Source organism: Ambystoma mexicanum, chromosome 6q, assembly GCF_040938575.1.
Source record: "Ambystoma mexicanum isolate Mex_15411 chromosome 6q, UKY_AmexF1_1, whole genome shotgun sequence".
In the NCBI taxonomy this organism is placed as follows: Eukaryota; Metazoa; Chordata; class Amphibia; order Caudata; family Ambystomatidae; genus Ambystoma; species Ambystoma mexicanum.
The window spans coordinates 357,752,956-358,041,313 of record NC_090937.1 but is presented as its reverse complement, the minus strand read 5'-3'; positions in this window follow the sequence as shown (position 1 = coordinate 358,041,313).

Genomic DNA, 288,358 nt, shown 5'->3' with positions numbered 1-288,358 from the left:
TGGGGCCTATTCATTCAACAGAATCCATGTTGTCCCTATTAGGGGGATTGATGTGGGTGATCGATCTGTAGTTCCCCAGAGGTACTGAATTGGCACTGGACAATACAGGGCACCAGCACATCTGGCCCAGGTGCTTGGCCGTAGCTGCATGGTGGGTAAGCTCTGATCTCTATGTTGCAATTAGCCTGCGGAGAAGATCTAAAGTCAATAGCCAGGAGTCCTTGAACCACTGTCCTATCTCTAAATTCCAGGCGAATGAAATCAAAGGTACTATATCCAGAAAGCTGCACCCTAAAGCTACTGAGCACAGCCAATGATTACGCTTGTTTGTAAGGCCTTCGCTGGTTTCCATCTGATTGGGCGACAATCTCGGCAGCTTATACAGGAAAAGAGACCCACTGCTGCTTACCCCTCGAACCTGCCTAGGGCCCCTTACGTGCATCATGACCCATTTCCCCTGTGAGGGGTAAAGCACCGCAGCCCTAAGGCCAGAAGCAAGGAGTGCAGCGCTAGAAAGGGCAGATCTATGAGCATATATGCTTTCCTTATAATTAGAGCTGCCAGCCGAAATGACAGGTCTCACAGGGGAAGTCTCCTGGCGTAATGAGATTGACATGCATTGTAGGATTATGTCATGTAAAGAACCTGCTGTGTCATATGAAGTTGGGGCAGGCTTGCTGGGGCCCCGCAGACATGCTGATTGAAAAGGCCAGGAGCACCGTGAAAAAAGTCCTGTACTACACAAACATGGACCCCGCCTGGTCGCACTAGTACTTGCGCCAGTAGTTTTGGGCAATGCATGCCCCTTGACTACAGCAACCCCCTTATCGTAGGCAAGGCACTGAGAAGGAACCCCGTTCTCCCCATTCACACACCTCTTCCCTCACACATCAATACGAGAAGATATGAATTTCTTCAGCACTGACACTTTGCCCAATGTGACCTTACATTTACAACCATTAAGCCCTGCACTGGGTATAACCAATGTTTCTTTTGCACGAACAAAAGGTGAGTTTTGTGAACTAGGGAGGCAGGGCGGGTCGGTGTGAACTGTAAAACCGAACTTTTCCAGCGTGGATTGAGTTTTCCTCTCAGGGGTTAATTGAACAGATGTTAATTTGGCAGTCGTCACAGGAGGGCATAGCTATTTGAGGTTGGGATGTCAAACTCGATAGGAGTATCTAGATTAGGGGCAGGAACTGTATTAGACCGACTAGAGACCAGACTATCCTAGGGTCCCTCCATGCTAAATAAAGCAGGAGGTCGAAATATCTGCACCCTTGTCTGAAGCTGATTCGCTTCCTTCGTCCTTCAGCGGCAACCCAGTGCCAGTGTGCGAGTTCTCACCCCCGAGCCCCCCCCCCAACCACCTTCCTCACTCTTTCCCAGCATATGTACAGCTGCAGGAATGTTATAACACTTGCCTCCATCGTGGGCAACAGGTTTAGAGATTTCATAGATGGCCGGTGGACGCCTGCATGCTTTTGCCATCCTCGTACTAAGCATGGATGTGCCAGAACTCTGGGTCGCCCCCAACTTTAAAGGGTGAGACATCAGTTTCAACAAGTCCGCTATAAACTGCAGTTGAAGGCATTACTGCAGTTTTTTTTTAATTATTTTTTTTTACAGTTGGAGGCATTACTGCCCAATTTTTTGGGGGGTGGCTTTACCACATAACACAGCAGCGGGGTCTTCAACCCCAAACATTCCTTTATCTCATTAATTAGAATGTTCGGCTCCTTCATAGGTTTCAATCATTCTTAAATCCTGTGCTTAGCCTTGCTGTGAGGGGAGAGGGTTGCTATGGCCTTATTTTGACATGCTTGCACGGACAGTTTAAAAAAAAAAGCGCTCGGAGGTCAACGTCGCACTACTGAGCTGTGCCAACACAACACAATGACACAGTGACACAACAACTGGAGGAACATAAAAATGGACGCAGCCAGCCACATGCCTGAATGAAGTTCTCCAACATACTGAAAAACGATAGTCAGTAGTTGGTAACAGTACAAAAACAGTCAGATGATACTGAGGTTTCTGGGGTCAGAGATACAAAAGCAAGTGAAAAAGTGGACAGGGAACACCTGACAGGTCAGGGAGCAGCCCTAGCCCGTCTCTCCCACCTGCCCCGCCTGGCATTAATATTGCTGTGCATCGTTGGTGACTTGCATGTATTGTTGTTGAAACAGAAAGTATATCGTGCCTCCTATGGTAATAAATATATTTAATATTGGCCTACGCCAAGCTGCCCGAAAGTCGCTTGCGGAAGAAATCTGTGTTGCAAGGTCCTGACCTTAAATCCATGTAAGCCGCCATTTCAGGTCAAACCGCCATTTTAGGATTCGTCGTGTAAAAGTCACCCTGTGAGCTAAAATGGTGGACAATGTCATTGCAGAATACAACATGACCGTCTTGACCTCTGTACATAGCTAACGTGTAATTTGCCTGTAGGCCACTTGTTGAGGTCGTGAACTGAGACCTTGTCCTTCGTTGACCTATGTGTAGAAGGATTACTCGTGCAATGAAACTAATCCACGAGCATATGTTGAGACAATGTATTCAAATACTGAACGAAGAACATCTGTCTAACTACATTGTATTAATGTTTAAGAAGGCCTGCCTGGAAAACTTTAGAATACACAGTTATTGCATACGCTTGTTGATACATGTATTAAAGGCAAACCAGTTATATGCGGTTATTTGAGACTTGGCACGAACCCTAGATCGGTGATGTATTAAAAGGAATATTATCCCGAAGTGGGGCTGGGCATCGCGCCCGCCAAATGTATAAAAAGCAAATGCATTCTAATGTACAGCATCTCTCACTGAACACACTGAACCACGCTGGAGGTCGTTGCGTTGTACTGAGGGCCTATAGCTATCTGATTTTGCTCTGTTTTTGTAACTGGATTCAGTATAAAATAAAGTACTTTGTATGTTCCTTTGTAACCCGTGTTCGTTGTATTTCCTTTTGGGGTACTCAGCCTCGATATTATTTTTCTGTTTTCACAGTTGGCGCCCGAATAGGGACCCTCAAGATTGATGCCGGATTGTTGAAGGTTGACGCACGCTATCAGACCGGGCTCGGACGGTGTGACATAAGGGGCCCCCTGAACGAGATGCGACACCCCAGCAGCGCTGCACGACCCGATCCTTGGACAATAAGCGTGTGGTCTGAGACGGCATCTTGACGAGGGTCCACTTATCGAGGCGGACAGATTTGCTGAAATCAACATACACAAGTTAAGATTAGTTAGGTAAGATTCTGAGAAGTACCGATCAGTCCTCCTTAGGTTTGGTCAGGTGAGTCGTGACCCGATTCTTAATTTAACCCTGACAATTTGAATTTTGGCGCATTGTATCTGCAGACATAATTATTGATCAGGTAACACCAAGAATTTGAGATATGCCTGGGAAATTGTCTACCTGCTTTAGGGCATTATTCCGCAGTGATAGACAATCTTTGGAATTTAGCCGTCCCGCACCACAAGAGGGGTCGCCGGCATGTACTATGTACTGTAAGTATGGCATTGGAAGTATAGTATTTAATGATATTTGGCACAGACAAACCAGACATGCCTCCGAACTTCCGTGGCCAATCAATGGTAGTTTTGAGATCCCTCGTATTGAATATTTGGAGTCAGTCTAGTTGGAAAAAAGAAGCGTTGCAACAACTTAAAGGTAGAGAGAAACATGCACGTCGTCATAAAACGAACGCTGAAAAAGCATTGTTATATGACCAAAACAAACAGTCTGAGGCGACTAAAAATATGGATAGGGCTTTCTCACTTGGAATTCAGAAAATCTATCCTTCTAAAGATCTTCATATTTCTGATGAGTTTATTGACAAAATATTAAATGAACGAAGGCCTGGTGCCTCTGCGCCACCTCCGTATGTTCCTCTTCCCACTGCTGTACCTCTTCCTGCTGTTATTCCTGCTCTTCCTGCTCAACCTGTTGTTCCTATTCCTCCGGTTTTTGTCCCTCCACCTGCTCCTCTGCCTCTTTTTATCACACCAGTTATAGTACCTCCATCGAATTTGCCTGCTCCGTCTCTTCCAAGTGGTCTTGAGCCGCTTGTAATCGATCGAGGTACAGGAACAAAAGTTGTCACTCGAATACTGTACCCCTGGAGAAGAACGTGAGTTAATTGCATGGGCTAAGCATTGTATGGAGAAAGATGATCAAGCTAGTGTTTTTGCCACACTTTTTGTAATACGGCTACTTTTCCTGAGAAAAATGTTTTTATTGAAGGTTTAGGGATTCAGTTATGTATAATGTGGGGAAGATTAAATAATGCGGATGTTCCACAAGGGTTAAGGGATCTAAATACTCGCTTTCTAGAGACACCGTGGAGAAGGTAAATGAGCATGTCGAGAGGTTATTTGGGTATAGAAAGGAGTTAGAAAAGTTACAGAATGAGGATGATGAAGAGAAGAATATGTATGTACAGAAACGGTTCCTTCCGTGTCGTAAGCCGATATCGGAGGAAATGCGAATTTGTAAGAAAGACGCGATTAGATGGATTTCAGACATAACGATAACTCCAGTTGAGGTATATGACACATATAGTCAATATACGTTAGAAATGCAGAGGAACGTGATACAGGTAGTGATAGAATACCTGCAGGATGAATGTGTAGAAAGGAAGATTAGTTGTCCCACAGAGTTATTGAGCATTTATAAGAGAGCTTTTTCACTTGACACTTCTTCGACTGCCTTAGCGCTCGACTTGGCTCTGTTGCTTAGTAAGCATTCAGAGTCACCTATTTCTCAGTTGCCTATGAGAGAGGTTCCTCCGACATTTGTCCCGAAGGTTGAGGTTGCGGCCGATGCTGTAAATAATATAGTCGCTGTGAACATTACTGCACATTATGTATCACAGTTTTTTCACGTCCCGTTCTCAAGACAGGAAGTGAATACTATTAGGCAATCTAGCCCCGATATTAGGAAAAATCCGACAGGGTTCTATAAAGAGATATAATCCGTTTTGCAGTCCTCAGTGTTCACCTTAGGTGACATTGATTTGTTGTTTCCTGTACTCCTGCCCGTAGATTTAGGGAAACAAGTTAGAACTATTGACGATGTACCCAGGTTGGGAGATACATGGGCGAATATAACCAGACTAGATGGGGAAAGGCCAGCTGGCGAAAGACCGCAACAGGTGATATTAACTTTGCCTGATAGAATCATTGCTAAATTAAAAACCATAATTCCCGAAAAGAGAATTATTTGGGACAAGCTTATGGCCTGTGTCCAAGGAAAGTCTGAAGGTGCTACCGAGTTCTTTAATCGGTTCGAATAGGTATTCTCGGATTTCAGTGGACAAGACTTAGGCACAGAGTCTGGGAAAAGATTATTTGTGGACAAATTTGTACGTGGATTACTGCCTGACATCCAGTCACAAATTATGTCTTCTGAGAGCGCTTGGCAGGCGAAATCACAATCAGAAGTACTGCACATGGCTCAGTACTATGAGAACCGTGTCAATAATGAAAAAAATAGGATTGAAAAACGGAAAGGCGATTTAAAAACCAAAGTGCTATTGCAGCAAATTGCTAGGGGCCCCAGAGGGGGTAGTTCTCAGGTTAGAGGTCAGTATGTCCCGCAGGGGAATGTGCCCTTGGGTCCTGTGAATATTAACCAGTGTGCTTATTGTCGTTGAGAGGCTCATTGGCGAGCACAATGCCCCGTCCTTCAACAAAGGTCGAATAATACATTTGGTAATATGGGTAGGCGATCCAGAGGTCGCCCGGGCGTAGGGGGCCCTGTTAGAGGTCAGTTTACACAGGACCCTCAGCAACCTTTTTCGCAGGACAATCAGACTCCGAGTGCGGACACCAGGAATATATTTGATCATCCTTCCGCTGCATATTTATCTGAAGAGCTTCCTTTTGATGATATTCTGTTTCGTTAGGATTGCCCGAACAGGGTTTGGAACCTACACCTATTCCCGTCAATCAGAAAGGTCCCTACGTTGAAATGGTGGTGGGAAATAGGAAACATCAGTTTTTGATAGACACTGGAGCACAGAAGTGTTCCATTGATCATTTGCGTGTTCCAAACATGACAACTGTCAGGGCAAACCAATGTTTCTGTAGGGTTTTCCGGTACACCAGTTGTTTGTCCGGTTTCTGTGCCGGTATCTATTTCTTTGGGTCCCTTTACAGACCAGTGTCCATTTCTGTTGACTTCGGATTGTGGAGAGAACTTGCTGGGGTTGAATTTGGTAAAAGAATTAAATGCAGTAATTTAATTTTCTTCTGATGGAGTGCGCTTGACGATTTCACCACAGCAATTTTCTGCCTCGCAATTTTTGACTAGACCTTTGCCTCCAGAATTCATTGATGTACCAGAGAGCTTGTGGGCTGTTGACGACAATGATGTCGGTGTTTTACAGATTGAGCCTGTTAAAATAGTTTTGAAACATGGAATTGAGCTGCCACGCATTCCCCAGTATAAGATTTCGGTTGAGGGCGAGCAAGCTTTGAAATGTATTGTTTCCGATTTTGTGCATCGCGGTGGGATTGAAGAAATTTCAGGAACTTTGTGTAATAGTCCGATTTTACCCGTGTACAAGAAAGGCGATAATGTAATTCCATTCCGTTTTATAATTGATGTACGTGCCATTAATAAAGTTGTGGCACCACAATTTCCAATTGTGCCTGATGTAATGACAATCCTAACCATGATTCCAGCTACAGCTACTTACTTTAGTGTTGTGGATTTAAAGAATGCGTTCTTTAGTATTCCTATACACAAGGATAGTAGATATTTGTTCGCGTTCACCTTAGGGGGACGCTCGTTTACATTTACTCGTGCACCTCAAGGGTACACAGAGAGTCCTAGTATTTATAGTAGGGCTTTGAAAGAATAACTTGATACCCTTGAATTGCCCTGTACCTGTACTTTGCTTCAGTGCGTTGATGATTTGCTTCTAGCTGCTGACTCTGAGAGTGCTGTAAGGAGGGCACTGTATTATTACTTATTCATCTAGCTAAGCATGGTCACAAAGCTTTGCTTAAAAAATGTCAATATTGTTGTCAGGAGGTCGCCTATTTAGGCTATCTACTTTCAAAGTAGGGAAGAAGATTGACACCTGAAAGAATAAAACACATTTCTGGCATGTCTGTCCCAAATACACAGAAGGAAGTTAGGGCCTTGATAGGTATGGCTTCTTACTGTAGGTTGTGGATCCCAAATTTCTCACTAGTGATCAAACCAATGGTGGCTTTGACAAAGAAGGGCATTTCTTCGCCATTGCCATGGAACGCGGTACACCAGCAGTCGTTTGACTTGCTTAAGACTGCATTATGCTCTGCACCAGTTTTGGGCACACCAAACTATGAAAAGCCTTTGTGTTGTTTGTGCATGAATGTGATGGATGTGCTTTGGCTGTATTTACGAAGGAACATGGAGGGAAGAATAGGCCGTGCGGTTACTATTCTTCCGCCCTTGATCCTGTAGCATGTGCTTTGCTAAGATGTTTGCGCGCTGTCGCTGCTGCTGCCACGTCTGTAAAACAGAGTGTGGGAATGGTCCTAGGCCATGATCTAACCCTGATGGTGCCTCACTCTGTAGATGTTCTATTGAACCGAACTCAAACGCAACACCTCACTTCTGCACAGTTGACAAGATATGAATTGATCTTGTTTGCTCCTCCCATTCAAATTAAGATCAGATAGCTAGACAAACTGCCACAGATCTCTTCATGGAGATTTATGTTTCAAGGGAGACTGTAGATGCCTATGTAATGGATGAGGGTGTCGGGTCTGTACGGGATATCCAAGCTGATGCCACAATGGAAGAGTCTAAGAGGTGGTAATGGGGATACCTGCCAATATTTGGAACCTTCCAAAATGTCGAACTTTAAAGAATGTTGAAAATGTACTACTTTCAGATTATTGTAGCCAATTGACTAAAAACCTGTATTTGAGTTATTACCAGGTACGAGAGGCTTTACATGTGCGATACGGGGGCCCGGGCAACGGCATACGGCCTGGGAGTTGAGTGCTCGTCAAATCATTTGAGCGCAACTCCTGCCTCGCGCCTCGTTGGCGTGGCCCATTCCAAGTCCTGTTGGTCACCCAGACAGCGGTGCGGGTAGCTGGACGAAAGAGCTGGATCCACGCATCGCACATCAAGGAACTTCCTTGCCCTGTGCCACACGCTACAGAAGAAACAGAACCCGTCACTGATACTGCAACCAATGATCCCAAAGCAGTAAGCAGCACTGAGAGTGTGTCGGAGAATATCTCTGAGCCCGGGAGGCTTGGGGAAGCTGCCATTTTGTCTCCACACTCTCCACAAATTTTGCACCCGGAAACGGCTGTTTTAAATTCAGCCCCTTCACTTTCCTCCAACACGTTGCTTCTAGCAGGAAGTGACAACATATTGTTTCCGGATCAATCAGTACCAGGAAAAGTACGATATAACCTGCGACCACGAAGATTGACTTATGGCACGGTTCGGCTGTGCATTCGGAGAAGGAAAAGAGTCATCGAGGGCTTGCTTTTGCCCAAATTTGAGAAAGGGGATTCTGTTGGCTAAGGGTTGTGGAAGGACTAAGAAGCCGCGCGACCGGGGGTTCGTCAGCAACGAACATTGGGGTTTCCATCTGAAGACTACGATGCCCGCCACCGCTACCGCTCGTATGGGACTTGTAAATAAGGGGGTGACCAACCAGGACAATGGACAAAATGCCTGGGCCCCGAAAAAGTATTGCAGTATTCTTATAATGATATTTGTTTTTTTAATAGTCGCTGACTTAGGATTATGGTACCTCGAGGAAACTCACTCTTTAGGACTTTTGTTGCCTACTGAAAGTGCACCCATTGTTCCTACTCCCTTTGTACATTTGCATACTTTATCCCCTCAGTATTCCCAGCACAGACAAAGGTACCACAATAACACTCTGCTACTTATCATGAATGCTACACATGCCATTTTTAATAAATCCAACTGCTGGGTCTGCTCACATTTACCACAACACGGGGATAAGGGGCTAGGTTGGTATATTCATCCTTTATCGTTGACATCTGCCTGCTATGCCTCTCTTAGAGCACTGTTCTTTGGCCGATGGAATGATAGCATATCAGGGAACTTTGATGGCACCAATTTGAATAGTTTTGAGAAACGTGTCTTGACTCTCCTGGGATGCTCGCTTTTTGCAAATAGGAGTAAACCGAATGTTGCTTCTATTAGGCCTTCTGACAAACTGTCTCGTCCTTTCCAATCTTTGATTTCCTTTAAAATGGCTCTGATAGGCAATAAGGATGTCATGCCTCCTTCTTACACTGTTAACCAGAGCCCCGATTCAGTTTCTTTTTGCATACAGAGGAATGGAACTCAGTCAATGGGAAATATTTTAGGTTGTGCCAACGTTGCAAATTTGACTGGGGAGAACAGACCTTTGTATGTAGGCGAACCTATCTACTTTGTCTGCGGTAATGTAGCATTCCCATGGTTGCCCAGGGATTGGCAGGGAACCTGTTATTTAGGGATCCTGTTACCTGGGGTGTTTATAGCTAGTACAAATGAAGTTTCGAAGGCTCGTCCACGGCGGGATGGGAATGGCGACACCCCAGCACAAGTTTTGGGAGATATAGCTAAATCAGTTGTGCCATTTTGGGGGCAGATAGTGAATTCAAAAGATATCAGAAAACTAGCGAGAGTACTGGAGAGAACCATCAACCGGAAAACGGACATACTCTATAATATGACGTTAGAACAAAAGGCGATAAGATTAGCAGCACTTCAAAATCGAATGGCATTAGATGTCATTCTAGCTGAGCGTGGTGGAGTATGCAAATTAGTGGGGTCCGCTTGCTGTGTTTTCGTACCAGATTCCTCCCCAACTATCTTCAAGGCAATACAGAATCTTCAAGTCCTTAGTTCCGAAGTGCATGTGCCCGAGGGAAACTGGGATCTGAGCGCTTGCTTCTGGGACTTCTTGCGATCTTGGGGTTGGAAGGTGCTTTCGGTCTTATTGATTGTTTTGGGAATACTGATGTTTCTTTGTTGCTGTATTCAGTGTCTGCCTGGTATGTGTTCGATACTAGGGGGATGTTGCGTACGAGAGAAAGGTTCGATAGGACATAAAGTGTATGCCCCAGATAAGACTTCCAAAGAATAGGTATTGAAGGATATTTTAGCAAAAGACCTAATGGTAATAGATATTTCTGATAGTGATTCAGGGTGCATGGACAATGATGCATGGAGTTATTTGCAAGGCGATCCAAAGTATTTTTTAGCACTTGGCATAGGCCCAAAGGAGGGTTTGTCGAAATAGAAAGTATATCGTGCCTCCTATGGTAATAAATATATTTAATATTGGCCTACGCCAAGCTGCTCGAAAGTTGCTTGCGGAAGAAATCTGTGTTGCAAGGTCCTGACCTTAAATCCATGTAAGCCGCCATTTTAGGTCAAACCGCCATTTTAGGATTTGTTGTGTAAAAGTCACCCTGTGAGCTAAAATGGTGGATGATATCATTGCAGAATACAACATGGCCGTCTTGACCTCTGTACATAGCTAATGTGTAATTTGCCTGCAGGCCACTTGTTGAGGTCGTGAACTGAGACCTTGTCCTTTGTCGACCTATGTGTAGAAGGATTACTCGTGCAATGAAACTAATCCACAAGCATATGTTGAGACAATGTACTCAAATACTGAACGAAGAACATCTGTTTAACTACATTGTATTAATGTTTAAGAAGGCCTGCATGGAAAACCTTAGAATACACAGGTATTGCATACGCTTGTTGATACATGTATTAAAGGTAAACCAGTTATGTGCGGTTATTTGAGACTTGGCACGAAACCTAGATTGGTGATGTATTAAAAGGAATATTAACCCGAAGTGGGGCTGGGCATCGCGCCCACCAAATGTATAAAAAGCGAATGCATTCTAATGTACAGCATCTCTCACTGAACACACTGAACCATGCTGGAGTTCGTTGTGTTGTACTGAGGTCCGATAGCTATCTGATTTTGCTCTGTTTTTGTAAGGGATTCAGTATAAAATAAAGTACTTTGTATGTTCCTTTGTAACCCGTGTTCGGTGTATTTCCTTTTGGGGTACTCAGCCTCAATATTCTTTTTCTGTTTTCACATTGTCTTTTAAGATAGGTGTTACCCTAGAAAGCCATTGCAAATGCTGTGGCTTTTCTCTCAGAAAGGATGCTGTATAATTCATCAAAGCCCATATTTATATCCTTCTCCTAGGGCAGTGTGCAGCATGCCCCTGCAGCAGCATGATCATCATGTATATTGTGCAATCTTGGTAGTCTAGGTCGGCCCAGAGTGTGGCACGACCTGTGATTTGTTGCCGAGCCTGGGGGGTGGGCTCAGCATGGCTCACAGGGCAGGGGGGCAACATTCTGTGCTACGCCACTGGCTCACTGTACAGGAGTTCAATGTCCAAGTACATTCTGAATAAGCTGGGTTTCATCATACATGTACTCAGCTGCTTGCTTCATAGACCCATCAGAGTGTTATAGTCTCTCTTCATCTGGAAATGTCAGCTTGACTTTAATCTCTGCCACTGCCCCTCTACGGCCGGGCAAGGAAGCATAGTGGATAGGCTCTGGACTATGTCTGGCTATAGCATTGCTCTGTCTTATTTTCTCCCTGGCTGCTAGTGTCTCTTTGCCCACAGATTTCAGCATCACTTAATTTACTTTTTTTCTGAGCCCCCACTCTGGATCCTGCAGCTACAATCTCTGCAACAGTGAGGTCATTACCCAGTAGAGAGACTACTGGAAAGCATTAATTTACAGAAACTCGAATGCTGGAAATACCTCTATACTAAGTAAACTCTGCCACAGCTAAGGGCATGTGATTGGTCCAGCAAGTTCTCGTCCTCCCAGATACTGGCCAGACTTCATCCACACCCTTTGATTAGTTGTTATACTTGCTCAGGTGTAAGAGTGGTGCAGTTTTGTGAGCATTTCAGAAGAGGTGCTCCACAAACAGTTGCATATTCTTTGTTGAAGAGGATTCTTCCTGGGATCCCATATGGGTCCCACCCAATGAGAACAGAGCACATGTCCACTCCTCATCTTAATGGAAAGAAGCTACTAAGAAGCCCACACTGACAGGCGGCTTGGGTTTGACTATGCAGCATGCAGCTCCCTACACATGACCCACAACCTCACAGGACCAACATCATCTAGGTGTGGTGAAGGATGGCTTTTCAGTGTTAGAGGTACCCAATAGTTTCTTGTCTGGAGTCCTGGGTCCCTTGTGTTTGGGTTTTCTACATCATGTTTTTGGGGACTTCCTTTAAAGTTTGAATGCAGAACTTACCACTTTTAGAATATTTCGAATAAAAAGCACTAAATCCGCACTACTTAGTTCTTTTTTTGTGGACTAGGCCAATTTAGCACATAGCAAAGCATACTTTTACAGTGCAAAGTGACTTTGCTGCGCAAAAATACACTTTGCACCGCACCACTCTAAACGTTCCATGAATTAGGCCCTTTGAGTCCTTAACCTCCAATACAAGAGTGGGCCTTTTCAGCTCTTATTATACATAACACCTAGTAGCAGATTAGTAGGTTAGATGATTAAATGGGGTTATCTCCCTTGTTGAGTATCCTCACTCGTTTGCAGTCATTTCCAGGGTAACGTATTTCTGGTTGTGCCTAATATGCTGTCAGATCCAAAAAGGACTACTGAGCAAACCATATATGTCCTCTATTGCACGCAACAAAGTTATGTGGAACACAAAAAAGAGATAATGTATTCCAATTTTCATCACCTGTAAACCTAGGTAGCTCTCCATACAAAGGGGTGTATCTGTCCCTTGTATGGGTGTTGGAAAGAGTGCAGGTATGCCAAAATGGGAGCCATTTAGGCTTCTTCCAACACTTCTCACCAAATGGGGGCGAGATAGAACAGGCATGGTACTTGTTAGGGAGAATGCTTCTAAATGTGCTAATTCCTCTCTACCTTAGAGACCCCAGCTCTTTTGATGACCTTTGGGACTTAGTACTTTTAATTCTGTTTGTTTTCTGTGTTTATTTTCTTTGATTATGGAGTTTTAGATAACTCCATACGCATCATCTTTGCATATGTGTTACACAGCACCCTCAGTGCAGTGACACAGGGATGTCTTTTAAACTTCCCATAGGTTTAAATACCTTCTCTGGGATAAACTACTGTTTCACAGAGAATGTCAAGTTAAATTGACTTTACTAGTCTTTTTAAAATCATAGACCCATTAAAATCGTAGACCCAGCACACATAATCCTCCTATAGAGTGCTGGAGGGGTTACCGAGTATCCCTGTTTCTAGAAACTCATGTAGCAGTGAAATGCTTACCTTTCCTATCGAAATGGCTGATGGCAGTAGTTTTACAATGCACTACCATGATTTTTCCCAACCACGAACACGGGTAACTAAAAATTGCGGGAGCCATGTTTTTCAAGATGGCTTCTTAAACCCCTTTGTTTAAACAGGTCCTGGTCTTCTTTTTTTGCCATTTCTTTTTAGAAAAGGTTCTTCTAGTGTTTGTCGCTGCCTGCTAAACCAGGTTTGGTCCCTTTGTTCGTATGCCTTTGGCGGGCTTCAGGACTGAAGACCGACTCTGGCGTCTGAGTGTCTGGGGTGGGCAGGAAGTGAGGGAGGTGCCCGAAACTCCCTGATCTTAGTCTCCTAGGAGACCCAAATGCACTCTGGTGTGATTGGCTGGCTGACTGTCCGGAAAAGACAGCCACCCTGCTGGGTGAGTGACAGCTAGGCTGAATGAAAGGGAGAAAACTGTTTAAAAGGCAAGTCTCTTGGACTGGAAAGCAGAGTCGACCACTGAAACGAAAGAACCAAAGACGAACTGCAAAAGGACGGCTGCTGCAACTACTGGACCATTGGTTTGCCCGGTGAAGCCCTGCTGCAGGTCCGAATTGCCAAATTCATCTCGACAGAGAAGCCCCTTCAAGGTCGACTTCTTCCTTTGAGTTGCTGGGATCAATCAACTCATAAGCCACCTGGATACCATGCTCGTAGCTGGTTAGGATTAACCAGGGCGAAGGACACTAGCTTGTGTGCTTGACGAGGTCTACTCGAACCAAAGATCTTCCATTTTGCCAGCTTGTTTGATCAGTCCCCATGCAGTGCAGGAGTCCCCCAACATCCTCCCTCTTGTCCACACGACTGAGGCTCAGGTACAGCAAGATCGGCAGGAACTGCCAGGAACCAACGTCTTCAGCTGCACCTTTTCTTCATATTAAGGTACTGCGCCAAACCGATTGGAAGAACTTGCCTATCACAGTGAAAGTTTGTGGAACTTTTCCAACTTGCAGGTCTAATCAGCTTGTGACCCAACATATGATTATTTTTCATACAAACTACTTCTGAGAAATTTGGCAAAGACTTTACCGTTTACTACAAGAACTGCTCTTTCATATCCAAGACACTAGTCCATTGACTTTGGCCTAGGCCTATTGAACTGAATCAAGTCCTCTAGTGAACTGAAACTATTTGCACTGCCTAAGAAAGTGTTTGTGGTCTATTTTATTAACTTATGCCTTTTTAGTCCCATTGAAAGTAACTGAAATGCCATTTTTTACTATTTCAGGGGAGCCTAATTTACTCAGAAACGTATTGGTTAGGTATTGGAGTGTGTTTGTGTATAATATTAAGTTGCCTCCTTCTAGTGAATGTTTTCTAAATGACTGTGTAATAAATTAATAAGTGTTTTTCCAAGAAACCTTGAGTGTAAGAGTCTACTTGAACCACTGTGATTGTAAGCCCTCTGTGTAACATCCTTGTACTGCTCACATTCCCTCTTGAGATAAGCCTGGCTGCCCAGTTCGCTGCCGCAAACTGTGTAGTACAGACTTATACCAAAGGTTGGTTTTGCTTACACCTGTAGTCCAAATTGTATGTGGTGGTCCCAGAGGGTACTGCATGCAATTCTGCCTAACAGTACTCCATGTCATAGCAAAGCACATCAGAGTACATGGCAGGACGGTCATGCTAGATGATCTTGGGGATTGCATTGCAGTAAGCAGCATTCTTTTGGATCAGTAAAGCACCCAGATTTCCAAGTACTTAACAGATGATAAGGATGACAACAGGAAATAGCCATAAGCAATTTGTTTTGTTCCTCCATTAGAATTAAGCCAAGAAGTTGAAACACAGAGTAACACACAACTTCGTGGAATCATAGAGATGTTGCCAGCCAAGCTAGCCATGGCTAGTATCAGAATATAGATTCTCTACTGGTGAGTGCAAGCACACACGTGTTAACATAACATGGAAGCACAATGTACTTGGAGTATATTTAGAGATCCTTATGACCTCAAATTAAGGGTTGTGATGAGAGCACTTGTATGTGCCGGTCTTTTAGGTCCCTACAGGCAGTGGGTTGACCACAGCAAGAATCTTGTCAAGCTGTATATCATTCTGGCAACAGAATGAGCAACAAGGAGGTTCAGAAGTAACCTGGGTCCACCCGTCCTGAAGAAGTTGGCAAACACTAAGTGCCACCAAACCAGTCGACTGACTAGTGAGGATGTGCTCAGCAATACTAGCACACACACCCAGATATTGAAGACATACATTCATTGAAAGTGAAGATTACCCTTCACACAACTCTATTGTTTTGACAACTGGACAGTTTCACACATTTATCTGAGCCAGCGTTACATTTGTTTTTCGCTTATTTCAAGTTTTTAGAGCAGAAGTCTGGACAGTAACTACTACATTTTGAATAACATACCAGACAAGGCAAACATTTTCACTTTTCCACTGCTATTTTGTACTTTAGGAACATACAATACAATGATAACAAATGTAGAGAGGGCAAGATTTCTCCCTCGGTCACTCACATAGCTATGCGGCCCACCACAGCTGGCTAGTGTGAGGCACCCACACTAAGGACATTAAGGACAGTTAGAGTCTTTTGTAGGCACAGGTACCTAGTTTTACAGGTGATGAAAATTGGAATACATCCTCTCTTTTTTTGTGTTTCACAGATCCAAAATGGTTAAGGCTGGTGTAAATTGTAAAAGAGGGACTGATTTTTAGCCTTTGAACTTTCTACAAGGAGCAATTAATGAATGGCAAGTACTGCACATTTATTTATGTTACAATTAATATGGTCGTAACTTTCTTTCTGAAAATAATATGCTGTAACCAAACTAAGCTCAACCTTGGTGACATCAATTGTTTAGTTGAAATGGTTGATTTTTATCAAAAGAAAAAGAAAAAAGATCTTAAGTCGTCAGCATGGGTGCCTCGCATATATTTGTGTGGCTACTTCACAAGTTCGTTGCAATGGTTGGTTGATATGCAAGAAATTGTCACTCAAATAGGCCAACTTTTTAGTCTGTTAAATAAAGACTTGTTTAATCTTAACGGTGAGTCAAATCAAGTTTATTTTCATAGTGTTATCTTCACACTAGTCAAGATGTGACTTAAGGTTTTACTTCCACAATACAAATTTCAATGTTCAGTGTTATTTTCACACTAGTTAAAGTTTTTGACTTGAAATTCTCTTTCAAAAATGCAATTTCATTCCAAAATACAATTTTATTGATTATGTCATTTTCTCGACACGGGTTTCCCCATTGTAAATCCCAATGGTTCTTCAGGAGAAAAAAGAAGAAATAATTTTGATCCTTTAGGTTAGGCTGTTGATACTTAAACTTCCTTTTCTGTTATGCTGATTCAACAAATTGTTGTTTTATCTAATCTCTTCTCAAGTAAATGACCAATCTTGCTTTGTATAAGTCTGCTTACTGTTCAAAACGAAGTTACCAGGCCTTGACAAGCCTCTCCCTCATCAAAACGAAGTTACCAGGCCTTGATAAGCCTCTCACTCATCAGGGAGAGGCTTATCAAGGCATGGTAACTTCGTTTTGAACAGTAAGCAGACTTATACAAAGCAAGATTGGTCATTTATTTGAGAAGAGATTAGATAAAACAACAATTTGTTGAATCAGCATAACGGAAAAGGAAGTTTAAGTATCAGCAGCCTCATATAAATACCTAAATAAAATACATGAACATCTTTGCTTAACTATGCTCCTTGAACAGGTGTAGACAAGAGAAGGGACAGACAAGCATGCATGCACATTTCCCATACATAATTAATATTCCAAGGCTCCCTCTGTGGTTTTGTAGTGGACAAGCAAAAGCATCCCGCCACACCTTCATTTATAAGTACACCATATTCCTTACATCCTAAACCTATCTGTGCTTACTGCTCGTAGGCATTGATTAAACAACTGTATTATTGTCGTAAATAAATCTTTACAACATCTAAGTCACTTTATGATTCAGAACAACCTTCTATGTTGCCCAGTTAAAATAAAATAAGGTAAGTACAAACTATACACAGATAGAGTGTGAGACAAAACAACCTCCAAACTGTAGCAAATGTTCGGTTGTTTTTCTATGATATCAATTTGACAAAAATGCTTTAAATTTGCGAATTAAAAGATCACGTCTAGAATGATACATGTGTTCACTTGTTTGGAAAATAATTTGGTGCAAACTTTAGAAATTATCACAATTACTGCTTAGTCTTAGATTTTCACATTTTCACATGTATATAAATTCAAACATTGGACAAACGCAGTTAACAGAAGTTTTGCTACTTGTGTAATGCAGAATGGAGCAAACAGGTTAGGGAGTTGGCATTAGTAAGGCTACAAGAAGTAGAGGAAGAGGATAAGAAAAAAATGTCCAGAGAATTGCCTTCAGTGTGAGTAGGCATTTTATGGGAGATGAAAGAGAGGCCAGATCCGGAGTCTGCAAACTTTGGCTCTACAGATATTTTGAACCAGAAATTCCAGCAGTGCCTGTCAGCATAGTCAATGGCTAAGAATTATGGGAGTGGTAGTCTAAAACATCTGGAGAGCTACAGGTTGCAGTCCCCTAGTTTGTGTCAAAGAAAGCCTAAATCAAGTTGATTGGGGCAATATATGTTGGGGAAGTTAAAGTCTTGCAGGAGAGCAATAGGAACATTAATGGGAAGGCAATTGAAAGGGGAATTGGAAAGGAATTCTGGGTCAGGGATGATAGATCTGAAGGGACAGGAAAGCTGTAGATCAGGAGGACTTTAAGGAGGGTGAGTCCATGGAGTTGGGTGACAGTGCGCTCAAAGTTGGATAGGAGAAAGTTGGATGACAGAAAGGGGGAGTTGATAAGGCCTTGCTGATCATGAAGCTAACACAATTTCTTTCTTCTCTACCCAGAGAGGCTTATTGAAGACTGAAGAGTGAGTATATTTGGCAGCAAGCATGCCATTGTTCTGGATGTTAATCCAGGTTTCAGTAACACCCACACCCGCATGGTTGTGGGAGCCAAAGTGGTTAGTGGGCATGTTTGTTTTTGTTTTTGCACAGGCATAAGAGGTTCAATAATTCAAGAGTAGTTAGGGATGAGGCAGAGGAAAGGAGTCACATTTAGAGAATAAGAAGAGGGGGATATATCATGTTAGAGTGCAACTGTTGGTCAGGATACGTTTGGTGAGGGATACAGGGATGAGTTGGGAGGAGTTGAAAGATGTTGCGATTGACAGACAATGTGGCACCAGATTGAAGGTTAAATAGGAATGTATTTACCAACAGCATTTGGATAGGATAAACCTCCATTTGGGGATTGTTAGATACATTCCTGACACTTCTCTGTTACCACAATTATGTTAGATTATGGGCTCTTTGGCTATACACCATTAGGCTTTGTGCCGCGCCAGCCATACACCATATTCTTCTAACACTGGTAAGTATGATTTGAACAGGCTGCACAATAAACATCAGGCACAATAACAGCCACTTCACTTTTTCACCTTTCTGCACTTAGGCATTTTTATATCCATTCATCAGAGAAAAAGAATGCACATGTAGACAAACAAATAATTTCAAAAACCTGTGCAGTGGTGAGCATAAAAACATTAGTGATACATTTGCACTGAACATATGCGAAAGGCAGGAAGCCACTTTGCACTGGAAGGAAAACAAATATACTGTTGTTTGTAGATCAGCACAGCACTTCAAACATAAGTGATTTTGCTTTAACCAGAGACACCCTAGCTGGCACTGTGGCTATGAAAGCAAATGCAATAAAGGTGCAACTTCAACTCCCATGTACCGCCCTGCCCTTGGCTAAGGTTGAGTTATAATGGGATTAGATGTTATGGACTCTTCTGCATACCAGAACAACCCTCAAAACTAATTTATATTAAGGCAACTATATTTATCCATGGGTGCCTTAAAAATAAGGGGAGTTATGCCTTTTTGGTCAGTTTGACACATTGCCAGATTACCCTGCAAGAGAGTCCCAGCTAATGTTGTCCCTATTAATATTCACTCTACTTCACTTGTGACTCTGGTGAACCAAGCCCCTCCGGTTTGCCTGCAACCTGGGCTCCACTAAGCAGCAGCCTCACTGTCCGGCTGACAGGATCCCAGGACACTGAACTCTGTCACGCTGCCCGATAGAGGGGGATAATGTGCTCTAGCACCTTGAAGCGTCTTTGTGCTAGATGGAAGATGGTAAATACTGCTTTTATCTCAATGAAGGAAAGCAGAGTGCTTCATCATTCATCAAATTGATTCATGTAGGATCACAATGTCTTTTTGATTATACTTAGTTTGAATAATGCAAGATGTGTCACCTATGACATCATCCTAAGTGGCATATTACAAAAACCTAGTGAGTGGTGGAATTGGATTAGGGGAACATATCTGCATATAGAATGCATGAATATTAATCTCCCATTGGCAGTCCCTTGTCTGTAGGACACAACCTGAGCTACTTCTACATATGTAGCACACTGATTACTGCAAAGAATATGGCAGCAGAATAATACTTGCAACATTGTATGTACAAGTGCATGGAAGGCTTTTCTGATTGGTGTGCAGCCCACTTTCAACCTTGAACATTTGGCTCACTAGCAGCACATACATAGAATCAAAACCTAGGTGCTTGGAGATATAAGGGCTCTCTCCTTTTTCCCCCAATTAGTCTACCCTCTCTCATTGGTAGTCCTCATGCCAATGTTTGAAGATTGACCTTGGCAGTCTGCACTGTCTTGGAACTTTCAAGGGAGTGTAGGCACACCATTATCTTAGCTTCAAGCCTAATGAATTGCCCTTGTTTGCAAGCTCTTCGTCAAGTGTTACAAGACCACAATTTGTCAATTTCAACAGTGTATTTAACACTATTTCATTCCATTAAACTGGGTGGAATCGCTCCTCTTGGTGTTTAGGGACTTGCTCACTGCTATATCCACTTTTAATTGTCCAATACTTGGCATCCGTAAATGTTCTTGTTCCTCCTAATCTTGAGAAATATGTCTTTTGTACATGGTCTCCTTGTTGGACTACCTTCATACTTTGCCATCATCTCTCGAAATAGCATCCTTGGTCCTGGGCCAATGTACTCCTCTATTTTGCAAGGGAAAAACAACTTCTTCATCATCTTTTCACTGTAAGATTTTGGGGTTGTATTGTGAGGTAGCTGGGTTGATTGACATAAGCTGTCGTCCATCTTCTTCTAATGGTCGTCTTAATCATTGAATATATATCCACCTCTTAAGCAAGCTTCTATATGTTCTTTCTACCTTGTGTTTCAGCGTATTTACAGTTATTGACCAGTGAGTCACTTCATTCTCCTTCGTGTTTGTGATTACTGTATCGTTGAATGCATGTTTCTCTAAGTTCTTTAGTTACATTGTTATTCTTAGGTATTTTCATATCGTTTCAGCATAGGTTCTTACATATTCTTTATCACATTCTTTCACTGTCGTCAGACTTTGTTTTAACGTGCATCCATTCTGTTCAGGGCTGCATTTCGACAGCTCGTCAATGAGCATCCTTCTTGGTAACTTTCCTCCATTATGTCAGGTTGTGGGTATACTCTAAATGCTCGCCTGAGTGCATATCATCTCTCATAAACTCTATATGGTGCAGGAATATTGCAAGGATTCATGCATGGGTTTCCATTTGTGGCTCTTCATCTGTCATTCCAATAGGACGGTGCTAGGGGGTCAAAAACCAGGGAGAAGGAGTCCACCTGCTCTTCTACAACATCGTCAGCTTACAGCTTTCAAGGTCTCTGTCTATTGATTGTGTTCAGAGCTGCACACCGAATGAACTGGCCCAGTTTTCTCACTCGATGCAAATAGAGGTGGCAAAAGCTCACAGCTCACCCCCTCCAAAGCCCTCGGAGCTGTTGTCCTGGTAAGCCCCAGATCTCTTTTAAAATTCAGCAACCAAAAACCCCAGGCCTTGCTAGAAGTCAAACTTTTTTAAAGCTCAGCCCAGTTTTAAAGTTTCAGCAAGCCAAATACCAGCCACAAATCCTGCTAATAACCCAGCCAGAAAACTGACAAAGACCCCCAATGCCTCTCGCTTCCACTTGTATCCCTTCTCCATGATACAGCCCTTCCTGGTATATCACATATGGATTATGAACATCTTTTCCCTCCGATTTGGTGATGTCAGCTGTTACCACCCTTCCCCTTTCATGATTTCACTTCCAGGTTTATCACGTGTCAGAACATTTGAGCACATTCCAGTAGCTTCCAGCACCCAGTTCACCCTTTCTGGTTCAGCTCCTTCCCCCGGCTTTCTGCATGTTGATTTCCCAAGGCCTCATCATTTTGTTACATCATGCACAGCATCTCACCTTGCAAACAGGCTGTTCATCTTTCAAATGTCTGCTTTTATTTTCTAAATCTTACCATCGTTAGCAATGCTTTTCGTTCTTGAGTTAGTGCACACAGAGTTTACGCCCTACAAATCTAGCCCGCACAAACCACCCCTATATTAGCTGTTATTACCCCCAAATCACCCACTTTTAGTTCCTAATGCTATAGTCACCCCCTTGTTAGTGAGACATGTTACTAATTCATGTAAGTAATCCATGTATTTCATTACACAGTACATAGAATGTGCAGCACATATTCTTTAGCACATAGCCCTTCCAAGAGGATTATGGGTTTCTCAACATCAAAACAAGTTTTCCCTCTGGAATGGCTCTAACTCAACCATATCAAGAGGGGACAGACAACAATATGTCAGGGGTCTTCTAAGCATGGACATACTGGACTCCACCAACATCAATTAACACAGCACAGACTAAGGAATTTAGCACTTAACCACTTTTTGCTCAGCCCTATGTCATATGGGCATAGTGTTCAATCACATATTTGACACAAATATTCATCACCGGGAAATAGCTACCGGTTCCTTATTTGTAATCCACACCATAAGGTGTGATACTCTGTTCCTTGATCTGGTAAACTAGTGCCCCAGTGGACCTTAGGATCAAATTAAGCTCCTCCTATTCTTTCGTGGCTCTCACCCTGTTTTCTCTTTCTCTCTCTTGCTCTCTCTCTCTCTCTCTCTCTCTCTATCTCTCTCTCCCTCTCTCTTTCTCGTTCTCTCACTCTCTCTATACCTCTCTAACTCTCTCTACCTCTTCTTTCTTTCTAAATATAAAGAATGTAGTTTCCTTCCTATTATTTCCTCTTTCATCTTAGCGGATATAGTCGAACTCTTTCTCATATCAGGGAGAACATGCCCTCCCCGTGTGGAGGTATATGGTGTCTTTCATACTGTTTCACAACGAAGGGATATTGTGCCCTTCCCACTCGCTTTCTCTTTCACTCTTCTTCTCATGCATGGGATAGTGGTCCCTTCTCACTATAAGGGATTTGGTGATCATTACACCAGCAGATGGTTTCTGCAATTTCAGCAGGGAAAAGAGGGGTCGATCTTCCCAAACGCCCTCTTAGCTTGAAAGGTAGTGCTTCCAAATACTGCCATGTTCTCAGTGCTCGGCCCCTCCTGAATCTAAAAATCTACTGATAGGCCTTGCGCACACTTATGCCACCTCCCACCAAAGCAATGATTCCATTCATACCCTTTGAGTCCATTTTCTATTTCAAATCCCAATTATGACACAATATGAGGACTTCTGGTCTGCCAATCCCAGCCGAGGGCCATTTCACTTTCACCCCATGACGACTAACAGTCCCATCTGCTGTGTGCAGGCCTTCATCCTTGGCACAGTTACCTCTGCCAAACAGTGGCCTGTAGTCCAGTTTATACTGCACATGCTTGGATGAGTCCCGAGTCCATGCAAACATTTTCAAAGCCAAAATGGGAAGGAGGGCCTTAAGAAAGTCCACTGCAAGAAATTAATTCTGAGGAGAATGAGCTATATATGACATTATATGAATGGGTGTACATTTATTTTAGTTTTTGGTCAAAAGTCCACCTGAAAGGGAAATCTCCCTGCCTATGCACTATAATCAAATATGTATTTATTGTATTTTTCAATTTCTTCCACAAGGGTGACAGAAATGCCAGTGATGGGAAGGGAAATAGCATAACAAGCAGTATTGCAGTCAAATAAAATCTTGATTTCTCTTAGGGCCCTGGTCCTCACTCATTTCTTCTGTCCCCAATAAGAATCTGCATCTGGAGCCGTTTCAAACCATCACTAAGAATCACTGGGATTTTAAATGGTCTACGAAACTTATTTATTTTCTTTCTTGGCTAGTGCAGACATTGTTTGGTTTTAATGTTGGTCCTTCTGGATTCTGCTACCTGGCAACACTCTGGCCATCACTCCTGACCCTCTTCATCTACCTTGCTGCACACACCTGGCCTAAGCTTGAGTCCCTTGGCTTTTCCTCCATGACTGTCACCACCCTCTCTCTCTTCTTTATGATTTCCTGTACCATGCCTTAGTTAATTGTATGTTACCTTTTCTCTGTCTGTCCGTTGCTCCACTCATCCCCTTCCCCCTCTTCTTTTGTGCCCCCTTCCTCTCTTCCGTACTGGTTATTTTCCTCCTCTCCATATCCTTCCCCAACCTTCTGTCTTTCCTCTATGAACACATGTATCTTCCTTACTTCCTCTCCCTCCCCCTCTTTACCTCTTCCTCTTTGTCCAATTCGCCCTTCATGTATCTCACTATCTCCACTTGCACCTTACCCTCTATTCCCTCCCCTTTCCTCCTTTCTCTCCTATTTTAGGTTCCTCCACCTCCTTCTCCCTTTGACATGTTTCTAATCTTTGCATCCTCCTCCTTTCCGTCCTCTCTCTATTTGCGCCTTCCCCTTCTCCTACTCTTCCTCTTATCACTCCTTTTCTTCCTGTGCCTCCACTCCACTATTTCTCCCTTTCCCCATACTCCTTTACCTCTCTTCAAGTTCAGAATCTCCTAACTTCCACATGTTCCCCATGGTTGACTCTACTTTTATACTACAGTAGAGCTCTAAGTGAACTTGAACGTGTGAGAGGCACAGCAGCTATGTTCATTTGTGCAGCATGCTTTGTGATTGGTCTTGACTGTGCAGAATACAATTCCATCATGTGTTTTGGTTTGTTCAGTGGACCGCCTCCGGCGCCCCACTTCCAAGTTACACAATAGCTGAATGGGCAACTGCCATCTTGGATTCAGACAACATTCCTCTCTCTGCCATGTAACTCAATGATGGTCCTGTCTGGACTACGGTAGCCTAATTCTTGCTGATGTGTGGTCTCTGGTTTTTCATAGATGTGATTTGCCACGGTTTGCTACTGTTTGGGCTTGTGACCTGTACTACGAGCTGGGTTCATCCCTTTGTTCCTTCTTCCTAGCTGACACTTGCACTTGACGTGCATGGTTCATGGAGTCCTCTGATTGAGTACCCCAGGGATATCATAGGGGAGTTTGCAGGGATAATGCTTGCTCCCCCAGAGCTTTAACCTGGTACCCCTGGCTTGTTATCTGCTACCCCTGTCACAGGGCTCAAAGGATGGCTGCTGCAATAGCAAAAGTAGTTTCTGACTGAAAGGATAAATGAGAGCAATCAGGCATGCCCTTCTGTGACGCCATCCTGCACTACAGCCCGTCCGAACATGTGCCTGCTCTATCCATTCAGTCTCACTCTGGAAGCACGCGCCATTGTTTCTCCTCCTTCACTGTCTGAGGGCATCCTAACCTCCTACAGCACTTTCTCCTTAGCAGTCCCGCACCCCGCATCAGGGCCAGGCCCCCAGGTCCTATTTCATAGATGGAGTTTGCAGCCTTTGGAAAAGAATCAGCTGTGTTACAGCCTTTGAATCGGCCAGTGAGTGGTTTGGAGGATAGTGGGTGATAGACAAGACTTTAATTTTTGTCATCTATGCAATGAAATGTACCTGCGTAAACAGGCCCAGGTGTGTCCAGTTTGTTATTTCGAGTGATTGGGGCATTCACAGGCGTGATGGTTGCACTTTAAAGAGGATCATTACATTTGATAAGGGCATTTTGAATTGTCAGCCATTACCTTTATAAGAAAATAGCATGTTCATTGGAAAATATGTATTTTATCCGTGAACACCTGTGTGTCTCTGCGGTCAACAAAAGGAAACAATTTGAGTCCCTGAATATTTAGTGCTGCACAGATTATCAGGATGTATTGCATTGAATTCACCCTCCCTGTGTCTCCCATCATTTTACTAACTACTGTCTCCTAGAAAGAAATTAATACAATAATGCACATTAACTGTTTTAATAGTTTTTTTTTTGGAGTGATCATTGAGCAAATTGAATTATATTGACTGTCTTTTTTTTAAGGCCGAGTACAAGTTCTAGACGGAGAGAGTTGGACATGTATGCACTTTTTCTCCCAATAAATTACCATTCATAATATAATTTTTGTTCTGCAAATAAGGTGTCCAAGAATTGCTTGATTTTCATATTGCATGTGCACATGACATTTAATCACAATGTTTGGAGTTGCTGTTTTGAGTGTTTGATGTACGAAATCATTCAAGTCCCTGCCTAAGATAGGTGAATTCCTTACCTTTGTTCTTATTACAGTCGCTCTGTACCTGGGTGGGTGAGCAGAACTAAGCTGCACATAGAAGCACGAATGCTCTCTCCACCTCACCTACCCGTCTCCCCCATCCTCTAGAGCAGCCAATAGGCCGGTCTGTAAGTGATTTCAATCCAGCAATTCAACTAAGTCAATGCCTAGTATGGGATGCCCAATGGAAACCCTTATTTATATATTTTTATGTCAAAAGTTCTTTTAATTCTGGATGATGTACCCTTATATAACGCCCCTCTCTTTGCATCCCCCCGGTCTCACTGAACCAAGAAAGAGGTTTGTTTTGCAAATTAAAAGATTTATTTGATGAATTGAACAATATATATATTACACGTTTATAAATATGGATAATATCTGAATATCACACTTATGAATATTTCTACAATGATCAGCAATGGGTAGTATTACAATAATCAACAATCTCTTTAATCAATTAGGAGTAGGAATAAGAAGAATAATGTAGCAGAGAATAACTTTGTATGGGTTCAAGGAAATGCAAGGATAGGAAAGAATGCAACACAGAAATAAACTTGATATGACTTCAATCAAAAGACAATATAATCACTCTTTCCCCCTATTATTACTCACTCCCCCAATATGCAATATGAAGAGATGGAATAAGGGCACACAGGTTTCAGGAATAACAATCAACAATTGCAGTTTCAACAAATGCTTGTGAATGTAATATGAGGTGATGCAAAAAATGCTAAAAATGATTTTTATTCACTAAATAGGATTCAGAACTAGTGAGAGTTGCTTTGGAAAGGTTCGGGGAAACACTAGCAATGATTGTTGAATGGTTGACAGATGGAAAGTGAAATTCAAAAGTTGAAAGCAAGAAATAGCTATTTTACATGGAGTGAAATTGAGCCAAGTGCAAATTCGTGGCAACTTTTCCGCGTGTGAGAAATGCGATTACTGAAAAACTCTCTAGGATGTACGGTTCAAAAGTCACAGAGGTTTTAGTGAAGGTAGATTTTTCTCAAAAGAGTCAAAATTTCAAAATGAAAGATGCGCTTTAAAGATTAGGAACCAAGAAGGGGCTATGAAAGTGCAAGATACCCAACGGGACAGCCACTAGAACAGGGCACCTTCCGCTCTGACCTCTGTCCGCCAGGACACTTGACTTTCTACAGAAAAATATCAGCGCACAGATGATTATCACTACAATTATCATCGACTATATGATGAGAAGGATTCAGGATGGACACAAGATTCTATAATGCAGTTCTGGATAGGTTGAAATGGAATGAATAGGATTACTTTAAACTAAGAGATGACTATGGACAGTTCTATACTAAATACTCACTACTATAGCTCTGGAATGGAATGGGCCCGTCAAAGGTCTGGTCAAGGGTTTGGGTGGGATTCGCTCGCCACCGGACAGGTCTCAGGCACTTGGTTCTGCTCTCAGCAAGGCACTCTGGTCTGCACGGCCTCTTGGACTGGATCTGGCGGGTTCTGTGTTACAGCACTGCTCTACCAGTTTGGATCTCTGGTTCTAGCACAGGTTCTTGGCCAGAAGCAGCAAAACAGCTCAGGCAGGCTGTTGAATGGTTTAGGTTAGGCCCCGTGGAAGTTTAGGGGTTAAAATCAGGTTGCTAGATTTTAAAGGCCTGCTGAAAAGGGTTCAGCTTTTTGGGTTAGGCCTCTGCTTCAGGGTTCTGGAGTCTGGTTCTAGAGTCTAGTTCTGGAGTCTGGTTCTGGAGTCTGGATCTTCCTGCAGGGTGCTTCGCCAGTGGATCAGTTGATGAGTGAATGTGTGTCTTTCTGGGTCCTCAACAGTCCTTATTTAACCATTTTCCAAAGTGGGTGGGGAGGCTGATTGTCTATGCCCAACCCTCTAAGGATCTGATAGGTCAAATAATTCCCCCTCTCCTGATTTGAGAAAGGAACAGTGTGTCATGATGTGTCATGTTTATGGCTTAGGGAGAAAACCTCCCCTTTGTCTCTGTACAGTATATCTTATTTTTCATTAAAAAAACATATTTACAATATGCACAACTTGTTCATAATTCATATTTACATGATAGATTGACTAAGGTACGTTTCTGTTAAAGTCTCATGTTCCTACGAGATTTGGTTCACAAATGACAGTTTTTCGTGCTTTTGGTCGGTTACACATTTTCGGATCTGATAATTTTTTACACATACATGCACATACCATCTGGGCATACTTCTTTAAATTTACATCTTCATAGCATAATCACAATAGCTACAATATTAACATTTTCATGGTTCAGTCTCAGAACATCGCACAGATTCCAGATTAGTTTAAAACGGTGAGCGATCTTTTAATTTTAATAATTTTACGAATCCTCACCCTCATGGGATTTTTCGCCCGTTTTCCTTATGGCGCTGTTGGCGTCGCATCACAAACCCCCAAAATGGCCGCTATACCACAGGGTGTTAGTCTAGTGGTTCAGAAGGTGATTGAACTGACTCCGCCCATCCACGAAGTGAATGTATTTCCGGCATCCAACGCAGGACTGCTTCGTGTTGCTTCTGTTCTCAGAGCCTACGCTCCGTGAGTATCGCTACTAGGAAATCCTAGAACATTACAAACTCGCAATCCGTCATTCACGACTTCTTACTACTTTCTCCCATTCTTAGGATTACACACACCCTGACCGAATCTCCCTGTTCGTGCTATCAGGAAGTACCCGATCCGGTGCACTCTCAAGATCCACATCTCTTAGGTAATCTTATTATCCACACCCTCTGTCATCCCAACTTCAGTTTATCCCAGAACACATTCACCAATCTGTTTCCTCCACTTATTTAGCAACTCTTGTGATCCGGGCCAGTTCGAACTACAACCACCACCCCCCATTTCTACCCGATCGCGGAACCATCTCCCGAATCTTTCTTTCCTGTATCCAGCTAGGATTTCGGTACGAAGACCTGCCTTACTTTTTTCAAGTCTTTTTTCTTTCCTTACAGAACTTGATAGAGTTTATCTTCCCATATTAGTTACCTGATCTCTCCCACCACTGGACTCCAATCAACAAATACCTACTAGTGTAGTATTTCCCCATAATCATCTACTTACCTGTTTACTCTTTCCCAATCTAACTGTCCCTTCTCGTTATAGCTAAATTCCGGGACCAGAAAGATTCCTACCATCCTAAGGACGACTTGACTGTGACCAGCTTTCCCCGGAAGACGCCCATCCGAAATACTCCACATCCTACTCTCGACAAACTCTATCTTCAGGGTTTTCTTCCCCTTAAGGGTTTCCCCGGTGTTTTCACACAGTGCAAAATTCTCCACACCGTGGAAGGATGCCGGGTAAACCACTACAATCTACAATCGGTGGCGATTGAAGAGCAGGTAGGATTTCTTATCTTTACACTTGTGTGTATTCTGTGGAGGTGATTGGTGCGTATCTTAGCTGGTTGACTAGGATTATAACAACAAGCAACGCCCGATATACGGATCCGCACCTCTCATCCCCCTACACAGGTAGCTAAAATAAGAAATGGAACAGCAGGTTCAACAACTAGTGGCAGCCATGCAAAACCTTTAAGCGGAAGTACAATTTCTTAAACAGGAAAACCTGTCATTATAAAATCAAGTTGGTTGGTCTGCTCAAAGTTCGGAGGTCCCTCTGGGTCCCCTCCCCTCCGTCAGGTTGGATGGCAATCCCCATCTGGTAAAACAATTCCTTGAATCCTGTACAGTCCAATTTGCATTTAAAGCGGCTTTCTTCCCCACCGACAGGGACAAAGTAGGTCATATGATATCCCAAATAACCGGAGCCGCTTTAGCTTGGGCCACTCCATTAGTGACAAATAATACCCCTATATTGGATTCTCACCCTGCCTTTTGTAACAACATAAAAAACATGTTTGGAAGACAAGAAGTAACTATAGCCGCTCAAGAGCATCTATTAGATCTCAAACAAGGTTCCTTAGATATCCTATCATATATAACTTGTTTTAAGCATATGGCAGCTGATACCACCTGGGCGGATGATGCTCAGATGACCATATTTCAGAGAGGTCTATCCGAAGAACTAAAAGACGAGGTCTCACGAGTACCCCGTCCCCCTAACATGAGCAAATTCATCTCATTGGTAATGCAATTGGATTTTAGACTCCAGGAAAGAAATCCAACACTCCGGCCGTCTTCCAACGGTTTATGGACCACATCTTTGCGGATATATCCCTACACTATGTAATCATTTACCTAGATGATATACTAGTTTTTTCTTCCTCATTGGCAGAGCATGTTTCCCATGTTCAAGAAGTTCTTTCCCGTCTCCAGCAAAATCATCTATTCTGCAAAATCGAGAAGTGTGAATTCCACAAGTCTTCGATAGCCTATCTGGGATATATATTGTCAGGGGAAGGCATTTCAATGGATCCCTCTAAGATCTCTGCCATCACTGAGTGGCCGACTCCTAAATCCGTCAAAGACATCCAAAGTTTCTTGGGATTAGCCAAATTTTACAGGCGATTTATCCCACACTTTTCCTCCATTACTCAAGCCTTAACGCATCTCCTTAAAAAAGGGATTCTGTTCCTTTGGACCTGGAGGTACAACACTCCTTTGATCAACTAAAGAAATTATTCACAAAGGCGCCAATATTGATCATGACAGACCAACAGAAGAGATTCATTGTTGAATCGGATGCGTCCCATCAGGCACTGGGAGCCGTTCTCCTGCAACCAGGAAGTAATAATACCAAACAACCCGTGGCTTATCTCTCTAAGACACTGTCACAAGAGGAGATCAACTATATTGTATTGGAAAAGGAACTGCTGGCCATAAAACGTGCCTTTGAAGAGTGGAGTCATCTGTTATTGGGAGCTCAATTCCCCATAGAGGTTAGGACCGACCACCACAACTTACGCATATTACAGTATGCTCAAACATGCAACAGCCGCCAGGCCCGGTGGGCTCATTTTTTTTCTCTGTTTCACATCACTTTTTCTTTTACCCCTAGCAGAACCAATTTAAAAGCTGAACCCTTATCTGGAAGAGACCCCGTGGAAGGGGCTCCATTCCATCCCGAACCTATTTTCCCCAAGACAGTTTGCGTCCCAGTTGTATGGAAATTCTTGCAAAAGATTGAGGAAACAACTAAACACTGGGAATCCTCACATCCGGAACTACAAACAAAGTATCATCTAACACCCCACCGAGGTCTTTTATGTAAAGAGAAAAAGGTATTCACACCAGACAAAGACCTGTAGAAGGAAGTGTTGCGTCTTTGTCATGATTCAAAGGCTGCGGGTCATCGGGGCTACGCAGGCACCTTGGACCTAATTCAGAGACAGTACTGGTGGCCTACTATCATAACTGTTGTACAGAACTATCAGGGTAATTCATAGAATTTCGCAGAAAAGTGTCGCAAGCGGCTGGCGCAGAGTGTCCGCGTGCGATTGTCTGCGCCAGGCACGTGCGCTAAAACCGATTTCCGCGCACAGCGTATTCATGGATTTTAGGCTCCCAAACCACCCGTGGCGCAGAGTATCGCAGCAACCCTGCAGCAGCGCCAGTAACGCCCCCAAGAACGCCCTCGCACAAGGAAAAGCCTTCAAAATCCCCAAATAATCGCAAAGGGCTGCGCTAACCCTGGACCAGTTCACCGGGCTGGCAAACAGCAAACGCCAAGCGGGGAACGTGTATTTCAGTGGTTCGCGGGAAGTTCCACACGCGATTGTCCTGTGTACGTGTGCACCAGGGGTGCGCGTGAAGTTCCACACCAAAATCAGCAGGGTACGTGTATTACAGGGGTGCGCGGGAAGTTCCACACGCGATTTCAGCAGGGTACATGTATTTCAGGGGTGCGCGGGAAGTTCCACACGCGATTGGCCCCGTGCGAGCAGGGTACGTGTATTCCAGGGGTGCGCGGGAAGTACCACACGCGATTTCAGCAGGGTACGTGTATTTCAGGGGTGCGCGGGAAGTTCCACACGCAATTTCAGCAGGATATGTGTATTTCAGGGGTGCGCGGGAAGTTTCACACGCGATTGGCCCAGTGCGAGCAGGGTACGTGTATTCCAGGGTTGCGTGGGAAGTTCCACACGCGATTTCAGCAGGTTACGTGTATTTCAGGGGTGCGCGGGAAGTTCCACACGCAATTCCATCAGGGTACGTGTATTACAGGGGTGCGCGGGAAGTTCCACACGCGATTGGCCCCGTGCGAGCAGGGTACGTGTATTCCAGGGGTGCGCGGGAAGTTCCACACGCGATTTCAGCAGGGTACGTGTATTTCAGGGGTGCGCGGGAAGTTCCACATGCGATTCCATCAGGGTACGTGTATTTCAGGGGTGCACGGGAAGTTCCACACGCGATTGGCCCCGTGCAAGCAGGGTACGTGTATTTCAGGGGTGCGCGGGAAGTTCCACACGCGATTCCATCAGGGTACGCGTATTACAGGGGTGCGCGGGAAGTTCCACACGCGATTGGCCCCGTGCGAGCAGGGTACGTGTATTCCAGGGGTGCGCGGGAAGTTCCACACGTGATTTCAGCAGGGTACGTGTATTCCAGGGGTGCGCGGGAAGTTCCACACGCGATTTCAGCAGGGTATGTGTATTTCAGGGGTTCTGTGGAGTACTACACGTGAATTGGCCGTGTGGGTCCTCCCAGGTGTTCGCTCCACAACCTCCACGGCCCCTGCAGGCAGCCCACACCACGGGGGACTACCCTGCACCCCTGCACATGTCCCGCAGGCAGCCCATCCACCATGGGCATGCCCCCCAGCCAACCCACATGTCACCTTGCACTACTGATCAACAATGCATGTCTCCCACCACCCCCACCCCCCAGCAGTGCAGGGGCAGCCTCCACCAGGCCCCCACTCATGTCTCCCACCACCCCCACCCCCCAGCCACCAGGGGCAGCCTCCGCCAGGCCCCCACCCATGTCTCCCACCACCCCGCCCCCCAGCAGTGCAGGGGCACCCTCCACCAGGCCCCCACCCATGTCCCCTATCACCCCCACCGCCCAGCAGTGCAGGGGCACCCTCCACCAGGCCCCCACTCATGTCTCCCACCACCCCCACCCCCCAGCCACCAGGGGCAGCCTACACCAGGCCCCCACTCATGTCTCCCACCACCCCCACCCCCCAGCCACCAGGGGCAGCCTACACCAGGCCCCCACTCATGTCTCCCACCACCCCCACCCCCCAGCAGTGCAGGGGCAGCCTCCACCAGGCCCCCACCCATGTCTCCCACCACCCCCACCCCCCAGCCACCATGGGCATCCCCCACCAGGCCCCCACTCATGTCTCCCACCACCCCCACCCCCCTGGCAGTGTGGGGCACCCTCCACCAGGCCCCCACCCATGTCTCCCACCACCCCCACCCCCCCAGCCACCATGGGCAGCCCCCACCAGGCCCCCACTCATGTCTCCCACCACCCCCACCCCCCAGCCACCAACACGGGATGACAACACGGGAGGGGAGCCGGGCCTTGCGTCTCCGGCTGGCGGTGGGATCCCCGCCGCTGTGCTCCACAGCACCTTCTCCGCCCTCTTCATCAGTTGACGCTGCAGACAGGGAGAAACAAAACACAGGCATCAGGGCACTGTACAATGGACACATACACACATGACAGTTGCACATGAGTGGCATTGGCAAACCTCAGACATGTCATCACAATCCCCAACACACATGTCATTACAACTCGCACACATGAGCCATACCACAGCCATATCGCAACTGCCACCACCATCCCTACACATACAACAGCATGAGCAGCCAAAGGTGAGCCAGACATCACATGCAACACAGGAAGTTCACCACACATGTACACACACCACCACACTTGCATGCATGTGTACACCCCTGCCAAGTGTCGCACTGTTCAGACGGGCATCCATGTCACATCTGCCAATCAGGCTTCCACATACCGCTGTCACATGCATCCATGTTGCATCACTGTTGCACCCTTGTCAAATACACACACATGCACATGTACACAGTGCTGATACATGCAGCCGAAAACAACATACATGCGTGACATCACCGCCGGGGCCACTTGTCGGAAGAACAGATGAGGGTCCTGGAACGCATATCCCCAGCGCTCCACGTCCAGGTCCTAGAGAAGCAGACCCGTCCGGAGTCGAGCGGTGAGTGTACATGCATCCTGATTGTGAGCAGTGCATGTGGTGATTATTCGGTAGTCTGCAGGTTGCACATCTGTTTGTATGGGGTCGAGTATGGGTGGGGGTGTACAGGGCCGTGGGGCTGACACATGCGAGGGCTGTAATGTGTGAGACATGGATTGTGCTTGTGTGTGTAGGCTTGCATGCCAAATGCAGTTGTGTGGGCACACATGTTTGGATGAATGTGTTTGTAAGTAGACATGTCCGTGATGTCACGCATGTATGTTGTTTTCGGCTGCATGTATCAGCACTGTGTACATGTGCATGTGTGTGTATTTGACAAGGGTGCAACAGTGATGCAACATGGATACATGTGACAGCGGTATGTGGAAGCCTGATTAGCAGATGTGACATGGATGCCCGTCTGAACAGTGCGACTCTTGGCAGAGGTGTACACATGCATGCAAGTGTGGTGGTGCGTGTACATGTGTGGTGAACTTCCTGTGTTGCATGTGATGTCTGGCTCACATTTGGCTGCTCATGCTGTTGTATGTGTAGGGATGGTGGTGGCAGTTGCGATATGGCTGTGGTATGGCTCATGTGTGCGAGTTGTAATGACATGTGTGTTGGGGATTGTGATGACATGTCTGAGGTTTGCCAAAGCCTCTCATGTGCAACTGTCATGTGTGTATGTGTCCATTGTACAGTGCCCTGATGCCTGTGTTTTGTTTCTCCCTGTCTGCAGCGTCAACTGATGAAGAGGGCGGAGAAGGTGCTGTGGAGCACAGCGGCGGGGATCCCACCGCCAGCCGGAGACGCAAGGCCCGGCTCCCCTCCCGTGTTGTCATCTCGTCGGGGAGTGAGGAGTCCGGTGCCGCGTCCCAGGCCGCAGCTGCCGGGGGGTGGTCCAAGAGGCGGAGGTTGGAGTTGGACTCCTCGGCAGCAGAAGGGGCAGCTGGGACCCCACAGGGCCCAACAGGGGAAGATGGCACGGAGTCATCCAGGTTGGTGGGGGGTTTGGTGGAGGAGGAGGCCGTGCAAGCACCAGAGACGGGGTCTGGAGGTGGGGATCCCACTGGTGCTAGTGGTGCAGTGCAGGACCAGGGACAGGAGGCAGCACAGGCCGCTGCGGAGGTGCCTGTGTGCAATCCTGTCCCCGATCCTGTCCATGCATCATCTTGCACCAGCAGGGATGCCTACGTCCAGACCCGTTTTCAGGCAGGGTATGAGCTGACGTCAACTGGCCTTCCTCTGCCTGCGGACGTGGCTATCCAGGTCCGGGTTGAGCCTGTCCTGGCTGGTGTGGCGTTGCGTCAACGGGCCATGCGAGGTGACCTGCAGTCTTTTCATGGAGAGACTGCACGTCATCTCGAATGGCTCGTTGACCACGTCAGCCTGCTGGGACAGGTCACCCAGGCCGGATTCCTCCGTCTGATGGGGCTTGCTCCGACCCCCTCCTCAACTGGACCCCCTACGTGCCAGTCGTCCTCTGTGCCATCTTCCCACCCATCAGTCACCTGGGTGCCCTGTGGAGCTGCCTCTGATGGTGCGGCCAGGCTGGTGGAGGAGGCATCCCTGCCACAGTCGGGAGTCGGACGTCCAGCAGGGGTGGCCACATCAACAACTGCACCCCAGCCGGCGGAGGATGTGCAGGCAGCAGGAGGCAGTGCACGGGCAGAGGCACAGCAGCAGCAGCAACGTGGTGGGAGACATGAAGGCTCGGGGCCTTCAACATCGGAGGGGCAGGCATCGGCCGGAGGGCAGGTTGACCCAGGACGGGGTGTGTCTTCTGTGTGGCAGCGGTTGGGCCAGCAGATAGGTGCGGAGCGGCGGCGGGCGGAAGAGGCGCGGCTCACAATGGTCAGGGCGGAGAACTCCATGCGAGGGCCCTGAGGCGGGCCGAGTGCCTCGAGGCAATCCGCAGGGGGTTGGAGGAGGACACGGCGTCGTCCCTGCGGACCCTCGGGACCATGGAACAGGACCGCCTCCCGGACATCGAACAGGAGTTCGATGATGCCCTGGCCCGGAACACCACGGAGTGAGCCACTGGACTTGCCCGCCGCCTTTGTATATAGTTCTTTAGTTTTAGGTTTCCTTTGTTTGTTCTTATGATTTGGAGTCGACGGACACTGCTCCACTTTTTGTATATAGTTGCATTTTAGTTAGGGTTTTTTGTAGGTTTCCTTTGTTCAGTTGGGCTCATGGACCCTTGGATGTTTTGTACATAGTTCTTCATTGGATTGATTTTATTTTTCATTTGACTTTGGACAACAATTTTTTGGATTAGGATTTGGTGTTTTTATTTTTTTAAACGGACATGCAGCTTATCTTTTTTTCATTGCCATTGTAGTTTGTTTCATTTATTTTGCTTTCTTTTTTTTTTAATACAATTTTGTTTTCATACTTCACTATGTGGTATCATCTCATTGGTTTCATGCATGTCATGTTGGGTGTTTTCCCATTCAATTGCAACCATTGTGTGTGACGGACATGGGTTCATTAGCTTTATGAACATTGGGGGTGTAACATGTAATTTCCATTTTCATGTGGGTGAATGGGTTACTTGGTAAGGCTTTTTGGCTGTGGAGGCTGACCATAACGCACATGATTGGGGATTGTGAGGACCTGGTGGAGGGTGCCCCTGGATGCTGGGGGGTGGGGGTGGTGGAAGACATGAGTGGGGGCCTGGTGGAGGGTGCCCCTGCACTGCTGGGGGGTGGGGGTGGTGGGAGACATGAGTGGGGGCCTGGTGGAGGCTGCCCCTGGTGGCTGGGGGGTGGGGGTGGTGGGAGACATGAGTGGGGGCCTGGTGGAGGGTGCCCCTGCACTGCTGGGGCGTGGGGGTGGTGGGAGACATGCGTGGGGGCCTGGTGGAGGCTGCCCCTGGTGGCTGGGGGGTGGGGGTGGTGGGAGACATGAGTGGGGGCCTGGTGGAGGGTGCCCCTGCACTGCTGGAGGGCGGGGGTGGTGGGAGACATGGGTGGGGGCCTGGTGGAGACTTCCCCTGGTGGCTGGGGGTGGGGGTGGTGGGAGACATGAGTGGGGGCCTGGTGGAGGGTGCCCCTGCACTGCTGGGGGGTGGGGGTGGTGGGAGACATGAGTGGGGGCCTGGTGGAGGCTGCCCCTGGTGGCTGGGGGGTGTGGGTGGTGGGAGACATGAGTGGGGGCCTGGTGGAGGGTGCCCCTGCACTGCTGGGGCGTGGGGGTGGTGGGAGACATGCGTGGGGGCCTGGTGGAGGCTGCCCCTGGTGGCTGGGGTGTGGGGTGGTGGGAGACATGAGTGGGGGCCTGGTGGAGGGTGCCCCTGCACTGCTGGAGGGCGGGGGTGGTGGGAGACATGGGTGGGGGCCTGGTGGAGGCTGCCCCTGGTGGCTGGGGGTGGGGGTGGTGGGAGACATGAGTGGGGGCCTGGTGGAGGGTGCCCCTGCACTGCTGGGGGTGGGGGTGATAGGGGACATGGGTGGGGGCCTGGTGGAGGGTGCCCCTGCACTGCTGGGGGGTGGGGGTGGTGGGAGACATGAGTGGGGGCCTGGTGGAGGGTGCCCCTGCACTGCTGGGGGGTGGGGGTGATAGGGGACATGGGTGGGGGCCTGGTGGAGGGTTCCCCTGCACTGCTGGGGGGTGGGGGTGGTGGGATACATGGGTGGGGGCCTGGTGGAGGGTGCCCCTGGTGGCTGGGGGGTGGGGGTGGTGGGAGACATGAGTGGGGGCCTGGTGGAGGCTGCCCCTGGTGGCTGGGGGGTGGGGGTGGTGGGAAACATGGGTGGGGGCCTGGTGGAGGGTGCCCCTGCACTGCTGGGGGGTGGGGGTGATAGGGGACATGAGTGGGGGCCTGGTGGAGGCTGCCCCTGCACTGCTGGGGGGTGGGGGTGGTGGGAGACATGGGTGGGGGCCTGGTGGAGGGTGCCCCTGCACTGCTGGGGGGTGGGGGTGGTGGGAGACATGGGTGGGGGCCTGGTGGAGGCTGCCCCTGGTGGCTGGGGGGTGGGGGTGGTGGGAGACATGAGTGGGGGCCTGGTGGAGGGTGCCCCTGGATGCTGGGGGGTGGTGGGAGACATGAGTGGGGGCCTGGTGGAGGGTGCCCCTGGATGCTGGGGGGTGGGGGTGCTGGGTGACATGAGCAGGTGTGCAGGGTAGTCCCCTGTGGTGTGTGCTGCCTGCAGGGGCCGTGGAGGGTATACAGGGAATACCTGGGAGCACACAGCCAAATCGTGTGTAGAATTTCCCGCGTACCCCTATCATACACGTGCCCAGCCAAATCGCGTGTGGAACTTCCCGCGCACCCCTGAAATCCACGTACCCTGACAAATCGCGTGTGGTACTTCCCGTGCACCCCTGAAATCCACGTACCCGGCCAAATCGCGTGTGGAACTTCCTGCGCACCCCTGAAATCCACGTACCCTGACAAATCGCGTGTGGAACTTCCCGCGCACCCCTGCAATCCACATACCCTGACAAATCACGTGTGGAACTTCCCGCGCACCCCTGCAATCCATGTACCCTGACAAATCACGTGTGGTACTTCCCGCAAACCCCTGAAATTCACATGCCCTGCCAATTCGCGTGTGAGACTTCCTGCGTACCCCGGTATACACGCACACGTATTTTTTGTCAGCGGGTGTCCGTGTTTGTGGGTACCCCTTTGCACGTCATTTGTCCTGGAGGGCCACAGTATAGGACATTCATCATGGCTGTATATAGGTGCTATTTGTTGGCGCACCTTTTGGCGCACATCTCTTACAGGCGCAGAGACGCTACCGCCTGCTTTCTTGTGGCGGTCGTGTTTGTGCCTGTGCGCTGATTTGAGCGTGCGCTTTTTTGCCCTATTCTATTCCATGAATACGTGTTGTAGGCGAGCGTGTGGGCGTTCCGCGCACTTGTACCCTGTACTTCCCCTGTGACGCCCACATTTTGGCAAGTTGTTCCCCATTCCGAGTGTTACGCCCCGTGTTCCGCCTACTTTTGTTGCGTGCGCCGCGCTATGTGCGATTTTCGCTGTGGCCTGTGCGATTTTCGCTGTGACCTGGCGCACGCAGTTAGATGGCCTGTGCGCCAACGTGCGCCGTGCACTTTTTTATCGCACATCCGATGGTTTTCTCGCGCACGGCCTTCCATGAATCGATGTGCGCTGCTTTTCGTGCGATTTTCGCACTTGCACTGCGATTTTCGCTATACCACTGCGATTCGCACGTTTTTGGCCACTTGCGCCGCGCTAATTATTCCATGAATCGGCCTGAGAAAGTCCCAGAGAAGCACCCTTTGGGAAACTAGTAAGTACACGAGTACCAACAAGACCATGGCAAATCATCTCCACGGATTTCATAGTAGATTTATCCATTTCAGAAGGATGTAACACTATCAAGGTTACCGTGGACTCCCTCACCAAAATGGCTTACTTCATTCCTCTGCCGGCAATCCCTTCTGCATCTGTCATGGCTCATGTATTCCTGGACCATATATTCTCTCTCCATGGGCTTCCAAAAGTGATCATATCCGATCGGGGTCCACAGTACACCTCAAAGTATTGGAAGCAAATGTGCCATATTTTAGCAATCTCCGGAGCCTTAAGTTCCGGTTTCCATCCCCAGACAAATGGGCAGACAGAATGACTCAATCAAACACTTGAGGGTTATCTACGGTGTTATATTTCAGGTGTTACATTTCAGCCGCACAGGATAATTGGAAAGGACTTCTACCCTTAGCGGAATTCGCATACAATAATTCCACCCGTTCAGCTACCCATCATAGTCCTTTTTTCTTTACTTACGGATTTCACCCTGCAGTATTTCCAACTCTTAGGTCCACTTCATCCTCCATTCCCAATATTGACTGTATGGTAAAGGCCATACAAAAAGGATGAAAAGAAGCCAAAGAGGCCCTGCAAGTGGCACAACTCAGAAGTAAGAAACAAGCAGACAAACACAGAACCTCCGCTCCATTGATTCACATAGGTGACCAGGTGTGGTTATCTAACAGATTCCTGCCTAGGAGATTAGTCTCCTCAAAGCTTTCACCCAATTTCTTTGGTCCTTTTCGGGTGCTTAAGCAAAAAGGTCCCGCTGCTTTCCAATTGCAACTACCAGACTCTTGGAAGCGTATCCATTCAACGTTTCATGTCTCTCAACTAAAACCTGACCTCCGGAACGATTTCCATCCACACGCTGCCAAGAAACCTCTACCAATCTTTACGGATGATGGTCCCGAATACGAGGTTTCAGGGATCTATGATTCACCCTATAGACGAGGAACATTGCAATATTTGGTGGACTGGAAAGGTTACTCACCAGCAGAAAGATCTTGGGAACCCGCCTCTGCAGTGCATGCTCCTCGTCTGATACAGGCCTTTTACCACTTTCATCCTGGCAAACCAGGGTTTGTCTCCCATAAAAGGGGGAATACTATTCCGAATCCTCACCCTCACAGGATTTTTCGCCAGTTTTCCTTATGGCGCCGTTGGCGTCGCATTGCAAACATCCAGAGTACTACCCCCAGAATGGCCACAATACCACAGGGTGTTAGTGTTGTGGTTCGGCAGGTGAATGAACTGACTCTGCCCATCCATGATGTGAATGTATTTCCGGCATCCAACGTAGGACTGCTTCACATTGCTTCTGTTCTCAGAGCCTACGCTCCGTGAGCATCGCTACTAGGAAGTCCTAGAACATTACGAACTCGCAATCCGTCATTCACGACTTCTTACTACTTTCTCCCATTCTTAGGATTACACACACCCCGACCAAATCTCCCTGTTCGTGCTATCAGGAAGTATCCGATCTGGTGCACTCTCAAGATCCACATCTCTTAGGTAATCTTATTATCCACACCCTCTGTCATCCCAAGTTCAGTCCACCCGCCATTTCTACCTGATCGCCGAACCATCTCCCGAATCTTTCAGCTAGGATTTCGGTACGAAGACCTGCCTTACTTTTTTCAAGTCTTTTTTCTTTCCTTACCGAACTTGATAGAGTTTATCTTCCCATATTAGTTACCTGATCTCTCCCACCATTGGACTCCAATCAACAAATACCTACTTCTAGACATCAAGGGTAGTATTTCCCCATAATCATCTACTTGCCTGTTTACTCTTTCCCAATCTAACTGTCCCTTCTCGTTATAGCTAAATTCCGGGACCAGAAAGATTCCTACCATCCCAAGGATGACTTGACTGTGACCAGCTTTCCCCGGAAGACGCCCATCTGAAATACTCCACGTCCTACTCTCGACGAACTCCATCTTCAGGGTGTTCTTCCCCTTGAGGGTTTCCCCGGGGTTTTCACACAGTGTGAAATTCTCTGCACGGTGGAAGGACACCGGGTAAACCACTCCAATCTACAATTGGTGGCGATTGAAGAGCAGGACGGATTTCTTATCTTTACACTTGCGTATATTCTGTGGAGGTGATTGGTGCATATTTTAGCTAGTTGAATAGGTTTATAACAAATAATCTCTAAGTTTCATATTTTTGTCAGTTCGGTACAATATTTATAAGTCTTTTCCTTAAACATATATTTACTCCAGTTTCAAATCCATATTTTCAGTCTGGCCCGCCTCCAAAGTCTTGGCTGCTCCAGAGAGTAACTTGAGCTCCTTCCTACCAGGGCTGGTTTCTATTGACGCCCCAAATTAGCATTTCCATTCAGTTCAAGGGAGTCCTTTGTCTGCTAGCAGGACAACAGGCCAAAAGTCCCCCTCCCAGTTCTTTCACACCAGCCTGCCAGTTACTTAGCAGAGCAGGGGGGAAGATTCTTTTGTTGGGTAGAAGGTGTGAAATGTCTTTGAAGCTCAGTGTGGGAAACCTCTTGGAGTTTAGCTGAATCAGGTTATCTTACAGTAAATTGTAACATTGTTCTCTTGTGGAAATTAAAGTTACAAATTTTAAAATAAGCAAACATATCTTCAATTCCAGTTACAAGGGGTGAGGAGCTTGGTGTTGGGACAAAAAAGGTCCCCTGAGCAACTTATCGTCTGTGTTCACGGTTTGGCCTGCAGCCTAGCACATGGTTTTGTCAGGGAACTAGGCTCCAAGGTTCCCAGGAAATTGAAGAGAAGAGGGTGGGTTGACAAAACCTTGTAGGTTGGTGGCGCTGGCAGGAGGATTGGTACTCCAGTACTGTCACTAGTAATTTCACAATTCAGACCAGGTTTGTGATTGTGCAGGGAATATTTATTGTTTCAAGTGCAGCATAACACCTTCGGCACACTGTACCAGGTTGGTGAACCATAAAAACAACAAAACCGCCGACGCGCGTTTCAACCAAAGTCTTTCTCAAGGCATTGACGTTTGGGTGGGGGCTCCCGTAAAGAGCATGTAGAGAACAACCCTGAACAGGGTGCTTGGTGGAAGCTGGATAGCAGTTCTTTGCAGGAAGGTCCGTGCGCGTCCTGATGGTTCCAGTCAGATTTAGAGATCGCCAGCGTCTGACAGAGGCGAGTAACAGTATTGCACCCATTTTTGACATATTTCTTTCCAGCAAGCAATCTTCAATGTGGATTTTCTTCTGATAAGTGTACTTCTGTGGGCATTGCATTTATGTGGATTCTTGAAGTAGAATGATGTTTAAGACCCAACAAGGAGGTTGGATCTTTTGGGTGGTTTGTGAGCCATGAATTTTGCAAATTTGACAACCAAGAAACACAGATTTTCACACAGCTCTGTGTTTCTTTTACAATCAGCCTTGCTCTGTGGGCAGCCAAATGATGGGTTTTGGCAGTGGTCTCCTGTGTTACCACTGAGATAGGCAAAAGTGGATGGCGGCCTATTTTTTAGATTTTTACTGCGCACTTTTGGGTGATTTTTAGCGAGCAGCATGCTTTCCAGTGCCCATTCTGATGTTCCTGATGCAAGCAATGCACAGTAATGTTGCAGAGCCTGGACTAGTGGGTTGAAACATCCCACAAGCCCCCCCTCTTTTGCGATTTGGCATTGATCTTCCATCAATGGGAATTCGCAAGACTGGGATGTCATTTTCATCTCTTCTGATACCACAAATGGCCCAGTTCATCGTCTTTTCCTCTGTCAAAGGTGGATCGATTGGTTCTCCTCGCCAGTCCTCTTGTGAGTATTGAGCGATACTGCGGGCCCCTCGGATCTTTGCTCCCAGTCCCCGGGTCATCCTCCTTGGTTAGTCTCCATGGTTTCCAATCAACTATAAGTTATCCTAGGATGACAAAGCAAAAACATCTTTGTAGACATTTCCCCACCACTATTAATGTAGTGGGGTGGACACATACATATGATAAATCAGGACACATTTGTATTATTGTATTTTATAGATTATATATGGAATATTTTAGAGTTGGAATTTTATGGATCTGGAGTGACCCCCTGTGGGGTTCCAGAAGACTCTTCCAGTTGCTGCAGAGTGTGCCTATGATGGTAACACTTTAGTTGATTAATATGGACTCACTTATCTTCCCCTACTGCCAAACTGCCTTTGGGGATTCGGATTTTGTAGGCGACTGGTGAGATTTTGTCTACATTTTCAAAATGACCCCTCCAGGTAGGCAAAAATGTGCACTGTTTGGCCTAGTTCCTTTGGAAATTGTATAAGTAGACCCGGTCTCCTACATTGTATTCTTTTCTGGTAGTCTTCAAGTCATAGTGGGTCTTCATGCTATCTGCTGATCTCTCTAGATTTCGCTGAGCATAGGCAAAAGCATGTTGAAGGTGTTGTCTTAGATTTTCAACATACTCATGAGTTGTGGAGGCATTGATCAATGTCTGCTCTTGGGTTCTATAGAGCAGATGCTGGGGAAGCACCATCCTGCATCCAGTCATCAGCTCAAACGGTGACATTTTAGTTGCAGATGAAGGGGTAGATCTGATGGCCATTACGACAAGAGGTAATTGAATATCCCAACTTGGCCCAGAATCTGCCACAAACTTTTTCAATATGCTCAAAATTATTTTGCTGTATCTCTCTACTGCAACACTAGAGGCTAGCCGGTAAGCACTATGTAGCTTCCTTTTGACCCCAAGTATCGCCTACATCTTTGTCATTACTTTGCTGGTGAAATGGCTACCTTGGTCTGACTCGATCCTTTGGGGTAGACCGAAATGCAAAAAGATGTGGTTGATCATCAGGGCAGCTGCTGTTTCTGCCTTGCAGTTTGGGGCTGGAAGACATTCCACCCATTTAGTAAACAAGCATGTCACGGTCAACATGTACTTGTTCCCCCTAGAGGAGCGAATCATGGGCCCGATAAAATTGACTTGTAAATCTGACCATGGCAGTGTCATCCCCCTCTTTTGTGAGGGATGTTGGCTGAAATTGTGCACACATAAAACACCCCTTCAAGTATTGGTCGAGGTCCTGCCCCATGTGTGGCCAGTATGCAAAGTCTCTTAAGATTTCAAGTGTTCTATGAAACCCCCTATGACCGGCTGTGGCCGTATCATGGGCGTGACTTAACATCAGGCTTCGGAAAGAGGAAGGGACCACCCACTGATCATGGCCAGCTAAGGATTTCCTCACCAACAAACCGTCTTGGATTCGGAACATTTTTGGACATTTCATCAACACTCTGAGGTCCTCTTTCTCCATGTAATCGGTATCCATCAGGGGAAAGTTCTCAGGGTCCTCAATGTGTTGATAAAACCTACCAATTATTGGATCCCCTTTCTGAGCTGTAATCAAATCAGCATCTGGGGTCGCCTTACTCCATTGTGCAGTTGAGAGTTCATTTTGAGCATTTGTCTGGGACCTAGTGATAGCAGTGACCTGAATTTCCCCCAACAGAGACTCGATCTCTATTAGATCCCCTTGGATGGCCCCGGTTTTGGCCAGCTGATCAGCTAAGTCATTTCCAGTTTTGTCTGGTCCCTCTACTTTGGAATGACTCTTGATCTTTTTCTAGTAGACGGTCATCCTATTCGAGGTGACCAGATCATCAATATTTTGAATTACCTTCCCATGTTTCAAGGGTTTATTATTAGCACATAACATGCCTCTGGTTTTCCAGTTAACCAGGTGCTCCACAAACCCGTTCCGTACATAATCCAAATCTGTGATTATGACCATTTAGTGGAGTTGATGTTGGACAGCAGTGAGGATGGCTTGATGCACAGCCATCAACTGTGCCACTTGACTACTTCGGGGACCAATCTTGTACCCAGCGGAGGGTTCTGGGATCTCATTCACCCATGCATTCCCTACGCCGGCCACAAGTACTTTTTCCCTGTTGTCAACATGGTAAGAGCATCCATCCACATAGACAGTGGGCATTTCCCTCACACTTGTCTTCTTCAAAAACTTTGTGTGGGGAATTAAGGTATGCCTCCATGTTGTCCTTGATTTTTAGACTTTCGGCCTCGAGACAGTTTTCTCTGGCACAATCATGCAAGTCAGCCAGACCTTGCGCGAGGGGACTCTTCTTGTTTTGGCCATATCTGACCTCCACAGGAAAGCCTTGCTTTGACAGAATCCAGGAAGTAATTCAGGAATTACTCACATTTCCAGCCCAGATTCTGTCACTTTGGAGATATTGCAGAGGCTGGTGTGGAGTATCCACTATGATGTGTTCCCCCTGGATAAACAGGTGGTAATTCTTCAATGCCCACACCGTTGCCAGGAGTGCCTTCTCACAGTCATTGAATTTTTCCTCCACAGAGGATAAAGTTTTACTTGCATAGGAAATTACTTTATTGACCTTGTCATGCTTTTGGTATAATACTGCAGTCAAGCATGTACTAGAGAACCCTGTCTCCAAGAAGAACTCCTTGTTTCTGACAGGGTAAGCTAGGCAAGGCCCTTGTGAGAGGCTTCTTTTGATTTGTCTTACTGCCTCGGCTTGTTCTGGACCCTACTCCCACTTGACCCCCCCTTCAAAAGAAGATGAATTAGGGGTCTTGTGATCTCTGCGTAGCCCTCAATGAACTTTCTACTGTAGTTAGTCAGTCCAAGGAGGCTCCTTAGGTCCCACAGAGTTGTAGGGTCTTTCAATTTTTGGAGTGCTTCCACTTTCTTTTCCTGGGGACAGGGACCCAGAGGAGTAATCTCACGCCCCAAAAAATTGTGCCTTTTGAAAGGAAAGTTTTGCTCAGGTGACCCTCAACTGTCTCAGAACATAACGGATCTCCGCTATGAGCTCCTCCACAGTTGAGCTTTTGATGAGGACATCATCTACATAAGCCAGGTTACCCCTCTCACCCAGGTCGGGCATGGCCTTATGTAGAAAAATGTTAAACTCATTGCCGGAGTTGATGTATCCAAAGGGAGTCCGGCTCCATGTGTACTGCTGGCCCCCAAAGATAAAGGCCATCTTGTATTGGTCCTCTCTACTGACAGGTACAGTCCAGTATCCATTGGTCAGGTCTATTGCAGTGAATACCTGTGACCCCTGGATCTGGGCCAGCCCATGGTCAATGTAGGGAAGTATGGACCCGTTTGTTGAGCTCCCTAAGGTTGGCGCAGAGTCTCCACTGGCCGTTTGGCTTCATTATCCCCAGCACCGGATTATTGAAGGTGCTGTGGACTGGACGGATTATCCCACGGGACTCAAGGTTCTTAATTATTTCAGTAAGGGACTCCATTGATGCGAGAGGCAAGCAATATTGCTTCACAAACACTGGAGTCATGCCAGGGTCCGTGGGAATTTTTGTGTGGATGTGGGTGCGACCACAGTCATATGAGTCCACCGCAAAAAGATCTTGAAAATCCAAGAAAACTTGTTTCAACTTTTGCTTCTGCTCCAGAGTCCAACAGGCATCAGCTAGGTTGACTCGCTCTTCAACCATCTGCCTGAAGCCTGGAAAGACATCTGGTTTTGCTATCTCAGCGGCCTCCTCCAGCTGGGTGGAGAAGTCCCTGGTCAGAGTGCTGATTTGGACTGGTGGCTTCAGGTCTGAAAGGCAGCCCTCATGGACCTGGAGAATCACCTCATCCCTCCTGAAGTCACAAGTCACATCTTCCTTACCATAAGGGCAGGAAGTGTACACCAGGAAGTTCCCCCCATGCCGGGTAAAGATCCTGTCTGGTGTTGCGTTGTCATCACTGTCACTGTCAAAACAGTCCTTGGGGATTGGTCCTAATAGTTCATTGCCTAAATCAATGGAAAAAATGTCGGTCATCAACCGCCATTCCAATAATGGTGTCTGCGGCTAGAGTGATACTCTTTAAGTCGCTGTTATCCACCTATATTGGAATGGTGTCATGTTCTATGTTGACTAGTGTTGTTGGGTTTACCCCCAACCCTTGCTCTTGGAGAGAAGCATTTAGATGAATATAGGCATCAGGGTTTTTCAATTTCTGTCCTCTTTTAACTTTCACTTCCAGAGAGAATTGTCGGGTCCTTTCTGGGATGGGGACTTCCTCTCCAATCTGAATTTCAACTGCATAAGGCAGCAGTTGAGCTGACCTAAATGCTTTCTTTGGTCATGAAAGCCCATCGGATTATCCGCTAATCGGAACCAAGCTTTGAAGTGTATTAGGTCCAAACTAATGGCAACACGATTGAGAATGTCACTACCTAAGTAAAAGGCGGTAGTGACGTCTCGCACGACCCAACAATTATGGACTATGCTCTTGTTGCCTATGGAGATTTTGAGCATACCCCTGCTTGGCAGGGGATGTTTGAGATTGGGTGCTTCCAGATCCATTTCCCATTTGTCTATGAGTCTAAATGTGGGAATGGCTGGATCATTTGGGAGTTGGTGGAACATGGCTTCGCTGATGAAGCTCTTACCGTTGTTCACACACACTTGGGCAAGAACAGAGTCCTTCCCTTCATTTAACTGAATAGGGATGAACAAATGCTCTCCAATTTGCTGAATATCAGCCAGGCTCTGAGCTGATTTCACCTCTTTCTGTACTATAGGAGTGGGAATGTCTGATTGTGGATTGGTAAAGAATTTCAGAGTATTTCCTTCCAGTGTGGAATGCCACCTTAAACTGGAAGGAAGGTTGAATTTCAGAAATAGAGAGGACCCCCCATCAGCAGTTGGTTGTCCTACTGCTATTACTGTCATGTCTGGAATTTGATTGTTCTGGAAGTGAAATTCTACCTGGTCAGATTTTTGTTCAACCATTTGGCATGTGCCGTTTAAACTAACATGGTTGACACTCTGTTTTAACTTTATTGGTCGGCTAGTCTGGGTCCAAAGGACCTGGTTTACACAATCTATTAGGGGTGACAACCTTCGCAGGAGGTCATTCCCTAGTAAACAAGGGGTGCCCTCTGGAGTCACAACTATGACCGAGTGCTTCACCTTGTGTTGCCCAATTTTAATGTCCAAATCCCCAGTCCTCTCAACGGGAATTTCCTTCCCGTCAAAGTTCTGAAGTTGTCCAGGAAGAGAGGTGAGAGGAATTTGGTAATGCTCCCTCCTTCCTGAATTTAGTTTATCAGAGGACATTTTGGAAAGAAGGGTAGCTGGGGATCCAGTGTCCACTAGTGCCAAAATTGTACCCTGTCCCCGTACTTGAACCGGGGCATAGTATCTTCCCTCCTTCTCCGCAAGGGGGCACAGATAAGCACATTTTTGGACAACTGGTGGGCTAGTTTTTTAGTTTTGGACATTGAGAGAGAAGAGATTTTGGCAGAATTCTGTGGGGAGTCTTGGGAATCTGCAAAGAAAAGGTGGCAACTAGAGAGGGGAGATGTTTTGAGTTCCCCTGGTTCTGGGCCGACCCCCCCTCCCCTTTTTGGAGGTAGTCACCAGGATGGGTTTGAACCAGGGGATTTCATGTTGTTGGTTCTGGGATGGGATGATGGGCGGCGCTAGCTCAATCCCCACATCCACCCAGTCTGGATTTGAATCCTTTGGGACCCATTTTCCCTTGGGAGGAGTTCCCCCATCTCTGAAGGAGAAGATCCTTTTGCCAGGATCCTCTGAGGATCCCTCTCCTTCAAATTGGAAGATTTGTACCTCCTCCTCAATATTGGGTCTGTTCGGGTTCTTTGTTTCTCCTACCCCCCTCTGCTCCTTGGGTGGCAGACTTTCAGGGGCAGGAGATTTGGGTTCCGGTTCCTGGGTTTCCAGGGGCTTTTTACTAGAGGGGAAGGAAGCTTCCTCCAAGTCTTTACACCCCTCTTCCCCTTGCGCCTCCTCCCTGGGAACCGGTGGTTTGTCGGGGTGCTGCCCCCGTCATTGTTCTGGAGCACCAGGTCCAGAGTTTGGGGCATTCTGCGCCAACATGCTCATCTGAGGGTTCTGCTGAGCCCTCAGCATGCAACCGAGATCCTGTGCCATGTTTTGGACCTGGAGCTCTAGCTGTGACACCCACTCAGACTGATACAGGGTTCTCATTTCTCCCCTGGGCTGATCCCAGGAAGAGTAGCTATCCCTTTTCTGGTAATACCCCGGGTTGGGAAAATTTGGGTACCCCTCCACCCTTGGCCCCCCCTCTCCCAGATTAGGTTGCGGGGATCAGGAAAGTGGGGAAAGAAGGATGGATTATTTTGGGGTTGGAAGTTTTGTGGGTACCTGGGGAAAAAGGTCTGCCCAGGATTTGGGGAATTTCTGCCCTGCTGGGGGAAGTGAGGAGGGAAGTTCCCTCGTTAGGGGCTGTTTGGTTGGACCCCCCCCCCTTGGGCTGGAGGAGTCCACACATAACCCAGGATGGGTCTGTTGTTCCCCTTCTAGCGGGGACTTACATAGTCAGGGGAGTGAGGGATCCCATTTGTGGGACTACCTCCTTGGCTCCCTGTTTGTGACTGGCCCGAGGGCCTTCCTGGCTTGGAATAATTCTGCTGTGCAGGCACGTTTTTAGGCCCCCCATCTCCAAATCTAAAATGGGGGCAACCTTTACCTCTGCCACCTTAGCAGCAGCAAGGGGGTTGGTTGTTGTGAGGCCTTTTTGAGTATTCTTGTTGTCTATGGGCTTTTGCACCTCATAGATTAGGGTGGCCTGTACAATTACCCAGTCTAGTGATCTTTTCTCATGAAAATCTCTCACTAGCTGGGCCATGATGTATTTTGGTAGAGCATGGAAAAAAGTATTAACAAATTCTTTGCTGTCCGTGTGCACCCTTCTGGTAGTCTGTGCAAAGGCATGCTTTAACTCCTGCACAAATTCTTGTGGGGCCTGATCCTCCCCACATTGCAAGTTGTAGGCTGCCTTGCAAGCCTCTTGGGGATTTCTGTGAACAGAAAAATGCTTCAAGATGGCCTCCCTATATGTGGACCATCTTGAATGATTTTGGTCCTCCAGCCCCGCAAAGAAACTGGAGTATTCTGGTGAAAAGGTCCATTTCACATACTGAATGCAGCTACTGCTGTCTTTCAGATGGAAAGTTTCCATCATCTGCTCAAAGAGCTTTAAGTGTTCCCAAAGAGAATACTTAGCGTTCTTATGATAAGGCGTGATGACACTCCTTTTTGCCTTGATCTGTTTTAAGGGGTCCTTAAGCAAGGCCCTTTTTGCCTTATTGGCCTTCTTGGTTCGGGTAACCCTGGTCCAATCCTCCTCTGACTCAGAGGCACTGCTCCCAGAGGTGCCCGTCTGGTCTTCCAGGTTCTCCTGGATTCTGCGAGCCTGGGAATGGCTGGCAGAATCTGGGGACCTAGTCTCCTGTGTCCTGGGGTGCTCAGATGAGTCTTCTGATTCCTCCTTGCTCCCAGGATTTGATGGGTACCCCCCCACTGCCTAGCTGGGCAGAGGTTTTCAGGATGCCCTTAGTGGGCTTACTCTCCTGGAGTTCCCCACTAAATTTCACTGTGCTTGGGTACCCATACCCAGATGCCCACCCATCCATTCCTGGGAGGTGCTGGTCTATGAGCCCCATACTTCTGATTGGATAGTTATCTGCCATCCACATGGCCCTGGGCTCATGTGCGCCAGTGGACATGGGGGTGGCAGAGTCCAGGGACTGGGAGAGATGAAGGCCTCTGGTACTAGGGTTCCTGAGGTTATGCTTGGTGTTTCCCTTTCCCAGTGAACCTCATCTCTATCAGCCACTGCTCCCTGTTGCCATGCAAGAACCTGTGCTTTCTGTTCCTCAATCAAGGCCTTACTAGTCTCTATCAGTCTCTCTTGCATTGCTACCTGTCTGTGGAGCCTATCATTGTTCTCACAGAGAGCCTCATTTTCTCTCTGTGCTTCCTGGTTTGTCTTTGAGTACTGGGCCATTCTTTGCTGCAGGAGGGTAACCTCCTGATTCCTGTCCATACTGGCCTGCTCCTTCCTTGCCAGAGCATCTTCCACCCTCCTGGTGTGCTCTAACAATCTATCATGCTCTTTTTGGAGGTCACCCAGTGCCTGGAGGGCCAGGTGATTTTCTTCCAGTTTCCCTTTTAAGTGACAGACTTCCTGGTCTAAGGTGTCCCTTTCCTGAGCAAGAGCCTGCCTCTGTGCTGCCAGGTCCTCCCTCTGTCTTTGAAGGGCACAAGCTTTCTGGTGCTCTTCATCAAACTCTACCTGGGTATCCAGGTCTTTCAAAATCAATGTATTGCTCTCCTCTTTTTCTCTATCTAATTGGCTTTGTAGGGTGGATACCTGTTTTGTGCATGCCCTGTTGAAATCTATCTGTTGCAAAACAGAAAGGTGATGGATGGAAGGTTTTGAATTAATCATAACCACGGGCAAAGCTCTGGGCAACCCTCCAGACCATCGTTTTTCAGCCTGCCAAGCCATTACAGAAGGGGAAAAACCATATGCAAATCAGTCTTGGTCCTACCCCAAAAGGGGCAGTCCAGCCCGAACTGCTAGGTCACATCCCTTCTGCACGAGACCGCAAGCATCCCCAGACATGTTTCAGCCTTGTTGGGCGTCATCAGTGAGGAGTAGCTTGGGTCTCTAGGCCCGGCAGACTCGGGACCCATGTCTGGGCATACCCGTCCCACTCGGGGTGACTTTAACAAAACAGAAAGGTGATGGCTGGAAGGTTTTGAATTAATCATAACCACGGGCAAAGCTCTGGGCAACCCTCCAGACCATCGTTTTTCAGCCTGCCAAGCCATTACAGAAGGGGAAAAACCATATGCAAATCAGTCTTGGTCCTACCCCAAAAGGGGCAGTCCAGCCCGAACTGCTAGGTCACATCCCTTCTGCACGAGACCAGCTTTTTCTGGCTCTGCAGTAGGGAGTTCAAACTTTCTTGGTACTTCTTCTGCAAGGCCAGAATTCTGGTTTCCTGGTCTGCCTTTTCCTGCTGTAGGATACCCATGTTCTATTTTATTTCAACTATATACTGCCTGCTTTCATTTTCTGACTCCTGGCTCCTCTGCGGCCTCTGCCCAGAAGAGTCCAGATCAGATTGGGCCTTTTCTAATGCCATCAGCTGCCTACTTGCCAGATCTTGGCCTTCAGCGTATTTATCCTGTATGGCTCTCATAGATAAATATAGAAATGCCGCTATCTTGGCAATCTTATTTTGCTCATCCTTGGCCTTAGCGGCCATATATAGCTCACTCAGGGCCACATGTAAGGGACCCTGGTCTTTCCAGATATCTAACCCTGTTGCAGTGATCTGTTGTGTGACTGCCTGCAACCGAACATTCTGGTCCTGCTGAGTCCAATCACCTCTCACAAATAACTTATGTAAAAGGTGTTCTCTAGCCATCTTGATGTCTACCAATGTCGCCATTTTGGAAATATTAATTTCCTTCCTGATTTACAGAAGTTTATTATTTTATTTTTGCAAAACAGACCGTTTCCTTAGAGCGTTCCCTTTTGAGGGGTGCTTTTACAGTGTAACACAGCGTGGTAGCCCAACAGGATTTATGTATCCTGTCAGTTAGAACACTGTATTAAACTGCACAAATGGTAGTTCTAATCCAGAAATCCTGCTACGAGCCCCCAATCTGTAAGTGATTTCAATCCAGCACTCCAACTAAGTCAATGCCTAGTATGGGATGCCCAATGGAAACCCTTATTTATATATTTTTATGTCAAAAGTTCTTTTAATTCTGGATGATGTACCCTTATATAACGCCCATCTCTTTGAATCCCCCCAGTCTCACTGAACCAAGAAATAGGTTTGTTTTGCATATTAAAAGATTCATTTGATGAATTGAACAATATATCACACTTTTATAAATATGGATAATATCTGAATATCACACTTATGAATATTTCTACAATGATCAGCAATGGGTAGTATTACAATAATCAACAATCTCTTTAATCAATTAGGAGTAGGAATAAGAAGAAGAATGTAGCAGAGAATAACTTTGTATGGGTTCAAGGAAATGCAAGGATAGGAAAGAATGCAACACAGAAATAAACTTGATATGACTTCAATCAAAAGACAATATAATCACTCTTTCCCCCTATTATTACTCACTCCCCCAATATGCAATATGAAGAGATGGAATAAGGGCACACAGGTTTCAGGAATAACAATCAACAATTGCAGTTTCAACAAATGCTTGTGAATGTAATATGAGGTGATGCAAAAAATGCTAAAAATGAATTGTATTCACTAAATAGGATTCAGAACTAGTGAGAGTTGCTTTGGAGAGGTTCGGCGAAACACTAGCAATGATTGTTGAATGGTTGGCAGATGGAAAGTGAAATTCAAAAGTTGAAAGCAAGAAATAGCTATTTTACATGGAGTGAAATTGAGCCAAGTGCAAATTCGTGGCAACTTTTCCGCATGTGAGAAATGCGATTACTGAAAAACTCTCTAGGACGTACGGTTCAAAAGTCACAGAGGTTTTAGTGAAGGTAGATTTTTCTCAAAATAGTCAAAATTTCAAAATGAAAGATGTGCTTTAAAGATTAGGAACCAAGATGGACTTATACTAAGGGGCTATGAAATTGCAAGATACCCAACGGGACAGCCACCAGAACAGGGCGCCTTGCGCTCTGACCTCTGTCCGCCAGGACACTTGACTTTCTTCAGAAAAATATCAGCGCATAGATGATTATCACTACAATTATCACAGACTATATGATGAGAAGGATTCAGGATGGACACAAGATTCTATAATGCAGTTCTGGATAGGTTGAAATGGATTGAATAGGATTACTTTAAACTAAGAGATGACTATGGACAGTTTATACTAAATACTCACTACTATGGCTCTGGAATGGAATGGGCTTGTCAAAGATCTGGTCATGGGTTTGGCTGGGATTCGCTCGCCACCGGACAGGTCTCAGGCGCTTGGTTCTGCTCTCAGCAAGGCACTCTGGTCTGCACGGCCTCTTGGACTGGATCTGACAGGTTCTGGGTTACAGCACTGCTCTACCGGTTTGGATCTCCGGTGGTTCTAGCACGGGTTCTTGGCCAGAAGCAGTAAAACAGCTCAGCCAGGCTGTTGAATGGTTTAGGTTAGGCCCCGTGGAGGTTTAGGGGTTAAAATCAGGTTGCAAGATTTTAAAGGCCTGCTGAAAAGGGTTCAGCTTTTTGGGTTAGGCCTTTACTTCAGGGTTCTGGATTCTGGTTCTGGAGTATGGATCTTCCTGCAGGGTGCTTCGCCAGTGGGTCAGTTGATGAGTGAATGTGTGTCTTTCTGGGTCCTCAACAGTCCCTATTTATCCATTTTCCAAAGTGGGTGGGGAGGCTGATTGTCTATGCCCAACCCTTTAAGGATCTGATAGGTAAAATAATTCCCTCTCTCCTGATTTGAGAAAGGAACAGTGTGTCATGATGTGTCATGATGTGTCATGTTTATGGCTTAGGGAGAAAACCTCCCCTTTGTATCTGTATAGTATATCTTATTTTTCATAAAAAAACATAATTACAATATGCACAACTTGTCCATAATACATATTTACATGATAGATTGACCAAGGTACGTTTCTGTCAAAGTCTCATGTTCCTACGAGTTTTGGTTCACAAATGACAGTTTTTTGTGCTTTTGGTCAGTTACACATTTTCGTATCTGTACAATTATTTACACATACATGCACATACAATCTGGGCATACTTCTGTAAATTTTCATCTTCATAGCATATTCACAATAGCTACAATATTAACATTTTTGTGGTTCAGTCTCAGAACATCGCACAGATTCCAGATTAGTTTTAAACTGTGAGCGATCTTTTCATTTTAATAATCTCTACGTTTCATATTTTTGTCAGTTTGGTACAATATTTTATAAGTCTTTTCCTTAAACATATATTTACTCCAGTTTCAAATCCACATTTTCAGTCTGGCTCACCTCCAAGGTCTTGGCTGATCCAGAGAGTAACTTGAGCTCCTTCCTGCCAGGGCTGGTTTCTATTGACGCCCCAAATTAGCATTTCCATTCAGTTCAAGGGAGTCCTTTGTCTGCTAGCAGGACAACAGGCCAAAAGTCCCCCTCCCAGTTCCTTTCACACCAGCCTGCCGGTTTCATAGCAGAACAGGGGGGAAGATTCTTTTGTTGGGTAGAAGTTGTCGAATGTCTTTGAAGCTCAGTGTGCGAAACTTCTTGGAGTTTAGCTGAATCAGGTTATCTTACAGTAAATTGTAACATTGTTTTTTTGTGGAAATTAAAGTTACACATTTTAAAATAAGCAAACATATCTTCAATTCCAGCCTTTTTCAACATGAAAATCAATGTGTGGCACCCCATATTGCATTTGATGGAAGTCCCTTCTTTGGCATATTTAGTGTTTGAGACACAAGTTTCACCTGTCAAATTTAGAGATCGCCAGCGTCTGACAGAGGCGAGTAATGGTATTGCACCCATTTTTGACATATTTCTTTCCAGCAAACAATCTTCAATGTGGATTTTCTTCTGATAAGTGTACTTCTGTGGACATTGTATTTATGTGGATTCTTGAAGTAGAATGATGTTTAACACCCAACAAGGAGATTGGATCTTTTTGGTGGTTTGTGAGCCATGATTTTTGCAAATTGGACAAACTAGAAAAACGGATTTTCACACAGCTCTGTGTTTCCTTTGCAATCAGCCTTGCTCGTGGGCAGCCAAATGATGGGTTTTGGCAGTGGTCTCCTGTGTTACCACTGAGATAGGCAAAAGTGGATGGTGGCCTATTTTTCAGATTTTTACTGCACACTTTTCGGTGATGTTTAGTGAGCAGCATGCTTTCCGGAGGCCATTCGGATGTTCCTGATGCAAGCAATGCACAGTAATGTTGCAGGGCCTGGACTAGTGGGTTGAAACATCCCACAGGTCATACTGCCTCTCTTCTCCCCCATTCACCAAGGATAGGACCCCTAAACGTATGTGGCAGGCAAAATATGGACCTAACTATTACATGTAATTACTACATCAGACACTGGAGGCCTTGTTTGGCATATGATGCATTAGCAGTATTTGAACATATGAGTCTTTTTACCTTACATAAAGTTACTATGCCAAGTTTACGAGGCCATAACTGGCAGGACACAATAGGCCACTTCTGGCCAAGAAAGGGCACTATTAGACCACTATGGCACTGAATGACCCAATATAAAAAAATGTAAACAAATACTTAACATAACATATGATGAAATCTGAAACGGCATGCTCTTTGATGACAGCAAATGAGCATGTGAGTCCTTATCGTACATATTGGGCCAGTATCTATTTGTAACTGTAACCATTGTAACTTTTGCCTAACACTTGCAAATGTAACTTGACTCCTTGTAACTTGATCTAAAACGTACGCGCCTGTATGCCCCTAGGCCTGGCTGCGCTTTATAAATAAACTAAATAAAATAAATAAAATACCAGGTATATGCCAGCATTGACGGTTTGTTCGAGGCTACCTTTGGCATATGATGGCAGCACATTATTTATTTATTCATACAGTCAACCTCAATATAAAATCCTCCTCACAAGTGCTCCTCCTGGGCGACTTCTTCCTAGGGCTGAATGACCATACAGACCACCAAGCCACATCTCTAGCCAACTCCTTAGCCACCCTAGGCTTTTGCGAATGCAACCATAATCCCATGCACAACAAAGGACGGGCCTTCGATTGGCTCACTGATCTCAACTGCTCTATTACAGTCAAAAACATCGCTCCATGCCCATGGTCTGACCACTATGTTATCTCCTCCATCCCTATGTTCCCACCCACCAAACCGCCCACAAAGATACTACCACCCACCTTGGCCTGCAGTTCCCGTAAGCTAACCAAAGATAACATTCACCCATTCTTAGCAAGTCTCAATCCTGAGCTTATAGACACCTCTAACCCTAAGATCCTAGTAGATCTCTACTCCAAATCATTGGACAATGCAATCAACATCATCGCCCCACTAGCACCCAAGAAAGATAAACTTGTGGCTCACCTCAACTCCTGGTACACCCAGGATCTTGCTACCCTCAGAGCTAAGAAAAAGACTTTCTGAAATCAATTGTTAAAGACATCCCTTAGGCCACAACCTACAATACAAGAATGGCTAACGCCAACTCAGACATCAATTAATTATTTACCATTCTTAGGGAACAGGAAACTCCTGTCCCCCAAGCCTCCACTGTTACTAAATACCATGCCTGGTGCACCAGTATACAAAACAACATGCTGCAAAAAATAGTACTGCTAAAATAAAATAAATTCTTGCTAAACAAGCAACCATCACCCAATCCAACCTGCCCCTAATATGCCCCTATCGAATCCCCAGGATATTCATTTGTTGACCTTCCATAATATATCCACCAAAGAGACCCTACACATTCTAAAAGGCCTAAAGCCCTCCAGATGTAAAAGGGACATCTTCCCAGCACCCTTGGTCAAAGACTGTTCATCACAGCAGTCACCAATTCCTCTTTTGCAACTGGGGTGGTTCCTACCAGCCTTAAGGAAGCTTGGGTGTTACCCCCACCTAAAGAAACCTATTCCTGACCTAATACTTACTGACCAATCACTGCAGTTGCTTTCCTACTAAAGATACTGCATAGAGCAGCTTCCTAATGCAATATGCCAGAGTATAGTGTGATCAACCCTAAAGAAGCTAAGGATTGATCTAGGATCATTACTGTGTATTATACACACAGAAACACAGAGAACCTGTGTCAGATTATCAACATCAAGAAAAAAGAAAAATCAAAATGAAAAAGAAGTAGACGTGAGGACTGAAGGTCCCAACTACATCAAGTATTCCCACCTCCCAGAAGACAAATTCACCAAGGATGAGTGGGGGTCTTTTTAAACTAAAAAAACTGCCCTCAAATGAAACTGAATAAAGTTAATGTTATTTCATTCTGAGGACAGCCTTTTATGACAGAATAATAGAAGTTTTCCAAAAAATCTTTTTGTTTTTGCAAAACCATTTTGAATCGAACTGCCCAAATCCTATTGTGAAGACACACATACAGAGGGTGCAGGAGGAAGCAGCATGGATGAACAGGCATTGCTGGCGACTGAGTTACGCACCCTCAATGATGTCACTACATATGTTGACAGGCTTAACGACCTCCCAGGTTGAAGGAAGGGGGAAACAGCCATAGTTTGCTCGAGGGGAAGATTAACGGGAAACATGACAAAGGTGTCCGGATACACATACTAGAACCTATAGAGGTGTACACAGGCATCGAAGTGAGAACAGGAAGTTTGGACTGACTAGAACTGCACAGGGGAAGCAGGGTTTACACAGATTCCCTTTCCTAGAAAGGGGAGGGGTGCGACCTCAGTATATACCATGGAAACATGCTAAAAAGGAGAATGTGAGGTATATGCTGCTATCACGGTGCGCGGGTGCCGGGAAGTGGATTTACGAGATGGATAGAATGACAGCAGGACAGAGGTTAGCAGTGGGAGACATACAGGGGTTACTAGTGGTGATCCTCGGGGATGCTGCTGATGATGTACGGAAGAGGGCAGGGTTCCCTGGAGTGACAACCCAAAACACGGTGCACAGTGCTTCGCCATTTGCAAACTGAAGAGCAGCAGTATAGCGAGCATTAAGGATACAATATCCAGACACATCAGACATTGGGGCAATTATGTCCCAGAAAATGAGGGCAGATGAAGGCCTCTTACAGTACATTGAGGAGACTCAAGAGTTTTGGGGCCTTGAAACTCGAGAACCGTGGGATAAAACAGTAGCAATATTCTATCGTACACTATGCCAGGGCCCACCAGAGCCCATTCAGAAGCACTTAAGGTAGCTGGTAGGGATGGAAACAAAAGGGTGGCCAGAAATGCAGCTGACAATAGTTCACCATTGTAGTTTATGGCAGGAGACGCTCAAGAAAAAGGCAGAAGACAGAAAGATAGACGAAGCAAAACTAGTCCACAAAAAACACAATGGAAGGGGTGGTACTAACCAGCCCCACCACACAGGGGGCGCAGCAGCAGCCACTGCAGCAGCAGTTCATACCACCCATGGAGGGAGGGTTCATGGGGCAGGGGAACACACAGCAAGGGTTTTGAGGAAGAGGGGGGCAACCAAGAGGACGCAGATTCGGACCACAGATATATCACAACCAAGGGGGCTTTCCAGGAGGGTTTCTGGGATATGGGCAGCAGGTGCAGCAGGGCCCAGGAGATTTCTTGGGGGGCTTTACGGGGCAAGGAAGGGAGCCACGACAATGTTGCACATGTGGGCACATAGGACACATCTCAAGAGTGTGTAGGCTTAGGAGGATGCAGCAGAATTGGGTAACACAGGGCCAGTAACCATACCAAGGGGATCAGGGTGACTACTACACACCAGACCAGCAGCAGCAAGGGCAGATACAGGGCACACATCAACAGGTGCCGCAACTGCAGGCAAAAGCACCACAGATGCAAGCTCCTGCACCACAGTGTTTACAAGCAACACCGATTAGAGGGAACACACAGCAGTTGTCACAGGTACAGACTAATGACACAGTGGCACACGTGGACTCCATGGCAATGCTTCCCATCTGACAGCTGGGAGGAGTTACCATGGTGGGAATCAACCACTTTACTGGGACTGGCATGTCCTTTTACCCTCAACAGGACAGCCCAGAGACAGACTTGATGTTTTCCATCTTGTCGATCACAACCAACCCTGCGGAAGAACTTCGCATTGGGGGGGCATAGGTGACAAGACTTTTTCCTTTCTAGTAGACATAGGGCCAACCAGGTCCTGCATTCGGGAAGGGGCATTTAAGTGGTTAGGCGATACCATGAACACTCAAGGATTCTCTGGGGCTTGGAAAGTGGTTCCTTTCACAGACAATATCTCACTTTCTATAGGAGAACATGATCTATCTCTGCTTTTACTTTACTCTCGACAGACTCCTGTAAATATACTGGGAGGAGACATTATGAGCAGACTAAACATGACAATTTCATTCACATACAAGGGAATAATGTGCTCCACACCAGGAATACACATGCTCAATGTAAGAGAGATAATTCAAGCCTATTGTGGAGGGAGGGTACAGCAGGGGTGCCCAAAGATGAGGAGATGTTCCAGTACAGGACTGTCATTGCTATTGCATGGCTCCCAGGGATTGCAGGGAAGATGTAGCGTGTTCCAAACAAGTATCTATTCAGACCAGAGATACCATTGGATGAGGAGGAGGGAATCATAGTACCAATAGAAATTGAGGCAGTGGTAGCAAGAGAGGACTGGAAAGCGGTACATGGGGTGGATGACAAAGGACAAGCATGGACAGCAGTGATTACGGTGGCAGAAGGGTGCAGGTTGACCACAGTGACTGATGAAGAGCTATTCAGGAAAGAGAGGTTAGAGACAGAGATGGTGTTCGAGATGAGTGTAACTTACTGTGTGGGAATACACTACAGGGAAGTACTACAGAGAATGGCAATGTCACTGGAAGTGCCACCCCGTTCTGTGAGGAGGATCTGGCCAAGGTGCCCAGCACCCTAAGGACAACAAGTACCTATGATGTGGGGCTCTCAAAGAGCATAGGGGGAGTGAAGATAAAGCTGAAACCAGGAGCAATTTTACCAACAGTGAAACAGTACCCACTCACAAATGAGGCTGATGAGGGATTTTATTAGACCATTGCAGCACTGTTAGAGAGAGGCATTATTGTGCCCATGTCCCCATGTAACACAGTGGTGTACCAAGTGAGAATGGCAAAAGGGGGTTGTGGCGTTTTATCCAGGACTCAAGGCCTCTTAACCACATTGTAGAAGCAGAGTATACTCTGGCTGCACACCCAGCGACAATTCTATGCAGCATTCCGGCAGAAGCTGCCTGCTTCATGGTCATTGACTTGAAGAATGCATTCTTCTCAGTACCCTTCCATCCAGACTCACTAGATTTGACTTCCTTTATGTATAGAAACTGGAATTGGAAACACACACAACTTCCTCAAGGGTACTGTGAGTCACCATCTATCTTTAACAGAGTGATACAGATGAACTTGTACAACATACAGATGGAGAGCACACTGCTACAGTATGTAGGTGACATTTTGATCTGCAGCAAGACAGAAGAAAAGTCTAGCTAGGACTCAGTGCAAATGCTGACTTGGTTAGCTAACAAAGGATACAAGGTGGACAAGGCTAAGCTACAGCACTGTCTTGTCAGAAGGAAGTGTTGAAGATCGGACAGACAATCTCACAAAATGGCTGATAGATTAGCCCAGACCGGGCAGAGGAAATACGCAAGACAGCTAAGCCCACGACAGTGAGAGAAATGCAACAGTTCTTATGGTTGTGCAACTACTGCAGAGCATGGGTTTTTGACTGCTGTACATACACAGGGCATATATTGGGCACTATGAAGGAAGCACAGAAGGGACACAAGACACTACCATGGATCACAGAGATAACTGATGCATTTGACATGCTGAAGGAGGAAATATGCACAGCCCCAGTGTTAGGGACTACAAAAAAGATTATTTTCTGTTCTTGCACACTGATGGTGTGGTTATGAAAGCAGTACTGCCTCAGTAGACAAGCTTGGGACACAAACCCATAGCCTACAATAATGGGAAGCTTGACCCAGTAATGAGAGGACATTATCAATGGGAAAAAGCTTTGGCAGCTGCCGCATTCACAGTGGAGAAGTCAGCAGCACTCACCATGGGGCGCAATACCACTCTACATGGAGCATGCCCTTTTTGCGATACTGCAGAAGCCAAAGAGCAAACTGACGACACAAAGAGCATCAGGGTACAAAGTGATACTATCCAACCCTTCACTGAAGATAGTGAGGTACAGATCGATCAACCCCAAAATTTTCCTAGCAGATGTCCTACAAGAAGGAGACTATGCACACGACTGTACAGAAATCATACAGGCATTCAGTGACACTTGCAAGGTATACGAGGATGCACTTGTGGGGGAGATGTACTGTACATTGACATGTCATCATCAATCGACCAGAGAGATGAGGTCAGGCATACAGGAACTGCAGTGATGAGGTTGAGAGAAGATGGAACAAGTGAGTTAGCAGCCACTGCGCGACTACCATCTCATTATTCAGCAGAAGCAGCAGCACTAGGGGCCCTAATACTAGCAGTGGAGCACAGCAAGGGAAAGGGAGTGACATTATACTCTGACTCCACCTATGTAACGTCAACAGTGCACTCAGGGTTAGAACAATGGACAAGGTGAGGCTTTAGGGGAGTAGATGAGACACCAGTACAGCACACACTTTTACTGGGCAAACTGATTGATGTCATTGAGTACCCCGTGCAGGTAGCAATAGTGAAGTGCCAAGTACACACTCGAGGGGAAGATCCTATCTCAAAGGGGAACGAAGCAGCAGACCTCGAAGCAAAATGCAGAGCATATTTTGGAGAGCTACTGGAAATGGAGACAACATCGAATGCTCGTGATCATGCCAGGAACATAGTACTGAAAGAAGGGTACAATGCATTGCCAGAAACACAAAATATGGAGCTGCAGGGAGCTGCACCCTGGGAAGAGAAGGAATTGGACCTAAAAGGGGATGCACAGTATCTCCAGCAATGCCCTATGATGACAGAATAACACAGGGAAACTGGTCATACCATTAGCATTACTGAGCATTGCACTGACACAATTGCACCACCCAACACAAACAGGGAAAAGAAGTAATTGCTGCCCACATTGGAGAAACATGGTTCTGTCAAAATTTGGCGGAACACGTGGTTGAATTTGCATAACACCCGCAAGCAAATGGAGTGTGTGAACGCCTGAATGGTCTCCTGAAGGGGACCATAGCCAAAACACAGCAGAGCACAAAGAAAAGTTGGCTGCACTGCTTACCTCTTGCTTTGTTTGCATAATGGGCCATGAGGTGGTGACAGGATGGCTCATGCAACTCCCACTGGCTCCTCCCACAAGAGCACTGAAAGACTGTGAGAGTAGTGCAGATATGTTAGGACAAAAGATGTACAAATACATTACTTCCTTGATTGCTAGTGCCTCTTTTATCTCTGGCCAGCTAGAACGACACCGGGCGGGGGGGACAGAAGACGGCAGAGAAAGCAATTGCAACAATGCACCAGGAGACTCAGAACTTAAGAGACAAGTCAATGTGGGGGACCCAGTGTTGTTACGTGGGAAGAAGTGTTTGTTTTCACTATTAACGATTATTTAGTATGCAGGGTTTAAAGAGTTACTTACAATACTAAAACAATAATGTTTTTCTTCACACATTTCAGGCAGGTAACTATATCTTCTGGCTGCACAAGGATTAGAAGCACAGGTAAAGATAAGTGAAATAATAAAGAATGTGATTATACTGTTGGGTCTCTTTATTCCCAGTGGAGTTGTTGTGTTCATATTTTGGAGGATTTCCATTGTTGCTAGTGCTACCACTGTATCCTCTAACATCCCCCCAACCCAAGCAGCTGGAATGATCCTGTCAGATGGACAGGATAGCAAAGCAGACACGGTAAGCAAAGGTAAGCGCAGTGCTGACACAGACGTGAAAGGGGTAAACATGTATCTCACTCACACTGCTTGATTGTCTAACAACATGTGTTAAAAGCACATGCCCAAGTAAGTAAGGAAACCACTGGAGAGAGCTGTCATGTCTGCTCATTAATCTCCTCTGCCATGAGTGCCTCCAGAGCGTTCATAGCAACTTAAATGCCAGCAGCAAGAGCTCAATGCCTGATGTGCCTGTCTATGGTAACAACTAGAGGGAGATTTCAAGGGAAGACAAACATTGAGATGGATGTCCCGAGCAACGTTCCTGTACAAAAACAGTTACATACAGACACTAGACATGATGAACAATTACTGGCATTTAGACGAAGCAATATAATATATCACTGATGGGTCTGAGAAGGGAGAGACAAAGACTATAACACTGAAAGAACTGCACTTTCCATGGACAAGAGTGAAAGAGACAGGAGGAGAACCTGGATGCTGGGAAAAACCATAGATACTTGTGTATGGCCAAGTGTACACTGAGGACCGATGGAAGGATCGAGTGGTGGGAAGCAAGGCACTCACCTCAGCGCAATCCCCAGTGAACAAGGTACAGGAAGAAAACAAGTGCCTGAAGGAGTGGGATGCGAGTGCAAAGCTACTGACGTGGGTGGAAAATGAAGCTGGACCAATGCGGATAATACCCCTGACTGAAGACACCAGCACTCTGTTACAAGAATAATGGTGAAGCGGAAGTTGGAGAGAATGTTGGATGCAGAAGCATAAAGATGCATACAGCAATTAAAGCAGGCACAGCAGTACTGATGGATCACTACTGGGCGTGCAGATCAAAGGCATACAAGAAGCTGCCACCCAACTGGCGAGGAGTTTGCTTGCTGGTACACATCAATATACCATAATTGGTTGTGCCACGAAAAGTTGTGAAGCTTGATGAGTTACTTAAAATGGACACTAACAAAAGGAAGAAGAGGTCAGTGGAAGAGGAACAAGCAGACAAGAAAGAGAAGCCAGATGAATTGAGCAGAGTTACAAGAGGAGGTATTTACTTCTCAGAAGCATTAGACAGCACTAGATGAAGTTCCGGCAGAACACATGTTATTCGGTAGGACGCAAATGTTCTTCACTGCAATCATACTATCTGTACAGACATACACAAATACAAAGTTGCTGCAGTTATCCCGCTGGTAGTTGATGGTGACAATCAACTCCACAGTGAATGGGTTCAACGCAATAATGGAGGAGCTCCGAGCAGTGAGGCTGGTAGCTCTCCAGAATAGATGCACTCTGGATCAGCAATGGAAGGAGGGGTTTGCGCAACAATTGGGAGTTTCTTTTGCATATTCGTACCTGCTAATAATGAAGACAATGGTACCCTGTCAGACGCGGTATATCAACTATCACAGGTGCATGCCAAAATGGAGGAAGAAGCAAAGGGGACTGGGAAGGACCAGATCTGGATAGTGTACATATGGTCATGGATGCCGTCATGGCTGTTAGATGGACTAAAGGTGATAATGGGAGTACTAGTGCTGGCAAGAGTGTCAATGTGTGGGATAAAGACTTGCCTCACAAAATGCCAGAAGACGGCAAAGGAAGCTGTCGGAATGCAGGTCCTGTTGGATGTGAACTTAGGAGGAGCAAAAGACCAGATTGTGGCAGAAAGAGACAAGCTGAGAGAGAGAATAGCAACATGTGAGTTGTTCCCACTCGGAGTGATGAAGTTGGACAGCCCATTCGATGCAAAGTATTATGATGGAAATTGGATGTGGCGCACCCTAGAAGGAGTATGTAGTTATATGGAATGGACTTGCAATTACTATGGACACCTCGGAAGAATAACAAAGATATGGCAAACACAAGCTAAAGGATTGACATATAAGGATGTGGTTGACAGGTCGACCAGAGGGGGGGACTGAAGAGGGAGTTGGGATCCTGGGACCACCCCCCCATCCCATCAAGTTCATGACAAGACAGAGGCCAGAAAACCCTGCAACCACCCATTCTATTTCAGACGAAACCCAAGTGCACCAATGAATGACAAATATACGGAGAGGTACCCTCGGGGTCAGCCGTACACATCTATCCATGTATGGGAGAAAAGCCTCAGGGCATGGTCAAAGTCACCTATATGGACAGCATGGACTAGACACAAGGAAACCATGTTACTGACGTCATTAGGGACACCACGACGTAACAGCATTAGACATGAAGCACATGTGCAGTCCACACCACACTACACAAATGCACACTCGAATACATGAAGAACATGAGTGCACAGTTCTATAGTTAGAAGACAGATACATATACAAACTGTCATTGCTTTTATTATTTTTTCATTAGCCAAATACAGTAATGCAGAACCGCAAGGCACACGAGATCCGGAGCAAGCTTGCTGATGCTTAAAGCCAATAGTTGTGTGGACATACAGGAGTATATATGTGACCTTGTCAAACCACGTATAGCTAACCCATAGGGAAAGCAGTATAACATAGACAACATAGAAACCGCATTATAAGGTTTAGTAAAATTACAGCAGGGCTCAAATCACTGAGCAGGAGACGAGCTGAGCCGATTCAGACTGGACAGAGAGCAAACACGTGAGACAGGGCCTACATCCAAGGTCAAGAGATATGGAGATATTCCAATCCCCAGACAATAAAGGGACCAGCTGCAGAGAAACAGAATAAATCCTCATAATTAGGAGCTGCAGAGCTCAATTTTGCGGTCTGTATACATGTGGAACAGCCGAATGAAAAAATTGACAGTCTTCCATGGTGGGAAGGAAAAGTCAGTCCCAGCAGCCAGACGCAGATTGCTACAAGTGTTGCTACCATTAGGAGAATATTCTCATAAGGCAAAGGTGGTGTACACAAGTTACAATACAGACACATAATCATTCACATTACCTTGTAGAGGTACACCATGAGCTGAGAATTTGTTCGAGTCCCAGGCCTGAGGGATCAGCCTAGCCAATGACAGTATAGTATTCCAGGGGTGGATGGCAACGGACAAGAACCAATGGTAAACCCAGTATGCTGCAACAATGTAATTGATAGTGTTTTGGGGATGGGATAGGCCAGCCACCTGACATGTGAGAGTCAGTAGAATAACACATATAGGTGACCATATAGGTTATTGGAATCCCTCACATCGATAGGTTTTTGGAGAAGGGCCCTAGTAATGACGGAGTAATGACGTAACTTTGTAGTAAAACTGGCCTGCAAGCCAGGAAAAGCAGAGAAATACTAGAATCCACCTGTGTTCTTGTATCGATCCCTGTTGTTTTTTTGTAATAAACCGCAGTTTGAACTTGCCGTTGACTGAGTCCTCCATGTATACATGGGGAGGGAGTTGGACTCTCCAAGTCTGGGGACTTCCAGCATCGCTCTGGCATACCTTGGAGTTCTCCTCAACACTTTGCTTTCCTTGTCTGACACTTGTCACTCTGTTCCTAGAGGGCTCACTTTCTACTGGCTGCAGTTCTCTCTTTGTGAAGATCCTTCTACATCTGCCAATGCTGAACTTTCCTGGGATATTCTTCAGTCATATTCCCAGAGGTTTTACCTACCTTAGAGGGAACCCTTCAGAGAGCCCACCCACTCTGCCTCAATTCAGGGGTCGTTGTGACTGCCCAGAAGGACCGACCATACCTCTACCCTGGCAAATCCTGGGATTCTTCTCAGGTAATGCGAGTCACTGATAGATTGGGATGCCAAATGAATGAAAAGAAGATGGAACAGTTACAGGAATTGCCCAATGTCATTCTTGCCTTGACAGTGGAAGTTCAATCCCTGAAAACAGAAAATGGCATTCTGGGACAGGATGTTGCCACCCGCGATGCATCACCTGCTGTGTCCACTGTGGGCAGTCTAGCCGTGGAGAATTTCCAGGGAGACCCTAAAAGATTGAAGGAGTTTCTGGAGGCCTATACAGGTAGTGTTTTCCTTTCACCAAGCCTCATATCCAACTTATAGGTCCATGGTGGGGTACTTGGTCACTCACTCAGTGGGCAACACGTTGGCTTGAGCAACCAATTTAGTATTTTCAGATGACCCCCTGTTAAATAATTTCAATGGATTTTGGGCAGCGTTTAAGCAAGTATTCGACAGGCCAGAAATGACCTACGCTACACTATCATTCCTTTTCAAACTTTCTTCCTAGGTGAAACAATTTTCCAAGCACATCTCTGTAGCTTATAAATATTTATATTGTCATATTGGACAATTCTGTCATATAGGACCGGCAAAACTCATTTGCTCTAAGCTACTGGAAAGTTGGGATTGCCCTTCTTTAAAGAGAGTGTTTTGTTTCTTTGTGCCTTATTTGTCACCCCTGCCCCTCACTTACCCCCACTCCCTTCCCAACCCAAAATTCTACTATGTACCCTCCTTTGAAAAGCTAAGCCACCAATAGGCCAGGCATGCCATGTGACCCATCCATGCCTGCAGTAACTTCTAGGAAGTACAGAAAGCACCTGTGGGAATGCTGCTGAAAGGTGAGATTGTTCTTTTTTAAGAAGAGTGCTTTGCTTCTGGGCACCCTTACCATTACTTACCTCCCCTCCAATCCTCAACCCCCACCCAGCATCTTCCTTTGGAAAACAAGACACTGATAGACCTGGTGGACTATGCAACCCATCCCTTCATATGCGATATTTTCTCAATGGTCAGGGTCAAAGAATGAAGTGTGTTTGCCTGTTCACTTTGCACCCACCCATGTTATGTTATGTTATGTTATGTTATGTTATGTTACTTGGCATTTATATAGCGCCTTATGTATCGTTGGTATGCTCTCAAAACGCTGGTAGGTTGAACGCCCTCGGGAACCATAGTTCAAGTCAGTAGAGAAAGTGAGAGAGTCATAAGGTGCGTGGGTGCACCGGATATGTGTGCAGCCTGTGTGGCAGTTGCATGGTAGCTGATACTTAGCGGTAGGTGCAGTGGTCAGTTGTATGTGTTCAATTCTGGAGGGTGGACACCCAGACTGATTTCTGGCTGCCTTAGGCCTGAGGAGACGCTTAAGCTAGCAGTGTGTTCCCAGCTAGCTGTTTTTAATTAGGATGATGAGGAGTATGAGGTGGGTGTTAGTAGGAGAACAGCTATACCGAATGTGTCATAGTATCGCTGTGTTCTAGTTGAGTGGTGGTGTATAGGAGAGAGTAAGTGTGGTAGTGTGGTATGGTGGTTATCAGTAAAGCACTTGAGATCGAGTACTCCATCTGTACCATCTATTCTATCCTTTTTATTTACTCTGTCTGTTCATTCCATTTCGTCTGTTCATCCATTTTGTCTGTTACATCCATTTAATCTACTAGTCCTTCTATCCATTCCATCCACTCGATCCTTCATCCACATTATCTACTTCAACCATTCTGTAGACCCATTTCATCCTTCCCATTCATTTAATGTGTTCTATCCATTCAGTCCTTCCTATTCATTCGATCAACTCCTGTGTTCCACCCACTCCACCTGTTTCATCTACTCCATCTGTTCCGTCTGTTCAATCTGTTCCATCCAGTCCATCTGTTCCATACAGTCTGTCTGTTCATCCAGTTCATCTGATTCATCCAGTCCATCTGATCCATCCAGTCCATCTGTTCCATCCAATCCATCTATTTCATCCAGTCCATCTGTTCAATCCAGTCCATATTTTCAATCCACTCCATCTGTTTCATCTACTCCATTTGTTCTATCCACTCCATCTGTTCCATCTACTCCGTCTGTTCCATCCACTCCATCTGTTCCATCCACTCCATCTGTTCCATCCACTATACCTGTTCCATCCACTCTACCTGTTCCATCCACTCTTTCCGTTCCATCTACTCCTTCCATTTCATCCACTCCTTCCGTTCCATCCATTCCTTCCGTTCCATCCATTCCTTCCATTCCATTTACTGCATCTGTTTCAACGGATCCATCTGTTCTATCCAATCCACCCGTTCCATCCACTCCTTCCGTTCCATCAACTCCTTCCGTTCCATACACTCCATCTGTACCATCTGGTCCACCTGTTCTATCCAATCAACCTGCTCCATCCACTCCACCCGTTTCATCCACTCAAACGGTTCATCCAATCCTTCCGTTCCATCCACTCCAACCGTTCCATCCACTATACGTGTTTTATCAATTTCATCCGTTTTATCTAATGCATCCATTCCATCCACTATATCCATTCTGTCCATTTCATCCGTTCTATCCACTTCATCCGTTCTATCCTGTTCATCTGTTGTATCCTCTTCATCCGTTCCATCCACATCATCCATTTCTTCCGTTCCCATCTGCTCATCTGTTCCGACTTCCATTCGTACCATCTATTCCTTTTGTTCCATCTACACCATCCGTTCCATTAATTCCAACCAGTATGTCCACTTCATTCCATCTGTTTCTGTCTGTTTCATTCACTCCGTCAGTTCCATCCGTTCCGGCCAGTGCATCCATTCCAGCTAGCATTCCGTTCCATCCACTCCAGCCAGTACGTCCACTCCATTCCATCTGTTTCATCTGCTCCATCTGCTCCGTCTGCTCCAACCATTCCATCTGTTCCATCTGTTCGTTCTGACAAGTAGACAAAGTCCAACCAGCGCTCCATTCTGTCCATTTCATTCATTCTATCTGTTCCATTCACTCAATCTGTTCTAACTACTCCTTTAGTTCCATCTACTCCCTCTATTCCATTCATTCATCCTTTCCATCCATTAATTCCTTTATCCACTTTATCTATCCACTCCATCCTTTCCACACATTTGATCTACTTTTCCGTTTCGTCTACCTCATCTGTTCATTATATTTCATCTGTTCCTTAAATTTAATCTGTTCAGGATACTTTTTCTATTCCCCCACTTCTTCCGTTCCCTGCAGTTCTTCTATTCCATCCAATTCTTCTTTCATTTCATCTGTTTCATCCTTTCCATCCGCTTCATCCGTTCCATCCGCTCCATCCACTTCATCCGTTCCATCCACTTCATCCGTTCCCTCCACTTCATCCGTTTCATCCACTTCATTCATTCTACTCAGTTTATCCGTTTTATTAACACTGGCCATTTTAGTTTTCTATTTATTCGATCAGGACTCTATGCTGGATTGTTATCTTTGATTCATCAACCTTGGGTTTCTGTTTATTGTGGTTGTTTATTCTGTTTGTGCTAAGAGTCGGTTTTTAAGGGAAGAGCCACGTTATCAGTAGTTTGCGGAAAGACATGAGGTCTTCGGTGAGTCGAATTTGGGGTGGAAGGGAGTTCCACAGAGTGGGTGCCAAGGCTGAGAATGATGATCCACCTAACCTGACGGAGTTGGTGTTTGGTATCACTAGGAGGCGGGCAGAGCTTGATCTTAGAGTGCGCGGTGGATGGTAGGGTTTTAGCTTGTGCTAAAGGTATTGATGTCCGGTTCTGTTACGCTCACCTGGTCTCTGCAGAGGCGTTGGGGCATGGTTGCAGCCCTCCCTGAATCACCCCCTTCAGGCCTCTCCCTAAGTAGAAAAGCTGTGAGCGGTGGTACATGGTGATACTGCTCCTGTGTGGAGATAACAGTGTGTGAGTGCACCAATTTGTGATTGTTGTACCTCTCGATCCCTTCACCCCAAAGTACGGTTTCTCTGAGCATACGGTGGCCCACAAAGCTCACCTGTGAATTATGGAAGATAAGCTCTCTGTCTTAGGAAAGGCTCCTGGTATGCACAAGAAATGAAGGCGACATTGGTTCATAAATACAGCAAACTTGTTTGGGTCACCAATGAAGTGTTCGGGAGGGGCTAGAGGCACTGCTCCTGGAAGAACCACCTGAACCGGTGTTGATTGTTGTGGTATGGAAGAATGAGAAGAATGGGTCACTCCAGGCAGTGGAACCTGTCCTGCTTGTGCTTGTAGCATTTGTCTTGCCAATTTGTCAGTTCTTTCTCGAGTTACAATAAGATCCCTCCGTGATGCATTGGTTTCCTGTCTTGAAGCATGTACTGCAGCCCGTAATTCACCTAGTAAGAGGGCTAATTGATCTGTTTCTGAAGTTTCCATCACGCCCAGGCAGAGAGTATTAGAGGCTTAGCGTTCTTTTACGCTCACCTGGTCTCTGCCGAGGCGTTGGGGCAGAGTTGCAGCCCTCCCTGAACTTGAATCACCCCCTTCAGGCCTCTCCCTCAGTAGAAAAGCTGTGAGCTGTGGTAAGTGGTGATACTGCTCCTGCGTGGAGATAACAGTGTGTGAGTGCACAAATCTGTGATTGTTGTACCTCTTGAACCCTTCACCCCAAAGTACGGTTTCTGTAAGCATACGGCGGCCCATAAAGCTCACCTGTGAATTATGGAAGATAAGCTCTCTGTCCTGCTACTTCTGGCAGGGGCGCGTTCAATGGGATCTAGTTCCTTCACTGATCCCTGATAAGGATTAGTCCAGTCCAGCTGCGACTATGCTTCTCCTTATGATTGGTAAGTCTTTCTTGAGCTCTTGTGATGCTGTTCCTTCTGTTTAATGTCTTTATATGTTGCTCCTATTTATGCCTGCAATAATGTCTCTCTTCTATTTTCTTCCCTTAGATGGAAATGCAGCCTCAATGTAGCTGTGAGATGCGAGACGCGGCCGGATGGAAGATGAATGCTACCGCAATGTTCAACAGCAGGTAAGTGATGGTTTAAGGAAAAGCGGGAAGTATGTCGAAGCGCAACCTTAAACTGATTGTTTTTTCGATGTCTAACCTTGTCTTCTGTTTTTCCTTGCAGGCGCTGCTGTCGACGATGGAGCGTGTCGTGCTGCGGTACCAAGATGAAGATTTTGTTGTTCCGAAAAGTGTAAAGCTGAAAACTTGATTCGCCGAAGAGATGTACAGGTAAGAACAGTTTCCCCAATTGGTAAGTATGCTGGCAGGAAGCAGGATGTCCAGGAAGCGGGATCTTCAAAGGTAAGTCTGACCTCAGGCGATGGTGAGCGTAACGCTGCTTGCGAGTGCAGAATAATATTCCTAATATGGCTGGCCATGCCATTTTATATATTCCTCTACAGCAAGCTTCTATACATTGTCTTTGTACCTTGCATTACTTGGTATTTACAGTTATAAATGAGAGGAAAACAGGATAGATGGTACTGATTCTTAGTGTAATTACAACATAGTTAATTGCATTTAATTGATCTAACTTATAAACATGTGATTCACAAAAAGAAATTAACAAAAGTAACAATTTAAGTGTAGTATAAAAAATTCTGAGTTGCCATTCAATTCAGGTGAAACCAATATAAATGCAGTTGCATGGATTTAACCCAGTGAGTTTTTTTGACACTTGGAGGATGGAGGAGCACAACGCATTTTGAGCAATTGCACTCTTCATCAGGGCCAATAATGCAAATTTCAACAATTTCCATTAAGAAAAACAATAATAAGGAACCTATTAGTGTTCAGTGTTATGATATATTTTGTACACTTTATAGATTACAAACAGTTTATCATAGCCAATATCTCACTGAGAAGGGATACATCTATCCCCATATCTTCAATTGTGAAAATCCAGTGTTGTGGGAACATTTTGCCAATCTTATTAAATACAAGGAACTGCTCACATGGCAGATATATTCACAAATAATTTTCCATAATAGGAACCCACTGTGTAGGTCACCAGTTGTCACTTAATATTTAGAAGCTAAGATGAAAAATGAAACAAAAGTGAAGGAAAGGACCAGTCTTCACCCCAAGGCCATTCAATAATTAAAGGGCTGAGTCTGCCATAGTTCAAAGATTGCTTACGGGTCTATTGGTGGTGTATTGTAAGAGACCTCCAATGTTCGTCTCAGGTGATACTTTATGGCAGTGGTATTCAAACTGTGGGTCGCGACCCCCTAGGGGTCCGCGGGTGCATCCCAGGGGGGCCCTGAGAGCTCAGCATGAAAAAAGAATTTTTTTTTTTTTTTAGATTGGAAGAAATGGGCAAGGGTGGCCCACATGGGCGGGCTGAAGCATGAAACTGTCTCAGGCAACAATGAAAAAGTGGCCCACAGTTGTAAATGGATATTCATTCCTTTAGTCACAGACTGGGCCTCATTTGCGGACCAGTAACAACGGTGCTGGTAAGCTACCGGCACCATTGCTACCGTTCCGCCATAGTAAGAGTTGTGCTCGTGGGTGCTTGACAGCCCCCGCCAGGTCTGACCTCAGCTCGTCGGATGCACCAGCACCGTTATTAACGGTGCCGATGCATCCGAGCTCCCCCTTCCCATTTGAGCCATATGGGGCTCAAATGGGAATGGGGATCTACCGGCACCTTCGAAAGGGCAATTATCATGTCCGCCTAACTCGGCATGACCTAGTAATTGCCCATTCGCGGGTGCCAGACCCGGATGCAACTCCAGTGGCAGCCGTGCCGGTTTTACCGGCACAGCTACCGCCAGAGTAGTTATGAAGCCCACTGTTTCAATAGTACCCAAAGGGGTGCTTTGTGTTAAAATGTAAGTAAATTGTGATATATTCAGCAACAATGGTCAACATTACTAACTGCATAGTGGCCCCTCACCCATTATGGAGGAGCTAAGGAGCCAGCCCAGTGAAACAGTGAGCACTCCCTCAGCTGCTTTATCCAGCTAATGGAGTGCTCCTGGGCTGGCTGAACTGTCAAAGGGAAACACTGTTTCCCTTTGACAGTTCAGTTTAGTTCCCCAGCCGCACATGCTCACTGAGCCATGCAAGTGCTGGGGCGTTTTGCTTCGCCAGCATTGCATAGCTCATTGGAAATGCTGGCTGGGGCACTGCATGTCTGTATGTCCGAGGGGGAGCTCCTGCGCCTCCTCGCACATACGGACAGAGCAGCTGGAGCAGCACCCACACACAGGCCAATGCAGAAGGTACGTTTATGTTCATTGTTTTTATTTAAACATGTGTATGGATGCGTTATGAGTTAGTGTATGGTGATGGATGCTCATGTGAATGATAGAGTGATTGCTGTATGAATGTGCAGCGCCTTGCATATACACATAATCATGTTCATTGTGTTAGGACCAGTGGGGCCCAGGGGACAGGGATGGTATCTTTTTACCGGACATCTATCATTCAAAACCCTCTGCCTTGTCCACAAGGCTTTCTGGGGCCTCGGTCCAAAATACCTTCAGCTATTCCTCCGCAAATACCTCCCCTCTCGAGCTCTTCACTCCTCTACCTCCAACTCCCTCAGGGTCAGTCGTTTATCAAAGAAACGAGCTGGGGGTAGATCTCCGTCTTCGGCTGGGGCCTCCCTCTGGAACAGCGCCCTGCCACTCTAAAACTTGAGGAGAACCATCTTTCTTCCTGCACTTATCAGACCTACCATGTCTGCTGCCTTAAACGTAGCACTTGCAAATTGCTGGCTGCACTACCACTGTTTGTTGCCTTTATTATTTATTTATTGTTATTTATCTGTTTCTCCTCTGCTTCGCACTTTCCACTTCTCCCCCTTCCATGCACTTTTCCCCTCACACTTGCGCGTTCTCAATGTCACTGGGCCTAGTAAGATCGCTGTTTTATTCTCCTCTGTTCCCCTCCCTTGCCTGCCCCCCTTGAGCGCGATAGAAATAAAATATCAATGCCTGCCCCCTGGACTCCCAGCAACAATTGCAAACTGTTTGGCTATTTACCCATTTTTTGTTAAAAGTATGCTCTACAATGCAACATTTTAACCTATTATTTAAAAAATAATTCACAGGGGGAAACCCCCCCGAACCTCCCCTTAATGCCCCTCCACTTAAAAAAGATTCACCAGCCGCCACTGGCCCTCAGACTGTGTTGGGAACGGGATGGGGGAACCGAGGGACTATGGTGGGAGCACAATGGGCGGGAACCATGGGATAGTGATGGGAGCAGAGTGGGGAGAGCCCTGGGTGTGTGATGGGGTGGGGAAAGACCAGCGACTGGGTAGGAGTGGGATGAGGGAGCCCAGCGACTTTGATGGGAGCAGGTGACGGCGCGCAATATATACTGTCCATTTGGCATTTCTGGGGGGTCCCGACCTGCCCAAATTTTGCTCAGGGGGGCCCTGGCCAAAAAAGTTTGAAGACCACTGCTTTATGGTAAAAGATTAAGAGGCGAACCTATTATTAAAAAAGGGTAAAAAGCAATCCTTATATGTAAATATCTGAGCTTAATATATATTGACATCGAAATCATAGCGGTCTTCTCACCTCAAAGGGTAGGTTGAATCGTGATTGTAGGTATGCAACATGCAAATAGTAACGTGCCGGCTTGATGGAAGATAAAATGGCTATGGTTCCAATCAATCAAGTCGGAGTCAAGGGTGGGTAGGCATACTCCCCATAGTTATCTATAAAGATAACAGTTTAAGATAAGCTTAGTATTGGGTGCCCGAATTAAACAGTTCACCAGTAGGGGTGTGATGAGAAAGACTTACTTCTTGAATTAAGGGAAGGCGGCTAGTAGATGTCTACAGGTCTGATGCTTCTTCCGGCGTTCTCAACTCCAAACGGCAGACACTGCCATTTTGAGTTAGACGTCTATTTATATATTGTTAGTGATGTCACCGCGCAAGATGAATGTTCCTTACTACAACAGCAGTATAAGAATAGAGGATGCTCACACAAATCGGTTAAGACTGCATATAAGAAATCAAAGCTTATGAAACAACAGGACACCTTGGAACACCAACCAAGGGCAAACAAAGATTCCAACATGGGACCAAGCTTCATTACTCAATATTGTTCTGATCATCACAAAATCCAGAGAATACTTAAGAAACATTGGTACTTATTGAAACTAGATGAACATATTTGCAACCTCATGGGTGACCACCCACGCATGACATAAAAAAAGAGCAGGTACACTCAAGTCTATACTCAGCCCATCCCTTCTTCCGGACGTTATAAGAGAAAATCAGAGTACATGGCTACATAGGTTTCAGGAAATGTGGCATGTGCCCCCAATGTAATATGCACAGGAAAATACAACAGTATTCCAAGATATCAATGGAAGACATTGGGCATTCAAACAGGGAATTAACTGTAAGACGAAATTTGTCATTTATGGTATTTGCGTATGTAACAAAATCTATATTGGGAGTACGAAGAGAGAGCTTAGGGTAAGAGTATGTGAACTTTTGGCAAAGATCGGCAGCCAGGATCCATCCTTCCCACTGGCTGAACATTGGCAGAGTGTCCATCAACTACACAATAAATCTGATATCAGGTTTATTGGACTACAGTATGTAACCCTCAACAAAAGAGGTGGGCACAGGTTGAAAGCACTCAGACAAGCTGTAGAACGAGCTATTTGTTATTTTAATTCGACAATTACAGGTCTCAACAGTGATAATGAAATAGTCTCATTCTTGTAGTGTAAGCTGAATGCAATGTATGGGTCATTGATCTGTATAATCTAATTACCTAATCAATTCTTTCTTTTGTCTGAAGAATCACGCAGCAGGTGGAATGACAGTACTCTTTTATGTATGCATTTCATATTGGCATTTATCCAATCTTTTGGATATGGTTCAGAGGTAATAATTTGACTTGTACACAAGGGTGTTGTAGGGTGTTAGTGCGTATTGGGACCCAAGATTATTTTTAATACAGTGTGTATGTAGCTATTTTTGCACACAGCTGTGTTGTGATCTACATAGCAGCATAGCTTTTCCAAGTGTGATATCTTGTGACCCGGTAATTTAATTGACCGGATACAGGGACAACACACAGGTGCTGCTTGTTGCTCATAATACAGGCAGACCGCCCCTAAAAAATCTTTTAGGTACAGTAGATAGTTTGCCCCCTAAATTTGAGGATATTTCAAGATTTAACATAGTTTCACGTTGTACCTTCGGTTTATTGAGCACACGGAAGTACTTACCCTTAATTAGGAGACAGTACAGCTTTTGCAATAGGTTGAACCACCATTTAGTAATGGCGGCACTTTTCTAGTTGAGCGTGAGGCGATGAGAGGCCTCCCATACTAGCAACGCGTAATCACATGGCCATGGGTTACGGCACACACTCCATGGCTTAGCAATGGCGCCGGTGGATGTGTACCTGTACGAGACTTTTGAACAGAAATTAGTTCACCAATATTGTGAATCTTGAATACACATTAACGAGATCTAAAGAATCACCATGCTTAGATGACGGTTCTCGTCTCCACATCAAGTCGATGGACTTGGTTTACCATAGCAACGCTAATCACGTTGCTATGGTTACGACACTGTCTGCATTACAACAAAATGGCGCGGGCAGACGGCACTTCGCCCTTGCCAACGCTTGTTATTTTTTGCTGCACAGATCCAGGTAAGCTCGAGAGGCTGATGTGGGCACACCAAGATTAAACAAGGTGCAATGATATAGAAAGATTGATGATCACTTCGATGCACGGATTATCCGAAGAGACAAATCACGTATGACAGATTGTGGTTCTAAATGATATCATAAATCACTGGGAATTTTACTTTTAGTTTCGCCTATGCCTTTTACACCCTACTCCACTGATATAGTTTGAGCATTTTGACCATTTTGACTATTTCTTTTAAGAGATGAGGCACTGATCAACTCCTACACATCACAGAGGGACATTATAGGAATTTGTACTGTACTAATATGCTTTAAGGGGCATTTTGGCCAATATTAAGTCTCACTTTGCTAATAACTTGTTTCCAGAACCCATTTGACCTGGGGATTTGGCCCCGTTATTACTACAGGGACAACAGTCTTATGGATTGTTTTTTTTCTGCCGCGGGTAAGCATACCTGTGAGATATTGTATGGTATACCATGTTGGTTTATAGGCCAATATTGACTTACTATTAGTAATCAGACTAACAAGCTTTTGTTTTTATTTTATTTTTCCCTTTCCTTTTTGTCTTGATAAAATGCTGATATTTGATGTGTTGTGTTTTATTCACCCTACCAACCTTCCCCTTCACCAATCCTTGTTTTTCTGTTTTTGTATTACATTCTGCTATTTGAATTTGTTTGTGCATTTTGTGGCATGATGGTATAAAGATTGCACATATGATGAATGACAAAAAATATTGTGTAACACTATATTAATGTTTATGGATATTTGATTACGTGTATCGAGTAGCCCAGATTTGACAAAGGCTCAGGGTACCCGAAACACGTGTAATCGTACATGGGCTTGTAGAAATTGTGTGACTGTTTATTAAAATTAAGCATACACACATTTGATGGCGCTGAGTCCTGGAGTCTCTTAATTTTTTACTGTTTTCGGATGACGGTTAGGCTTTTTTCCCGTCTGAATCCGGTGACCTGCGACATCCACTGGTGCATTTCGATGGCCATAAGATTATGGCCTCACATAACTGACTAAAACCAATATTATTCAAGGGATTGTAAGGAGTGGCCTTCCAGAGCAATTTATACAAAAGCCATTTCTTACAAATAATCCAAGAACATGCCCCAAAGGAGAATTCCAGATGAAGATTATGAGAGACATTTTCATACCTAAAGGACTCAATGAGAGAATCAAACTTGTCGAGGGGAGGAGACCTGCTGAACTTTCTTCTACACAGGGAACCTGGACGAACGTTCCTATACCAACCGGGAGGATTTATGTTGATACATTTAGAGACATGGTCATAGAAAACTACATGAAGAGTTTGAGAACCAAAAGAAGCACCCAAGAAGATAATTATGAACTGAATGATTATCTGGACAACACAGCACACTTGGCAAATAACATATGGTACCAACACATGAAAGAAGTGGGAAGAAGGACGTCAAATGAAGAATGCTTTTTATGTGCACTCCTGCCATACAGCATGGGGAAATCGAAGATCTTCATGGCTATTGAAATAGATGTCCTAACTGCATATTGCACCTAGCTTTCTGTAGTACAAGAGGCCAGTTTCGGGTTGAACTGCCTCTCTCAAATGGGCAACTGAATGGACAGATCCAGATGAAGATGATTATATCCAAGATATAAAGACAAGAAACAACTCCAAGACTAAGAATCGTGTGATCAGATACGAGAATCCTGGAGTAAAAAGAACTGCAATAAGAAGAGAATTAAATAAAAAGCTGAATGTTCCAGGAAAATCTGAAGAAGAAATTTGTAGATGAAATAACAGAGGCAGATTTGAGGAACTGTTCTATCACCAAATGGCTGGGAAGAAGGAGTAGTGATCTGCAGAGACTGGGTAATAATGGGTCAATACCAACCAACAACCGAGAATGCACAAATGTTGTGTAAACCACTATGGCCAACTATTGCAAAATTACTCACATGGGTCGAAGACAGAGGAGGACCCCTGCAGATAGTACCATTGGAGAGTTCTAAACTGTGCCTGAAAACTATGAACCAAAGTATGTGACGTACACAGAACAGTTAAACCAACAAAGAGAAGAGTGTGGACTTTGTGCAGTACCCATAACAGTACCTATACCTAAGAGAATATGGGAGGTAAAGTAGCCATTAAGGAAACCATACCTGCATACAAGACTATATGATGGCCATTTGAATGTGATTCCTGAAGAAGCAGAGAAACTAAAAGGCAAAGATGAATGGTGACATCATACAAAATCGAATGGACACACTTAGAAGAGATAAACAGACCAGAGGATGCAGAAGATTTATAAACCATCAAGAAAGTATCAAGGATAAGTGAGATCTTGGGATCAAGGTGAAGACACTTATGCCACAGACCTGATGAAGATACTTAGCTAGTTTAAACGTGTACAGATGCAATTGAAATGCAAGATATATACATATATACCTCTATAAATGCATATGGACAAAGAAAAGATGGATGTTTCCACTACACATATAAGCAGTACTGAACAAAGCAAGAAGGCCTCATTTCAGTGTCGCAGTTAAGAAAAGCAATTGAATTAAACAGAATAAAAGCTCAGCTAAGTAGTTGACTGAGCCCAGAAAGCCATGGTCTTATTAAACTGGAGTTGGCTGACATTGGGTACAATTAATGTGAAGAAGCTCCTGTTCAGAAAAGTCAAGCAAAAACAAAAGACGTCAGAGGATTATTGGAGAATAAAATCAAATACACAAAAAGCTCGATTTCATGGTGTCCAATCACATGGTAGAGGGAAGTTGGATGGGCAAGATGGTCACACCTACGCACGATGGCTGGCTTGTGCCCACACTGCCAAAAAATTCTCAGAACACAGCACAGACTCAAGGCCAAACTTCAAACACTAATAGACACTGGACCATTGAGGTGATGATGGATGATATGCTAAATGGTGGGAAGCTGGTGCTAAGACAAGCTCACCTGCACCTGGTTGTTAAGTCTGCGTGCTGCTAGACGTAGGTGGAAAAGTACTGAGGGGGGTTAGGAGCTAACCAATTTTAAGGGACCGCGTAATTTAGGATCCTATAGTTTGTGTAGCCAATGGAACGTCGTACATTTAGTGGCGTTCATAGTGGACATTTTGAGGGGAGGGTTTTGTTGCCCCTCCTGATGTTAAGTATCCTATCACCTTCCTCCACTGCTCTATACAGATATAGAGCCTATACTTAGAAATACACTTAGATCCAACCACACCCTCTGTTCGGTTTTTGTAGTTTGCCACAGAGTTATGACCAGTTATGGGTATAAGAGCCCAGTTTTTTATGAAGTAGAGTCAAAGGATCGAGCGATTGCTGATCTTCGTTGTACTCCCTGTATTAGATACTTGATATTAAAACAGACAAACTTTGCCAAACTATTTGTGTCGTCTTGATTATTGATGTATGAATAAAATCTGCATCCCCATCCATCTCCAGGGTATCACTACTTATCTTAAAGGACTGTCTGGGAGAACACCCAGCTCACTTTCTTAAACAAGCTCAATTAATTAATAGTTTTACTTAATTTTGGGAGAGAACCTCTTTTCAGAGTTTTATTTCTACTGGATTGAAATCTAAAAACAGTGGGGCAAAAATGCACGTAGGTTTTTGGTTTGTTGAATTAAATCTCACTGATAGGATGGAGGTTTCTGAAAATTCTCAGGCCCCTTCTTTTGTTGGTGCTCTCGATTGATAAAGCTGGGAAAGGAACTAACCAGTCAAGTCATACTGATTTTTCTCAGTCCCCGTGTATCCAGGTAAGGAGGAATTCCCCAGCTCTGGTCCTCTTCTGACTTAATTAGAAAATCCTTTCTGGGCCCAGTTCACTTCCTTCTTCAAATCTTGGTAAAAGTTCCTTCAGACAGATGTATGTATGTTGACAGCAATAGAAAAGAGAATCATTGGTTTCTTTTTTCCAATGGGTCACCATTTTGTATACTAAACGGGAGTCCACCCGTGCATCATAATTTGATACTACAATTTTGATTCCACAGATCCTGTGATTGGCTCCTTATATGTATTACAACTACATTGGTTAATATCCTTGTTTCCACTGTGCCGTTGTATGTAATGTGTCATAAGGGGATCTATCAGATGCAAACTAGCCAACCTACACGAAGGAAAATTGATACTGAGTGAAAATATTACTTTTTAGTATATTCTTTACATGAACATATGCTATTAGGGAAAATGGTATATTGTAATTTGCAAGAATATTGTGAATCTAGGACTACAGCTTGAATGCATTTCTGTTAGTTTATGCATAATGCAATTATTGATATATTCAGATAAATACAGATTATATACTATACATTTAAAAATGTGTTAATGGTATGCATTGTATGCACCTTTTTCAGCTGAGTTCAGATCTGTGTTACGGTTGTCAATTGGGCATGATTACAAAGTTACAGTAAAAAAAAAATCTGTTTTCTAATCTTCATGGATTCTGTGCAAAATCAGCTTTGTTCTGTATTTGTGGGATGACCCTCATCAGTAAGAGCCATCTATTGCACAGAAGCCTATTTACCATGACAAAGCATGATTCAGTATTATGTTCTCCATCACTTAAGGCCTAATGCAATAGGTGCACAATTATTTGTGAGACCTAGTGTCTTCCAGGGTCATGGGTAGGCATCTGTTTCTGAAAATGCACTTAAATTGTCAGTGACATTTTTATTTGTCTTTTAATAATTTTCTGGACTTAGAAACGGACTGTATTGTATCCCGTAATAATAATAATAATAATAATAATAATAATAATAATGATAATAATTTAGCATTTATATAGTGCTACGAACCCTGAGGTATCTGAGCGCTGCTTATTATGACCCACGGTGTGTGGTGCTCATTTATCGACCTCGGAAGGATGAAAGGCTGAGTTTGGCCCTGCCAGGATTCAAACCTGCATCAGCAGGCTCTGTACAGATGTCAAAGTGAGCGCACTACTCGCTGTGATATCGGACCGGCTTATTTTTAATCTTATTTAATCTTATTTTGAGTTTGAAACCAGACACATTGCCGTCAATACCCACCGCTGTCATGCCTACCATCCATTGATTCAGCTAAATAGTTGATTAATGGAGGTCTGGATATTTTTGGAGTAAGACAGCTGACTAATGGATTATTCTTCTATCCTGACCCCCCCACACCCCTTCAGCCTACTTCTGCAGGAGTCTGTAAAAGAGAAACTCTTCATCCCACATCCAAACACACGCACCCTCCCAGACAAAATGCAATGACATCACCAACCACTTACAAATTAAAGTAAAAAGTATCTTGAAAGGTATATATGCAGCATCAAACTGACGGAAATGATGAAATCCCTCACAACAACAACCCAATCACAACCACATCCCTCATCCAATTCTAGATCATCACAGAAGTGGCCTTAGAAAAACTGCTGAAAGAAAGTAACAATTAACAAAGCAGGCGCTCTAGCATTTCCCTGCCCCTGGATATCTACAACCAGACCCTCGCCAAAGAAACACTCATCTGAAACAGGAATTCTACTAAGATCTTGCACGTGGCCTATATGCAAGTACTCAACTGCATGACAAAACTAAGGGCCTCATTACGACTCAGGCGGTAAGGGTTTTACGGCGGCGTAAACAGCGCCGACCCTTACCGCCTGAGTACGAGGTCCCTTAGCGCCATGGCGGACTTAACACCTGCTTTTAGCAGGTGTTAAAATCCATGGCGCTAAGGGACCATGGAGTTAATTACGCCACCGTAATTTACGGTGGCGTAATTAACGCCTTCCCCACTCCCATTATGCCCTATGGGGCAAAAATGGGAATGGGGAAGGGTAAATGGGGATTGGGGACTTACCGCCCCGCCAAGGTCGGAATGGGGCGGTAAGTCCGCCAACCACCATGGCGTAAACATAGTTTACGCCATGGTGGTAAAGTCACGGCCCAGGCGGTAACTTACCGCCTGGGTCGTAATGAGGCCCTAAGTATCGACCAATTTCAAATATACCATATGGAGGAAAATCATGGAAGGCCGTGTAAACTGTCAATTAAGGAAGCACAGCATAGAGAATAACAATATCCTGTGTCATATACAAGTCAGATTCAGACCAATGAGGAGAAAGGAGTCAGCACTCATTTTGGCCAACCTTAAAATCACCATACTCTAACATCACCTTGGCCCTCATACTCTATTGCTTTTAATAATGTCAACCATGGATTATAATAAGACTGAAGAAATTGGCCTACACCACACAGCTCTATAGTAGAACGGAAATGACCTTGCACATCTCAATTTCAACGGACAAAAAATAACTTGTTGAATCATGCAGGGGTTAAACCTACCCGCCTCGTTTTCAGCATATATATGGCCCCTCTTAAGCGGCAAAAAAATCATAGCGATGCTGCCACCACTATGTGGATTACACACCAATCATCTATAAAATGGCATTAACACCCCCCAATCAACTCACGCAAATGTGCACATGGATGATGACTGATAATTTAACACTCCATTTCGAACAATATAGAAATCATGATCGTTTCACCCGATGCCACACCGGAATCTACATTAACGTGGCATGTGGTAATGAGCACTTGCCTAACTACATCCAAAGTGATCAAGTTTCTTGGGATCTATATGGAGAATGGATTTATCCTGGAGCCACAAATCAAGTTGTTAGTAAAGAAATGCTTCTTCCATCTTCCATCTGTCAGAAAGAAAATGACATTCGTCACCTTCCCACACAGGACCCTGACTGTTAACTCTTGTTTGTTACATCACTGTTTTTCTTTATTAAAAATTGACTTTTCTAATGGCATATACTTCAACATGCCAGATTGCCATGAAAAGAAACTTGAAAGTATCGAGAACACAGTACCAAGACAACTACCCTGACTTGTCATACTGGAACACATAACAACAGTTGTAAGAAGTCTCCACTGGCTACTGGTCTAAAACGGAATCCACTTTGAAGCACTCTGAATCACCCACTGAGAACCTCCAGGGTGAAAGAGCTGAAGCAATCCAAGGAAGGACCATCCAGTACCAAACAAGACAGACAATAGGATCCATAGATGATGTGGTAGCAGAAACCACATACTACCACAGACGGCGACAAAGAAGATTGACTTTCTCAACCTGGTGGCAGAAATCAGGACCATTCCGTGAAAGGCTATCCTCACAAACCAGGGTCATCTTGGATTCAGGAAAACACAGAATACTTCTCTATTCAATGCCTAGTCTACTATGATAATACTCAGCAACTGGAAGCCGCTCTTATTTTTAAGCCAACTAGCAACTCAGAAATCAAGTCCAAAGCATCTATCCCCCATTTGAGGCAAGTTTAAACATCAAGTGAATGCAATATGGGCTCCCAGAAACAATGCCATTTATGCCACATCTGTGCCACAGAATAAAAGATTTTAAATGTGTAGAAAGAGTACCATCCCATGAATAAATTGGGCCTGGCACATGGGGGGGTCTATGAAATACATGCAAAGAAACTATATCTGATAATGTATCTCTGAGGCCTTTGCTAACACTACCCACAAACTGCACAAATGTCCATGCTCAACACACACAGACTAGCAGACCAACCAAACTACTCTGACATGATTTCTTAATATCCCTCTATCTGGACGTCAAACAACAGAACACTACACCTCTACAACCAACTTACATACTACAGATGCCTGATGGGCAAAGCAACTTAGCACCATTGGCATGTGCCATCTTCTTTCAGAGCACAAACATCTTGATGTTCTTGACATAAAACTTCCAGAAAGTTACCCGCACACATGGCCAAATACTTTCACTCCCTCCCTTTCACACGCCTGTCCCCTTTCTTGTGGGGTACCTCAGGGCTCTGCCTTGTCTCCTTTTTTTTAAAATATACATTTGGCCACTTGTGTGTCTCATCCGCTCCCACGGAATCAGGTGCTACTCATACGCCGATGGCTCTGATATCCTGATCTGGTTAGATCTTCAGCAGGCTGAGATGGCATTGTGCCTGCGTCAGTGCCTGTCTGCCTTAGTGGACTGGATGAACCACAACTGGCTGAAGCTAAATGGAGACAAGACTGAGGTTTTGGTGGTTGGTGCTCCCCCTGGTCCTTCACTCTGGGTGTCCTCCTTCTGGCCGTCTTCATTGGGCCCACTTCCTGTCCCTGTTGCCATAGTTAAGAATATGGGAGTGGTTATTTCAACTACCCTCTCTGTACTGACAGGTGTCTGCCATGTGTAAAGCTGGTCACTTTCATTTGAAAATATTGTGAAAGGTGCTTCCCTTCTTACCTTTCAATCTTACGCCGCCAGTGGTGGCAGCCCTGGTCTTGAGTCGCCTGGACAACTGTAATGCTCTGTACTTGGCTCATCCTAAGGGCCTCGTCCAGTAGTTGCAGCTCTTGCAAAATCTGGCTGCTCGAGTGGCTGCGGGATCCCCCTATGGGGCACATATTTCACCAGTGTTGCATGCCCTACATTGGCTGCCGGTGACCCTGCGCATTAAATTCAAGGCACTCTGTTTGGTCCACCGTGCCCTGCACAATCTAGGAGCCGAATACTTACAGGTCAAATATGCCCATTATCTCCCTAATTGGACGTTATGGTCCGGGTCTGCCGGCCTGCTCTGTGTTCTGTCCTTTCGTCACACGTGCATTGGAGCCCGGGCCTTTTCGATGGCTGAAGCCCAATTGTGGAACGACACGCCGCGGCCACTAAAAATTCTGTATAGCCATCTTCAGTTTAGAAAGTCCCTGAAGAACTACCTGGTTTAGATTGGATCAGCCAGTTTGCCCCTCCACCCTCCCAGTGCAATGATACCTCTGGGTGACCGTGCGCTTTACAAGTTCTCATAACATGACATAACATAACATGACTGTGGAAACTTCCCATTTCCATGCATCAACAAAAGTGTAAAGAGTTATCTTGCTTTCCCCTCAATAACCCACTGTCCATGTTGCACCCATAACCCCTGCCTCAGCCACATTGCAAAAAGAGGTTTCCCTGATCATTGGGCCATGACCCTTTTTGTCCCCCTTCCTTCACTTCTGTGTTAATTCTCCCTGGAAAATCCTTGCATTAATAATCTGTAATAATCTGTAAACACTTTGATGTTGCTTTCCCTTGCTGCAGAAATTAGTCCCAGTAATCTTTCTTGTCGGGACAGATTGTTTGATAATTGACACGGTAATGGGAACATGTTTAATAATTTTAAAGTCTTCCACATCCCCACTGCCTCTTTCCATGTGCAACCCTCTTTTCTTGGGACCTCCATCTGCCCCGCTCTGTGGACAATGCTTCCTTAGTCTCTCCTACTATCCCCTTACACAAAACCGTTTCCCGTGATACTATTTTTTGCTAGTCTGTCTTGTGACATTTTCACAGCCCCCCATCAGCCATCACATTTTTTTTAAAACTACTGGACAGATTTATACAAACAAAAACAAGCATTGGCAATTGGGCCTCATTACGACCCTGGCGCTAATGGGTTAACGACGCTGTAAAAGGCTGCGGTGCCGTTAACCCATTAGCGCCTTACTACGAGGTCCCTTTGCGGGACCCGACCTGAACGGCAATTTGCGGTACCGTACTTAGCGCCTTCCCCAGTCCCATTGAGCCCTATGGGGCAACAATGGGAATGGGAAGGGCCAATGTTCAATGGGGAATTACCGCCCCGCCAACCTTGGAATGGGGTGGTAATTCCCCATTGAACATTGGCGGACTCGTTACGATACCGGCACCAACCATGGTGCTAATAGCGCCATGGTTTAGCGCCAGTATCGTAATGAGGGCCAATGTCAACAGTTTGGGTATTTGTGAAGGCATGGGAAAAACGCTTACCAGGCACTGCCATAGAGGTGTTAACTGGCCATTGGTGCTAGCAGTCGCAAAATGGTGCGAGTATCAGGGCATCTAATAGCAGTGCCTGGCAAATGCCTAATACTTATACACCCCAAAATGTTTGGCTTTGCCAATGCTTTTTTTTAACAGGACATCAGTGAAGGACGTGCATAGTGCTTATACATCGAGTAGCTGACGGCAGACCTGGTTAAGACAATTGTATTACACTAGGAACTGGTTTACAGCTCCAATTAAGTCATTAACTCTCAGAAGACGGATTTGAAAAACTGCTGGCAGGCACTTCGAGTGCACGAGTGCAAGGTTGTATGGAAAGTGCCACCTAATAAACTGTTTCATATTTAGTATAAATCTGTCCGGTGGTATTCTCATAACGGGGGTTCAATTGGAGTACTTTGTCTCCTTGGGAAAATTAAATGGGAATAGGCCGACACCGTGTTTTTTGTTTTGTTAATAACTGTTTTTCCCTTTCAACATATTTTCCCAAAAATGTCCAGTTTGGAAGGGCCTTTTTTGGAAACTTTCTTCCAGATACATCCAGAGAGTCAAACGTTATTGGCAATAGTGTCTTGGGAAAACTATAGGTATAAAAGCTTCACCTTACTTGTAAGTACCAATCTCATCTACATTTGAATGTGCAAACTGCCATTCACATGATAGTGGAGCTGTTCTGGGGAACGTTTTTCTGTTTGGAATGCGTTATGGAGGGGGATTGGCAATGAAGGCCTCCACATCCCTACAATTGTCTTCTTAAGTGATCCCTCCCTCCTATAGATTTAAATAAATTCCTCTGCTGTTCCTACCCCCTACTTGTTATTAAGATTCTGTTATGGACTGGTAAGGGTTAATTGCAACATTTTATTTTAATATGCGTATTCCAAAACGTTTCTTAATTAGCAGTCATAACTGACATTGAATGCATTCTTGTGTAAACACGTTTCTTAGATGTGTTCAAACGGAAATGCTTTCAGTTCTGCTACAGACCCTTGGAGGCTCTTTTGCCTGTTAAAAACGGGTTTTAGTCCGGAATGGGTAATGGCCACGCATTTCCCCTAATTTCTCGTTTATAAAATATTCACATTGCGTGTTGGCATTTTTCTCAGGAGAATTGCCATGACGTAGTAAATATCATGATTATGAAACCATTCCTGCGTGTTCCCGCCTTTTTACCCAACCCGTTATTGTGTACGCATTGTAATTTACGTCACGGTGTCACGTCCTTTCTGCAGCAGCGGCTACTCCTGACTCCAGGGTTTGGCGAATATCCATCAGAACTGGCCTATTGAAACACCTCAGGCTCCCAGAGCTGCTTGCCACGAACATTTCTGTGGAGTAAATTGCGAAGTATACTGTCATGGTTAACTGAGCACATTATTTGAAGAAATGTAGGATTAATAGTACACATTTAGCCGTCTAGAAACCAAGATCGTAATCACCGGCTGCCATCTTTCCATTGTCCAGGTAACAGTTCCACAATGTAGCCTATTGTGCATGGGTTGAAACCCGGGAATCTTGGGAGAAAGCCTCTGGTGCCGGAGTTGAGAAAATGATTTTAAACATGGCCCCTGCGTCCGATCTGCTCGTGTTCTCCCCGTCCCTTTGTGTGGTTTGCTTGGCCGCTTTGTGTCGGCGGTGCCGTTTGTGCACACATTCAGCGTCCGATTTTCTACCCGATTGAGCCTGAAAACCTTGAGCGTAACTAATAAATGTTTCCCCAAGGCTTACACGGACTTAAAAGTACATGAGTGCGAGAAAGAGGACAGACACAAAAGCACAGAAAAGCAGAGAAAAGGGCTTGTTGGGATGTTGCAATAATCTCATGCTGGGAGCAAAGATGCAGAGTTAAAGCATGAAGGACAGGCTCCTTAACAGATTGTGGGCTATTGTCGAACAGGTGGCACTGGCAATGCTAGGAGGTCAGGGCACATACATCAAAGCAACATGGCTTCCGGCTATCGCTGCCCTCAAGTGGGAGCCTGTGCTTCTTTGGTAGTGCTTTGTGATGCCTGGGTGCCAATCACATTTAGAAAGACCGCGTACAGAACTGTTAATTCTATTATGTTTTGTAAAACTATACCAGCTCTACTGACAGTTATTTAAAACTTAGTCCCATAAATGGAAAGCACAATGAAGAATTGACCCCCTTTCTCATTGGCGCTTTGAAGTGACTTTGGAATGCAACTGGCGCTTTGCAAGAAATCCAATGAATCACATCAATAAATATAAACCAAAAACATATTCTTGTGATGTTGCGTGTGTTATTGTTGGTTTGTGACGTGGCCCTATGACAACTGGAATTCTTACACTCATAGTTCAAAGTTAAGCTTTGCAAGTCATCATTTATGAAATCCTGGAACCGTGAAGCTCAGAAAAAAATCCTTCAGACTTCCTTAAGAGCCACGAAGAAATCTGTTCGCTTTGGCCAACCTTTCGCAGATACACACCTGCATTTGGAGCTTCTCCTAGAGTAACCGTAATCACTTCTGAAACTGGGCAGCCTGGGAACTTTAGGTGTGTGGCGTCACAAATATGCATTGGAATAAATAAAGAAATAAATACATTAAGGGTGAGTAAAAAAATATAGTTCCCTCAGGAAAATCAAACAGAAAAAAAGAAAGCAACCACTGCAACATTTTGTGGGCGAAATGAGCACAAATTATGCCTTCAGTCAGTGTGCTGAGCAGAACCATGGTGGGATACAGGAGATCCTTACAAACAACATACAACTCATTGTGAAGACACCGGTGGGGGTGTCTGTACTTCCGCTTTCTATATGGTAGCAGGGAGGCACAGAGGACCCCAGCCAAGATTCTCTTTTATTGGTGCGAGGTCGAGCAATCAAGGCCTAGCTTCTCAGGAAGTGATGCGGGCTGGTTCTTAAGTGCAGTGTAGTCCCCAAGCACCCACAAAGGAATGTCCGCGCACTGCATCGGTTAAAACACAGTCTTTATATAATTAATATTCAAGGTCACGTACACTATCACGATAACTCACTTTGTACTCAGAAATTAACAATGGTATATATATACAGTTCTGAAGTGGTACCACTAACGTTATCAGATCTCATTAAAGTGCATACGGTCAGAATGACACACAGATCAAAATAAAGAGGAAACCAGCAGTAGAGAGAGGAAGGAAAGCACGATGGTTGAACAACGGGCAGAATACTGGTCACTACCGTTAAACACAGTTCTGTGTGGAGATCCCCCCACCTGGGCAACCTGTAGAAGAAAGATAAAATCCCAGTCCATATATTGTTCACACTAGACTTCCCAATAGTTCTGCAACCCCAAAGTACCTGCCGTTGTAGCGTTCCTCGTCGGGGAATCGACGGCCCTTCGTGAGTGCCCTCCCTTTAAGGCAGGAGTTACGGGCTGTCGAACGTCTAACAGCGGACAGGTCGAGCTACGACAGTGAAGTGGCCGCGTCGTTCCTAGCGGTGCTCGTTGACGGGGAAGTGTAAACGTCCTGCAAGGAATAGGTGTGCGGGGCACCTCGGTGTCCATAGTTCTGGACCGCAAAGAGTTTGAAGAACTGTGGCCCAGCAAGGGTGTCGAGTCGTCAGCGTCTCTGTGGTCTTTGGGTGGCGGGAAACCCACCGGCAGATGCTCCTTGGCGCGTCGACGGTCAGGCCTTCTCCAGCGGGATACAGCGTCGACGATGCGGATGAGAGCACCCTGGGATTCGAAAGTTCTTAGGCAAACGGGAGCACAGCGTCTCCAGTTGGCGACAGTGGTCATCGACAGTGGCGGACAACAGTCCGGGCGCTTCTCCTTGGAGTTCCGCAGCAGTCCCCATATCAGGTCGGCAGCCTGTCCAAGGTCTGTCTACCAGGGAGTCTTGGCAAAGATCAGCTGTGCACGATGGTCCCTCATAGCTCGGGAAGAGGGCACCTTACCAGGTCCTCTCTGGGTCAGTCCGTGAAGGCACAGCAGCTTTTAGATTGCAAAGGGGAGCAGCAGGGTTCAGTTACTCCAGTTACTCGTCGTAGTTGACTTCAGCTTCTGAACACGATTCCTAGCAGTGAGAGGTCCCCAGATATACTGTTGATCTCCCATTCATTCCGCTGGGTCCCACTCAAGCATCCAATCATGACTAAGGGCATTCATGCAGGCAGGCAGCCTATCAGGCACACAGTGCATTCAGGCCATTCACTTCTCTCCAGACACACACAACAAGTTATGGGTATTGGGCAAGTACCGAGCCATTCAACACTCCATACTGCATTCAAACCGGTTTAGGGCAGGGCTGTCTCAGTCATTGTGTCAACCACCAGATACTAGACACCCATCACAGATTCATCACACACTCCATTCACCCAGGTCCCACCCACAGGCGTACCCACAACATACGGTCGTTGAGAAGGCTCCAGCCAGTCTGGTCGGCACTTCCCCACACTACCATATATGGAACTTCCACCTAACAGCCAGTCAGGGGGAAGGGACAGAGTCAGGGCTTCCCGCGACTTCGGTAAGATCAAGGTAACAGGCGATGGAAGGCAAGAGGCCATGGGGGCCATCTTGTCTCCATCTGGAATCTACCGATTCCAATGACAGGGCCTGGGCATCCCCAAATGGAGCACTCTCAGGGCACCAGTCAATTCAGCACGGAGCTGCCACCAGCCCGTACCCTGCTTTGTGGGTCACACACAGGTGCCCAAAAACATACACTAGGGGCACAGGGTTGCACCCCTACCCATGGGTGCCATAAGGGTATCCCATGGGTCTGTTCACCAAACCAAAAGAGAGAGCTGCACCGCCAGGAGTCCCACATGAACTCCTGCGTGGAAAACACGACAGAACACATGATAAAAAGCAGTAAAGGACAAGGATACGGAGGACCTGTCCCGCCAATGTATTTCCAGCATCACACTCATGCCCCTTCTATAAATGTTTCCCTCTTGAATAATCTGAGAAGTGTTTCGGTTGTGTAGTAGAGGGTCGTTTTGGAATTGTTTTCACTTTTGATGCTGGGAAGTTTCCTTTTGACCTTGAATCTGTGCCTAACCATTCTTTTGCAGACCCTGCTGACGTCACTGGATTATCTTGGTATTCGGCTGTCAACACTTCCACTAGCATCATGCACCAATTATATCAAAGAACAAAAAAGGCAGGGAAGTGGAAGCAACTCCTCCACTTCTATTAGTCTACAACCACCAATGCCACTGCCAACCATCAGAATTCTAGCAGCCGGACCATCACACATACTAGCAGCATCTCTCGAGTCTACAGTAGAAAAACATTATCATACAACCAAACAGCATTGAGTTGAAGTCATGTTCTAGTCTTTCAATTCTAAGGACCACCATCCACAGCATGGCCACCATGAACACCCTTGCCATCACCGGCCATCATATGCCGTAGGTCTATCCGTTAAATACCAGGATACCAGAGGAGTTCCATCCATTCCCAGATCATATGCTAAGGTAAGTACCTCACTGGTAATGTGTTCAGCAATCAAATGGTGGATTGCTGAAATCCAACACATTCATGCACGCATCACATTCCAGAGGTTCAAAAGTCATGTAGCGGGCCTGACAAAAAACCTCCTCTGAGATACTCTGTCATATTCCAGAGGCATCATGATGACCTGCTGACAGAAAACCCTCACAAGCAGAAAACAAAGAATGTTCCCCGCATTCACCGTCATGTAAGGGATGAAGTACGGCTGAGTGTCTTTATAAAGTCACGGATTAATGGGTTATTGTATTCCTTACATCTTTAAAATATGGGGCCTCGTTACGAGTCTGGCGGTAACCGAGGCGGTAAAACCACCTGGTTACCGCCGGACTCGTATTACCATTCCGCCTCCGTGATTCCCGGAATTACCGGGGCATTACAACCCTGGTTTCCCCAGAATCACGGAGGCCTAATGGTGTTAATCCCCATTCCCATTGAGTCCTATGGGACTCAATGGGAAAGGGGATCATGGAAACACCGGCAGCATCTCGTAATGCTGCCGGTGTTCCCTCGTCCGCCTGCAGGCGGGCGGTGTTAAACCCGCCAGGTCAGACCTGGCGGGAACATCACCTCCCGCCTGCAGGAGTTTTGATCGCCTGGCATGGAAACAACGGTGGCAGCGGGTTTACCGCCACCGTTGTTTCCATACCGGGCGATTTGTAATGAGGCCCATGGTGTCTTGTTTATTGTAAAGTAAGAGATCATCCAGTTGCTGGCACATTTAATCAACGCAGAATCTGGAATAAAAAATAAAATAAAATGCAGCTTCTAATGTGTTTCAGAAAAATGGTTCAAGCAGATGAAATAAATGCATTTCTAAACTTTTTTCGAGCTGTGCTTTAAAATAAGTAATTACATGCACATTCTTGCTCTCATGTGTGAAACTCAAGCACAAAATAAACCTGCTACCATAAACAGTTTCTTTACAGTTAATGGCTATAAAGTGTCAGAGAAAGCTATTTTCGAACTAAGGAATTATGAAAGCGTGTCACTTTTTAAAATTAAATACAGCAGCGGGAGTTGATATTTGTCTCTGTGCTGGCTCAAGCAGCAGGCATTGTGATGTTACATTTAAGTGTAATAACTCATTATAGAGCTGTAGTGATGAATTTTTCTTACTACAGGTTAGTTGTGATGTCACAACTAGCCTGTAATAAGAAACATATTTTGATGTTGTGAGGAATTGACACCTGGCAAGGGTCTAGAAGCACTAGCTTTTTATTTGTATTAATTGATAAAATGATGCAGGTAATTCCATCCCAGAAAGAGTGGCCAGAAAGGGTGGCCTGCTAATCAGACCCACTTTCATAAGCTCCATAATTAAAGCAAAATATACACCTGTGCCCTGCTGTATCAGTCTCCTGGTCTGAAAATCCAACACTTTAGTGGGAAAGAGCAGTTTCAGAGGTCACAGGTGTCCCATTTGACAGCTGCTCTGACAGCCAAGTTACTGCATCACAGAGGCTGTATTTAAATCTGCACATCTGTCCCAAAACCACATCATTATGAGAGGTACAATTCTGGTGGCAGTTATGAAATTTAAATATAAGACATACCTAAGTTTAAGGCATGGTGGTTAGTGTTTTCTCATAACTATTAAAGCCACATCTGATTGGTATTGTATATGGGTCAACACTGTGAGCACAGGCCAGCTGTGGACAGGCTGTATGTATTCCTTCCGGGCTGGCTGTCTTTGCTGCACCCACAAGACTATAGTCATCTTTGACCCTTTGTGAGGTTGGGTAATGTCTCCCTCCAAAAAGATAGCACGTCAGTAGGAACTGTCCTAGGAAACAGGTATCAAAGGGCACACCCCACACAAAAGGACTAGCCTCACACCTGGTTGTTGTGTACCAAAGGGCTTTGGTGCTTTTTGACTGAGGAGGAGGTGGAGTTAGTGTAGCCAGAGGGAGCTCTACACAGTTGAGGAAAGGTTCCCACATCTTGTTTCTCTCTGTACCTCCCCTTCCTTCCTCCTTTACGCACTTTAGCAATGATAGAAGCAAAGAACACGTGTCACAAGGACAGGGGTTGACTCCTTAAAGCAGGCTTGCATATGTCCTGTCACCTGTGGACATTTGTGTATGATAATGATGTTATTTATAAAGCGCTTTCACCAAAGCGTTGTACATAGAACCTTTTAATCTACCTGAAGTAAGTACTCATTCATCAACCTCAGAAGGATGAAAGGCTGAGATGGCCTTGCTGGGATTCAAACCTACGACCTGCAGATCCCACAGATTGCAGCAGCAAGTGCCCAACCCGCTGAGCTATTTTACCAGCTTATAAAATCGGGCTCTGCCACTCTTTCTTTGATTCACCTCTGGACTTCAAGAACAATTCATTTGGACCCATTTTGGAGAGCAGTCCTTTCCAAAGTCCTTCAGTTGTGAGGTGAATACAGGTGTTGGAAGACAGAGGAAAGCATTGCTCCCTAAACATCTCCAGCGGACATTAGGGGTCACCAGCTGCTGGAGCAAGATTTGCCTCTCCACCAAATACACCAGTACCCAGGACTCCTGCAGGTGTTTGCCATCCTCCCTGTGTTTTGGAGAAGAAGAGCAAAGACCTATCTTGTCCCTGAGCTCTTGGTTTGGGACTCACAGCCACTCGAGAACCAGATCAACCAGGATTCCTGTGATTTCACCATCAAACAGCTTTAAGCATGTTTCAAGCACTGATCTGCACATTCAAACCACCAGGACCCTCCAGTATTGATTTTGGCAGGCTCCCAATGTTCAAACGAATCACACAGCACCAAGAAGCTTTGTTCGCTGCTGTCGAAGCATCAAGAACTGCAAGAAGATATTATTGACTCCTAATCGCCCCCTAGGGCTTTGGACATAGAGACTGCTTTGGTCACTTAGTCACTGAATATTTTTATCTTTGCATATTATGCCTTCGTAACACAGGGTTGGGTTTTAGTAGCATTTTTAATTTTTTTTATTATTGTACATGGTGTGTTTTATGAAAGTATATATATGTATATTCAGTAAAAAAACTTTGTTAAAGGGACGTTATGGTTAAGTTGCGCTACTAAAAACCTATGAAATTCAGTGAAAAAACTTTGTCAAAGGGACGTTGTGGTTCCAAGTAAAACCGAAAAACCCCTGAAATTCGCCAGTTATGGTAAGCTAAGCAACCATAACTCGCGCCACCACCGTGCGCTGCTAAGACTAACACCCAGGACATCAAAGATGACATCACAAATGTCATTGATGACATCACTGATGACATCACATGTGTATGTACTTTTCATGAAATATGTGTACAAGGGATTCTTATTATAATGTTGCGAAACAAGTGTCAAGGATCATTGCGATAAATATCATACCCTAATTAGTGCATTGAACGATGCATTGATATAAATAGCATTCTATTATGGGGTTCTATCTAGTATACTAAGCTACTCATACAGAAACATAACATTGTGTGCAGCGTACAAGATGAAGGTATAATATTCGTAATGTTAATATGTTGAATAATAAAATGATAATTGTTTTCTTAATAGATTTTTGTGTACTGTGAAATATGTAATACGTAGCTAATAAAACACATGTATTACATAATTGCATTACTATAGACAAAACACAAAGACACAAGAACACATACCAATATGGGTATATACAGGGAAAGTGAAGTTAGCAAAAAAGCACAAGTAGTAGCAGAAACAATTCATAATTTAACTGATTATTTTCATGCAAATAAATGATTGCTCTGCTTCAAAGCTGCTATTTACCCTAGGTATATGTATCACTTGATGTGATTGGACCCTAAGGAAAGTAGTGTGAGTACAATGTATACAAATATGACCATATACATGGAAGGGACAGCCATAAAAAAAAACAACAGAACTATCAGAAAGTGATCATAAGTCTATTGATTATCTTTATGCACAAAAAGGATTGCTGTCTTTCAAGCTTGTGTCTTCCCGTATGTATATGTTTCATATGATGTGACTGGACTCTAAGGGAATTACTGTAAGAACCTACTTGAAGGATACGTCTACAAATAAAATAACATTTTTAGTTTCTGACTGTTACTGAAGAAAACCATGTGGCCTAGATATGTCAGCAAAAGAAAAAAGAGTGAGCCAGACATGTGATGTCATCAGTGATGTCATCAATGACATTTGTGATGTCATCTTTGATGTCCTGGGTGTTAGCCTTAGCAGTGCACGGTGGTGGTGCGAGTTATGATTGCTTAGCTTACCATAACTGGCGAATTTCAGGGGTTTTTCGGTTTTACTTGGAACCGCAACGTCCCTTTGACAACGTTTTTTCACTGAATTTCATAGGTTTTTAGTAGCGCAACTTAACCATAACGTCCCTTTAACAAAGTTTTTTTACTGAATTTCATAGGTTTTTAGTAGCGCAACTTAACCATAACGTCCCTTTAACAAAGTTTTTTTTACTGAATTTCATAGTTTTTTAGTAGCACAACTTAACAATAATAACTTTGACTTTATGTACATATAATATGGAACATACTGAACCCTTTCTACTGAATTTGACGGTCCGCAGACATGTTTGGACAACAGTACCACCACCTAAAAACTCTGGGGAGGTATGTGTAATAGTTATATCATAACATAGGAACATTTAACAAATTCACAAAGCAGCACATATACTAGAGTGTCGATTCATGGAATTAATGTGCGCCGAAAATTCCCGCGCAGAGGTGCCAAAACGTGCGAATCACAGTAAAAGTGCGAAAATCGCAGTGCAAGTGCAAAAATCGCAGGGAAACCAGCGCACATCGATTCATGGAAGTCCGTGCGCGAGAAAAACATTGGATGTGCGCTGAGAAAATGCGCCGCGCACGGCGGCGCACAGGTCATCCAACAGCGTGCGCCACGGCCACTGCGAAATCGCACATAGCGCGACGCACATCACAAAAGTAGGCGGAACACGGGGTGTAACACTCGGAATGGGGAACAACGCGTGAAAATATGGGCGTCGAAGGGGAAGTACAGGAGGCAAGTGCGCGGAACGCCCACACGCTCGCCTACAACCCGTATTCATGGAATCGAATAGGGCAAACCAGCGCACGGTGAAAGACGCGCACAGGGCCAAACAAGTATGCCACAAGAAAGCAGGCGGTAGCCTCCCTGTGCCTGAAATAAATGTGCGCCAAAATGTGCGCTAACAAAAAGCACCCATATACAGCCATGATGAATGGTCCATACAGTGGCCCTCTAGGACAAATGAGGTGCAAAGGGGTACCGACAAACACGGACACCCGCTGTGTGAAAAATAGCGTGTGCGTGTGTTTCTGGGTGCGCGGGAAGTTCCACACGCGATTGGCCTGGGTAAGTGTACTTCGGGGTGCGCGGGAAGTTCCACACGCAATTAGCCTGGGTACGTGTGTTTCGGGGTGCGCGGGAAGTTCCACATGAGATTGGCCTGGGTACATGTGTTTCGGGATGCGCGGGAAGTTCCACACGCGATTGGCCTGGGTACGTGTACTTTGGGTGCGCGGGAAGTTCCACACGCGATTGGCCTGGGTACGTGTGTTTCGGGATGCGCGGGAAGTTCCACATGCGATTGGCCTGGGTACGTGTACTTCTGGGTGCTCGGAAGTCCCACACGCGATTTCAGCAGGGTACGTGTATTCTGAGGTGCGCGGGAAGATTCACATGCGATTTCAGCAGGGTACGTGTATTTTGGTGGTACCGGGGAATGCTAAATGTGATTTGGCCGTGTGGGTCCTCCCAGGTGTTCCCTCTACACCCTCCATGGCCCCTGCAGGCAGCCCACACCACAGGGGACTACCCTGCACCCCTGCTCATGTCCCACAGGCAACCCATCCACCATGGCCATGCCCCCCAGCCAACCCACATGTCACCTTGCACTACTGATCACCAACACATGTCTCCCATCACCCCCACCCCCCAGCAGTGCAGGGCACCATCCACCAGGCCCACACTCATGTCCAACTCATGTCTCCCATCACCCCCACCCCCCAGCATCCAGGGGCACCCTCCACCAGGCCCCCCCTCATGTCTCCCTGCACCCCCACCCCCCACCAGTCAGGGGCACCATCCACCAGGCCCCCACTCATGTCCCCCTGCACCCCCACCCCCAAGCATCCACGGGCACCCTCCCCAGGCCCCCACTCATGTCTCCCTGCACCCGAACCCCCCACCAGTCAGGGGCACCCTCCACCAGGCACCCACTCATGTCCCCCTGCACCCCCACCCCCCAGCATCCAGGGGCACCCTCCACCAGGCCCCCACTCATGTCTCCCATCACCCCCACCCCCCAGCAGTGCAGGGCACCCTCCACCAGGCCCCCACTCATGTCCCCCTGCACCCCTACCCCCCAGCATCCAGGGGCACCCTCCACCAGGCCCCCACTCATGTCTCCCATCACCCCCACCCCCCAGCAGTGCAGGGCACCCTCCACCAGGCCCCCACTCATGTCCAACTCATGTCTCCCATCTCCCCCACCCCCCAGCATCCAGGGGCACCCTCCACCAGGCCCCCACTCATGTCTCCCTGCACCCCCACCCCCCACCAGTCAGGGGCACCCTCCACCAGGCCCCCACTCATGTCTCCCATCACCCCCGACCCCCAGCAGTGCAGGGCACCCTCCACCAGGCCCCCACTCATGTCCAACTCATGTCTCCCATCACCCCCACCCCCAGCATCCATGGGCACCCTCCACCAGGCCCCCACACATGTCTCCCATTAGCTCCACCCCCCAGCAGTGCAGGGCACCCTCCACCAGGCTCCCACTCATGTCCCCCTGCACCCCCACACCCGAGCATCCAGGGGCACCCTCCACCAGGCCCCAACTCATGTCTCCCATCACCCCCACCCCCCAGCAGTGCAGGGCACCCTCCACCAGGCCCCCACTCATGTCCCCCTGCACCCCCACCCCCCAGCATCCAGGGGCACCCTCCACCAGGCCCCCACTCATGTCTCCCTGCACCCCCACCCCCCAGCAGTGCAGGGCACTCTCCACCAGGCCCCCACTCATGTCCAACTCATTTCTCCCATCCCCCCCACCCACCAGCATCCAGGGGCACCCTCCACCAGGCCCCCACTCATGTCTCCCTGCACCCCCACCCCCCAGCAGTGCAGGGCACCCTCCACCAGGCCCCCACTCATGTCCAACCCATGTCTCCCATCACCCCCACCCCCCAGCATCCAGGGGCACCCTCCACCAGGCCCCCACTCATGTCTCCCTGCACCCCCACCCCCCAGCATCCAGGGGCACCCTCCACCAGGCCCCCACCCATGTCTCCCATCACCCCCACCCCCCAGCAGTGCAGGGGACCCTCCACCAGGCCCCCACTCATGTCTCCCTGCACACCCACCCCCCCAGCAGTGCAGGGCACCCTCCACCAGGCCCCCACTCATGTCCAACTCATGTCTCCCATCACCCCCACCCCCAGCATCCAGGGGCACCCTCCACTAGGCCCCTACTCATGCCTCCCTGCACCCCCACCCCCCACCAGTCAGGGGCACACTCCACCAGGCCCCCACTCATGTCCCCCTGCACCCCCACCCCCCAGCATCCAGGGGCACCCTCCACCAGGCCCCCACTCATGTCTCCCATCACCCCCACCACCCAGCAGTGCAGGGCACCCTCCACCAGGCCCCCACTCATGTGCCCCTGCACCCCTACCCCCCAGCATCCAGGGGCACCCTCCACCAGGCCCCCACTCATGTCTCCCATCACCCCCACCCCCCAGCAGTGCAGGGCACCCTCCACCAGGCCCCCACTCATGTCCAACTCATGTCTCCCATCACCCCCATCCCCCAGCATCCAAGGGCACCCTCCACCAGGCCCCCACTCATGTCTCCCTGCACCCCCACCCCCCACCAGTCAGGGGTACCCTCCACCAGGCCCCCACTCATGTCCCCCTGCACCTCCACCCCCCAGCATCCAGGGGCACCCTCCACCAGGCCCCCACTCATGTCTCCCATCACCCCCACCCCCCAGCAGTGCAGGGCACCCTCCACCAGGCCCCCACTCATGTCCCCCTGCACCCCCACCCCCCAGCATCCAGGGGCACCCTCCACCAGGCCCCCACTCATGTCTCCCATCACCCCCACCCCCCAGCAGTGCAGGGCACCCTCCACCAGGCCCCCACTCATGTCCCCCTGCACCCCCACCCCCCAGCATCCAGGGGCACCCTCCACCAGGCCCCCACTCATGTCTCCCTGCACCCCCACCCCCCAGCAGTGCAGGGCACTCTCCACCAGGCCCCCACTCATGTCCAACTCATTTCTCCCATCCCCCCCACCCACCAGCATCCAGGGGCACCCTCCACCAGGCCCCCACTCATGTCTCCCTGCACCCCCACCCCCCAGCAGTGCAGGGCACCCTCCACCAGGCCCCCACTCATGTCCAACCCATGTCTCCCATCACCCCCACCCCCCAGCATCCAGGGGCACCCTCCACCAGGCCCCCACTCATGTCTCCCTGCACCCCCACCCCCCAGCATCCAGGGGCACCCTCCACCAGGCCCCCACCCATGTCTCCCATCACCCCCACCCCCCAGCAGTGCAGGGGACCCTCCACCAGGCCCCCACTCATGTCTCCCTGCACACCCACCCCCCCCAGCAGTGCAGGGCACCCTCCAGCAGGCCCCCACTCATGTCCAACTCATGTCTCCCATCACCCCCACCCCCAGCATCCAGGGGCACCCTCCACTAGGCCCCTACTCATGCCTCCCTGCACCCCCACCCCCCACCAGTCAGGGGCACACTCCACCAGGCCCCCACTCATGTCCCCCTGCACCCCCACCCCCCAGCATCCAGGGGCACCCTCCACCAGGCGCCCACTCATGTCTCCCATCACCCCCACCACCCAGCAGTGCAGGGCACCCTCCACCAGGCCCCCACTCATGTCCCCCTGCACCCCTACCCCCCAGCATCCAGGGGCACCCTCCACCAGGCCCCCACTCATGTCTCCCATCACCCCCACCCCCCAGCAGTGCAGGGCACCCTCCAACAGGCCCCCACTCATGTCCAACTCATGTCTCCCATCACCCCCATCCCCCAGCATCCAAGGGCACCCTCCACCAGGCCCCCACTCATGTCTCCCTGCACCCCCACCCCCCACCAGTCAGGGGTACCCTCCACCAGGCCCCCACTCATGTCCCCCTGCACCTCCACCCCCCAGCATCCAGGGGCACCCTCCACCAGGCCCCCACTCATGTCTCCCATCACCCCCACCCCCCAGCAGTGCAGGGCACCCTCCACCAGGCCCCCACTCATGTCCCCCTGCACCTCCACCCCCCAGCATCCAGGGGCACCCTCCACCAGGCCCCCACTCATGTCTCCCATCACCCCCACCCCCCAGCAGTGCAGGGCACCCTCCACCAGGCCCCCACTCATGTCCCCCTGCACCCCCACCCCCCCAGCAATCATGGGGCACCCTCCACCAGGCCCCCACTCATGTCTCCCATCAACCCCACCCCCCAGCAGTGCAGGGCACCCTCCACCAGGCCCCCACTCATGTCCCCCTGCACCCCCACCCCCCAGCATCCAGGGGCACCCTCCACCAGGCCCCACTCATGTCTCCCATCACCCCCACCCCCCAGCAGTGCAGGACACCCTCCACCAGGCCCCCATTCATGTCCAACACATGTCTCCCATCACCCCCAGCATCCAGGGGCACCCTCCACCAGGCCCCCACTCATGTCTCCCTGCACCCCCACCCCCCACCAGTCAGGGGCACCCTCCACCAGGCCCCCACTTATGTCTCCCATCACCCCCACCCCCCAGCAGTGCAGGGCACCCTCCACCAGGCCCCTACTCATGTCCAACTCATGTCTCCCATCATCCCCACCCCCCAGCATCCAGGGGCACCCTCCACCAGGCCCCCACTCATGTCTTCCATCAGACCCACCCCCCAGCAGTGCAGGGCACCCTCCACCAGGCCCCTACTCATGTCCCCCTGCAACCCACACCCCAACATCCAGGGGCACCCTCCACCAGGCCCCCACTCATGTCCAACTCATGTCTCCCATCACCCCCACCCCCCAGCATCCAGGGGCACCCTCCACCAGGCCCCCACTCATGTCTCTCTGCACCCCCACCCCCCACCAGTCAGGGGCACCCTCCACCAGGCCCCCACTCATGTCTCCCATCACCCCCACCCCCAGCAGTGCAGGGCACCCTCCACCAGTCCCGTACTCATGTCCAACTCATGCTCCCATCATTCCCACCCCCCAGCATCCAGGGGCACCCTCCACCAGGCCCCCACTCATGTCTCCCATCAGCCCCACCCCCCAGCAGTGCAGGGCACCCTCCACCAGGCCCCCACTCATGTCCCCCTGCACCCCCAACCCCCAGCATCCAGGGGCACCCTCTACCAGGCCCCAACTCATGTCTCCCATCACCCCCCAGCAGTGCAGGGCACCCTCCACCAGGCCCCCACTCATGTCCCCCTGCACCCCCACACCCCCAGCATCCAGGGGCACCCTCCACCATGCCCCCACTCATGTCTCCCTGCACCCCCCCTGCAGTGCAGGGCACCCTCCACCAGGCCCCCACTCATGTCCAACTCATGTCTCCCATCACCCCCACGCACCAGCATCCAGGGGCACCCTCCACCAGGCCCCCACTCATGTCTCCCTGCACCCCCACTCCCCACCAGTCAGGGGCACCCTCCACCAGGCCCCCACTCATGTCTCCCATCACCCCCACCCCCCAGCAGTGCAGGGCACCCTCCACCAGGCCTCCACTCATGTCCAACTCATGTCTCCCATCACCCCACCCCCCAGCAGTGCAGGGCACCCTCCACCAGGCCCCCACTCATGTCTCCCAGCACCCCCACCCCCCAGCAGTGCAGGGCACCCTCCACCAAGCCCGCACTCATGTCCCCCTGCACCCCCACCCACCAGCATCCAGGGGCACCCTCCACCAGGCCCCCACTCATGTCCAACTCATGTCTCCCATCACCCCCACCCCCCAGCATCCAGGGGCATCCTCCACCAGGCCCCCACTCATGTCTCCCTGCACCCCCACCCCCCACCAGTCAGGGGCACCCTCCACCAGGCCCCCACTCATGTCCCCCTGCACCCCCACCCCCCAGCATCCAGGGGCACCCTCCACCAGGCCCCCACTCATGTCTCCCATCACCCCACCCCCCAGCAGTGCAGGGCACCCTCCACCAGGCCCCCACTCATGTCTCCCTGCACCCCCACCCCCCAGCAGTGCAGGGCACCCTCCACCAGGCCCCCACTCATGTCCAACTCATGTCTCCCATCACCCCCACCCCCCAGCATCCAGGGGCACCCTCCACCAGGCCCCCACTCATGTCTCCCTGCACCCCCACCCCCCAGCATCCAGGGGCACCCTCTACCAGGCCCCCACTCATGTCTCCCTGCACCCCCACCTCCCACCAGTCAGGGGCATCCTCCACCAGGCCCCCACTCATGTCCCCCTGCACCCCCAACCCCCAGCATCCAGGGGCACCCTCCACCAGGCCCCCACTCATGTCTCCCATCACCCCCACCCCCCAGCAGTGCAGGGAACCCTCCACCAGGCCCCCACTCATGTCCCCCTGCACCCCCACCCCTCAGCATCCAGGGGCACCCTCCACCAGGCCCCCACTCATGTCTCCCATCACCCCCACCCCCCAGCAGTGCAGGGCACCCTCCACCAGGCCCCCACTCATGTCCCCCGACACCCCCACCCCCCAGCATCCAGGGGCACCCTCCACCAGGCCCCCACTCATGTCTCCCATCACCCCACCCCCCAGCAGTGCAGGGCACCCTCCACCAGGCCCCCACCCATGTCTCCCATCACCCCCACCCCCCAGCAGTGCAGGGCACCCTCCACCAGGCCCCCACTCATGTCTCCCTGCACCCCCACCCCCCAGCAGTGCAGGGCACCCTCCACCAGGCCCCCACTCATGTCCAACTCATGTCTCCCATCACCCCCACCCCCCAGCATCCAGGGGCACCCTCCACCAGGCCCCCACTCATGTCCAACCCATGTCTCCCAGCACCCCCACCCCCCAGCCGTGCGATTTGCCTGGGTACGTGTATTCCTGGGGTGCGCGGGTAGTCTCACATGCGATACCATCAAGGTTCGTGTATTATGGGTCCGCGTGAACGTCCACACGCGATACCAGCAGGCTACGTGTATTACGGGGTTCGCGGGAAGTTCCACACGCGATTGCCCTGGGTACGTGTAGTTCGGGGTGCGTGTGAAGTTTCACACGCGATTTTGCAGGGTACGTGTATTTCGCTGTGCGCGTGAAGTTCCACACGCGACTGGGCCTGTGAGAGTGGGTTACGTGTATTCCAGGGGTGGGCGGGAATATATACTCGCGACTGGGCCTGGGAGAGCGTGTTACATGTTTTCCTGGGGTGGGCGGGAAGATTCACACGGTCGCCTACAACGCGGCAAAAAATAAATGGTCCAATCCTGAAACACGTACGCCAGCATGAAGGAGGTGTACATCGACCCGCGCAGCATAAAAGTGCACGCAAGCAACAAACAAGCTCAGACGCCATGATGAATATACCGTTCCTAGCAGCAGTGGCCGTGGGTTACCAAAGGAGGAGGAGGAGGATAGTGAGGGCCCGAATTTTCACTCCCAGAACCAGCCTTTTTGGGATGCCTGATGACCAGGTGTATGGGAGGTACAGGATTCCACCACACATAATGTGTAACGCTCACCTGATTCCCGCAGAGGCGCCGGTCTTGACTGGGTGAATGCTGTATCTTCAAAGGTGATGTGTAACACACGGTTGGCTCTTTGGGCTGGACCTCTGTGCACTGTATGTCTGACTCGAAGAGTAAGATGTCTTAGGTAAGTGAACGCCGAGCTCTCCATCTGCCTCGGGGCAGGGTGCCGTAACCAGTTTCTTCACTGGATAAGGGTGCAGGCCTCTTGACCTCAGAGGACTGCTGTCCGTCGTTAACTGCACGAACGGTAAGTTCTGGGCACTTCAAATGTCTTAAAAGTCTTTTGTAATGATATCTCTTGTTTTGCAGGGTTCCGGCGATGGCGGATGGCGGGCTGATGAGAGTTGAGGATCGAACCCGCGTGAGGAATAGAAGCGCCTGGAAGCACGTAAGTAAGCGCTTGTAGCCTGCTTCACGATGCGCACTAACTGTCCCTTTTATCTTGCAGGTACAAGTTCGGAGCTTTAGAGAAGCTGAAGGGTGCTGGAATACCCACTGGATTCGGCGTGGGAAGGAGTAATGGCACGTGAGTAATAAAGTTGCCCAATGTCTTTAAACGCACCTTCTTTTGTCTTTCAGATGCCGGAATGCAGTGCGAAGACCTCCAGAGCCTGCGAAGAGTAGGTAAGCCTTTGTCTTTCAGATGCCGGAATGCAGCGCGAGGTGTTGGTGACAGCCGATGGACCAGGTAAGAGATGCGCTGCCACTGAAGACCGTAGTGCTAACCTGTTCTTTCTTTGTCTTTACAGGTGCTGCTGAAGACTGGATTCCAGGATGGTAAGCCTTTGTTCCCTTAGGCCCAGGATCAGAAGCAGAAGACACGATGAGCGTTCTGCTGCAGAGAATGCAGAATAACACAAAGCAAGATTCATCCATCGGGTGTGGTTTAAATAGCCTCCTGTAGTGCTTAGGTGACTCCTTCCACAGCCACGCCTAGGTAAGAAAAGAGTTCCTGCTTTCCAGAAGAGTTCCAGTGTTCTGAACCTAGGGAGTGGCTCCTGCCCCACCCAACAGGAAAAGTAGTCCCAAACAGAAGAGGATCAGGGGTTCAACTGGCAGGTAAGTAAGCAGCATGGTCTGCTGCAGGTAAGTCCACCCAAGCATTATGAGCCCGGCGCTTCCAGCGCTGGGACTGGGCATCTTTATGAGCCTGGTGCCACTGGTGCCAGGACAGGGTCCAAAAGGTCCCAATTGGGACTGGCTGGCACTCGGAACCGGGGTTATGGGTCTGCTTCCAAGGGAGTCAGGCAAGTCCTGATCTTTTGGAAGCAGAGATCATGACATAATGCTGGACCTGGTCAGTGAGTGGGAAGATGACCTCACATCACCCACCCTGTGCTCCCAAGCACTCAGCCCCTTGGAGAAGGTCTTTAATGTACTGCACTTCTTGGCCACTGGATCATTTCAGCGGACAAGTGCCAAAGTGGGTGGTGTGTCACAGGCCACGCAGTCACGCTGCCTACACCAGGTCTTGAACATCATCACTGCACGCCCATCAGTCCGCAGGCACATATACCTGCCCAGGACACCTGCAGAAAGGCAGGCTGCCGCCCTGGATTTCTACGGTGTGGCACAATTCCCCAAAGTGCTAGGTGCCATTGACTGCACCCATGTGGCACTACGTCCCCCCAGGGCATCTGAGCACATCTATAGGAACCGCAAGCACTGGCATTCCATCAACGTGCAGGTAGTATGTAATGCCAAGGGAATCATCACCTCAGTATATGCCAACTATCCAGGGTCAACCCACGACAGCTTCATTTACCGAATGTCTACCCTAAGCCGGGACCTAGAAGCTGGGCGGCATGGCGATACATGGCTGCTTGGTGAGTATGAATGCCACTGCACATGCATGCATGTCAGATGCAGAGTTATGTCACTAACCCACTAATGATACCCATCACCTCCTCACCAGGGGACAGTGCCTACCCTCTGAGCACCCACATGATGACGCCAATTCGGAACCCCATCATGCCTCCCAAGGTAAGATACAACACAGCCCATATTGCAACCCGGGGCATAGTGGAGTGCACATTCGGAGTGCTCAAGTCACGCTTTCGCTCCCTTGACCGTTCTGGCGGGCAGCTGTTATATGCGCCCCCAGTAGTGTGCAGGATCATAGTGGCAGCATGTGTCCTGCACAATGTTGCAACACGCCAAGGCCTGGCTGTGGACATGGTGGTGCCCCCACATCCCCAACCACATGCACGCCCGCTGCGCATGGGAGGGCAAAGGGCACGGGGTGAGGCAGCCCGTACACAGCTGGTGGCTAATTACGTCACATAGAAATCACACCTCTGTGGAGTGCACACAGCCCTGGCACATAACATCTGATAAGCAATGATGACTCGACCTGACAATTATGACGAACAAAGGGACAGTCAACTGTCAGAACCATAGCAGCCTGAGATTGTTCATGTGGAAGTGTCAGAATGTTTGCATCCCTACCTACACAAACACCACCAATGCAGTGTCATCAAAAGACACACTTCCATGCTGCAGAAATGAATACACACTTGCAAAATGCTACATGAGAACAGTGCCATGTCACCCAACCCCTTCCCGGCACGGCCACACAACACACCATGGCATGTCATGCAATGTGAGAGCAAACAAATTAATCCCCACAACATGCCCCAAGTGTCACCAACTACAGTGTCCCTAATGGAAACTGGCCACACATGAAATGCTCACAGTAATGCAGGACTTACAACACACATTACCAAATACTTACCAAGAATACCAATCACCTACACAACCTCCAACCTACCTTAAACATGACATTACACTCTTAAAAAATTGGTAGCCTCACTACCTGATAATGCCAGCACTTCGAACACTTCCAAGTATACAGTGTTAGCGCCACGCAAGAGTGTAGGTGCACTGCTTACAACATGGACTCCAGTTCCAAGGTAGACCGCCTTGTGAAGACATGAGAAATGGACCTGCAAATTAGGAGGATGAGATGGATGCAGAGGCACATATCAATACACCATGCATTGTACAATACAACAACAATATGCACTATGAATGTATACACAGCATTGACTACAGACTGCCCACACATCAAATGGGAGTCCAACGTCACCATGTACGTCAATGTCACTTGGGCACACCCTTTGCAAGCCCATGGAAACGGGAAGCAGGAGGGGTGTGTGTCACACAAACCCAAGCATCTGAACCAAATTCATGACAAGCCTGCATGTGCCCAGCCAGAATACAGCGTATGCCCACGGGAGCCACACAAGGCAACACACTGTCCAAAATAAATAAATAAATAAATAAATCAAAAATGGCCATTAATGTGCCCGGGGGTGTGGGGGAGGCCACCCAGGAGGTCCGAGGACAGGGTGCACACCAAAACCCACCTGTGTGGATCTTGCGGAAAAAAAACACCTCCATGGGCTCATGGCCTGCACGGCTACCCTATTGTGAGAGAATCACTGCTGTCGCTCTCCTCACCCTCTGCAGCCGTATCAGGAGGTGGTGGCACTATGGGAGGCAGCCCACGCAAAGCCCTAGTCTGGTCCTCCATGGCAGCAAGCATGCAGATGTGGAAGGTCTTGTTCTGGAGGATAATTGTGCGTAGGTCCCCATGCAACAACTCACGGGATGCCCGGACCTCCACCCTAGTTGCCTGCATCTCAGCTGAGAGCGTACGTGTGAGACGTTCCAGCTGCTGTTCTGTCCTTCTGTTTGTTGAAGCCTCAAGCTCAACAAGAGTCGTCCTGAGGTGAAGGAGTTCCACCCTCAGGGCTTCCCTGTGGCCCTGGGACTCTATGGAAATGGCTTCCCGCACAGTCGCCAGTGCCACCCGCCTGTCCCTGTCGGACGCCAACATGTCCTCCCTGTGTGACTGGCAGATGGAGTCTGTTGCCTGCTGTAGTCGCTCCATCAGCCTTTCGGGGGGGACAATGGAAGTGGCCACCCTATCCATGGCCTGAGCCATCATCTCTGATGATGCTGCCTGTTGGGTTGCCATACCATATAAGGATTGCTCCCATGCGGTATTGCCAGCTGGCGTACGGCCACCACGTCGGCGGGCACCACACCTGTCTGGGGCAAGGCGAACTGCGCCTTGCTGTGCCGGCACTGCCTGAGGCTGCAGGACTGCATTCCCCCTCTGATCTGCTGGCCCAGGAACAGGATCAGATGTTGCGGAGTGTGACCCTGCATCCGTAACCACCAAAGGCGTAGCTGCCAACACTGACATCCCCATTGAGGGTTCTAACGCTGGTGCAGGTGGATCGGACAGAACAGAATCCCTCCCAGGAACACTCACCTGCGACGGCACATAGGTCTCATCATCTGAATCGACACCTGAATACAGCTCGGGGGAGGTGCAGCCAGAGACACCCCTTGAGAGCACGACCTGCAGCAGTTGTGGGTTCTCACCCACCACCACACCACGTCCCTCACTGGTGGTCGGTCGGGCCTGAAACCCCCCCTGGGTCTGCACCATTTCCACAACCCCAGCAGTATCAAGTGCGTCATCCCCTGCAAAGACATAAAAGAAAACAAATGGAAACAGGCATTAGCACTATGGCACACAATTAGGGCTGAGAAGCTACAGAAACAGTACTTGATTGACACATGTCCCACATGACTAAAACCCTCACATGCATGCACCGTCACTGCGTGTGAAGGGGAGGCAGATGGCACACATTGATGACACCAAGATGGAAGATTAACACATTTGCTGCATGCTGCCTAGCAGTGGCATCACACATTGGCCTGTGATTGGCAGGTCAAATACACATGCCATCACACAGATGGCATGTACCCTAGCCATAAAGTGAAGAGGGAGAGGAGGGCACCAATTGTTCATTCAGTCTAGTTTGCTCATGAAATAGATTTTTTCATTGAAATGGTTCAAATGTTTAACCTGGAGCTGCCAGTCCAAAATGGTCCTATAGCACAGGGACATGTCTAAACAAATCATATCCAGGAAACAAAGCCAGTCCACTGTACCATAGCCATGTCAGACATGTGACAATAGGACTGAGAAATGCCTAGTAAAAGTGGTGGTATGCAAACAATCTGCCTGAATAAACAGAGGAAAATAAGCAACAATGTTGTGGCAAGATGACACTTCAAGGGCAACTGGCGTGGTGTTGGGCTAGATGTCTAATGTTGGCAGAAGGGATACTGCTATACCCAAATGCTGGTGCGCAGAATGTATTGGATGAGGCACATGGGTGACCCAAACCACTCAGGCACACACACCCTCACCTGGCACCCAAACAGAAGCCCTCACACACACACCATGCACATGGATGACACACACATGCATGTGCACTCACCGGACAATGCCTCGTAATCTGCCAGGTCTCCCACGCCTTGGATCTGTTCCTCTGTGACGTAGGTCCCAGCAACATGCTCATGTGGAGTGAGTTCTATGTCCTCTGCTGGAGACCCACCTCCAGTCACTAGAGTAGCGGCATGACTTGAGGCCAGCTTATTCTTTGCCCTGCGCTTCAGGTCATTCCAGCGCTTGTAGCATTCATGCAACAATCACCATTTCACGGTCATGTGCAGACGCATACTCTACAAGTGCATTCAGTTCGGCCTCATTGAAGCTGGGCTTCCTTGACGGGCCGGACTGTGTAGCCGTGTCTGGGGCATCAGCCTCTACTGGACGAGCACTCTTCCTCTTCCGCTTGGAAGGTGGTGGGGATCCTGAGTGTCCTACGCCGCTCTGGACACTAGGGGCAGGAGCCCCGGTGGACTCTGTACTAGGAGTGTGGGATTGCACACTCAGCATGGGAGTTGGTGCTGGCATTAGCTCAAGTGTGATGGTGTCAGGGGGAATGTCAGCAGGATGGACTTGGACCGACACTTTCCTGGCTGGGTGTGTGAGAGGTGGGGTGGATGGAGCCGCAACTGCCCCTGCAGCCTCCCCAGCCTGCCTACGCGGGGCAGCAGATGACCTAGCTGCCCCTGATCCACGTGGCCTGATGACACCAACGTGCACCGGCGCACGTGGCCTAGACCTGCTGACCTGGAAGTCAGCCATGGAGTCACCCTGTGCCAGGTCTGGTTCCACAGTGGGCTGGTCCAACAAGGGCTGAGCATGGATGGTGTCAGCCACGTTACCCTCAACCAGGGGGGGGGCATGGGTGTCCCTGACTGCTCCTCCACACATGGGGGGCTAGGGGCACCCTGCAAGTCACAGCCACGTCCCCTACCGGATCCACCACGGCCACCACTTGGGGCTCGGCCACCTTTGCCACCCTTACGGCTTGTTCGCCTCCCAGCCATGGCACTGATGTTATTGTGCATATGGGAGTCGCTGTGAACTATTGTCTTGGGCAATTGGGGGTCAAAGGGGTTGGGTACCAGATGGTAATCGTACCCTAGTGCTCTAGCAAGGCTGTATGTCACCCCTGGGGAAAGATGACGGGTCACGCAACGCACAGGCACACCAAAAAAGGGAAATAAGGTGCACGCAACCCCTCCTAGACCACGTGTGTGGAAAAATAAACCTGCACTACGGTGTGGCACCCAGAAACACAAGAATGAACGTATGCGTGTCACACGCAGCCTAGAATGACCTCTGAAGGGGTATGCGACACACGGGGCAAGCACAGATGTTAAATACGTGCGCGACTCACCGTCTGCCAGGAACAAAAGCGTGAAAAATATGCGCGTGTGCGCGTTGGCAACACCCCCGCCAAAAGAAGAATTGTACGCTGTCTGAGGAGACAGGACAACAGTAGAAGGGAACGCTGTTTGAGGAAACAGGCCCAGGAAAAAGAGGAAAAGAGAAAAAGCTGTCAGAGGTAACAGGGAGTACGAACTTGAAACGCCGTGAAGTAAATCGCATGTGAACCGACAAGAAGTACAGATTTCACCCACTCGCTCTCCACGAAAAGCACGTACAAGGAAATGGCGTTCTACACGTACCTTTTATACACACGTCACAGATGCGCATACGCCATGAGGCCATTTCCACCAATTACACACTTTGACACTCGGACGTGTATCTTTTTTTTTACACGCGCCATTCTCTACGGCCATGCGCGTGATGTCAAAAATGCGCATGGGGGCCTTTGGGCCAATGAAATCGTGTATGCGTGCAGACGCGCTTACGCGCTAAGGGCCTTTCCTCGAATTACATGCAGACGTGCAGGATTTTCACGTGCCAAATCACTCCGTATCAAGCTGGCCATGCGTAAGCACACGGAAGACTATGCTCCTGCCCAGAAAGCCGATTTACTGCCCCCCAGAGCCCCGAGCATGCTCCCACCTGCCATCTGCTGCTGCCTGACTGCCTGCTGCCCACGTGCCCTGCCATTTGCTGCCTGCACATCAGCCAGGGGTGCTGTTGCTATGACCACCCCTGCTGGAACCGAAGACTCCCGACTGGGATTCCATCGCTCCACAGCCCAGCCCCAGGACCCAGTTGCCCACCCACTCCTGCCTCTGGGGTTGTAATGTCGGGCACTGCAACATCTGGCACCACTGACAACCCCGGCCAGAGAGGCAGAGGGGCACCAGCTTCACTGCCACCAAAGTTGGTGTCCTGGTGGAGCAAGTCCTGGGGCAGTATGATGCCCTCTTCGGAAGTGTGTGCGCCGACAAGGAAGGACAGACTCGGATCTGGACGGACATCGTGACTGCCATCAACGCGGAGGGGGTGGCAGTCCGCGACTTCCAACATGTCAAGAAGCGCTGGGAGGACTTCAGGTCCAGGACCCTCAACAAGGCCCGGCGCCTCTTGAAGGCATCGGATGCTAAGGGGCGCCGGGGCCACTTGTCGGAAGATCAGATGAGGGTCCTGGAACGCATATCCCCAGCGCTCCACGTCCAGGTCCTTGAGAGGCAGACCCGTCTGGAGTCGAGCGGTAAGTGTAAATGCATCATCATTGTAAGCTGTGCGTGTGGTGATGTGCCAGTAGTGTGCAGGTTGCACATCTGTTTGTATGTGGTCGAGTATGGGTGGGGGTGTACAGGGCCGTGAGGCTAACACATGCGAGGGCTGTCATGTGTGAGACATGGATGGTGCTTGTGTGTGTAGGCTTGCATGCCAAATGCAGTTGTGTGGGCACACATGTTTGGATGAATGTGTATGTAAGTAGGCATGTTCGTGATGTCACGCATGTATGTTGTTTTCAGCTGCATCATCTTGCACCAGCAGGGATGCCTACGTCCAGACCCGTTTTCAGGCAGGGAATGAGCTCACGACAACTGGCCTTCCTGTGCCTGCGGACGTGGCTATCCGGGTCCGGGTTGAGCCTGTCCTGACTGGTGTGGCGTTGCGTCAGCGGGCCATGCGAGGTGACCTGCAGTCTTTTCATGAGGAGACTGCAGGTCATCTCGAATGGCTCGTTGACCGCGTCGGCCTACTGGGACAGGTCACCCAGGCCGGATTCCTCCATTTGATGGGGCTTGCTCCGACCCCCTCCTCAACTGAACCCCCAATGCGCCAGTCATCCTCCGTGCCATCTTCCAGCCCATTAGTCACCTGGGTGCCCTGTGGAGCTGCCTCTGACGGTGCGGCCAGGCTGGTGGAGGAGGCATCCCTGCCACAGTCGGGAGTCGGATGTCCAGCAGGGGTGGCCACATCAACGACTGCACCCCAGCCAGCGGAGGATGTGCAGGCAGCAGGAGGCAGTGCACGGGCAGAGGCACAGCAGCAGCAGCAACGTGGTGGGAGCCATGATGGCTCGGGGCCTTCGACATCGGAGGGGCAGGCATCGGCCGGAGGGCAGGAGGACCCAGGACGGGAAGTGTCTTCCGTGTGGCAGCGGTTGGGCCACGCCATAGATGCGGAGCGGCAGCGGGTGGAAGAGGCACGGCTCACGATGGTCAGGGCGGAGAACTCCATGCGGAGGGCCCTGAGGCGGGCCGAGTGCCTCGAGGCAATCCGCAGGGAGTTGGGGGTGAACATGTCGACGGCCCTGCGGACCCTCGGGGCCATGGAGGAGGACCGCCTCCGGGACATTGAGCAGGAGTTCGATGATGCCCTGGCCCAGAACATCCCGAAGTGAGCCGTCGGACTAGCCTGCTGCCCTTGTAAATAGTTCTGTAGTTAGTGTTAGGTTTCCTTTGGTTTTGCATTTTTTTGGGACCTTTTGGACAATGGGCCACATTTTTGTATATAGTTTTTTTTTTAGGTAGTGTTATTAGATAGGTTTCATTTCTTCTGTTGGGATCATGGACCCTGGATTGTTTATCTGTATATAGTTGACTGTTGGATTTTCATTTTTATTTATGATTTACCCATGGAGCAATGGTTTTCGATTTTAATTTTCCATTGGATTTACTTTTGTGGACTGTGACTTTGGACACCTTTCCTTTGGATTATGATTTGTGGTTTTGCATTATTTTACGGACATGCTGGTTTATTTTTTTTAATTTCCATTATTGTTTGTTTATTTTTAATTCAATTTATGTTGCTTTTAATACATATTTTTTCTTGAAACTTCAATGTGTAGTATCATCTCATTGGTTTCATGCATATCATGATATGGGTTTTGACATTCACTGACACCCATTGGGTGTATGTGAGGGACATGTGTTCATTTCCAAACTTGCAATAGAGGTTCTATCATGTTATTGCCATTTCTAAGTGGGTGGATGCAATACTCGGGTGGGTGTTTGGCATTTGGAGGCTGACCATAAGGGGCAGGAATCTAGATTGTGATTACATGTTGGCTTGCGGACATGAGTGGGGGCCTGGTGGAGGGTGCCCCTGGATGCTGGTGGGTGGGGGTGCAGGGGGACATGAGTGGGGGACTGTTGGCGGGTGCCCTGGACTGCTGGGGGGTGGGGGTGCTGGGAGACATGTGTGGGGGCCTGGTGGAGGGTGCCCCTGGATGCTGGGGGGTGGGGGTGATGGGAGACATGAGTGGGGGCCTGGTGGAGGGTGCCCTGCACTGCTGGGGGGGTGGGGGTGGTGGGAGACATGAGTTGGACATGATTGGGGGCCTGGTGGAGGGTGCCCTGCACTGCTGGGGGGTGGGGGTGGTGGGAGACTTGAGTTGGACATGAGTGGGGGCCTGGTGGAGGGTGCCCCTGGATGCTGGGGGGTGGGGGTGCTGGGAGACATGTGTGGGGGCCTGGTGGAGTGTGCCCTGCACTGCTGGGGGGTGGGGGTGGTGGGAGACATGAGTTGGACCTGAGTGGGGGCCTGGTGGAGGGTGCCCTGCACTGCTGGGGGGTGGGGGTGCTGGGAGACATGTGTGGGGGCCTGGTGGAGGGTGCCCTGCACTGCTGGGGGGGGTGGGAGACATGAGTTGGACATGAGTGGGGGCCTGGTGGGGGGTGCCCCTGGAGGCTGGGAGTGGGGGTGCAGGGGGACATGTGTGGGGGCCTGGTGGATGGTGCCCTGCACTGCTGGGGGGTGGGGGTGCTGGGAGACATGTGTGGGGGCCTGGTGGAGGGTGCCCTGCACTGCTGGGGGGTGGGGGTGGTGGGAGACATGAGTTGGACATGAGTGGGGGCCTGGTGGAGGCTGCCCCTGGATGCTGGGGGATGGGGGTGCAGGGGGACATGTGTGGGGGCCTGGTGGAGGGTGCCCTGCACTGCTGGGGGTGGGGGTGGTGGGAGACATGAGTTGGACATGAGTGGGGGCCTGGTGGAGGGTGCCGTGCACTGCTGGGGGGTGGGGGTGCTGGGAGACATGTGTGGGGGCCTGGTGGAGGGTGCCCTGCATTGCTGGGGGGTGGGGGTGGTGGGAGACATGAGTTGGACATGAGTGGGGGCCTGGTGGAGGGTGCCCCTGGATGCTGGAGGGTGGGGGTGCAGGGGGACATGTGTGGGGGCCTGGTGGAGGGTGCCCTGCACTGCTGGGGGGTGGGGGTGCTGGGAGACATGAGTTGGACATGAGTGGGGGCCTGGTGGAGGGTGCCCTGCACTGCTGGGGGGTGGGGGTGCTGGGAGACATGTGTGGGGGCCTGGTGGAGGGTGCCCTGCACTGCCAGGGGGTGGGGGTGCTGGGGGACATGAGTGGGGGCCTGGTGGAGAGTGCCCTGCACTGCTGGGGGGTAGGGGTGGTGGGAGACATGAGTTGGACATGAGTGGGCGCCTGGTGGAGGGTGGCCTGCACTGCTGGGGGGTGGGGGTGATGGGAGACATGTGTGGGGGCCTGGTGGAGGGTGCCCTGCACTGCTGGGGGGTGGGGGTGCTGGGAGATATGAGTGGGGGCCTGGTGGAGGGTGCCCTGCACTGCTGGGGGGTGGGGGTGATGGGAGACATGAGTGGGGGCCTGGTGGAGGGTGCCCTGCACTGCTGGGGGGTGGGGGTGATGGGAGACATGTGTGGGCGCCTGGTGGAGGGTGCCCCTGGATGCTGGGGGGTGGGGGTGCAGGGGGACATGTGTGGGGGCCTGGTGGAGGGTGCCCTGCACTGCCAGGGGGTGGGGGTGTTGGGAGACATGAGTTGGACATGAGTGGAGGCCTGGTGGAGGGTGCCCCTGGATGCTGGTGGGTGGGGGTCCAGGGGGACATGAGTGGGGGCATGGTGGAGGGTGCCCTGCACTGCTGGGGGGTGGGGGTGGTCGGAGACAAGAGTTGGACATGAGTGGGGGCCTTTTGGAGGGTGCCCTGCACTGCTGGGGGGTGGGGGTAGTGGGAGACATGAGTTAGACATGAGTGGGGGCCTGGTAGAGGGTGCCCCTGGATGCTGGGTGGTGGGGGTGCAGGGGGACATGTGTGGGGGCCTGGTGGAGGGCGCCTGCACTGCTGGGGGGTGGGGGTGCTGGGAGACATGTGTGGGGGCCTGGTGGAGGGTGCCTGCACTGCTGGGGGGTGGGGGTGGTGGGAGACATGAGTTGGACATGAGTGGGGGCCTGGTGGAGGGTGCCCCGCACTGCTGGGGGGTGGGGGTGATGGGAGAAATGAGTGGGGGCTTGGTGGAGGGTGCCCTGCACTGCTGGATGGTGGAGGTGCTGGGAGACATGTGTGTGGGCCTGGTGGAGGGTGCCCTGCACTGCTGGGGGGTGGGGGTGATGGGAGACATGTGTGGGGGCCTGGTGGAGGGTGCCCTACACTGCTGGGGGGTGGAGGTGCTGGGAGACATGAGTTGGACATGAGTGGGGGCCTGGTGGAGGGTGCCCTGCACTGCTGGGGGGTGGGGGTGATGGGAGAAATGAGTGGGGGCTTGGTGGAGGGTGCCCTGCACTGCTGGATGGTGGGGGTGCTGGGAGACATGTGTGGGGGCCTGGTGGAGGGTGCCCTGCACTGCTGGGGGTTGGGGGTGATGGGAGACATGTGTGGGGGCCTGGTGGAGGGTGCCCTACACTGCTGGGGGGTGGGGGTGGTGGGAGACATGAGTGGGGGCCTGGTGGAGGGTGCCCTGCACTGCTGGGGGGTGGGGGTGCTGGAAGACATGAGTGGGGGCCTGGTGGAGGGTGCCCTGCACTGCTGGGGGGTGGGGTGGTGGGAGACATGAGTTGGACATGAGTGGGGGCCTGGTGGAGGGTGCCCCTGACTGCTGGAGGGTGGGGGTGATGGGAGACATGAGTGGGGGCCTGGTGGAGGGTGCCCTGCACTGCTGGGGGGTGGGGGTGATGGGAGACATGTGTGGGGGCCTGGTGGAGGGTGCCCCTGGATTCTGGGGGGTGAGGGTGCAGGGGGACATGTGTGGGGGTCTGGTGGAGGGTGCCCTGCACTGCTGGGGGTGTGGGTGCTGGGAGACATGAGTTGGACATGAGTGGGGGCCTGGTGGAGGCTGCCCTGCACTGCTGGGGAGGTGTGGGTGGTGGGAGACATGAGTTGGACATGAGTGGGGGTCTGGTGGGGGGTGCCCTGCACTGCTGGGGGGTGGGGGTGCTGGGAGACATGTGTGGGGGCCTGGTGGAGGGTGCCCTGCACTGCTGGGGGTGGGGGTGGTGGGAGACATGAGTTTGACATGAGTGGGGGCCTGGTGGAGGGTGCCCCTGGATGCTGGGGGGTGGGGGTGCAGGGGAACATGTGTGGGGGCCTGGTGGAGGGTGCCCTGCACTGCTGGGGGGTGGGGGCGGTGGGAGACATGAGTTGAACATGAGTGGGGGCCTGGTGGAGGGTGCCCTGCACTGCTAGGGGGTGGGGGTGCTGGGAGACATGTGTGGGGGCCTGGTGGAGGGTGCCCTGCACTGCTGGAGGGAAGGGGTGCTCGGAGACATGAGTGGGGGCCTGGTGGAGGGTGCCCTGCACTGCTGGGGGTGGGGGTGGTGGGAGACATGAGTTGGACATGAGTGGGGGCCTGGTGGAGGGTGCCCCTGGATGCTGGGGGGTGGGGGTGCTGGGAGACATGTGTGGGGGCCTGGTGGAGGGTGCCCTGCACTGCTGGGGGCTAGGGGTGGTGGGAGACATGAGTTGGACATGAGTGGGGGCCTGGTGGAGGGTGCCCCTGGATGCTGGGGGCTGGGGGTGCAGGGGGACATGCGCTGGTGGGCAGTAGTTCAAGGTGACATGTGGGTTGGCTGGGGGACATGGTGGATGGGCTGCCTGCGGGACATGTGCAGGGTAGGCCCCTGTGGTGTGGGCCGCCTGCAGGGGCCGTGGAGGGTGTTGAGGGTACACCTGGGTGGACCCACACGTGCAATTCAAGTGTGGTGCTCCCCGCGCACCCCTGGAATTCACGTACCATGATGGAATTGCGTGTGATACTTCCTGCGCACCCCTGAAATACACGTATCCTGCTGCTTTTGCGTGTGATACTTCCCGCGCACCCCTGGAATACACGTACCCTGCTGCTTTTGCGTGTGATACTTCCCGCGCACCCCTGGAATACACGTACCCTGATGGAATTGCGTGTGATACTTCCCACGCACCCACGCACCCCTGAAATGCACGTACCCTGCTGTTTTTGCATGTGATACTTCCCGCGCACCCCTGGAATACACGTGCCCTGATGGAATCGCGTGTGTTACTTCCCACGCACCCCTGATGTACACATACCCAGGACAATCACGTGTGAAACTTCCCGAGAACCACTGAAATACACGTTCCCCGCTTGGCGTATGCTGTTTGGCAGCCCTGTGAACTGGTCCAGGGTTAGCGCAGCCCTTTGCGATGATTTGGGAATTTTGAAGGCTTTTCCTTGCGCCAGGGCGTTCTTGGGGGCGTAACTGGCGCTGCTGCAGGGTCGCTGCGCCACTCTGTGCCACGGCTGGTTTCGGAGGCTAAAATCCATGAATTCGCTGTGCGATGAAAAGGATTTTTTCGCACGCGGCTGGCGCAGTGTATCGCACGGGGACACTGTGCGCCAGCCGCGTGCGCCACTTTTGTGCGAATTTCTATGAATTACCCTGAAAGTATATGTAGTAATACTTAAAAAATGTTACCCATATATGTAACACACTAACCATTCATGTAAATACAATATGTTTTAAAATGGAATATACCAAAAGAAGATAAAGTGGCTTCCACCATAATTATCTCACAGACGCTCCACAACCAACAGCAAGACCAGACGTATACACTACTGATTACATATCTCACCAGACATAGTAAGTGCACTTCTTTTTACTCATATATTTATAAACTTTCTATATTAGAAAAAAAAAACATATTACTTTTTTGTTTTCTCACAGAAATGTGTAGTACTCTCGACTGGCTAGAGGAGCATTTCCCACGAGAGGAAATGTTAGAAAATAGTCCACCTAATGGTACACACTTTACTTTATAAACCAATTAATAAATATTATTTTGTATACATTTAACGTATACATTTTTTTTATTACAGACGATACAAAAATTCCAAGCATCTCACAACAACAATCAGAGGATATCACTCTACAGCAGATTAATCAAAAAATGGACGACCTTATGCAAAATTTTATGGATTTGAAAAACTGTGGAAAATTATGTGAAACCCCCAACAGCAAACCATTGTCCAACCTGCACTTGTCCCCCCTCACCCTATCCCACGCAGTTAACCCCAAACCCCGTCTATGGACCAAAGCGTTTCGATGAGCTTTCCTTCCCTTCTTCACCTGATCCCAGTTATCTAGAAATCCCTAATTCTCCTGTTTTTGTTTCCGTTTCTGCCCCACCTTCCCAGTCATAATTGTATATATATATGAAATAAAGTTACTTTTCTTATATTGTGTTGTAATTACTTTCAGTTCCTTGTGATAAAACCAATTTAGGTGTCCACGGACACCGCGGTTGTTCGGAAATGTTCGTAAAGAAACGAAAATGTAACTGTCCTGAGGACACTACATCTGTCCGTAATGTTCTCATGCAAGTTGAAAATGTTCTAAGAAAACTCGTAGTGTCCTGAAATGTTTGTAAATAAACGAAAATGGAGGTGTCCTTAAGAACACTATGCCTATTCGTAGTGTTCGATAGCAAGCAGAAACTGTTCTAAGAACACTCATGGTATCCTGAATTGTTCGTAAATAAACGAAAATTGAGGTGTGCTTGAAACGCTATGTCTGTCCGTATTGTTAGCAAATAAATTAAACTGTGCTAAGAACAAACGGCTGTCCGTAACTGTTCGTTTTACATGTGACGTACTTTTAATTAGTTCAGGACCCGAACACTGTCCGCAGAACATCAACACGCATGCGCAAAACAATGTCCGTACATTGGGTGTCCTGCGGACAACCGCTACCTTAGCGAACATGCTCACAAAACAATCATGTGACCGCGCCCACGCTCATCTCGTGCTCTAAATGCGGACACTGTTTGTGTCCCCGACCAGTTTAAAAGTACATTTCCAAGTAATCCACAATATTTCTCATTAAAACCACAAATCCCACATACTAATCCTAACTTTCCACATAGTTTTTGTGACTTTTTGAACCTTTTTTGATGTTCGATCTGTCTTGCGGACGGCGCGCATGTCTGCGACCCACGCACAAGCACCCCGATATAAGACCACGCCCTAGAGCGCATTCTCATTGTGTTTCTGACTATTCAACAGACCACACTGCATTTTGCTGCATACTTTGCAGATTTTGAGATTTCCATCTCCAAGCCTATTACATCCATGGCTCGACTATTCCCACATGGTGCTACATCTGCCTCAGCACCACCCCCACCCCCTCCACCACCACCATTTCCCCAAGGGCCTGAAGAGGGGAACAGGAGTGAGGATACAGAGGAGGAAAAAGAGGATGACGAGAATGAGGTAGAGGAAATCCCTACTACCCGCCGTCGGCGTGAATCTTGGGTGTGGCGGTTGTTTACCGTTCATGGAAACGGTCCTAAGTCTCATGCGAACCGTGTCACCTGTAACTCAGTCGCGGGAAGCATGGTTCGTATAGCTTTGGGACCACTACCATGAAGCGACACCTGCGCTCATTCCACACTAGAGCCATTCGCAAGGTTGTACCTTGCGAGAAGCGTAGTAGGTTGATTGCCTCTACTTCATCCTCCGTTCCTGATCCTGTCACCACAAGGAACACCTCTGTGGGACAGCATCTTCCTCAAGCTGCCTCACAGGCCATACAGAATTCTGATGACCCTTACCTTTCGAGGGTCACAGTTGTATGTGTGTACTGTGACACAGTACTCTGCAGGGGGGAGCGACTTCGGAGTGCTTTTGAGACAATCGTCTCAGAGCACCAGAAGACCTGCTCACTACCCAAATAAAACCCACTCTACATCTTCCTCTCTCAGCTCGCCCTTTCTTATACCTTTGTTTGGTGTCCCCCTCCCTTTACCCTCCTTTCCCTCCTCTCCTAGTGTGTCATGTATAAAAAAAAAGAACAAAAAAAATACAAAATAACAAAAATAAAAAAAAAAATAAGGCTCTTTTCAGAGCTGCCTTTCACAGTTAAAAAATAGAAGTGAAGATACATAAAGCATAGCCATTTCCATTTCGTGAAAGTCCGCGGACGGTCCGGGAACAGAAAAACAATTACATTGCTACCCTATTGAAAACAATGCATTTTTCTCTAACAGGAAGGGGTGGCTCTGAAAAGAGCCTTTGGGAGGTGTTTGAATGTAAAACATTTTAACTACGTAAGACGTACTTCAAAACGAATGCTGTATTTCTAAAAAAGGTCGCAATGCATTTTGTACATTTCTCAGAAAAATCTGATTGCCAGCATAAGTAAGATGGACTCCATCTTTGCGAAATATGTATGTACTACGAAACAAAATATTTTCATTGTTAAAAGAGGACATGCCAAAATCTCTTAGGAAGGCACAAACAGCCTTATTAACATTACGCCTTGCTTTCTCCATTTGTGGACCACATGAGAAAGAACGAAGCCACACTTGTCTCTGCGCAATCCGTGAAAAAATTATTTTAGAGTTTGGAAACATGTCCATTATCTTCTGAAGTCCTTCTTTCATTGCAAATTGCAAAGAAATTCCAGACACATGTCCTAAACTGTTCCCTCCACAATTAATTACAATTATGTCTGGATGTTCCTCTATCTTCAAAGTTGAACAGAGAGGTAGCAAGTCCAACCACTTCATTCCACGCACTCCATGCCAGTGCACTTCCACATGTGGGAATCCAAGATCTATAGATACTCCACAGCTTTCTGCATACACCTTCAACCAATGAATCCACAAGTCTCCCAAAATCCATACAATCTGTGTTTTGAAACACTCAGCCATAGCTATCTGTTCTTCTCTCTGCAAAAACAATATCTGAGAAAACCTCTCCTAGCACAACACACTCACTAAACTTTACTCACCAATCCCTTGCTTCATCCAATCTCATTTCCATACCTCCCCTCCCCAAGTTCCCCAGATGTAATATGCGGTGTCCTAGAACTACCGCCATGTCCGCGAACGTATCGTAACATGTACAGCCCTTCTACCATTTCGATTTCACTCTCTGTGCCATTCCCTCATTGGATGTAGCTAAGCAATCACATGACCATCCACCAATCAAATCCAATAACTCTACATGTAACTGCATCATCATAGAGCAGCACTACAAATGTACGGTGTATCTCTCGGAGTACAAGTCTCATACCATTGACAACCACGATCTACGAGAAATACTATACAAATCTCCAATATTTCTACTTCCAGCTTGGTCCATATACATGAACAGAAAGTACAGGTATGCATATTTTCTACACAGTACATGAACACATTTTCTAACCAACTTTTACCTTCTATAATCTGAAAAATGAATGGACGATCATTGTTTCATTGTCCTAAAATGACCTGTCACTTACAAACCTTTATATCGTTTAATTTCTTCATACACACACACACATGCAAATACTATTAAACTAACATTTTTTAAATAAAATATATACACGACATATAATCACACAAAATAACATACACACTCTATGATCAAATCTCAAACAATAATATTTGTACAAACACATAATTGGTTTTAATTTTTTTCGTTTATATAAGTACTTACATACATTTATATAGGACAAGCAGACTATGACATTCACTCACTGTTACGTGCAAAAGCAGGCTATGACACATAGCACTCAACTCACAGGCTTTTGGCGGGTGTCACCCGCCTTGTAAAGGACTGACTCACCCGCCAAGCCTCCTGCATGCCCATTCATTTTAATGGGCGTCTCACCCGCCAAAAACAAAATCAGGTGATTTCACCCGCCTTTGCGACACACATGGTTGAGAGCTATGATGACAATGACTCACTATTACATGGAAAAGCTTAGTTACAAGAATAGTGGTATACGTTGGTGGATTATGAATTCCACAAACCATAGTAAAGATATTTTCTTTCCTACTCTTAGTCATAATATAGTTTTAATGGTTTTCAAGAAGGCGCTGAGCATTTCAATTTACAAAAATCTATGTCTAAAATGAAAACAGTGCTATATAGCAACCAAATTACTAATTTCTTTCTTTTACAATTGCAGTGAAGCCCATTCTCCTGAATAGAAGCAGCCGATTTTGATTTACAAAGAACAACTAAGAAGCAAACTACTCATTTTTGAAAAAAAAGTAAGTAGATTGTTACCATAATATTTGATTTATAACTCACACGCACTGTACGGTGCATTCATGGTATTTCTGTGCCTAAAAATAGAGATTCTGCACCATTCTGACCAAAAATCCCCCCGTCTTAAACAGTGATCTCCTGTCAGAATGGCCCTCAAATTCCTATTTTCCGGCACACAAATTACCCAACTCAGCCGCTAGAATGTAGATGTTGTAGAACAAACAACTGTTTTAATTGTATAGCTTTACCTATATTATTTATTCTTCTCCACACCACCGGCTTACATTTTTCTGTCATCTGAACCCCAGTTTAGTAACACATTAATTGAAGAATACCCATCCCTTGTAGTTCAACTTCCCAATTCACAATCACACACCATTACATACATCTTTATCATCTTACTCAAACAATCATGCACACAACACACATGCATTGCAGAAAACCCCAACGCATAACTTCTGTATTTTTTTCAACAGACTCTAAAGAATGCCCACCAAAAAGCAACTCCGTAGAAAGGGTCGCAGAAGTAGAGCAAATGAAAAGAAAAGTCTCCAACATAAACACCCATCTATAGCAGAATTTGTAAAAAACGTTGAAACACAACAGCTAATACAGTCATGTTGTGAAACAGAAGAAGTTTCTAGTGCAAAAACTTTGCCTCCTCCTTCACAAAGTAAAACGTCCCAAAAAACTATTAACAGAAAATCAACTATCACTACAAATAAAACGTCTTCTATAAATCTTGATATAGTACAAAGTAAGCAGACCAAGAAAAGTATATTAGCCAAAATGTTCCATCACAAAGTCCTTCAAAATCTGATAAAAACAGGAGAGAAACCAGGTTCAACACTTCAAACTTATCGTAGGAAAGTAATCTTAGAAGCGGTGATAGACAGTGCAATTCTTCTCAAAAGCAACTTTTTATTGTTGTGTTAAACAGAATTAAACCACTAACAAAACTAATAACTAAATTTCAAAAAAGACTTCTCAATAAACGAAATGTGAACAGAAATAACTTCTTAAATATCTGTGGACGTCAATGGAGTCACACTACAAGCACAGAACCATACTTTAATGAAGAAGCGTACAAACAAAAGCAAACAAATACAATTGCCATACATAGCAGTGGTCGAGGTTATGAAAAAGTTAATAATACCATAATGGAACAAGAAGTACTCCTTACAAAAATATGCCCTGAAAACTTAGATTTACCCCTCCATTCGACTGAATCAGAACATCTAATTTACACATGGCCATGCACGTCAATGTGTAACATTCCCAAAAAAATGTTCAAATCTTTACGCCTATTCCTCAATCAATATGTGAAAAGCAAAGACAAAATCAAAATTAAAATACTGCAAAGTATGGATGCTTGTCCAGTACGCAAGCACACAGGACTCCAAGGACATTCGTTGGCCTGCATATCAGGAGCTACTTGCAAAACAGCCTTCCATGATATCAAAAGGATATCAACACATCATGCAAGTATAAGAAATCTAGTTTATAAACTGTATTATGCAAAAAGTCCTGCTTTAGCACTAGCCAATTTAAATAACATTCTTCTACATGGTACACCAAAAGACCTACTAGAAGAAATCGAGTATATACAGAAAAAATATTTTGGAAATGAAACCCACTTACAAGATGAATTAGCTGTCAACCAACTTAGTAACAAATTTGCACATGGCAACCTTTCACTACACACATACAAAAAAGAAATACTAAAATTTCAAAGCATTTCAGCTGAAGTACCAAACCACTTGTGTGTGTGTTGCCGCAGAACGTGTTATAAAAGTAACACAAAAACTATAGACCTTTCATACAAAATAGAAGACAATGAAGATTCTAAATGGTTTGAATTAGCTCTCTACCTTATAGCAGAAAACAAATATGAAATAACTGACCCCATAATACTTTGCAGTTACTGCACTACCAAACTTGACAACAACCAAACTCCTTCACGTGCTATCTCAAATAACTTGGAATTACATCCACTACCAAAACTCCTTCAACAACTTAATTTATATGAGAGCATCATAATTCAAACAGTTCATCCATTTCAAGCAATAATACGCCTTTAACCAAAAACTGCAAAATTACCTCCCTCTAAATTAGTGAAAGGTATTCGTGGAAAAGTAGTGTATTTACCATTAGATCTAAAAGAAAATGTGCACACTCTAGGAGTGCAACGTCCAATGCAACAATATTTAATTATCTTGGTAAATGGAGTACCTACAAAAGACAAAAAAAATTGGCAACAACTGGTAGATTTACATAAAGTTAGAGAAGCCCTGCAATATCTCAAAGAGAATAATGATTATTACAAAGAAATTAATATCGAAGAAAACTTGAAAGATACAACTGAAATAATTCAAGAGACACAAGAAACTGGTCAATTTGAGCTCCTAGATCCTGCTACAATAGCAAACACTTTAGACCATTATACAATTCACCCATTGCACTCTAATGACACCATAGAAGATGCACTGGAAACGTAACAAATGCGTCAAACAAAAGGATCACCAATCAGCATATGGGAAAAAAGTATAGAAGCAAGTGCTTTTCCTCTACTCTTTCCTACTGGCAAAGGAGGAAGATACGATGATAGACCTGTTCAAATATCAGCATCAGAATATCGCTCATTACGAATGTATTCTGAAGATCCCAGATTTCGACAAAATGTGGAATACATATTCCACCTACTCTTTGAAAGTGAACTAGCAACTTTATGTTACGGAGTTGCACACATATTAAAATCAGGATCACACTTTCAAAATATGACAGCCACACAATTATTACAAAAAGTTCAACAAAAAGATGAGGTTTTACAGGCAAATCTTACAAATCTATTAGCAAATATGCGATGTACTAAAGAGTACTGGTTTTGTCGCCATGGAGATGTACGTTGTATGATCAGAAACCTTGGCCCACCCACTTGGTTTGTTACATTAAGTTGCGCAGAATATGCATGGGAAGATTTAAATGCTTTCCTACGCATATCAAACGAAAACAAAACAAACATAGATATACTAACACCTGGAGAAATTTGTTCTCAGGATCCTGTTAATGTTTCTAGATATTTTCACCATGGCTTCATTGCTATGCTACATTTTATTTGTAATAAAACTGTTCCTCCCCTTGGGGAAGTGCAACACTTCTTTTGGAGAAAAGAATACCAAGCCAGAGGAGCGCCACATGTCTACATGCTTTTATGGATTAAAGATGCTCCTAAATTTGGTCAAGACAGTGATGCCACTGTTTTACAGTTTATTGAAAAATATGTCACTTGTGAAATTCCGACAGAATCCACAAATAGTGATCTTCATGCAAAAATCTTACAATTCCAAAGACACAAATGTGGCAAATATTGTCGTCGCAAATACAAAAACAAAGGGAAATACTACACCAAATGCCGATTTGGTTTCCCTAGGCCAGTTACAAATACAGGTCAAGTGAACAACCTCATGTCTTCAGTTAGACATAGTGTTAAAGGTAAGTCACCTAAAAATACATATTGCATAAAAAGAAAAGAAGAAGAAAAATATATCAATGATTACAATGCAATCATTGCCCACTTGTGGAATGCAAACATAGATGTGCAGTACATTGCAGACAATTCTACTGCAGTTGCACGATATGTCACAGCATACTTAACCAAATCAGAAAAGACAGAGCTCCAAGACCTCTGGAATGACCTGTCATCAGATAAAACAGTATCTCAGAAATTATACAGCTTGGGCATAAAAATGCTGTCCCATAGAGAATGTGGATCCTATGAAGCAGCTGATCGATTAACTGGTACTGCATTGTATGGTAAATCTGTAAATATAGTATGTCTAAGTCTTGGTCCAGCTAAATCTAGAAAAAGAGTTCTAAAATCATACGAAGATATAGAAACAATAGCCAAACATGATCCCAACAGCCAAGACATTTTGAAAAACAATTTATTGGACACATATTACCCAAACAGGAGTACCACTTTGGAAACCATGTGTCTATACCACATAGCCCAAAACTACACATACAAAAATAATATAAAACCTGATGAGCAAAACCGTAAATACAAAGTGACAAACTGTGATGGCAGCTTAGCAAAACTCACCAAACCAAATTTAATTAATCATATCAAATTGTCATTAAAGACTCCTCAACATAAAGAAATATTTTACATATCCCTGCTACAACTCTTCAAACCATGGAGAAAAGAAGAAGAAATACTAGATACCTATGACTCATATGAAGACGCTTTGAAAGCCAATGAAAGCAGTATAACTGATGTAAACTTTGCACAGTACAAAACAATGTTGCACAATGAACAGCAACACGAAGAGGAACTCCAGGCCCAACTAGATAAGGACACTCCTGACAGTAGTCAACCTTCTGTCACAGGAAGCCAAGAACCACTGGGAGAACCACTAATGACAAATGAGGCAGAATTAGCTATGATAGAAGTAGAAAACACCATGTGTCACTATGAAGATAAAGAAGACTTAACTACACTACAATCAAAACTAAACAAAGAGCAACATAGCATTTTTCAAGAAATAACAAAAGAAATTGCACATGGTGTGCAACATGAAAACAAAGAATGCACCTGCCAAAATTACAAACCTATACTATTGTATGTCAGTGGTGAAGCTGGTTCTGGTAAAACATTCCTAATCAAAATCATCAGTAAGTTCCTTCAACAATTGACAAACAACAAACTGTCAGCTGTTGTCACTGCCCCCACAGGTTTAGCTGCCTGCAACATAGGTGGTGTCACTTTACACCGATTACTACTCCTGCCAGTAGAACACCAAAACAAGTAAGATTATTACAAACTTTCTGCAGAAGCTGCAATGGAAGTATGCAGAGTATTGAAACAAATGAAAATGCTATTAATAGATGAAGTGAGCATGGCATCCAACCTAATGTTGGCTTTGATTCACCTCAGATTACAAGAAGTACTCAAAACAAACTATGAAGAGCTCTTTGCAGGAAAACACATTATTGTTTTCGGAGATCTTCTTCAATTGACACCTGTAAAAGGTGAGCCTATTTTTAAAACATTAGGACACAAACTCTGCTGTAAAACTGTTGGCAGCATTGGAAATGTCAACCTTTGGCAACATTTCCAATACAGAGAATTAACAGAAAACATGCGCCAATCTGCAGATCTCACTTATGCCAACATCTTAAAAAGTATCAGAGTTGGTATACTTTCTAGAGAAGCAGAAGCAATATTGAAAACCCGGCACATTCATGCACTTTATGGTGATAATGCATGTGCTACAGATGTTATGGAACAATTAGCCCACAAAAATGTCAATTGTATGGCCTTAATGCCAACTCTTGCAAGCTGATTCATATTCAATGAAATAACGTTAAGCAAAGAAATGCAACCAATTATGTAAATTAGTGCCACAGACAAACTAGATGTACATGGAATGACACTACCCATGTGTGACCAAGCCACAGCAAGACTAAATAGTTTAGAAAAATCAATCTCAAACACAGCAGGCTTGGAAAAGATATTAAAACTATCCTTAAATTGCAGAGTAATGCTTAAACGTAACCTTGACGTGGACCAAGGACTAGTTAATGGAGCACTGGGTACAGTTGTTGACTTTCAAACATACCCACGTGACAACAAAATTCAGTTTGTCAATATTCTCTTTGGCAAACTTTCAGAAGTAAAAAGAATAGGACGCTCAGCAGCTCCATTCCTTCTCTTCAAAGACATGTATGTACGCAGAGAACAATTTTCTCTAACTCTTGCATACGGAGTCACCATTCATAAATCACAAGGTCTTACTCTAGACAAAGCAATGATAGACATTGGTAACACAGTCTTTAAAGAAGGCATGAGCTACGTAGCACTGTCACGCCTACGTACAATTGACGGTCTATTTCTAATAAACTTTGATGCAAGTAAAGTAAGCGCTGATATTCCTTGCATTTTAGAATACAATAGACTTTGTTCACTATACACCCCCCATCTACAAACATATCCTGTTCCACAAAAAGGAAAATGTTCTAAAAGAAAACTAAATCAAACAGAAATGCAACAGGATGTCACTGCAAATCCTCCAAAGAGACTAAAAGAAACTAAAACTTCATCAAGTACCACAAGCAAAATAGAACCAATTAGGGAAAGTAAACCAAGTACTTCGTCAAAGAAGGAAGACAAACTAAAAAAATCACTCAGATACAGAACTACCTGGTCCATTTAAACTTATAAATGAAACAGGTGTAAGTTGCTACGCACATGTAGCAATCAATATTCTATTTCAAATACCAGCAATTGTTGACAACATTTACTTACACTTTAGAGACCCATTGTGTATGCAAATGTTAGTACTTCATAGAAACGCAAAAAACAATCCTGACACCCCGTATACTGTTCATGGAATAAGACAAGAATTGGACTACTGTGCTGGAATGGTGAAATTCTCTATAAACTCACAAGAAGATCCACAAGAATTTCTAATGTACTTACTATTAGTACTGGAAAACTAAAACATACCTGTAAATGAAATCTTACAGATTTCATACATGTGGAAACATACATGCACTCTCTGCAACAATGTGACACAAGAACAAATCCCCAATGAGCACTTTGTCTATATATCAATACCCAATTGTGAATCCGTTCCATTTCAGCAACTTGAACAAAATGCAAACCACGGTAGATTATGTTCTACCTGCAATTCGGATAATCGCTCCACATTACTAATACAAACACATAGTAAATACGTAATACTAATGCTTCTACGTTACAATGCAGATGGTACGAAAAACAACTGCAAGCTGACTGGATTCGCACATGGTCAAATATCACTTGGTAGGAAAACCTTCACAACAATAGGTATAATCTACCACGCAGGAGCCACAACCAACTCAGGGCACTACACTGCATATATAAAAAAAAAATGTGGATGGTTTGAATGTGATGATAGTAGTGTTACTCTAAAGCAGAGATTACCAGCTAATCTTACAAACGCGTATTTAATGTTCTTAAAACCAAAATTTGATAACTGAACTGTACTTAAACCTTAAGTACACTTGTAGTAAAAAAATATAAACTGTCACAATATTTCAAAACCTATCTAACTGCCCAAAGATTCTACAACAACTAATCAGATAAATGAATACCACTCAAATAGAGCAAAAAATAGACAGTTAGAATACGCCAATTGGTATCTAACTGTCCCAAAATGTACAAATATGCAAACAGATAAATCAATACCACGAAATTATATAAAAACATAAACAGTTAGAATACGCCTACTGGTCCAAAATTTTACAATATCCAAACAAATACCTAATATTTTACTGCTCACAAAAACTAAAACAATCCAATGCATAAAGCATTAGGCAGAAAGAACAAGTAAACGCGGAAAACAAACAAATATATAAACTGTAGCATAACAGAAAAAGGGTTTTTTTTTTAATCCAACATGGATTTTTTTTCTCCCACAGACCCAATGATTTTAGCAACAAACACAGAAACTTTGCAAATTGCACAGTACTCTGGTTTGTAATCTACTAAATATGAGGGTCAATAAAAAGAAGAAAATGTTGATTGTACAATGTAATAAGTCATTATAAAATACTAATACTAACATGCTATTTTCATTTATTACAGAAATGAACAAGAAAAACATGGACTCCCGTTACTAAACCAAATAGTACGTATAACAAGATAAATACAACCATCGCACCATATCACACCCATACAAGCTTATAACATTTTTCCTTATAAATTAGTTTTTGACCCAAAGTTAAAAGCCACTATGGGTGTGATATGCTGCGGTGGTTGTGGCCAGGGCATACACTCTTGGGTGCATGGCCATATGGCCATGCACCCAACATTCTATACCCTGGCCACAACCACCGCAGCATATCACACCCATAGATGCAAGCATTGCAACCATTTTTATGTCCACGGACAGGGGGAAGGTCCTAGGACACATTCAACTTGCCAGAGGACAATACAAAAAGCGTCCTCAGGACACCCCCATTTTCTTTATGTATGAACATTTCAGGACACCGCGATTGTTCTTAAAACATTTTCACCTTGCCAACGAACAATACAGACAACGTCTCCAGGACACCCCCTGCAAACATTCCAAGACCAACAAAGTGTTCTTAGAACACTTTCAAGTTGACACCGAATCCATTCTGTTTATTTACGAACATTCCAGAACAGCCGTGTTGTCCGCAGACAAATCGAACACAACAAAAGCTTCTAGCACATAAATAAAATACAACTTTGAACCAATCTCATACTCCCCCATCCTCCCCAAAGACTTCTACACACCAACACACTCTACTAAATACACATTTTGAACAAACTTTCACCGCGCTGTCTGCGGACGTCCACAAATGCAAGATGGCGGGCGCGACAGAAAATCTGACGCGCATCACGCCGCCCAATCAGAGAACACGTCGCATGTCCGCGGACATGACGCAAGCCGCTGGGCCAATCGGGGTGCTGTCCGCGGAGCGAAAAGGGAAGTCCGCCCGCGAAGCGAACACAGATATCACTAATTTTTTTGCCTTACATTTTGGTCATTTTAAAAAAAACTACTTGACGGATTTACACCAAATTTGCAAAAGCACGCTTTCGGCACCAGGCCGCCGCTCCTGCCGCAAATTTGGTGTAAATCCGTCCAGCGGTTCGGGCTGTAGCTGTGCAGAAAGTTTTTTCCCATTCAGTCTATGGGAAAAAAAAAAAGTTTTGGGACCCCCCTATAACTTTTCCCCCCCTGGACGAATCCTCACCAAACTTTGCAAGAAAATTCAGAGTGGGCCATATACTTTTTTTTGCAAAGTTTGGTGAGGATTCGTCCAGGGGGAGTGAAGTTATAAGCCACCCAAGAAGTGCTCTGCCTACGGAAACGCCAACTTAACTATAACTACATGGCCACTACCGTGGCCATGTAATATGTATGTGTGTGTATATATATATATATATATATATATATATATATATATATATATATATATATATATATATATATATATATATATGTGTATAGAACCTTGATTGAACAATCCTTTATTTTTGACTGTTGTCCTTGCTGTTTGGTTTGCTACTGTTTCACTGTTTCGCTTTTGCACCCTGCTTAAAAGGATAGCCTGCCCTTTGCCCATAATACCAGAAAACTGTAGGGAGGTATACCTCTTGACTGTACCTGTTTCACCTTTATAATAATAATAATAATAATTATTATTATTAATTTTATTATTATATTTATTGAGTGGGGACCTGGCTTCAAGAAGTAAAAGAGTGCTTTACAGAGGTATACAACAGTACAGATTCATAACAGAGCGCTTTTCAGAGATAACAACAGAACAGATATACATCAGGGGGTAGGCGTACACCATGGTTATTGAATCTTTCTGGACATTTTCTTCACATTTTGCAGGCTGGTGTGGAAGATATGTTTCTCCTCCACCTTCCTGCTATGCCTGTAAAACCTCATCATTTTAAAACTATGTGAGATTTTCATGCAGGAGGAAAGCAAATGTACGCCTATGGATACTGTCTGCATTTAGCACCTGCTAAAAGTAGACGGATTCCATAAGAAATGTCATCTGCAAGGTGTCATTTTCAGTCACGTGTACATCTTTCACAACAAGGAGAATACAATGAACGAGTTAAGGAGACTTAACTATTTGTACAATTTCATTTTCCACTCTGTTTTGTGAAGTAGAAAATTGCATTAAAAAAAAAGAAAAATTAGGCACATTATGTGTTGGTAAAAGGGTGATGTGAGCAACACTTGCATGACAAAGCGCGGATGTTGGACGTAGATGAGAGGAGGTGCAAAGGCTGCTGGGTTGTTTGTGGGGCTTCTGCAAGAATGTGTTCATCTTGTTCGTTATGTGCTGCGTCTTTCCCTTTATGACACTTGCGCACACAAAGTTCAGTATGGTGTTCTTCAGAATAAGAGTCAGGGAAGCCCTGTTGGCCCGAGCCACGGTCTCCTGGGGCACTAATTTACGTCTTCCTTGCAACAATGCCGAAGGGGCACACGATCTACAATGGGGAGCAATAGTGCCAAGGGGGTTAGGCAGGAATGGTTGTTACTGGGATGCCGATATCCAAGAAACAGGATTGGGTAAGGCTGCAATTGGGATATGCGTTGTGAGACTTGTGGCGAGAGGTGTTGGGTGGACAACAGTCTGGTTCGTCGAGTAGGATTTCGATGAGAACAGGGTAGGTGGGTAGGATTTCAATGAGAATGGGATAGGTGCGTAGGATGTCAATGAGAATGGGGTTACTGTGGTGATCAGTGAAGAGGTGGTGGTGGTGGAAGCACACATGTATCTGACAATGCCATTCAAGGATGCTGGGGTGAATGTAAGGGTAATGGCTAAAATGCATGTGGTTGCTGTTACTGGATGATTTATTCTCAGTCTATCAACGCCACATGCTCCTTCTGCATCCTCCTTATAAGGTGCACATGTTACATTTGCAAAAGTGAACAGTTCTGAGTTAATGGGCTGAATCAACGATTGTTTGTTTGTTTGTTTGTTTGTTTGTTTGTTTGTTTGTTTGTTTGTTTGTTTGTTTGTTTATTGATTTGTATGGCGCACCTAACCCAAGGGCAACAGGGCGCAGGCAAAAGATAATTCGAAGCTTACAATGTTGCAGAAATATACACTTTGGAGTAGTAATAAAAGTAATCAGGATTACAGGAATAGGAAATATACAAGTCTTCGTACATACAAAGTCAATATCTAAACAGGGTAAGTATACAGATATGTACAGGGCTGTTGGAGGCGGGTAATCCTGACAAAAAAAAATATTCTGGGTTACAGGATTGAGAGATTTACAAATCTTCATACACAAAAAATTGTAGGGTGCATTTCAACCCCTGCAGGATTCAGGCGTTACTCATGGTCTCCAAAAGTCCACCGGCCACATCAGTATAATCCTCTCTTTGTACCTCCTCCCTGATCCCGAGATCAGCTCCTTTCCCTACTCCATGGTGTCGTCGAAGGCTGGCTGGTCTTTACCACAATATCATTGGGACTCAATGGTGTCATTCAGTGGCAATGGCACATGTAGGGTGACATACAGCACTGGCAGAGGTGGTGGTGCTGAATAAAAAGAACATACATCATGTTAATGTCTTAGGCTCTCAGCAATGCTAAGAACTCCACGCTAGAGTATGAAACTCGCTCAATGCCAACAGAGAATGGATGAGATCCTTGTAACGGAAAGAGCGGCCACTGTAATGGGGTGAACTAAACCGATAGCACTTTAGCTCCATATTGTATTAACCTCAGCTGATGCCAATAGGGAGTGAATGCGACACTATCAATGGGAAGAGCTGTAGTAGGAAGCAGACTGTACTGTAGCCGTCTTCAGTTTTAAACCCTTCAAACTGCCAATTCCAGTGGGAACATTAAAGTTAACAATTATTAAGTGCAGTAACCTACCCAGGCTGCTGAATAGGACCTTGTCCATCTGTCTAGGCATTCAAATGTTCTTGGCCCTTGGGTTGACATTCTCCTTCACCTTCCGTGGCCTCTTCCATTTTTTGTGTGGCTTCTGATGTCACAACCGTGGGCTATTGAACATGGAGGGGACATGCCTGCATGGCATGAGGCACCACTTGCCATATAACCTATTGCCCTTCTTTCAGAGAATGGTGCAGTACAATAAGGTCTTGGAATAAACTTTGTTCAGAATTCAGCCAGCAGCACATGTCTTTTTACCAGTCTCTGCCTCTGTTTTAAGTGCTACCCAGGGCATTGTCATATCAGCACATGTTCTACCTTGCACATGTCTTTCATGTCTCTGTATGAAGTGCCCCCATGGTACTGCAGGTGTTCACCTTGACAGTGCCTTTTAATCCTCCTCCATGGTTTGAAATCTTCATGATATCCCAGGAACTGTGCTCTAGATTTCGGCACCGTGACTCAGCCCTGTGTGAGGTGTGAACGGGTGGAGGAGGACGTGGAGTGCGGAAAGGACTGTGCCTGCTGAACAGCACTTTGCGCAAGCCGGTGCTGGGGGAGGCTTAATCAAGAGGCACAGCAAGCAAGCTCAGGCTGCATGTGTTGTGCACTCTGCAACTTATCGTTCACCAGCGGTACAAAGTACAATGTGGCTGTGAGAATTTGTAGCGCATAAAACAAGAAATATTAAATTCACTAATCACAATGTTTACTGAAGACAACATGGTATTAAAAAAAACAATCTATATATACATCAAAGAAGAAGGCCTGACTGACTGAGTCATCAACGCCCAGCTCAAACCCTTTAACCTAGGAACATGTCATTTGGAAAGTACATTGTTTTCATAACGTAGGCACCCACTAAGGAATAATTTCTGGAAATTCCATCCCATAGGAGGTTGAGAGGTGGGTGAATTATTTTATGAGGATACATATTTGTATTTGTATTTGTTTTATTTGTGAAATGCAGCCAGGCCCGTGGGCAACCGGGCACATTATTTTACATAAAGTTACAGGACGTTACAGTTACATACAGTAGATCGGATACGTACAGTTCGAACAAGGCAGGAGACACAAACTCTCCCCATTTACGAGACCTGGTTACAGGATGTTACAGTTGCATACAGTAGATCAGGAAGATACAGTTGAACAAGGCAGGAGACTCTAGCTCTCCTCATTTGCAAGAGGACAGTAATGGAAAACTAAATAAATAAGTAGGGAATAAAATAAATAAAGTAAAGCAAGAAATAAAACTAGACATCTAAGGAGGTTAGGCTGTCATTGTGTCCATGTCCTGAAGCCAACGTTTAGTGTTGCACTTGAATAAGTGGAAGGAGGGTTCAGATCTAAGAGAAACAGGGAGTGTATGCCATAACTTTGATGCCAGTACAGGGAAACTGACACCTCCCGAGTTATGGAGTTCGAATCTTGGTATGGACATGGTATGTACTTGGGCCGCTCTAAGTGGTCTTGAGGACGTGTGTGAAGTGAGTTGGTTAGTAAGGTAGGCTGGAGCGAGGTTGGCCCTAGCTTTGTGTGTTAGAGCAAGAGTTTTGAGCGATATTCTGTGCTCTACTGGAAGCCAGCACAAGTTACGTCTAGTCTCAGCGATATGCAACATTTTAGGGATGTTGAGGGCTGCCCTAATGGCATTATTCTGAATTACTTGTAACTTGTTGATGTTTCTGTTGCTGGTACCTAAGTATAGGGCATTACAATAATCAATTTTGGACAGAAATAGAGTTCTAGCAAGAGTAATGCAGTTAGGTGTGGTAATGAAAGGCCTGCAAGCGGTGATTAATTTACATGTGTATGCGGATGATGTTGCAGCCGCGTTAGTTTGTTTGGAGAAGGATAGTGTGGCGTCAAGGTAGATGCCAAATGTTTTAGTGTTGTTGGAGACGGTGATGGGGTTACCATCTATAGTGAATGTTTTGAAGGCCGTGTTTAGTTTCTTCAGTTTAGCGTGTGTACCAAGGATTAGCAGTTCCATTTTTTCGTCGTTTAGACAAAGACCATGTTTTGCCATCCATGCTTGTATCACTGAGTAGATTTCGTTGAGGGTTTTGCTGTCAGTTGCATAGTCACTGGAGATAGGAATGAGTATCTGGGTGTCGTCCGCATAGTTAGTATACGTAACACCCAGATAATCAAGTATGTTGAATAGGGGCTTCGTAAAGACATTGTATAGTGTAGGGGACACACAAGAGCCTTGCGGAACCCCGCAGGGTACCAGGGAGGGTTCAGCAGAGTTGGTAGAAGAGAAGACCCTCATAGTTCTGTTAGCCAAGAAGGAGCTAATCCACGAAGTGGCAGAGTCGGAGAAATGTGCTGCAGATTTCAAATGGTGGCAGAGCGTTTGGTGATTGACCAAATCAAAAGCTGCTGACAGATCCAGCAGTAGGAGGAGTGCCAGTTTGCCATTGTTTTTTAGTACTTGAATTTGTGTGGTGAGATCTATCAGGGCAGTTTCCGTACTGTGTCTAGGTCGGAAAACAGATTGCCTTAGTCCCAGTAGGTTGTTGGATTCTAAATAAGCCTGTATTTGCAGTTAAGCTGCTCTGTCCAATATTTTTAATAAAAAGAGTACCGTTGTTATAGGCCTGTAGTTAGACATGTTGGCAGAGTCAAGAGTCGGTTTTTTGATTGAAGGAATGACCCAGGCATCTTTTAAGTTATCAGGCACTATTCCAGTTTTGAAGGCGGCATTGATAAGGTTGGTGATAAATGGCGCAAGGTCATGTGCAGCTGCTTTGATGATCGGTGCAGGGCAGGCATCACCTTGACAGTTAGATGGTTTGGGTTTCCTAATGATATTTTCCACTTCCCAGATTGACAGGGGTGAGAAACAGAAAGGTTTGCAAGTGGGCTCAAAGGTGGAGGTCTTACTAGGATATTGTTTGTAATCAGGGTCAGAGAGTAGCATGCATTTTTTCGTGTTAATTTTAGATTGTAACAAAGCTATTTTATCTAGGAGAGCCTTCTGGATGTTAGTACACCATAATGCATCTGTGATACATTTGTCAACAGAGGTGATAGGAGATTCCAGTTCTTTTAGAATCTCGAAGAGTTCTTTTGTATTTGATTCCGCTTGTATGTTAGAGGATGCTAGGGTTAGTTCATTCTTATTGGTTACTGAAGGACACTTTTCCCAGTGTGCTTCTGCATTTCTCTTAGTTTTGCGCAATTCCCTAAAATGTGGCGTGAACCACAAATTCAGATAACGTTGCGGTTTAGGTTTCTGTAATTTTAGAGGGGCGATGGTATTCAGTGCTTTAAGTATTGCCTGATTGTAAGTGTCCACTAGGACTATAGGGTCCAATGTGGAAGTGTTGTTGAGGAGGGGGAGTATTAAAGGGAGGAGTTTATCAGGCGTAATGTCTTTCTTGTTCCTAGTGTAGGTGGCTGGAGCAATGATAGGTGCCGGGCATAGTTTAGTGGCTTTGATGGAAAAGGTTATTTTGTGATGATCGGACCAAATACATGGTTCGTTAGATAGAAGATCAATGGTGCAATTAAGGTTGGTGAGCCAGTCCAGTGTTCTTCCTTTGATGTGTGTGGGCTCGTGAATGATGTGGGTGTGACCAAGGTCTCATAGAGTGTTGGCTAGGTCAGTAGCGTAAGTATTCGAGGGGTCATTAAGACCAAGGTTAAAATCACCAAGTAGGATACTTTGTGAATTAGGTTTGGTGTTGGTGGATATAAGGGACACAATGTACTCAATGAATGTGGATATAGGTCCAGGTGGTCGGTAGATGAGGTACACTGTTGCTGTGTGGTTATGTGATAATGGTAGTTTGATAGACAAGGATTCAGCAGATTTGTGAATCCTGAATGACTCTAATGTCGATGGTGTTTTTGAAGATGAAGGCGAGACCGCCTCCCTTCACCTGGTTGGTGTTTCTGTCACATCTAATAATAGTACAGTCATTGGGTATGGCTAGTGCCAAGGAGGGGCCAGATGCTGCATTTAGCCAAGTTTCGATCACCGCAAGGAAGACAAGCTTTTCAGAAGTTATAAAATCTGCAATGTCCAATGCGTGGGCAGGGAGGGACCTAGCATTCACTAAGGCTGCTTTGATGATGGTGTCTTTTGCAGGGTTTTTCTGCGTTGGTAGGGGAATGTCAGGCAGTGTGTTAGAGGCCGAGGTAGTTTCTGATTCATTAATCAGGTTGGCTGGATTGTATTGCTGATGCACAGATTTATTTCTCTTGTGAAGGTGAGGCTGGGGAGTTTTAGTCCACAATCAATCGCCTAGTCTGAGGTTTCTGAGTGTAATGCTCGGGTGGTAGGAACGTGGTATAGATTGAGCATGGTTGCTTGCAATATTGTTGAGAACTGAGGGTGAGCTATTATATAGCTTAGGGTTTGCGCACCGTTTTAATAGGGTGGCTCTAGAGTTCAGTCTAAGGTTCCTACTAGTAGTAGAGCTGGGTTGCTTCGGTGTTGGTCTGGTGGCAAAGTGGTGTAGCCAGAGTGCAGGATCATCCAAGTAAGGGTTATCACAAACCATGGTGGTAATCCACAAAGTGTGGGTGATAGTTACATCGGGAGTGAGGGTGGACGCATAATGGCCAGTGTGTAGATGAGACTGGATTGTCCAACGTCTGGTGTAAATGTACAATAGGTGGAGGAGAGTGGTTAGGCACCAGTAGATAGTGGAGGTGTGAGGGTGCTTGTAGGCATAAATTGTGTGTAAGAGCAAGTAGGCAGCTCAAGGCGGGCAGGGTGGGAGAGAGGATGAGAGCATGGAAATGTGTTTTAGGCAGGGAGTGCTGTTATACCTTGTATGTGTCTCAAGCATACAAGGCAGGCATAGGAGTTAGTACACAGTGCAAAGCGGGCAGTGCAAATGAGATGGGAGGAGGCCCAGTAGTATAACAAATAATAACTTCAGTTGTTAGGACATGGCTAAGTGTTAGTTACCAAATGCAAATAGATGACATGCGCAACAATAAACATAATGCAAATTCTGGTAACAGGTATTCAAGGCAGTGCACAACAAAAACAAAATGCTAAGATCAGATGTCACACAACGCAGTAGTCTAAATGCTTGGTACGTAATGACTCAACACAATGGGGTGGGCTAGTGAAAGGCACAGCAGTATGCTAATTACCAAGTACAACAAAATCAGGCTAAGTGTGATAGCAATGTTGGGTATGTGGCCCAGGCAACACAATGCTTTAGTACTGGGCGGCAAGTACTGACACGAAATCTATGCACTAAAATTAAGTGTTAAGGTACCGTAGCTCGAAGGCAGACAGTGGGTAATGATGTAAGATAGAATAATAGTGGTCTGCTAGGCTAGGAATCGTAAAATCAAAGTGATGATGCACTAAACAAATTACAGGTTATATAGGTTGTGGCATAGGAGGTAGGCACGTGTAGCAGGATAAAGCGAAAAGGACATACATTGGGAATCAGGGTGCAATAACAGCTTGTTCGTGTAAGAATCGTTCGGGTACAGTAAGAACCTCTGTAGTCCACAAGTATTTCAGTAGAGAGGGTGGCGTAATAGAGGTTTGAGTGGGCACGTGTGGACAACAAAGGAGTGCAGCCACATGTGAATTCTGCTGCAGGGTTGCAGAAAGGATAGGTGGCGAAGTGTGGGCACATAAAGTGCAGGCAGAACGCTCTTACCTAGATACGATGATGAGGTTGTGTCGGGACACAGGGGCGAATGAATATTGTTGGGCAGCGTTCCTGGCCTAGGCTCAGACTAGCTCACGACAGGCTTCAGACAGGAAGCCTTGGTGTGTGGCCTTAGGGGGTGGGCCGGCGTTCGCCTGCCGGCGACGGGATTGGTAGATGAGCAGGCAGGGAGCCAATCAGGCAAAGCTCAGTTTGTGGTGGCCTGTATGATCCGGCAAAAATAGGCGAGCGGCCATCTTGCAGTTGGTTTTAGCCTCGAGGAGGCTAATGGCAGCCAATACATTCGCACTTCCAGGGCAGCAAATGTAGGGTTCTGCACGGAGCACTTACGGCGCAGCTTCCCTCAATTTCTGTGCAATATAGTAGATTTTGAATCTACTCGTGGCGCAAATATGAAAAATGTGCTGTGGCAGTCTGGGCAGCAGGGTAGATCATCCACAGCCTCACCTGGGGTGGAGGCAGCACTACTCCTGCAGTGGAGGTGGCCCTATGCCCTTCGGATTCCAGATGAACTATATCTCAAAAACTATATATCTCATGAACTATATCTCAAAAACGGAAGATGTTACAGATGTGAACATTGGTATTTAGATTCTTCTTTAAAAATAGAGACATGTGTTTTACCATTTTCCAAAAATCCAGTTAAGGGACATGGAAAAGGCCAGTGAATCGGGTTTGAAGGAAAACCCATATCCCAAGATGTTAGAAAAGGAAGAATTTACATTTTAAATCTTCATTATAAAGTAAGTTTAAGTGACAAATGTCTTGCTCCTAATGTCAGTAGTTCTCGAGATAGGATATCACAAAAAAAATGAATACTCTTTTTTCTCATCAGACCATTGAGTCATAATATATAATTACAATTTAATATTATACTATTACAATGTAATATACAGTAATTGTAAACAGAATAATAATAACATATTTTAAATGTTCCGGATGGACGCCCTACTCACGGCTTAGCTGATTGGTACCCATGCACGAGAAACACTGAGAATTAACGAAAACATGCAGGCTCAAATGCTCAAATAAATAATTTAGTATCATCTTCAGCATATTATATACAATTTCTGGCCCAGCTACGACCTTACATCTCCACAGCAAACTGCAAGATGGTTGCTAGGGCCATTATTGGTGCTAAACTGGATTATTGTAGCAGTTTGATGGTAGGGATTTGCAAGAGGGAGTGTACCAGGCACCAACTAATTCAAAACAGTGTGGTCAGGATCACTCTTGGCCTCAAGAAAAGAGACCATGTGTCTGAGGCTAAAAGAGGCATACACTGGCAAGAATTCAACATTGGCTGATGATTATCACCTATAAATGTGTGACATTGATGAACCGTTATATCTATTAGAAGTATTAAAGAGCAATGTACCCAGTCGAGATCTTCGATCAAACAGCCTTAACATATTGAAAGTGCCCAGATGTAAACTAACACTGGTGGAACAATTATCTTTTTTGTGGCAGCCTCGAGAGCATGGAACAGGCTTCCTTCCAGATCTTAGGGGAATACAATCTATGGAAATCTTCAAAAAGAAGTTAAAAATGCTATTTTTTAGATAGTGTTTATTCCTAACTAGTGTACGCTGCTTGCCTGATCTGTTTCTCTATATAGACCCTCTTGTACTTTTTGTTTCTGGAATCTTTTGTTTTGTCTGTCTGTTTATGCGCCCATATGCCTCCAGCCCATTGGTGTGCCATACAAATATATTAAAGTAAAGTAACACAAAAAACAACTTCTTGTCAGCATCTTCCACCCTGCTATTTCTCAGCAGCCCACCCTCCCTAATCCATCAGCAATATGGACTAGGCAGTCAGAACTTTCCCATGCAGTGAATCAGATTGCCAGTGGACTCCGGTAGGGGGGTGTTTGAGAGGATTAGCAAGGGATGTCTCTCTAGATGACCGGGCACCCCGGTAGAGAGGCAATGGCACAGACAATGAGCTTGATTTTCCAAAGATGACAATGCATCATCTCCAACCCAGTATTTTCTAGAGTATTTTTCTACTCTACAAATATGGTACTGACAAGAGTCCTTACTAAGGGTGGGATCTGTATCTTATTTCACTTTTCTGCATGTAAACTGCATATCAACTGCATGCTAGCCATGAAGGCCATCGAGGAAGCTGTCCTGTGCATAGTGTACAGCAGAGCCCTCAAATGTACACAGTTGCACTGGGGATTGACAGGCTTCTTACATCACCATTGCCCTCTCTTACATTGAAAGCCATACAATACAGTCCCATGACAAATTCGGTCCAGCTGTCACATAGTCACTGACGCAGCACTCTTGCCTATGACTTTGCAATGTGCGCTGCATGAAAAGATGCTTTTACATAGTCATCTCTGCTTATCACCGACTTGACTTTTCTGCAAAGTATTTCCGGTGGGTGCTCATCCACCAGAGCGCTTTGAAGCCATACCAATAGTAGTAGGCATTATACAAATACCAAAATAACATAACACAACATAGTCTTCCCTGCTCAGAGCATGAAGCACATTCTACTGAGGCAGTGCAAGGAACAGCAGAGGCAGCAGCAACTCCTGTCCCCACACCTACAATTCTGGCAGGAAATGCACATTTCTATCCACAACCTGATGGTGGGATTCCACCCTTTTCAGGAGGTCCACTCAGCAGAGCTAAGAATTCGATAACCAACCGTCTGCGTTATAATTGAGATTATCCTCGATTTCTATTTATGGGATAAACAGTGATATCCCACTTGAAAACTGATAATTCAGAGAAAACCCAGATATCTGGATAGTTTATTATGCTTTTTGCCACGTCTCCAAATGAACGAGTGAATGATGCCCAAAGCAATTGCCACATCATGGAAGGTCATGAGTGAATGCAGTTATTGGGTGAATTGCCACAAAGAAAGAAGAGCATGTGTTGGAATGCAAATATTATTCTACGGCATAAGGTAATGCTGCACTCCCCATGGATATGAAAACATGAACTCAGGCTATTGCAATTAGCGAACTATAATTAGCTAAGGTAAGTCAACATGCGGTGATGAGTTAAGGAGGTTTGCATATTCCACTGATTCCCACAATTGAGCCAAGGAGCCAACAGCACTGATATACGAGAATATAATCACTAACTATGCAGATGACACTCAGTGGGCCTCATTACGAGGAAGGAGGTAACCATGCCGCTTTTTGCAGCATGGCTACCTCCATTCCGGGTACCGGGTTCCCTGAATGGGGTAGTACCAGGCCATTCCAATCTTGGAGGGCCCAGTATTTCCCCACTCAGGGAACCTAGAGCCGGTACATCCCCATTCCCATTTCAGCCCCCATAGGGCTCAATGGTAATGGGGATGATGCTAACAACAGGCCCGTTAATGACAGGCCCGTTGTTAGCATCCTTGGCTGCTCGCGGGACCCGCTAAGGACGCATGGTAAAACCAGGCATCCTTAGCGGGTCCCGCGAGCAGACCTCGTAATGTGGTGGTAAGGGGTTAACGGCTCTGGCACCTTTACCGGCGCCGTTAACCCCTTACCGCCCTCCTCGTAATGAGGCCCAATGTGTCATCCTGCTGTCTGGCTCACATAGCCTGGATGAACTGGCCTTTAAAAAGGTTTTCACTATGATTGAATCGTGGATTGTCCATAACAAGTTGGCTCTGAACAAATCAAAGACTGAGCTTCTTGTCATAGGATCCTATCACATATTAAATAAACTTGGCCCAAGCTATGATAGCTTTCAGCTGGGAGAAAAAACTATCATTCCTTTAAAAAAGGTGAAGACACTTGGTGTGACTTTTGACCAACGATTAACCATGAAGCAACATGTTAGCAGTTTGGTCTCCTCATGCGCCTATTATATAAAATTACTAGCGCACTTAAGACCCCTCATGTCACAAGAAAATGTGCATACTATCACTAGAGCGATAGTAGGGTCCAAAATTGATTACTGCTCAAGTCTTTTAATAGGACTAGACAAGTCTGATAAGGTAATAAAGGTAGGTAGGGAGGTAATAAACTGCAAGCGTGCCAAAATGGGGCGGTCAGAGTTGTCATGAAACTCAAACGCAGGGATCATGTTACGACTGCGAGACGTGCTCTCCACTGGCTCACGGTGGAGTCCAGAATTTTGTTTAGGACCATAACTATAATTCAAAAATGTAGACAAGTCATTATGTCCGACTACCTACAACAGCTTCTCCCGATGAGAACTAACATTAGAGCCCTAAGATCAAATAACCAACATCTATTAAACCGTAAAGGTGGCCAACTCAGTTTTCTTCGCCATCGGGCCTAAGGTTTGGAACTCTCTCCCATTGGATATGAGATGCACTGAGTCACTTGAGATTTTTAAGAAAGGGTTGCAGACTCACCTTTTTAATTGATCTGATTTTAATCTTTTATTGATGCTTTTAGTCTCTCTTTCTGATACTTTAACTATGTATTCTTAGCTGCTTGTTTGTTTTGTATTATTGATGTCTTGTAGCGCCCTCACGCCTTAGGGTCCATGGCCGCGCTATACAAATGCTATAAAGTAGAGTAAAGTAAAGCTTCTCTTATTCCCCCTAGCTTTCCTATCACAGAAACAAACCCAAAAACTCTTCCTGGTTTCCCTAAAACACCCCCGAAACTATCAAACATCTGTACCCTAACCCTTTTAGTCTTGGGAGTCAGGAGTCCGGCGGATGCTATTCTCACTAGCTTTGCAACATTTGGAGATGCCTTCTCCCATGAGGACTTCACTTTCGACACACTAAATAGGGTACCAATAGATAAGATTGTGGGAGGGTCACCCATGCCATTGCCTCTTCATTTCTGCACGACTTACAACAATGTGATAATTAATCTCTCTCCATTCATGTGTATTCAGTAGCAAACAACACTCATTGGAGCTGTGATGCTGTCAATGGTGAGTTACATGAATTGACTCTGGTTGGGTCCCCATCTCTCTTCAATGGGTGCCTGCAGGCAATCCACAACATGGTGATCTGGATGACATTGAACTTAAATGGAGACAAGAGGTCACACTGGAGCTGCCCCGTTTGTACTGGCTACCAGTTTAAAGCCAAATCACTTGTATATTTTTACATAGTTCACAGATCTGTATGCGGTAATTAGATCATGTCCATTCATATGGCACTTTTGTCTGCATCTCGTATGTTTTTTGCCCCCCGCCCCATTGCATTATGTTAAAACGTTCCAAATCTCTGAATACTTTTGCAGGCCCACCTGGTTCTGTTTCCCCAAACTGGAGATGTAGCTAAGGCTTCCTTCTATAAACTTCATCCACTTCTTCATATCATTCATTCAGTACAAAGCTAAGCAACCTTATTCAACCAAATTACAAGTCATCTTAATATTTGCCTTTTCAGTAGAGCCGAGCTTCCCAAATTTAATTTGGTGTTTGCACAAAGAAACGTGAAAGAGTATAGGCTGAAATTGTATCAGTAAGCCTTGTTTGAGTCACATTCTTTGATTCGTCGTTTAGGCAGTGTCAGGCTTCAGGAAGAGGTAGAAAGCTCTATGGGAACCGCAGGTGCCTGAAGCTTAGCACCTGTGCACTTTGTTTATGCAAGGATTGGCAGGCAGAGGGCACAGGGGATTTGGCATCTGGGAGAAAGTGGAGGAGGGGGTGGTGTCACAGTGGCAAAGCTTGAAATACTAACAGATGGGCTTTCTTTCTGCTGAAAATGGGTTTAATATTCTTGCTACCTATGCATTGGCAAGAATATTGTCATGATTTACCGTCCCATGACTCATTTGGCCAGCTGGAGACATCATTCCCGATTTGCTGGTGCCATTTCTCCTCACAACATGGTTGCCACCGGCTTCCTCCAGCATTGCTGTGCGCGGTCTAGTTTGTCTGTGCAGTGTGTTTGATATGCATTAGCAGAGCCAGAGCTCCTCGCATCTCAATGTTTGGCTACTGTGGTGCCCAGCTCAGCGCTACCTTGTGAGTTACCTTTTTTCCTGTTCCTTCCTCTGTTCGGCACTCCCCTGGCCGTTCATCCTTCCTTACTGCCTTTGCCTGGATTCTGGCTCCCAGTGCAGTTGCTCTTCTGCCTTCTCTTCTTTCCTTCCAGACTTTTGCTGTTCCTCTATCCGCCGCAGCTCCTGGATCCTTCATCTCCATCTGGACAACACGCGTACAACATCCACAGGTTTCTTTTCCCTCGTTGAGGGTTTTTTCCTGTTTATTGGTTTGTCATTTATTTAGAGCATTCTTGACAAACAGTGTCTTTTTCAAATATGAATGTGGGATCGCCTGATTACTAACAGGTGGTCCATTTATTTATTCTGGTTCTATCTTAGACAAACACCAGTGGCTGCGACGTTGGGATCTATGGACAGCCACATGGCCTCCTTTGCCTTAAAAAGGAATTAAGCCTTATGGGAAAGGTGGTCCTGGTTGACCCTCATTAAAAGATAGAGGTCAGTGAATAATGCTTTGGTTTATGCGATGCCGGTTGTTGATTGCAACTCCACGCATTTAGAATAAGGGGTTTTTAAGGGTTTTTAACCCCAGTTCTCCCCCCTTTTGTCTGTGTCTCTGCAGATAAATTGTCTATTATCTGAATCACTTTTAGTTGGAGGAAGAAGTGATTCCCTCTACATGAATAAAGAGGAAACAAGGTTAAATTGTTCTTCTTAAATATATGGAACTCAAATTCTTGTAGAATGGAACAGTGCATGGTCAGGATTTAATTGTTTTAATTGTTTATTTTTTTATTTTTTATTTCTTAGAATACATTTTAAGCATTTATTCTGGGATGGTGTTAAAGAGTTGAAAGAAAAAAGAAAGATTCTACAGATAGCCTCACATCATGTCTGTAAATGTAGATGTGTTTTTGTAATATGCCATTTTGTCCTGAGAAAGATGAACATCAGTTTTTGATCTAAAAACTAGATGACTTGGCAGTCGAAACTAAAATAAGAAGGGATGTTCGCTTACTAGAGGATTGACATTTGTCTTTCCTTTTTAGAATACCTTTAGTTGACTTTATTTAGATATTCAGAACTTTAGTGTTATGTAGAGGACAATATATATGTTTCACATATAGGGTATGGGAACTGTTTGCCTCTAATATATCAGCACAGCATTTACCACTTGTGGCACTTTTTTCTGCACTCTTTTTGAAATTCGTTTTTATTCTATTTATGATAAACCAGTTTGGTTTTAGTGGTACCATGTGTTTGTTTAAATGATAGAATGAACATTGTCATGTGTTATGATTATTTGTTAATAAGAGAATTAAATGAATTGATGATTATGACTCCTGACCTATCACACTCCTTTCAACTTTTTTGAGTCCTCTATTTGAAATACTGTCCTTTGCATTCCGTGAGACATTACTCATTGCTTTTATATGAGGGAGGACCACATTGAGGGAGGCAACCGTCAAGGCAGTGACATGACATCATTGGACAAGACATGGTATGCCCCTTTTTCTTTTGAGGATGCTACACCCTTTCCCATGCCTTAATGGCATCATACCTCCCCTCACCCACCTAGGATGGCTACTGAAAACACTTTCCCATACTCTGTGCACAAGTCATCAAAACATGACTTGCCTTTCAAAACTACTGAAAACACTTTTCCAAACTTTTCATACAAGTCATCAAGAATTTACTTACTTTTTCTAAATACGAAAATACCTGGATGAAGAAGATGAGGCGAGTAATAAAGATCAATTTTTGCAGAAGAAGGAAAGCTGCTGCGAGATTTAAAATGACAGACCAGTTGACCGAGAGACGCTGGCTGGAGACCTCTAGTTCTCTCACTGTCAACCAAGGGACTGAGGGGCTTGTGCAGGGTCCGTGCAACCAGCCAGCTAACCAAAAGAACCGAGGAAAGCTGACTACAGGGGATGGTATGCTGCAAGGCTTCCAGAAGCAGACACGAAGCTTCAGAGCATTCACTGGCACCGAAAGGCAGCCTATGAATTGCCTGAGCCAGGAGAGATGTCAAACGGAAGAGTGGAAACCACGAGCAGCACAGAAGCTGCAAAGTAGAGGTGGGAAGAGGGAACTGAACGAGAAATAGAGCCACAGGCTTACCATGGGAGAACCTATACACACCATCAAGAGCCGGTGAGTCCACCCAGGGGAAGAGAGGACACCATGGAGTATTGGCAACCCGCCTGAAAGAAAATAACATTGAATTAAGTATATGAGAAAAAGTGAGCAAGTGAATATTACTTAAAGAGACAGAACAAACTAAGTAGAAGAGACTGTCAAGTTTGTAAGTGTATGCCATATACCTATAAGGAGAGCTCTGGCAGGATCGCATACCAGGCAAGACAGAACATAATAAACATAAGAGACTATTAAGTTTGCAAGTGCGTGCAGTGCACATATGAGAAAAGACCTGGCAGGAGAGTATACCAGGCAGATTCAAATCATATGAATATACATAGGAGAAAAGCCCTGACAGGAGAGTATACTAGGCAGATTCAAGTGACAAGAGAAAAACCCTGGCAAGAGAGTATACTAGGCAGATTCAAGTCACAAGAGTGTACATATAAGAGAAGCCCTGGCAAGAGAGTATATAGGCAGATACAAGCTGCAAAATTATTCATATAAGAAAGTCCTGTTAAAGAAGCATACCAGGCAAGGTCAAGTTGAACAGTGTGTAAAATACATCACCTAAGGAAGTCCTGGTAAGGATAGAGCAGGAGTGCTTAAAGGCTGAGTTAAAACATATCAAACAGGAGAGAAAACCTGGCAGGAGAGTACACCAGGAAACCTACCAAGAAACAGATTAACAGTCAAGTAGTTTTACATACCAATTGTGCTGTTGATCAAGAGAAACTGAAGGAACTGATATTCTTGAAAGTATAAAACAGAGTGTAGAGAAATCCAGGGGAAGAAAACTACACTCGGAAATAAGGAACTCTATCCTTCTGGAACTTTTTGTGTTGGAGTTACGCATTTCCTTAGTGTTGATTTTTAGATTGTGAGGGTGAAAATAGTTCTTTGGACATAGAACATTTTGTTTTGGACATCTTAACATTGTACAGACCCTTCGTTTTGCTTTAGGTAGGGAAATACCTCTTAGAGTAGGGATAGAGAGGCATTTTCCAACCCCCTTTGCTTTTATAATAAATGATTATGGCCAAAACATAAATCCTTGTGTCCGTGTCTCATTCATGGTTCCTCACAGGCCCTTCTAGCATCTGATCACCTAGTATATGTTCTCATGCTTTATGGAATTCTAATTTTTGCTCGGATGCCAGTGAAAGTGTGTTTGAGGCAGCCAGATGTGAAAAAGTAAAGTTGAGTGTAACAGCCATTTATGGCCTCCATTGCATGTGGATGATAATAGAGGTCTTTCTGGAGAGTTCAATTTGAATGACTAATTCACATCTTCCTGTTTTATTAATGAGAGGAATCTGATGCTGAAGGCTTGGTCAAATTCACTGAGATACACCTACATTCCTTTAGGGAATAGCATCCTTGTTTGAGTGTTGTCCTGTTGGATCACACCGTTGGATGCAGGAAAATGGTGCGTGACTAAGGAAAGTTGTCAGTTTATCATATTCTTACAGATGATGGGATCTGAGTTATATGAAACACTTGACAGATAGCCCTAGTTAAGAGAGCATCATTGGCCCTTATCCTTTCCCACTAGGGAAAGTGGGCAGCCCTTAAGAAAGACTCTAATTAACAATTTGGCTGGAACTAGTTGATGGCAGCACATCCCTGATAAATCAAGGGACAACAGCCTCTCTATCAGGGAAAGCCTAACCGTTTTTCTGAACCCCTTGATCTGTCATAATATGTACCCATAACAGGAGTTTTGTATCACTCATTCTGCTTTTATTAAGAAAAGTCGAAGTGAATGAGTCCTAATTTCTTTGCGCAGTTAGTTTTGATATTCCTCCATCTCTACCCGCCTATATGTTTCACCTCGTTCTGCCCCATTTTCAACTCTTTTGTTCCCCTTCTGCTAACCCTCAATACCTGACTCCTTTTATTCCACCTCCGCGTGCCCCAAATAAACCTCTTCGTCCACCTTTTACTGCTGTCCCTCCATCTTTTCCTCCTGGTATTTCATCTCCTGCTGAATCTACATCTCTGTGCATTGCTGTTGTTTTTTTATCCTAACTGGTGACTGGCCTCTACCAACATGCTACAGGTGTTGAACGCTAAACCTAGGCCAGCTAGAATGTGAATATATTTGAACATTAAGGCAACCCAAATGAGACTGTATACCACGGGAATGCAAACTCTTATGTGGTACCATGTTAGCGTAATCCACGGTAAAGGCACGGACATCGAGAACCTTATCTTATGCTCTCTAGAGGAATCTCTGTTCTTACAATACATTTGCTGCCATAAATATTGTACCAGCAACTAACAAACGTTTGGCGTCACCCCTATCCATGTGTTTGCCATGGCGACAAACATGAATTAATAACACATGCTGATTATACAAACTAAAGAAATGGCTTCCCACTGTTGTACTCTTCACCCAAAACACTTCCCATGACTGAGCTTGAAGTGAGAACCTAGGAAAGGTTGGCATATCTCTCTTACCTGTCAATAAAAGAGATGAGGGCCCAATGACAATATTTGACTACCTATGTAACAACTATACTTTGAGATATATCATACCTCAGTTCCAAAAATGTGTCATCTTTTTCTTTTATATGTCACTGTCTCACCCACCAAATACTCTGACCTGCCACAGAGCAAGAAGCAATTCTGGTGATGTCTTCCAATTTGCCCGCACACCCACGGGTAGCAAAGCAGGGTACTCTTGCCAAGCATGCTGGGAATTATTGAAATGCAAAATACATTAGTAATCCTGCATGGTACCGGTCGAAGGAGCTGCGGGGCATGGGTGGCGCCAGCCCCTGGCTTGGGAGGGCTTAAACCCTTCCACTTTGAGGTAGAAAGCATCAAAGTTTCTCACCTCAGAGATCAGTGTTTTTGTTTAAACAATCATTAATGTGGCGGCAGCAGCAAATGTACAGTGGTACAGGACAAAAGCCAGCCCAGGAAATATTAATACAAATAGACAACCTATAATAAAGTCAACGACTTTACAGTTTTGATCGGCTTTTAGATGCTTTCAATGTTTAGAATCTTTGCAAAACTAAATACCCTATGAATTGGGATGAAGGATGCATCTAATGGGCCAGAAGAAAGCATAATATCTATTTACCCTTCTGGGCTCAGTAGAAGGGAGGTGGAGGGGGTCGACAGTGCAGTGGGTTTAATTGCCACACTCACTACCATCTTTCAAAACTAACATCCAGCACCCCCCCCCCAAAATGTTGAGGCTGGCTCCGTCCCTGCTCAGAGGTAGAGGGGCCACACTCTGGGGATAGTCCCTTTGCACATCCAGATATTGGCCAACTGGTACCATGCCACCTTAACACAGTCCGTGCCACGTATTCTCTGCAAGATGTCACAGTCAGGATAGCCTAGAGCAGGCCGATTTTAGTTCCCTTTTTGTTTCTATGGGAAGTATTCCATACTTCAGCTGTCAATACTGCAATCCAGCGGTTTAGCCTATCGGTGTGCTCGAGAGGCATATTTTCTCTGGCAGACTGACTTAGGCCGTTGTTCTCTCATCACTGGTTACATTGTCTATGCACCTTGTCTTGGGAATGCCACAAGATTCAGCGGGGGGGAGGGGTGGCAGTCGGGGCGCGGGGTGAATGGGGACAACAGCATCTCCTAAATCCTCTTTCATCACACAGGCCACCAAATGGAATCCAATGTTTCATCTTCCTTCATAGTCCTCTGTCTTCTGCAAAAGCCTGGGGGGGGGGGCAATCTCGGCTTTCACTGTGCTGCTCTCTCTCGCTCCCTCTCCCCCCCACTCCCTTTGTTTTACAACTATCTGTTCTTAATGGTCAGAGTTTGCATGCTCCATATGTACAGGCCACACAATGTTTAATGTATAGCTGGTGTCTAGTGAACCCCAGAAATGTAGGGTTCTTCATGTTCACCCATCTGCTTCCCCATCACCTCTTCCATTTCTTGTTCTACTTCTAGAGACCCTCTCACACCCTCCACCCACATCACTTCAGGGAACTGCCACAGTGACTGTATTCTACAATTATGGGTCTCATCCTAGGCCATTTCCTCCCCGTCCATCACTGTGCGACAACCCACCTTTATTATCTCCTAGAACTTCCACATCTCTGCCCCTGGATGAGTTGTAGCCTTAATCTCAATAGGTTATGAATCTATGACCATGTGTACCTCAACATCTACCTCATCCTAAAATGGTATGCTGCCACAGATATCGCATTGTTTTGTTTTCTTTATTCACACCTGGGGAAGGGCACTCAGCCAGTCAGGGGGCTAGAAACACATGCTCAAACTTCCTGTGTCCACCCGCTTTCCCTGAGCCGTAAGCACCCCTTTGCCAATGTTCAGCCATTTTATTCTTTGACTTTGGCCACTTGGCCCCACCCCGTTCTCTACCTCTGCCCCTTTCCTACTTTGTGACCATGGTGACATCCAGAAAACGCTCCACCCCCGCACTTATCTGCTGGCCAGGGGCTTCCAACTGCAGGTATCCCGTAGTTTTAACATTGAAAATGACTTCGAAGTGATTACTTTGAAATTAATTTGAAATATATATATGTAGTTGTGGGTTAGGGAGTAAATAGGGGGTAAGGATGGTTTTGGGGTATGCATAGTATTAAAGCAGAAGGGAGATGGAGGAGTCCACAAATAAAAAAAAATATTTCAAGTACATTTTTGAAGTAATCATTTCGAAGTAAATGACCTCGAAGTAAAATGACATGGAACCCATCTCGGCATGTCCCACTCCCTAGTCATCTGTGCTGGGCCACAATGGAAATAGAAAAGGGACTCTGACCCTTTACGATTTTCATCTTTTTTTTTTACAGAAAATTAGGGTAGTCCAAGTCACGAGCAGCTCGTCTCCCGCCAAACAAAACAACACTTAAAACTGTTTGCATCCTGGTTGGAACCCCATAGTGCAAATAGCAATTACCCCCTTGCCCGGGGACATAAAGAGATGGCTCTGGCTGGCGGGATTTACCATGGCTGATAGCTGTATTCATATAAATTACATATGTGGGGTGGGGAAATAATGGAAAGGTTTTCACAAGGGATTCTACAATGGGTTTCATATCATTTTTATTTTTTTCTCGCGTGGAAGGGGGAATGTTAATAAACATGGGTTTAAAAAGAAAATGGAGGTGCCATACAATGTTTCCCAAGGAGGTATTTAACACCATTTTGTTTTAAATTATTTTTTCGGTAGAAGGGTGAGAAAACAAATTTTAAAAACTTAATGAATGGTGTCACATGGGTTTTTATGAAAGCTTTAGTTTTCACAAAAGATTTGACAAAGAGTTACTTTCTTCTTTTGTTTCTTTCTGGCATGGAAGGAGGAAAGTTAAATTAACGAGATTAATAAACTGTCAAATGCAACATGCTTCACTAAGGGCTAGACTGTTTGAAACTGCACTAAATAAGCAGCTTGCAAAATGTGACAAACGTAGAATGGAATGGCTTAAGCACAAGCGTCCTGCTCTTCCTAGTGTGGATTAGCCTTGTTTCTGTCTTCTAACAGCCAACCAGGGACCAACACAACCAGGAAGCAAGCTCAGACTTTCACAAGCCCACAGAACCTCATAAGACATTCTAGGGCTCTGATTTGTCAGCCAAGTAGCTCTGAGAGTATCAACTTTTCTAATTGGCCCACCAAACTCCAACAAGCATGCTGGACATGCAGTCACGTTTGAGTGACATTTTAGTCTGCAGGCGGGTCTTGTGAGATTTAGCTTTTCCACCGAATGCCCAAAACGTTTTTTAGCTCGACCCACAATTTTTGGCAAGCGCAAGTTCACCCAGCTTTATTCATTACAGTCCTAGAGAATGTCGACATTAATACACCTTATTTTGATGTGGGTGTTAAATGGTGAAGATATGGCAAAACCCCAGGAAACAATGTTTCTTCTGATTTGATCACATCCTAACTAGTTTACAAGCGATTCTTTAACAACTGCGGAATATCCGCTCGGCATTTCTTCCCGCTCTGTGGAAACAATCGACAGAGAAACAGTAATCCCAATGGCTGGTGTGCTAATGACAGGCTGAATTCACATGGTTCCACTGTAATGGTGGCCACATATTTCTTCTCACAGAAGCTACCATTACAGATCTAGGGGATCAATTGACATTATCTCTATAGAGTGGATTTAGTTTCAGACATCTAGGGTCTACCCTGATTTGTAGGTGGTTAATGAGGAGAATCCGCCAAAGGGCACCCTGGCTCTGAAACAGGGTGTGGTTGAGGTCCTTCTGCTGGATTCTCTGGCAACATCAAAATGATGCCCTTCAAGCACGAGGAACCAGCAAAGGCTTGGAGCAAACACCTTCATACGTGCACCTTGTGCAGAAATTGGCTGAAGCAACTTAATTGAAACCTATACTTTACCATGACTGGCATTAGTCAATGCAGAGACAGGGATGAGCCATCATTTTAAGGGCAGAATGGAGACCTAAATGTAGAAACAGCATGGGGAGTTGACGTTCATTGGCAATGGTAATATTGCCCCCTAGCTGGCCATCTGTACTGTCTATAAACCCCTTTAGACTCGAATTCAGCAAGGACATTAGCAGACACCAGGTGATTTTAAAATCAATCCTTGTGCACCTGTGACTTTTTTTTTAGCCAGGTAGGTGGGGACATGTTTGGCATCTGCAAACCTCAGCGTATACTCTCTCACAGAACGCATTTTGGGATGGTGGAAAGAACACTGCCTAGTCGCAAACATCACCTGCAGCCATTTCCATGGGCAGACCCACTCCTTGCTCCCATTACTATGGTGGTGTTTTCAATGCACAGTATGCAAATCTAACAGGATGCTGCTGTGGCTCCCATCCATGTGCAGTGTTAAACAAATATGCACGGAAAACCATTTACATGCACTTCCAAATGCCTTGTCTTTGTTCAAAACTATTGTGTGATTTGTTTGTTGGATTTGTTTGCCACTTGTTTTGTGCCTCCTCTGTGAGATTTGGTGTATGGTTGTCAAACCAGTAATGTGCGCCCCCTCCCTCTATAATCATCCTGAAGCTATGATTTTACATACATACGTTCCTATAATGCAGACGTCTACCACAAACACTGAAAGGAGGCGTGGCAGTGACACAATACTCAAAGGTGCTTTGGGAATACTGTTAATTCTAGGGGGCTGAGTGGTAGCAAGGGCATCGGAAAGGACGAAAGAGGTAACGATCACAGAGAAGCAACAAAAAGACAGATTCAGTATTGCTCCGAGCTGTTGTGCCGATATTACCCAAATTGATAGGGGAGAATTGACCCTTTGGAGAATTGACCGAATTTCAATGGTCCTAATTGACCTTTTGCACAATTGTACGTTTATATAAATATATACATATATTGGGTTGGTTTTTTTTTTACGTACATTATTTAAAGTGAATGGGTGAGGGGTTGCAGAGGTTTTTGGTGTGGGTTGGGGGCAGGGGGTGTTGCCCCCCCCATATAATTGACCTTTGAAATTCAGTCAATTCTCCTGCAAGCAATTCTCATTCGGTCAATTCGTATACAACCGTTGCGCCAACCGGTAAAGATATCTTGTAAGTCGCCCGCCTGCTGATATTAGCAAAATAAGAATCCACTTAGTGAGGCAGGCCTATGGGATTCGAGGAGATAAATTCAAGAAACATATCGTTCTTCGATCTCTTGGACCAGCAAAAGTCTTAATGCCAGCAGGAAACAGTCAATGGTATATACTGGCAATGCCCTCTTTTGACGCGGGCCACTCATCCATGCATGCCATGCGCATTGAGAGGGTGGGGGCCTGGCCAATGCTCTGGCATCTATCCATAGATCGCCCCCCTCCTTGAAACACACATTATCTGTTTTGACACCTATGCGTTTAATTGCTGAATACACCACACAAAGTTGGTTTGAACAATGGCCCAGTATAACGGATCATTTGATTTGTGATGGGTGATTGGGCATGCCATGTTTATAAATATATCCCTTCTGTATGTTACCACCGTGTTGTATCATTCTTCTAATGTAATCTTGGAAATGTATCCTGCTTTGTTGCACCACAGAGACTGCCAACTCCCACAAGTCGAGTGTGCCAGCTCCGAAGCACAAACAGTAAATGACCATGTCCAGCGGCCCTGAAGATCGCTTGTTGCTGTCCCTCGTAGCCGTTGCGTGGCAACCTCTAATGGAGACAATATCCCAGGGTTTAATTATTAGGCCTGCACTAATTAACAAACTACAACATAATTGCAGAGATCCTCTCTGGCGAGGTAAAAACAGTTCGAGGTTAGGACCAATGTCCCCACTGCTTCTCCACGCTTCCCCTCAGGGTCTGACCAGCGGGGCTCAGCTGTTCCTCAGAACCTCAGCGGGCATGGCATGCTGGTGGCCTGCTCAGCAAGCAAGGGATGCAGTGGCCAAATGTGCCTGTCACTCTTTGAGTGGGGGGGGGGGGGGGGTGGATCGTAATTTAAAACCTCCAACATGACAATTTGTAATAAAAATATTAATATCATTAGGGGACGCGTGGTAAGTTAAACCTAACTGTTTCCAATAAAATACATGTAATTTAGCTGCTTGTTTAAAAGCTCCTTTTGACACTGCTTGCGGTGTTACGTAGGGCGTGGCAGAGTTGGGAGAATAGCTCAGGGGCCACACGCTCGCCTTGGAAGCAAGACGATGCTTGCAACACAGGTTCGATCCCCGGTCGCGGTTAAAAACCTCTGGGTCTTAAGTGTGTTATAAATAACCAATTATGAATTGTCAAGGTGCATTTACTATACAATGCTGTTAAATATGAGGAGGGAACTAGCTTTTCAGAAAAGTGTTTGTCTTTCATTCAGACATGACTAGCATTAACGATCCAAATGGCCTTCCCTGCTTGGAATCATGGGAACTTTATTTTGTCTTTAGAAGGGCACACAGTGGCTAGCAACACAGTGAGGCACCCGTTCTAGTGAGTGGTGTATTCTGTGTATTTAATATTTGGGCTTGGACTGCCCAATAGGACAGTAGCACACGCTTGAACTGAAGACCCAACATGGCAGTTCGGGCCAGAATTTAAAACAAATTAAAACAGACCTGTGTTGTGGCCAGAGTGGGCCAATTTGATGAGTCACTTCACAGTGCAGCTATTCGTTTTAACCAGTGTTGCTGTACACATATTCTTTGAAATCCTCACTTTGCAACACATTTCACCATAACATTCAGTAGCAAAAGGAATGAATCGACCTTTGTGACCGTGGGTCACTTTTTCATTGGTGCCCAAACCAATTGTATGCCCCAGTCTGACCCTGTTAATGTTTTCCAATGTTTCTGGTAGAATCAGTAGGCACTAGCGCAAATACATATAAATAAAAACAATTACAAGCCCACCATGCACAGACCCGTTGTACCATATCTCTTGTTGCCATTTGCCCAGCATTGTCTCCATCTGTTTGGCTTTGGGGAAAGGGGACAGGTCGAAGCTCTGCCACGCTCTTACTCCTGGGTGCAGGTTGCCACCAGGATAGTACACATGGATGCTTCGCTGGAGCAGTAGGGTTTTTTACATACTATTTTGAGACCTAAAGGACAGGTGTTGGGTGAATTCCAGAGCTTTGTGTAAGGAAGGGAAGGGGCGCTGGAAGATGGCCCTCTGGAAAGTCACACCACACTTCGCATCCAAGTGTCATTCCACAGACGGCTCTCAGTGCTTTAAGTGGGGTAAGAAATTGAGGGGCGGCCCTCGTTTGGGGGCGTGGCTTTCATTGTGGGCGTGGCCTAAAAGTGCACAAATCATAGTAAGGTGTGCAAACAAATGTATAAATGCATGTGAGCATTTATATATTTGTATGCGTACTACTATGGTGTGTGTACTTTTCAAACCATATTTTATAAACATAGCAATGTTACATATTTCTATGATTATAAAAGGTGGCTTGAAAAGTGCACAAACCATAGTATTTTACGCACACTTGTGTGCTTACCTTACTATGGTTTGTGTACTTTTCAAGCCACCTTTTATAAACATAGATATTTGTAACATGTTTCTATGTTTCTAAAAGATGGCTTGACACGTAAACAATTCAAGGCATCTTTTATAAAGCGTTGATGACGGACAAAACAAACCGCAAGGTGGCTTTGTCCGTCGACAAAACTTTATAAAAGATGCCTTGAATTGTGCACGTTTCAAGCCGTCTTTTATAAACATAGAAATATTTCTACCTTTATAAAAGATGGCTTGAAACGTACACAGTTCAAGGCATCTTTTATAAAGCTTTGCCGACAGAGAAAGGCACCTCGGGCTCTGTGATCTATCTGCTCAGAGCACATAGATCACTGAGCCCAAGGCGTCTTTCGAACCCGCGGGCTCCGTGATCTAATCTGCATATTAGATCACGGAGCCCGCGGGGGTCAGTGACCTGGTGAAGGAAAACAAAGGGACAGTAACTTCCTCTGATGACCCTGATGAGGGGTCATCAAAGGGAGTTACACTAACTGACAGAAGTGCAGCCAGCCTCAGCATCGCTGTGGCTGGCTGGCACTTCTGTCATCTTGGCTGACATAATGACGGGCGCATCTCCCGTTGCGGCTGCGGCCGCGGTGGGATAATGCATCCCGCCAATGTTGTGTGGGACGGGGGCCCCGGCTGGGCCCCGGCTCAGCCGCACTTTCTGGAGACTGCCGGGGCCCGGCCCCGGCAGGCCCCGGCCCACTTTAAGCACTGGGCTCTATACAATCTGACAATGAACCACATCCCCAAAAAATATGGGAGAGGGCAATTGAGGGCACAAATCAAGATTTAAAAATATGTATACTGCATAGTAAAATGAATATATTATACATCGAAATGATATGTAGCACAGATTGAGATGCATACTTTCCACACTGCACACTGATCTACAGATATTTTATTCTGAGATATATTTACAATATATTGAATGCATGCATTGCATGTTGGAAAATATACACTGTGCACTGAGATACATACATTTTATTCTGAGATGTATACACATTGAAATGTGTACATCATATATTGAAATATATAAGCACATACAATGTATATTGAAAAACATATACTGTATTCTGAAAAGTATATACTGTATATTGAGATGCATAATTATGTACTGAACTACCTATGCAGTACACTGTGATACAAACATTGTATACCAAGATGTATCTGCAGTATATTGAGATCCATACATTGTATAATAAAATATATGTACACTGTATGCTGACGTACATCAATTCAAAAGAGTGATGTATATGCGGTATATAGAGATGCATACAATAGCTATTTTAACAGGCACTTTGTACAATTAGATGCATCTATTGCATATTAGTAGCCAGCGAGTGTCAATCAGAATGTAACAAACATTTTGATTGGCCCTCGCCGGGGCTTTACCTGGCCGGGAATCCCTCGGCTGGGATTCCTATCCTTTCTTCCCTGCAGGGGGTGTGGCAGCCCCACAGCCAATGAGGAGGCTCAAAACAGGGCAATCCAACTCCGATCCTCGACACGGCTGGAAGCTGCCATGGTCCCCCACCGGGGATTCAGGTAAGTATTTTTTTCTTCCACCCCCACTCCCCTACCAAGTATCCCCTCCTCGCCCTCCCAACTCCACTTACCTTCTTTTTTCTCCTTTTTCGGGAGCGAATGCGCTGGGAACACTTCTGTCCCCAGCGCGTCTGCTCCCGATGGGCGCCATGGAAAGGGAAAACCGACTCTGTTTCCCCTTTCCCGGCGGGCATTTATATTTACTTTTTTTGTTTTGTTCTGAAACGCTGCATGGTTTCGGAAACAGAAAAAATGCTACTAGTAATCTCTTAGAATCCCGGTCTTGCGGGCCGTGGTACTGATAGCAGTAAGCCCCTCGCCGCAGGGCATTACCGAGTCAGGTAGTGCCCTGGGGCTTCGTCAAGTGCCCAGGGCATTACCTGACTCGGTAATGCCCCCGCGGTTTTGGGACGTATTGCTTCATTAAAGCACAGACTCTGCAGGATAAAATACATGCATCGTATATCAAGCTATATATAATACAGTTGGATGATTATTGCATATGCAAAAACAATCGTAGTCACACCCTATGCATGCATAGGTTTATAATCAAAAAGTCGAATCCAATGATGTCAAAAGTCAAAAAGTCGAAAACAAAAAGTCGGAAAAAAAATGTCAAATTTTTTTTTTTGGTTGCTTTTTTTTCGAAATGGGGGGTTCCCCCCCCAAAACCCCCTTTTTTAATTTTTTTTTTGTTTTACCCCTTTTTTTTACCCCCGGAGCCCAAAAAAAAGATATATATAAAAAAATAAAAAATTCGACATTTTTGTTTTCGACTTTTTGGATTCGACATTTTTGTAATTCGACATTATTGTTTCGACATTATGACTGGACACCGCATGCATGATATAATGACACATTAATTATGCTATATATATCGAGATACATATATTTGCATATTTATTAAAATTCACCTCCTGCAAGGAAAAAAGGGACAATATGAACTGAAAATTCTTAAACACACTAGTAAAAAACATATATTGAACTTCAAAATATGTATGCTATAACGTGAAATATATATACCACTCGTTGAAAAAGATACATTATATATTGAGTCATTCGTATAATATTTACTGAGGAGCTTGTTTGTTGCGTGGTGAAATTCCTTACACCTGAACAATGCTTCTTATGCACACATTATTGGAAATTTCACATGGCGTGCAGTCATCCCCAGAGAGATATTTATGCGAGGGCAAATGCGGGCACTTGCTCTGGGCCCCGCCTTAGGTAGGGACTTCATGGCTGCATGATCCAAAGAAGTGTTTGCTCATTTTTATTTTAAATCATAAATAATACCTCAGGATATGTTATAGTGTGCTGGTGAGGCTATACCTGCAGCCTGGCTGTGATTGACAAGTACGCTTCCTTTCAGATCAATTAATCATGTAATGCTCCCTGTGTTCACTGTAGTGCATACAGTTTACGCATTCACTAAAGTACAACTCCAGTAGCATTTTCACGTTTTTGTTGGCGATATTTTGATCACTTCCAAAAGCAAAGTTGAAATGCATATTAATATATTTGTATGCCACTGTGGTTCAGAAGATAGCTCATCGTGTCAAGCACCTGTTTCAGAGATCTTTGATAAAATACCTGATTACAGTAGCAAATTCGGCCAAGGTGGACTCTGCCTTTCACATGTCTGAGGCTGATAAATGTGCATATAAATATAGTTTTGGATAATAGGCCTCAAGACGGTGCACTTTTAAATCTATGATCCTCATGAAAAGTGTTGTGAACATGTCCAAGTCAGGTCTACAAACTGGGCATTATTTTAATTCACAAAAACAAAACATTTACCACTATGTGCACCTTGCTATATGACAAAAATGGAAAACAGTTTGGTCAACTACAGAAATTGCACACTGGGCGAAAATCCCAGTTTCATCCCCTGATCAAAGTGAGTGATCGTCCACAACTCAATCCAACTGGCACGTTTGCTTGTCATTAAATGTTTATTAATGATCAGCCCCTAAGAGTGATTTCGTTTTCAGTGTACTCTTCACAAATCCTCACTCATTCTTTAATTGGCTATGTGTATGTTTAATTTGCCTCATATGTATCATATGTAGTGATAGTGAACATTGATATATCGCACACCACAAAGTCAATTTTGTCTTTGCTCACTAAGAGATACACGGTAGGCGCTAAGGGATTACCGGTAAGGGCACCAGTGCCGGTAATCCCTTAGCGCCCTACTACGAGGTCCCTCAGCAGGTCCCGTCTTTAACACCTGGTCTGACCGTTATTAGCTCCTTATTAGCTCCTTCCCATTCCCTTTGAGCCCTATGGGGGCTCGAATGGGAATGGGAATGGTATTTGGCATGGGGATTTACCGAGTCCTCCAGGTTCGGAATGACCTGGTAAGTCCCCATACCGCCTACCCGGACCTGGTATGCGGTAAGGGAGTAGTAGTTACCTCCTACCGTGTAATGAGGCCCCATGTCCCCTTTCTAATCTTAGTCTAAATTCCGATATCTGCACCCCCATAGTACCTTCTGATCTGTATCCTCTATCTATGCTATGGTATGTGGACTTTGCTTGTTGCTTCCATGTGTCTCCTGTGTCCATGCTGGGGGACTTCAATATTTTGTGAGGCTGCTATTCTGAATTCTGTTACTACTGTGGCGTATTTGTACTTTTTTCATTCTGTTACTGATTTGTGTCCTCCATGTATACTACAGCCGGTATACCTTATTTAAGCAATCAGCCCAGAGCTCGGGGGGCATTACCTTATCGCTATTAGTACCCTGGTCCATTGGACCGGGGTAACAATAGAATATTTTCGGAAGTTGTGAAATGTTTCACAACTCCCGAAAAAAGAAAAAAAAGAAAAAAAAGAAAATGTCAACCAAATAATGGCAACATGACTTCTACTGCGCCTTTAAACCGTTTAAAAACTCTGGCTCCCATTACATCGTCTAAGGGGAGCCGGAGTTGTGGGGGTGTCACCAGCTCCCCTTGTTTAGTGTAACAGGAGTCAGTGGTTGCTGGGGTGTCTCCCGTTTCCATCTGATGGATGACGGGGGACAAGAAAGTAAAAAGAATAGTCAAATAGAAAAGGACAGAGCAGCGCCAGCTCCGACCCATGTAAGTGGGTGGACACTGACGTTGCAGGGATGGAGGGGAGTGCCGCCAAAAAGGTAAGTAGGTTGGGGGGAAGTGGGTACGGGGATGCAGGGAAGAAGTACTCTGTTATCACTGTGCCTCGCTGTAATCACACTCAGCATTTTCAAAGTAGCAATTTTCTGCGGCACAGTGATCACAAAGATCCATTGTGGCTCATGGGTATCATTGTTTTGGCTTTTGGGGACAAAAGAAATGTGTTTTTGTCAATATTTAGAGGTGGGTGCAGAGTAGTATTAAGTCTTATTTTCTGAGGACAGAGCATGTTTTTGAATCATTCATGTTGATTTGTTTGGAAAATATGAACCGCCTTACGTGTTTGGCGGTATGGGTGAAAACCAGTGGTAATGGAATCACTACTACATTTACGACTCAGCCAAATTAAGGGTTATTGAAAATCGGCAGTAATTCATCCAGCTGAATTAGCCCTGGAGGAATTAGCACTGGCAGAACTGACGAAAACCGGTAGCAATTCCCCTGGGGCTGATTTTTGCACCGGAAAATGAAATGCTTATTCCACAATTTTACAAGATCAAATACCACCAAAATGCCCCCGAAAATAGGTCTTAATCTCTCCAAGAACATAGTACAGTTACCTCCTCCCAGAAGATGGATGCAAATGCACACAGGTGATGAAAATGAAGCTACAGGTGCACTCAATTGTCTCTGAAAGGTTATCTAAGGCCCACACTGTCCCCAAAAACTTCAGAACACCATGCATCCGCTAGCAGCAGCAACCCCCTGCTGTAAATTGAACTGTAGAGCCATGCACAACAGCATCACAGAGTACAACCAGCACAAACGCGGAGGAGATGCCTTGCAAGGGCAGCACCCGTTCCTCAGGTCAGGTCATCACCCTGGACCCTAACCGATGGGCAGCTAGTAACATTCTACTACCTTAAAATGGAGACCATAGCTGAGCTACTCTTATTGATACAGCCAGATCTACAAATCAGGACCAACATAAGAAGAGCCCTCCCACCACTGCTGAAGCTTGTGTGGGTGTTGAACTTTTCACAACAGGCATCGTGCAGCACACTGTGTGCATACTGCTGGCATGTCGCAGTCCACACTTTCAATATTGCTTGCCTACCTACTGGATGCCCGCATGCACCCCAGCATATCTCCCTGCCCACCACCCCTGTACAGGTAAAGGCAACAAATACATGTTTCTATGCATCTACCCACTTCCCTAACATTATTATATCTCTGGACTGTATGCATGTCACATTGATTCCCCTCCCTCCCCCAAGGTCAGGAGTCCAAACAAAGTAAAAATAAAGGTAGTTACATAGAAGTCTATGGGAGGAAAGCAACAAGAAGTAAGCATTTCCTAAAACACACTCACTGCACACTAGGGGTAGGGGGATCTAATCCACCCCTGGACAGCCCATCAGCATTGCTATGTTGAGGACCTGGCCTAAGCTCAACAGTGAAGTCAAAGCCTTGAACGTTTATGGACCAACCAAGCAATTTTGGATTCTCCCCTTCATGTTCATCAGCCATTCTAAGGGCTAATGGTCAGTTGTATAATGAAGAGGTAGGGTCTCAGCTTCCTACGGGCCTCATACAATGGTAAAATACTCCTTTTCCACTTTGGCCCACCTTAACTCTCTGCTTTAAGCTTACGGCTGATAAAACATATAGGGCCTCATTACGACCCAGGCGGTAAGTTACCGCCTGGGCCGTGACTTTACCACCATGGCGTAAACTATGTTTACGCCATGGTGGTTGGCGGACTTACCGCCCCATTCCGACCTTGGCGGGGCGGTAAGTCCCCAATCCCCATTTACCCTTCCCCATTCCCATTTTTGCCCCATAGGGCATAATGGGAGTGGGGAAGGCGTTAATTACGCCACCGTAAATTACGGTGGCGTAATTAACTCCATGGTCCCTTAGCGCCATGGATTTTAACACCTGCTAAAAGCAGGTGTTAAAAGCACCATGGCGCTAGGGGACCTCGTAATTGGCGGTAAGGGGTCGGCGCAGCTAACGCTGGCGTAAACCCCTTACCGCCAGGGTCGTAATGAGGCCCATAGAGTGCTCCCGGCCTTTCTCACCGAACTAGAGAGGACTAATCTTATTCTAGTGTTAGAGGTATCAGTTTGTTCGATAAAGCATCTGTGTTAGTCAGGTACCCTGAGACTAGGGGCCTGGCAAAGTGAATCCTTTAAGCCTTCTCACACTCCACTGAGCAAGTACCCTTTTTGGGATTCTTTGGAGTGGTAAGTGTAGTCAAAGAGGCCGCTGTGGTTCCATAATCTGCCATGAAATTCCTGTAACACCCAGTGAGCCCCAGACAACCTCTCACATGGGTTTGGGTTGTGGGGACTGGCCAGTCTTGTACAGCTTCTACTTTATTGGGTGTAGGCTAATTTTTCCCCTATCAACCTCATGTCCAAGGTAGGTCCCCGAACCATGGCCAATCTGACATTTGGTTGCCTAGATGGCCAAGTGGGCCTGCTGAAGAGCCTGAAATAAAATCACAATATGTTTTACATGTTCTTCCCAAGTAGGGATGAAAACTACAATATCATCGAGATATGCCAGGCAGAAATCATATAATCTATTTAGGACATGGTTAATCAACCTTTGGAAAGTGGCAGGTGCAATCGTTAAGCCAGAGGGTGTTACCCTGAACTTGTAAAGTTCCTCAGGTGTTGAGAATGCTGTCTTCTCTTTGACATTTTCTGTTAGGATATTTTCTGATACCCTGCAGTAAGATCAAATGTATGGAGATACTTTGCAGCACCCAGTTTGTCCCCTATCTAAATCATCATTTTGTAAATGGGGGTCAGCATCTGTCCTGGTGACACCATTAAGAGCTATATGGTCCATGCAGAACCTCAAATCTGTGGTGCCTGCCTTTGGTACCAATGACACTGGACTGGACGATGGACTGTTGGAGGGCTCTGTCACCCCAGATCCTCATTCTTGTTGACCTCAGACCTGATGTGTCATCTCACCTTGTCTAATATTCTGTAATTCCTACTTTTGGTAGGCACTATCTCCAGTATCTATGTTATGCTGACAAGGTGTCAGCACTAGGGTTAGTGAAAACATGGGGCAAATTACATAAGTAAAGTTTGCACCTCACCCTGTTGTTGCAGAGTCAGTTGAGAGGAAAACCTAACACCCTCGGTGAAGCCATCTGAAGGGCTGCATTGGAACAGATCAGGGAGAGGTTCAGATTCCTATTTCTCCCTATCTGAAGCCAGAAGCAGGGCACCTGTTTCAACTCTTGGATTAAAAGACTTCAATCTATTTGCATGGTACACTTTGGGAGACGGGTAAGACCTTCCAAGGTCCACAAAACAGTTCACCTTACCTAGTCTTTCATCTATCCGGAAGGACCTGTCTGTTTGTTCTGAATAGCTCTAGGCGTTAAAGGATCATGATTAGGATGTCTTTGCTTGAGGTAAAATTAACAGGATGGGTTTTTTGGTCAAACCAATGCCAATGTTTCACCAGTCTTGTCCAGCCTTCAACCTGTCATTGGCCTGAACCATCAGAAGGGTCATCCTCTTTCTTTGTCTAACACATATTCAACCACATTTAAGGTTATAGGAGGAGTGGGAGCTTCCCACCCTTCCTGACCATGGCCAAGGGTCCCCTGACAGTGTGACCAAAAAGAGGTTCTAAGGGGCTAAAGTCAACCCCTTCTTAAGTCACCTTTCATGAAAAAGTAAGCATGGTAGCAGAAGGTCCTACTTCCATCCCTGGGGATCCTTAAGTGGTCCAATCATGTTTTCGAGAGTTTGGTTAAATCTCTCAACTAGACCATTGGTTTGTGGCTGGAAGGCTGATGAAATTGTACATGACACCCCATTCTCCTTCCACATGACTTGCATATAATTGGACATAAAGTTGCTTCCTCTGTCAGACCTAACTTCTTTAGGTCAGCCAACCCTAGGATAAAGGTGTACCCTCTCAAATGGTATACGCTCTGCTGGGAGTGGTACCAATTGAGCCTTAACTGTTGTTCCACTTTTGCCAGACAACTGATATGTAGTGCAAGTCCTGCAGTGACCGTCTATCTGGACCCCCATCTTAGGCCAGCAGAAAATTAGGCTTAACCTCTCCTTAGTCCTCCTCACACCAGGATGGTGGACCTTATACACCAACTGCAGGAGGAAGGGTCTCAAATACTGAGGGGGAACCACCAACCTCCTATAGTCACCTCCAGTGGGCTCTATTGGCTCACAATACAGTAATCACCCTTCCCAGAAGATTCTATGTTTCCCAGGGGATTTACCCTACAACTGGAAACAAGCTTGTCTCCTAAGGATTTCAGGTGAATGACAATGTCTCTGACCCTGACTATATGTGTCCCTAAAGGGGCCACCTTCTGCAAGTAAACCTTTCAGCTCTGGGTGATCATGGGGATTGAATATTTCAGACAATTATTCCTCCCTCGTCAGGTTCAAGGGTTTGGTCAGATACCTCAGCTTCAGTTGTAGGTAAGGTAGCAGAGGAACGCTTCTTCTCCCTTTTTAAAACCTTTGACTCCTAGCCCTTGGGTTTCCCCTTCAGATTTGGTATGTGGTCACTCTGCTATATCACTCACATGCCCTAAGAACTTGAGATCATTTCCGAGCAGAACTCTCCCAGGAACCTGCCTCTGAACAAAGTAATCCTTACCATTCTGGAATGTACTGCTACAGTGACAGGCATTACTGGGAAGCTTATAGTGGATGCCATCAGCCAACTTAGTGGGTCTCAGAAGAGCTGTGGGCAGGGCCTCTGAGTTTACCAATGTGAAATCCACCACATTCATTTTGGCCCCAGTTTCTTATTATTTTCAGGATAGTATACTAGTTGAGGTGTCTACACCATCAACTCGTATACTATCCTTAAAATAATAAGACTTGGTGTTCTCAGGAATAAAAGCATAGGCTTCAAAAACTCTAGTTGTCCAGGATCCCAGGGGCACAAGAACCACCTCTGATCCAACATCACAGGGCAAGGAGTCAGAAGAGAAGGATGCTTCTGTGAGTTTCTCCTGTGCGTATCTCTCCCTCTTCACAAAGGAATGCCAGATTCACAGAATTGACCCACAGGGTCTCAACCTCAAATACTGAGGGGGAACCACCAACCTCCTATGGACACCTCCTGTGGCCTCTATTGGCTCACTATACAGTAACCTCCCTTCCCATTAGATTCTATGTTTCTGAGGGTATTCTACCTTCAACTGGAAACAATCTTCTCTCCTAAGGACCACAGGTGAATGTCAATCTCTGTGACCCTGACTATATTTGTCCCCAAAGGGTCCACATTCTGCAAGTAAACCTTTCAGCTCTGGGTGATCATGGGGATTGAATATTTCAGACAACCTTTCCTCCCTCGTCAGGTTCAAGGGGTTGGTTAGATAGCTCAACTTCAGTTGTAGGAAAGGTAGAGGAAGAATTCTTCTTCTCCTTTTTAGAAACCTTTGACTCCTCGCCCTTGGGTTTCCCCCCTGAGACCTGGTATGTGGTCACTCTGCTACTTCCCTCACATATCCTAAGACCTTGAGATCATTTCCCAGCAGACCTCTCCCAGGAACCTGCCTCTGAACAAAGGAATCCTTACCATTCTGGAATTTACTGCTACAGTGACAGGCATTTCTGGGAAGTTTATAGTCAGGGCCATCAGCCAACTTAGTGGGTCTCAGAAGAGCAGTGCGCAGGGCCTCTGAGTTTACCAATGTGGAATCCACCACATTCATGCTGGCCCCAGTTTCTTATTATTTTAAGGTTACTATACTGGTTGTGATGTTTACACCATCAACCAGTATACTATCCTCAAAATAATAAGACTTGGAATTCTCAGGAATAAAAGCACAGGCTTCAGAAACTCTAGTTGCCCAGGATCTCTGGAGCACAAGAACTACCTCTGATACAATGTCACAGGGCAAGGAGTCAGAAGAGAAGGATGCGCCTGTGACTATCTCGTCCTCTTCACAGGGGAAAGCCATATTCACAGAATTAACACACAAGGTCTCGCCCTTACATTGGGGCCCCCTTTCACATGGTCACTTGCTCCAAAGGTTACACAACTGGAGACCTTTGTATGTTGGGAGGCTTAATGTGGCCAACCTCTTGCCTGGGATGCTCTGCATGTGAAGTATTCCCTTTATGAAACCTTTTGTAGACCTTATTGTATGCAGGTTTTTCAGTAGACCTACCCTCTTTCTCTTTCTGCCCTTTACCTCCCATAGAACAACTGCAAAGCCAATTCTTTTAATCTACCAAATGATGTTTCAGCTCAGGGGACCAGAAAGCAACAATATGATTAAGCATAACAAGATAAGCCATGCCTTCAAAAGTGGTTACTTCATGACCTTCAAACCAGCGACTCAAGTTCTTCAAAGAATCCTTCACATAAGTCACCCAAGTTTCATTGTCTTTTTTCTTGCGGTCTCTGAGCCTCTTTAAGTAGTGGGCAGGAGTCACCCCACACTTTAAGAGCAGAGCTTTCTTTAAGCTTCCAAATCTTTTCTCTCAGGCTTTGACAACTCCACAATAGCATTGCAGCCATTCTGGGGATGCCTGCTGAGAAACCAAGCAATGTTTTTAAATCACTCACCTCTTGCACCTCACACGCCTACTCAAATGCACTCAACTAATCCATAATGTCCTTTTTTCATCATAAATATTCAACAGATCCTTAGGAAATCTTGGATGAGAGGAGGACCATGAAACATTCCCAAACACACCGGAGGAACCTCCAGGGCCATTCAGCCTCACAGATTCCAGCTAGAATGCCCTGTCCTTCTCTTCCTCAATATGCCCAAATTCCATCTTAGCAATGTTGTATTTGATCTTCATTTCCTTGAGCCTCAGCTCCTCCTTTCTCAAATCAAAAATAACCTCAGCTTGAGAAGTCGTCACTACAGATTCACTAGTGCCGGCTGTAGTTTCAAGAATCACAGGACCATTACTACTGCTAGACCCTACCCCAGTGTCATCTACACCACTACCAGCAGGTAAAGTATTATCCATAGTTTCCTGGCAATCTAGTAATTTCTGCTCTAAATTAGCTTGGTTACCACAGGTAGGTAAACCCTTCTCAGCACACACTTTCTTTACTCAACCTTGTGCATAGCAAGAGTAACACAATTGTATGTTTCTATAATATAATATAGGTTATTTAAATATTACAAACCTACAAAACCTTAAAGCTTAGAGTTCTGTGTGCCAAGATCTATGTGATTACTCAAGAGAATCAACACTGAGTGTCAACAAACGTATTCTGCCACTGCCACCAATTTGTAAAGCCGGATTTCCAAAATCACCCTGGGGGAAGACAGGAGGAGACTGAGATTTCAGACAAATCCAAACACAGTATATTGCCAGAGTAGCAAGGCTTAGTCTCAGGAGGGGTGGGAGAGTGGTCTATAGCTACAATGAGTCCTCAAAGAACAACAACAATAATTCCAATTAAACATGTAAGTGAAAAATATGATTATTTATTATGCCTTTAAAATACACACCAAGAAAGTAAAAACCTCTAGTCAAATTCTGTAACACCAACACTATAAAACAGATATATATATTCACCTTTAGGAGATATATGAACGCCTCTGATTCAATAACCAGTGCAATACCGGTAAGTACTCAGATACACTGGAAGTAGAAAAGACACATTGAAATAACCATGAACAGCTTCCCTAGCTCTAACATGGTCCATCCCTAAGATGGTTTGGGGCCTTGTGCCCAAAGGTCACCAGTTCCAAATGTACACTTGACAGGTAGGTTTATTGAGAGATTGGCGATGCCAGTGGTTTTGATTGAGTGCGTCAAAAAGTTAGGTAAAGTTCAGGTAAGTAAATTCACTTAATCAGAGACACTAGAATAGGTCTAGTAAGGGATCCTTGTCCACGCTTCCACTGATCAAAGTCAGGAAAGCGTGATTTAGGTACATCCATGTAACCCCACGGAGAAACAGCTATGTAAACTAACCCCCCTGACTCCAATTTCTCCAGACCCCCTGACTCCAATTTCTCCAGAGATCACTATTAAGTTTCCGTAATCCATCGAGGACACAGTCTTCTGTGCTTGTTCCAGTTGAGAAAGACCCAGGGGTCGTGGGTGTAGAGGTCACTTTTCGGTGCAGGATTCTGTTTTGGTCCATCTTGGTGCTTAGAAATCAGTTCCATACAGAATGGCGACAGCAGAAGCGAGGGAGCCCAGGAGAGAGCAAGTCAGTCCATCAATTGGTCCAGGGATACTTCTGAAGGAGTGTAAGGCACAGATCCTCGAGTAGGGGTTGAGACTGGTTGTTCTCACTAGTCATGGGGTTGAAGTACCAACATGGGTGTTCTTGATATCAGGCACCAGAAAAGAAAAATATCACAATGACTTTGCTGGAGTTGATGCTGGTCAGCTGCAGGGGCCATCCTCATGCCATCAAGTGGCTGCACCTCTCCTTAAAGGACTTGGCTCCAACAATGATCTCTTGAATGGCAGCAGAAGCTTTCCTTTTCTCCAAGATTTGGGATGAGAGTTTTCTCAAGCCCACCAATGGCAAGGATCTGCACTATTTAAATTTGCAGTAGCTATCCAATCATGGATAGACAAGCCACCACAACTGCCCAGCAACAGACATTCAGGTTTCAGGATGTGTACTGGGAACAGACAGTCCGAGCCCCTACATCAGGACTGACACACAAATGGCCCTTTTCCCCACAAAAGCAGCAAAAGGACAAGCAAATATATTTTGGCACAACCATTTTAGGGTGATAGCCACCATTTGAAGCAATTTGCAATAAATATGGAAGTGCACTAGTACATTTTACAAAAATGGTAGAAAAATAACTGCTGCCACAAGCTCATCCTAGGCACATTGCAAAGGTAACCAAAACAAATTCCAGAAAAAGATATAAAGATACAAAGTATCCTAACCACATGCCACTGTAAGGTGATGTGTGTAATTGTAACAAGACATTCACAAAGAGAGACATAGGTCCTCATTATAAGTTTGCCGGCATCCCGCTGGTAATTCCAGCGGGATACCGGCAAACCTGAATTACATCTGCACCAGCCAATGTCACAGTATTACCAGAATATTACAGGCAGCAGAGTGCCAGTAAGTTCCCATTCCTATGGGATTGCCTGAATCACTGGCACCGTTTCTAACTCAACTCAGGCATTTATTTGCCAGTAGGGGCCTAAACTCCCGGCAGGTTAGGCCTGCCAGGAGATCCATGGCCCCCATTGTAAAAAATGTCAGAGCTGGAATTGCCAGCATTTCTTCCGCCATTTATTCGGGGCTGGCAGACTCATAATGAGGCCCATAGTCTCTCAGAGCTCGTAGTCTTCTGGACTGATCAGTTTCCACATAGGAATGAGCAAAAAGGAAAGGGAAGTAAAGCATAAGACTTACTTACCTCCAAAAGTCACATCAGGAGTCAAAAGAAAGCAAAAATAAATGGTGCCCCGTAGAATTCTATGGGAGGAAAGCAGCAAAAATAACATCTTTCCTCAAAGGCTTAACCAGTAAAAGAGGGACAAGCCACACTATGTTTTGCTTCTGACCCAGGTCCTACTGCACCAGTGCATTGTGCACATCATTACAGAAAAGAGGGCCCTGCTCTGTTGATTATGCCATTGACCTCCATGCAGCCTTACCATTATAATGCCACCTAAAAAGAAAGAAAAGAGAAAGATCCCAGTGCTACTGCTTTGTAGGAAGATTGCCACCAATGAAGGGAAAGCCCCCGTCTGTCCTCCATTGAAACTCCTGCTCACCCCTTGATTGTTCCAGCCTGCATTGCCTGCATACCTATTGCCACAAGGAAGAAAAAGGGAAACAAAATAAAGACCGTCATGGGCCCCAATGCCACAAGCACTTCTTTGCCTGACAAAGAACCACCCATAGTTCTAGAGCACTCCAGGAGCTGCTTAAAGAAAGGCCACTCCTGCCTTGTTCCAACCGTGCATACATAGTGTGTGAGAGAGACAAAGAGAGAGAGAGAGCAAAGAACACTACCTGCTGCACCTCAGCACATGTCTCCTTCGAAGGCCAGCCCGCCGACGTACCCCTGCGCTATATATAACCTCTGAAAGTTAAGCCAATCGACCTCTCCTCACCTACACATAGTGGGGAGTTCATACAAACTCTCGCAAATTCTTTCTTTAGAGAGAAGAGCCCACCTGCTGAGCGTCACCATAATTGAGCCTACAACTCTGCATAGCATTGCTGGAGGGTCCTTTGCCAGTCCCTTCTGCAGCCACAAAGCACCATTTACAGCAAAAGGAGGCCAATGAGGCTCCTCTGTGGGAGCTGGGTGAGAGGTCTCTCAGCTCTCTAGACCTGGGATACTAACCAAAGAGGAAGACACATCAGATATATGCTGCCTCAGACTATCCTTCCTCTGCTACACAGAGCACACACCCAAGCTGCATCCTTATGCTGCTGAAACCAGAGCACCACAGAGAAGGAGCCACACCGGCCACTGTGAGCCCAACAGTGTAATTGTCATAAATAGAGAAGCTTATGGATAATTAAGTTGTGCACCCCAGTCGTGCATCCTTCACTAGCCATCAGCCTCGAGCAGCTTCTTGCAGGCCTATGTAGCCCAGCAGCCAGAAGCAGGTATTGTGGACACCACAGCCTGCTGATGTTTTTAGATTTTGTTGTCCTCATTTTAGGCATTATGCAGCTGTCTTTTGGTTAGAAAATACTTTTAGGTGTATGATTGTAGAAGAATCTCTCATGAGACGTTAATGGATGATAGAGGTATATTAAGCTGAGCGCTTAGCCGACCGGCAGCTTCTTCAACAACAAAGTAGTAACTGATCAAATAGCTTACATCTTTTCCTTAGCATTCCATATTCTATGTTCTGCACTCCACCATAGGAATGGTGGAGGTGCGAACATAGAATGCTACACACCTCCCCCTATACACAATATACAAACACATTTTGCTAATACCTCCAACAAATAACATAGTAATATAGATATAGCAATAGGAAAAAAAAAACAATGATGCATTGATACACATCTATCATTCGAAACACAGTAACTCGTTGTATACTGGATGAGAAAAAAACACCTTTCTGTACACAGTTTCTGTTGTACAGAATATCAAGAAATAGCATAAACATTTTCCTTGAAAATATGAAGAACATCTCAATTTACATAATTCCTCAAATGTGAGGGCCTACCCCAATTCTGTTTTATGCAAGTACGCACTTCCTTTTCCATGGTTTTCTCTATCTCAAACTTGCCGCTTGTCTTTATACCCTTACTTCCTTTGATGACATTGGTACTCATTGGAATTTTACTGTTCTTCCACACATGTGTTGGTGTATTCAACTTCCTTTGCAACCCTAAGAACTTGGATGATTGACTTTTGACCGGAGTGCTTCCCTCACTTTGCTATCATTGCATTCTAGCATAAACTGGTCTTGTAGTCGCTCATCCAAATTATTGCCAAACTCACATGTAGTAGCTAATGAAGATTGTCCAGGCTTAAAGCTCAGGCAGTCTTGATTCTATTAAAGACAAGGAGGCGAGCATCATGCTTATCTTCTTTATTACTGTTCCCACAGCAATTCAAAGAAACGTTATATATATAAAAAAAAAAATTTCAAAACTTTGTAACATTTTGTTCCTTCCAGGAGTTCCTGGAAGTGTAGCGACACTAACATAAGGTTCACATTGTTTGAAAAAGTCCATAAACCTATAACATTTGAAAGAAAAAATGTCTCTGGTCTACTACTGCATTATGCTTGTTCAAAGCTATCTAATGCTCTGTTTGCAATTTGAGAGACAGGCTTAAAATAGAAAGTTTTGAAGGTACATTCATTAGACCAATCAGCTGCTTTCATGATATCCTGTAAAGGAACGCCTGCTGCAAATGCGCTGGATGCCACTGAGCCTCTTGCTGAATGCGCGCCAAACTGTGATAAGTTTACTCCAGCCCACTGCATCACCTCTCTGACCCATCTTGCTATGGTGGCTGTCGCTACTGCATGAAAGGGCTTCCTACGCGTAATTAATAGCTGAGTCACTCCTCTAGGCTTTAATGCTTCAGTGGCTTTCTCATAGTCTTTGATACACTGTGCTACACATCATTTTGCATTATTTGGGAAGTACGGATAAGAAATAATTGTCGAATCTGACTTAGTCCTATTCGCTACATTGAATGCTACTCCATCTGGTTAGAAAATCTTTCTGTCGATCTCTAAGGCTTTCACGTCTGATACTCTCCTACATGCTATGAGGCACAGAAGCATGGCCAGTTTGCCTGACAACTGTGATCGTGAGAGGTCTTTATTCTCTGTCCAGTCTGAGAACAACTGAAAGACTTTGCGTACGTCCCATAGAACCAAATATTTTGCCACGGGTAGCTTCCTTAACTTAAAACCTCTGAACAGCCGTACTACAGCAGGATCCTCTCCTATCGGATGACCCTCTAGTTTGTTATGTCCTGCTGAAATTGTGGACCTGTAGACTCCTATAGTTCTGTAGGCACAACCTTCCTCGAACCTTTGTGCTAAGAAATTGAGCATGTGTACTAGAGGTGCTGAAATGGGATGAACACTGATAGTTGTTCAGTATGCTGCCCATCATTCCCAAGCAGCACCACAGCTCCTAATGGTGGAAGGCGCCCATGAGCTTCTGATGCAATCTGCAGCGAGCTGCAAAATTCCTGGAAGCTCCCAACATTGCTTGAAACCCAGCATGCCAGTAGGGTGAGCGATCCCGCCGCTATGAGCCGGTGAAACTGGCCATTGGGGTTCTGCAGAATGTTCTCCTTGTGAGGAATCACTCTCGGGAAATCCTTAGAAAGTTCCATCACTACTGGAAACCATGGCTGGGATTTCCACATAGGAACTATGAGCACTATCTCTGCTTGTTCTCTCCTCACTTTCGCTACTGTCTCGTCAACATGATGAATGGAGGAAAGGCGTAGTGGAGGGCTCCTGACCATTGTTGTAAGAACGCGTCCATCCCGTTGCTTCTGGGTCTATCCTCCAGCTGTAGAATTTGGGGAGCTGTGTGTTGAGCCTGGTGGCGAACAAATTGAGATCTAAAGGCCCCCACAGCTATCTGATGCGATCGAAGACGCTCGGGAGCACTCTCCAATCGCTGTAGTCTACCAGATATCACGAATTCCAGTCCGCCACTGTGTTCTGAACGCCTGGTAAATATTCTGCTTATACTGATATCTGCTGGCTTAAACAGTGATGCCAGAAATCTTTGGCTAGTTCTGCGAGCATCTTGGAAGATGTTCCTCCGAGTTTGTTCACATAACGGACTGCTGAGATGTTGTCCATCTTGAGAAGGACACAGCAGCTCACTCGGTCTCCGGTGAATGCTTTCACTGCGAAGGACCCTGCCAAAACTTCTAAGCAGTTTATGTGAAGCTTGAGCTCCTCCTGTGACCATTTCCCTCCTGTCTGTAATCCTCCGCACCGGGCTCCCCAGCCTGCTCTGCTGGCATCTGATTCTATTACCAGGTCTGGCGTGTCTCCGAATATCGCTCTGCCGTTCCAGGCCTCCATATTCTGTAACCACCACTGGAGTTCTGTAACGGCTTCTTGGTCTAGCGAAACCAATTAGTGATAACCTAGACCGCCTCTGAGGTGCCTGATTTTTAACCTCTGAAGAGCTCTGTAATGCAGGGGCCCTGGAAATATCGCCTGAATCGAGGCTGCTAACAGACCCACTACGCAGGCTAGATTGCAAAGGGAAATAACTTTCTTTGCTAAAACTGCCCTTAGCTCTTTTCGTATCTCCCGCACTTTCCGAGCTGGTAATTCCAGAGAGGCTCTCTTTGTGTCTATCACAAAGCCCAGGAACTCTATCCGCTGAGCGGGCTGTAGATCTGACTTTTCTACATTGATGATGAAGCCGAGGGAGGTCACTAGGTTGCATACCCATGCTGCTTGCTCTCGTAGGAGCGTCAGGCTCTGAGCTAGAATCAGAATATCATCTAGGTAGATGATCATTCTTATTCCCCTTTCCCAAATGGCTGCTGCCACGGGTCTCATGAGCTTGGTGAATGCCCATGGGGTGGACGGTAGTCCGAAGGGAAGACATGTGAACCTCCACACCTCTGCGTTCCATTTAAACCAGAGATATTTTCGGTGATGTTCTGCGATAGGGATTGTAAAATAGGCGTCCTTGAGATCTAGACGGACTAGCCAATCTCCCGCCCTGAGTAGATCCCGTAGGAGGTGAATCCCCTCCATCTTGAAGTGCCTGTAAACTACTCACTCGTTCAGGCCTTTCAGATTTATGACGGGTCTGACTTTGTCCCCTCTGTGCACCAGGAACATATTGCTGACAAAACCTGGGTCGCTTTTCCTCTCTTGCTCTATCGCTCTCTTGCTCGCTAAGTTCCATAGTTCGTTGTGAAGCAGTGCTTCTTCGCTGTGTGCTTTGTGCATTGGGTTTGGCTCTTTTGCTTGAGAGGGGGTACCTACGAATTCGAAAGTCATGCCTGACAATGCTTGTAAGACTCACGCATCATTGGATAAATCGCGCCATGCATGCAAAAAACTGGCTGTCCTGCCCCCTACTTTGTGGGTTGCCGTTCCCGTACTCACCTGTCAGAGCATTTTGATGTCTGTAAGCTCCTCTTCCTCTCCTGTTGCTCGGAAAACAGCTTCTTGCCGGGAAGAAATTATCTTGCTGCCGGGTCTCCCAGTACTGAGACCTCGGTCCTTGGGGTCTTCTTTGGGAGGAGAAGCGACCGGACGCTCGACCCCTTTGGCGTCCGGTCCCAGCAAAAACACGTCCGGGAAAGATTCTTCTGATGGAGGATTGGGCCTTCTCCAGGGCGGAGTACGTGCCCACAAATTGACTCATCTCCTTGGTGAAAGCTTCCCCGAACAGCATGCCTTTCGCGCCTTCCCCCGCCTCGTACGAGGATAGGTCGCTCAGCTTGCTGTCTATCTTCAACAGCACTCCGTGCCTTCTTTCAGTCGAAAGAGTGCAATTTGCGTTTCCCAGGAGGCAAACTGTGCGCTGGGCCCAGCTGGCTAGCACCTGGGGATCTACTGGATTGCCTGTATCGGTAGCTCTTTCGGCTAAGTCCATAATTTTTGCAAGGGGGCCTTAAAGGTCTAAGAGCTTATCTTGACAACCCCGCCAAGCTCTGTCCACTCCTTTTCTTATATCTTTTGCGGATTTCGTGACAAAAGTGACCATCTTAAGGTCGAGATCTGGGGTGTCGGTAACTTTACCCGGCAACTCGGGCCTGGGGCATTCCGCTTTCATCTTTGACCTGATCTCTCGGACGAGGGGTTTTCTTATGTGGAGGGTCATGTATTTGGCTACCCTGGGTGACGGTACCCAGTCTGCAGATTTTGGATGTCGGATTGTCTCCGGATCGAACATATTTCCAAAGCTTTCATCGTCTGGAATCTGTTCTCCAGGTTGATGCAAGGGTACTTCTTCCCCGCTTTCCTCATCCGGTGTGTATGCCGCTTCCACTTCTTCCCCCACATTGTACACCCCTGGGGTCGGGGGTCGAGAGCCTGGCACTGTTGCCCTTTTCAGGAAGGCTTCCTTCAGCCTATTCACTGGGTCAAGCGGCTCTTGGGGCATCAAACCTACGCCTTCTGGTTGGCTCGGAGGCGTCATAGAGTCTCTGCTCTGCCGAGCCTTTTTACTGCCCTTTAGATCAACCCCTTGGCTGGGGTGTCTTGCTGAGGTACCCTCGCCAGGCTGAGCGCCCTCTTCTTAGATCTCTCATGCTCTGGTTTTTGTGCATTCAGTATGGCTTCCAGCTGGTCTAACCTCTGTGTAAGAGGGAGCACACCTTGTGCTACAGCGTGGGATAGTGAGTCCCCTAGGACCATCTTAAAGCTCTGTGACAGATCTTGGTCATTATTTATGGGTTCTTCTGGCCATTCTTCAGAACTCCATTCTGGAGTAGTAGATCGTGACCCCCTGGGCTCCGTAAACTGTGCCATTTCTGTAACGGCTGGCACCTCAGCTGCTGACTTTGTGTTTTTTTTTGCCCAGTTAATGTGTGCCCTGCTTACAAGATCTCTCCACAATGATTCGAAATATTTACTTCTTTTTCTTTTTTTTTTTAAAGAAAAAGGCTCTCTAATTGCTGGTGTCTGTGTCGCGCTCAACCGTTCTCTAAAACTTCTTGGAACGACGGATTGAGCATGCGCAGTGGCTGCTGGGGCGTGATATGTGCCGCCCGGCTCCCGCTGGGTCCTAGAGACTCCGAGCGGGAGGCCGTAGGCTTCCTAATACGTTTGTATCAGGAGGAGGAGGGGCCAGGAGCCTAATGCGAGTGCGTTCGCCTGCAGCTTCGGCCCCTGCTCTGCGAACTACGCAGCAGTGAGCCGACTCCGGCTATGGAGCGAAGGCTCAAGCTAACAATATACTGAGGTAATCTTTAAATAATATAAATGTATACGCAAGCACGCGCAAGCATGTTACTATTTATGGATTTCAACGCTGCAGCGTTAGCTCTACATGTGAACGCTAATGCGCAATGTTACTTGTAATATTTGTCAAAAGAACGACCTTACTTGTAGAAGGCTAACATGAATAGAAAACAAGGTACTTAGCTCTGGGAATCAGCAACAAAGAAAGAGGAGTAGAGGAGAAGTCAAGACCATTTTATAGGGGCAGGTTGGCCCGGATTGGTTAAGAAGTGTGATACAGGACTACAGGAGGCCCAGAGGACTGTGGGCAGTAGTAGTCCAGAGACATTTATTCTTTCAAATATTATAGGTTTATGGACTTTTTCTATTTATTTGAACCTTATGTTAGTGTCTCTACACTTCCAGGAACTCCTGGAAGGAACAAAATGTTACAAAGTTTTTTAAAAAAAGAAATAAAAAAAATGTATATATATAAAATTTCTTTGAATTGCTGTGGGAACAGTAATAAAGAAGATAAGCATAATGCCTGCCTCATCTTGTCATAGAATCCACATAAGGCTGTAATAAAGTCTACTACTGTCTCTCCAGCTTCTTGTTTCCATTTACCGAAATGGTATCTTTCAAGAATAATGCTCACAGATTTTTCATAATGTGAATCAAGGATTTTAATAAATGTTTCATATTCTGGGAGCCCTAACGATTCTTCATCAGACAGAGTTGGAATATTCTCAAATTTTCCCTGGCCATAATTCCCTAGACAGTGTATAAAAAAGCATTTTTTGATTCACTGGAATAATTCAACCCATGAGCTGCAAAGACATAATGATCAAAACGTTGTTTCCATCGTTTCCAGGGCACTACTGGTTCGCCCTTTGTATCTAGGAAATAGTTTGGTGGCGGTATGCTTTGCATGGCTGGTAGTGGGTATGTAAAGGAGTGTCTGATGGTTGGTTTTTACTTTATATATTCTTCTGTCTTGGCTGTGGATGAAATGAATGGCAGTGCACTCCTGCAGAGTATCAAAGTACACTTGGTCAGTTTCATTAATAGATAAAGGCAAAGCTGGTGAAATACTAATGGTATTCTTGAAGAAATTGCTTCGCCCTTGAATCTGTCTTCATTAACATGTCATTGCTTTGCTTATATATGCTTGTGCTAGTCGTGCTGCAGGGAAAGTATCTTGGTTAATGTAGCTTAGTTAATCTTGTAATCGTGCTTGATGCATGGGATTGTGAATTATTGACTTCCCTTTTGACTTCCTCTCCAATAGCGTGCTGTTTCCCTGCCTTTCTATATGTATGTGCTCTTTTGTATTCAACGTTTGGTAATGCCTTTCACTTGAGTGCAAACGCTTAATGTATTCGACATACAGCGGTGTCTATCAACATGACTTCATAAGAAACGAAGGCTGCGTGGTTTTAATATGCAAGCAAGTCGTGTTGCCCAGGAAACCAAAATGGCACCACGTTTTAAAAATGTAGAAGGGTCCTTTCCTCTAATCTACACGTCGCTTCACCGCTTTCAGTGCAGGCATGGAACCACAGCAGATCAAAAAATGCCCTGAGAGCCGGTCTCGCTCTGGTGAAGGGTGCAGTGTCGAGGTCGCTCTTATAATAACTAAATTGCATGCTGCAGTAAGTTCTTGCCAGGAGTTGTTGTTGAGTTAACTTATAAGCGCTTGGGGAATTTGAGCAGTGTTTGAGCTTAACATTAAAGCCAGCGCCACTTACTTCTGATCCGTTGTCACTTGCATTGCTTATTTACAATGAGGCTCGGAGCTGGCACCGGTGTTGTAAGTTAGTCGGATAATGTGGAGTGTTCTCAAATGGATCCACCCTGTTGGCGTGGCGCTTTCAATTGTCTCCTTTTCACTGTTGCATGTTGTTAGCAAGACATTCAATTTAGTGAGAGTCTCCCAAAGCATCGATCAATGATATGGTTGGAGGCAATATAGGTGGACGGCCACTCGGTGGGCTGCCATCTTAAATATTCCATCCCAAAGTAGTAACTGATCAGATAGCTTGCATCTTTTCCTTAGCATTCAATGTTCTATGTTCTGCACTCCACCATAGGAATGGTGGAGGTGCGAGCGAAGAACAAAGAATGCTACAATTGTATCTTGGTATCCGGAGTGACCAGCATCTTCAAGTTAAAGGCGGGAACCCTGTTTAAATGTAACATTATTTTAGAACTGCCTTCACAATGCTGGTACGGAAGCCTGGAAGAAAACAGCGACTGATGGAGAAATTCTGCATATGCATTGCATTGCTTTAAAGCACACTGTCTTATTTGATACACCCACTTTTTCTTTGATGCACTATATGTTTATTGCCTATGGTATGCAATGAATATTTGTTGGTACAAGTGTATTTATATCTATCAACCACTCGTATCTATTGAGAGTCTTTGCACATGCATAATGTTTACATTTTGTTTCATTTGGATCAATACAGTAAAGGTAAGGTGTTTTAGGCACCACCAGAGTTAATAATAATCAGAAATAATAGATTCTGGAGGGCTTTTGAATGATCATTACTGTGTTGCATCTTCATTTATCTGCTGTACTAACATTGTGTTCATATCACAGTTGCACTGTATTGGCTTGCCTACTGTTTTTCATTTACCCAAATGAGGATCCAGGAGTTCACCCATGAAATCCACTCCAGATAGTGCCACATTTGTTTATAGGCACTTGTTCTGCATAGGACATCAGCATTGCCACAACAGTGCAAGATCCCCCAAACAAACGAAGTAACATCCCATGAGTGTTGCAACACATGTCTCCTGTTTTGAACCAACGCACATGTTGTTCCCCAACAGTGACACAGTCTCTGTACTTGCAGGAGGAATTGATGATCCATATCATTTTGTTCCAGGTTCCAGATCATCCACTGGCAACCCATTAGAGCACCATCACAGTAGGCCCCCATTTAGTGTGGACTAGACAACAAACGGTTGCATGTACATCAGTATGAACGTAGCCTCTAGGATTGGACTCAAATATCTCAGATGTTCTCTTCAATACTGGACACAATACACAAAGGATAACTTCAAGATCTGGATGCAGTAACCGCGTATTAGTGTTCAGCAAGGTGACTTAAAAGGAAGGTTTCTTTGCCCAGTCATTCAGACCCTTTGTGGGACCTGGGTCAACCAATGCTTGCAGGCCCTTCACATTTTCACCTTATGTTTGGTTGGTAATGTTTATCAGGCCGGGGCAGTGCGTGGGGGCAGAGTCATTCAAAAATGAATATCTAACAGTGATTTATTTTCTGATTTGTACAACTTTACAAACCTTGTTTCCCCACCCAATCGTATCACTCTCCTCCTCTGACCTCCTTACCTTCATCAAATCTATAACTATACTGTCTTAAACCATCTTCTTGCATGTTCTTCTCATTCCTTGCTCCTTCTTCCTTAACTCACCTCCCCACCTCTCCTTCACTACTACTGCCTAATTCTCTCAACATTGTGTCTCCTGCTCTTCTTTTGCCTTCTTCCATGCATGCCCCACTTCCTTCCCTTTCCCACGTTTCTGCTTCTCCTGTCTGTCTTTTCCTCACTCTTTCATGCATTTTTTTTCTTTCTACTCCCTTTTTTCCTTTCTCACTTTTCCTTATACTGTTCTGTTATCACTGATCCTGTTTCATCCCCTGCTCACTTTCTCCTTCTCTTATCCTAATCTTATCCTCTTTTCCGCTCTTGTGCTCTTTTTCCCACTTCTCAATGCCTCCCCCAACTTGCCCCCTTTTACCTGTTCTAAATTCACCCATCTCTACATTGCACTTTCTCCTATCTCTCCACTCCGCTCCCTCACCCTTTTTGCCTTCTGTTTTATCCATTAATTGATCTTCCTTTCTCCTCTTCACTGGTTTTCCTTATTAACTCCTATCCAGGCCCTTTTCTGTTCACCCCATCCCCTCTCTCACTAGGGGCAAAAGGCTTTAATGATAGACGCACTAGGCTTATTATGGCCCAAGCTCTGCCTTTTTTCAGAATCTGCTTTTTAATGTGTCTGTGTTCCGCATACTTTTCTAACCGTCCAAACCTCAATCACGTCATCGCTGGGTAGTGACTGATTGGGTGTGCGCAAGAGGAAGAGATCAGCACCGAACCTAACCTGCACTCAGCTGCCGTGCCGGGCCCATCAAACCGGCGTAATTAATTATCTCGTGTTAGTTCGCAAACCAAAATAAATAAATAAATATATTTAGGCTACAAATAATGCATTTACCGTAGGCTATTCTTACAACTAAGCTGTCAAACCTATAGACAGAATGCATGCATGAGCAGGTCATAAACAATGCCATATGCATCTAAAAGGTATTTGACCTATGGACCAAAAATGCACAGTCATTCCTTAACAGCACTTTAACAACTATAATCTCATGAAAAGCAACATTGATCATAACTCAAAAACAAACTTTGCTTGTTGTCAATAAAAGCAGACCTGAATCAGCTCTATAACCAGCTCGCAATATTGCCAAACAAACTGTATAGAAGTGAGATATTGGCTATGCTTGGTTAAGCTTACTAAAATCAATGGGGAGGAAATTCATTAAAATAACGTTTCGCCTCCCACTGAGTACACCAAAGAATGCACTATTTTTGGAAATAGGCCTCATAAACATTTAGAAGTGACCATCAGGCCTTTATTCTATTGGCTACTAGCGCATAAAAACAGGTAGCTTCATTTGTATGAAGTGGTCAATTTGGTTGCAAAGAATTTTCCCGCTGCCAAATCTGGCCAAATTTTAACCCCCACAGCACCCAATACGTAACCCCACCCACTTCCTATTACCATTTGAAATCCGGTTTTCTTCTGACCCTGCGGCGTCAGTTCTGTCCCTCCTACTCAAGTCGGATCCGATGCCATAGGGTTCCCGTTTTCGTCATTTTTTTTTCTGCCCTGCCTCCAAAGCTTCGGAAGTGGGAGACACCCTTGCTACCCCCAAAGGCCATCACTACCAAACAAGGGGAGCAGGGGACACCCCTGCAACCCCCGCTCTCCATGTTTGGTAGTGATTACCCAATTTGATTGTTTCAAATCAATCCAATGGTACTGGCCGAAGTCCGCCAGATGTACCATACGATCAATTCGAAAAGATCAAATTGGGTAATAACATTTAGAAGTATTCTACTTGACAGTTCTCGAAAAATCTCTGCATGCCCTCTGAAAGGGATAGGAAAAGTTGCAGCTTTAACCAACAAATTAAAAAAAACAATGAATATTTAAGTCCACATGTTCAGGTCAATGTCAACTAAATCAATTTCTGATCAATTTAACTAACTCGTTTTTCTTAGCCCTGAACTTCTAAATGCCTTTGCTTGTTTGTTAATATTTTGTAGACAGCTACACTGTCTTGGTACCTGCAACTGAGGCACTCATTTCTGTGTTAGGAAAGTATCACATGTTTTAAATGTTTCCTTAAAGCAAAATGGTTCCTGAGGGTTCTTAGAACAAGAGAAACTCGTTCGGAAGCTGAGGGCCTAAAATAGAGAAGGTGGTGCTGTCCTACTTTTCTTGATGATGCGAGGGAGCTGTAGCAGGAGGAAAAAACTAAAGCATATGGTGCAGGATGGTTGGTAGTGTTGGAATGTATCTACAAAGTTGGACTAGTAAAATAGAGCACTCTATTAACAATGCAGAGAGACTTGAACTAAACAGGATGCTGGTCTGGGAACCAATTCAGTTGGAGAAGAAGGGGGTGGCATAGTTGCATCTACATGCACAGGTAAGGATTTGTGCTCAGGCCTTTTGAACGTTTTTACGGAGCCTCATGCGATTGTTGCCGTTACCCAGTTAATAAGAGTTGCCTCAGCCACAATCTACCCTGGAAGCCATGGCCACATAAAATACAAATAATCCCTTTGCTATCACAGGAAAATGGCATAATATTGCACACAATGAGCAAAGGGAAGAAACAGGATCTGGAAACGTCATTGACCTGCTGTACCAGAGACCTGGTAGGATCAAGCTTAAAGACCACTTTTGTTTATTGCTCTGTTAGTAGGTACTACGTTTGGAGTAGGAGAAAGTCCAAAAAGCAAAGTCCCTGATTGTATGGCCCCCGCCACCCACAACGACTGGGACCTCAGTTTTGTATGTGTTTGGTTTAAGCCAATGACCACTCGTCTATTCAACAAATGGATGTAATATAAGCACAGAGATGGCGACTCCTTAGTCCGTTCATCCATATGGAGAAGGGTTTGGGTGGCGTCTTTGTAGGAGTAAAACTGAATGCCAAAGTTGTGGATAAGACTGGCATAGGAGCGGACATAAATATTAAACTTTATGGCGGAGAGTGAGGAGTCCTGTGAGACATTACAGGTAAGAGGCAGAGGATCTAAGGAGAAGGGCGGCATTTTAACTGCCTGTACTGGCGGATATTTAGTACCTAAATCAGTATAATGTAGTGCCTATCAAACTCGCATACTCCACTCCATCCAGAAATAGAAGAGTGCAGTCAAGAGTTTCAGAGATGGCAGAAAAGTTCGAAAGGATTTGCACCCTGATGTCCAAAGCAGTACTTTTGCCTTCTAGGATCAAGGTTACAACAAAGTCAGTGCCTCACCTTTCCACCTAATAGTTTTCTCTTTTTCATATTAATGTACTATTTATCAGTCAGTCCGTTTAGTGCAGACCTGCCAAAAGCACCAACATGTGGTGCTATACCAAAAACCGGAATAACATAGAGCAACATTGCAAAACAACATCTACACCCAAAATGTTATTAATTTGATTTCTTTTATTTAATTCATTTGTTTTTTTAAGCGCACCTAATACCATGTCTGAGTTCGGTTTCTAAGCGTGGATCCGGGATTCAAACCTCTTTTGCTCTGCGTGGTCTTGCTTCCACACAAATGCTAAATACTCACATACCTGTATACCCCTGCAAAAGGAAAATTGTCATGCATATCATATATAGACTGTAATAAGTACAGTCCAATACATAAATACAATAAGGTTATTAAGACGGAAGGAGCTTTATATTTGTTTATGGGTAAGCAGATGAGAATACATGATTATTCTTCTTGTGATACAAAGTTTCCAATATATCTGGTTGATGAAACAAGTGTTAGGAATGTATGAAAGTTAAGACATTAGACAGACGATATCATTTAACAACATTTATTTTGGTAACGGTTTGTCAGATGGTCAGGAACTCTCATCTCTCTCCACTGGCCAGTAACAATTCTCATAAGTTCATTTAGTAGCAATAGGGACTTAAACTTCAAGTCCCTCAGTGGCTGTGGTAGTAGACAGTTGGCCTCCAAACCGCAGAATTCAAGGTTTCTTGGTTCAGGATCTTGATGAAATGTGTTTAGTAATTTTGACTCCAAGGTCTTCCTTTTCTTAAATTGGAACCACAAACTCAGCCTCGAAGTTCTAGGACTTGATGCTTTTCAGTTCAGTTACTTTTTCAATGATCTTTAGGACGTTTCCCAACAGTTTGCAGATTTTCTTGGCTTAAGTTCATTCTCAATGCCTGCTAGGAACGTTTGCCTTCAAATACAAATGTGTTTCAACTCAAGTGGTTTTTCAATAAAGTGTTAAGAGCCCACAACAAATGACTTTATTGTGTGTTTTGAAACTGCAAGTCAGGTTGGTGGCCATGAGCCAAAGATGAGGGCCTCTAACGAGGGCAATGGTCAACTAGCACACAATAAAGCCTGATCCTGAGGGCTGTAAGGCCACTACAGCTTGTGCATGGGGTAGAAAGGAAAGCCTCACCTGGGGCTTCCTTTGATAGAGCTTGCTTCTGACTTCTTGCCTAGGACGCAATGTGGACACATCTCAAAGGGAGGATAGGTGGTTTCAGCCCGGGTTGCATGTGTGCTGATTGGCTAAATAGTCAAAAACAGTGAGAAGAACATAAAGGAAGAGTGGAGTGACGCATGTGTTCAATGGTGGTTAGAGCCTGAATCCCACACTTTCTGATTGTCTAAAGAGACCAACACGTGCTGTACTGATCTTTAGGATCTCTGCCTGCCAGTGCCAGCAAATAGTATTGTTGAAATATCTGTTCCCATGGATGCTTGGAACCCTGCTTCCAGCGCTTCTGCATTCAGTGACTATTACTGTGTTTCCTTTATCTGTGTATACTCAGACCTCTTTCTCTAACTTGCAGTGTTCAGTGCTGATCCGTTCTACTGCTTTCTCTGTGCATGCATCGAACACTGACTCCAAATTCAAGTGTTCGCTTCTTTCCAATTCAACCTCCTCCTTTGTGTGCATTAAACACTCCGCCTCCAATTTCCGGGTTCAGCACTTCTTCGATCACTCTTTTTCGCTGTGTGCACCAGGAACTCTGTCACCAACCTGCAGAGTTGGCACTTATCAATTCGAGCAGGTACTCATCCTGTTACCATCTCTGCCTTCATGTCCCAGAAGTCACCTCTTCTCTCTTTCATTACTTTCTCATTGGGCTCTTTAAAAGCTCCTTGCTCTTTGACTTTCTGACAGTCTAATGACCTTACCATGTTTTACCACAGGAACCTTGCTGCGAACCCACAGGCTTCTCCCATGTTCCCCATCTCTGGTGAGACTGGCATCCATTAATCTCTGTCCACTCTTGGGTCGGATCCCATTCTTTTCACTCTTCCAGACACAGCTCAGCCTCATGCAAGCATCTGCCTTTTCCCCCTAATTCACCTCAATGATGCATTGTCTTCTGCACAGCGGGGTACTGTGTTAGTCTCATCTTCAATTATGCCACCGGGCTCTGTTTCATACATGAGCAGTCTCTTCTGTCCCAAGATGGTGCCACAGGCTGCATCAGATGGCCACATCAAATGATGACATGTCTCATGGTTCCACGTTGTTCTCAATGTCATTGGAACCTCTTCGCCACATTAACCAACATGTCAATTTAGCATCAGATAGATTATTAGTGCAATGCATGACAGAAAGACACATATCTTAAAACATAACTAGTTTCAGTTTGTTGATTTTATACATTTAATAAAGTTTTATATTGCCCAAGTTAATGGGGCTGTGTACTGCATCCAAAATCTATAGACTCTTCATTAAACAATCATCCGAACACAACGTGTGAAATGAACATATATGGTGATTTCCACAGCTGATGTGTGCTGGTCTATATACATGCTAGCCTAGGGCCACTTTGCTGTGAAGAAATTAAACTGCGATGAGAAGTGATTAAAGTGCCTACTCGGTCTCACACTGCAACTAACCCAGCAGTGACTCCATTTATAAAGGTATACAAACAACAGCACAATAGCATACCTTCTTCGCCTCTTTTGGTAACGTGGACCGAAGGTAGGCTATACTCTTAAGAGTGTGGCACAGTAGTGAGCCAAACAGCAATAGCACAACGACCTCCCAAAAAACACATTTTCCTAGGAAAAAGTAACTTTTAATTAAGCTAAAAATGCAAGCAACTATTGAATAGACTACCATTCCACCCCTTAGGAGAGAACACACCGATCACAGACTTTTTAGCAAAAGGGGACATTCTGGGTCTTGAATAAAGAGGCAAATAGACAGAGGTCAGCAGCAGTGTCTGGGTTCAAGGATATGGCCCTCATTACGAGTCTACTGGTTAACCCACTGGTGCTACCGGCGGGTTACCAGCAGACTCGCCTTATCGTTTCCACCACCTGATATCCGGATGCTAACAGGATATCACAGGCGGCAGAGGAACGGTAAGGGGCCAGAACTACCGGCAGGCCTGAGCGCCTACTGGCAGACTTGAAATGAGCTGGTACGGAAAAGGTGACAGTAACGTTGCTACCGGCACCTTTATTTATTGGACAGACTCACTTATATTGCAGGTCTATGTCTTTGGGAAGGGTATAGAGTGGGGTCTTACAGGTCACTAGGACCCACAAAGGAGTGACAGCACCACTGCAAATACCTTGCTCACTTGTCTTAGGTGCACAACAGCATTGAACAAGGCTTCGAGGTTCTGCACTAAAGTCAAGGCAGTGTTGAGAAGGTCTTCCCAATTGTGAGTCACTGTTTAGATGATTTAAGAAGGGGTGCCCAATGGAATGAAGTGGTATCGAGATGGGTTGAGACAAAGGCTTCCATTTGTCCCAGCCAGCAGGAAGGCAAGTCGATAGGTTGGCTTCCACTGAATAGAGTCTGCAATCTTGAAGCATGAGCAGAGCCACAAGATGCATTGGATGTCCTGTGGCAGCTCAACGCGTGTCAAGCCTGGTAACACCTCAAAATGCACCGTGAGGTGAAAGCAGGGCTCTGGGACTGCTTCTGGCTTCAGAAGTGCTCAGAGGCCCAATACATCTCCAGTGCCAAGGTGAGTCCTCAGTTTCGCAATTCCACTCCGTGAAGACGGTCTGGCCCCTGCAGAGGTCCTTCCCCTGCAGTGAACAGGATCCTGGTTCCAGAGGGCAGGCAGCAGATGGGTCTTGGTCCATAGTGGAGTCACTGTTAAGATGGATTTCTAAACTCGGACCTGGTGGGAAGAAGTTTAGAAGGCCACCCTAGTTTAGTGGAAGAGGGGAACCTTCTGAACAAACCAGACCAATATACGGTAGCATGGTAGGCCACCAAGACTAAGTCTCATAAAGGGTGAGAGTGATCGGAAGTCCACAATGAGCACGCACAGCAAAACTCCAAAGATTACTTTTATACAGATAGATATCAAAAATACATTTATTATAGGCCTTATAACTAAACACAAATAAACCACAGTAATAATAAAACAGTTACCACACACATATATACATATCACGCTTAACCAAATGCAGATGAAAGAGGAGAATATAACCACAGCCTTCAACAGAAGGGGTAAGCTCAACACACATATCGGATTAGGCAGTTCTTCAAAGTCAATCCCTATCTTATGCAGTCCAGCCCTAAGAAGTGGGGATGCTTATGCTTAAAATAGAGCAGTGCGTTAACAACGCGCAGTCGTGTTTGAGGTGAAAAAAGGTTGTTCTCTTCGGGGAGCTGTAGCTGTTCAGGAAGGGGGTTGAGGCGATGAAAAATAAAGCCCTTTAGGAGGGTCTACCCTTGCAGATAGAGCGACTTTCAGAGTTCGTGAATAGCTTGGGAGCACAGGCTAGCCCAGGTAAAGTGAGTATCTTTTCAGTGGTTCTCGTGCGCAAAAACAGATGGATGTGCCAGGCGGCCAGTGGTAAGTGATGCAAGTACTCACCGACCCTAAACACAGTCCGGATCAAACTTTGCCAGTTTAGTCAACTTTGCTAGTAGTTTTCACCCCTGCAGTTACAGGTTGCTCCAGCTCTCAGTGGCTGCGGGACGGGACGATCATCCGTGATGGGGCAGTATCCTTTTTTCAGCTCTTGAAGAAAGGAGAAGGATAGTTCCAGTGCAGCATGCCTCAGGACATGGGGGGGCAGGTCTGCAGGCACTTATAGCGACCTTCACCACAGCGGGGTGATAAAAGGACCACAAATGCTTGCAGAATGGCACACTCTCATAAATCGCGACCCAGAGAAGCCAGGACAATGGGTTTTGGCGGCGGAGGGCCCAGGACCACCAGTAAGTGATGCCCAAAGTCTGAAGTCTGAACTCGGGATGGTGATGCTCCTGTATGATAGCCTGGGTTTGAGATGGTCAGTTCACTGGATGGTTCAGGATTAGGCTCTTTGTGAGGGTAATCAGGAGGTGCTGAGAATAGTTGGTCCCACTACTCCAAAGGGTCAAAGCACCCTTGCAGGCCTTATTAGTATGTACAAAAGCAGATGTCTGATAAGACAACAGCAGGGTCAGGGTGCCAAACCTTCCTAGCACATCTCCGGCAGTTCCATGGGTCTGCTCTTTCATTCAGGATACTTGGCTCCTTCTGTAGTTCGGGGTCAATGTCAGGTGATTGAGCTGGAATAGATGCAGAGCCCCTTCTCTTATCCAAGATTTGTTTTGCTCTCAAATCTAGGGTAACCAATGGAAGATCTGCCCTCTTGCATGCACGGTCAATCGTGGCCCACAGGGTTCCAGTAATTCAGGCCTACCAGACATACTGGAACCAGTAGTGTGGATTGGGAGTAGACAGTCCCAACCCTCTTCCTGGGCATTAGCACATGTGACATGCAAGAGCCGGCAAAAGATGCGGTTTTTATAGGAGGCTGCCATGCCGAAATAAGGAATACCCGGGTCTCTCGACCTGGGTGAAGGCAAAGGGACAAAATAGCAAAGGGCAGAACAACAGACTTCATGGCACTGGCCACAGTCTTGTGTCAAATGTGATATGGTCCATAAAAACGAAGTAAAAATACTTTAAAGTAAACTGCTGCCACCAGTTCATCCTTGACACACTTTTTTTACAACACCAAAAAGCTCCTTAAAGTGTGCCTAGGGCCAACAAACAAAAGGACCCCTATGTGTGGTACTGTAAGGTTCTTGGCACATAGATAAAATGTTACCAAGAAATGGCAACATAGTCAAACACTAAGGGAAAAATAGTTTCCCAGTACTGACAGCCTGAATGACGTGTCAGTTTCCCCATACCAAATGAGGGAAAGCCCAGAGGAGTGCAGCTGAAGGCTGTGCTTCTCTGGAAAAAGTCAGGTTAGGTAAGCCAAACAAAAGCAAAAGGTTTGGGGGGGTCCATAAATGGAGGGAAAATTGCACTTAGGGGAAATCTTTCCTAACAGTCACAACAAACGTTCCTGTCAAATGGTAAAGGGTAGGAGATCGCCTCCTTCACGGAAGTCTCTGGTCTTCACCTCTCTGGCACAAGACTTTGAAATAGACTGCATTCCAAACCAGTTTCCATGGAATCCTTCGCCTTCCTCAAAGAGTCTAAAGATGAATCCACCAAGGGGAGGGTCTCGCCCACTTACATTGGCAAAATGCCACAGCTGATGAGTTCCCTTCTAGCCTTCTCTAAGGGCTGCCATCAGGGCTTCTGTAACACATGTCCATTGACCTGTGATGCCATACCGAGAAAGTTTTGTCTGCAGGAAGTGGGGAGGAGGCAATATGTTTAGGGAACTCTGGCAAGATCCAAAATGGTGTAACACTTCTGTAAATTTTAAGACTCTCCTAGACTAAGATAATTCCTCTCCTTTCTCCGGCTGCGCTATTGAAAGTGCTTCTGGTAATCAGCACCCTGGTAAGGCGTGACCATTGTACCCTAGCATGCTGCTTTTGAAACACCAGTTCCCAGCTACCCAACGGATATTTCCTGTTCTGGAGAGAAGGTGCCCACAATTCCCAAGAGCATCAAAGAGAGTATGGACTTTCTGAAATGCACGCAAATGGTGCTCGGGTGAAACTCAGGCCAGAACAAAAATGAATACACACCCATTCCTGTCATACAAGGGTCACTGTCTGCCAGGCTGACAATAAAATGACAACAAAGGCATGGGGCTGCATAACTGTCTAATCTCAAGTGTCAAAATGTTAACTTATGTTTAGATATTTCTCTGCCACTAAGCTCCCAGGACATGCAATTATGACTTTGACAAAAGGGGTGCCTGTGATTACAAAAGCACCCCATGCCTGCTGGAACTTTCAGCTCCAACAGTCTGCATTCAGGAGTCAACATGTGATTGTTAGCTTGCCTTGTTGAGACTGCAAAGCAGTTGCTAGTGGAGGTAAGGAGACTGTTCCTAGCAGGGTCACATGTCCACTCTAAGGATTTTAGGAAGGAGCATTTATCCAGGAGAGTCTCACTGGCAGAAATCATCTTCTAAGCTAGAATTATCTTCCTAATTTTTTTAAAATAAATATCAAGAAAGCTAAGGCTATCTCTCCCTCACAGTTAGCATTCTGTCACAAACTCTCAGTGAAAGCACCAGCAGTGGTGAACCTTATGGGTGACCATGTCAAAAGCTGCTAATAGTCTAAGAGGCACTTCTAAATGGGCACTCCATCATCCATAATATGCAGGCCATAGTTCAGCTGGGGAACGGTGTCAGTTCTACAGTACAACAAGGGTGGAAAACCATTTAAAAATCCAGAAAGATTCTGCCCTGTGACCCAGGCTGTGTAATCTGATTTGAAGCCCACTGCCCCAGGCTGCAAAAGCAGAGGCTATTTGATCAGCGCATGAGCCGCAATCTTTTTTCGACGCACAATTGTCCTTTTTTGTCAGGTGATTGATTTGATGTGAAAGTGACCATGAATCTCATGGGAATATATGTATTATGGGGTGGCGATATTTGCCCTATAGCTAAGGCAAAGCCTGTGTACGTATAATTTTCCCAAAATTCTATTGCTAATAACGGTTGACTCGCTGGATGGATATGGAGGAAATTGGCCCCCAAAAAGGTTTGTCACAGCCCCACTGCCCCAAACTGGAAATTTTGGGAAAAATGTGTAAAAAGTTGATAAAACTATTAAGACAACAAAAAGCTATTTTCGGGATAGTTCCATAAAATGTCTCATAGAGAAAAAAGTGTATTTTGTAAAGAGCTATATCGCGATAACTGCTGGCCAGATTTGTACCAAATAAGAAACAACTTTGGCACAAATCATTGCAGTTATTTCCTTCACTGGTTGGAGTAAATCTGTCCAGTAGTTTTATAAATATTTAACAGAGAAGGAAGCACCCTGTGCCCCCCAAAGCCTTTTATCTATCTCCTATGGTGCTTTTCAGCAGAGAGCATGAGAGGCTTTTCAGAAATGAAAACTAGCCATTTTGTTTTTGCTCGATGCGAGCAATTCTCATGATAATACCGGGGGAAGCCAAAAATGAAGAGTGCTCAAAATGATATAGGACGCAATCACATCAAGCTAGACGAGGGAAGAGAGAAAGAGGACATTGTGTAAAGTTGTGGAGTTGGGAGAAGCCAGTAACGGGTATTCAATGTACAGTTTATTGGGGGATACCGGGGAATATTGTGAGATTACTGCAGCAACATTGTAAAACAGGAATGGAAAATAATCTGTATCACATGACCTGAAGAGTGATAGGGGCTAACAGGAGAGGGTCGGGGAGGGAAAAGCAATTAGGAGAACTTGGGGGAACAAGCAAAGATAAGGAGGATTTGTTTTTGAGGACGCAGAGGCTTTTTTAATTTTCAAGCTACTGGCCGAGGCAAAAGGCCATAGCTAGTGCCTCTGAAGAAACTTTAGTGTGACAAACCCCTTGGAATTCAGTGAAAAAAACTTTGCTCAAGAGAGAGATAAGGTAATCAGATATAACGCCACAAAACCCTTGAAATTCACCGGATGTGGAAAGTGATGAGTCTCTTATTCGGCGTCCCCAGCTGCAAAGCAAATGAGCACCTACATAATAGAACAGAGGGGATTTGCAATGACATACACAATCACATCATGGTGGACAAATACGCTTGAGCCGAGTTAAAATGGTCAACACTTTCAACGTCTATCGGATTGCAAGGGTTTTCATTAAATCTGATCAGTTTAACTGTCTCTTCACTCAAGTTTTTTCAATGATTATGACTATATCTAGTAGCAGTTTTTTTATATATGACTGTATGCGTGATTCCTCCTGCTTCTAAGCAAACTTGCAAGAACTGTTATTATTAGCTGATTTTAATGTCACTGAAATGATTGGCATTAAAAGGAGGAAGGGCTGAGTGAGAGATCGCAGGATTCAACCCCTCAAAATCCTGGCTTGCCTCGTGGCACAGGCTAACCCATGAGCTGTCAATCTGGATATGCAAGTAGTAAATATATAAAACATACAACAAAACCGTAACCACAGCAACCGAAGTGACAACAAAGGCGATGTTGAAAAACATATGCGCGTGGTCCTGTCTTCCCATTTGTCACCTGAGGTGGAGGACAGCGCCGGCGTCCACCCGATGACGCAGAAAGGTGAAAACAGTGTGGCCTTTCTTCCAACCATTCACGGGTGAAGCGTGTCCATGACAACCGGAAGCTAATTATCCGCAAAGGGATGGCGCGATTCCACACAAGACGATCTCGCAAATTCTGCATGTATCACTTCAGCGTTCTTCAGACCGGAAAATGGGATAATTCAAACGTTTTACATATATTTGCCCTTCTGCACGCAGTGATTTCAAACACGTTGAAGCGGAGTTCTCCAATGCAAATGATTATGCATTCGTTGCAGAGCGCTCCAGGAAGCAAGGGCGGTTGAGGGCATGCCTTTCACAGACAGCTCGAACACTTGTGAATAGAAACAGTATGACGCAGGCAAAATCAATCCAAATGCTCCTAGGCGGGGAAATGAGTACACTCGTGTCTGAGGTGTAAACATCAGGTGGCTAGCAGTATTCACGTGGGGGCGTTGCATTCACGGCAGGTCACTCAGAGACCTATGCGAAAGACAACACCAAATTACCACTAAAACCGAGTGCGAACAGTCAAGTGCTGTGTGGGCCATGGCACACTGTGATGAAGAGACAACATGCATTTGACTACGTCCATCATGCTAACTTGAAAGCTCTATCAAACAGTAGGTATATTGAAAGGATGTCATGTGATTCTTGTGTTTAGAAATACTGTTACTCAAATAATGAAAGCAATAGGATGGTAAATGCATATAATTGAAACCAGTATTGTCCAAGCCATTCGTTTTGGCAGATATAAGGTGAAAACATGCCCTTAGCCCATGTAGAGTGGCATGTAGCCATGAGGAGAAGATGGTAAGGGGAATTCAGACACAGAGGGGGAAAGGGCGCATGAGGGGGGTGGATGAATATGTGTAAAAGTGTGGCGGGGGAGGGATGGACGAAAGATTTTGATGAGGGTTCAATTAATTAAACTTTAAGGGCGAGTGATAATGTGAGGAAGTATGGATGGATGGATACATGCAAAAGTGTGATATAGATGATTAGATTATTAAATAGGCATGCAGTGATGAGTGAATGTGGGGATGGACTGAACAAATGGGTTCAATGGCAGCAGTGTGAAAGCCCACAGCAAGGCTACACCACTTGCCACCACTGTTTGCCGTGCAGTGGTCAGGATGATCGAGCATGCCGATACAGCATGCAAGGGTGCGAGAGCATGAGCTATCGTAATGACAGCGTGGACTGTGGCAGGATGCGTGATGGTCCTCCAGCAGCAGCGCGCCATCCACTTGTCCACAATTTGAATTTGTGAGGTGAGTGACAAGTGTAGTTTTGCTCTTCATCATGTCCAAGTATTTATGCAGTTGACACTGCTGTGCCCTACCACACACCCACACAGTGGTAGAGGCAGCGATTGGTGTGGGGATCAGGGGTTAGGGCCTGAGGGGCGCGATCATTATAGATGATTCAAGATTAGTAGGGGCTGCTGAAAATTTTCCTTGGAGAAGCATTAACATTTCCCCTAAATGTGTTCCAGGGACAGAGGATAGTGAGAAGGCGCTTAAGTAATGTAGGATGTATTGAGTGGGTGCTGCCTGAGATTGTTCTTGTTTTAAATAGTGGTTTGCAATTAGCCATTTGATGGCAGACGTTTTGCGAAAAATGCGTTAAAAAGCCAAATCATTTACAGTTAGTTTTGTTGGGAAGCAGATGAAAAAATCCAATAGAACCCAGTCCACTAACAGTAGACAGGCCCATTTGAATGATGTCTGTGCCCACAGTGTATGCCAGCATTGCCAGTGTAAAACACTTTCATGATGTCGCATCCGCAATATATTCTAACCATTGGTCGAATTGTAAGGAAAGAAGTAGTGGAATTATGTTCCCTGGTAGGCTGCTCCCGATCCCCACAAACCCCATCGACATGCCCCTGCCATACACAAACCAAACTCCCCAACACACGTGCCTGATTTTAAGGGAACGTTCAGTGCAGTGCACTGAAGTGCAAGTTGCAACTTTTTTCTACACTTTTATTTTAAAACGAAACCATTCTGGAATGGTTTCTTTTTAACATGTAAATGTTAAAGGACTTTTGTACCGCGCACTATCACCACCGGAGTGGTCCCCTGGTGCTCTGGCGGCTCTAAAAGAGGAAGGGACGGGGGTTAGTGGGAAGAAGCTGGAAAAGTGCAAGAGAGCAGTGATGTATCTGAAATATCTGTTCCCATGGATGCTTGGAACCCTGCTTCCAGCGCTTCTGCATTCAGTGACTATTACTGTGTTTCCTTTATCTGTGTATACTCAGACCTCTTTCTCTAACTTGCAGTGTTCAGTGCTGATCCGTTCTACTGCTTTCTCTGTGCATGCATCGAACACTGACTCCAAATTCAAGTGTTCGCTTCTTTCCAATTCAACCTCCTCCTTTGTGTGCATTAAACACTCCGCCTCCAATTTCCGGGTTCAGCACTTCTTCGATCACTCTTTTTCGCTGTGTGCACCAGGAACTCTGTCACCAACCTGCAGAGTTGGCACTTATCAATTCGAGCAGGTACTCATCCTGTTACCATCTCTGCCTTCATGTCCCAGAAGTCACCTCTTCTCTCTTTCATTACTTTCTCATTGGGCTCTTTAAAAGCTCCTTGCTCTTTGACTTTCTGACAGTCTAATGACCTTACCATGTTTTACCACAGGAACCTTGCTGCGAACCCACAGGCTTCTCCCATGTTCCCCATCTCTGGTGAGACTGGCATCCATTAATCTCTGTCCACTCTTGGGTCGGATCCCATTCTTTTCACTCTTCCAGACACAGCTCAGCCTCATGCAAGCATCTGCCTTTTCCCCCTAATTCACCTCAATGATGCATTGTCTTCTGCACAGCGGGGTACTGTGTTAGTCTCATCTTCAATTATGCCACCGGGCTCTGTTTCATACATGAGCAGTCTCTTCTGTCCCAAGATGGTGCCACAGGCTGCATCAGATGGCCACATCAAATGATGACATGTCTCATGGTTCCACGTTGTTCTCAATGTCATTGGAACCTCTTCGCCACATTAACCAACATGTCAATTTAGCATCAGATAGATTATTAGTGCAATGCATGACAGAAAGACACATATCTTAAAACATAACTAGTTTCAGTTTGTTGATTTTATACATTTAATAAAGTTTTATATTGCCCAAGTTAATGGGGCTGTGTACTGCATCCAAAATCTATAGACTCTTCATTAAACAATCATCCGAACACAACGTGTGAAATGAACATATATGGTGATTTCCACAGCTGATGTGTGCTGGTCTATATACATGCTAGCCTAGGGCCACTTTGCTGTGAAGAAATTAAACTGCGATGAGAAGTGATTAAAGTGCCTACTCGGTCTCACACTGCAACTAACCCAGCAGTGACTCCATTTATAAAGGTATACAAACAACAGCACAATAGCATACCTTCTTCGCCTCTTTTGGTAACGTGGACCGAAGGTAGGCTATACTCTTAAGAGTGTGGCACAGTAGTGAGCCAAACAGCAATAGCACAACGACCTCCCAAAAAACACATTTTCCTAGGAAAAAGTAACTTTTAATTAAGCTAAAAATGCAAGCAACTATTGAATAGACTACCATTCCACCCCTTAGGAGAGAACACACCGATCACAGACTTTTTAGCAAAAGGGGACATTCTGGGTCTTGAATAAAGAGGCAAATAGACAGAGGTCAGCAGCAGTGTCTGGGTTCAAGGATATGGCCCTCATTACGAGTCTACTGGTTAACCCACTGGTGCTACCGGCGGGTTACCAGCAGACTCGCCTTATCGTTTCCACCACCTGATATCCGGATGCTAACAGGATATCACAGGCGGCAGAGGAACGGTAAGGGGCCAGAACTACCGGCAGGCCTGAGCGCCTACTGGCAGACTTGAAATGAGCTGGTACGGAAAAGGTGACAGTAACGTTGCTACCGGCACCTTTATTTATTGGACAGACTCACTTATATTGCAGGTCTATGTCTTTGGGAAGGGTATAGAGTGGGGTCTTACAGGTCACTAGGACCCACAAAGGAGTGACAGCACCACTGCAAATACCTTGCTCACTTGTCTTAGGTGCACAACAGCATTGAACAAGGCTTCGAGGTTCTGCACTAAAGTCAAGGCAGTGTTGAGAAGGTCTTCCCAATTGTGAGTCACTGTTTAGATGATTTAAGAAGGGGTGCCCAATGGAATGAAGTGGTATCGAGATGGGTTGAGACAAAGGCTTCCATTTGTCCCAGCCAGCAGGAAGGCAAGTCGATAGGTTGGCTTCCACTGAATAGAGTCTGCAATCTTGAAGCATGAGCAGAGCCACAAGATGCATTGGATGTCCTGTGGCAGCTCAACGCGTGTCAAGCCTGGTAACACCTCAAAATGCACCGTGAGGTGAAAGCAGGGCTCTGGGACTGCTTCTGGCTTCAGAAGTGCTCAGAGGCCCAATACATCTCCAGTGCCAAGGTGAGTCCTCAGTTTCGCAATTCCACTCCGTGAAGACGGTCTGGCCCCTGCAGAGGTCCTTCCCCTGCAGTGAACAGGATCCTGGTTCCAGAGGGCAGGCAGCAGATGGGTCTTGGTCCATAGTGGAGTCACTGTTAAGATGGATTTCTAAACTCGGACCTGGTGGGAAGAAGTTTAGAAGGCCACCCTAGTTTAGTGGAAGAGGGGAACCTTCTGAACAAACCAGACCAATATACGGTAGCATGGTAGGCCACCAAGACTAAGTCTCATAAAGGGTGAGAGTGATCGGAAGTCCACAATGAGCACGCACAGCAAAACTCCAAAGATTACTTTTATACAGATAGATATCAAAAATACATTTATTATAGGCCTTATAACTAAACACAAATAAACCACAGTAATAATAAAACAGTTACCACACACATATATACATATCACGCTTAACCAAATGCAGATGAAAGAGGAGAATATAACCACAGCCTTCAACAGAAGGGGTAAGCTCAACACACATATCGGATTAGGCAGTTCTTCAAAGTCAATCCCTATCTTATGCAGTCCAGCCCTAAGAAGTGGGGATGCTTATGCTTAAAATAGAGCAGTGCGTTAACAACGCGCAGTCGTGTTTGAGGTGAAAAAAGGTTGTTCTCTTCGGGGAGCTGTAGCTGTTCAGGAAGGGGGTTGAGGCGATGAAAAATAAAGCCCTTTAGGAGGGTCTACCCTTGCAGATAGAGCGACTTTCAGAGTTCGTGAATAGCTTGGGAGCACAGGCTAGCCCAGGTAAAGTGAGTATCTTTTCAGTGGTTCTCGTGCGCAAAAACAGATGGATGTGCCAGGCGGCCAGTGGTAAGTGATGCAAGTACTCACCGACCCTAAACACAGTCCGGATCAAACTTTGCCAGTTTAGTCAACTTTGCTAGTAGTTTTCACCCCTGCAGTTACAGGTTGCTCCAGCTCTCAGTGGCTGCGGGACGGGACGATCATCCGTGATGGGGCAGTATCCTTTTTTCAGCTCTTGAAGAAAGGAGAAGGATAGTTCCAGTGCAGCATGCCTCAGGACATGGGGGGGCAGGTCTGCAGGCACTTATAGCGACCTTCACCACAGCGGGGTGATAAAAGGACCACAAATGCTTGCAGAATGGCACACTCTCATAAATCGCGACCCAGAGAAGCCAGGACAATGGGTTTTGGCGGCGGAGGGCCCAGGACCACCAGTAAGTGATGCCCAAAGTCTGAAGTCTGAACTCGGGATGGTGATGCTCCTGTATGATAGCCTGGGTTTGAGATGGTCAGTTCACTGGATGGTTCAGGATTAGGCTCTTTGTGAGGGTAATCAGGAGGTGCTGAGAATAGTTGGTCCCACTACTCCAAAGGGTCAAAGCACCCTTGCAGGCCTTATTAGTATGTACAAAAGCAGATGTCTGATAAGACAACAGCAGGGTCAGGGTGCCAAACCTTCCTAGCACATCTCCGGCAGTTCCATGGGTCTGCTCTTTCATTCAGGATACTTGGCTCCTTCTGTAGTTCGGGGTCAATGTCAGGTGATTGAGCTGGAATAGATGCAGAGCCCCTTCTCTTATCCAAGATTTGTTTTGCTCTCAAATCTAGGGTAACCAATGGAAGATCTGCCCTCTTGCATGCACGGTCAATCGTGGCCCACAGGGTTCCAGTAATTCAGGCCTACCAGACATACTGGAACCAGTAGTGTGGATTGGGAGTAGACAGTCCCAACCCTCTTCCTGGGCATTAGCACATGTGACATGCAAGAGCCGGCAAAAGATGCGGTTTTTATAGGAGGCTGCCATGCCGAAATAAGGAATACCCGGGTCTCTCGACCTGGGTGAAGGCAAAGGGACAAAATGGCAAAGGGCAGAACAACAGACTTCATGGCACTGGCCACAGTCTTGTGTCAAATGTGATATGGTCCATAAAAACGAAGTAAAAATACTTTAAAGTAAACTGCTGCCACCAGTTCATCCTTGACACACTTTTTTTACAACACCAAAAAGCTCCTTAAAGTGTGCCTAGGGCCAACAAACAAAAGGACCCCTATGTGTGGTACTGTAAGGTTCTTGGCACATAGATAAAATGTTACCAAGAAATGGCAACATAGTCAAACACTAAGGGAAAAATAGTTTCCCAGTACTGACAGCCTGAATGACGTGTCAGTTTCCCCATACCAAATGAGGGAAAGCCCAGAGGAGTGCAGCTGAAGGCTGTGCTTCTCTGGAAAAAGTCAGGTTAGGTAAGCCAAACAAAAGCAAAAGGTTTGGGGGGGTCCATAAATGGAGGGAAAATTGCACTTAGGGGAAATCTTTCCTAACAGTCACAACAAACGTTCCTGTCAAATGGTAAAGGGTAGGAGATCGCCTCCTTCACGGAAGTCTCTGGTCTTCACCTCTCTGGCACAAGACTTTGAAATAGACTGCATTCCAAACCAGTTTTCATGGAATCCTTCGCCTTCCTCAAAGAGTCTAAAGATGAATCCACCAAGGGGAGGGTCTCGCCCACTTACATTGGCAAAATGCCACAGCTGATGAGTTCCCTTCTAGCCTTCTCTAAGGGCTGCCATCAGGGCTTCTGTAACACATGTCCATTGACCTGTGATGTCATACCGAGAAAGTTTTGTCTGCAGGAAGTGGGGAGGAGGCAATATGTTTAGGGAACTCTGGCAAGATCCAAAATGGTGTAACACTTCTGTAAATTTTAAGACTCTCCTAGACTAAGATAATTCCTCTCCTTTCTCCGGCTGCGCTATTGAAAGTGCTTCTGGTAATCAGCACCCTGGTAAGGCGTGACCATTGTACCCTAGCATGCTGCTTTTGAAACACCAGTTCCCAGCTACCCAACGGATATTTCCTGTTCTGGAGAGAAGGTGCCCACAATTCCCAAGAGCATCAAAGAGAGTATGGACTTTCTGAAATGCACGCAAATGGTGCTCGGGTGAAACTCAGGCCAGAACAAAAATGAATACACACCCATTCCTGTCATACAAGGGTCACTGTCTGCCAGGCTGACAATAAAATGACAACAAAGGCATGGGGCTGCATAACTGTCTAATCTCAAGTGTCAAAATGTTAACTTATGTTTAGATATTTCTCTGCCACTAAGCTCCCAGGACATGCAATTATGACTTTGACAAAAGGGGTGCCTGTGATTACAAAAGCACCCCATGCCTGCTGGAACTTTCAGCTCCAACAGTCTGCATTCAGGAGTCAACATGTGATTGTTAGCTTGCCTTGTTGAGACTGCAAAGCAGTTGCTAGTGGAGGTAAGGAGACTGTTCCTAGCAGGGTCACATGTCCACTCTAAGGATTTTAGGAAGGAGCATTTATCCAGGAGAGTCTCACTGGCAGAAATCATCTTCTAAGCTAGAATTATCTTCCTAATTTTTTTAAAATAAATATCAAGAAAGCTAAGGCTATCTCTCCCTCACAGTTAGCATTCTGTCACAAACTCTCAGTGAAAGCACCAGCAGTGGTGAACCTTATGGGTGACCATGTCAAAAGCTGCTAATAGTCTAAGAGGCACTTCTAAATGGGCACTCCATCATCCATAATATGCAGGCCATAGTTCAGCTGGGGAACGGTGTCAGTTCTACAGTACAACAAGGGTGGAAAACCATTTAAAAATCCAGAAAGATTCTGCCCTGTGACCCAGGCTGTGTAATCTGATTTGAAGCCCACTGCCCCAGGCTGCAAAAGCAGAGGCTATTTGATCAGCGCATGAGCCGCAATCTTTTTTCGACGCACAATTGTCCTTTTTTGTCAGGTGATTGATTTGATGTGAAAGTGACCATGAATCTCATGGGAATATATGTATTATGGGGTGGCGATATTTGCCCTATAGCTAAGGCAAAGCCTGTGTACGTATAATTTTCCCAAAATTCTATTGCTAATAACGGTTGACTCGCTGGATGGATATGGAGGAAATTGGCCCCCAAAAAGGTTTGTCACAGCCCCACTGCCCCAAACTGGAAATTTTGGGAAAAATGTGTAAAAAGTTGATAAAACTATTAAGACAACAAAAAGCTATTTTCGGGATAGTTCCATAAAATGTCTCATAGAGAAAAAAGTGTATTTTGTAAAGAGCTATATCGCGATAACTGCTGGCCAGATTTGTACCAAATAAGAAACAACTTTGGCACAAATCATTGCAGTTATTTCCTTCACTGGTTGGAGTAAATCTGTCCAGTAGTTTTATAAATATTTAACAGAGAAGGAAGCACCCTGTGCCCCCCAAAGCCTTTTATCTATCTCCTATGGTGCTTTTCAGCAGAGAGCATGAGAGGCTTTTCAGAAATGAAAACTAGCCATTTTGTTTTTGCTCGATGCGAGCAATTCTCATGATAATACCGGGGGAAGCCAAAAATGAAGAGTGCTCAAAATGATATAGGACGCAATCACATCAAGCTAGACGAGGGAAGAGAGAAAGAGGACATTGTGTAAAGTTGTGGAGTTGGGAGAAGCCAGTAACGGGTATTCAATGTACAGTTTATTGGGGGATACCGGGGAATATTGTGAGATTACTGCAGCAACATTGTAAAACAGGAATGGAAAATAATCTGTATCACATGACCTGAAGAGTGATAGGGGCTAACAGGAGAGGGTCGGGGAGGGAAAAGCAATTAGGAGAACTTGGGGGAACAAGCAAAGATAAGGAGGATTTGTTTTTGAGGACGCAGAGGCTTTTTTAATTTTCAAGCTACTGGCCGAGGCAAAAGGCCATAGCTAGTGCCTCTGAAGAAACTTTAGTGTGACAAACCCCTTGGAATTCAGTGAAAAAAACTTTGCTCAAGAGAGAGATAAGGTAATCAGATATAACGCCACAAAACCCTTGAAATTCACCGGATGTGGAAAGTGATGAGTCTCTTATTCGGCGTCCCCAGCTGCAAAGCAAATGAGCACCTACATAATAGAACAGAGGGGATTTGCAATGACATACACAATCACATCATGGTGGACAAATACGCTTGAGCCGAGTTAAAATGGTCAACACTTTCAACGTCTATCGGATTGCAAGGGTTTTCATTAAATCTGATCAGTTTAACTACTGTCTCTTCACTCAAGTTTTTTCAATGATTATGACTATATCTAGTAGCAGTTTTTTTATATATGACTGTATGCGTGATTCCTCCTGCTTCTAAGCAAACTTGCAAGAACTGTTATTATTAGCTGATTTTAATGTCACTGAAATGATTGGCATTAAAAGGATGAAGGGCTGAGTGAGAGATCGCAGGATTCAACCCCTCAAAATCCTGGCTTGCCTCGTGGCACAGGCTAACCCATGAGCTGTCAATCTGGATATGCAAGTAGTAAATATATAAAACATACAACAAAACCGTAACCACAGCAACCGAAGTGACAACAAAGGCGATGTTGAAAAACATATGCGCGTGGTCCTGTCTTCCCATTTGTCACCTGAGGTGGAGGACAGCGCCGGCGTCCACCCGATGACGCAGAAAGGTGAAAACAGTGTGGCCTTTCTTCCAACCATTCACGGGTGAAGCGTGTCCATGACAACCGGAAGCTAATTATCCGCAAAGGGATGGCGCGATTCCACACAAGACGATCTCGCAAATTCTGCATGTATCACTTCAGCGTTCTTCAGACCGGAAAATGGGATAATTCAAACGTTTTACATATATTTGCCCTTCTGCACGCAGTGATTTCAAACACGTTGAAGCGGAGTTCTCCAATGCAAATGATTATGCATTCGTTGCAGAGCGCTCCAGGAAGCAAGGGCGGTTGAGGGCATGCCTTTCACAGACAGCTCGAACACTTGTGAATAGAAACAGTATGACGCAGGCAAAATCAATCCAAATGCTCCTAGGCGGGGAAATGAGTACACTCGTGTCTGAGGTGTAAACATCAGGTGGCTAGCAGTATTCACGTGGGGGCGTTGCATTCACGGCAGGTCACTCAGAGACCTATGCGAAAGACAACACCAAATTACCACTAAAACCGAGTGCGAACAGTCAAGTGCTGTGTGGGCCATGGCACACTGTGATGAAGAGACAACATGCATTTGACTACGTCCATCATGCTAACTTGAAAGCTCTATCAAACAGTAGGTATATTGAAAGGATGTCATGTGATTCTTGTGTTTAGAAATACTGTTACTCAAATAATGAAAGCAATAGGATGGTAAATGCATATAATTGAAACCAGTATTGTCCAAGCCATTCGTTTTGGCAGATATAAGGTGAAAACATGCCCTTAGCCCATGTAGAGTGGCATGTAGCCATGAGGAGAAGATGGTAAGGGGAATTCAGACACAGAGGGGGAAAGGGCGCATGAGGGGGGTGGATGAATATGTGTAAAAGTGTGGCGGGGGAGGGATGGACGAAAGATTTTGATGAGGGTTCAATTAATTAAACTTTAAGGGCGAGTGATAATGTGAGGAAGTATGGATGGATGGATACATGCAAAAGTGTGATATAGATGATTAGATTATTAAATAGGCATGCAGTGATGAGTGAATGTGGGGATGGACTGAACAAATGGGTTCAATGGCAGCAGTGTGAAAGCCCACAGCAAGGCTACACCACTTGCCACCACTGTTTGCCGTGCAGTGGTCAGGATGATCGAGCATGCCGATACAGCATGCAAGGGTGCGAGAGCATGAGCTATCGTAATGACAGCGTGGACTGTGGCAGGATGCGTGATGGTCCTCCAGCAGCAGCGCGCCATCCACTTGTCCACAATTTGAATTTGTGAGGTGAGTGACAAGTGTAGTTTTGCTCTTCATCATGTCCAAGTATTTATGCAGTTGACACTGCTGTGCCCTACCACACACCCACACAGTGGTAGAGGCAGCGATTGGTGTGGGGATCAGGGGTTAGGGCCTGAGGGGCGCGATCATTATAGATGATTCAAGATTAGTAGGGGCTGCTGAAAATTTTCCTTGGAGAAGCATTAACATTTCCCCTAAATGTGTTCCAGGGACAGAGGATAGTGAGAAGGCGCTTAAGTAATGTAGGATGTATTGAGTGGGTGCTGCCTGAGATTGTTCTTGTTTTAAATAGTGGTTTGCAATTAGCCATTTGATGGCAGACGTTTTGCGAAAAATGCGTTAAAAAGCCAAATCATTTACAGTTAGTTTTGTTGGGAAGCAGATGAAAAAATCCAATAGAACCCAGTCCACTAACAGTAGACAGGCCCATTTGAATGATGTCTGTGCCCACAGTGTATGCCAGCATTGCCAGTGTAAAACACTTTCATGATGTCGCATCCGCAATATATTCTAACCATTGGTCGAATTGTAAGGAAAGAAGTAGTGGAATTATGTTCCCTGGTAGGCTGCTCCCGATCCCCACAAACCCCATCGACATGCCCCTGCCATACACAAACCAAACTCCCCAACACACGTGCCTGATTTTAAGGGAACGTTCAGTGCAGTGCACTGAAGTGCAAGTTGCAACTTTTTTCTACACTTTTATTTTAAAACGAAACCATTCTGGAATGGTTTCTTTTTAACATGTAAATGTTAAAGGACTTTTGTACCGCGCACTATCACCACCGGAGTGGTCCCCTGGTGCTCTGGCGGCTCTAAAAGAGGAAGGGACGGGGGTTAGTGGGAAGAAGCTGGAAAAGTGCAAGAGAGCAGTGATGTGCTGTTGGCGGCCTCAGCCCATTGGGTCCGTTGGCTGTGCCTGGGGTCTATTCTGCCGGTAGTCGTTGTGTACTGTTGTGCGAGTCTATGTGAGTTTTTGTTTTGTTGTTGCAATGTAGTGAAGTTTGTGCCGTTTGTTGTGCTGAAGGTTTGTGGTTGTGTTTGGTTTGGGGTTTGAGAGGTGTATACAGAGGGGGGGATTGTTAGTGAAATTGGTTAATTGGCATCTTTATCCTGAATTGAGGCGCTGGACTTACGTAATCTCCCCAGGTGGGGTTTGGGAGCACCCTTGCGCCTCTGTTCTGATCTGGGTCCGTCCGGCCTTCAAGGTCCCTTTCACATCTGGTCCCCTCCTCACCCAGCCTCCCGTGCAGTGTTACCTGTCTTCCCTTCCCACTCATACGGCTAGTGCACCTGTCAGTGTCCACAGCTCTGATAGTGTGGTGATTGCCAGTATCCGGGTAATTCCACCACACTGTGGTACCTGGTGGCAACTAAGGGGCGTGTGTGGGTATTGGGTGGGAATAAGTGTGGGTTGTTGACTCCATGTCCGTCGGTGTCTCCTGTGTTCCACTCTGACCGGCACCATCGTGCAGGTGCCGTGGGAGTTTCTTCACATAGGGAGTTGTCCACGGTCTGTACTGGGAGTTGTCCGTGTCCACTCCAGTTTAGTCATCCCTTTTCCTTTCTGTTTCGGTTTTCAGTTTGAGTCTGTGGTATTGAAGAGCCAGGTTTTTCGTAATAAAAGTATAGGAATGGTAACACGTAATAAAAAAAAGTATAGGAGCACCGCTCCCACCCACTGATTCTTACGTTCCAGAGTAAAACATTCATATTTCTGGACGCCAAAAAATAGGCCAGCATTCTCACCCTAAAAAAATCATGATGCTGCGCCCACAATATATACCAGCATTGCTACTGCAACATACATTCATGAAGCTAGTGGCTAGTTCCCACAGTATGTGTCATCATTTCCACTCTAAAACATTTATGATGCTGCAATTTCGCCCAAATGGCATACCAGTATTATAAAATATAACAATATTTGTTTTAAAGATGTCTTGCTGTACAGAAGGAAAGAACACACTCTTTCCTTCAATACAGTAACAAGTATGTTTGTCGCTGGAACTTTGTAAGGAAGTGAGAAAGTGAGCCTCTAGGATTCCCACCATCTTACCACCTTATTTATATAGGGGTCAGGAGTGTATGTGCTTTAGCCGCTACTATTCACAGTCCATTACCACCACCCACATGAGCATGGAAATAGCTGGGAAAAATGACTGCAGGTGGTATTTTTGGCCTGTTAGCACGGGCCTGCTGGTACGTCTATAATTGGGAAGATTGTTGTTTAAATCAGTCCTGAAGAGGTGGTAATTACTACCAGTTGTATTTCACCCAGATAGATTAAAAAAATAAAAATAAAACGCCGGGGCTGTAATTAAGAAGCCCTGGATAGCCCCACTACGAGGTTCATGAATGCGTTCAGTGATGGAAGCAATGCCGTGTTTTTGCTCCACGATTCACACACGTGTGGTATTTGGGGTTGCAAACTTTTTAATTAAATCATGGGACTGGAGGTCTAGAATTGTAAAGCTAATTGACTAATAATGTGATTTTTAAGTTAACATGTGTAACTTGCACTGTTATTAGAGGCACTTTTTACAGAAAGTGTCTTCATTTTTATGGGGTTTAGAACAGTATTTATGTATGTACTATGCTTATGTGTTTTTTTAATTTTTTTATAATGAGCTTTGCCTTGATTTGATGCGATTAACGTAGATGTCGTTCATGATCAACGTAGATCTGAATGGAATGTTGTTTTGTATTGAGATCTGTTTAAAGCCAATAATAACAATAATTTAGCATTTATATAGCGCTACAAACCCTCAGGCATATGAGCACTGCTTATTATTACCCCGAGTGTCTAGTGCTCACTTATTGAGTTTGGAAGGATGAGTTAGGTCTTGCTGGGTTTCGAACCTGCGTCAGCAGGCTCCGCATAGATGTCAAAGCGAGCGAGCGCTCTACTTACTGTGCTCTCAGACTGACAGTGTCTGAAAGAAACTTAAATTGAACAACTGCACACACTTGAGGCTTTTCTTCTATTACTTAAACGATAAGACCTAGTCAGGTGGGCTGTGCCACCCCTCCAGATCAACCTACACCATTGGCTGTGGCCTCATTATCATTATAATAGTTTTGTTTTTTCCCCCAGTATAATGTGCCAGCCCAGGTCTTATTGCGACAAGCACCCTTTGCTAAGCATTTGTCTAAACAATTCTCTAAAGTGATCTGTGTATGTCCTTGCAGAGGTCAGATGGGCTCCAAGGAATCAAGCAGAAAATGACGAAGTGGAAACACGAGAACAGCTAAAGAAAAAGGGACAAAGGGAATAGCTGTAGCCATGTTGAGTGAGGTAAGCCAACCAATGGAAAGCTCGCACATTGCATTGTGGTTGAAGTGCGTTCCGCTTGCCCCAGCGAAGATGTTTACCTTTTAACCATCAATAGAAGGCCTGTGTGTGCACACTGAGACAGTGGGGTCTGTTTTAACCGTGGTGCATGGGGCTGATGAAGTAACCTGGTGGGACTGAGAATTTGTTTTGGAGGACACAATCGCTGAAATCACTGCCAGACACACATTAAACAGTGCTGAGGAAAACGTTACAGCACAGGATAATACCAATACAAAGAGCCTTCGTTCTACGCAGTGTGATTGTTTGAGAACACAGTGCAGGCTGTTAATGGACTGTGTACTGCCTGCCTTTAGGACGTGTAGTAGAAAGAATGCTGCATCGGTGAATAAACCAGCCCCAGGTGCAGGGTCGGGCTGGCCTATGGGGAACTCGGGAGATTTCCCAGTAGGCCTCTGCACCCTGGGCCTCTTCTGTGCAGTATAAACATTATCCCATAGGAAAAGAGTTGGGCTTGCTGAAAATGTGTAATATGAGCCCACTTTGAACATTATTTTCAGGGCTTCTTTTGGTTCATAGTCCACCCTTGCCCATGTGTAACTTCCAGCAGCCCAGCTTCAGGAGAGTCCATTAACATACCCGCCCAAGACCAACGCCATCAATGCTTGGAATGCGTGACAGTAGTGACTGCTCCAGCCCCAGCAGGGACCACGCCAATCCAAACGACTGAATCAGCCACATCCTTCACCTGGCACCACTTAACAATTGTAGTGAAGGCTGTCATGGCCCCCATAAACATGTGTGGCAAGTCTGTCTGGAGGGGAGGGGGAGCATCAGTGGCAAGTTTTCACTTGTCAAATCAGCCATGTTCCTACATCTGGTACCACTGCAGCAACATCCAAAACTCTGAGGCCACCAGCAGCATGATGACCACAACTGGCACAACAACCACTATGCTGATATGCTAACCACCAGTGGCACGGCGACTACCACTGGGGATGGCAACCACCACCGAAATGCAGACCACCATTTTGACTACGGTACAGCTTCAGCGTCAGTTCTCAATGTGTCCAGCCACTCATCTACATTTGGGAATGATAGGGGACAGCATGCCATGGAGGCTGGCTCATGCGGTTCCTTTCTCTATGCCTTTGCAGCATCTCAGCAGCACATGGTGGGGGCTGTTAACATCTTCACAGCTGCCTGGTGACATAGTGCCACTTCTGTATCTTTACGCGGAGGTGGTGAGAGATGGACCATGGGAACCTATTAAGTGTCATCAGGGAGCACACGAAGAGGCGCCACTCAGATGAGTACCAAGGGCTGATACTTATGGAGTGTCTTTCCCATTAATCTTCACCCCTCACTCTCTCTATCCTTCTCTCACGCTCACATCCTCACTCTCACACTAACTTTACTTCTCTCTCATGCTCACACCTTCGCCCTCACTCTCTCAGAATCACTTTCTCACTTTCACGCTCTCTATTACTCTCACTCGTTCCCCCAGCATCTCAATCTCGTACTTCTGTCTCTTTCTTTTCCCTTGCAGAGCTGACTGAGAGGGATCTGTGGCTATGACGGGGCAAGGATGTGGAGTTGGGGGCATGCCAGAAGATCCTGCTGAGACCTGAAGGACAGTAAACACAGAAAAAATAAGAATACACTCACTTTCCCTATCTCTATCGCTTAGTCTCTCACCCTTACTCTTTCCCTCACTCTCAAATTTTCCCAACCCCAGCGATTGTCTTTTTCTTTCCTCTTTCAGAGTTGGAGAGGAGGCAATGGCAAGCAAGGGTTAATGTTGAGTTCCTGCCAGATGGCCATGTTGATACCTGGAAGATGGCAGACCCAGAAGTTAAGTATACACTCACTAATTTGCTCGCTCTGTTAGGCCCGTTCTCTCAGACTTGCTCAACCATTCACTCTTTCTCACTCTATCACTCTCTCTCTACCAATCTGTTTCCCCTTGCTAAGATTACTGAGGTGGTAAGAGTGCATGAAAGGGGCGATGTTGGGGCTACGCCCTGCTTGGACCTGGAAAATGGCAGACCCAGAATAAACAAGCCTACACACGCTGTGGTACTCTCATTTCCTTCACCTTACAATTTAGAATGCTCTGAGATACACGCAACTAACATGGAAAAGCATTTTATCAGGAGGCACACATAATCACATACATTAAAGTAACAGAAATCTGAAACAGAGACCATGACAAAGACTTTGCCCCCATCACTTGTGTCTTGGTCGTCAATGGGGGTGAGTGGGAGGGCAAGATTGTTGGCACCGACTTGCGATTCATTTTACAGAAAGGGAACCTCTGTATGCTTACTGAGGACAAACATGTCCTCTTGTTGGTGAGTAACCCCTTTCAGGACTGAAAACACGCTCCAATTGGACACGTGCTGGAGGGGAGCGAAGAACTTCAACTGCAGCATGTGCAAGCATGGGCCACACAGATTTGTTCTCTTTCAATACATCAGTTGCTCACCCAACACACGCATAAAGCATATGTCCTGCAAGACTCCTGCTAAAATGTCTGAGATGTAAGACGATCTGAGATGTGCCAGCTACTCCCCACATCAATGGCCGGCCTCCTACTATACCTAAAAACAAATCAGGTTGATGTGGGTTTTTTATGTGCAATGTATGACCTCACAGAACACACTAGTATCTACTACCGTTCTAATCTCACCAATAACACAATGTTAAGCCTCAAAGTTCATATATTTAATACAAATTCATTTATTAAAACAACTTCTGGATGCATCAACCGCCCAAACACCAATTTGCATAGAGCTAATAGTACTATACAATACTGATACGTGCTACAGTGTCATGCGAACACAAAATGCATACAGTGCATAGAGTACATAACAATATTATGAGCTTGTTACCCGTAGTACATGCATCAACATTACATAATTACCTAGAAATCGGTAAACAATACTAATTTCAGAACTTTACAGCTGATCTAATTTCTTACACCCTTCTAAAATACATATTTGCCAACTCTCGCCATACTTTGAAGCCGGTCATTTCAGATAGAACTCTGCCCATTCGATTTGCCACTTTGCTGTCTGATTAGCTCATTTAATGCACAGACACTCTTCAGGGGCCTTTTGACTCTTCTTGGCTTCAATTTGGAGGGCTTGATTTTCTGAGAGTTATTTCTACATATTTTCTACTCGCCTTTGAGCGGCAAGGATACCTAACATCGATTCATATTATGGTTGGGGACTAATTATCAAAATCCATAAGTGCTACTTACTAATTCCATACTCATATTTATAATAACTCTCTGTGTTAAGCTGTCAGTGCAGTATCTTGGTCTCATGCCTGCCGCTGTCTGTGCAGCCACATTGACTTATTTCTTGATTTCACTACGGTCAAAAACTCCACAAAACAAGGGGGCTTTACTAACCACCCTCCGCCAATTCAAAAGCTCTTGGGAAACACGGGTTACATCAGTTGTTAAAACACCTGTATCCTGTCCTTTTCTCTTTTCTTTGTTCTGGACTTGGGGATTTTTTGAAGTTCTACATCTCTCTCCCTGTTAAATTTAAGAACGAGGCCTGTGTTAATCTACTGTTCCTGGCATGCTGAAATAACGTGTGGCTTTATCTTTCCTTTCAAACTAGGATATGCATCCACTGGGAGCGTGCCACCTCCTCACACGGCGAAATCCAACTATACAAAGTTCATAATACTGTTATATTTAATTGTTTTTTTATAATGTGCCTAATGTCGCACCTGAGTTTGGTTTCTAAGCACGGATACCGGATTCAAACCTCTGTTGCTCTCCGTGGTCTTGCTTCCAAGACCAGTGCGTTGCCCCTTTGCTCTCCTCCATTCTATACTCTATGCACTGTATGCGCTTTATGTTGGCAGCAAGTCGGAAAAAATGCACCGTTTGCACGAAACAAGTGTTGGCTGGGCCTCATTACATGTATGCCAGTCTGGAATTAATGTGCCGGTATTTCCGTTTACCAGCACATTCCGGAACGGCATACACCGAGTTTGGCGGTGGGAAATTACCTCACGCTATCCAGCACCCCTCCATGAAAAAGTGCCAGTGTTACCGGGACCAGGATTACTGGCAACTCCCCCCTAGGAGTCCCATGGGACTCCATGGAATGAGGAGTAACTGCCCTTACAGGGTTGGTTTGGCCCCTCGTCCTCTCGGCCCATGGCCAGGCCAAAATCATCCCTGGGGTGTGGGGGCCAGTTTCTGGCCAAGTCTGTGCCAGTTTGGACAAAAAAAAGAAATTTGGAATTTTTTGTCGGAAAAAACCACAGGTTCTTTTTGAAAAAATAAACCCTGTAACGGCATAATTCAACAAAGCAACGTAACATATATTACCTTGCTTTGATGATTTATTTGCATGTATGATGTGTGCATCATAAATTATGATGCATGCATCATTCACATGCTACTGCAGCATGCAAAGTTGAGGGGCCGGGGCCACCCCTGGAGTTGCTGTGCTGTTGTATTAGTGATAAATATGTATTAGTGATATTAGTGATAAACAACCAATTTTAGAGTAGAATAGGCATCCATTTCGGACTACGTATTTTGCCTATCGCAAGTTGCAGTAATAGCATGTTTTTTTCTGCCGGTGTCTCTGTTGCGATCATCACAAGACATTCCATCTCGGTGTCCTCGGTCACTTGACAAAATCCTTGTGCCTTAAAGCTTCTGTACAGTGTAGACATATTTGACTAGAGCACATCAAGTGGCCATTGACTTCATTGTGCCACAATGAATGCTTTGTTGTAATGTGTCTATCTTTTTCATCTCCCTGGCATGCTGTTCAGGATGTTTGTTTGCATGTATGAGGTAACAAGTGCTCAGAGTATGGGATGTCCCATGAGTGCGCTGCTTTCCCTATTTTGCCAACCTCTGAAGCTTGAACGTAGATATATGCAGGCTCGACATGCAGCCAACTTTGCACCAGACCTGCAGATGAACTTAACTGGTCTGCTGTTAAATGTCAGCTACCAGTTTAATGGTATCCACTACAGAATAATTGCTAATTTTACTATAGCCGATGTGATAGCTCATGGGTTGAGTGCTCACTGCTGCGATGTGTGTGTGATCTGCAGGTTCGAATCCCAGCAAGGCCATCTCAGCCTTTGATCCTTCTTAGGTCGATAAATGAGTACCAACACAGGTTGGGTGATATTGTATGCATATTTGTTCTATAAAAAAGAACTTAAGCGTAAGTGCTATACAATCACATATTATCATTTGGCCTTGGACGTCTGCTTGCATTCACAGTAATTTGCCAACATGGATCTATACGCACAGATATGATCCATTCTTGTATGAAATGTACATCACATTAGTGAAATCATAACCATATTTTTCGTAGTGTACTTAGGAACAATGCTATTTGATGCCACTTCCTGTTTTGTCAAGGGGTGAAAGGTCGAGTTTCTTCGCTTCCCGGGATGTTACTTTGGGGTGGGGTCAAATTACATCACTTCTGGTAATGTCATCAGTGGTCAAGGGTTGTGAGGCAAGGGGTGGGCCAATTTTTTGAGGCTAGAGTGGGCCACATTTTATGGGTGCACAGGCCTATTTATTGTCCCAGTCTGACCCTGCACCCTTACTAGCACTTGGAATCTGCCGGTTATTCTGGCAGACCAAGTGCCAGTAACAGTAATTCCGTTTGGCAGTATCCTGCAAGATTTACCAGCGGGATTCCAACAAACATGTAATGAGGTCCATAATGTAAATAAAAACAAAAGTTATGCCTGCTGTCTTTGGATAATGGGTGTCTTGCTAAATGATTTAGGTTTAAAAAAAATAACGAAATTGAACGTGAAGTAACAGCTCCACCAGTCTAACCACTTTTCCTTCTCACATGTTTCAGAAGGACTTTCTTTTTGTTTTGTCTTTTGAGGTTGGATGAATGGGATAATATCAATTGAAGGGGCCATTGGATTAAGCCTCTGAAAAACGAAGTTTATTGATAGGTTACTTTGAACCCTTTTGTTGATATGCGATGAACATATGTTCATTTCAGACAGAACTTTGTTTAATGTTAGAGCTGACGTAAATGCAGGCCACTGGGAAGTTTCTCTTAATGTCAGCAATACTTGATTTTTTTCTATATCATCTTGTCCAAGGATGCATGTTGTAACTCTATACATTTCAGGGACGGTGGGGCTCGCTGAAAATTCAGTCACCTTTTTTGAAACTGGGTAATATGATTGGATGCTGGGAGTCAGGTCTGCCATTCTGCAGTGGCATGGGAGAAATTCATGTGATGAATCAACTTCCAGGGCACCAGTGGTCTAGGGATGAATATTGGTTTCTAAACCATCAATCAACCCCACACCCTTAGTACACCACAAGGGATCCGAACAGATTGGAATACAAGTGAATTATAAGACCTCCTTGTCCAATTTTGGTAACGTGGACTTAACGGCAGGCTTATCTCTGCAAGGTCGTTGGTTAGTTGCAACACAGAAAAAATACAATTATTACTGAATGATAAAAGGGACTGTCCAGTCAAGGTTGTATAAAATATCTACTTTATCCTTACTACAACAGACAGTTCTAGCACACTACAATTACAACCCACACTTTGAAGGAACACAGAGGACAGTTTCACAAAGGAAAGGGATGCACTCTGGATACTGACAGGAGAGTAGTTGGTAAAGTAATCAGTCTTATTGTTCAACTTCATTTGGTTTCAACACCAAAATGGCAAAGGATCGGTACTGTCTCTAGGGGCCTTCAGAGAAGTGCCAGGAGGCAGAACCACAATGTACCTGGTGCTGAAGAAGTTCTTGGTGCTCGACAGTGTTGAGGCAAATCCAGGGCACTTCAAAGCCCATGAGACAGATTTAGTGGCAGGAGACAGCTGCGGGTACCAGGCGGCAGGCAGTTGGGCAAGCGAAGCTGGACAGATGTCTACAGGTTGTCAGGACGGCGTCCCGGGGCCAAGAATCATTGTCTCTGTGCTGGTGGCCAATCTGGAATGCTGGTCAAAGCGTCTCGGATGGCACTAGTGACTGTGGCATGACAACAGTCAGCACTGCAGCTGGATGTGGTTCGAGGAATCGACTGTCTCGAAATTGTCCTTAAAACGATGGACGCTGCATGATGCTTGTGTGGCACTCCTCCTAGCTTCTTTGCAGGGCTTGTGTCCTTTGAAGGCGGATGGCCCAAAGCTCAGGAGGGTGTCAACAGGCAACGGCCTTGTCCTTTGCCAAGAGACTCTCTGGCACTTCCCACCTAGGAAGCTTGCTGTCAGAACACAGCAGAGCATGCTATGTGCTGGCTGGGAGTGGTTCTGGAGCTGCTGGACGGGTTCTCTGAGTCTGGTATCTCCTTCTGTTCCCTGGGAGATGCTTAGGGGGGGGGTTTGTTTCCCTCTTGGAACTCCTGGCCTTCCTTCACTGGCAGAAGATGTAAGGTAGACTGTACCTTCAGCTCGGGTCCAAATGAGTCCTTCTTCTTGCTCCTTTCAAAGCCTTCAGATGACCTGCCAAGTGAGGGGTTCAACCCTCTTTTAAAGCCAAATGGGCCCAGTGATTGGTGCAGGCTAAGCCTACCTTAATGAACCAATCCTGGGTCCCCACCAACAATTTTCTGTAATGGATGAGGTCAGGACCAGAGTGATCTGCAACAGGACAGACAAGGGGGTGACAACATATAGCTAAATTCCACCCATATCATTGTCTGTTGTAGATCAAAGTGTCTCTCTGGTTAACTGAGCCCTCTGTGACTCTTGATTAAAGTGCACGGTTCCCATGAAGTTTGCGCTTGAAGCAGACTTCCTGTCTCCCCCAAACCACATACTTCTCCCCTCTGAAAAGGGTCAGCTCTGCAGGAGTTTGCCTACGGTAAATAGTGGACCCAGACATGCATTTCACTGCCTTTCATACAGAGGGTGGGAACTAGCTTCAAGTTGACACATTGCATACCAAAGTGGTGTTAGCCCTGCCTTTTCTGTTGTCTATTCCGGCAACCAAGCCCTTGAGGCTTGCTTCAATTATCTCTCATTAGTATGCACTGCCACCAGCCAGATGACAACGGAAAGCAGAAGGCCTTTTATATTTAAATTAGGCTGCCCATGCTGGAGGAAGGTGTGCCTTCCCCCTCCTTGAGATACGTTGATGTACCTGGGGCTGTCACATTCCAGCTGAATATGATAGGGGAAGATGGAGCCGGTAGGCTGTGTCTTCACGGAGTACATGTGACTGCGTTTTGTGCGGCAAGCAGATGGACTGTGTATGGAATGGCCTCACACAATCCTTGGAGGTTGGTCTCCCATCATTGCTTTTCATTATTAAAAAATCACAAACGCCCAGGCGAGCGCAGTCTCCCTGTGTGGCTGGTTGAATTCCTCACAGATAATGCATGACATGCTTTATCAATGGAAGGTGGCTGCTCAGGGCACAGGTAGGAAAAGAGGTAGTACCCCTGTCCTCTACCAAACACGAGTCAAGAGATTTCCATAAATGTCAGCATGCGTCAGAGTACGTTTTTGAATTTGTGATTTATTCACCATTGTATGGGTGCCTATCATCACATTTTTTTAAATTATTATTATGGGCATCTCGTTAACAATAACCTTTTGCACAATTCCATTGAACACAGTCTAAGAACAAACAAAATATAATTCTAAAATTGAACACAATATAACAAATATCACATTAAGTTCATTATATGCCTGATAAAACAGTTTGTACAGCAAAATCATTATATCCTTAAAACATCTATCAGGGTTAAAAAACATAACATTTAAAATCAGTCCGAGCACCTTATAGAGTATTCAGGCGATTCAAGGCTACATTGCATATATGATAAGAGACGGCTGTGATAACAATGGAATTAGCCAAATAAATGTTGGCCCAAAACTGATCAATAACTATGAATTGTTGAGAAGGCACCAAATTCCCATATCCTTTACAGTACAACTGCAACAATCTAGGGCAGTCAGTCAGGAAGTGGCGAGCTGTCTCTAATGTGGTTCCGTAAAGTAGATACAGCCTAGCTGCTTGAGGAACATAACTCCATGCAACTATATATTCGTATACTGGAAGGATATTTAGGCGAAGATATAATACGTAGCGTCTTAGTCCCAATTTGCAAAGTTTTATTAAATATCTACAGGGACTATCAGGACAGAAACTCTGTCTAATATATTGAACATAGCTCGATTTTAACAGACGTTTCTCAATATTCTGTGCCCGATCCCAAACAATAGTATTTGATTTTAATTTACGGAACAATTCTTAAGTTTGAAAAAAAAATAAACTTTGAAATGCATCAACAATTTTAAGATGTTCCTTAACCATGGACTGCAATTCACAAAATGCAGGATGAATTCGAGTCTGTAAACAATTATCAGTCTTAAGGCCCAAGAGTGAATCAGATTTACCCTAGGCCCAATGAATCTTAGCATATCATTTACATGTATTTATTCTCCAAAGGGCATAAAGCGAAGTCAGACCAAGTTCAAGTATGAATGCCTCAACTGGGACACCACATCGGAAACCTAATAGAGATCATAGGTGCTTGCCCTCAATGAAATCCAACCACGCAACAAGACGGGCGGAAAGAGTTTCATGGCCATATAACATTCCTGGAGTGACACAAAATTTGTAGGATTCTAAAAGACCCTCAATGGAGGTTCCTCCTTTTCTAGCCATACAATGGTTCAATTTGTGTCATTTACTGATGACTTTCCTGGGAATAACAACAGGATATGGTTGGAGAATACTCATAGGAAGACCCAGATATAAATAAATATCCACAAAATGTTTAAATTATTCTTAGTAGCATATGTATGTAATACTTTCAGAGAACGTTGGAGACCAAGAGAAGTACGGACAAGCAAGACAGTGACGTCTGCATAGAAGATCCAGATGACAGAAGTCTTACCCAACTTTGAGGGGGAATTGCTACAAGACGCAAGAGCCACATCCATGTCAGACACATAGAGGTTATAAAGCAGGTGTGCTGCTTCAATCCACTATTAGTGCTAAAAGGTTTAGTGAGGAGTCTTATAGTAACAGTAGTGTCAGTGTGCATCGGTTTTTGAAAATATAATAAGGTTGGATCAATGCCCCAGTTATTAAGTTTCTAAGTAAACTACGTGAAACACGATTGAATACTGTAGAGTAATCAATGTAGCATAAATGCAAAAAACTATCCGGATTACGCAAGGTAAAAGCGATTATATCATCATATGTTTTAAATCCAATAACCAACAATCCCTGCCCACTTGTTCCATAGTATTCTGAGAGGTATTTTCAAGTATAGGTATAGGACCCATATTCCTTTTAGACTATATTTTGTCAAAGTGAGTACAGAAACAAAAGTTGGATACGGGAGTTTAGCCAATTGCATCATACCATCTGATGCTGGTAATATATCCCAAGAATAGTAACTAGTCGAGGTATGTAGTTATCAATTTGATGCACATTGTGTTATGTTTAAAAAACAAACTATTTACATTTGTAGTTATTGTAATGATAATGGGCCTCATTACGAGTCACCCAGTATGGAAATAATGGTGGCGGTAAACCCGCCACCACCATTGTTTCCATACCGGGTGATCTCGAGTCCTGCAGGCGGAGGTGTCATTCCCGCCAGGTCTGACCTGGCATGTTTAATACCGCCTGCCTGCAGGCAGACGTGGAAACACCGGCACCATCACGAGATGGTGCCGGTGTTTCCATGGTCCCCATTCCCATTGAGTCCTATATCTGTTGAATGATATGGACATTTCCATAAGGCATGGTGCCTTTCTACTATTCACACATCTGTCTGTGGTCCACCATGCAATGTATGCATCAGATCACTGTTTTCTGTTAACTCCCAAACAGAACGATTAGGCTCAGATTGATTTGCTATCATCCTCTTACCCAATATACATGCCATGCTCATGAATTTGTTTATGTGTTTGATCTTACTCAGTCTAGGGTAAGTACCCAAGAGGCATTCTTTTGGGGACCATTCATATCTGGTGATTCCAGCTTTCCTGCACTCCTGCTCTATTTTGGTCCAAAACCTTTGTGCTTTCTCACACCCCCAAAACATATGCATTAGGTCAGCGTCTCCCCTACCACACCATGGGCAAGTTGATCTGGTTTGTTTATTGAAGCTTGCCACCCTCATGGGGGTCATGAAAGTTCTATAAGGACGTTCATCTGTATTAATCTGAATCTAGCATTCCTAGACACTTCTTTGGGGTACATCAGCGCTCTTTCCAATTCTTTCTCTGTGATATCTACGCCCAGATCTTTTCCCCATTTGGCTTTCAGTGTGGTAGCACGGGGTTAGTCCTGTCATTTAGTTGGGCGTATATTCTTGACACTGGCCTCCAACCATCGCTCAAGTTGTATAGTTCCGTCATCAGGGGGCGAGTTGCTGGTTCCTCTGGCCATTCATCCCAGTTTGTTCTAGCTGCATGTTTAATTCTGTGATACCATAAAATGTGCCCTCCTGGTACCCCCTCTTTCTCGTGTAGTGAGTCCAGCTCTCTAAGTGTTCCGTCTTCATATATGTCTCCCCAAGTATACAAGACCAGTCTTTCCCAGTATCTTATGGTGGAGAGTTCAGTGATAACCATTCCTGACTCCGCCATTATAGGCATTTCAGGTGTGCAGGGGTGCACCAAGTGTAGGACTGTTTTAACCCTGATCCACACTTGTTTGCCCATTGTCGCTAGCATGGGGTCTAGTCCCTTGCAGTTTTGCGGGGACCATAAAATCTCTTTCAGATGTACTGGTGCAACCAATTCTCTTAGCAGTCTCGTTTCCCCAGTTATCTCATCCGATAGCCATTTAGTGACATGACTCATTTGTGCCGCTAGATAGCACCTTTCAAAGTCCGGGATTTGTATACCCCCTTCCTTGTGGGGCAGTGTTAGTGTGGTTAGTGCTAGTTTGTGACGTGTCTTCCCCCAGAGAAAGTCCCTAACCAGTGCTTCTAAGGTGCGAAAGAAGGGTGGTTTGATGAAATAGCAAACGTTTTGAAAGTAGTATAGGAATTTTGGTAGTATGATCATTTTGGTGATCGGTGCTCTCCCCATCATTGACAGTGGTAATTTGAACCAGAACTTCATTGAGTTGTGCAGACCCTGTATCACAGCCGCTGTGTTGTGTTTATTTGTGAGCTCGGGTGTGTGCCTGATTTTCACCCCAAGGTATCTGAACGTGTCTAGTTGCCATTGTATTCCAACCTCTGGTAATTTCTCAGTTCCCATCCCGCTTAGGCCTGAGAGTGGAAACATGCAAGATTTATGCCTGCTGAAGTGTATTCCAGAGTAGCGTGCAAACTTGTCTAATACTTCTAGAATTATCGGTGCGTTGTGTTCTGGGTCCCTCAGGTAGAGTCAGGGGCATCGCCAGGGGGGGGCTAGAGGGGCTACAGCCCCGGATCCTTTGCTTTTAGCCCCAGATGAAGATCACAGGGCTACAAGCAAAGGCTAGCCCCGGGCCAGAACATTCGAACATTATTTTTGCTGCTGCCTCCCGCCTGGCCTGCAGTGCTGGAAAGGCGGGTGGGCGGCACACTGGTAGACGCACGCAGCATGCAGGCAGGCCAGGAGGCAGCAACGTTCGTGATTTATATAAAAAATGTGAGTGACACGAACATAGCTGCCTCCTGGCCCTGCCTGGGCTGCCACTCGTGCTGCTGCCTCATGACACTCTACGCTTGCGCAGCAGGGAGCCTAGCCAACGCTCAGGCACAAACGCACGTGCCCTGGGTCTTTCCCTGCATGAGCACTTGCGCAGAACAAGCCAGTAGCAGGTTACGGCCAGCCCCGGTGCAGACACTAGTGCATGCTCCCAGTCCCTGCTGCGAGGAACACAAGCTCACGAGTCCGACAACGCCAGTCGCCATCTACTCCTGTTTAACTCCTCCTAGCCACGTCATCTACCCGCCCCCCACCCCTGTGAAGCTTCAGTGCACTGCCAGCCGACTCCGAGCCCCATGGTGGCGGCGGCATGTGCACCGGCTCAAAGCACTAAGGTAGGTGTTGCTGTGTCAGTATTGGACCACCGTCATGTCGTAGGCCACAGCCCGCGGCCTACGACATGACTACGATTGCTTATGCTTCACTCAGTCTGAATATAAATCATTAGGAGTGGCGCTGCAAACGCATGGATCTGTGGCAGTGCAGCTGTTCCTAACTTGTCTGAAGGGCTTCATTCACCCCATTATCATTAAGCAATGCGCGGGATGTGTTTATTTAATTCGGCGGCCATTCGATTTATCATTGTGCAAAGTTGCAAACTGTCTATAGGGCGGCTCTTTCAGTAGAGCACTGAAAATCGATAGACCAGGCCGTGCACCTCCGAGGCTGTCCCTCCGTCTTGCACAGAGGAAAGAGCTGGGAGGCTCCTCCGGCTGATAGCGCACAACCCCATCCATCAGCAGAACATAAAGGAACACGCAGGGATTTAAAATCAACGCCAACACATACGCAGTAGTGTTCTTTTTCCAAATTGGAGAATATATAAGCAACGGTGAGTCAGCTATGCTGTATGTGTATAGTTTTCACTATATGGTGACTGCATTCTACACATAACCTGTCATATTGGTTAATACATCAAACTTTCTACCAGAATGCAGCCATGGGGGCATATTTCCTCTATCATAAAACATGAAAGTGCACTCGTTAAACTTAATGTTAGCAATTAACGCTGCTGGCAGTGGTTTGCACACCAAGTACTAGGATTACTCCAATCAGCACTGAGCTGTGCCACCCACATAGCACTGGGCCTTGACTTTTTGGAAGAGTGCATTGGTATAGTATAGCACCTATCCTTTATGTTTAAACTTTAGGAAATGAATATGCATTGCTAAGCTAAGTGCTACTGAAAGCTTTGTGTTGAAGTGGAAATGCACCTGCAGGTCCCTGTTAATTGTGTGTAAGAAACGGTTTCAATGTGCACGGTGATGTTAACAATCTGTCAGCACGAAGCACTTTCGAGAAACAGAGGATAAAGGAAATGACATTGCTTATTAGGAATACATGTATCTGGGTATCCAGTGATGTTACCGAAAAGAAGGCAACAAATGTAATATTTAAAAAATACCAAAAACTAAATATACAGAGGGGTGGGTGTACATGTTAAAAGGTCTGGGGGTGGTTCGGGGTGGGGCTGGAAGTGGGGGAAAACAGGGGGCTTGAGGGGGACCTCACCAATTTTTTTAAAAAAGAGAAATTTTGATATTTCCTTTTTTCGGTAAAATTTAATTCCTTAAAATTCTTATCGCTGAGATCACATGGGGCCCTTATTGTTTGTCCATTGTTAATGTGTTGAAGGCTAAATCATTCATCGAAGGCGAGCAAGTAAGATGTTGTCCCTTGCCAAAGGCAACCAGTTGAAATACTCTTGGCGCCCAGAAGGAGTCAGTGGGCAGGCAGTGGCTCTATTGCCTGTTTCCCGCCTGTTAAGGTCCAGATAATGGTTTAACATCAATAATACACAGTCAAGTAGCATCCAAGTGAAATCGGATGTGGTGTTTATCTGTTACGCATTGTATTCATATGTATATTTTGGACTCAGGACTGTTTGTTTGATATTATACTTTTATGGCTGTACTTTACCACCAATGGAATTCCTTGGGAGGATAGCACAGGCCATGCTTGCCTTGGAAACACGAAGACACGGGCAACACAGGTTCGATTCCTGGGGTCGGGCTTTAGAAACCTCTTTGGCATTAAGCGCGTTATAAATAACATATCATATCTATAAAGTTTATACTGAAGGATTGATTGACACTACACTGATTCATAGGGTCTTTGCCAGCGGTGGGAACAGGACATGGGCAACCACTGGCTTTACAGTTGTAGCCAGGTACCTATCCCCGCTCTCCTAAGAATTCACATCTTCCTGATATATCAAACTCGACTAGTGTTAAATCTGAAAAACCAGGAAAGAAATCAGACATGTAAGAGATAACAGCACGTGTAACCCCGGGATCTGGTTCTCTACTTCCATCTGCAGAATGAGACCAGTTTGAGCTTTGCACAGAAATGAAAGAAGTTGGGGGGGTTGGAACATTCCAACACTGCATGGGAAGGTCCTGTCAGAGTCAGGTTGCAATCCAGTGGGAGAGTCAGCCTTTGCAGATCCTTCTAGAAGCTGCCATGTGCTTGGCATGAAAGGCGTCCAGTCTGTGATTGCAGAGATCATGGATTTCTTTGGCTTCGCTGCAGGCAGACACATCACCCTTCACATATGTGTAAGTGAGACACATGATCTTAAAAGATGCTCCGGGGTGAAGCGGTGCAGTGCCATTTTCCGATGTAGTTGGTTCTGAACCCAACCATGATTACATTTAAACATAAAATGGAGACAATGAAAAACGAGTATTGGCAAAGCCAATAGTTTTGGCGTTTACTGCTGTTGTTTGCATTTGCATTTATAGGCACCAGGGTGCAAAGGCGAGAGTGCAAAGTTTCAAGGTAGGATACTAGAAGGGATGCAGGTGTGCAAGAGAGTGAGAAGGGGATAGTGAAAGGGAGAAAACTATTAACAGAGGGTGCCATTGGTGAGCAAGAGGAAATATGAGCGAGCTGGGTCTGTCGCTCAGTGGACTACAGGGGCCTGTGTGTGACCTCGTGGTCACAGGTTCAAATCCCAGCAGGCCCACTCCGCCCCCTTCATCCTTCTTCGTGCAAATTACAAATACATCTGGTATGTTAGGAAGGATGTGAAAAGTAAGTGCTTTGAGAATTGGTGAAGATGGAGTGGGTGTTCAAGAGTGATATCTTCAACAGTGTTAGGGGAGGGGGAGAGTAAAGGATGCAAAGTGTGAAGGCATGCAGAGAAAGGGTGTGTGACAGCGCGCCGTGGGCAACACAGAGCAGAGTGAGAGACAGGGCACAGAGTGAGTGATTTCACACAGAGAGTACAGTGAGAGTGACAGTGCAAAGGGAGAGAGTGACAGCACAAAGTGATAGAAAATGACAGTGCATGGCGAGAGAGTAGCTCAGAGCATACCTGTATAATAATAATGACCTGTCATTTACCGCCCACCACAAAGTTATTTGGCTGTTTACACACGGAACCTTGTATCAATGTCACAATAGTGTGCAATGATAGGCAAGGCAGATTAAGTCCTTGTGGTGTTATTTCTGTGATGTCACTTCTGAGGATGTAGAATGCATATGCCTTCAATGGGTCTGCACAGGTTATGCAGCTCAGGGCCTCAAATTCCTGCACAGCCCTTTAGAAAATGGATGGCATACAATCACCCTAGTCAGATACATGCTTTATTTCGTGCTGTCTGCATATTAAGTTCCCTTCGTCACTCATGTTAATATCTACAGGATATGTAGGAGTGGGGGTTGAAACGCTAACAATGCAGTATTACATAGCACTACTGGATGGATGTTCAGATTTTGGAGAGGCAAATCTTCCAAATGAGCATGAGCACTTTCAGCAGTATAGTTTGCAATATTAACGCTTGAAATCGCAACGTGGCGCGTGCGTTCATATCATGTAGTTATGTGAAGTCCAAACTTGCAATGGGCTCTAGCCCCGGATCTTTTTCAAACCTAGCAATGCCCCTGGGTAGAGTAGTACGTCATCTGCATAGAGTGATATTATGTGGTGTTCCCCTCTTATTTTTATCCTGGCGTCGAAGAATTGCTTTCTAATGTAAATCGCAATGGGCTCCAATCACAGGATGTAGAGCATGGGTGATAGTGGGCATCCCTGTCTGGTGCCCCTTTTTATGTCCCAGGCCCCTGACACATCTTCCCTGTTTTCACCCTTGCCTTCGGGTCTTTGTATAGTACCTGCACCCACCTCACAAAGCTCCCCCCAAACCCAAATTCTCGTAGGACCTCTACCAACCATTCCCAGTATATGGAATCAAATGCCTTTATTGCATCAAGTGACATCACAACTAGGTGTTCCCCATCTTGTTGTGTCTGTGCTATTACGTGTTGTAGTCTGCGTAGGTTAGCTGTTGTGTACGTCCCAGTACAAAGCCTTGTTGATCCTCATGTATCAGGTTCCCTATCACTGTGGATAAATGTTTGGCTAGTATAGTGGTTCATATTTTGACATCATAGTTTAGCATAGCTAAAGGACGGTATGAGTCACAATCATCCATGGGTTTATTTGGCTTGGGTATTGGGACTATCAGTGTTTTTCTCATGCTTTTCGGTAGTGTTCCAGTATCGTATGCTTCCTGAAACACCCCGTAAAGCACCAGTGTAAGTGTTGATTCATATGCTTTGTAAAACGCGGGGGGGGGAGCCCGTCCCTACCTGGGAATTTACAAGTGGACAGTGATCGTATTGCATCTGTCACATCCTCAGGAGTGATTGCCGCATCTAGGACCACTTGTTGTGACTCGCTCAGTTTGGGTAGTCCAATTTCATCTAACGTGTCTCTTATATCTGCTAGTGGTACTGGATCGTCATGAGCATATAGTTCAGTGTAGAAGGCTGCAAAGGTGTTGTTAATCGATTTCTGTGTTTTAGCTAATTCCCCATTTTTCTCTTCGAGCATTGTCATTGGGTGTTTAGGGTATTCCCGCCTGCATAACCATGCCAGTAGTCTGCTTGGTTTGTCCCCCTCTTTATGTGTTCTACCGGTGCAAGTTACATAATCAAATTTGGGCAGTCTTCCCCACGACGCTTGGCAAGCGGTTCTGGACTCTGCTAGTTTCATTTCCTCCTCCCTGGTTCCCAGGCTAGTAGTTTCCAATTGTTGTATTTCATCCTCTTGTTTCTCTAGTTCCTCCTTCAGCATCCTCCTGATGCCTCCCGCACCTGCAACGACCTCCCCTCTTTAGGTTTTCCCACACCGTGCTCCAGTGATCTACACTGCTTTGGTTAATCGCTATGTATTTCTCAAGTTTATCCCTGAGTTCCCCCCTCACATCGCCCACTGCAGTACTAGTGGTGAGTGGTCTGAAATCAATCTACCCATATATTGTATTAATTCCACTTGCACCATGTGTGCTCTATCTATGAAAAAGTAGTCTATTCGTTTGTGCAGACCATGTGGCGAGGAATAGTGCGAGTAGGCTCTGTCTGTGGGGTGGCGTTCTCTCCAGGCATCCAATAGGTCTAGTTGTTCTATCGTGGAGTTCAGTGCCAGTGGGGCTGCCTCTGTACTGTTTTTTGGCACTCAGATCTGTCCAAGGCGATGTCGCTCACACAGTTAAAGTCTCCCCCCCAGGTGTATAAGCCCTCCCAATATTGAAACAGTTTGGGATAGAGTGCGCAAATGTGTGCAGGTATGCCATGGTTGGGAAAGTATGAGTTTACAATGCAGACTTCTACTTGTTCAATTACACCCCATAGTATCAGATATCTACCCTCTGTGTCTACTTCCGTCCCCAGCAACCTGAAGGGTACCCCCGTGCCAATCCAGGTGGACACTCCTCTAGCGTATTTAGAGTAGGCAGCCCCATGACCCTGCCCCCTCCCAGCTTTCCTTCAATTTGACCATGGCTTCGTTTGTGAAATGGGTTTCCTGAATTAAAGCTATGTCCACCTTCTTTCTGTGGAGGTATGATTTAATTCTGTTTTTGCGCATGTAGGTGCCCATCCGACGCACATTCCATGACAGGATTCCAAGTTGCGCCTCCATGGTTGCAGCAATGATCCCCTTGACTCCGCCCCGCTGTGCTCCCATTCAAACGTGATCTGTGAACGTGGACATCAGCAACCCACTCTATCTTATTATGAAGACATGTAAGCAATGTAGAAAAACAACAAGAACAAAAAACACAATCCAACTGGTCACGCCCCGCAACTGCATTGTAACTGCTGCGCTCGGACGGCCCCGCACTGCTTTTCCCCTTCCAGGGCCTCCAGCACGAGTGTTTTCGTGCCAACAACAGGTCGGCAACGGTCATTCCGTAGGGTAGGCCTCGATGTGTAGGCTTGCCAGCTGGGCGTGTTGTCCGGCCTTTCCCAGAAATGTTTGAACGGTGGAGTCATGTGCATAACTTGCTTCATCAGTGGTGATCTCATGCGTTCGCAATTTGTCGAGCTTGCTCATGACTCAGTTAAGTTATCTTTCATGTGCACTGTTCTTTGCCCTCCGCCAGATTGTTGTGTTCCAGCCACATGTTGGCGGCCGCTGGTGTCTCCAGGAATATAGCCTGTCCTTTGTGGATTACCTTCAGTCTGTAGGGGTATAGTAGCATGTATTTTAAGTTCAGCTGCCTCAGTCTTGTTTTGATCACGACATAGGAGTTCCTTGCTCGCTGCACTGCTGGTGTGTAGTCAGGGTATATGGTTATCTTGGAGTCATCTCATCTATTGCTCCCCCTCTCTGGAATACCTAAGTATAATTTCCCTGTCTTCGAAATTAAGGATTTTTGCAATTATTGGTCGAGGGTGTGAGCCCGGGGGTGGTTTCTTTTGGAGGGATCTGTGTGCCCGTTCGACAGTGAAGTCTTGTGAGAGCTTGCCCGCACCAATTTCCTGCTGTAGTAGTGTTTCCACAAATCTGGTCGGGTTCAGGCCTTCTGTTCCTTCCGGGACCCCGAGCAGTCTTATGTTGCTGCGTTTGGACCTCCCCTCCGTCTCCTCAGCTCTCGCTTCCACTGTTGCTACCCTTTTTCCAGCTCAGTTAACCTGGACTTCAGGTCCGTTGTGGTCTCTGTTGTTTCTAGCAGCCCTGCATCGTCGGTAGTTACCCTCTCTGCTAGGTTCCTCGCGTCTTGTCTCATCAGCTGCATGTCTGTTTTTACTTCATCTATTTTAGTATCTATGAAAGTCCTCAGTGCAGCTATTGCCTCCAGTACTTGCCCGTCTCGGTTCTCTGCTTCCATGGCTTTGGCGGATTCCCGGTGGTGCCTTCTCGTTCTGTTGTGAGGGCCGTGATTTGGCTGTTACAAAAAAGTCTACTATAGTGGGTTTTGCATTGTCTTTATCTTTGGTGGCTGGCATGGTGTTACCCCTTGGCTAAGTTGCTCAAGGGCGTCAATGCGGGGCCCAGGTCTTATTTGTGCAGCACTCACTTTGGTTCTTGCCACTCTGTGTGTCTCTTATGGCTGTTGATATGCACTTTGTTGCTGAGTCTTGTCCCACCACTTTACTAGACAGTGTTTCCCTGCGTTCCGTTTGTTCGCTCGTTAGCCGTGCGCCTCTGTGTTGGGGTGCACTTTACCATATCTTGCCATGCTATGTACCAGTGTGGCCCCTTTGTTCCGAGAGTGTGCTGGGTTGTTTGTCAATCTGCTGTGTTGAGAGAAAGAAAGGAGGGGAGGTTTGTCGTGCCCCTCATGCTACGCAACTGTTGTTGCTGCCCTTGTCAACCCCAGCACTCGCCAGTTCCCAACCGGTAGTGCCTTCACGTCCGCAGCGGCAAGCAGCCCTTGCCCCCACTGCTAACACGCAGACCCGGCAGCCATTTTAGCGCATCAGGGGGGAGTCCCCAAAAACATTCTTTCCCTTGCTTCTGCGGCTCCGATTATTCCGGTTTTTGTGACCGGAGTACAGCTGAGTGTTTCGCCTGCCTCTGGATGTGCTTTTCAAGATATTTTATGTAGTCTTTCTGTGATTTCAGGATCTTAGAAGAGGATCTTGGTCGGAGCTCAACGCTTCAGCTGCCGTACGCCACGCGCGCCAAGCCACGACCCCATGTAAAATTCTTACTATACTCACTGATACCTCAACTGGTTTGTCAGGAGCATTTAAATCTATTGACTCTATTGTGGTTCCCCAACATCTTTTAACAAATAATGATAAAATGAAACAAGTGCCACTATCCAAATTCTATCCTTCCTTATATAATAAGCAAGCAAGGGGCTTTAACTCCTTAACTAGTGAGGAACCCGACCAAGGATCTGATCACGAGGCTGTCAGTGCAGTCCTCCCTATACCAACAAAGACGGTACCTAACAATTCAATTCTACCATCTGTTCAGGGAAAATCTAAATCGCTGACTAATTCAAGAAGTGCCCAAAGTAACTTGGGAGCTGACACCCGAGCTCCCACTAAGGTCTCAAACTCACTTCCATCACCATTGTTAGACAAGTGCTTAGATTCCAATGTCTCCAAAGAGAATGGAGCAGTGGAGGACATTCTCTTGCCATCCCAGCCCTGTAATCCTCCTTTGATTGAGTCCCCTCTTATTGAACTTACAAATGACATTCCCAATATTATAGGGTGGACAAGTGACCGTGCAATCAACAGTATTTTAAACACCTTTAAACAAAGTCCACAACTGAGAACACTGAACTCTAAGGATATATAGTGGATCCCCCTGTCTATCCATAACAACAATGGCATGATATGTGGCTTTCAATCCCACATAATCACCAAACTGGTGTGAGAACACAAATCTGACTTTGTACACCTGGGACTCTCGCCTCAATTATTTAGGACTGACGACGCTGACAAACAATACATAAATACTCAGGAAAGTCTGGTAGACGACAACATTGGCGTTCTCCCGCGTTATCAATTGCTTAATCAACCCAACGTGGAATTACTAGCACAACTTTCTTCCATAGCAAGCACAGTTAAAGACTGGTCCTGGCTCGAGCCACTATTGACTAGTATCTCATCAATGAGCAAGCCAAAAGCTCAAGCGTAGCTAAATTGATCTTAAAATTCAATCCTGGAATTGTTGTGGATTTTCCAACCTATTCATTTGACTTAGCTCTCTGTCTCTTAGCAAAAACAACACTGTTATTCTCATACAAGAGACAATGAAATTATAGCCTTTCTGTATCAACGGCTATACCACCTACACTAGACCAGCTATAAGTGGCGTAGCAGGCAGGCCAGCGGGTGGCTTAGCAGTCCTTGTGGACAATAACTTGAACATGGAATCTGCCTTGATTACAAGCTCTAATGAATTCCTAGCGATTGAAATTTCTCCTCTTGGTCTGTCCAACTTAGTCTTCTTCATTATCTGTGTTTATTGGAATGCAGTTAGGACAACTGTGGACTCCATCTTTGCGCAGTTAGACACACTATTATAAGACGCTTGTTTGCAAAACCTGACTACTAAGTCATCTTGGGTGGTGACTTCAACTCCACCTGTCTTAATTGTTCTAGCTTGCCTACTCCCTTACATGCCTCCATAATCCGGTCTGTCTCTCAGAAGCGAGGCCGGTGTTGTGTTGACTATCTGGCAGACTGGGATTTGCAAACCAGTTGAAATGGAGCCTAATAATCACACCTGCAAATGGCAAAGGGGATCACAGAGCTCTTACACCAATTATTTTGTTGTCTCCTCCAAGCTGCTTGGTCTGGTTGATATGTTATATTGATAGGCAGTCTACGTCCGTATGATGGAATCCAAAGCTTTGTAGAGTACTCAGTTATAGGGTCAGCAAGGATGTTTGTTGTGCTTCTGAACCGAAACAACTTGGTCTGGACTTGCAACAAATGGAGACTTGGAACATATCTGTCATTACATTTCACCTGAATGCGATAGCACACCTACCATCCAATAAACAACAAACTCACATCCATACTTTTAATATGGAAGTTGCTATTATTAAGCGAAACAGAAATACTAAACAGAGGAAACTGAAACATCTGACTCTGTCTGGATCAAGCCACAAAGGTCTTTAAAAGCAAATATACCAAGGCTACAGAAACAAACTAAAAGCTATCAAACATTGCCTATACATAACTGATAATCAGAATATGATTGCCAATATGTGTAAAGGTAACAACAAAAATGTTTGGGGAGCACTTAGAGGTGCAACTCTGAGACCTCTTGCCAATCTAAATGCATTGATATCAGCAGACCGATGAAACACTTTCATATCACACAAATTTCAGTTACCACCAAAATACACCACAATCCGGTTTGATGTGTCGAAGTTAACATCCCTAGAGCAATGTTCGTCCAATGGGCAATTGGCAAACTTACATTTTCTAAAGCTGCGGGACCGGACGGAATACTGATCCGCACTTCTGGGCCACTATTTTAGAAAGTAAATTTGATTACATCCTTTGTTCTAACCAAATTTTATTTTCATGGCTTAGGGCCATCATGATTCCTATTTACAAGAAGGGTAATCCAATGATCCCTCAAACTTCCGTCCAATTGCCCTAATGAAGACCACGTCCAAGGTTTTCACTATCCTTACTCCTAAATATCTCGAAGATCACATGCAGTCACATAACATCTTATCCAAATTTCAGACAGGCTTTCGTAAATGTATGGGAACTTCCCTTAATGATGCCACCATTCTTGCTCAGATCGGATTCGGGGCCTATGTATAGGGCTGCACTGGACATGACGGTGGCTTTTGACTGTGCGATCAGAAATCTTTTGTGGGAAAAAATGCTTAGGCTTGGCATTCCTGCCTTTCTAGTTTGCTTAATAGTGACGCTACACCAGGACACCAGCTTTCAAATACATATCAATCAGGAAGGAGCCCTTACCCTTCCGATCCCAACGTTCACAGGGGTTAAGCAGGAATGCAATCTTGCATCGATGCTTTTCAATTTGTACCTGTGTGATTTGGATCAGATCTGGCATGGGAACAGCATGTTGAAATAAGGCTCGGAAACCTGCAACTGCATTGGATGGGGTTCGCCGACAATCTTATTTTCTTTGACAATACCCCTTTTGGTCTCCAAAACAAGCTCAATTTATTTCCTGAATATGCCTCTAAACAAAATCTAGAGGCCAATCCGTCTAAGTCCAGAATCAACATATTCACAAATAGAGACTCAGAATCTTTAAATGGTCTATGATAGGCATTAAAATTGAACGTACTTACGCATTACTCTATCTTGACTACACCCAGTTCTTCTCTTAGCGTGCAGTCGACAAACATAAATCAGAAAATGCGACCACTGCTATCTCAAATTAAGTTTATATTCAGAAAATACAGTAAATACTCTTTGATCCCTGTTATTGACTTTTATATGTTAAAAGTGGAACCCATCTTGCTATATGGTCTAGACATTTGTTTGTTGGATTTGGACCTCATTCTTGACAGGATACAAGGGTTTATGTGGCAGCACACCTTGGATCTAGCCCTGGCACTACCAAACTCGATTTTACGCCATGAACTGGGCTTGAGTTCCCTTTCTTCCAAATTTCACTGGTGTAAATTAACCAACTAAAATGTTATATCCACCAGAGAACTTGCTCTATCAGTACCACTGAACTTGCTCTATCAGTCCAATCTATAATCGCTAGTCAAATTTGAGGGGAAGATGAAAGATCTTCTTTCCAGAATTAACGTTAGCATTGAAGATCTTGGGCTCGGCTTGCCTCTTGTTAAAAAGAGGCACTACAAATTTGACTGGCTATGCTCTATTGAAACTAACAACACTTATAAATCCTATAAAGAGTATGCATGTTTTCCAAAAAAAAGAAAGCCTCGAGCTGCATACTTATTGTGCTTCCTCTGTGATAAAACTCGCAACTTATACTTGCGTTTTAAACTCAATCAATTTCACACACACGAGCGCACATTTCATTGGCAGGTACATGATGGAACAACACACAATGGATCCTGACGGTTTTGTTCAGGGACCAGTGGGTTGGAAACCCAGAAACACCTAGTTCTTTATTGTGCACACTTTAAAAATGCAAGAAACACATTACTTGGCAAATACAAGCCCGGTTTTACTATTTCTGCTAGGGAATTGTTGTGGGCCTGATGCATGTGGGGGGAAAATATCTCGCTGATAATAGCCCTAACCAAGCTATTGTCTAGGATAAATGAATCACTCTCCATGCCCAGCAATATACTACACTAAAATTGCTTTGATTGCGATTATATTGTTTTATCTTTAACCACCAAGAAAATGTTGTAACTCGCTAACTCTTGTTTGCCCTTTGCAATAACGAAATTAATCTTACTTGTGTTTTAGTATATGTTGGCGTTGTTGTGTAAAACAGTGGTTACCTCCATCATGAATAACTAAATTCACAGATTTGAGATATTTTAAAGAACAATGTCAACTGTTGCTGATATGATGTTTTAAACTGTTCTTGCTTTCTTTAAGAAACAATATAACATATTTTGCACAGTTGTTAATTTTTCACATAAGTCAGTCACACCACACAGGTCTATTATGTCTCAAGGACTGACTGAGGGAATGCATTTCTCAATTTGCTTATGTTTTAAATTAAAAATTTGTGAAAAACATTGGATTTTACGTGTTGATGACATGCTTGTAAAGGTGTGATGTTTATAACCAAGTACAAATATATATTTTAAAGTGCCATTAGAAGCAGAGTGATTTTGTGTGTGACGGAACACACAAACTTCCTGGATGAAGGCGGAATTTGGGCCTGCGACTTGATTGAACATGTGCTCACACACAAATCATGACTTGGTTTAGCACAGTAGCTGACACAAGAACTTGAAATTCCCCTGGAAATAAAGCCAAGCTCTTTTATTATTGCAACCTGCTCCATGTTTCCTATCCTCCTGCCTCAGCCCTACATCCAATGACGCCTACTGCAACTAACGCTGCCTGCATAGTGTAAATATTGCGTGATTTCGTTATCACATTTAAATTATGCATCATGCTACCTGTATTCTGTGTCAAAAAGCTTTGTTCTGTACAAAGCTAAGGAGCCGCCTGGGTACCTTATCAATACTTTGCCATATGAATTCCCATCATGCACAGGAATGAGACCACCATTTACAGAAGAAGCTCCTCGGGAATCTGCTAACATTCAGAAGCATGCTGGCTCTGCACCTCACTGACACCCTGGAAGTGAGAGGAGTGTTAAGCTCACAACAAAGTCTATGAGACCTATCTCTTTTTTTGTAGAGTCCGTTTGATTTCCTGGGGATGCTAACAACTTTATTCCTCTTCATTTCAGTTTAAATTGCTGAAATTGCTGCTCGAAAATTACCTGGTTTGTGGGGGGAAGGTGGGAGGGCATACTTGAGACAAGCACCTTGAGCCAATCAGGCATTGCACATACACAGGTGTAACATTTTATTTTATACCAATGTTTCATGCTAACCTTCTTTTTGTTTCCACTCTGGTGAAAGGGCAATAAAAAGAAAACATCATGGAGCCTTTTAACAATCCCCCTAAAAAGAGACTAGCATCTGCAATACCTTTGGAAACTGTGATATCAGATGTCTCACAGGCTAATAATCTTATTGAACTTCTGCTTATTGACATAGTCCAACCGAGTGCTAAAGCAAATCCTAAACCAACCGCGAATATCGCTGTCCTTAATGGTAAAACAAATGTTGACAATAGCCTGAGTTTGTCACTGGAAGATTTGCCTATATCCGTCTCCAACCTGAATAAGGTCCATATAAAAAAAGATCACACTGAAAGTATTAGCTCCTAACATGATGTAGACTCCCTGCTCATTGGGTCAATTGGAGGGACGTAAATATGAAGTGGCAGATGTTAACAATCATGCTATACTTCCGGATATCCAGTGTTCGAACCGTTTTTCCCCTCTGCAAGAACTAGAGACAGGCCCTAAGCACTCAGTAGTTGAGCTAGGGCAAAATCTTGAAAGTGTTTGTACGGACAAGCCAATAGAAAATCCAAGTGGACTGTTCCACTCTACTCATCAAACTTTATAATAAATGGTCATATGTATGTTTGTCTGAAGCTGTCCTGCCCACCTCACCTGTTATTAATGCTAGAGGGAGCTGTTGCCCTACGCATACAACATTAAGACTTCAAGTTCATCTTACAGGGAAACAAAATGGTTATTTAAAAAAATATCACTGCTAGAGAGAGCTGTTACCTTGTGCATTTAATATGATAACTTACAATTAGCTGCAGAGAGGCACAATACAAGGATTCATTTGATGGAGCACTATTTCTCTAACAAAATAAATGACTTTTTAAAAAATGTTTACTTATATATTATGTAATTATTCATTGCAATATTTCTTGGTATGTATTATTATATCAATAATATTCATCTTGTACATTTTAAACTTCATTTTACTTTATTTTATGATCTCATGTCTACTTCAAATCATGTCGACTCCCCCCAACCCCATGTGCAACCTTCAATTAAAAAAAATGTAGAAGAGGGATATTATTATTCATCTATGCCTTAAATGGTGAAGCCAATATGAATCATTTATAGGAATGTCATGAGGTTGGGGAGCAAGGATGAAGATCTAGATTGGCATGGATGTGTTTCTAATGTCCACATTATATGCCTGCAAGTGACATGGAAGATAGAACCAGTCCATATGCTTAGCAACCAAACTGTCTTCGAACCAGCTATCCAAGGACCCAGGGGTCACCAAAAGAGGGGTTACTTATGTGGGCCCATCATGATGCCAATTGCAAGCAGAGGAAGTTATCATCTGTTGACATGTTATGCATTACTGTTAAGCTCAAAAGGATTGAGTTGTTGCATGTCTTGAATGTTTATCTTAGGCCAGAAATGGAGGCTGTAGAAATCTTTGACTCTACATTGTGAACAGTTATGGAGAATGAGTATCTTTCAAAACATGATCATGGTATAGTGGTAGGTGATTTAAACTGCCAAATATAAACCAATATTTGTATTCCTCTGATCTGACAATAGCAAATGATTATTGTGGAGGCCATCAGTTCCAATCTAATGTCCCACTGCACTACTACCCATATGGTAAATTGATAGCTAGTATTATTGACTCGTATGACCTTATGGCATGCAATGGACATGCAAAGGGCAACTGCCTGGCACATCCTTCTTATAGGACTGATGCAACACAAACATATCTTCATTATTTCTTGGCTGACTGGGAATCATGGCATTCTGTAATCTCATTAGAAGTAATTCAGAGATTGGAGAGTGACCATGACCTGTTAATGCTCGTCTTTGTTCCTCTTGTAAATCCCCCATTTATTCCAACTACAGTTGTTTATTCGAATATACAGTCATGAAAATCATCTTTTGAATTCTAAAATGACATATAATGGGTAAATATATCATCCTCCCAGATTACTATAAAGAACTTCTACCGATTCTGATTCATTATGTGGACAATGACCCTTTGAGAAATCCATTGGCCTTTTTTTAATGAATTGGCTAACACCAATAGGCGATTTGTGATGTGAATCCATAGTATACATACAATGAATATGTCTGCTAACCAGGGGTGGTTTGACAAGGAATGAAGATCACCTAAGGTAGCATTGTTAACAGCACTGAACAGTCCTAGTGGGAATAATCTGTATATTGTAGCCCAGAAAAGGAAAAAGTGCAAAAACCTAATGCTTAGAAAGAAAGACTTGCTTAGTATAAAACAATGGGAAATGCTAAATAACTGCAGCACAACCTAATAAACAGATGGAATTATGGAGGGCAGTGTGAGAAACCAGAAGGTGTCTCACCTGCTAGTCCCCGCGGATCTCCTTCTCAGGTGCCCAGGGCACAGCCATCCCCTTTGGATCCAGACCCTGGGGGTGGACCAGTGCGGGAGGATTACCTGGGTGATGGTCTTTTGGGAGTGGGAGTGGGACACCGAATGGCGAGACACAGTATCTCTCTCTTCCCTGTAACACCTTTATTCCATCCTACATGATGGGATATTCAGAAACTGAACCCCCCACCCCTTTTTCTACATGAACACTTTTACACGGACAGCCCGCTCTGGAGAAAACAGACTCACACCCGATACTACGGTGAGGCGAAGTCAGACAATTATCGACAATCACTCACACCTGACTTCCATAACACTTCCCCACATCGATAAAAGGGGAGCGAGGCTAAACACACGAAGGAACAGCAGTTTCGAGTTGGCAGCTGAACGATGGGAGAAAGACAGACAGGCAAGAGAGGTTCGTGAGAGGGGCAAGATCCTTCACCTTTCTGGCAGGAAGCCGCTACTTTCAAGAAACTTTCAAGGCAGAAACCGTAACACCAGGAAACAAGGCTTAAGAATCCTGCATTATGTGTCAGAGATACTGAGGATCCTCCTGTGTAACTGACCAAGGGAGGGAGGAGCAACAGACGCTGTGATTTCGTCCTTGGCTCCAAGAACAAAGAAGCGACAGAGAACTACACAGCCGGTGAGTTGAGGAGACCATGCCAGACCAGTCTGTGTTGAAGTCAAGGTTGCAAGCAGCAACATTGTAAAAAGAGCGCTGGAACAAACATTGTTAAACGCGTGTGCTGAAAGACGCAAGTGAAGCTAAATTGCTGGTGAATATATGAACATTAGAAGGAAAGTAGAAGATTGAAATGAAGTGTAAATTGTGTGAAGTGAATCAAGTGGTCCTGCAAAGGTTTAAGCAAAACCCATCGCACACTCAAAAGTCTTCAATTCTGGAATCAAAAATTATCTGAGCCCGGACAAGGGGGATCCATGGTCCGATCCCGAATGAGGGAGACCAAATTGTGAACATTGTAGAAAAGGGGTCTGAGCCCGGGTGAGTGGGACCCGTGGACCGAGCCCAAAGGAGGGAGACCAGTCTTGAACTTGTGAAAGCCATTAAAAATGAAAGAAACTTTTGTGTTTTGTTTGTTACATCAGACCTTCTGCAATAAGAGACGGGGCCTCATTATAACTTTTCCAGTCCGGAAACAATGGTACCGGTGAGCTTGCCAGTACCATTGGGTCCAGTCCGGTAAGCTACGAGTTCTGCGAGCGGGTGCCTTTCAACCTGCCAGGTCTGACCTGGCGGGGGGATCAGCACCCATGCACAGACCTCGACGGATGCACCGGCACCATTCAAGAATGGTGCCCGTGCATCCGGCCTCCCCATTCCCATTGAGTCCAATGGGACTTAAATGTGATTGGGGAGTAATATTTTCCAGCATCCGGCAATAGGGAATTACTGGGACTGCCGGGGCTGTAATGCCTAGTAAGTCCCCATTGCAGGGTGCCGGAAAATTCATAACTCCAGCGGCAGCCATGCCGGTATATACCGGCATGACTATCCTTAGGTTCATAATGACCCCCACTGTCTTTGTGAGAGACACTTTGCGAAAGGCCCTGATGCCTATGTGTTGAACTGTTACATTGTGGCTAAGTAGCCAGAGTGTGTGCAAAGCGTGCATGTGCCGCCTTGCCCCAAGCTGAAAACATGGGGAAGGGAAGCCAACTGTTCAACTATCCTGACATTTTGTTTCTTGAACATTTTTCTTTTGCATGCATTGTTATCCCACATCATTTTGTATTAGAAGTAAGGATTGGGAATAGGTTTATTAGTATAAGCCCTTTTATTTTGACAGACTCCACTAGGACTGCGTTATTATTATTTGATGGTCGTAGGTTGCTCCCATGTTTAGATTTAGGTTTAGATAGGTGTTCTACCAACCCATTGAAGTTCAATAAACACCTTTGAACTCTGATTACTTGTGTCTGTCTTCACCGTTTGATACCATCCCTTCCTTACAGTAGCTTCCTTTGGGGTGCCACCAACTACTCTGGATATGCTGGTCACAAAATCACAATGGTTTGCTGACAGATTCTGCATTTCTGGGCCCTACACTCAATTAAATAGACAGCTGTAATGCAAAAGGATAATGGAGGTATTGCATTAAGGGTCATTGCCGTTGGGGGCTGTAATCAATCAGTTAGTGTTGCACGGCAAAATTTATCTGAAAACATGGTGTTCTGTATGTAAGAGGAAAAGGTAGCCTTAAGCCAGTAAAACCCCAATAAACCCCTGGCCTGACTATCTACCAATAGATATCTTTAGTAATGATACAGGGATATGGGGCCCAATCTTGACAAACGAATTGAATGTAGCTAAAGTAGTCCCACAAAGTTGGCAGGGTGCAACTATTATGCCAAGTTATAAAGGGGGTGACAATAGTGAACCACCGAAATGTCAACCTGTATTGCTTTTGGACTCTCTCGTAGCTCTATATCATAATATTTAGACTTGAGAAGTGGTGTGAGAAGAACAACGACCAGTCACCAGCACAGTCTGGATGTAGGACATCTATGTCAACATTAGACAGGTCTTTTAGACTCTGGGCCTCATCACGAGTCTGGCGGTAACCCTTAAATGCGGCGTTAGCGCTATTACCGCAGCATTTAAGGGTCCGCCAGATCATGGCCTTAATTTGCTGATTTTCGGCGCTATTACCGCCGGCGGGAAATCCGCCAGCGCTAAGAGCGCAAATTTTCCCCATTGGGCCCAATGGGGAATGAGGAATTCCCGAATGGACCCAATGGGGAATGGGCACTAACTGTTCCACCAAAACCGTGATCCGGCGCCAATAGCGCCGGGGGTTTGGCAGTAGGGCTAATAGCACTGGCGCTAATAGCGCCGGCATTACCGCCCAACTCGTGATGAGGCCCTCTGTGCCTAAGCACCAACATTCGGCATTATTGGCTGACATGGATGTCCGCAACAAACGTACTCTGGTAATTTGCTAGTTGCACTCTGACAATTTTGGTGTGGGTCAATGGGGATGTGACGGAGCCTTCACTAGACCCTTTAATATTGTTAGAGGTATCAGGCGTGGGTGTGCAAGGACCCCCCTGCTATTTTTGATATTTATCAATGATCTTGCCGTACTTTTAAATAGCATGGAGATTGAGGCCCACTACTAGGAAAAAAAGTAGTGGGGAATCCTCTTCTTTGCTGGGGATGTGGTACTGGTATGAAAGACCCCTTAATGGACTCCAATGCCAAATAAATTCCTGTGCTACTAAGTGGCACGAAAAATATAAAAAATCAATACTTGGAGAAATACAAATCATGATCTTTATTCCAACTAAAATGGCTAAGGTTTGTAAATATAATTCACCATAGACCAGGCAGTGCTATAGGAGGTATTGACCTATGATTATTTGGGTGAGCGAATGAACAACACATTAAAGTGGCATAACCAAATTGAAAAATGCATTATTCCACTGGTCAGGAGAGCTATGACAGTAACGCATTTCCGCAACCACTATGGAGGATTGAGTATCTCACATGAAATGGAGGTTTACAAGATGCAGGCTATTCTGGTAGCCACATTTGGTGTAGAATTGTGGTGGCATGCAGCCATTAGAGAAAGAAGAAAATAGAATTTTGAAACGGATCCCCAGTTTGCAAAATAGTACCCTGAATGTGGCAATACAATTGTAACTAGGGTGGTATGGCATTGATTAAATGGTGAAATGAAAGCCTCTACTTTACTGGTTGAAACTAAGGAATGTCCCTGAGCTATATATATATATATATATATATATATATATATATATATATATATATATATATATATATATATATTATATAAAGAGGGTTGCCCGAATATTTTGAACCAGCCAGGGTCAATGTAACTCCTGTGGTTCTCATATGTTAAATAAATGTCCCGGAAGCAACACAAATCACTGCTCTGGAGTGACCCAGATGAGCTTTGTTGTCAATATAAGGTACAGCTGAGAAGAGTTTTTGAACAATGGTATGTAAAAGGCATACGAAAATATAATGAGATTTAGAAACTAGTAACACACTACCTTCAAAAAAAAACTTAATATTGGTATTGAGAAATATGTAGGTATACCATGTTCTAAAACTGTAAAATCAGTATTGGTCCAACTAAAATTAGTTATTTTACCTTTATTAAGTTTTAAGGCACAATGAAGGGAGGGCCTTTGGGCAATTTTATATACTGTAAGTCATGGTAGGAAAATATTTATAATTGTATCTATATCTGCCCTCTGTATAGCGGCTCAAGAAAAACAATCCTGAGACCCCCGTTTAACCAATATAATGTTAGGTGTGTCAAAGATGGGTTCTGTTTGTGGGCAAAACTAAAACTGATGAGCGTGGCATAGTTTCAATACTGAATTTCCTTGGGAATGCCTAGGAATTAAATGTATAAACCAGAGTTTTGGAACTGAATTATAATCATTACTGTGGCAATAAGAACCGAGGCGGCGGGCCAGTACCGCCCCAGGTATCCGTAGTTACTTAATGAAGCCCTGGGGGCATTACCGTGGGCGGTATTGGCCCGCCGCCGAGGGTCTTATAGCCATTAGTACCCTGGCTCGTTAGACCTGTTAGACCGGGGTACTAATGGCTTTTTTTCTGTTTTGAAACGCTGCTGCATTTTCGAAACAGAAAAAACAAAAAAAAAGGCCGCCAGGAAAGGGAAAACGTATTCCGTTTTCCCTTTCCATGGCGGCCATCGGGAGTATACGCGCTGGGAACAGAAGTGTTTCCAGCACGTTCGCTCCCAAGAAAAGAAGAAAAAAGAAGGTAAGTGGGGTTGGGAGGGAGGGGGGGGATAGTTTGCAGGGGAGGGGGTGGAGGAAAAAATAACTTACCTGAGTCCCCGGCGGGGGACGAAGGCAGCCCCCAGCCATGGGGAAGCTTGGAGCGGGGATTGCCTCGTATCGAGCCTCCTCATTGGCTAAGGGGCCACCATGCCCCCTGCCGGGAACCAAAGGCACGTACATGCATGCAAGGGATTCCCAGCTGGGTAATGCCCCAGCGAGGGCCAATCAGAATGCATGTTGCATTCTGTTTGACCCTCGCCGGGAACTAATGTAAAATATGTCATAAGTCAAAGATGCCAATCATAGTTTTAAATTGATGATGCACTGAAGTGGATCTGTTTTAACTTGTTTTCATTATATTGATGACTTATTCTTCCTTATGTTTTTAACATTGTAGTTGTAATTCATGATTTGCAAACTTGGATGGCTTTGCCAAAGATAAAAGACTATGCTACACTAGTGGCAGGGGTCCAGAAAGTAACTCTGTCTCAGTTAGTCATTTCAGCTCAGCCAGAAATATCATTGTAACCACCAACAGGTATGGCAGTCTGCCATATGCCTTTGCTGAAACAAAGGTTTTAAGGACCTGTTGACAAGGGCTGATTCTGCCAGCAAACCTCCAGCCAAAATTACTATACATGCAAAGCTGTACCTGAGTTGGATGATGCAGTAGTTCTTGTGATGAGGGTGACATTGGACACGTTGAAAGTTAGGATAGTCCATTTCACAATATGTATGTAAATGAGCAGCCAAGCAAGAAGGTCATCACGTCAGCAGCATTTCTTCCACCATCAAGCCACTTTGTGCATGCAAGGCTTTGACGGCAGCAACCTGGGATGATTAGATATCTGTGGCTTTGTGCACAATTAACCACTTCATCCTAATAAAACAACTCTTTGACACCTTTGGTATGTTGGAGCGGGCACTGGACTGGCTGACCTCTTTGTCCTGGGTCCTTTTTCCTCACCCACCTCTATCTCCGCCTGCGGCATTTCCCAGGGCTCTTTCCTTTCGCCCTGGCTCTTTTACATCTATCTCGCTCCTCTTGCTCACCTTATCTCCACTTTTTCACCACACTTCCAATGTTATTCAGACAATATCCAACTCTTCTTCAGACTACCCTCTGCATCTCTTCCGACCTCTTCTGTCATTCCTGATTGCCTGTCCGCTATCCAGTCTTGGTGTACCTCCAATGACCTCTGTATCAATGCAAGCATGACTGAGATTCTTCCTATCAGGACTCCTGTTTCCTTTTTGTTCCCTTCACTCAGGCCACCTTCGAGAGGCTCTCCCCCCTCCCGCTGACTACTCTCTCTCCTAATTCCTCACATCTTGGACCTTGCCAAGAAGGCCCATGTTTAACTGTAACTCCTCAAGGGCATCCTCCTTTTCCTCACTTTCCCCCAGAAACTCAATGTCTCCAGAGCTCTGGTACTCTCTGACTGGACTGCTGCAACAGCCTCTTCCTTAATATTCCTAATATTCCCTCCACTACTATCCGCCCCCTCCAGCTAATCCAGAATAGGGCTGCAAGACTTATCCTTGGATTTACGCACAGTGACCATATCTCTCCAGCTCTACAATCTCTCCACTGGCTCCTGGTTGCTTCAAGGATGAAATTTAAATCTGTCTGCATCATTAATAAGGTGGCCTGGGGCTGGGGACCAAGCTATCTGCAACTTGCTCTCACCAAATAGTCTCCCTCCAGATCCCTCATTCCTCTGGCTCCAACTCTCTGCTTGTCAAGTGCTTCTCTAAGTAGAGAGTGGGCGGCCGTTCACTTTTCTCAACTGGCTCCCTCCTCTGGAACAGCCTCCCCTCTCTCTCTCTGTGTTAAGCTGGATCTCCTCAAGTTTTGTAAACACCTCAATACTTTCTTCTTCTCCTCCTCCTTCGCTTTCTCCCACCCGTGCTAAACCCCACAGTAGCTGTGATTGGTGGCCTAGGCCCTCATGTGTCCTTCAGGGTCCTGGCCTCTGTCCGATCGCCTGCTGCATCCGCCCTCCCCCTGCACTTGCCTTCGAGCACTTTGGCTTATGCTGCCACATAAGCCTGTACTTGTTGTATGGGCTGGGGAACCCTCTTCCTTCTTGTGGTCACTGCCTGGCACTTACTTGTTACTTTGCAATAGTCTCCCTGCACTTCACCCCTCTGTGGATCATGGGATCCTCAAGCGATGAACCCCTCCCCAATCCATTCTCTCTCTCTGCACTTGCTCGATCCAAATGTTCACAAGGCCTAGTAGGACCGCTTTTTTTGTACCTTTTTTATTTTCCACTGACTTACTGTTTCCCTTGTTCCCTTTCCTTTGCCCTGTGGGCGCTTTGAAACAAAATGTACTTGATGTATAAGCGCCTTACAAATGCCCAATAAAATAAATAGAGTGAAGCAGGTTGTGGCAAAATGGCAAAAGCCTGACAGCTACCCATGGGTTTTGTGGCAGTGACCAATGGCCCCAGTGTCATTGCTGCTAAAGCTGTGGAGCACAATGTTGATCCATTGCTTTGAACACCTTGTGAAACTGTGTCTTGTCAGCATTTCTCTGGTCCATAATATGCTTTTAAGGGTGCACATGATCTGCTCTCATTTCAGTCAGTCATTTAGATCCAGAAATGCATTGTGACTGTTCCAGGTCCAGAACAAAACTCTCACACCACTTGCTGAAATTTCTGTGGCAATCCACTGGAATTCAACTTTCCATATGCTCAGCCACGTGGGTGTACAAAGCAATGCTATAAGTGACTACAACTACAGTCACAGTTGATCGTGGGATAGCACATGCACAATCACTTTTGTGTGCTGTTACCCTTTAAGGAAGTCACATGGCCCTATCCCACTGAGTGAGGCACTTGTATTGCCATGTTTGTTGGGACGCTACCTGTCCCAAAGTGTATTGGCATATGAAAGCATGAACGAGTCCGAAATTGTGCAACTGATTGTACAACTGATGTCAAACATTTGTGGTGATACATGCATAAAACACCTAAAGGAAACATTGAATGTCTTTTGGAATGCGAGAGAGAGGGAATGAAGGAGATAGAGGAGATTGGAAGGAGAGAGCAGGGTTTGACAGTGTCAAAGTGAGAGAGTGAAATGGGAGTCGTCTGCAGAAGCATTTGGAGAACACCAGGTTGTTTTACCCTGTTAATCATTTTCATTTTTTTTTAATACAATTTTTATTTAATGTGTTACAGTTTGAAAGTAAACTTTTCACATTACATAACTACTAAATCACCCAATCATAAACATCAACAAATATAATATCACAATAAAATATAAAATATAAAATTACATGAATTGCTTACATTTGCAATGTTTAACAAGATAAGCAACTAATGCTGAATGGAAATCAGTTGTACACATATATAATAGTCTGCACCTAATAACTTTACAATATATTTGTACCTCACTCTATTTAATTCAATATCGCAGGAGAGCAGTTGTTCCTAATTATTCACAATTCCCCCAGGACTAATAGTGTCCCTACCTTTCTATGGTTGTAATAATACGCATATGGTTCTAGTTCTATATAGTTATGCCCACAATCTTTTCTTACTTTTGCCAGACATTGTACATCAAAATATACATTTTCATATTCCTTGTATTAATGCACTGTAGGCAAAAAGCCATATCTTTCATCGAATCTGCATTATGCACGTATCTACCATATGATCTAAGATATACCTCATTCAGATGTGGGTATTCAGATAATAAGTGATTGGCAGGTTCAATAGCATTCCTATTATTACATATTCGACACCAACGGTCAGCTCAGTGTATATGACGTATTGTCCCAGTAACTGACAATACAGGCAGATGGTAAAGTCTCAAAAGCAGGATAAAACGGCTAAGTCTAGGAGAAGGGGCAAGATTAAGATACAACTGCTGAAAGATTAAAGAATATCGAGGCTTAATACCACATAATAGGAATATGCCAGTCACGAGTCCAAAGGTACCATGTACATTTATTAACAGGCAGCTGTCTGGCTCTCAACACTCTGCAATGTGTGCAAGCAGACACCGTGAGATGAGAGAGTGCTAGACATTTCAAAAACACAAGTATTTATACAGGATTTCCACAATCCTGGACACATCGTCCAGCCCCTCTTCGTGTAAAACATTTACCTAGGGTTCATGGGCTATACACATAACTAAGTCATGCTTAAACATCTTTGAATAGTTTGTTGTTTTCCTTTAAACATTTCACATGTTTTCCAAATATAAGACACAAAGGTAACATTCCTTATTTCGCTCGCTTATATTTGTCTATCATTTGTTCTTGAGTTTAAAGTCAGCTTAGTTTCAAGGAGCGAAAACAAAGATTTCTGCAGAAAAGCATGTTCAAATATTTGTTATTTTACTTTGCTGTTTGAATGAGGAAGGCACTGTTGGAACAGATGATATCTAAATTACTGATTAGTATGGCTCCAAGATTTCTCAGTGTAGGACAAACAATCCACTTTAGCAGCTTCAACATTTCTTATCTACGTTGACATCATGGAAACAGTACAAAGTTCATTTTGCTCTGCTGGAGCCTAAAACACAATTCTAAACATGGGACAGAAAGCAAAAGGCGATCAAAATGGCGGATAACTCAAAATGGCGGCGTAGCCAGCCTGTTTCAGATTCATTCAATGTGATATAACAGTACGATGCGAAAGTGCTTAGGCCAATGTTTACTATCAGGAGGTATTCATGCAAAATATACTTTTACACTGCCGTTTCTTAAACGTGTGGAGTAAATGTGACCTAGACTGATACTTTTTTAGGTGGTTCAAATGAGCATAATTTTCAAGCCAGTCCCACAGCTCCACACGCCTAGCAAGTGTATGTTTCATTTTATTGATATCATTCCCCTTTCTCTGTATCCAACATATTTAATCAAATGATGTTTCCTTGCTTTTTAGTTGGCAAGTCATTTATTCCTTGAGTGTTTCCTGATGCATGGCCATTAGCAGTCTGTTGGGGGGGTTTTTGCTCCTTATAATATACATTTCTGCCCTTTTCTCTAACACAATAGATTTAAATGATATAACGCCTAGTTCCAATCTAATTGCAGCCATGGGAACGCAATTCGGTAGCCCAAGGATTTTCCTCCAGAATTTGCCCTCTATGACCTGTAGCCACCTTTAATGAATACATAATAGTGATTCCAGGCCATAGGTTATCATCGGGCCAGTAATTGGATTTAAAGCTGATGAGCAGCCCTGATAGTATAACCCCCATAGTCAATTGTCAAACGATACAACATTGTGGTGATCTGCGCCGCTCTAATAATATGCGCTTGTTTACATGAGTGGTCATCTCCCTTATCATCAATTTCAATTCCCAAGTTTCTATACAGTGGAGTGTAGGAAATATCTAATTCTTTAATCTTCAACTTAGGGTGAGCAATCTTCCTGTTGGTATAGACCATCAATTGTGTATTTTACTGGTTGATTATTAAACCATTACAGACTGCGAATGCCCAGAGTGCTTCCGTGGATCTCTGTAAGCCACTAAATGTATAATCTAAGATCACCAAGTCATCTGCGTAAGCAAGGACTGGGCAATGAGCAGAGCCGATCATAGGCAGGAAATTGTGGACAGATCTTACAGCAATCGTCAGATCATAGACAAACAGATTGTATAGTAAGGGAGCTGTAAGACAACCCTGCTTAACCCCTCTATTTTGGATTATAGGTTTGGTCATGAGTCTAATTTAAGGGATGCACTGGTATTAATGTGTAATGGTCTGAGATAATATAACAGACCCTCAGGACAGCCCTCTGTCTTCAGTTTAGCCCACAGCTTTTCTCTGGGTATGAGATCAAATGCTGCTTTGAAATCCACAAATAAGGCATATAAAAGTGGACTGCCCTTTGATCTAGCTCTTGTATGGAGTGTATCCATAATGACTAGATTATCATTTTCGTCATTCACTAGAAAATCATTTTCATTTGGTGTGTAGTGTGACACATCTAGGGAATTTGTCCCTTCTCCTCAGGGGGAGACACCCCCTTTGAGGCTAGGAAGGTGAGTTCACTAAACAAAAAAAATCCCTGGTGGTTTGAGAAAGTGGAACCCCCAATGGGAGTGACTCCCCGTGAGGGGACAAGGACTCTCATTCCTACCAGGAACTCGGCATAAGAACTACTGTGTCTGCCTATATGAGTGGAATCCAAAACATACTGAAATTGCTTCTGTACCATTGGCTCAAGGTAATGCTGGAAACCACATGAACCCAACAGCTTAAGGGGAATAAAAAGCCCCTTTTAAGTACTGCGGAAATGACAAAGAGATGACAATTCTTGAATGGGAGATGAGAAATCCTACTCAGAGGCAAGCCTCTGATGTGACAATGTCCTTGGGGGGTGGAGCTGCAGAGCTAGTGGTGGCGTGGAGAAACCAAGACACTGAAGAGAGACCCCGGAAGACCGGCATCGAGAAGTGCAGTATCACAGATGCGGAGACGAAGAAGACCCATCTAATCTGGTGGCGTGACCATGTTGCAACTGTGCTTGGCCTGGGTCCCATGAACAAACACAAAGACAAGGGTGCAATGGAGGAAGGAATCCTCCATTCACAGTGTGAGAACTAAATAAAGTGCTGAGACGGACCAAATAAGCAAGAAAGGGAAATGGAAAGCAAGTGGAGTAAACCCATGTACGGGTCAGTCAGACCCCCAGAGAAAGAATATCCAGTAGGGTTATGGGAGGGTTATGGTAGCCCTAGAAACCTGATGGTTGAACATTGGCAGAGGCCCAAGGAACAGCCCCAAGAGCTAAGAAAGGCATAGGGCCGGAAGGGTCTGGAGAGCCCTATTGAGATAAGAGGAACCTTGTAAAATTAAAACAGTTAAACCAAGAAACCAAGAGCAAGAAGAATGGTTACTTGATGGCTTCCTTTGTACACAACCAGTAGAAAGAGAGTGACACAATTGGTAGAAACAGATTAAGGGAATCATCCTTCCATTTTAAGTACTTAAGATATTTGATTTTTGTAAAGATTTGAACTTTTCCTTGAGAAACCTAAGGAATAGTTTTTTGACGAACTGTGAAGAACGAACTTTTGAACTGTGACATAGAACGGTTCTGGAAGCACCTCAAGACCTTCCTAATCCAGAACAGGACTGCGAGACTTGTCCTTGGCCTCAAGCCCTGGGATTGTATCTCTCCAGCTCTGAAATCTCTCCATTGGCTCCCAGTGGATGCAAGGATTAGATTCAAAACCCTCTCCATTGTCCACAAGGCTTCTGGGCCTGGGTCCAAAATATCTTCAGCTATCCCTCCGCAAACACCTCCCCTCTCAAGCTCTTCACTCCTCTACCTCTAACTCCCTCAGGGTCCATCGTTTTTCAAAGAAACAAGCTAGGGGTAGATCTCTGTCTTCGGCTGGGGTCTTCCTCTGGAACAGCCTCCCTGCCACTCTAAAACTTGAGGAGAACCATTTCCGGTTCCGGAAGCACCTCAAGACCTTCCTCTTTTCTTCTACCTTCCCTCCCTCTCTCCCCTGCTGATCTGTTCTCTCTTGGCACCGTGAACCTGACCACCCTCTGTCCTCTGGGCCCAGGTACAAGCTCACTCTGCCACTCTCCCACACTGCCTCTGGGCAACCTTTTGGCACTGGGGTCTGCATCTGTACCCATACAGCACCCCCTTTTTTCTTCCTGCACTTATCAGACCCACCCTGTCTGCTGCCTTAAACATAGCACTTGCAAATTGCTGGCTGCACTACCACTGTTTGTTGCCAATATTATCTATTTATTTATTATTATTTATCAGTTTCTCCTTTGCTTCGCACTTTCCACTTCTCCCCCCTTCCATGCACTTTTCCCCTCTCCATCTCCCACCACGCACTTGCGCGTTCTCAATGTCACTGGGCCTAGTAATATCGCTGTTTTGTTCTCCCCTGTTCCCCTCCCTTGCCTTGTCGTGCTCTGAAACACTTGTGTACGAGCCCGATAGAAATAAAATATCAATATCAATTTTGGTAGAAACACTAAGAAATAAGAGTAAAATTTATCTAAAGATGCCTGAGCAAGTGAGACATTGCTCTGGCTTATTTATAAGTACTTTTTCCTAAACAACAGGCGAGTGTGGCCATTGCTCAACATGCCAGCCGAGCATGTGGTGCAAGCTTGGTACTTGTACTCCTTGCCAATTGTTTGCTGGAGGATGACTAATTCGGCTACACAGATTTGCTCAAGACACCGGCTGAGTGCATGGCATGGCAGAAGTGCAGCTGAATGCAGTTGTCATCACTGTACCTGTACTGCTTGGTGATTGTTTCCTGGAGGACGACTAATTCAGATACACGGATTTGCTCAAGATACCAGAGGAGCGCGTGGCACTGAGCGAGTGAGGTTGTGTGCAGTTTTCTGCACGGTACCTGTACTGCTTGGTTATTGTTTCCTGGAGTATGACTAGTTCAGCTACACGGATTTGTTCAAGACGCCAGTCAAGAGCGTGGCATGAGTGCAGCTGCGTGAACTCTTCTGCACAGTACCTGTACTGCTGGGTGATTGTTTCCTAGAGGATGACTAATTCAACTGCATGGATTTGCTCAAGATGCCGGCTGAGCGCATAGCGTGGCGAGAGTGCGTACTGTTTGGTGATTGTTTTCTGGAGGACGACTAATTCAGGCACACGGATTTGCTCAAGACACCGGCTGAGCAAGTGTGGCTAAGTGCAGTGTTTTTCAATCCTCAGCAGTAGCTGAAGACTTGGTGGCTCAAGAATCTGTTGATAAAGAGCAGCGTTCAATGATACTGAAGCTACTGCAAGACTGAAGGGATGAGCGGTGAAGCCGCAGATGGGACACACAAGTAAGTGAGCACATATAATTGGCCCATTCATAAGTACTGCTATTAACCAAACATCCCGATTATTGTGCATTGTGAGAAAGTACCATACAATTTGAGAACCCGTCATAAAATGCAGTCAGATGGAAACTAGCCGGATACCATTACTGCATATCCTACTACTGTTCAGCCACCAATAATGCACAATCAGAGGAGGAGCCTGAGAAACTTGGAAAGAAAAACCGCAGCGTTTTCAAACACAATGACATTGTATTTATGTGTGCGGTAGCTTCAAAAGCTACCGCAAACATAAATACAGCGTCTTTAAAGCTGCAGTATTATTTCTAAGTCTTCCGGGCACCTCCAGCCCGGAAAACTTAGAAAAAAAATGCAGCTTGTGCTTATTTTTTTTAAAAATAAATAGCACTTACCGAGATGCAGCTGCAGCTTTTCTGCCTGTAGTCTCCGGTCTCTGTCTTGAGCGTCCTCCGAGTCCCAGCGCCAATGAAAGAAAAGGAACCCAGTGGTAGCTTTTGTTTACTACAGCTGGCTGGCTTTTCCTTCATTAGTGCCGCAAAAGCAAGCAGAGGCGGGCATCCATTTCACAAAATGAATGCCCCCATGTGCTTCCTTTATAAAATTTTGTGCTTCATTTTTGCTAAATTTTGCATAGGGACTAAAAAAAAAAAAAAGTGGCAATCGATTTTTTTTATTATTGGCCATCTTTTATTGCAATCAAAAATTTTGGGCGAACCATTCCTTTAAGTTGCATGTAATATTAGTTAATACATATTCTCCCTGACAGATTTTCAGTTATTAACATGAATTACAAGTTCTTTCTTTATGAATTTACAGAAACTCACTTATGCATATATCAGTGGTTTGTGAGATCCTTGTATCATTCTTGCCCATAGAAATGTTAGACAGTCTTCCTATTGGATGTCTACAAATTTCATCAATCATTTTGTTCTCATGTTCTTAAAATAAGGACAATATAGAATCAAGTGTTTCATGGTTTCGTTGGACTCAGTACATAAAGGAAAGCGACATTTTCTACTGTCTATTTTATTCTCATTCTCTTTCCAATTTGCAATCCTCTCTTTTGTATAATATAAATTAAATTTGTACCATAAGTATGCTTTTCTCATACGATTACATGGAAATAGGTTAATATAATCGTATCTCGGAATCCCCTTCTTAGTAAACAGATAGTATTCCTTATACATTTTATATTTACCAATCTGTTCTACAGTTAAATACCAATCCATTTCAAACAGTTGTTTCTTTGCATAACCTGGTCGATAATACACATCATCCACCGTTATATGTAATTCGTTCAGCATTGTTCGTAATTTAGAATGATATTGTGCAATTGAAACAGAATTAGTAAGTTCTAAGGTTTTTTTCAAATCAACGCAATATAAAAAAGCATATATATAAACAATATATACCTTATGGCATAATACGTAGCTTTGCTATATGAGATATAAGGTTGTAAAGTATACTAAAGTCCAGGTAAATAACAAGAAATTTCCAAATAAGAATCAGGATCGGCGTCGGGCAGCGTGGCAGCGTGGGTGTCAAGCAAACAGCGCTACTTAGAGTGCGTACTTAATGCACGCGCGCAAATGTGTGCCGTCTGCTGTTTTTGTTGACTTACGTGTAAGAGGGGGCAGGGCCACCAAAGTCCAGGTAAATAACAAGAAATGTCCAAATAAGAATTAGGATCAGCCTCGGGCAGCGTGGCAGCATTGGTGTCCAGCAAACAGCTCTTCTTAGAGCGCGTACTTGATGTGCGCGGGCTGCTGTTTTTTTTTAATTATGGGTAAGAGGGGGCGGGGCCACCAATGTCCAAGTAAATAACAAGAAATGTCCAAATAAGAATCAGGACCGGCGTCGGGCAGCGTGGCAGCGTGGGTGTCCAGCAAACAGCGCTACTTAGAGCGTGAACATGTAATATAGCTCTGTGTTAGGGTAGGTTGGCAGGTTTTCTGTGTTGAAAGCATAGAGTAATTTCAGTCCATATGAGTGCCTGCGTGCCCATGGTTCTAGGCTGCATTGGTCGGGGATATGGTATGTGAATTGGTTGAAGAGTTCTAATGTTTGATTTCTTTTGAGAGGGGTGTTATATTGTCATGTTTGAATGACTTTGCTGCTAAGGGTATTGTGCACTGGAATTTAGAATGTGAGCATGTTATAGCAGGGAGTAGTCTGGGACCTTGATGGGCAGGTTGGTGAGGGTAGGTAGCAGTTCTGAAACCACACATAGCAATTCATGACATAGCAATGCATTAAAAAGGTATAAACGTAATCGCAAAACAGAAGGCATGGCTACTGTGGCGAACCAGAAGGAGTCAGACTCGAGGAAATCACTTGGAGTGTGTTTATTTAACTAAGGAGAAACATTCCTATCTGTCCCTATTGCTAGTAGGGATTTCCCTTCCTATCATCTAAACTAAAGGTGCTGGTCTTTAGTCAAAACAACAAAATAGTCCTCAGTCCAAAACCTAGTAACTATCCTGCCCTACCACTTTAATTTCTTTTTAATTCTATTTATTGTGCTTCACTTTATACAACCTGTTCACATATTTACCCTTTTATATATACTAAATCAATTTAAAATAATTTGTTACACAATACTTCACATCATCTTTGAAATATTTCACTAATCTTCACCTAATAATAATGGTGTATTCTAAAATAGATGTGTACCCCTTATTATTAAAAACTATTTTATCAATCACAGCAGAACCTACCTAAAATCTAAATTGCATTAAAAATCATCTGTAGACATATTCTAATTACATGAACACTTTACAGACTAAGACTGACATAGCACGGCTTTATGTGTTATAAGAGCATTTGCTCTATACAATGTTATATGAAGCAGAGTAATAATACATTTCACCTCAACAAACTCTTAATTAACGTCACTCTATCTGATTCAAGAGCATCTCAATTCTATACCACAAATGAATCATGGCTAAGGCCAATGGAATGTTGGTACCAGCCAAACTCCAAGACCATAACACCCCCATATGATTACTCTCTGGAATATGTACACACTTGCTCAGGCTTTGAATACATAGCAAGATGTAAACACATGCTTGTTGATTTCAAGGGTTGGTTCTCTTTTCATTCTTAATGCCCTTCCACGCTCCTGTTGCCATTAGCGTAGGAGGTTTACCCATTCTAAATTAAAAAGGTTCTTCTGTGTTTAGGAGAGGGGAACTGAATATGATACTTTTGCATAGTTAGATACTTAAGTTCTAGCCGAGCAAAAGTTTCATATGTTTTTAAAATGGCGATGTGCTGGTTCAAGACAATCCAATCATATTCTCTTGCTTTCACAGTAAATTCATTCTTTAATTCATTCTGTTTTGTAAACTGGGACTAATGTAGCCTTTTGCATGGGTCCGGAATGTTGCTATTATCAAGGATTGTTTTAAACAAATTACACAATGCTATGGCCCAAACATCCAGATATTGTTTAATTATTATGTCAGCCAACCCATCTGAGCCCACTGCTCATGGGGGTTTTAATTAGCCAATTATTTCTCTGATAGTGTCTATATCAACATCCAAGTAGGTAAAGGAAATATCTGGGCTGCATCAACTACCTTTCATTTCCTCTCCATATGTCTTCTCCATATATTCTCACCATGTTCTTTTATCAACAGAGCTTGTGATAATTTTTGATTTCCCCACTCTGTGGGTATTCAAGTGTTGCCAACATTTCCTGTAATCACTCAATCTCAATATTTTAAACATTTCTTGCCATTGCCTATTATATATCGATTTTTCATAATATAGTTTTATCCAATTAGGATATGCATTTTACTCTATTTATCAACCTGCCATTATCAATGCCCAACATTCCATCTCTGTGTATTTTCCAAATTCGTTGTCTCAATAGCCGTTTGGCATCACAAATGTTTGCATAATGCAGACGCTGAACCCTATGTTCAGTATGATCATACCCCCCACCGTCTATCGGCATAAACTCTGCCGTTAGCGCAGCAATCCAGTTACCAATGAGTTCCAGGGTTTTTGCTGTTAAAATCTCTAAATCATCCAACCTCCAATTCTCAATTTACAGACTCATAGCTAACATATTTTGTTCGGACCAGCCTATTTCCCAGAGTTTACCTCACTATCGCCCACCTTTTTTCCCCTGAGACTGAGTCAATCTCTAAGTTAAACATGAAAGTAACCAGTGCATGATCACTGTATTCCTTGAACTGAATATTCACTGTTTGTGCCAAATAAAACAGATTCTCATTTACAAATATGTGATCAAGAGTAGCTCTATTTTTACCAGATCGCCAACTAAAATTACCTGGAAGATCCACCTTCAGCCTGCTATTCGGCATTGACATGTCCAGTCTCTCATGAACGCCAACCAGCGTATACCCTGCCTATATTGCCCACCTATTTACTCAGATAGTCATTCTCAAAATGAACCTTCATGTTAGTGCTCATGCAGTGGCCATTAAAGCCCCCCAATTATCAATACATTGATGCCTGTGTTCCCATATTGTCTTTCCAGATATAAGAAGACAAGGCCACGCTTTAGGCAGCAGAGCAATCTCCTAAATTGCACATTCGGCACCTTACCTCACATGGACAGGCTTAAGAGAGTAGATCTATTGCCCACAATTGCATATACTGGAGACACTGAAGGGCCCAGTTGTCACAGGAAGGCACAACATGCAAAAGTGATATGGTGTTGAAGATGTAAGGTTATAGCACGCGTATAACTAGAGGCCGTATAGGGGTTGCGTGGCAAGAGTAGGCTGGAAATAAGCAGGTGCAATGGGCCAGCAATAGGCAGTTATGGCATACTTGATGACCATGGAGGACCTATATGTCTCTAGAAGCCATAGCATGTACAGATAAAAGTTTTAAAACGCACTGAAGATGCAAGGGTAAACTGGAGACCCTCCAGGAGCTTTGTGTCATTTGAATACAGGAAATACAGATATAGTAGCGGCCAACTGTAAGCAAGAAATGGAAAAACCTGGGCCTAATGATGGGCTTGGGTGTCACAAAAAGGCAGAAAATAACTAGGCAAACAAAAGAGTCCACAGACCAGAAGACATATGTCTTTTCAAAGCTTTTCGATCTAAACTAGGCAAACACAATTTGTGATTCTCATTCCAAATGTCATAACACTTTTTGTGAAAGGATACATGTTAGAGTAGAAATCAGCCAACCCCAGCTAACTTCAGAAAGGCAGACCCTCTCCCCCTCTTCTTCCCTTTTGTATTGCAAAGAGGTGTCGGACGGTGAGGCAATTCCTTCCTGGATGAAGGAGACCCCATCTAGGACAGTTCACACTTAGTGCATATCCAAAGCTTTGTTGGTCCTTCCTTATCTCTGTAAGGACAACCACTAAAATTAGATAAACACTGCATACCTGCGTTTGCTATTGATACTTATTTGGCTCATTCATAAAACTATTGAAGGAGATGTGTTAGAGATCAGTACCTAGTAAGGGACTGGACTTTCGATCTGCACACATCAACACAACAGCAAAGCTGTCTTGCAATGTCCCTCTCTACTCACTAACCTAACACCTTCCCTCGCTTTGAGATCCACAGTAGTGCTTGGAGAACAGGCAAATGTCTGAAGAACACAGTATATGTCATAGTAACATAATATAACACCTTTTGTTGACAACCGCTTCAAGGTGAAAGTGGCTGTGTTCCAGACTGTGGAGAGTAGGAAGGCAGATAGGGAAGCCACCATGGAAATGTGCAAGACTGCACACGAAAGGCATTGGAAAGAACATGTGCTTGCAGATGTATGAACGGCAGACAAAGGCTGATGTTCGCCAGCAGACAGGAAGCAACCTGTCATCAGAGAGTACCCTATTTCCAAAAGCAACTCTGGCAGGTAGAGGGGAGCGTTATTTAGAATGTGCATCTTTCCCGCATGTACCCCGGTTGGCACTCACTTTTTGATTGTGTATTCTTCAATTTGTTTGGGCCTAGGACTACCACAGCTAGCATTAGAGGTCCCACTGCTTCACAAATGATGATGCATATTTGAGTGACTCATCTCAGCTTAGAAAGGATGGCGACCTGCTGCACTGTTGGTTCTTTAAGTGGTCTGTGTGACCAGTTAGTAGTTGTCCATGTTGCCATCAACATTTTCAAGCCCCTCGCCAATAGCGAGTTGGCAATTGAAACATGTTTTGAGTGCTTCTGGCTCAAGTGTCTCTGACAAATGAAAAAAGTCACTCTGTATCTCATGTTGATCACCTGGAATTAATCTAAATCTATAAGCCAACATATCCTAGCAGACCATGGCAAGATTCCAGTGATTTTACAAGCACAGCAGCAGTATCCTCAAAGTAAACAGCTGATTACAGTATCGTCAGACGATGACCTCTGTCCCAGTGGAAGGAAGGTCAGCCAGGACATTGGAGTGCGGTGGGAGTTACTGTTCTCATGGGTGCAACTAGCTAAGGATCTGAAGATTACATTCAATTGTAATGGTGTTAATGGAAGTTGACTCTGGAAGTGAGAAATGTCCCTGCTTCAACAAACCACTGTACCAAGTGAACTAAGACAGCCACACACTTCATTATTACTGTGCACCACTAGGAAGGCTCTGCACCCCTAACACTTGCTGCACTCTCAAGAGAATAGAGCACACACACCTAATTTTTGATGCATGCCCACGTGAAAGGTGGTGCACACGTAATTGTTGCTGCACCCCGACAGGGAAGACGACCCACTCTCAATTTTTGCTGCACTTTGCCAAGAAAGGGAGCTTACACAAATGTTATTTTGCCACATTGCCACAAGGAAGGGAGCACGCCCATCTAATTTGCTCCACCCCCACAGGGACTTGGAAGCACACATAGTGTTTGCTGCACTCCATCAGCGAGAACTGAACTCTCAACTTTTGCTGCAGTCCTACAGTGAAGGAGGCACCCACCTACTTTTAGTTGCACTCCAATAAGGAAATGTAGTGCACACACATTTGTTTTGTTGAACTCCAGCACTGAAGATGATGAAAACATTTTTTGCCGGACTACCACAGCAATGGGGGGTGCACACACAATTACTACCTCTCTTCGTCGGCCACTCCTGAGTGCTCCTCCTCCCCTTCCTCTGCCACTATCCTCTCAAATGCAAGCTCCTCTCCCTTCCTGCCTTCCTCCTCGTGCTCCCACCCCTCATCATCACCAATCCCAGGTTGTGCACCATCATGGTATCTAACTTTACATCACCCTCTTCAGATGGGGGGTACAACATTTCCACATCTACCTGTGCCCCTGCATCAAGATCACTGTACTCAGAGAAGATCAGCACATTGTGCACATCCTCGCAACTTGCATTTTCTTCAAATAACAATAATAACACACAACATATTTTCCTTAGTAAAGTACACAAATTGCTTCTCAAAAGAAACATGTGCCCCAAAAGTCACAGATGGCCTCGAAAACACACCAACCCTTCATGACAGTTCAAGTGTTTTTATTGAAATAAATTAGAAAGAAGGGGCTCAAAAAGTGAGCCCCCTTCTTTCTCTCATTTCCCTTTAGGATGGTCTGTATAGATCAGTAACCCCTTCCATTGGTTCTCTCCCACAGCTGGTTCCCCAAACCAACCGCTATCTTCCTGGGACTGGGTTACAGATACACATATAACAGTCTTTAAGCCCTACCCCCTTCGTGTACTTGGGTTCACCAGCATTTGGGAATGGCAGCCTGCTATATGTCAACATGTGCATGTCTGCTACTTTTTGAGAATGGCGTTATTTCCAAAGTTCGTATCTGGAGTGATCAGAGCATCTGTTTTGCCAGTTTGCTGTGTGACCGTTCCGTGGTCCCACTGAAGCTAGGATCAGTTCTCGAGTACATGTCCAGTTTGCTTACAGTGTCTGTTTTGCCAGTTTGCTGTGTGACCACTGAAGCTAGGATCAGTTCTCGAGTACATGTCCAGTTTGCTTACAGTGTCTGTTTTGCCAGTTTGCTGTGTGACCACTGAAGCTAGGATCAGTTCTCGAGTACATGTCCAGTTTGCTTACAGTGTCTGTTTTGCCAGTTTGCTGTATGGACTGCACAGCTGTTCTGTAGTTCTTCCTCAGGCTCTCGTCCAGATAGATTGCTCCCTCTCTCTCTCCACCACCGTGCCTTCTGGGTGATCTAGTTCTATAAGACAAACAGAAAGAAACTGGCCTTCATTGTGCATCAAGGCTACAGGGCAAGAACAGATGGTACTTGGTTCACATAGCAAGGCACAGGTAGAAGGGACAGAGACTGGGGTACTCCCTTCTCCCACACCCAGCATCTGAGACAGGATTGGTTTGGTAAACCCCATGGTAGGTCTCCTGCCAGATTGAGAGCGCAGCACACAAAACACAATCATCCTTGCTGGCAAGGAAACACATTTCTCCTAATCCTCCTTCAAAACCTCTCCAGCTCTGCCTAATATGTGGTGTTGAGTATCCCTGCCCCAACTTCTTCAGCCAAGCTCAACACACAAATGAAACAGGAAGCTGCAAGTTCATAATGGATGTGTACGATCATGCTTTCTGCCAAATAACTCCTTCAAATCCTTATGCAAGTACCCAAATCACATGTGAACATCATGATCTCGCGCTCTGAAAGACTTGTGTATGGGCGCGATACAAATAAAGTATCATATCAAGTACCAGCACAATTGTAGCGGTTGAGCCCAGGGAGATTTCCGAATGGGTTCTTGAAGACTCTCCCAGTCTTAATTATAAAATGCACTTTTATTATCAGTGCCTATTTTAGTAAAGATGAAAAAAGATGGCTTTAAGCTAAGTATATGAAGTACTCGTTGCAAAGATGGTCGTCCTTCTAGGTTCATAAACCATTTATGACAGATTCGGTAAAATATGTCTAGGTAAAGATTTGTGATTAACATTGAAATGTTATAGTTTGATTTGCAACCAGGAAAACTCTCTAGTATTAAGGAATATTTAGTGCCTGATTACGGGGTTGTGGGTATTATCTCTGGTAGTTCCTCCTCAATCATTTACTGTTACCACATGCGGTAAATACCTGATGCCCAGCAAGGACAGCATAAATGCAAGTCATGCAGTCCTTTGTGTTATTCCCCTTTTTTGAGTCACATAGGACTCTGTGGCGCCAAGTAATTAATGCATGTTGTAATTACCACACCAGGTGTTTACCGCATGTGCTAAAGCTTTTTTGTGGAGGTAGTTACCTCCAAAAAAAAGCAGGTAGAAAAAAAAGAGCTTTGCTAAGGAAACTAGTAGTTAGGCAAAGCTGTAAAAAACATGGTAATGTTAATTGGTGCCTTACTTGAATTTGTGTAATTCAATCAATTCCTTTAAGATTTAAGAAGAGGAACATTTTGGGTGGTAGATTGAATACTAATAAACATTAAGTATTTAGACCAAAGTTTCACATAACCTAGCTCTACCATATTGTTACGGTGTGCATATTGACTGGTCATATCTATGCACTCCCTATCTAATACTGTGCGGCAGAATTCTTTTTAAACATGCACTAGTAAGACGAGTGCGCTAGAGGGCCGATCAAGATGGCGGCTCCCTAAAGAGCTCTGTGAAGTTCCATATGAATATATGAATCCTGATCAATCATAGCTTCTGTGGTGGCTAAGTAGCCTGGCATAGCAACAGAAAATAGCAGCATGTAACGGAGCATCCATCGCGCCCAAAATCTCGGCGGAGAGTGCTCCCCCCACTTGCACAGCCATACTGACAAGATGAAGAGGAGAGGCCGCTATGCGGACCATGCTTCCAAGGCTCAATACCTCCCGAGCAGCGGCATACAGGGATCGTGGGAGGAATCAGCAGTGCCACTCGCCTGCGCCATAGCGGGCGGGGTATCGGTAAACTGAGAGGTCGCCAGCAGCTGCAAGGGAGGATTCGCCCGACAACATCGGTCGGGAGCGTGGCACCCAGGAGCGAGTCAGATCTGCTCACCCACGCGGGGCATGAGCGGGTGCATCTCTGCGGGAACAAGGTATTTGCCCAAGCTCCTCAACCCCAGCTCCTATATGTCCAGCCAAGCGGAATGAGGGACAACGTAACTGCCGTGCGGGCGGCCGAGAATGCGGCCGAACGGTAAGGGCGTATTAGCTGAAGCGCTGCGTGGAAGAGGCTCTCCCCCCCCCTCTGCTGGTACTCTGCCAGAGCAGGCCAACGGCATCAGCACCTCAGTTCCCCCGCACAACAAAAACATTTGCTCCATAGAAGCGCCAGGGACCACACTCCAGAGAACATGGCCCCCTCCCTGGGAAACAAGCAAACCGTTTATATCGAACATTTAGAAAGTCAAACAGGGAGTGGATAGAAAAGGGTCTAAAGCCACGACCCCCCTGACCCTCAAGATTACGGACAAACTGCAGCCCACAGCCCCATCTGATCTCCTACAGTCAAGCTCCCTAAACAACAGGGAATCCCAGCAATCACGAAAACTTCCCTGGACCACAACTCCCTCGACCCCCTGTAAGATCGCAATGTGGGAGTAGCAAAAGTGGAAAGCACACATCCACAGCACATAATGAGTCCTGGGGGAAGTAAAGTCCAGGACAGCTGCTCCGTCAGTAGCCCCGGGGCCCAGTACAGTTAAGGACCTAAAGAACAGCAACTATTACACCAGGCGCCTCAGCACAAACTTAACGGAACACTCCACCTTGAACAATTGCTCAATGGCAGCGGTCTGCACCGGGCACTAATGGGTGAGACTTCCCCCAGTCAGACAAGCAATCTACCCAACCCGGCCACAAGGAAAGAAGAGTGCAGGGTGTGAAGAACCAACCCTAGAGCTGACATCCCCATGATCCTTCCAGACGGCAAATGAGCAGCAACACACAGCTCCCTAAAGAGTCTGGCCACTAATCCTGATATCATCTTGAGGATAGCAGATAAGGGTGGTGCGATTGTAATGCTTAACCGCAAGGCGTACATAACAGAATGCCACCACCAATTGGAAGATAGACAGTTTTACCAACCCATTAAGGAAGACCCCACCAAGAGGCTCGCAATACTGATTAATCATAAAGTAGAAAAAGCTTGTGCTAGAGGCTGGATTTGCCCACAAGAGAGTGAGTTCCTATTAGTCAAGAATCCCACAATACCAACATTTTACATTCTTCCTAAAATTCATAAGACATTGGTAAACCCCCCCGGGTCGCCCCATTGTCTCTGGTAATGGTGCTTTACTTGAACCATTGTCTAAATTTGCTGATAGGTATCTTAAAGCTTTTGTGCATACTATGTATTTGTTTGTACATGATACCACAGAAATTATCAATATAGTAGAAGAGATGCAATTTGATCCAACTACACAATTACTTGTAAGCTTGTATATAGTGTTACTTTATACCTGTATCCCGCAACAAGAAACCTTACAGGTGTTAGAAGAGATACTCCTCACTAAAAGAACAGAGGGTAGCACACCAAATAGTTTTACCCTTTGGTGTGCAGAAATGGCACTTACCGAGAACTATTTTAGCTTCAATGGACAGCTTTATCACCAAACCCACGGTACAGCAATGGGCTCTTCAGTAGCCCCTTCGGCAGCCAATTTGTTTGTCGAAAGTTTTGAACGTCAGGTCATCTATAGCTCCACTAACCCATACTTTTCTAAGTTGGGTTTGTGACACCGTTATATAGATGACATTTTGATTGTGTGGGACGGTTCTGTCGAACAGTTCAAAGAATTCATGTTATGGATCAATTGCCAAAGTCCTTATCTGAAGTTCACTTCAACGCAAAGTAATTTAGAGATCAATTTCCTAGATATCACAATCTGGGAAGATGTTAGTCGTAATATTCTCCAGGTCAAACCATACCATAAACGCAAAGTAATTTAGAGAACAATTTCCTAGATATCACAATCTGGGTAGATGTTAGTTGTAATATTCTCCAGGTCAAACCATACCATAAACCAACCGACCGCAACTCTCTTTTAGAGTTTGACAGTTGCCACCCACGCCACACAAGGGAAAATCTCCCGTTGTGCCAGTTCTTGCGTTTAAAACGTAATAGCTCTACGAAAGAAATGTTTCGGTCAGAAGCAGATACTATGAGTTCAAAATTGGTCGCAAGAAAATATCCGCCCACTTAAAAGATCTAAAAATAACAATCGTGAAGGTTTGCTAGAGAATAATGACAGAACAAAAGACAAGGAAGGCATAGTATTCGTAAGTACGTTTAACCCCCAAACGAATCAAGTAATTAAGATCATCAAGAAAAATTGGCACGTCCTGAAGGGAGGTGAATGTCCCCTGGACATGCTGCATTGTGCACCTCAAAGATCTACTCATTAAAAATGACATCATGAGAGAACCCGCCAAACAGAAAAGTGTCACAGGAATATGGGGGCTACCAAAAACAGCAGGGCATGCCCCTTGTGGTCAGTGTGTCAATTGTCATTTAACAAGTCGGACTACACAAGTAGATATCGGTCTGGCGAAACCTTGGTCCCAAGTGACTTTTACCAATTGTAATACCAGTAACGTGATTTACGCTATATGGTGCCCGTGCGGGAAACTCTATATAGGGATGACCAAACGGAGGATTAGAGTTCGTATTACAGAACATAGGAGCTGTATCAAGAACAAGGTCTCCACTGCCCCGATGGTCAACCAATTTTGATTGATGGACTGCCGAATGAACGATCTAAAATGGACAGTATTACTTCATATTTCACTGCATAATGGTATAGAAACAACCAAGAGGTTACAAGCGAAAGAGCAACGGCTTATTTTTCTATGTCAAGCAGCAGTAACCGGACTTAATGAGGCTGTCGACTGGAATGGTTTTGGTTGAAAGGAATTCCAAGACAATGTGGGTCCTAGAAAAATAAAGAGTGGCATGAGGTATTTAAGCATACCTCTTCCTTGTTCCCCTTCTTTTTCCTTTTCCCCTTTTCTTTCTCTCTCCCCTTTTCTCTCTGAAGGGTGCTGCCGTGCCAGTGTGAATTTTTCCACAGGCGTATTTGTCCACTGTTCCTAGTGGTATGAGTAGTCATTTCATAAATGCATACTGCATAACTAGCGGCAGAAGAAAGTTCAATGAGGTATCATCCCGTTACTGGTGCGGTGTATGCCGAGCGAACTACCGGATATGTTGAGATGCTAAATTGATTAACATCTGAGCTTGTCAGTACCTACAGGCGCCATATATTTACCTTAAGTCACATGGTTTATATGCATCCGGCGAGCAATCAGTGGTGATCCAATCAAGGTGATCCACTACAGCTGCGTCATTCCATCACCCTTTTCAAGGGAAGTATGGAGACGTGAGTGTGGAATCAGGTGACTAAGGTTATACGTACATGAACACGACAGTAGTGAAGCCCGACGCAGTACCTGTTTGAAGTAAGTGCCCTTGGGTCGTAAAGGAGCAAGGGTAGAGACTTTTTCCGCATGAAGCTACGCCTTGGTGAGGAGCGATTAGAAGGTTTTACCCGAGTGAAAGGAGATAGATGTTTGGAGAAAGGTGACGTCTTAATTCCGCTTTCAACTACGTCCCTAAATGGAGTCTTTTTTCCTTTAGTAATCCAGCGGCTGCGATCCGCGGCGATAAGAGGTACAACGGTACAGTAATATCTGGTGTTTGGGAGCAAAGGGCGGCGCAATACCAGCGAAGGCGTGAAGCCAGGCAAGACTATCGTGAACGGATAGTTAAGATCCTTACAAGTGAGTATTCACTGCAGCAAAGTATTTATGTTGTAGGTATGAGCACCATACTTAGGGAGCAGTGTGTTTACATATTGTTGTATGCTCGGCATACTGCACGAATTCCGAGAAGGTTAGCGTCTGCTTGTTTGACACATTGTTACTAAGCGAGGAGGGGCGGTACCGAATATTATGGACATGTATTCATTTCGGCTGTTCTACCCGCTCCCTCCACTTGGGAGGTTTGGTGCCTACCTCTTTTTGCATGTAAGTTTAGTGAGATAGCAAACTCCGTATGGACGTGAGGTTTGTTCAATAGAGAAGCATGAAGCAGTTTAGAGGTATTTGGTTTTGGTTCATTGAGTGCAGACCGATACTGGTATGTATACCTATTTAAAGCTAACTGTTTTTGCAGAATTGTAACTGGATGGCAGAAGGCTGCGCGTGGCTTTTACTACCACAGAGGGCCGTTTTACTTTGAAGACACGCCTACTACGCTGTGGACAGCATTATTTTTTAAACCTACCACGGTAAGCCTACCACAGGAGACTTGTAGCTCTATTGTTGGTTAGTTGTGAAATTCAGTAACAGCAATACTTATGGCTGTTTTTTATGCTGTTTCTTATAGAGTCACAGATGAACATTATTACACGAAGTGTGAAAGAAAAAGAAAACCTACATGTCAAATTTTTTCCCCTGAAGAAGTTCTAGTATTGTTCTAATAGAATGTTGTAAAAAGAACGAAACATGTTGGGCATGGTTGTTGTTACATTATAAGGCAACATTTGTGAAGTGATTATTAAGTTAATTAGAACCTTGGGTAGCAAGGATTCGCCTATTCAGGACATTAGGGGTCGGGAGAGAGAAACTCAGAGTTTGAGAGCTTTCTGTATTTTTGTATTCAAAGTTTGTATGGATCACAGTGGATGTTGAACTGAGTATGAGTCAGCAAGTGATTGTATGGTGTGCTGTTTGAAAGGAGACACTTTTGCACTTTGCGTGTTTTATAAAATGGGAATATGAATTGTAGGCAGTTTTCAGTCTGCATTGAGTTTTTTTTTACTGAGGGTGATTTAATATATTTAAAAGAAAACATTGTCTTAATAAAATAACTTTTGTATTGTACAAGTAAATGTTTCTAGTGGTTGAGTGATATTTTGCAATGATTGTGGGTATTTGGATCCAATAGTGTTTGTCATCCCTTGTATAGGATTCAGCATAAAGGCCACGAGACTCTTAAGTCCAGAAGCATTCGCTAGTTGTTTGGGGGGACAAATCCCGAGGCCGTTAAATAACTCCCCTCAATCTTTCCATTGTATATGTGTGCCTAAGGAACAGCAACCATTACACCAGGCGCCTCGGCACAAACTTAACAGAACACTCCACCTTGAACAATTGCTCAATGGCAGCGGTCTGCACTGCGCTATAATGGGTGAGACTTCCCCCAGTCAGAACAAGCAATCTACCCAACCTGGACATGAGGAAAGAAGAGTGCAGGGTGTGAAGAGCTGACATCCCCCTGATCCTTCCAGACGGCAAATGAGTGGCAACACACAGCTCCCTTCCGCTCTCCTACACTCCGACCCCCTAAACTACCAGTAAAGGCGAAGTTCTCCCTAGGTCACAACTCCTCTGACTGCCTGCAGAGGTAACATAAAGGAGTAATGGAAGTGGAGAGTACGTACCTACGGCACACAAGAGGACAGGTGGGGTTCACAGCCCCCGGCATCTTCCCCAGAGGTACCACAAGTACCACACAGCACCACCATACCTGGCACCCTGAGCCCAGATCCAGGTAGCATAACACCGCTCCCAACCGCCCGAGTATCGGTCAGAAACAAATCATTGGTGGCAACCCTAACAAGCTGCTGAAAAGGGGGGGCACAAAGATAACTAAACGGGACAAGCCAGGTGGCGACCCCACTACACACTTGTAAAAATACTCCTGCTGCATCAGCGACACAAATGAGTCGTCAATGGCCTCACCAAGATAAGATCCACAGGCAGCACAAGCCAACCGTACCATAGTCCTCCCAGTACCCCTTGGAAGCCCCACAAAACAAGAACAAAGCCCACGGCAAGATCACCCCGACAAATACTAGCATCATAGCACGGAAACCAAACCCCACAAACACCAGGGCCCTGCCGGGCATAACCCTACCAGGGTACCCACCTCAGCAGTGCTTATCAAGACACTCACAACACCAGAGCGATCAACCTGGCACAATCAGATCCAGCTCTCTCCCACCCCTGATGACCCGAGCACAAGTAGTTCACCAAGATCTCATCACAACCCAGGTCGCAACACCTTGAATTTTACCATGGGAAAGACTGACAAATCCCAGCGCAAACTGAATTTCAAGCCCGGCACCATGACGAAGTCGGCTAAGCCCAACAGCAGACCAGAGTCACCCATACAAGACGCAATCCAAGAGGAAGAAAACTCCCAAAACTCTGATATCAGAGAAATCTTACTAGATCTAAAGGCCAGAATACATAGCCTCAGACACACTCCAAGGTGGACCAACTGCAGCACCGTCTGGACAATCACACATATAGACTGGACACAGTCGAACAACGGGTCTCAGACCTAGACAACAGTACTGCATCATTAACAACCAGGGTATCGACACTGGAAAACCAAATAAAAACAGTAAACGCAAAGTACGAGGACCTAGAAGGATGCTCCCGCAGAAATAACATCAGACTAGTCGGAGTCAGGGAACAACAGCTACGTACAAAAATGGAGGACCATGTTGAAAAGATATGCATAGAACTCTTTGGAGTCGAGGCCCTATCCCAGCTATCCGTAATAGAGAGAGCACACAGAGTTCCGAACACTAAACCAATTCAAGGTGCAAACCCACGACCAATCATAAAGAAACTGCTCAACTACAAAGATCGAGATACAAACCTAAAGTTAGCAAGAGAAAAGGGGGACCTCCAGTTTGACGGGGACAATATTCAATTTTATCCAGATTTCTCCCCTGCCGTCCAAGCACAAAGGAGATCCTATGCAGCTGTCAAACGCTGACTACAAGACAACCAGATATCATATTCAATGCTTTTTCTCGCAAAACTACGCATCCAGCATGATGGAAAGGTCCAATTCTTTAACACACCCGGAGAGGCTAGCAACTACCTAGACAGAACAGGCTGCAGACCCACAAACAACAACCTACGATTACCACATAGGGACCGGATGAGAGAGATCCCCCATGAAACAACACCAGACCACAGCCACAAGATGGACTCAGGCCACAACCATCACCACAGAAACACAGTCCTATATCATGAAGGAGCCCTTCCTCTTGGAAGGCCACTAGCGCCCCAAGCACAGCACCGTTAATGTTTTCACTTACAGAGGGGGGTACCACTGTGGGCCAGTTGGGGGTTGCTCACGCAAGGGAGGGCAGAAAGAAACAGTTGTGGGAATGCGCCTTTAATTACTCACCCGTCTACCAACCCTGCAAAACATTACTATCACGCCTCACCAATTTTGAAAAACCAAAGGCAACCCGGGCACGACCTCGGTGCCACAAAGACACGCCACTTAACACGCGACCACAGATAAGCATCATAATGATAGCTACTAGGCAAATTCAAAGTAGCTACTTGGAATATTAGAGGGGGCAACCAACCAGTAAAAACTTGGAGAATCATTCAATATATCAAAAGACACAAAATGGACACAGCCATGATCCAAGAGACACATCTTCTCCCGGGGTCGGAAAGTCACTGGGCCCGGGAATGGGGATGTCACAGGTACTTCTCGTCGTACTTGTCTTATGCAAAAGGAGTGGCCATCCTGATCGATAAAAAAGATAACTTCAGTCTAATAGAATTCAGGAAAGACACTGAAGGGAGAACACTCTTGGTGAGGGGATTTCTCGTAGGGAAAGAAATAACCCTGTTGAACTCATACGCCCCTAATACCGACGGCCCGAACAACTTCAACTGGGTCATGTCAAACCTTGAAAAGATAGGCTCTGCAACAATCATCTGGGGAGCAGACCTCAACACACCATTGGACCCTCAAAAAAATAAATCACCTAACACATTCGGCCGGCTGTCTAAGGCTAGCCTCCAGGTTAAGGACATTTGTCAATCATTTGATATGATCGAAACATGGGGACACTTTAACTGGGAATTAAAAGAATATACCTTCCACTCATATGTCCACAACACCAGCTCAAGTATAGACTTCCTCATGGTGTCAGCTTGAAGCCCATTCCACTGGAGGGCCTGTCAAATCCTCCCCAGGTCCTTCTCCGACCATTCCATGGTGACACTTGAATACTCCCTGCCCAACCTTAAACCGGCAACAACCCTCTGGAGATTTAAGCCAGGCTCACTGACAGACCAAGTGTTCGCGTCAGAACTACAACATGAAATCAGAGAGGTAAACCAAGAATCGGTTGACTCAGCGTGTCGGAATAGAAATAATATTATGCCCCCTATTGTAATAGTCGTATGTGTATTGGCCTACGCCAAGTTGTCTAAACATCATGCGCGAACAAACTCCACGACAAGGTCTTGACCTTAGAGAAATAAATGTAAGCCGCCATCTTGGATTAAGCCGCCATTTTAGGTTCTCTTGTTATGCAGAAGTCACCCTGAACATCAAAATGGAGGCCAAATGACATGCCGAATAAGATTCTGGTCGTTGTGACCTCCGTACAGCTGAATAATGAATATGCCTGCAGGCCACTTGTCGGGGTCGCGAACAGAGACCTTGTCCTATTGTTGACATCTATGTAAATGTACTACTTATATGAGCGAAACTAATCAAAATGCATATATTAAAGGTTGACCTGGCAAGGAACCCTAAGACCAGTATTGTATTTCGCAGAATGGTTAACCCGCAATAGGGTTGGCCAAGGGTTGGACAAATTGTATAAATAGCCCGGGTATTCCAATGTGCGGTCTCTCACTGAACACATCGAACCCTCGTTGAAGTTCGTTATGTTATACTGAGAGCCGAATAGCTGTTCGTTTGTCAGTTGACTTGGTAACTGTTGTAGCTTGAAATAAAGCACTTGTATGTTTCTTTGTAACCTGTGTTGGTGTGTTTCCTTTCGGGCTTCCCGGCCTCATATTATTTTTCTATTTTCACAGTTGGCGCCCGAATAGGGACCCTCAAGATTGATGCCGGATCATTGAAGGTTGACGCAGGCTCGTTAACCGGGATCGGACAGTGTGATACTGCGGGCCCGACCGAACGAGACGCGATACCTTGGCAGCGCTGCACAATCCGATCCTTGGACGATAGTCGTGTGGTCTGACACGGCATCTTGACGAGGGTCCATTTTTGAGGCGGGCAGATTTGTCGAAACCACCAAACACAAGGTAAAATTCATTAGGTAAGTTCTTTGGTAAACCGTACGGTCCTCCTTAGGTTTGGTCAGGTGTAGTCGTGACCCGACTCTTAATTTAACCCTGACAATTTGAATTTGGCATATTTTATCTGCAGACACAATTATTGACAAGGTAACACCAATTTTTTGTGAAATGCCTGGGAAATTGTCTAGCTGCTTTAGGGCACTGTTCCGCAGCGATCGACAATCTTTGGAATTTAGCCGCCCGGCACCACAGGAGGGGTAGCCGGCGTGTACTATGTACTGTAAGTATGGCATTGGAAGTATAGTATTTAATGATATTTGGCACAGACAAACCAGACATGCCCCTGAATTTCAGTGGCCAATCAATGGTAGTTTCGAGATCCCCCGTATTGAATACCTAGAATCGGTCTTGTTAAAGAAGAAGGCCAGACCTGCAGCATTTGATGTTTTGCAGAATTGGAAAAAAGAAGCGTTGCAGCAGCTTAAAAGTAGGGATAAACATGCACGCCGTCATAAAACGAATGCCGAAAAGGCGTTGTTATATGATAAGGAAAAGCATTCAGAGTCAGTCAAGAGTATGGATAGGGCTTTCTCACTCGGTATCTAGAAAATCTATCCCTCTAGAGATTTTCATGTTTACGAAGAATTTATTGATAAATTGTTAAATGAACACAGGCCTGGTGCCTCTGCGCCACCTCCGTATGATCCTCTCCCTGGTGCTCTGCCCATTCCTGCTGTTATTCCTGCTGTTATTCCTGTTCCCCCTGTACAACCTATTGCCCCTATTCCTCCAGCTGTTGTTCCTCCACCTACGCTACCACCTCTTCCCCCTGTGCCGATAGTAATACCTCCATTGAATTTGCCCGCACCTCCGCTCCCGAGTGGTTCTGTACCGACTGAAGTTGATCAGGGTGCGGGGTCAAAGATTGTCACTCGAAATACTGTCTCTGCAGAAAAGAAACAGGAATTATTTGCATGGGCTAAGCATTGTATGGAGAGAGGTGATCAAGCTGATGTTTTCTCCACAATATCAAATATGGGCAATTTTCCCGAGAAAAATGTTTTTATTGAAGGTTTGGGGACTTATTTATGTGTAATATGGGGTAGATTACATAATGCAGATCTCCCACAAGGGTTCAGGGATCTGAATACTTTAGCGCTTTCGAGGGACACTGAGGAGAAAGTACATGGTCATGTTGGGAGGTTATTTGAGTATAGGTGGGACTTAGAAAAATTGCGGAATGAGGATGATGAAGACGACAGCATGTATGTACAGAAACGGTTCCTTCCGTGTCGTAAATCGGCATCTGAGGAAGTACGAATCTGTACCAAAGATGCGATTCGATGGATCTCGGATTCATCGATACCGCCAGATGAAGTGTATGACACGTATAGTCAGTATGCAGTAGAAATGCAGAGGAAGGTAATTCAGGTAATGGTACAGTACCTGCAGGATGAATGTGTAAGGAAGAAGGTTAGTTGTCCTACAGAGTTTTTGGGTATTTGTAAGAGGGCTTTTCGCCCGACACTTCTTCGACTGCCTTAGCGCTCGACCTGGCTCTGTTGCTTAGTAAATGATCGGAATTACCTACATCTCAGTTGCCAATGAAAGAGGTTCCTCCGACATTTGTCCCAAAGGTTGAGATTCCTTCTAACGTTGGGGCAGGTGCACCCGCTGTGGACATTCCTGCACATTATGTATCACAGTTTGTTCACGTCCCGTTTTTGCGACAGGAAGTGAACACTATTAGACAATCAATTCCTGATATTAGGAAAAATCCGACAGGATTCTACAAAGAGATAGAGTCCGTCTTACAGTCCTCTGTGTTCAACCTAAGTGATATTGACTTGCTGTTCCCTGTACTCCTGCCCGTAGATTTATGGAAGCAGGTTCGAACAATAGACGATTTGCCTGGGTTGTGAGATACGTGGGCTAACATAACTAGGCTTGATAGGGAAAGACCGGCTGGTGAGAAACCACCGCAGGTAATACTGACCTTGCCTGATAGGATTGTTGCAAAATTGAAAACCATAATTCCTGAGAAAAGAATTATTTGGGACAAGCTTACGGCCTGTGTTCAAGGAAAAACTGAAGGTGCCACCGAATTCTTTAATCGATTCGAACAGGTATTCTCTGATTTCAGTGGACAGGACTTGGGCACAGAGTCTGGGAAAATGTTGTTTGTGGACAAATTTGTGCGTGGATTGCTGCCTGACATCCAGTCACAGATTATGTCCTCTGAGAGCGCTTGGCAGGCGAAATCCCAATCTGAAGTTTTGCACATGGCTCAGTATTACGAGAACCGTGTCAATAATGAAAAAGATAGAGTCGAGAAGAGGAAAGGAGATTTGAAGGCTAAAGTATTGTTACAGCAAATTGTTAGAAATCCCAGAGGAGGTAAGTCACAGACCAGAGGTCAGTATGTTCCGCAAGGGAATGTCCCCTTGGGTCCTGTGAATATTAATCAATGTGCCTATTACCACCAGGAAGGTCATCGGCGTGCACAGTGCCCCATCCTTCGATAGAGGTCAAACAGCACATTTGGGAGTATGGGTAGATGACCTAGAGGTCGCCCCGGAGTGGGGGGCCCTGATAGAGGTCAGTTCTCACAAGATCCTCAGCAACCTTTTTCACAGGATAATCAGACTTCGAGTGCGGACAAAAGAAACATATTTGATCACCCTTCTGCTGCCTACCTTTCTGAAGAGCTTCCTTTTGACGACATCTTGTTTCGTTAGGATTGCCCGAAGCAGGGTTTGGAACCTTCACCTATTCCCGTTAGTCAAAAAGGTCTCTACGTTGAACTGTTAGTGGGGAATAGGAAACATCAGTTCTTGTTAGACACTGGAGCACAGAAGTGCTCCATTGATCATTCGCGGGTTCCAAACATTCCACTGTCAGGGCAAACTAATGTTTCTGTAGGGTTTTCTGGCGTACCAGTTGCTTGTCCGGTTTCTTCGCCGGTGCCTGTTTCTTTGGGTCCCTTTACGGACCACTGTCCATTCCTCTTGACTTCAAACTGTGGAGAGAATTTGCTGGCGTTAAATCTGTTGAAGAAATTAAATGCAGTAATTCATTGTTCCTCTGACGGAGTGCGACTGACGATTTCACCACAGCAACTTCCCAGTTCTCAGTTTCTGACTCGACCATTGCCTCCTGAGTTTAGCATTGTCCCGGAATGTTTGTAGGCGGTTGACGACAATGATGTCGGGGTATTACAGGTTGAAGTGGAGTTCAACTACCACGCATTCCGCAAAAATATCAGTTGAGGGCGAGCGTGCTTTGAAGTGCATTGTTTCCGATTTTGTGCATCGAGAAGTGATCGAAGAGATTGCAGGTAGTTTATGTAACAGTCCGATTTTACCCGTGTACAAGAAAGGCGACAATGCAATCCCATTCCGTTTCATAATTGATCTACGCGCTATTAATAAAGTTGTCGCCCCACAATTTCCAATTGTGCCTGATGTGACAACGATACTAACGATGATCCCTGCTACAGCTACTCACTTTAGTGTTGTGGATCTGAAGTATGCTTTCTTCAGTATTCCTATACTCAAGGATAGTAGATATTTGTTCGCGTTCACCTTGGGGGGACGTTCGTTCACATTTACTCGTGCACCTCAAGGTTATGCTGAAAGTCCAAGCATTTAAGTAGGGCTTTGAAAGAGGAGCTTGACACCCTTCAATTGCCATCTACTTGTACACTGCTTCAGTATGTCGATGACTTGCTTTTAGCTGCAGATTCTGAAAGTGCTTGTAAAGAAGGCACTGTATTGTTGCTTATTCATTTGGCTGAACATGGTCATAATGCTTCGCTTAAGAAATTTCAATATTGTTGTCAGGAGGTCGCCTATTTAGGCTATCTCCTGTCAAAGGAGGGGAGAAGATTGACACCTGAAAGAATAAAACACATTTCTGGCATGTCTGTCCCAAATACACAGAAGGAAGTCAGAGCCTTAACAGGTATGGCTTCTTACTGTAGACTGTGGATCCCGAACTTCTCACTAGTGATAAAACCGATGTTGGCCTTGACGAAGAAGGGCATTTCTTTGCTGCTGCCATGGAAGTTGGAACATCAACGATCATTTGAGCTTCTCAAAACCGCGTTATGCTCTGCACCGGTTCTGGGTACTCCAAATTACAATAAGGCCTTTGTGTTGTTTGTGCATGAATGTGATGGATGTGCTTTGGCTGTGTTAACACAGGAACACGGAGGGAGGAATAGACTGTGCGGCTACTACTCTTCCGCCATCGATCCTATCGCATGCGCTTTGCCAAGATGTTTGAGAGCCGTCGCTGCTGCTGCCGCGTCTGTAAAACAGAGTGAGGGAATGGTCCTAGGCCATGATTTAACCCTGATGGTACCTCACTCTGTAGATGTCCTATTGAATAAAACCCAAAACCAGCACCTCACCTCTGCACGGCTGACGAGGTATGAATTGACTTTGTTTGCCCCTCACATTCAAATTAAGAGGTGTTGTGTTCTTAATCCGGCTGAACTCCTACCTTTCCCGCAAAATACTGTTTGCGGTGACGAAGAATCACATGACTGCCTGTATACTACTGAACAGGAAACAAAGGGCAGGATAGACCTTATAGATATTCCTTTGGATAATTCGGAAGGGGACATCTACAGCTGCTTATGCAGTCACTACATTGAGTACGGTTGTTGAAACTAAGAGAATTCCGCATAACTCCGCACAGGCCGCAGAGATTATAGCATTGACCCGAGCTTGTGAACTCTCCGAAGGGCGTACAGTAAATATATATACTGATAGCCCGTATGCCTTTGGGGTGACTCACAACTTTGGGAGGCTCTGGTCGGAAAGAGGGTTCCTAACCTCACATGGGACCAAGATTCAGCATGGCCCCCTGATAGTGCAATTGCTCTCGGCACTCGCGCTCCCTAGTCAGTTAGCGATCATGAAATGTGCAGCGCATCGTAAGGTCATAGATGATGTGGGGAAAGGGAACGCTTTTGCGGACCAGATAGCCAGGCAAACGGCCACAGACCTTAGCACAGACATGTATGCTCTAAGAGAAACAAGAGATGCCTATGTAATTGATGAGGGTATTGGGTCTGTACGAGATATCCAAGCTGATGCCACAATAGAAGAGTCTAAGAAGTGGGCCGAAGGGATGGGGAAACTAGATGAAGATGGGTGTTGGGTGGACACATCTGAAGGGAAATGGTTGCTCCCTAATTCATATGTGCTGGCGATGGTTATGATGGCACACGGTCCTACGCATGTGTGTGCTCAGCAGATCACGAAAATGTTAGAACAAGTCTGGGTAAATGATAACATTTTGAAAATCGCGCAGCGCTATGTCCAAGATTGCATGATTTGCTTGCAGCACAATGTGGGGAAGAGGACAGCAACTCCAAGGGGTAGTTTTGGGCCTCCTTCTGTCCCCTTCGAGGTCATCCACTTTGATTTTATTGAGATGGAACGGTGTAACAATCTAAAATACGTCCTTGTGATCATTTGTGCCTTTAGTAAATGGGTTGAGGCTTTCCCCGTTAAAGATGCTACTGCCATGACCACTGCGAAGACTATGGTAAAGGAATTCTTTCCACGATTTGGGTTGCCAGGAGTAATTTGGTCGGACAACGGTCCACATTTTGTTGCAGCAGTAATTTTGCAGATATGCACAGCATTACACATCGAAAAGCGATTTCATTCGGCTAGACATCCTCAAAGTGCTGGGTTGGTAGAGAGACATAACGGTATCCTAAAGAATAAGCTTGCTAAAACATGCGCCGGCACCAAACTGAAATGGCCGGACGCCTTACCTATTGTGTTGTTAGCCATGCGTGCCACACCTCAAACTAAGACGGGGATCTCTCCATTCGAGGTGGTGATAGGGAGGCCTGCTAATATTTGGGGTCTTCCGAAGCCTAAAGCGTTGAGAGATGTTGAAAATATATTGCTTGCAGACTACTGTAACCAGTTGACTAAAAATCTGTATTTTATTTATCATCAGTTTTGATCAGCTTTACCTGTACGGTTTACGGGTCCAGGACACAATATTAAGCCTGGAATTTGGGTCCTGGTGAAGGCCTACGAAAGGTCTTCCTGTCTTGCGTCTCGCTGGCGGGGACCCTACCAGGTGCTGTTGGTCACCCAGACAGCAGTGCGGGTGGCTGGAAAGAAGCATTGGATCCACGCGACGCATGTCAAGAAACTTCCTCACCCGACGCCACACGTTACAGAAGAAGCAGAACCATTTGCTGATGCTAGAATCTCGGATCCTGGAGTAGCAAATAGCGCTGTGAGTGTGTCGGAGAATCCCTCTGAGCCCGTGGAGCTTGGGGAACAGTCCATTGTGTCTCCACACTCTTTGGAAAGGTCACTTCCGGAAAACATTGTTTCAAGTTCTGCGACTTCCGTCGCCCCTGACACGTTGCTTCCCTTAGAAGGTGACATTACCTTATTTCCGGATCAAACAGTACCGGGAACCACCAGGTACGACCTTCGACGAAGAAAATAGAACTACGGCACAGGTTTTGCCTGTGCATCTGGAAAAGAAAAGAGTCATTGAGAGTTTTGTTCTTGCAAAGGAAAGTTTTGGGAAAAAAAGGGATTCTGCTGGCTAGGGTTGGGGAAGGACTAAGAAGTCGCGCGACCGTAGTGTCGCCAGCAACGAACATTGGGGTCGTCATTTGAGAAACTACGATGTCTGCCACCTCCATCGCTGCTGCTCGCATTGGACTTGTAAATAAGGGGGTGACCAACTCGGACAATGAACAATGTGCCTGGGCCCCAAAAACGTATTGCTGTGTTGTGATAATAGTAATTGGAATTTGTATAGTTACTGCCGTGGGACTCTGGTACTTTGAAGCAATGTATCCTCTAGAGCCTCTTTTGCCAATTGAAATTGTACCTACTGCTCTGACTCCCTCTGTACACCTTCATACTTTGTCACCTAGGGACTCCCAGCATAGACGAAAGTTTCATAATAACACTAATGATAATAATGAATTCAACGCATGCCATTTTTAATAAGAGTAATTGCTGGATCTGCACCCATTTACCGCAACATGGGAACAAGGGGCTAGGATGGTATATTCACCCTTTACCTTTAACGACTGCTTGCTATGTCTCTCTTAGAGCACTATTCTTTGGCCGTTGGAATGACAGCATCTCAGGGAACTTTGATGGAACTAATTTAAATGATTTTGAGAAACGTGAATTGACTCCCCTGGGATGCTCGCTTTTTGCAAATAGAAATAAGCCTAATGTTGCTTCTATTAGGCCACCTGATAAACTGTCTCTTCCCTTCCAAACTCTAATTTCCTTTAAAATGGCTACGATAGGCAATAAGGACGCCGTGCCTCCTTCCTACTCCATTAACCATAGCCCCGATTCAGTTCCCTTCTGTGTACAAAGGAATGGCACCCGGTCAATGGGAGATTTTGAAGGTTGTGTGAACATTGTAAATTTGACCGGGGAGAACAGGCCCCTGTATGTAGGGGGTCCTGTCTATTTCGTTTGCGGTAGTACAGCATTTCCCTGGTTGCCCATGGATTGGCAGGGAACCTGTTATTTAGGAATCCTGTTACCTCGGTTATTCATAGCTAGCACATTGGAAGTTTCTGAGGCTCGCCCACGGCGGGACGAGAATGGAGATACCCCTGGGCAAATATTGGGAGATATAACAAAATCAGTTGTGCCATTTTGGGGACAGATAGCAAATTCTGAAAATATTAGGGGGCTAGCAAGAGTACTGGAGAGAACCATCAACCGGACCACGGATACTCTATAATTTTTTTTTTTTTTTTTTATTAAGCATATAGAGTAAATAAATACGAACTTTTGCTTATTTCGATCGCTTACAAAGCCAAACCATATCTTGAAGTCTTCCTTATATTTCTATGGCATTTCCTCCCATACTTGCCACTTTTTAATTGTTTATTCAAGTCCTCTTTGGTTTGGCCTGAGTATAGGCATATATCAAAGGTTATGCTTTTTCCTTCGTCATGAGATCCTTTTCTATTTCACTGTGTAATTCCTGTTTGTTTTCCAATTTGACCATCATCGTTTGGAGAAAAATTCCAAGAGCTCTCGTGGTTTTCTGATTAGGGTTATCGTACAAAGTTTCCCACCATAAATCAGAATCCACCCCGCACGTCGGAGTTAATGCTGGGTGTAGGAATAAATCTCTTGCTAATCTTAGTTCGGGACAAAACATTATTAAGTGTTTTAGAGATTCCACTTCCTGCTCACAGAGCCGGCACATGTTATCACTTACTGTGCCGTATTTTTTCAAATTTGTTTTTGTTCTTAGGATATTTAATCTAAATCGTAAGATTAGATCCCGATGAATAGGATTCCCACTCTTTTTCAGATAGCTAGGTAGAGTTTTTGGTACTGATCTGAGATTGTTTGAGAGAGTGTGAGATTTGGAATTGGCGCGAGCAGTTTCTGTTTTATCCCAGTCAGCACACAGTAACGCAATCTTCACCCTTTTAGGGTTATTGCATAGTGTGTCCTCAGGAATATTTAAGTTCTGTAAGAGATCTTTACATTTTTCTTTCCAACTAGACAGTGGCCAGAATTGCGCTTTTATGTTTTCGTCCTTTAAGATTTCATATTGAGGTGGACAATCTTTGATTAGTGTCTTTCTGAATGTTAATAGGGCTTTCCATATGATTGTGGCCTGCAGGGAGTACAAGCCCAGTTCATGTCGTATTATAATCATTGGGACACATTGAGGTAGTCTCATTAGTCTTCTCCAAAATGTAGCTTCGACCTTACCCCAAAATTCTGATGGTATTCTGAGTGCTGTATCTCCAGCATAAGCAACAGACGGAATAACTTTTGTGTTATAAAAGTCAACTGTTGGTTGGATCGAAAACTTTCCGAATTTTTGTTTCAATATAAGCGCTTGTGCCGTTAGTTGACTCATTTTACGCATTATGTGCTCTATCCACGGTCGGTCATTCCAGTCTGCACTTATTATTGCTCCCAGATATTTTGCGCTCGTTGTTATTGGAATAACTTTATTCCCGACATACCATTTGAAAGACTTTTTCTCTCTGGCTCTTGATGTTTTCATTATTAGAATTTCAGATTTTTCAGGATTTATTTCTTGATTATTTTCTTTGACATATGTTTCTAGGGCTTCCAGTTTTTTCTGCAAACCGATTGGGGTCTTATCCATGATGATCAAATCATCTGCGTACAACAGATGGCCCACTGCTAAGGTGCCTATTTTAGGCGAACAGCCTCTCGGTATGACAAGCCGATCCTTTATCTCCAGAATGTAAAAGTTATAAAGGATCGCTGCCATAGGGCACCCTTGCTTTAGGCCTCTTGTTGTCGGGATCGGTTTGGTTAGGTTACCTTTTTGGTTTAACCTTACTTGGATGCATGTGTCAGTATGCATGGCTTTAATAGCGGCCACGAGGTCTTCAGGACATCCCCTTTGCTTTAGCTTTTTCCACAGGATTTGTCTATCCACTTTATCAAAAGCGGCAGCCATGTCTATGCACGCCAGGTAAAGTTTCTGTTTTTCGCAGATGGTTTTAGCCTTTAATAGGTTGAGTATGAGCAGATTTAGCCCGCAGTCAACTTTTTCAACGAACCCTGTCTGCCGATGGTCGTAGTTTCTTGAGTCTATGATCCATTCCTTTAATCTCTTTAAGAGGATACCTGCAAATATTTTGCCTATTACGTCCAACAAAGATATTGGACGATAATTCTCAGGCTTGCATCTATCTCCCTTTTTGTGAATGGGAATAATAATCGCTTTAGTCCAGGATTCCGGTATTTGTTTAGTTTTGATGATTCGTTCAAACAGTACGTAGCACATGTCGGCCCACACTTCAGGTGATTGTTTTAATATGGCGTTTGTTAGGCCATCGGGCCCAGGTGCCCGCAAACTGCTTGCCTTGTTAATTAGTACAATGATTTCCGATTTCTCGAATGGAATGTTCCAAGGAGTCTTGTCCGTGATTATTTGCGTCTGAGCCTCTTCTAGCATCTCTTGGCTATACGCTTTTTGGAAATATTGGATCCATTTTCCTTCGTGAATCGGGTTTATCTGTTCTATTCCTTGTGGTACGCTTGTTTGATTCATTAGGGCCCACATGAATTTAGCGTTTTTATTGGCAGTAGCTGACAGCATCTCTTCAGAGTCTCTTTGGAACAGTAAGGCCCTATGAGATTTGGCCCAATTCCGGTAGGCTTTTTTTAGCATTGCCCTTTCTTCACATGCCCCCTCGGTGTTCAATTTGTTTAGAGCTCTTATCTTTATTGCTAGCTTTGATTTTCTTTCAGCCAGTTCAGAGTTATATTTATGTGATCGAGGAATTTTTGGCTGTAACTTGTGGCCCGATTTTACTCTGAAGGTGGAAAGACATGTTTCGTATTCAACTCCCATGTTAGTTGTTAGTTTCCAGCGTTCTATGGTTTTTTTGAGCTTCGATGTCATTTTTGGTGCTATTCGTAATCTGTTAAGGCCATTGTTCAGTTCAACCTTATAAGGCCAGTTTTTTTGGTAGGCCGATGCACTTTCCTGTGGTTTGATTGTAGGTACACACGTAAGGAGAAGTATTTTGTGGTCGCTTTTGCTTGTTGGAATTATATTCAGCGAAGAGATTGTTTTGAACGTTTCTCTATCCACAAAGAAATAGTCAAGGGTTGCGTTTTGATTATATGAAGCCCATGTGACTGCTCCCTGTCGGTCGCCGTTCACATTTCCATTTACCTGCAAGAGGTCTCGACTATTCATCTCCGCTAACCATCTTTTCGTACGCGTTGCTCTCTGTTGTGAGACTCCTCTTTGTTCAACATGAGACTTCTTTATACAGTCTATATTGAGATCACCACAAATGATTAATGTTGGTTTCTCAAATTCGGCTCTCAGTTCGTCAATGAGTTGAAGCACAGTTCCTAGGAACTTCTCTCCATCCTTAGCTTTCGGATTCCAGTAAAGATTAATAATAATTTGATAATGCTTCTTGGGTTGGTGAAAGCCTCCGTTATGTTCTTGAATTATGATTATTTGTATAAGTGGTGAGGGAGTCATAACCCAGAATATATTTCCTTTGTATTCGTTTTTTATCACTGTCAACAGTCCTGCGGAAGGTCTCCCTTTCAGACCTTTATATCCTTTGTTAAGGAAACATGTGGACCCCCCCATGACTGGGGGTTCTAAAAGCCAGCATTCTTGGATGCAAATAATGTCTGACGATTGTAATTCCTTATTCAGATGATCTAGCAGATGTCGATGCCCACGAGTATTCCATGACACTATTCGCAGGTTATTTGAGACGTCTCCGCAGTCGATCTAAAGGTTGTTTTTTGTGGATAATGTTCCAGCGAGCCAATTCCAAGGTTTAGTTGTGTCGATTTTTGTCACAAGAGCTGCTTCGCAACCAGCTAAAGGACACAACGCCTTGCATCCTACGTTTCCTTTTATTCTCATTCTGAGAGCGGTGGGTCCTCGCAAAATTGTTGGAGAAAACCTTATTGGTTTTGCATTCAAATCGTCTGTTGTCAGGGCGGCCCTTGGTGGAGAGTGGCTCGGGGACCGTGGCAAATTATGCAACTGATTTGATCCTTGTTCTTGGTTTTTAGATTCAGCCGATTTGATGTCAAAGCCAAGGGATCTGAGTGCATCAGCAGCTAACCAAATAAGATTCATGATTGCTTTTGAAAACAGATGGAGGCAGATTCGATCGGTTTCGTCTTCTTTAGGAAAAGCCACTATCTTGATGTCTTTAGGCTCAATGACTCGTAGTTGTGGTACGTTATGCAAAAGTCTCATAAGATTTGATCTATTTAAGATCAGACCATCTCTAGCTTTCAACACTCGTTCGACTATGATTATATGGCCTTTCTCCTCCTTTTTACCTCGCTTTTCCGTGGACGTATTGGCTCGGAGTCGATCAGATTGTTTTTTTGTTTCTTTCCTTATGGTTTCTCGTCGAGGCAGATCTTTCTTTTTCTGGTTCTCCTGATTTGAATGGTCCAACATAGCGTCCAATAATTGTTTTTGTCTCATTTCGTTTATGCTTTTGCGTTCCAGCAAATCTCTTTTTTCCTGTAAAGTTTTGAATGTTGGTGAATGGGTCTCGCTGTGATTTAGTTCCTCGTTCTCGTCGTCCTGTTGGTCGGCGTTCACTAGGTCTTCTTGACTGGCAGAGTGTACAGATCTGTCGCACTCGTGGACCGAGAGTTGCAGGAGGGCATCTATGTCTTCACTAGTATTAGATTCGTCTTCCTCTGTGTCTACAATTATCGATTTTGGAACGAGTTCTCGATTTTTATAGTTTTGGCATTTTTGTGAGCCGTTTAGTTGAAAACTTCTTTCAACGTTATGCGGCAAGGTTCCAATAGGTTTCAAATTACGAATGAAGTAACGGGTTCCTTCTGCCGAGGTGTGTTTTGGCAATGGAAGATTTTTTAACTTCTTAGCTGTTTTCCCCAAAGCAATTTCCTTTTTTTTGGAGAATTTCACAGCAGTTTGTTTCGGTTGGCCACCCGTTTCCTTTTCCTTTGTTGCAAGTGGACTTTCTGTAGCAAATAAAGGAAATAGGGCTTTATTTTTATCTACCTTAGGACAGTTATCAACATGGCCTGTCAATGGATTTGTTATCAAATCCTGTATATCCGATTGTGCAGCAGGACCAGTTGCTGGGGCATTCACGGGTCTTTCTTTGCAGGTGGTGTTTTGTTGTCCCGTTGATGACTCCGGCCTCACCAGCTCTGGATGACTGTCAATGACCACTGTTTTAACTGTCATATTATCAATTTCGTTCGCACAACTCCATGCGTTTTCTGTGGACGTATATTTTTCCATAGTTTGACCTTGATACCTGAGTACATCCGGTTTCATCATTGTTATTGTATCACTGAAACAGTGGAGAAACGCCTTCTTGTCTTCTCTGGCATCTTTCATCAGATCGATGAGAGTTTTGAAAATGACATGTTCTGTTTCTTCCTCTCTTGCTCTCTTTTCTTTAATAGTCGTAATATACGATTCTATGTATATTAATTTGGATTGAATTAGAGCCAAAAGAGTTGATTGATCCTTGTAGTTTTCATAAAGTACTTCGTATAATTTGAGGAACGGTGCCATGGTTATTGTCATCATAGATCCCACTGCAGCTTGCAGGTTAGCGCAGGCTTCTGCATTAGCTTTTAATATTGCTGGTGCAATTTTGTCATATGCAGTCTCTGCCTGACTGCGCTTTGAAGGCGCTTTAGCAGACGGAATATCATTTTCGTCATCTGTACTTTCAATTGTGGTTGGCTCGATGTCACTGTCCTTTCTTTTCATTTGCCCTGCTTGTTTCTGCAAACTGGTATTTGCTGTAGCTGAGAACAGCAATTCATTGTAGAACTCTTTCATTTGGCTTGGCTGCGTCAATACAGATTTAGATTTTATTTCTGGGGCTGTTTTGAAGTTAGCTGGAGTTATTACTTCTTCTCCCAAACCTCATTTCGATCTATTTGGGTGAGGAGTTGAGGTTTTTGTTGGGCTAGTAAACACCGCCAGGGCCTCAGCTTCTGTAATTGAAATGATTGGTGTTTGTCCATTTTGTACATCTTGTGGCTTCGAGGAGCAGTCTTGGCTGGGGACAGGACCAGCTACAGTTTGCGGTAGCTCTATGCGAGCAGGATTGCATGGACTGTGATTCTCTAAAAGAAGACTCCTCCGGTCTCCATCCTTTACTGGTGTCTGGTTCGTTACGCTTGCAACTGGTTCTCCGGTTCCAGTCGCTTGAAGTAATTCTTGATCAGTGACTTCTAGTTCAGCTGTCACTGAACATTGTTCTCCGTTGATACCGGAGGCTACTTTTGTTGCTGTTCCGAGGTCTTTTTTATTAAAGTGCCATCTAATTGATTTTATGTCCGAGAGAGAATTTGCTCTTGCTTTGCTCTTTTGAGTAAGATTTTGAGTATGGCTTTTGTTTGCTCTGAGTGAGTCCTTTTTTGCGGCTGGTGGGCTTGTTGATTTAATGCTTTTGCACATGGTTGATTTTGCTGGTTGCTTTAAGCTGCAGTTTTGGTTTTGTCCTTTTTGAATCGAGGGCTCTGCAAAGGTCAGGGGGTCGTGGACTTTTTGAGCAAGAGCCAGACTTTGCTTTTTAGTGGAAGAACAGGGGTTCGGGGAAAGTTCATGGTCGTTCCAGAGGTCTCCCATGGCATCCACATATGCAGGAGAAGTTGGGCTTTCACATAACTCTTCAGTTCCTTTATTTAGCTGTGTTTGTGGAAACGTGAAAAAGGCTTCTTCACGTGGTGCGCAGAAAACAAATTTTCCCACGCTCTCTGGCTCTTCGACTCCTACGAAGGTTTGAATCCTGTCCTCTTCCATTTGCGACTCTGTTGGGGCCGTATCTCCGATCCGCGAGTCAGTAGGTGTGTCGTCCAAACACACAGCCCTTCTGGCCACGCCCACTCCCTCTCTCCCCACCGCACCGCCACCACCAGTGATCGGGGGGCGGTCACTCGACCTTCCTGTCTGAGCGCACACAGCTACCCTAGCACCAAGGGTCTTGAGGACGTACTCCCCACAAACCCCCGGCAGGGGAGGCCCACTCACCGGCTCCAGAAAACCCCCCGACACACCGGCCGCGCTCCCAGAGGCACCCCCACCCGCGCCCCGCAGCGAACGGCCGGAGCAGTGGGCCAGCGAAGCCACTTCAGACTCAACGAGCCGCACGGCAGCCGCTGGTGAGGGGAGGCACCTCGTAAGGGAGGAGGCCTTAAAGTTTTTCGAAGCTGGGAAACAGGTTGTTTGGCACGTACCTTTTGATCCATTGACCGCAGTTTCCGTATTGGGAGAAGCCGCCAGCCGCAGGGCACCTGTTTCCGACAGGCCAGCTGCGGAGGCGGAGCTAGTATCCTCTGGCTCTCTGTTGTGTTCATCGCTGACGCGTTGGGGTCCATTGCATGATGGCATGCCAAAGCCAGTGACATGTACATTCCGAGTGTTGTTTTTGTCCATCTGCGTTTCATCAGAAGGCACAGGGTAAGGTGCCTCATCTACTTCATGCAAGGCATCGGTCATTTTTGAGCGGCTCCGTGTATGAGGTGCTTGTTTCTTTGGGTGGTTTAACGCTGTTTGTCTAATGTCCATGGCGCCTTCTGCGCCCTCTCTGCGAACACTCTGCTAACGCTCCGCGGACGCTCCGCGTCTAGAGTGAGCTTATGTTCAGTCACCACCTCCAGGCACCACCTCCAGGCAGTGGAAAGAGAAAAGATACTCAGGTCCAGCAGGGTAGCTTCCAGGCACAGGCACAGGCACCAAACACTCTGCTAACACTCAGCGGACGCTCCGCGTCTAGAGTGAGCTTATGTTCAGTCACCACCTCCAGGCACCACCTCCAGGCAGTGGAAAGAGAAAAGATACTCAGGTCCAGCAGGGTAGCTTCCAGGCACAGGCACAGGCACCAAACACTCTGCTAACACTCCGCGGACGCTCCGCGTCTAGAGTGAGCTTATGTTCAGTCACCACCTCCAGGCACCACCTCCAGGCAGTGGAAAGAGAAAAGATACTCAGGTCCAGCAGGGTAGCTTCCAGGCACAGGCACAGGCACCAAACACTCTGCTAACACTCCGCGGACGCTCCGCGTCTAGAGTGAGCTTATGTTCAGTCACCACCTCCAGGCACCACCTCCAGGCAGTGGAAAGAGAAAAGATACTCAGGTCCAGCAGGGTAGCTTCCAGGCACAGGCACAGGCACCAAACACTCTGCTAACACTCCGCTACTCTATAATGTGACACTGGAACAGAAAGCAATAAGATTGGTAGCGCTCCAAAACCAGATGGCATTAGATGTCATTCTGGCAGAACATGGTGGAGTATGTAAATTAGTGGGGTCCGCTTGTTGTGTTTTCGAACCAGATTCCTCACCGACAATTTTCAGAGCAATACAGAACTTGCACGTCCTTAGTTCAGAAGTGCATGTTCCTGTGGGAGATTGGAGTATTAGTGCTTGGTTCTGGGATTCCCTACGATCCTGGGGTTGGAAGGTGCTTTCTGTCATACTGGTTATTTTGGGAATTCTGCTATTCCTTTGTTGCTGTATCCAATGTCTACCTAGTATATGTGCAATGCTAGGGGGATTTTGCACTCAGGTGGTGAGCACGATAGGACATAAAGTGTATGCCCCAGATACGGCATCTAAAGAGTTCGTGTTGCAAGAGGTTCTGGTGAACAACCTAATGGCTATAGATATTACAGATAACGATTCAGGATGTATGGACGACAATGCATGGAGTTATTTACAAAGACATTAGAAATAGTATTAGCACTTGGCATAGGCCAAAAAGAGGGTTTGTCGGAATAGAAATAATATTATGCCTCCTATTGTAATAGTCGTATGTGTATTGGCCTACGCCAAGTTGTCTAAACATCATGCGCGAACAAACTCCACGACAAGGTCTTGACCTTAGAGAAATAAATGTAAGCCGCCATCTTGGATTAAGCCGCCATTTTAGGTTCTCTTGTTATGCAGAAGTCACCCTGAACATCAAAATGGAGGCCAAATGACATGCCGAATAAGATTCTGGTCGTTGTGACCTCTGTACAGCTGAATAATTAATATGCCTGCAGGCCACTTGTCGGGGTCGTGAACAGAGACCTTGTCCTATTGTTGACCTATATGTAAATGTACTACTTATATCAGTGAAACGATTCAAA